General features: G+C 32.5%; 25 protein-coding genes across 39 annotated transcripts in view; 11 read left to right on the top strand and 14 right to left on the bottom strand.

Moving 5' to 3' along the window:
• Positions 1 to 6,399, top strand: part of LOC130808941 (uncharacterized) — a 15,734-nt gene extending 9,335 nt beyond the window's left edge. For both annotated transcript variants that reach the window (XM_057674505.1, XM_057674506.1), the window contains exons 15-26: positions 1 to 40; positions 1,078 to 1,188; positions 1,952 to 2,020; positions 2,101 to 2,244; positions 2,598 to 2,672; positions 2,772 to 2,948; positions 3,241 to 3,326; positions 4,122 to 4,176; positions 4,850 to 4,975; positions 5,086 to 5,199; positions 5,952 to 6,068; positions 6,155 to 6,399. The exon at positions 1 to 40 is cut by the window's left edge and continues 118 nt beyond it. In XM_057674505.1, coding sequence (XP_057530488.1) covers positions 1 to 40; positions 1,078 to 1,188; positions 1,952 to 2,020; positions 2,101 to 2,244; positions 2,598 to 2,672; positions 2,772 to 2,948; positions 3,241 to 3,326; positions 4,122 to 4,176; positions 4,850 to 4,975; positions 5,086 to 5,199; positions 5,952 to 6,068; positions 6,155 to 6,220 — 1,180 coding nt within the window. In that variant the 3' untranslated portion in view covers positions 6,221 to 6,399. The remainder of the gene's footprint in view (positions 41 to 1,077; positions 1,189 to 1,951; positions 2,021 to 2,100; positions 2,245 to 2,597; positions 2,673 to 2,771; positions 2,949 to 3,240; positions 3,327 to 4,121; positions 4,177 to 4,849; positions 4,976 to 5,085; positions 5,200 to 5,951; positions 6,069 to 6,154) is intronic.
• A 1,478-nt stretch (positions 6,400 to 7,877) lies between these two features.
• Positions 7,878 to 14,582, bottom strand: LOC130808942 (nudix hydrolase 25). Its single transcript, XM_057674507.1, has 6 exons — positions 14,249 to 14,582; positions 12,319 to 12,369; positions 11,886 to 11,978; positions 11,404 to 11,498; positions 9,234 to 9,345; positions 7,878 to 8,633 (listed from the first exon to the last, which is right to left on the bottom strand). Exons 1-6 carry the CDS (start codon positions 14,312 to 14,314, stop codon positions 8,529 to 8,531), a joined length of 522 nt encoding a protein of 173 aa, XP_057530490.1. The 5' UTR covers positions 14,315 to 14,582; the 3' UTR covers positions 7,878 to 8,528.
• On the top strand, positions 9,511 to 10,656 carry LOC130808943 (uncharacterized). The gene has a single exon (XM_057674508.1). The coding sequence runs from the start codon at positions 10,183 to 10,185 to the stop codon at positions 10,531 to 10,533; it is 351 nt and encodes a 116-aa protein (XP_057530491.1). The 5' UTR covers positions 9,511 to 10,182; the 3' UTR covers positions 10,534 to 10,656.
• A 6,607-nt stretch (positions 14,583 to 21,189) lies between the features above and the next one.
• Positions 21,190 to 39,747, top strand: LOC130808944 (ATP-dependent DNA helicase homolog RECG, chloroplastic). Of its 5 annotated transcripts, none has more exons than XM_057674509.1 (18): positions 21,190 to 21,342; positions 21,411 to 21,524; positions 21,610 to 21,736; positions 22,571 to 23,080; positions 23,189 to 23,301; positions 27,275 to 27,473; positions 30,104 to 30,267; positions 32,523 to 32,604; positions 32,922 to 33,011; positions 33,805 to 34,038; positions 35,110 to 35,181; positions 35,380 to 35,529; positions 35,605 to 35,748; positions 36,488 to 36,643; positions 36,780 to 36,863; positions 38,182 to 38,754; positions 39,177 to 39,277; positions 39,370 to 39,747. In XM_057674509.1, the coding sequence occupies exons 2-17, from the start codon at positions 21,421 to 21,423 to the stop codon at positions 39,267 to 39,269; spliced, it is 2,895 nt and encodes a 964-aa protein (XP_057530492.1). In that variant the 5' UTR covers positions 21,190 to 21,342; positions 21,411 to 21,420; the 3' UTR covers positions 39,270 to 39,277; positions 39,370 to 39,747. The 5 variants fall into 5 exon arrangements, with proteins under 5 accessions (XP_057530492.1, XP_057530494.1, XP_057530496.1 ...); XM_057674511.1 differs by having other exon boundaries at positions 21,646 to 21,736; XM_057674513.1 differs by having other exon boundaries at positions 21,202 to 21,524; positions 22,571 to 22,859; positions 22,944 to 23,080.
• Positions 39,748 to 41,666: 1,919 nt separating this feature from the next.
• Positions 41,667 to 43,495, top strand: LOC130808945 (uncharacterized). Its single transcript, XM_057674514.1, has 2 exons — positions 41,667 to 42,190; positions 42,669 to 43,495. Exons 1-2 carry the CDS (start codon positions 41,804 to 41,806, stop codon positions 42,702 to 42,704), a joined length of 423 nt encoding a protein of 140 aa, XP_057530497.1. The 5' UTR covers positions 41,667 to 41,803; the 3' UTR covers positions 42,705 to 43,495.
• Positions 43,496 to 51,925: 8,430 nt separating this feature from the next.
• LOC130808534 (leucine-rich repeat extensin-like protein 6) lies at positions 51,926 to 52,354 on the bottom strand. Its single transcript, XM_057673995.1, has one exon. It carries the CDS (start codon positions 52,352 to 52,354, stop codon positions 51,926 to 51,928), a length of 429 nt encoding a protein of 142 aa, XP_057529978.1.
• Positions 52,355 to 55,697: 3,343 nt separating this feature from the next.
• On the top strand, positions 55,698 to 64,384 carry LOC130808946 (2-methoxy-6-polyprenyl-1,4-benzoquinol methylase, mitochondrial). Its single transcript, XM_057674515.1, has 8 exons — positions 55,698 to 55,941; positions 56,782 to 56,908; positions 57,226 to 57,287; positions 57,761 to 57,910; positions 58,576 to 58,720; positions 58,859 to 58,930; positions 60,295 to 60,403; positions 63,843 to 64,384. The coding sequence occupies exons 1-8, from the start codon at positions 55,848 to 55,850 to the stop codon at positions 63,942 to 63,944; spliced, it is 861 nt and encodes a 286-aa protein (XP_057530498.1). The 5' UTR covers positions 55,698 to 55,847; the 3' UTR covers positions 63,945 to 64,384.
• Positions 64,385 to 68,263: 3,879 nt separating this feature from the next.
• Positions 68,264 to 78,674, top strand: LOC130808947 (putative 1-phosphatidylinositol-3-phosphate 5-kinase FAB1C). The gene is made up of 11 exons (XM_057674516.1): positions 68,264 to 70,018; positions 70,628 to 71,404; positions 72,285 to 72,438; positions 72,525 to 72,869; positions 73,759 to 74,487; positions 74,884 to 75,215; positions 75,336 to 75,462; positions 75,553 to 75,714; positions 75,951 to 77,306; positions 77,580 to 77,846; positions 78,141 to 78,674. The coding sequence occupies exons 1-11, from the start codon at positions 69,483 to 69,485 to the stop codon at positions 78,393 to 78,395; spliced, it is 5,040 nt and encodes a 1,679-aa protein (XP_057530499.1). The 5' UTR covers positions 68,264 to 69,482; the 3' UTR covers positions 78,396 to 78,674.
• A 638-nt stretch (positions 78,675 to 79,312) lies between these two features.
• On the bottom strand, positions 79,313 to 84,543 carry LOC130808948 (uncharacterized protein At1g66480-like). 2 transcript variants are annotated; one of them, XM_057674517.1, is made up of 2 exons: positions 83,644 to 84,533; positions 79,313 to 79,789 (listed from the first exon to the last, which is right to left on the bottom strand). In XM_057674517.1, the coding sequence occupies exons 1-2, from the start codon at positions 84,331 to 84,333 to the stop codon at positions 79,736 to 79,738; spliced, it is 744 nt and encodes a 247-aa protein (XP_057530500.1). In that variant the 5' UTR covers positions 84,334 to 84,533; the 3' UTR covers positions 79,313 to 79,735. The 2 variants fall into 2 exon arrangements, with proteins under 2 accessions (XP_057530500.1, XP_057530501.1); XM_057674518.1 differs by having other exon boundaries at positions 79,319 to 79,786; positions 83,644 to 84,543.
• Positions 84,544 to 88,305: 3,762 nt separating this feature from the next.
• Positions 88,306 to 93,308, bottom strand: LOC130808949 (U-box domain-containing protein 10-like). 2 transcript variants are annotated; one of them, XM_057674519.1, is made up of 4 exons: positions 92,774 to 93,308; positions 92,119 to 92,235; positions 91,411 to 91,842; positions 88,306 to 89,601 (listed from the first exon to the last, which is right to left on the bottom strand). In XM_057674519.1, exons 1-4 carry the CDS (start codon positions 93,101 to 93,103, stop codon positions 88,528 to 88,530), a joined length of 1,953 nt encoding a protein of 650 aa, XP_057530502.1. In that variant the 5' UTR covers positions 93,104 to 93,308; the 3' UTR covers positions 88,306 to 88,527. The 2 variants fall into 2 exon arrangements, with proteins under 2 accessions (XP_057530502.1, XP_057530503.1); XM_057674520.1 differs by having other exon boundaries at positions 92,119 to 92,298; positions 92,774 to 92,905.
• A 10,116-nt stretch (positions 93,309 to 103,424) lies between these two features.
• On the bottom strand, positions 103,425 to 106,940 carry LOC130808950 (probable receptor-like protein kinase At1g11050). Its single transcript, XM_057674521.1, has one exon. The coding sequence runs from the start codon at positions 106,144 to 106,146 to the stop codon at positions 104,230 to 104,232; it is 1,917 nt and encodes a 638-aa protein (XP_057530504.1). The 5' UTR covers positions 106,147 to 106,940; the 3' UTR covers positions 103,425 to 104,229.
• Positions 106,941 to 108,138: 1,198 nt separating this feature from the next.
• LOC130808951 (multiple organellar RNA editing factor 1, mitochondrial-like) lies at positions 108,139 to 112,183 on the bottom strand. Its single transcript, XM_057674522.1, has 5 exons — positions 111,568 to 112,183; positions 109,704 to 109,801; positions 109,561 to 109,626; positions 108,588 to 109,474; positions 108,139 to 108,393 (listed from the first exon to the last, which is right to left on the bottom strand). The coding sequence occupies exons 1-5, from the start codon at positions 111,918 to 111,920 to the stop codon at positions 108,382 to 108,384; spliced, it is 1,416 nt and encodes a 471-aa protein (XP_057530505.1). The 5' UTR covers positions 111,921 to 112,183; the 3' UTR covers positions 108,139 to 108,381.
• A 1,103-nt stretch (positions 112,184 to 113,286) lies between these two features.
• Positions 113,287 to 129,134, bottom strand: LOC130808952 (amino acid transporter AVT1C-like). Of its 5 annotated transcripts, none has more exons than XM_057674524.1 (14): positions 128,897 to 129,077; positions 128,734 to 128,785; positions 127,860 to 128,051; positions 125,017 to 125,336; positions 124,183 to 124,397; positions 122,824 to 122,847; positions 121,618 to 121,798; positions 120,203 to 120,422; positions 118,957 to 119,092; positions 118,401 to 118,424; positions 116,280 to 116,421; positions 116,080 to 116,123; positions 115,573 to 115,635; positions 113,287 to 113,856 (listed from the first exon to the last, which is right to left on the bottom strand). In XM_057674524.1, exons 3-14 carry the CDS (start codon positions 128,045 to 128,047, stop codon positions 113,758 to 113,760), a joined length of 1,656 nt encoding a protein of 551 aa, XP_057530507.1. In that variant the 5' UTR covers positions 128,048 to 128,051; positions 128,734 to 128,785; positions 128,897 to 129,077; the 3' UTR covers positions 113,287 to 113,757. The 5 variants fall into 5 exon arrangements, 2 of the variants coding, with proteins under 2 accessions (XP_057530507.1, XP_057530506.1); XM_057674523.1 differs by having other exon boundaries at positions 113,292 to 113,856; positions 127,860 to 128,056; positions 128,897 to 129,134; XR_009040754.1 differs by having other exon boundaries at positions 113,815 to 113,856; positions 116,305 to 116,421; positions 127,860 to 128,056; positions 128,734 to 129,076.
• A 1,293-nt stretch (positions 129,135 to 130,427) lies between these two features.
• Positions 130,428 to 136,547, bottom strand: LOC130808953 (E3 ubiquitin protein ligase RIE1). Of its 2 annotated transcripts, none has more exons than XM_057674526.1 (5): positions 135,841 to 136,547; positions 135,291 to 135,410; positions 133,163 to 133,295; positions 132,911 to 133,069; positions 130,428 to 130,996 (listed from the first exon to the last, which is right to left on the bottom strand). In XM_057674526.1, exons 1-5 carry the CDS (start codon positions 136,374 to 136,376, stop codon positions 130,838 to 130,840), a joined length of 1,107 nt encoding a protein of 368 aa, XP_057530509.1. In that variant the 5' UTR covers positions 136,377 to 136,547; the 3' UTR covers positions 130,428 to 130,837. The 2 variants fall into 2 exon arrangements, with proteins under 2 accessions (XP_057530509.1, XP_057530508.1); XM_057674525.1 differs by having other exon boundaries at positions 132,911 to 133,072; positions 135,841 to 136,471.
• Positions 136,548 to 142,606: 6,059 nt separating this feature from the next.
• LOC130808956 (heat stress transcription factor A-8) lies at positions 142,607 to 145,846 on the top strand. Its single transcript, XM_057674528.1, has 2 exons — positions 142,607 to 143,057; positions 144,929 to 145,846. Exons 1-2 carry the CDS (start codon positions 142,836 to 142,838, stop codon positions 145,793 to 145,795), a joined length of 1,089 nt encoding a protein of 362 aa, XP_057530511.1. The 5' UTR covers positions 142,607 to 142,835; the 3' UTR covers positions 145,796 to 145,846.
• A 1,333-nt stretch (positions 145,847 to 147,179) lies between these two features.
• Positions 147,180 to 151,969, top strand: LOC130808957 (uncharacterized). Its single transcript, XM_057674529.1, has 4 exons — positions 147,180 to 147,654; positions 149,777 to 149,935; positions 150,608 to 150,716; positions 151,555 to 151,969. The coding sequence occupies exons 1-4, from the start codon at positions 147,340 to 147,342 to the stop codon at positions 151,755 to 151,757; spliced, it is 786 nt and encodes a 261-aa protein (XP_057530512.1). The 5' UTR covers positions 147,180 to 147,339; the 3' UTR covers positions 151,758 to 151,969.
• A 276-nt stretch (positions 151,970 to 152,245) lies between these two features.
• LOC130808955 (uncharacterized) lies at positions 152,246 to 158,145 on the bottom strand. Its single transcript, XM_057674527.1, has 6 exons — positions 157,918 to 158,145; positions 156,386 to 156,657; positions 155,443 to 156,094; positions 155,126 to 155,325; positions 154,186 to 154,430; positions 152,246 to 153,444 (listed from the first exon to the last, which is right to left on the bottom strand). The coding sequence occupies exons 2-6, from the start codon at positions 156,655 to 156,657 to the stop codon at positions 152,426 to 152,428; spliced, it is 2,388 nt and encodes a 795-aa protein (XP_057530510.1). The 5' UTR covers positions 157,918 to 158,145; the 3' UTR covers positions 152,246 to 152,425.
• A 961-nt stretch (positions 158,146 to 159,106) lies between these two features.
• Positions 159,107 to 165,725, bottom strand: LOC130808958 (microtubule-associated protein 70-2-like). The gene is made up of 11 exons (XM_057674531.1): positions 165,062 to 165,725; positions 164,889 to 164,974; positions 163,039 to 163,104; positions 162,785 to 162,955; positions 162,530 to 162,700; positions 162,245 to 162,400; positions 161,980 to 162,126; positions 161,562 to 161,633; positions 160,950 to 161,477; positions 160,682 to 160,869; positions 159,107 to 159,726 (listed from the first exon to the last, which is right to left on the bottom strand). The coding sequence occupies exons 1-11, from the start codon at positions 165,318 to 165,320 to the stop codon at positions 159,687 to 159,689; spliced, it is 1,884 nt and encodes a 627-aa protein (XP_057530514.1). The 5' UTR covers positions 165,321 to 165,725; the 3' UTR covers positions 159,107 to 159,686.
• Positions 165,726 to 167,379: 1,654 nt separating this feature from the next.
• Positions 167,380 to 176,441, bottom strand: LOC130808959 (probable magnesium transporter NIPA4). Of its 2 annotated transcripts, XR_009040757.1 has the most exons (10): positions 175,876 to 176,441; positions 175,746 to 175,802; positions 173,096 to 173,186; positions 172,835 to 172,995; positions 172,590 to 172,717; positions 172,375 to 172,512; positions 171,775 to 171,867; positions 170,922 to 171,027; positions 167,749 to 167,966; positions 167,380 to 167,614 (listed from the first exon to the last, which is right to left on the bottom strand). XR_009040757.1 is itself a non-coding variant. In XM_057674532.1 (9 exons), exons 1-9 carry the CDS (start codon positions 176,024 to 176,026, stop codon positions 167,857 to 167,859), a joined length of 1,035 nt encoding a protein of 344 aa, XP_057530515.1. In that variant the 5' UTR covers positions 176,027 to 176,441; the 3' UTR covers positions 167,380 to 167,856. The 2 variants fall into 2 exon arrangements, 1 of the variants encoding a protein (XP_057530515.1); XM_057674532.1 differs by having other exon boundaries at positions 167,380 to 167,966.
• Positions 176,442 to 178,642: 2,201 nt separating this feature from the next.
• On the top strand, positions 178,643 to 192,690 carry LOC130808960 (uncharacterized). Its single transcript, XM_057674533.1, has 7 exons — positions 178,643 to 178,877; positions 181,528 to 181,627; positions 181,698 to 181,818; positions 182,066 to 182,187; positions 182,989 to 183,110; positions 183,205 to 183,364; positions 192,247 to 192,690. The coding sequence occupies exons 1-7, from the start codon at positions 178,751 to 178,753 to the stop codon at positions 192,347 to 192,349; spliced, it is 855 nt and encodes a 284-aa protein (XP_057530516.1). The 5' UTR covers positions 178,643 to 178,750; the 3' UTR covers positions 192,350 to 192,690.
• A 2,300-nt stretch (positions 192,691 to 194,990) lies between these two features.
• Positions 194,991 to 201,424, top strand: LOC130808962 (serine/threonine-protein kinase SRK2B-like). Its single transcript, XM_057674536.1, has 9 exons — positions 194,991 to 195,387; positions 195,465 to 195,539; positions 195,638 to 195,739; positions 197,115 to 197,168; positions 197,308 to 197,400; positions 197,483 to 197,575; positions 199,543 to 199,647; positions 199,728 to 199,826; positions 200,564 to 201,424. The coding sequence occupies exons 1-9, from the start codon at positions 195,268 to 195,270 to the stop codon at positions 200,891 to 200,893; spliced, it is 1,071 nt and encodes a 356-aa protein (XP_057530519.1). The 5' UTR covers positions 194,991 to 195,267; the 3' UTR covers positions 200,894 to 201,424.
• A 409-nt stretch (positions 201,425 to 201,833) lies between these two features.
• LOC130808961 (MLO-like protein 4) lies at positions 201,834 to 211,593 on the bottom strand. 2 transcript variants are annotated; one of them, XM_057674535.1, is made up of 15 exons: positions 211,444 to 211,593; positions 210,794 to 210,851; positions 208,554 to 208,780; positions 208,361 to 208,477; positions 207,693 to 207,756; positions 207,142 to 207,233; positions 206,359 to 206,433; positions 206,152 to 206,237; positions 205,460 to 205,509; positions 205,301 to 205,341; positions 205,024 to 205,194; positions 204,902 to 204,937; positions 204,024 to 204,091; positions 203,572 to 203,632; positions 201,834 to 202,576 (listed from the first exon to the last, which is right to left on the bottom strand). In XM_057674535.1, the coding sequence occupies exons 3-15, from the start codon at positions 208,773 to 208,775 to the stop codon at positions 202,169 to 202,171; spliced, it is 1,491 nt and encodes a 496-aa protein (XP_057530518.1). In that variant the 5' UTR covers positions 208,776 to 208,780; positions 210,794 to 210,851; positions 211,444 to 211,593; the 3' UTR covers positions 201,834 to 202,168. The 2 variants fall into 2 exon arrangements, with proteins under 2 accessions (XP_057530518.1, XP_057530517.1); XM_057674534.1 differs by having other exon boundaries at positions 211,019 to 211,545.
• Positions 211,594 to 217,069: 5,476 nt separating this feature from the next.
• Positions 217,070 to 221,918, top strand: LOC130808964 (serine hydroxymethyltransferase 7-like). The gene is made up of 4 exons (XM_057674538.1): positions 217,070 to 218,471; positions 219,306 to 219,711; positions 221,147 to 221,248; positions 221,332 to 221,918. The coding sequence occupies exons 1-4, from the start codon at positions 217,371 to 217,373 to the stop codon at positions 221,553 to 221,555; spliced, it is 1,833 nt and encodes a 610-aa protein (XP_057530521.1). The 5' UTR covers positions 217,070 to 217,370; the 3' UTR covers positions 221,556 to 221,918.
• Positions 221,919 to 223,180: 1,262 nt separating this feature from the next.
• On the bottom strand, positions 223,181 to 224,717 carry LOC130808965 (probable 3-hydroxyisobutyrate dehydrogenase-like 2, mitochondrial). The gene has a single exon (XM_057674539.1). The coding sequence runs from the start codon at positions 224,413 to 224,415 to the stop codon at positions 223,486 to 223,488; it is 930 nt and encodes a 309-aa protein (XP_057530522.1). The 5' UTR covers positions 224,416 to 224,717; the 3' UTR covers positions 223,181 to 223,485.
• Positions 224,718 to 225,167: 450 nt separating this feature from the next.
• LOC130808963 (glycerol-3-phosphate dehydrogenase SDP6, mitochondrial-like) lies at positions 225,168 to 237,240 on the bottom strand. The gene is made up of 6 exons (XM_057674537.1): positions 236,732 to 237,240; positions 235,190 to 235,663; positions 233,124 to 233,455; positions 229,728 to 229,888; positions 226,367 to 226,625; positions 225,168 to 226,228 (listed from the first exon to the last, which is right to left on the bottom strand). Exons 1-6 carry the CDS (start codon positions 237,081 to 237,083, stop codon positions 225,929 to 225,931), a joined length of 1,878 nt encoding a protein of 625 aa, XP_057530520.1. The 5' UTR covers positions 237,084 to 237,240; the 3' UTR covers positions 225,168 to 225,928.
• Positions 237,241 to 243,728: the final 6,488 nt, after the last annotated feature.

Genomic DNA, 243,728 nt, shown 5'->3' on the forward strand with positions numbered 1-243,728 from the left:
TGATGACTTCAGCTCCCTTGATATTTCTTTACTCTCAAAGGTGAGAACATCATGACTCATGAGCACTTATGTAGAACTGGGATGAATTTTTAATATAAGGTTATGAAATGGCCTACAAAATGATTTCAAAAACGGTATGAATAGAAGTGTTTTGGGACGATGATGCTTCATAAGAGGATTTGTTTCCCAAAATAATGTTAATTGGTGCATATCTAGAATCGGAATATTGTTTCCTGGTACATGGGTTGGACTCCCTTTCCATAAATGAAATGGCCCATTCATATCATAACTGAAATGTTATCCAAATCACTAAAGGTCATAACCTGGTTTACTAGACCCCAGATTTCCTGCGTTGAACTGTTGAAGCCTTGAAGGATTCTTGTCAGAGATAAGCATATGAAATATGTGGGATCCTTTGCAGTTGAGAGGAGAGTAAGGAAGGGGTGAAGAGATAAAAAACCTCAAAAAAATGCGTTGACTGTTAGCATTGTAGTATAGTGCTTCATGCACTGGTAATTCTAATGGCTTGTAATAATTATATATTTCCCGCTTCCGCACTTTGTACAAGTCCTTGAAGAGTAAACTGAGCTGTACTATGGAGCTTGAACAACATTTTTTATCTGAAAGTGTTTTTGTTTTGTATTTTAGTAAAGTGACCTCATTACTGAAATTTGATTTTTTGTTTCATAGCATCCTGTTTTGGTTAAGTAGTTAAATCATTATCATGTGGTCCTTGACCAATGTTCTCTTATCTCACAATCAAGTGATTAACCTTTTTCGTCAATGAAAAGAAATGACGGTTACTAATTATTGCGAGCTGGTACATGGCAATAAACTTATGCTGCCATTTTGGTACAAGTCAATACTAGGAAAAGAAGCGCATACATTGTCAGAATCTGACAGAACTGAATCAGATTTTAAAGCTGCTTTTCTGATCATTTTTTGGAAAGTACTGGATAGTTTCAAGTTAGGTAGTTTTTACTATAATTAGAATGAATAGGGGAGTCCGAAAAAACATGAATGTGCAGAAATTGATGATTTTTTATCCTTGTTCTTTACCTTACCTTGTTATTGCAGAATATTGATGACATAAGGAAGAGACGGAGAACTAAAATACCCATTTTCGATATGGAGAGTGGGTTGCAGAGTGGCTTTGAGGACTTGGAAGTTTCTGAAGATTGTGGAGTGGTAAGATGCACTTGATCCCACTTTTTTTTAAAAGAAAGGCTGCAAAAAGGAATCAAATATCCGAATTCCTTGTGTCTGTCCCAGATGATGTATTCTTTTCATAGTTTTAATTTTGAGTTTAAAACTTGATAGAGTTGACAACGATTTTAGTTAAGACATATTTTTGGTTGTTTCTCAGTTCTAGAAATTATATGCTGCTAACCTGATCCTACATCCTTGCTATTAAAGTTACTTTTCCATGAAAATGTAAATGTGGAACATGATTTTGAACATATGCAACTAGCTTGATTGTTGGATGGATTGAGCTTTTGAAGAGGATTAGTGCTAACTTTGATCAATATCTAATATTGAGAGAATTACATGGTTGTTATTTTAGATGTCTATCAAGTAGTATTATTATCAGGCATTTGGATTTTCAAATGTAATTGGGTTTGTCATATTTACTTAACCCTATGGAAGAAAATTTTTATCACCAAATTAAAGGAATATTAGAATGTTGGATGGTTGGTTTTGTAATTGCTCAAATTCCCCAAAAAAAAAAAAAACATTTGAAGTCTCATTGCACCTCCATGGCTATTGACATCAATTGTTGAAGTCATTAGGGTATCATCTTGCTAATGTTGCTCTTGTTTGGATAATTTAATTGAGTTTATTTGTTAGGTTTGATCGTAATGTTTATGTAAAATTTCTACCTGAAGAAACCTTTTGTTTTTGAATGAGCTATACAGGCGTTGCTTGTAAACTTACCGATAGATATTTGCAGGTTATTTTTGAAGGGGTTTACTCTCTGCATCCTGATATTAGGAGGTCGTTGGACTTATGGATCGCAGTTGTAAGAAATGGTCTCCATGTTTGTACATTTCTTCTTCGACAAGAAGCTTTACATATGTAATGTGTTTGTCTGAATGACAGGTGGGAGGTGTCCATTCACACCTTATTTCTAGAGTTCAAAGGGACAAGAACAGAGTTGGTTTTTTTATGTCTCAAAATGATATTATGATGGCAGTGTTTCCCATGTTCCAGCAGCATATCGAACCACATCTTGTCCATGCACATGTTAGTATTCTTGATTTTTGGTGTCATGTAACAATTGAATTTGAATTACTTTTTAGTGACTTACTTTTTTGTGTAATGATATGAAAATGAAGTTATAAAATAACCCAACTGAGCCAAAAGCTTGGATTGAAGGTTACTTCTACTGGGCTTATGAGAAGATCTACTCTTTTCCGATGTTTTTGTTTTTTTTGCTTCAGCTGGTCTGCAAGGAGTAGAGATTAGGAGAGTAGAGTGACATCATATTTATATTACATGAAAAGTGAATACAAATTGTTTTAAGAGTTGTTACACTGGAACTGTATTAGGTAACTACACGATCTGATCATTCATCTTACATGGATTTTGTTATGCAGCTCAAAATCCGGAACGACTTTGATCCTGTTTTATCTCCTGAAAGCTCTTTGTTTGTCTTAAAAAGTAACAGACAAGTGTGTGCATCTGATTCTCCCTTTCATATATGATGTATATTTTCTTGTGTTTTGTTCTTTTCAATTATTCCTGATGGGCTAGTTCTTTCCTGATAACAGGTGGCTTACAAAGATATACTGAAAATTCTCGACTCTACTAAGGTTTGCAGCTCTGTCCAGAATTTTGTTGATATTTATCTTAGGCTCCCTGGAATACCTACTAATGGGAACTTGACGGAAAGTGATTGTATACGTGTTAGAATATGTGAAGGAAGATTTGCATTGCTGATTCGAGAGGTTTGATATCTATCCTAGTAGCCTACTAAATATGTTACTTGGACTTTTCATTTCACCTTAAGTATCCGTGTCGGACTTTCGAGTCTCAACACTCCGACATTGGTATGACTCTTCGACAATCATTTTGAACCAAAATCAATAAATGGTTTTCACATAATAGCCGAGTCCGGTACTTGAACCCATACCCAGGTTGGATACAAGTACCATAATCAAAGTAATATAGGCTGCTAGTTAGTGTAGTAAGTTCTTTTGGGTTAGCAATTTACTTTTTTCTCTGTTCTCAATGTTGTAGCCAATAAGAGAAGGAAACTTTATCATCCAACCAAAAGTTGATTTCGATATCAGTGTAAGCACAGTGGTTGGCCTTCTTAACCTTGGGTAAGATGATGACTGTTACTACCTACATCTGCATTAATTTACTTTATATATGTGCTTGTGAAAAATATTTTGGTTTACCTAACCATAAAGCAGGATAGGTTCGCCTTTTAGGCTGTAGCTCATCTGACAAGGAAATCTATGAACAGGAATTTCTCTTCGATTAGTAAGATATTGGAAGGCAGAAGGGAATGTCTCAAATAAATTGCTTAGACACCCAGAATGCCCATCTATGTTTGAAACTGAGATTTGTAGCCCATTATTAAAATTGTTCATAGTCGGATTTCGTGATCATGATAATCCTCTTGGGAGAGGAAAGCCTTTTTAGACTTCATTCGTCTGTGCTTGTTTCCTCTAAAGAAAAATATCGTATTATTCTAAGGACAACCCAAATGCTTTCTTATTTCCGGCACAATCTTTTTACCTTCTTAGCCAAATGAAGGTGGCTGTGCATAGTGCAAAATATCACCACCATACCATATCACGACCATAATTTAAAGGTTCTCAAGCCTACTGTGATTAATATAAAGCCGAGACAAACACAAAACTATCTGCTACGCGAAATCCATTTTGTAAACCTTACTCGCCAACCACGACCGCTCGGTCATCTGAGATTTCTCACTATGGGGCCAGGGGTTTTAGAAGATGTAATAGAGATTTATACTCTGTTTCTGGTCATGAAGTCAGTGACTCAGTATCATATCACACATCTATTATTCATATGGCTACCTTCCCTTATTTTGGCCAAGCTACAAATACTCTTTTGTTTTGGTAATCTTATTCCTACATGCTTGTCAGGTACCAAGCTGTAGCATACATTGAAGCATCAGCTTTCATATACCAAGATGGAAAGGTATCTAGTCCTTAAGCTAATGCATATTTGATACATTAATTTGGAATTGAGCTTGCTGCTTGTATTATATTCTCCATTCTAAGGATCATTTGTATTTGAAGTTTAGAACGAAGTAACATCTGTAGGTAGGAAGACATTATTATATATGGTGATGAAATCTGTGATTTGATATACTTGTGTTTATGCTAATATACTTTATAGTATTAAATGAATACAATTATCTAATTGACTTTGCAGTCAATACAGAAGAATATGCAAAAGGTCAAATATTGGTCACGGTGGGTGTGCTGGCAGTGAGCAGCCAAACTTTTGTCCCTGACCCTGGCTACTTGCCGTGCCAATTCATGCCCTTTGCTTGACATGGCCCACTTCCACGGTGTTCATGTCCTTGTTCTGGACAAATGCTATTCATGATACAAACGCAACTTTAAGTTTTTGTGAAAAAATGATATTTTAATGTGTTTATATGTGCATTGCCTCCTTATACTCCATGTTGGAGTTAATTTAATCCGATTGATTGTTTATTCTATTTGATATGTGAAATCTATGTTTTTATTTAAAATATCTGGTTACTCTTAATCATATGTTATATATTTCCTCGGTAATTAAAAGATGTAATATTTTATGTCTCATTTTTGTTTTAGAAAAGATTGTTCTCTGTATGTGGTTTCAGATTCTCGTGGAGGTTGATAATTTGCAAGATGTCCCTAGTCCTTACATTCAAATCAAAGGGGTTCAAAAGGAAGCTGTAGTGGCTGCTGGTTCAATTCTTAAGCTTGATGGATCATACACCACTAAGGTCTCGGCTTCATCCCTTCCGATAATCCTTTCACGACTTTCTGATGGAATTTTTTATTCTAAAAAGTTTGCTGAATTGTTATTGGCGATCAATCTCTGTTAATCTTTCAGAGTTATCTGCAAATAATTTTGGAGACATTGCCAGCTTTGGAAATAAGCCCTAGTGGAGTCCACACTCAGCAAGCTGCAAGATTGCAGGAACTAGTAGAATTTATTCAGTCTCAGGTACTGAAATGTGAAAAATATGAAACACCTATCATTAATAAAAGGAAAAATTACCTAGAATAATCCAACTTTTTCTTGATTTTCCTACTATAATCCCACTTATTGATTAACTATCAATAATCCAAACTTTAGGGTGTATTTGACTACAGTAAACCCGGTAATAGGATGATTTGCTATAGAAAGATTTATGTTCTAAAAGAAAAGATAAATTAAAATGAAAAAAATAGTAAAAAAATGTTAAAAAAAATTTCTGATTTTTTATGATTAAAAATTTTTTATGTAAATATTCCAAATTTTTCTCTAATTTTACATTAATTTTTAATTTATTTTTTTGGTAAATTACCTACTATAACAGGTTATACGGTTACCCAAGTTTACTCTAAAAAAAATACCCCCTAAAATTGAGATTATTCATGATTAATCAATAGGTAGGATTATTATAGGAAAATCATGAAAAGGTTGGATTATTCTAGGTAATTTTTCCTTAATAAAAATATGACATTACTTTTCCTTTTCCTCTAATTGTCATCGTTGTTCCCACCTACTTAACCTTGATGCAAGATGGACTCATGAACCTTTAGCTTTGATAAAGAGAACACCGAAAGATCATGTGAACTGCTGTGCTTTGCACCTGCATTGAGTAGAGACATTTGTTACTTTCAAAAAACAGCTTGCTGTTCTTAAATGCTTTTTTGTACTCTGAATGCTACCGAGAATCATAACCCGTCTTACTTTTATTTGTGGGATTGAAGGGAAGTAGTTCATCGTCAGAATCCTCTCCATGCAGAGAAGGGGCAGCAATTGACAGCGCAATCGAAGACCTGCAGTGTAGAATCAAGAGGCTTGAACGGTGGCAAACAATCAACACTGTACGTTTGTTCACCTGTCGATCTCGTTCAAATTGTTAATTGTTAACAAATTATGATCAACCAATAACTCAATCCATCTTTTGTAGGTACTATGGACTTTCTTAATGTCAGCTCTCATAGGTTATTCACTTTATCAAAGACGACGGCGGTAGGTCATAATTTTATCTTTTTTCTCACTAAAATGGCTGGTACTGAAATTTGTCAAGAAATCCCTTCTGTTGGACATATGAAGTGGATGAAATTCCTTGCTTGTATACAAATCTCAGAAAAGGTTAATATAATATATAGATTTGGGTGGTGATGTGTTATTTTCCGTCCACCTCTTTTGCTATTTATATCTCCTTGAATCCGGGAAACCGATCCTCACGTGATCCTTGGTCTTGAAAGATCTGGAAGATTGGCAAGAGTACAACCCTTTTTCAAGCACCCAATCCTGATCAGTAGGCACAAAATGACCAGCACCCAACACCACAACATGACTCAAACTCCCCCCATTTCAGCTTCTTTAAACTTCCTTATTGCTTCCCAATTCAACTTCTTCATCCATACCTCATTTGATACAACCCCAATTCTCAGATCACTCTCCCCATCATATAACAAAACATTACTTCCCTGCACCAATAATTCCACCATATGTTTCACACTTTTCATCATATCTTCATGTAAAACATAACTTACTAAATCACTACAATCCTTCCAAATCATTGAAATGTTCATCCCTAGCTCCTTTACTTCCAAATTGCTCAAAAACCTTTCTGATAAATCTATTTCATAGGGCATTTTTCTTCTTATGTCATCCAAAGTAGCCAATCCTGTCATGTTTTGTAGCTCCTCATGTCGGTTGCTTCGCTCCATTTCTTCTCCATAATCAGCTTTACCACCTTCCTTTGAGCTTTTTCTAGATGGGTTGTCATCTGGGTTATGGGGTCAGTAAACCCATTCCCAATTGCTATTCCTGCTAAACTAACCCTATCTGTTTCTGAAACTAGTTTGTTGTTCTTTAATATATAATACTTAATTGCTGGTGCGTACTTATCTACATAACTTTCACCAGTAATATAAATCCGTCGAAACCCTAATAATGATTTATCTAATAAAATAAAAAATTAAAAGCGATGAAAAGGTGTTCAGCTACACCGTATAGGTCTCTTGGAATTTCATTTGGAGAAGCAGCGATGCTGAAATCTTTTCCAATCGGATTATCTAAAAATAGAACCCCAAAGATTCGATTCCATGCTGCATGATTCTTTTAAAGCTGATTTTATGGTTAACTCGCCACGGTCCGGGCTCGTAAAAGTTCCCAATCATCGAGGAACAACAGGAACCTCCTTGAAGCGGACTCTTATAAGCGCATATAATTTCATGAGTCATTATAATACAATTCTTTATAATCCAAAACTAAATATTGCCCCTAAAGTAAATATGGGTTGTCATCAGTTGCTTGCAATTTATGCAAGTCAAATACTAGTTATCACTTAAGCTTATAATGGTCCATTTCAAAATCATATATATATATAGGTTTAAAAACCTCTATTCAACTCGGATTTTCAATTGATCATAACACTTTTGGTTAATTTAATTTCGAATACTATTTTAGTTCGTGTAAATATTTTTCGAGTCCATTTCGATTTCAATCATTTAATCACCAACTAAAAACTAACCCCTTTTGGACATTAAACGATTCAGTTCAACTTCAACTCGATTTCATGACCCCTTTTGAAGTACATGAATACTTCTAACCAACTATCGGTTAAATTCGAAATTTGATCTATTTTACACAGCTACGTGCACATTGGTAATTGAACAAAATTCAATAGAGTCGGAGAAATTATGTTAGAACAAGATGGTTAGATTACCACTTGCATTGCTCTTTCCTCTTCCCTGATTTTTTAATTCTCTGAGTTATATGAAACGTAAATTCAATTATCAATCAAGGTGAAAGCTTAGATGGGTCCATGTACGCAAAATTTAAAAAAACTCAAAACAAAAATAGTATATTCTGACAGATATTACTCCCAATATCTCCTTGAATTTGCTACACTACAGGAATCAAAGGGAAAGCTTTTAAAGTATAATATAGCAAATCCAAACGGATCGTAAGAACAGTCATCATATCTCTTGCAATTCAGAAGCTCACATATCATATCTAAGCGTAAATCATCCTCCTTTCATTTTTGATGTTGTTTCGAGAAGGAAAACACGATAATATAGAAACTCGAGGTTGAGACAGTTTCTCAAGTCATTTCTACTGGCCTCGCCCAAGCACTAAAAAAACAGTCCAGAGATTTCTCAAACTTGTAATTTTACACAGCTTCAATACCCAAATGAAGAAAAAAGAAAAGGGGGAATAATTCTATACTGATTAACATAATGACATAAGATTTACATCAAGATTAAGCAAAGCTAAATCAGAATTTTGAGGCTTGGACAAATGCATTTGCTGCCTTGAGGCTGTACAGTTTACCATTTAGCTGATTTGCATTTAGCTGATGTGGGGTTGCTGTCAATGTGTGTCTTGAAGGCTTGCATAACTTCTTCATATACTGGCCTCTTATAATCCACTGCCTGTTTGTTCGAATGCAAATTAATATTTTACTAAAACTCCGGTAAATATGACTATAAAGCTAAAAACACTTTGACGATCTATGTATAGCATGTTCAGCGCAAGGTAGTTGTGGCAGTAGTTAGTTGTGTTGTAATTATAGTAAACTATCTGATTAGTTGTGTAAATTATTATTGTTCGGTAAAAATTAGCAGTTACTTGAGGTGTTCAAAACAGATCTAATGACCTGATATTTATCCGACCTTGAACTCTCGACTTTAAAATGAATTTAAGATAATGCAAAAATCAATGTGGATACAAGACCCGATTTTGAACCGACCCGATGACTGGAATGAACACCTCTAGCGCTTACAGTAGCTTTTGGAATATTATTTGTTCAAAAAAATATAAAGAAAATCTTAAAACACTACTTTTGATTTCGGAACGCTACAAGCTGAATATTCTGAAAACAACTACTTGCACTGTCAAACGTTGTCTAGACTGCTACTTTACCGAACACAGATATTTTTTTTTTCTAAAGTAGTGTTTTAAGGCTTTAGCCTCGTTAAACATTAAGGGTTACTTAAACTGCTGCGCCGAACACGCCCATAGTCTAGCTTTACCTGATCAATGACCTCATCAGGAGTTGCCCATTTCCACTCTGAAAATTCCATTTCTGCTTCCCCAGTGGCCAAGTTTATCTCACGCTCATCTGCTGTAAATCTCATAAGGAACCTGTCCATGATGAAATCCATGAGTAATCCTTTTATAAAAGTATATTTTGAAATTCACAAGTTAGCCCAAACTAATAAATAGGTGTAAAACTACTCCTGGCTTACATGATAGGAATGTTCTCCTTAGTAGGTATTCTAGAGTCTAGATCATAAGTAGGTCGGTATTTCAAGACAGCTATAGCCTATAAACAGGAGGGGTATTAGTAAACGATTTCACAAATTCTTGTGTGAGACGGTCTCACCGTGAGACGTTTCCCATACACGCGTTAAATAGTCTGCGATTTTACAAATTCTTGTGTGAGACGTCTTGTGTGAGACGGTACCGTGAGATGTTTCCCATACATGGGTTAAATAGCCAATTAATACAATTATTAGCATATGGGCTTCTTGTTTTGAGGTCAACTCACAGAGAGACAATCTCTCTCAAAAGTAGCTCAATGATTTTGGGTTCCGGTTATATTCAATTAGGCCGAACAATGCTTGTTCAAGGCCCTCTAGTCTTAAGACTTAGTTTCTAGTTAACCCTAGGTTAAGGAATATGGTTCACATGTTTTTGTGGGGACAAATATATTTAATATCCATGTACTATTCTTATGGATTACTATACCATGTTGATCTTTTTTGTAGGGACAAATAATTCCTTATCCATAGCTGATTATATTTTGTGGTATTTTTTGCCTTCTTTTAACAGATATTTTGCTCCTTAAAGTGAAAGTACTCTGTAATCTTCTCTAAGAAAACTCTTCCTTTGAAAACCTTGCAAAACCTCCAGGTTTGAAAAACAGTGCGAGGCGAGCATTCTTAACATTTTTGTCGTTCTTATGCTTATAATCTCGTCATGGCAGCAATTTTCACGAGCAACTGTCTGGTTGGCAAAAACCATGTAATCAAAAAGCATAAAAATACAAGCATTCCCGGAAGTTTGATCCCCTTCTCTTTACAAACTAGTAAGCCTTCGGGGGAAGAAGATTTAAGTGCAACGACAAGAAAGGGTGAGAAGCCATTGTCGGGTATTCAAGCGTTAAGCAAAGTATCCGAATTGGGTAAAAGATTGCAGAAGAATTTGAGTCCGAAACAGAAAGGTGACTGGAAAGATGTTGTGCTAATGAGCTTGTCTTTTGGTGTTTATGTCTACATTTCTCAGAAGATTGTTTGTGCTTATTGTGCTTGGATGTCTATGCTCAAATAGTCCTGCTAGTAATAGGAGATTATTTCAATTGTGCTGTATATATATTTTTAAGATGACTCTAGTGTGTGTAATTTACCCGCTATTCGGGACGAGTATTTTATTAATAAAGCAAGCTATGAGTGACATGATCTTTGCAACTAAATTCAATCATAAAATGATATCTAAAATTGGAGGAGATACATAGTGCAAAAATACAGTTTCGATCACGATCGCGAAACAGATATGACAGTCAATGCGCCTATATTTCGGTCGTTGTAAACTCGAAAATATTTACAATACAGTCGCGATACGATGATGCAGCCTTGTTTTTGCACCATGGGAGGAGGTATCCAATCCATAAGGTAAAAACAAGGCCGCATTGCATCGTGTCTGCCGCATTGTAAAGGTTTTCAAAAGCAACAAACTGATATTTCCGTGTTGTAAAGGTGCAAAAAACCGCGCTTTGGGCCGTATCAAGGTATACCTTATGGCCCCGACTGATATTTAAGCGTTACGATAAATGCATCACTCTTGCTACCGCATCACCGTATCATTTTTACTCTATGATCCAATCTCACATATCATCTTCCTCTCGATTTCAATTTGTGTCCACAGATTTTATCTATATTCCTTGCTTTTCACTATGCACATACCTTCCACTCTATACATAAACCTCTATAGCTCGTGAATAAGAATAAGAATAAGATCATCAAAAGGATAAAAATGCATTTTAAGTTTAAGACGTAGCCAAATAAAAGCAAATCGAGAGGCATGGAGGCGTAAAGTTTGATCATGGAGTCCAACATCTTAGGTCAATCAGATATCGAGTAACCGTGCTTCATAAATCAAAGAGGCACTGATGTTACACAACCAGTGAACGGGATTGCTTACCATTTTTGTGCCTGACCATGCCATTCTCCACCCCACAAACGATTCACTTTAGCCTTCACAGCAGGAGGGAAATCGTATGTCAACCAATTTGGGGCCTGCAATTGATAAACATCTGTTAACTGGAGGTAACAAACGGGATGGTCTTTCTATACATGATCTCCTACGAACCCTCAAAAATAGTACTTGGGGGTTTAAATTATTTTAGTAAGATTCAATAAAACAACATTCCATTAATCCATGTAACGGCTCCCACATAAATGGGGTTTTCGGGGGGTCAGACCGTCAGATGTACGTAATCTTACCCTTGTTAGTGATAACAAAGAGGTTTCCAATTGACCCTTGGTAGCAAATATCATCTGTAATATCCAATACCACGAGATGAACGTATATATGAAGTAAAAAGGAGAAGAATGTGGTGTTTGAACTCCGCGCTTCTTTTAAGATGCCAACGTGATAGGAATTTGTTAGTCTTAGAAACTGACCTCCGCGATGATTTCAATTGATACAACTCCAGTTTCTTCTCTCAACTCTCTAATGGCTGCCGATCTAGGATCTTCTCCGTCTTCAATTCCCCCCTAATGGTCAAACAAATCGAACATAAAAATGTCAATACTTGAATTTAACAAGTGGCCAGAAACTTTAAGCAAAAGAAAATGCAAGAAATGGACCGAATAGCTTATATAGTTATGACACTCATGAAAACATATTATGAACAATTAAAACCGAAACTCTGATCTGGTCTGTAAGAACGATATCAGAAGTACAATCAGTCGCGGATTCACAGACATACAGTAAATAATGATCACATTGTGCAGCAAATTTATGATATGTGACAGGATAACGTATACCCCGTGGCCAAATACTTAAGTTGTTTGAAATACAATTGATGGTAAGGGGATATGTTAACTATATTACCTGAGGCATCTGCCATGCTCCTGGGACGTTTAACCTTGAAGCCACAAAAACCTGCATCACCGAGACTTAAAGCTCAGAATCGCACACAACTTAATAAAGAAGCGAAAATTGAGAAAGGAGGGGGTGAGAGCGGACTGAGAGACAATTAAACAAGTCTCTTCTTAATCTATGTACTTGAACGCGACAAACTACCATGAATTGTATCGTTATACTCCTCTCCGTTTATCACTGGTCCCTTAATCGAATACTCCCATCATATCACCATGTATCCAGGACCCATTTATAATTGTTGGATTAAGTGCCGCAAATGTGTGTGTACGACGCTATCAAAGGGGACAACATAGAAATGAAGCATATTGAGTAAAAACCAAAAACTATGAGCGATCATTTTTGGATGGATACGAGACACCCCTCGGTCCTAACAAGCTTTCTTCTTTCCCTTTTCCAATTACGCAGGTTTAACCCAATGTGACATGATTCGTTAATCTCCTCACAAATCGCAAATCAAAAAAAACGAATAATGGTCGGTTTTGGGCTATTCTGGGGCAAATTTGAGCGAATAGCGAATTCAAAAAGCAAATTTACTAGCGAATCATACTACATTGTTTAAAGACAAATAATGCCCAAAGTTGTGTTAAGGAAAGGAATCCAACTTCATCAAAGAATTGAATTTGTAATTTGTAATTTGCTCTAAACAAATACATATTCCTACTAGTTCCTTATTCAAAATTGTTTTCCCAGTATCTAGACTGTTTCTGCTCCTAACATCAGTTATGTGTATTAAGAACTAACTTTCTAAAAATGCTAATTATGATCATTGAGAATTTAAATGCACTCAAATATGTTTGTGGGTGGAGAAGAATCTAAGTTTGAGTCTGCCTATATCATCACTTGTATCATTTGATTAGAAATCCTATTAATATTGAATTTTAGAACATGTAACAAAGATAATGGTAGTCGAGTAGGTTCAGTACTCACTACTCATGCAAAGATGAGCTTTTGATCCATACTATACTATTATTCTAGATTTGTCTCGGTTTGTGGACATTTGATATATGCACAAGTTAACATAAACATCATCCAAAAATTCAAGATAAATCAACATTGTCAAATGGTTTCAAGCCTTTAGAGCTTTAGTTCAATAAACAACGATAAACCCATTTTCAGACTTGAAGCTCCAATTACAACCCAGAATCCTTGAAAGACTATGATGCCAACTTGAAGAACAAAACATAACCACAAATTCTTAAATGAGGTGGTCTCTTGGTGAGATGATCTCTGGTAGACTAGCCCATGTACATTAAGTGTGTTAATGTGAGTTAATTATATAAGTCTGTCTCATCAATCGTGAGAATCAATAGCCCTTTTTTTCTTTTTCTGTAGGATCAGAGGCCTCATTGACAAATGATTTTTAAGCTTTTTCTAATAGGTCGTGACAATTCATTACATAGTCACCTGTAGCTCACTCATGTGGGCACACTGATTGAGCTCGGGTCTACACACACGGCTAATGGGTATCGACTTGTTTCCCAAAATCATATGATATTAGAAGGATTATTATATGAATCCACTATTTCCAACTTTTTTTCATTTGGTCAAATAACCAATAAGCTAGCTAAAAGAAGAAGATATAAACAACCTACAACTACAAAAGATTTGGTATACCACTTTAACTTGTATTAATCCAATTTGGATCTTCCAAATATAGTAGCTCTAAAAACAAAATTAACAGAATAAAAAAGGGGAAAAAGATAAATTTCCAGATTAAGAAGAAAACCAATATATATATATATATATATATATATATATATATATATATATATATATATATATATATATATATATATATATATAATCATGCGAAAAAGGAAAATCTAAAAAATACCCATGAAAAGAAAACGAAAAATAAGAAAGAAAATGGGGAAAATACCAGATTATCATCATTGATGAGACAAATTCCAACGTTGGGACGATATCCAGAGGGAAGACCCTCCATTTTTGAAGAGGAATACAGAAAGAAACTAAAGAAATATGATGATGATGATGATGATGATGATGATGAAAGTATCCAAACAACTTATTAGAATTTGAAGGAGACAACTGCCACTTCCAGGTAGAAACAACCTTTCGTTTACTACTCTTTCCTTAATACTTTTAAGTTTTTAGCCTTTTGTAATTGTTTTGTCGCTCTCAATTTCCGCCACTTATTATTTTGATTTGTCGTTCTGATTTTGTGTGATTTTGTGCCTTTTTTAATAATAATAATTTTGTTTTTTAATTGAATAATTAAAAAGACGAATTAAATCAGATTGAGTAACTAAATGAAAAATAATACAACAATGGAATCAAATAAATATAATTGTTTTATTTTTATTTTTTTGAGATAATATAATTGTTTTATTAATTGGTGTATAAAAGTTCTTTAAAGTTAATATGCTTATAGATGGACCACTATACTTTAGACTTGTTAATTAATGGTTGACAATTTTGATCTTTAGCTTATTTGTTATTAGCATTTATTTTTTAACTTTTTCATATATATCAAACCTTTCACGACCACCTTTAAATAGGTCTGTCTAATAGATCGGGTTGGGTCGAGTTTGAGTTCGAGTCATATATAAACAGGTTAGAAAACTCTTGACCCAAACCCAACTCATTTAGTTAATTGGGTCAAAAATTACAACTTTGACTTGACCTGATTTCGACCCACTTAACTCATTTATAATCTTTTTGTTTTCGTTTTAAGGTTTTTAACATTGATTAAATCTAATTTTTTAGGCTTTAATTTTAACTTTATGCTTTTTTGTTGTTTATTTTGTATTTACTGTGAAAAATAAGAAAATATTAAATAAAGTAAGTTGAGCTCATACTTATTGATTTAACTTGAAACTAACACATTTAATTAAATGGATTATACATGTTTTTTTCAAGTTTAAAATTTAGATCTAAACTTAACCCATTTAATAAACAAATCAGGTCGGGTCGACTCATTTAATTAATGGGTCAAAAGTCTCAACCCAAACTCACTTATTTGGGGTTAGGTTCAAGTCAGATTAGCGGGTTAAGTCAACTTTTGCCAGCCCTACCTCTAACTCAATATAGTTTTTTTTATTTTATGGTAGACTGATGTATTAGGAAGAATTAGGTGAGAATCAAGCTCAATATATTTTTTGAAAAATAATATTACTCTATCTTAATATACTTAAACATACTCTTATGTATCATCATTTAGTATTTAAGGCTTTTTAATTTTATGACCTTGTGCTATCGGACATATTATGTTATATTTTCTCCGTTTCATTATACTTGTTATATTTGACTTTTTAAGCATTCCAATGCATTATTTTATTTATATTATATTGAATTATACAAATCTAAAAAATATAAAAGTTAATATTATAAAAGTATGCGATTAGACGATTCAAATAACATTTCACTTAACTGTATTTTTACTTACACATTAGTCGGAATATATAAAATAAGTTTGAACAATAAATAGTGCACATATTATAGTGATAATAATTAATAAATAAAGCAGTTGTAGAAGAGAATAATATAAGGTCCTTATCTTAATTGTTAAGCAAGTGGATTAAATTTTGGTGACTTTCTTTTAAGGCAAAGGTAGAGTGTGTGAAGTGTGAAATAATGGAGTATTATGAAAAAAGAAAAAAAAAAAAAGAAAAGGTGAAAAATAGATGTAGAAAGTGGTGGTGGGGCCGTGGGGTATTAGAGAAAAAGAGTTGACTTTTAGAAAATGTACTCATATTGGTTTAATGTCAAATGATGCATTTATGACTTTGCCAGAGTAGACCCCACACATCCAGGTTGACGCCCTGACGGTTTGGCTGTTAGCCTGTTACCTCTTAATCACCGCTTTTTTCGGATTTTCATTTTCTTTAATGTTGGTCTTAATTACTCCATTCTATCTGAATACAGATTTAAAAATCAAATAATTTTAATTATATATTTTTAAAAGTTTTAAAAAGTTAATATTTATAAAATAAATATTAAGGTAATCTACTAAGATCTAATATAGATATTTTTTTATATAGATCGATGAGAAATTATAGTCAAATTTTAACGCTAAAATTCGTAATCCTATTTGAGAAAAACATGTACTCCTTCTATCCCATTAGAACTGAAGCAAAGAGAAAGCGAGAGTTATTCAAGAAAAGTGAATAATGATAATAAATAAAGATAAATAATAATTTATGTGGATGAAATTAAATAATAGTTAAAATGTATGGATGAGATTAAAAGGAATTGACATGCCATTGTCCAAAAATAAAAATGATGCAAATTAAGTGAAACAGACCAAAATAGCAAATGATACACATTGAATGGATCGGAAGGAGTAAATTTTATTGAGTTTGCAATATAGGAATTAAAAGACTTTTACAAATTTAAGTTAAAAATTTAAAAGTCTTTTATATATTTAAGTTAAATACTTTTTCCATTAAAAATTACTTACAACATTTGATTTTTTACGTAGTCTAATGGGCTAATTCAATCATTAATATCTCAAGTTATAAATGATAAAAGTTATAAAAATTTATTATTAATACTCTTTGTATTAAGACGAATCAAACAAAATTTCACTTAATTATATTTTAACTTATAAATTATTAGTCAATCACAAATTAAGAATAATGAATTAATTATTCAATATTACTAATGTTATGAGTAATTTAGAACGGAAAAAGTATTACAAACTAAAAAAAATATCTTTGATTTATATTTTTTTTGTTTGTTTTTTTGTTTGACTTTTTACTTTTGATTTTTTGGTTTGATAAAAATAAATTAATTGGTTGGTAAATGGTTTTGTCTAGTTGAATTTGGCTTTTTCTAGCGAAAAGTAGTTTGACTGTTTTTTTTTATTATTATTGATTTTTATAATTGTTAGCACACTTTTTTCTAGACAAACAATACTTAGTTTTACCAAATATATATTTCTAAGCGGTTGGCTAATCCAGCAGCTTATAAGCCAAGAAAAAATTAATTTATTTAGTTGTTTAAACAAGTCAATTAAAATGTTAATAGACATTTGTCAAACATTTCATCGATTTTAGCGTATGATAGAGTTCATCAGATATCTTGAGGCTTCAATCAACTTTAGTTTTTAGTTGAATTAGTTCTTTAATATGATATAATAAGTCAATGTGAAACTCTTTTACCCCTCATTTCATAGAGAAATTAAACGCATGTAAGGAGTCGTGATAAAACATGTAAGATAGTGGAGGGGTTTAACCATTTTTTAAATTTTTGATTTAGTTGGTTCATCAACAAAGTAGTATTTCATATAGAAACTCTTGGTAAATGCTTTTCAACCAATAGAAAAGTTCGTTTTTTAAGTCAATTGAAGCTTTTAAGTCAAAGTGAAATACTGTTTTAATTGATTTTATTTATTAGCTTTCGCCTTCTAGCTCATTTTTTCTTTGATAAACACCCAATGACCAATATTTAATTTCATCAAATATCTCTTTAAACACTTGACTTATTCAACAGGCTTATAAACCAAAAAAAATAGTAAACAATTTTAATGGGTTAAACAAGCCAACTAAATAGTTCATTAATCATTGCCGAACACCCACATAGTCATTTGTGTAAAAATATATGAAAGTTTATATCTAATCAATAAACAACAACAATATATACCTAATTTTTTTAATCAAACTTCTTTCTAAGTAATTGGCTTGTCCAACAAATCTAAAAGCTAACAAAAATAGGCAACACATCTAACTGGTTAAATATGCCATCAATTATTTGCCAAAAATTCTCACAGTCAACATTTTATAGATTAATTAAAGTGTATATAGGCTTGGAAATTTCTAAAAACAATGTATATATCCAAAGCTTTCAAAAAAAAAAAAATTTAAAAAATATCCTTAAAAAAGGTACATGACTCTAAATTTCAAATTAGAAAAAAATATATACTCCTCTTTTTTGTTTATCCTTACTTTTTACATATTTTACAAAGCAAATTTTATGTTTTAGTATCACAGATACACATCATAAAAACTGTAAAAAAATATTTAATAAAAAATTGTGCATTAGGATGAATCTATAGAGCTAGATATCACATGAATATATTTTAGGAAAAATTACACAGAATAATTCAATATTTTTATGATTTTCCTACAATAATCTTACCTATTGATTAATCATAAATCATCCTAACTTCGAGTGAAATATTCTAATGTGGACAAACAATATAAAACGAAAACACTTCTTTTTCAACATAGTAAAAATCTATTTTTTAAAAATAAATATCATTTTCAACTCATTGAAAATTTATTAATTTTTCAAATACAGAGCCAAATGGGTTAAGCGCAATATTTATATTGAAAAATTTTCTAATATAAATATCAACCCGTATTTTTGACTCCTTTCCAATTCAATTATTATTATCTTCATCTCCAAATCCTTAAAAAATTTCTGATAAAAACACGGAAAATTTTTCTAATATATCAACCCGTATTTTTTCAAATATTTTATCTCAACGAAATTGTACTTCGGGTTTAATATCAATCTTAATTTTTATAAAACTGATAAAAACATATGTTATTATATGTCACAAATTATTGAGCGAGACGGTTTTTTTACGAACCATATGTTTGGAACGGTCCAACTTAAAAAAAAAACTACAAAGACATGTAAAAAGATAAACACTTACTTGATATACCATAAACACCTACTTTTCATACCATAAACATCTACTTCACAACAGTAAACACTATAAAAACCTACTCGAACTACTAAAATAAACACAAACTTAATGGCATTTGAAGTAAGTGTTTAGAATACGCAAAGTAAATAAATACAAAAAAGGATAAATACCAACTTCACATAATCTATTTTTGGGGATTATAGGATGGCCGAGAGAAGGGGAAAACTAAATGAGATTCAATTCCATGACCTTATATGAAAAGACAATACTTCAACTGAAATAAGATCAGATTCTCAATTTCACAAAATCTTAAACACCTACTACACACACCATAAACACATATTTCACATACCGTAAACACTTACTTTAAATACCAAAATCAATTACATCACATCATATGAACTCGTGCAGCAAGTGAGTTTTTTTCATCTAAATCTATTGGGTCGTTTGTGAGGTGAAAGTCTTGTATCTTGCTCCACGCTATTTTAGCGTGTACCAACATACTAATAACAAGTACTTTCTTAGTGATTGTACTTTATTATACTTGTCAAGTAAAAATACTTACTGTTTTAAAATTAGTGTACATTAAAATTGTATAAATCAAGTCTATACAAAACTTTTTCACTTTATATCACTATAGTGTCTACTATTAATACTATTGCTGATCTTATTAATAAGCTTATATTACTTATCCTGTTCTTTGTGACATCGATCAAGAAAATTGAAGAACAAATAATTATGAGAATTATATATTGATAAATTATTATTATGATCTAAAATATAATAGGAATTATCTCAAAAAAAAATAAAAAATCATATTGGGTGAATTATTGATTAATGTACTTACTCATGATAAACAATTGATATTAAGGGAAGATATTCAACTTTAAAATAACGTGTTGGTTGAAATATTATATGTTATATAATCACCTAAATAAAAGAGATAAAACGATGAACATATTGTCTTATTTTGTTAAGTTTGGCATAAAGCTTGTAGTCTCTTTTATTCCGTTTTCTGTTATTCAAATATAATATTTTATTATTATTATTATTATTATTATTATTATTATTATTGTTGTTGTTTATGTTTTATCTTATTGAGATTCAAGTAGAGTGAATGTGCACTTATAGATTGTTGTTGTTATTTACCATGGTATTTTATATATTGCTATGACAATCTCACCCCAGTGTTGTGCACATCATAGTCAGGACAAGTAACAAATTCTCTACTTGGGTTTTCAAGAGCCCAACCCATTTACATAGATAAATTATAGCTATGGTCCACTCCATACGATTTTCATGGTTTTGAGAATAATTCAACATCTGCGAAACAATTAGGGATAATAGTTTTATTTAGAGTCATACAAACCTTAAATTCAAGTGCAGTTAAATTAAACACCAAATCATGGATAATTCGATTTAAAAGGGGTAATTACTAGTAAACGAGAAGAATACTAAGAGCAATGGAGAATATGCGTAGAAAGAAAGTATTTTAGGTACGTTGAAGATACAAAGCACATTTTTTGAAAAAGAGACGTTTCAGATGGTTTAAATGAACACAAATTCTTGTATGAGACGATCATATCATGAGACGCACTCTATACATGGGTTAAATAGTCTAATAGTTCATTATTAGCATATGTACTTCTTATTTTGGGGTCGTTTCACCAAGAGTTTCTCTTAAATGAATGAAGTAGGGTGAAGTTTGTTGGATTGAGTTAAATGATAAGTAGGAGGTATAGTCAAAGTATGAGGGGAATACGAAGGTAAAAAAAAAACAGATTTAACATGTCAATTCTAGATTAAGTGGTCGGATTTCCGTGAACTGACCTAAGCACTATAAATATTAATACTTTGGTGACTGTAATTTGCAAAAAAATCTTAAGACTATAACAAAAGATCAAAACTTATTATAATTCGGAGATTATTTTTATTTCAAACAAACTAAAATTGATAATATATTACCTTTTTATTATCTTCTATAAAAATTTAAAAAACCAAGTATAAGATTTTATTAATAAGTATGAGTATATTCATAAGTTGAAGAGCAAATATCATTTTATTAAATTTATTTCTAGATTTATCTAGTTTTCTAGGTAATCAAATTTTTTTAAGACTACTTTGGTAATTTTGAACAAACATTATTTAAAAAAAAAAATTCTCTAGTTTTTTTTTTTACTTTTAAAAATTTTAAAATTTAATTAAAAAAAATCCATCAGTCAATGTTCTCCAAAATTTGGCTAACTCCATGAATCCACGAATCGCAAGAGTATGAGTTTATAATGGGAAAGTTATCGCTTAATTCTCTCCTATGTTCGTGCATCTGCGTCACTGCAATTCACACTTCTCAGTTCTCAGTATGCTCGTTGCTAATCTATGCTTCAATTTCAATTTGAATGCTCTAATTTATTTCAATTTTTCGCAGAGATTAACAAATGCGAAATGCAATGATGCTCAATTTTATTTTTTCTGAAAACTGTTTGAGAACCGCCATTGTCTTCGATGGAGGCTATCACCCTTTTCTCGCAAGAAATATCAGGTTTCACTTTTGGATTTCCCCCTTAATTTGAATATTCCATTATCATTTGTATTTTCCAATAGCCTTTGATGGTGAAACTGTGCAGATATAATCAGATTTTGGTTTCAAAATTCTGTTGTAGATCTAAGCATAAGGTGCCAGGAAAGCTTCTTGATCAAGTTGATAGTCATGGAGTTGGAACCATCTCTCGTCCCTCTAATTTTATCAATAAGGTGATTTTATTCCCATAGCTTTAATTCATTTTATACATTTCACCCATTTTTCTGATACCATTTATGTTGCTCCATGCTAATTCTTTGGGCTCAAATCGTTTCTTCACAAATCACTATATGTTGTTTCATAGAATCCTATTGATATTTGTACGTGAAACAAAGGAAAACAAGGGGAGTTTGTATGCAATTGACTATTGTTCAGATCAATCAGTAATTGGTTTTTAAACATGGGTTTTAATTTTTAGGGTTTGAAAGAGTCTCCCTTTTTGTTTACTGTCCTTTGATTGACTATAGTGAACAGTTATGGCTTTGCTTATTTACTCAAGGTCCCTAGAACAAGAATTCAAAAATTTTGAAGGATTAATATGTTCTACTAGGCTCATAGGTCTCTTTTGTGAGGCTTTTGTGCAGTTGAAGTCATGCTCATGATTCCAAGCGTCCACTGTCCTGTTAGGTTTTGTAGCAAGATCATTATTGATTCTTTTGCTTGAATGGATAATTGTTTCTCTGTGATACTTTATCACTGTGTAGCCTTCTCTAACGATTCATTTCAGAGTAGTTTTTTTTTCTTTTTTTAAACTACTAATCAGAAACTATATGGGTTTTGTGTGGTTTGGTCGATAAGGAGGCCTTTTGCTCATACCATTGTTGTTTCTTTCGCCAGGCGTAGTTATCATTTGGGGTGACGAGAAAGGTGTTGGTTCAGTCAGGAATATTTATATCTAGTTATTAGTTGATCCGTTAGTATTGATTATTGATTATACATATGGTGCTCATGAACTCATATCTTTTGTCCTTCTTTCAATTTTCAAACATGTTCATTGCACCCTACAGGTGTGTATTATGTTGGGGTACGATAACCTTGATGGTTTAGTAAATGGAAGAACTCATAAGACACAAGATTTTTTTCTAGAAGCACGGAAAAAATTTCCATCCATCAATCTTGGAAGTTCACCTCTGATTGAACTGTTTAGTAATTCAGCCTGGCATTCTCAGACAAAGACTTATTCTCCATCTATAAGTTGTGAAGAATTTCAACCTATCGCAACAGATGGGAAGTGGATGATTCCGGTTTCTCTTACAAAAGTGTGCCCTTCTCTTAATAACAGCCTTCCAGATACAGGTTTTTCATGTGAAGAAGTTTCTATACCTACTCCGACCCAATTTCATTCCGATTCCCTTGAAGATCAGCAATGCATTTTTGCAGATTCTGAAGAGTCTTTGCCTCCTATAGTGCTCAATAATGACAAATTATCTCAGTTGATACTTGACAAACCTATTAACCTCATAGAAGGATTGAGCAAACGGCAGTCTCGTCAGCTGGAAGATTGTGATTTCCATACGGTGGGCATTTGTTGGTTTTTCAGAGGATATCTTTTGTCATTCTTGGAGAATTATGAGGGTCACAATTCCATCTATTCCTTGACTTGGTTCGCATTTTCTGCCTTGTAGTTGCGCAAATTGTTGCACCACTTTCCTCGTAGTTATGCTGATCTACAGAACTCGCATATGGGAATTGAGGACGGCCAGTACTTGATTTTTGTTGGCAGGATTTTGTCGTCCAGGTATTTTGAATTCCTTCTTGGTGCTTTTCTTTTCTTCAACAGTTTTGTCATTGAAAACAAACTAGGCTTCGTTATCTGATTTCTGCTCTTTTTCGATCTACTCCCTTTTACTTTTAAAATTACGCGTTTGAAGTTGATGATCTTGATGAGTGGATGTGTGCTATGTTTTTAGATATTATGAACTATCTTTGTAAAAATCTGTTCTACCCAGCTACATAGTGTGAAGAATAATATTCACGTAAGATTGGCAAGTATTTTGTGTAAATATAAACTGTTTGAGCAAGTATTGTTTGAATATTCAGATTTTCTTGAGAGTAAATTCATATCTTGAAAGTTGTATTGATTCTTTTGGGATAGCTGAGCAAGCGAATGTTAGAACAAATGTTCCGTTGTTCATCTCAGAGCTTTCATAGTTCAACAGCAAACCTGCAATTTATTGATGACCACCAGATTCTCATCTGTCTAACATTCTTTTCTAATTGGAAAAAAGGCAGCTCTTAAAACACAAAACATGTCTCTGAAGGTAAAATGTACCAACTGTCTCTGGATCTATATTGTCTGTCATTAAACATTTCCAGTTAAGCTGTTTCCACAAAGGTTTACCTTCAGGACCTTTAAATTTTAAAATAAATTTGGATAGAAAAAGTGATGCACATTAAGTATCCCTCCCCCTCTTCCTCTCTCCAACCAAGATAAAAGTAACCAAGAAATCAAGAATTTCCTGTGAATTTCTGATCTGAAAAATTGTAAATGAACAAGCCTTGGATAGCTTGTAAATATGTGAGTTTATTTGATATGAAGTTTAGCATTTTAGTATTTCTCTAGTTTGGATCATGTGGGTGTTTAATGTCGATTAAAGGAGGATCAAAAAAAGATATCAAAAGAATGTTGCTACTTGCCATGGCTTTTCCTAAACAGTTATAACAACTGCATTGAACATGTAAATTAAGAATTTAAGGGTGAATAAATTGCATTGAATACACATGTTTTGATATTTACATTAGATTGTTTGAGCTTCAAGGTTTAGGTGCCAACCAAGTGACTATAAAAATGTGAAGATATTACAAGGTTAAGTAGGAGGGGAAAATATTAGAAGGATCATGGATGTCTCAAATATTATGGAAAACAAAAGCCATACTTGCTTTTTTACTAGAGCAATATTTCCAATTAGGCTGTATTTTTCAAGAATTTTTTGTGCACCTCTATGGATGGTAAAGAGATACACATTACTCGTCAGGATGGATCAAGGCTTTGTTATGGTTATTGACTGTTGTCACTAGATTATTGGGTTTGGAATATATATCAAATGTTAGAGCTTATAAGTGTGTTTGTTCAATCATGGTGCTACAAAATTTGAAGTATTGAATATTTTTTGTTGTATGAGATCAATTGAAGATAAAGAAGCTATAGATTATTGTCTTTATTTGTTTGTCTTTGTCTTACTTTGAATATTTGAGTACAATTCTAAGGTTATGTTTGGTTCAACCTTTTGATATGAGGAATGAGTAATACTTAGAAACTTGAACTTATACCAAAACATTTGGTCAAATCAAATTAAAAGGTATTAAAGTCAAATCTCCATTCTGTTTTCTTTCTCCAGACTTTCCTGTTCTTTTTTTTTTTATTAAATTCAATGTTAATTTTTTGGTGAATGCACTATTGAAACCCAACTAAATGTATAGCTATATCAATTAAATTAGTCAAATTCATACACCAACAGGAGATCCTAATCCATTATTGCATTCATGACAATTGTTCAGGATTGTCGATCTTGTATTTAAGCCGAATTGGATTTTCTAATATTTAAACCCCTTTTGCATTTAAATGTAAGACTTACTTTGTTTGCTAGGAAGAAACTTTCTTCTAAGGACATTAGATGGATTAGTAATTTGTAATTGTTGCTTATGTCTTTAACCATATCCTTGTTTTGCTTTTGGAGTTTTTCCTTTTCGTTATGCTTACTTTGATTTCTTGGTAGTAAAAAGATAATAATAATAATAATAATAATAATAATAATAATAATAATAATAATAATAATAATAATAATAATAATAATAATAATAATAATAATAATAATAGTAATAATAATAATAATAATAATGATAATAATAATAACAATAATAATAATAATAATAATAATAATAATAATAATAATAATAATAATAATAATAATAATAATAATAATAATAATAATAATAATAATAATAATACTGCTAATAATAATAATAATAATAATAATAATAATAATAATAGCAATACTACTACAAGTACTACTAATAATAATCTCGCTAACGAATGTCCATGGTGCATAAACACGGTCGCGATAGCTGATCACGAAAACGGATAAAATGCGGTTATCATGGAACATATCACGTGTATTATATTAATTTTCACAAATTGAGACCGTCTTTATAAAAGACGCGTCTCAAATGGGCCTGCCCATTATTACTGAAAAAACAACTACTAGAAAGACTCGCACTGTGTAATCCTATTTAGAGTTGGTGTTATAATGATTAATTTTAGTACTTAATACTTATGGTGTTTATTGTTAAATATTAATTAGAGCTTGAAATTAATCAAATTCGCAATGTCTATGGTGTTATAGTAAATCAAAATACTAAAATTAATAACTTTATTATCTAACGCTAAAAATATATGATAAAAACATAAAAGTTTTCAATAATACTACTAATAATTATAATACTGACAATAGCAATAATGGTAATAATAGCAATAATAATAATAAATGTATCAAAACTTTTCAACACCTTTCACTTCCAATAAATAAAAGAGAATACAAAAAACTAAAAGAATCTTACACAATACTCAACATGCACATAATGACATACCCCTATGCAATATCTGACATCCCATAATAAAGTAAATAAAAAGGTCAAATTTACTAGAATCAAGGATAATACTGTACAAAAAGTATGACTCTCCAAATACCAAGCTGAAACTTCTCAGTTTCCATGGTCGAGTCAACTGCTATGAAGTTTGAATCGCTGATAAATACCAATCTCACGGGAAATAGGTGTTAAAATCCAACTCAAAAAGGGAAAGCGTCGAAAACTGCCTTGATGCGGCATTTTTAATCCACTGTTACAATTCGTAAGTTTTCAAAACGGTAACCTGAAAAACCATGTCAACTCTGCCATTCTAAGTCAACTTGGCCGAGTTTTGACACCACGAGAACGCCCCTAGGACGTTATTTAACGATGATAATAAACAATTTCAAATATCTCTTGATACGGCTTAAAATGCAAATTTTTACACCGTCACAACCTGTGAAATATCAATTCAATTTTTGAAAACCTTTACAACATGCTAATGCCTTGCGATGTTACCTTTTTTTGCACTATTTGTAGAATATGTGAGAGATTTATTAACATAAATGAGTTTTTCCTTTCTAAAATTAGAATTAAGTTGAAATTGTTTTGAAAAAACTATTCATGGAAGGAGTATATTTGTATATGTATATGCGGAAAATTTGGTAGAACTCTTAACCTTCCATCTTTATAATTTCACTTTTCATAATTTATGGTTTTTTCTTATTTAAAGTTAAACTAAATGAATTTTTTTTATTTCAAAATAGCCCATAGTATTTCAAAAAAAAAAAAAAAAAAACGTATAGTACTTGAACCTCTTGCATTTTTATGATCATAACTGCACAACTTTGACTATAGTATTCTTTAACTCTATTAGAAACAATTATTAGAAGTGACGTGAAGGATGCCCACATTTATGTGAATCTAACAAGACCGTACTGTCCGTACATGTTAAATGGAATATAAATTAGGAAAAATGTGTGGTCATGATTTACAAAATTTGATCACTCCTCTTGAAATAAAATAGTGAGGCAAGTATTATTAGATTTAGAGCGTACACATATGCTCAATTCAAGTTAGGTTTTACTCTTAGATGGCTAGTTCATTATGGTCATGGGGCCAATTGTGGTGTTTATAATGTGCAGGGCTGTTAAAGCTAGCTATGCACTTTCTTTTTGGGAGGTGATTGTGCATGGTGAGGTTGGCATAAATGTTGGTGGAAAGAAGATGATCTATTTGCATCTAAAGAAATTTTTTCGTGGCACTCGTTTCACTAGCCAAGGTTTTCTTCGCTGTCTTGAAAAGAAGCACGAAGAAGGTGATTTTGTGTGTGTTAGTGGGAAGGTAAAGGCTATGGGCACCCCCATGACTCTCATTATATCCTTTTTGTTTGATTTGAATGTACTTTAGCAGTCTTGATATTTTCTGTAATTTTTGTCGTGGATACCTTACCATGTTCTTCTCTCAGTCTAAAATTTGAATTTGTTTTGTCTTTGTGACAGATTGGGTTTTGTCCTCTGTCTTTACACCCTAATTGAATTGCTTAACAAGAAGATTGAGAGATTAGAGATAAAGTACAAGAAAGATAATTCGAAGTAACCAAGTAAACAGTTTCGAGCACTGTTAAGCTCCTGCCCAATTATTTCCTTTTATTAATTTCTTGACAAAACATAATATGTATAAGGATAGCCTTATATAGGAGTCAAACACATGACCCGCCAAGACACCTAAACAATTAATAGCTATCAACTAATGATTACATGCCAGCTGTCCCACCCTTACTAACTGATTTGCTAACAACTATTATCCTTTTGTCGAGTCAACATTATCCTATTTTCCATTTATCAGTCTTACAATCTCTTTCTCGACTTCTCTGTATTAATGTGTGTGTTGAAACTTTTGAGCTTTATGAATCCTCTACAATTTATTTTAATATTTCCTTGCGTGACTCAATGGAACTACGGGAGATAATGAATCCTCTCCTTATTTGTATAAGTTTATAACATGATAGTGTCAAAAAAAATCATGGAGAAAAGGATAAAGCATGTACCCTTTTTTGTTCTTCAAGGATCAAAATGCCAGTAACTGTCAACTATGGTTGAGGGACCACATCTTTGTCTTGTAAGTTGTTCACATCCTATGAGGAGTCTTTCATCTTTAGATGTGTTTCATTTAGTTTTCTTACCTAAAAGTCCTAGAAGTATTAAGGCTCCGAGTGATTACTTAAATGTTGACTTTGATGTGGTTGGGAGGATTCTAAGAGTTTACATTAATATGTTAGTCTTTCTATTGAACATTTTAGAGTATATTTTGTAGGTCTAAAACCTTTATGGGGTTTTATTATGAAATTAAATTTGATTAGTTGTGAGTATTGGAGGCTTAGTCTATATTACTTCCCCTTGGGTACTTGAACTTTGTACGTCTCCAAGTCACCAACCTGGCTGTGTTTAGAACCCCTATGATTTTAGCCCAAAATAAAGTGTCAAAGGTTCATATCCATTTTGTAGGGTCCGGATCCAAGAAGGGTACTTGAAGTGAACCGAAGAGTCCGTGTAACATAGAGCTTTATTTTTAGGAACCAAGCTTCTTAATGTAATATAGAACTTTATTTTTAGGAACCAAGCTTCTTAATGAACTCACGTAATATAGTTGCAACCCAATGCTTTAGGAAGAATGTAATTGTAACACCTTGACCTCATCCGGGTCGGTGACACTTCCATTGGAGTTTTCCTTCTCCGGCGCACTTCCTAACTTTGCCGGACACCCATTTCAAGACTACACCACACTAAGCACGTTTAACTGTGAATTTCTTAGAAAATGGGCTTCCTTGAAAAGAAGAGATGCACCTTGTTTATATTAGTTCTATCAAATCTTTTAAAGCTCCTTATTCCTTATTAGTCTCAACTTGGGGTATTATAGTGGTAAAACAAAGATGCCCTTTAGTCTTCTTATTAACTGCATAAAAAAACTACAACAAACACCAACTTGTATGGTCTCCACTGGTTAGGCTAGTGTTATCTAGTTTTCTGCATAATTCACTATACGAATTCATAAATTATCCAAAGTGGAACAAATTTAGCCAAAAATGTCCTATATTTCACTAGTTGTAATTTGCTGTTTGCAGGGAGATTTATAAATTAGTTAACACTGGCATGGATCTTGGGTCATAGTATATTGAAGAGATTTATATTGGAAAATTGTTACCTAGGGAGTCTAGGAGGGATCTTGGGATGTTGAGGGGACATATGATAGGAAGCTGTAGCATAAGGATCCTAAGAACATTCTTGGGAGCTAAAGAATCTAAGAAGTGGTAAATCAGTCACTTTGAGATGAGTTGTTTGCTACGTGTAGAAAGATTTTTTTAGTGAATTTACTGTTTTGATATGTAATTGGTGTACTTGTCACCTAATGGAAATTGCCTGGGAATCACTAGGAGAGAGAAATATATCTGAAGAATCTACTAGCAGAAATTCATGTCTGCATTACATAAAAAAGATGCTTGGCTTCAGCATATTTTAATTGGTGTCATTCTCTGAATGAATAAATTCATTAACTTCTCAAACACTGGCCTCTGAGACTCAGTGGTATAGTCTAAATGAATTACTTTGGTGCTGGCGATTTCTCTTGCGTTGTACGTTAGCAACTTATTTACATTTCGTGGAGCATCTCCAATGTTTTGAAGTCTAACCCTTGTTCCCCGATCATGTCCTCAATGTGAAGGGTACTTGAAAATATGAGCTACAGATCTGCAGTATGTAGTGATATTCTCTAGTAAACTGCAGTAGCACAACTTGTTCTAATTTAACATTCCCTGACTTGTCTGCTCCATTTGCTCTTGAGTACTTTTCTACTGGTATTATGATCTTCTGGTATAATAATCATACTAATGCTGTGCTATATGGGTTTTTAATGCATTACTTGATTATCATTTGATGTATATATTCTTAGAATTACTTGAACATTCATCACTGCAGGTGAGGGGCACTTCTAAGGAGGATCACTATGAAATGAGAGAATATAGCTTGGATGTGATTGAGAATGAAGATGATCTGTCTATTGCAATGAAGGGGAGACTATTTCCTATATATCCTTCTAAGGGTGGCCTAAAACCTCATTTCTTCCGAGACATTATGATAAGGTTCATTGCGATTATTGTCTCATTATTGTTTCTGATGAAGTTTTCTAGTGAAACCATTATTTTGTTTCGGATGAAATTTAAATTCCTTTGAGTATTAATTAAGTTGGTTTTCAAAAGAGCGGGATGCACCAAGGTGCAAAATGTACCTGGAGCCTAGGCGCAAATCCAAGGCGAAGGCATGGGCTTTTGTTGGCAAGGTGCAAAATTTTTAGATATCAAAATATGTTTTGGATTTTGTGGTAAACTTTTGGTATTAAAATACTTACCTAGTAAAAATTAATTGTTTTCTCTGATACTACATTATTGAAGTTAATCAATTACTTTTTTATGCATAAAAACCATTGAAGTTAATTTATTTCTTATTGATATAAAATTGAAAAGAAAAAGAAAAACAAGATAATTTAGTAATAAATCAATAGATATTGGTGAAGATGGAGACCTGTGTGCTAAAAACAATAAGGCAAAACTTGGGAAATAAGGTTGAAGAAAAAAATAGAATATAATAACTATTAAAGATTAGGTACAGTGGTTCATGTGAACGAACAACAATATGTTGCACTTCTTAGAACTACTTGATAGTCATAATGAAATTGATAAGATGAATTATGGTGTCTTGAGCCTTGAACAATAATAAAACCAACTAATTAGTATAGCTGAGCATAGGTTTAGTGGTTGGAGCACTACAAGCTGACCTTAAGGTTTGAAATATGAATTCTCCAACAAACACTTTTTGAAAATTTAACTTATTTTCCCTTCTGTGCACACTCATTATGCATTGAGTTGTGGACTTACTTGTCATCTCAGATCTAGGTTAAGAAGAAAAAACAACTTAGTGCAGTTTATATCTAGTTAGGGTCTTGGAGGTCTAGATTTATGCATCCTCATAAACAATAAACATTTAATCAACTAAACTGAATTTTTACTTATCCTGAGACATTATGTTAAGAAATTTTCATTTTGGTGTTCAGATAATGTGAAATTTCATTCTTGGCTCTTGTAGTTTTCATATGTCCACTTTGGTGCATGCACCTTCTTGCTGAAACTGGTGCCTTAACATCTCGATGTTCTTTTTAAAGCTACATGTTACGTATCCTTTTATTTGTTTCCATAAATATCTTAGCGCTAGTGTTTCATGCTTTTAACCATGCAATTTCTTTTAGGAAAAGTCATTTCTTCATGCCGTAATAACTAACATTAAGTATTCAATTAAGCTTGCTGCTGACATAGAAGTTTCTGGGGTTTTGAAATCTTTTTGTTTGTGAGGTGGACATACCTATTGCTTTGGTGCTCACCATGACTGATGTGTCCTGATTTCTCGACAACAAAACCTATAGCTGACCTAATATCATTGATATGTCAATCTGTGAATAAAGAGCATGTTTTGATATGTGTGAAGTTTGATATTTGATGTTAACTAGTGATCTTTTCATGGAGTATAATCCAATTGGTTGGGTTTTTAATAGAATGGATACTACAACAACCTTTTGTTGAGAAGAAAGTGTGTGATACTTCGAGTAGCACACTTACATGGAATGGATTTAAGGCCATTACAAGGTTATGGGACTTTGTCCCATATTAGTTGTACGGGCAACTAATTTGAGGTTTATAGAGTAAAAGGCTTCTCTCACCTACTAGGCTAGTCTTTTGGGTGAGTTTTCTTGTGTATTCTATAACAATGGTACTAGAGCTGACTCAGAGTAGTGGCCTACAGAGTGGATAAGCCAGTCGTGACCAACAAGGATCCGACTCGGATTGGTGGCTTGGGTTAAGCTAGCCGTGACCAACGAGGACGTTGGAACTTAAGGGGGTTCAAATGTAATGGAATGGATTTGAAGCTATTCTAAAGTTATGGGACTTTGTCCGCATGGGTTGTATGGGCAGCTAATGTGGGATTTATAGAGTATTTGGCCTCTTACGGTCTCACCTACTAGGCTAGTTGTTTGGGTGAGTTCTCTTGTTTATTGTATAAAAAACATAGTGAGTTTTATAGTTCAAATCAAGTCAATCTAATAAAAACTGTAGAGTGACACACTCACACACATAATTGTTATTATGTGGCATGGATCATCTTATAGTCACTGCCATGTAACTCAATCTGAACATCAATCACCCATGTTCTCATTATAATGCTACAAGCCCATTGTTTCTATAGTTGACAGTTATTTGTCTGGCCAACCATGGTTTAGTAATAAATTTCCTTTTTACTCGGATACTTTAAGTTTTATATTGCACTTACTATTTGCAATTTTTTTCAGAGTCTTGCAGTCATTGCATGCTGATATAGATCCTATTCCTCTAGATATCACAATAGACATTGGACTTTTGGGGCTTCATGATGTAAGTACAACTCAAGTTTTGTTAGCTTCTTTTTATTATGCAGAGTAATTCATTTAAAATTGAAAGCTAGAATATTGAATATTTCTAGTTCTCTTTGATTTTGCCTCGGAACAACAGCACTAAACTCACTATAATAAACAGTCTTTGTCATCTATATTTTCCGGTATTATTTTTCATTTGTTGAAGAGAGGGGTGTGTGTGTGTGTTGTAAATTCCATAAGAGCTCTGTAGTTGAGATTTTATGAAGGTCTTTCTAATCATTAATTTTGTTTTGGATTTGCATTTACGACCGCTAAATGCCGTTAATGGAAATGCAGGCATATATTGCTATTCACCAGCCTAAGGATTTAAATGAAGCTGATCTTGCTCGCAGAAGATTTGTATTTGATGAGTTCTTTTACCTTCAGGTGCCTTTCAATTTGCACAAAATTTTCCGCAAAGCTCATTTTGCGTTTGGTTTAGTAAGCTCATTGTACGTACTTTTGTTAATGTATCTCTTGAAGGATGTTTGACTAGACTGATGCTCATGTACAGTACGCTAAATTAATTATACATTCATATCAATTCTGTCTTTAGGTTTTATCATTCATTTGTTATTTCCATGGGTTTCCATTTGTTAGTGCTCTTTCTGTCTTTTTACTTGCATGTTGCAGAATGCAGACCTGTCCTCCATAGTCCAGACTTGCTCTCCTTCCTCCATTATCAACATCCAACCCCTTTCTCTATCTCCTTCACACTTTTTCCTTCCCCTAGAGTCTATATAAAGCTTTGTCAACTGCTTATTCTTTCATAGGACAGACAAAAGGGTTAGGACTTAGAAGGATGGGGTATAAGTTACTCTGGCTTGATACTTATGTCAGACATAGGTGTATATCCACAGAGCTTTTAGAGCAAAATTACCATGATTTTGGCTCAAAATGAAGTGTCAAAACTTAAAAGTGTCTATACATGTTGGAGTATTGTGGTCTTGGGATCCTACTTGGGTACTGTTGGTGAAATCACGAGTCTGAGTATTATTTTTATGCTTCTCTTACTCGAAATTCATAATATAATCTGCAACTTTTTCACCTTGTTTCAGTGTCTCGCCATTTATTAAACATCCTGTTTGATAATGACCTTGTAATTTATTGTTGTCCTTATGCATTGCTAAGGAAGGATGATCAGAAATGGTTGGTTCAGCTGTGTTATTTTGTTTTTCAGTTGGGTCGCATGTACCAGATGCTTGAAGGTCTTGGATCCAGAATAGAGAAGGAAGTATTGCTTGAAAGATACAGAAACATAGAGCAGACATCTGTTTTATCTGAGGAGTGGTCGGACCTCACTAGGAGTGTTCTAGAAAAATTACCTTATTCATTAACTAAAAGCCAACTAAATGCAATCTCAGAAATAATTTGGGACCTAAAGCGACCAGTTCCCATGAATCGGCTACTGCAGGTGATGCTTCAGATACTTGTATGATTGTATCTGCTCCTCATTAGTTTTCATTATGCATCTAAATTTACAACACTCACTAAGGACTTCCTATGCATCTAAATTTACAATACCTATCCTACATTCATTCATGCCAAAATGAATGTCCACATACTGTGTCTTATTGTGACAAAATTGGAGATGTGGAACATAATATAAAGCATAAATTTCGTTGTTGGTAATTCTATTGAGCTGCGACCGGGATGTTGCGATTGGCTTATTATGCAATCGAGGTGTGTCACTAGGTTAAAATGAAAGCTCTAATTGTCATTAGACCAACACTATTTTTATTACTATATGGGTTAGAATGTTGGGCTTAAGAGATTCTTGAAAGAAGGCGATGCATATATTTAAGATTAATGAATGAATATGCCTAAAAGGTAAAATTTGAAATGAAGACATAAATAAGGGTCTTGGAGTTGTAGTTAAAAGACTTGAAAATGCATTAGTTAGACACATGAAAGGTTAGCCTGATACTTTTTTGAGTTTAGAAGAGAAATAAGTTGGCCAAAGATGACTTGGATAACAAGAGTGATTAATGACATGAAAAATTGGGATTCGTAGGAGCATATATAACAATAAATTGGGATTGATAGAAGAAAAAACTGGCGTATGATTATTGAAATTGATTTTCTTAGTCATAGATTGGTATTAGATACGGCAGGATGAATTGTAATATTGGTTGTCGACGACCTCTCTCGTTGAGTTTTTTAGTTCATATAACTAATCCCATATATTGACAGTAAGGCTTTTGTATTATTTTCTTAGTCAATAAGTCATAAATTTAAAGGTCCAACTGCCCATGTGGCTATTTTATTTGATGATTAATTTTTTATTCTGAAACTTGTAGATTTGGGATTGGAATTTGGAAGAGTATGCTTTTTTTCTTATTTAAAGAAAGCCTATAAACATACTAGTATTTAGTATCTATCTTTTGATGATGTCTACTTCTGTCTTCATCTTTTTGGGTGCTTGATTTTGTGTACCACTAGCCATTATTTCATGCAACCTTTTTCACATGGATTACTTTTTCAGGGTGATGTGGGCTGTGGAAAGACAGTTGTTGCCTTTTTGGCATGCATGGAAGTCATTGGCTCTGGATACCAGGTTAGCATGTTTAGCTCCTACTGGCCTAGTATTCTCAGCATGAAGGAAAGGAAGTTGTAGTTGCATTATCATGACCTAATGTGATGCAATAAAGTGTTCCATTTAGTTGAAAAGCTCCTATAGTGCCTATCTCTTAGCATGTAGTTTTACTTTTACTTGATTACTCTTCCTTGCTTTAATTTCATTTGTTTGTTTTAGGCAGCTTACATGGTTCCTACTGAGTTGCTTGCTATCCAGCACTATGAAGACCTGTGTAATCTGCTGGAGAATGTGGATTGTTCTTGCAGACCTTGTGTTGCGCTTCTAACGGGTTCAACTCCAGCAAAACAAGCACGGATGATACGCAATGTATTTTGATATTTACCCTCCTTTCTTATTTGTTTTTTTTTTTGACTTGTTATTCTTCTCACTAGTATCTTACAGGAACTCCAAGCAGGGACTATTTCGTTAGTAATTGGAACCCATAGCTTGATTGCTGAAAGTGTAGAATTTTTGGCTTTAAGGCTTGCAGTAATTGATGAGCAACATCGTTTTGGTGTAATTCAGAGAGGAAGATTGAATAATAAGGTTGTTTATCTGTTTTTATTTCCAAATTGAATAGCATAAACTACCTGTGCTTCCTCCAGTGTTAAATCAACCCTTCATGTTAGCTCCATGTTCTTTTGTGGGGATCAACAAGGATTTTCTTGACTGTGCTTTGCTATATGTACTAAAGTAATGATGTCATTTCATGTCAGGTTTCTCATAATAGAATATGTTAGTGTTTTGAAAATGATGTCACTACTATTTACAATCAATAAATAATCCCTCTGCAAGGTTCTTTGAAACCCCTTATGTTCCCCTATCCCCCTATTATCTTCTTATGGGGATTCAATATTTACATGAATGTTGGTACAAAGAGACCGCACATCCTTTTATGTTGTTTCAAAATTTTAGAATAGGTTGATGCTTCAAAATTTCTGAATGGCTTGATGCTTAATCAAATACTTATGTGTTTGTGTGTTATGCGCTCGATTGATGTATTTTTAGTCCATTAGGCATGTTGAGTAGACGTAAATATTTTTTCTCTCATTTTTTAATAAATGAGGCGGGGTCTCCTACCATTCTCTTACAAAAATTGTAGAGCTGGGCAGCATTTTTAAAAAAAAGTGTAGCAGTAAAAACTATAATTTCTTCACTTAAATGAGAATTATCAAGAGAGTGGCATTTGGTTGTCATCAGGACACATAAACTTTCTGTACACATTTCTTTGTTTTTTGCATATTGTGCCACATTTATTATTTGATTATATTGGCAAAACTTGCAGTTAAGTTGTGCGTCTGCATCTGGAACTGGTTCAGCTGCTTTTGGTGATACCCAGAAAGGTAAGATGCAAATGACACCACATGTTCTTGCAATGTCAGCTACCCCAATACCCAGAAGTCTTGCTTTAGCTCTATATGGAGACATGTCCCTGACACAGGTATGTGGACTTTGTTACTTCACTTGCTACTCCAATCTTCATACATACACACACTACCTTAAGAACTACAGAAGTTCTATTCTGATCTCTGTTTCACTGCATTAACAATAAGCCTTTCTTACTTCACTTGTTGCAGATCACAGATTTGCCTCCAGGAAGATTGCCTATTGAGACGTGTATTGTTGAAGGAGATGAGTACGGATTTGAGAAGGTTTATGAGGTAATTTCTTTTTATGTATTATTTCTAATTTATCACGGAATATCTAAAGTGCCATTAGAGTTTTGTAGCTTTTCGTTTATAAATGTCATATCATGTAATTTAATAGGAGTATTACGATTATTGATCTCTCTCTTGTGGAATATACAAGATATTGTGTGTTTCTCAAACATTAAATTTGGTTAAGGATTGTTCTAGATTGTTTTTTGAATTTTGAATGCCTTCTATAGGAAGTGTTCACGGTGATTCAAGAACCACTGCTTGTTTGTAGCAGTGTTTATGTGGATCGTTTATCAAATCCAATGCATGATTTCAAGAATGATTGATTGAATTTTTAATTTTTGTTGTTTCTCTGTCAAGATCCATATCAGTTTTAGCTTTATGTTGTAACTGGTTGCACAAGTCAATATGTATACACTATACAGATTCTGTAACTAAGGCCATTCATTTTTAATTTTTCTAGAATGCCTTCTTTACAGTTTTAGCTTTATGTTTTTGTAAGGTGTTTGCAATTTAATGATGCTGTAACTAAGGCCCTGTTCTCGTTTTCAGCCTATTCTCAGTTTTTGTCGTCTTATTTCGTTGAGTTGAACTTATTTTTACTGAAGTGAATTGAACTTAATCTTGTTGAAATTATCTTGTTTAAACTTATTTTTATAGATTCCTGTTTTTTCTTCTTTCCATTTACGGATTTTCACCGAATTGAACTTATTTTCACTATATTCACTAGATTGAAACTATTTTTGCTCTATGAACTTATTTTACTGTTTCAAGGTGAAGATAGCAAAATGCATCCTCTTTCCTTTTAGAGGATCAAAAAACTGGTAGTAACTCACTTGTCAAGTAATTTATGTATTCAGATTTTTTGTTCTGTGCTACCGATTTGAATATATGCAGCATACTGCATACCTTTTTTTTTTGTTCTCCATACTGCATACCTTTTTTTTGTTCTCCCCTTTTGCCTTGTTGCTTAATTTCTTGAATAAATAAAAATATGCTATAATCTATATTACTCAGAAGTCAGAAACTTTACTTACCTTCAAGTACCCATGTAGGATTCTCTACCACTCAAACATAGGTAGGACCCCCATCTGTCATATATGGGATAGAGGGGTATATTGGGTAATTTAGTATTAGTTGGTATAGGGAGGGGAAACTTCAAATTAGTATAAATAAGGAAGAGGGATTACAGCAAGAGAGGTAATTGATTGTATACATTTTTGGTTGGATTTATACTCATGCCCTGGAAGAGTGCGAGCCTCTCGAAAGCTTGTTATCCTATGATATTGATGAGTTACCCTGTTTCCTTCTCTGCAAATAGATGATGCACCATGAACTGGAAGCGGGAGGAAAAGTATATCTTGTATACCCGATCATTGAGCAATCTGAGCTACTTCCCCAGCTGCGTGCTGCTTCAGGAGATTTTGAAACTATAAGTTCCAAGTTCCCTAATTACAGCTGTGGATTACTGCATGGAAAAATGAAGGGTGATGAAAAGGACAAGGCGCTAAAATGTTTTAGAGAAGGAGAAACACGGATTCTTCTTTCTACTCAAGTTATTGAGACTGGGATCGACGTGCCAGATGCATCCATGATGGTGGTGATGAATGCTGAACGATTTGGAATGGCGCAATTGCATCAACTTAGAGGTCGAGTTGGGCGTGGTGCTAGGAAATCCAAGTGTATACTAGTTGCTTCTACTGCAACTAGTATCAACCGCTTAAAGGAATTGGAGAAGTCATCAGATGGATATCATCTGGCTAAAGTCGACCTTCTTCTACGTGGGCCTGGTGACTTGCTTGGAAAGAAGCAATCAGGACACCTTCCCGATTTTCCTATTGTTCGATTGGAAGTTGATGGATCAATAATTCAAGATGCTCACGTTGCTGCTTTGGTACATGTTTCTCCTTTTCTCTTGTATTTTGAAATTGTTTGGGCATCTCCCCTAGCTTGTATCCTCTGTGAAACTGCTATTAGATTCTGCTTACGGTGTGTTTGGTTAGTGGTATTAAGCATGGTCATCAAAGTATATATCCTAACAAAATTACATTAAATTTTCATTTACATTCCGTCCATTTAATAACAATAACCAAACATACCGTTAGTTCTCATCTTAAACCGGTACTTAGCTTCTAATCTTTTTCTCTATGGGCAAAAGTCAAAACTATCTGATGTTTTGTTACAATTGTTTTAATGCATGCATATATGCAAAACTGTTAACTATGCCAACCAAAGCACATACTCAATAATCCTCCTCTCCCCGGCTAGGCTGAATGCAGTTTCCAACGTAGTTGTGTATTTCCATTGTCTTTGCAGAAAGTATTAAGCACCTCACATGATCTGGCACAATACCCAGCGCTTAAAGCGGAGCTTAGTATGCGACAGCCACTTTCGTTCCTAGGTGATTGAAGTCTGAGGTACGTGCAGCCGAGTCATATCCATGTGTGTAGATAAATCATCTTTAATATCTGTAGCAAAGGAACGATGTATCTTCATTTATTTTTTCCAGGGAGTAGGTTGTCTAGAGTTCTTTTGCTGTATAGTTGTTTCAAGTACATAGACGCACCTCATCTACCCGAAGATTCATCAATGTACGTTGCTGCTGAGACTCGCAGGTACGATGTATCCTTGTAAACATATTTCGTCAATATACGTTGCTGCTGAGCAACATGTATGATGGGTAGTTTTGTAAACCATTTTCAACCTTCTTTGTAGGCAAGCTCTATATATTCTGACATTTGCGTCATTTTTATTACATGCAATAAAAGAATATATAGAGCAGATGGATTTCGGTTCAAATCTCATTGTTGAAGTTATTCTTTTTTGCTATATGCTATATAATACAATATTTAAAAAAAAATAAATCAAAGAAAATTATGAGTGATAAGTGAGATGATTGGGTGGAGGATCATTTTATTTTTTACAACCTAAGTCATGCATACCAAATTGATTCTTGCGTTGGTTGTTGATGACTTAAATTTCCTTCTTTACAATTAATCATTATTAGTGCATGTACACAAAAAGAAAATCTGAAATGTATAAGACAATTTATCAAAAAATTAAACAAAATAGTATAAGTTTCAACTTTATTCCAAAAGTAAGCGTAAAATTTTCAATCCTGAGGTTTGGGGTTGTTCGCAGTTAGGTCAAAAAAAAACAAAAGTAGCTGTTACCAGTTACTAACTCCTAACAGTTATTTGACCTGCTTTTGTGGAGCATGTTGTTCACAGTTACTAACTGCGAATAGGTCAAAACAGGTCAAATAGCTGTTAGCAGTTAGTAACTGGTAACAGCTATTTTTGTCTTTTTTATCTATTCTAGTAACTGCGAACAGCCCCAAATCTCAAATTTGGAAATTTCACGTTTACTTTTGGAATAAAGTTAAAACTTATATTATTTTGCTCATTTTTTTGATAAATTGTCTTATTCATTTCAAATTTTCCACAAAAAGTAGGAAGTACAATTTAATTAGAGCTTTAGCTTGTGAGTTTTGGCTTTTAAAATATACTCTATTAGTCTATTTAATTTGATTATTTGTCATTTTGAGTTGTATCGCACATTTTTTAGCATCATTTTTATATTTAAAAATGAATTTATCACTTTCTTTTAATCTTATTTATATATTATAGCTTTCTTTAGTTTTATGTATAGAATTTAATCTCTCTTATTTATTAACAAATATTTCTATTATTCTTTAAACAATGCATCGCTTTGATGTTAATTTAAAACGAACAAAGTAGTAAATTTTTTAACAAATGACTTTTAAGGGTGATATTTCAAAACTCTATTAAATACTTTTTGGCTTAGAGATGGTAATGGATTAAGTATAGATTTTAACTGAACTTAAATCTAAATCAAAAACTTTTTCATATAAATCTAAAACTTAATCTCATTTATTTTATGTGAATATTATAGACACATATTTTATGACCCATTGTATTGAGGGGTATAGGGTCCAAAATGAGTTCTTAATAGAATTTAATGTTTTGTTTAATTACAGGGTAGGTTAAGAACAAGAAAGAACTAGGTGAAAATTTATTTTAAAAAAAGATACCCACTCCAACTAATTTAAAATCCAATTCTCAAGGTTTTAATATAGTAACAATTATGTGTTTCTTATCACAACCCTATTTCGCTATAATTTAAGCTTACATAAAAAAAGCAAGCTTTGATCTCAAAACCTTACATAAAAAGAAAATTTGAAATACATAAGAGAAAAAATAAAAAAAAATTAACAAAATAAACTAAGTTTTAAAACTTATTCCAAAAGTAAGCGTGAAATTCCCAAACCTGAAGTTTGGGGCTGTTCGCAGTTAGTAACTGCGAACAGGTCAAAAAGACAAAATAGTTGTTCGTAGTTACTAACTGCAAACAGCTATTTGACATGTTTTGACCTGTTCGCAACAGCATGCTGCACAAAAACAGGTCAAAATAGTTGTTCGCAGTTAGTAACCGCGAACAATTATTTTGTCTTTTTTGACCTGTTCGCAGTTACTAACTGCGAACAGTCCCAAACCTCAGGTTTGGAAATTTCACGCTTACTTTTGAAATAAGTTTAAAACTTAGTTTATTTTGTAAATTTTTTTTATTTTTTCTCTTATGTATTTCAAATTTTCACATAAAAAAGACATACTTACTCTAATTATAACACAAAACCCAATTCCCATAAAAAAAAAAATTCCACCCAATTCCCATCAAAATTAAAAGAAAAGAATAATATGGGTATTAAATATTAATGTAATATTGACCATTTGACCTCTTGTTTGAAGGGTATAAATATAATAATCTTGAATAAAAATCCTACCCCACATCAAAACAATTACAACCTCCTACTCCTACCTTATTAATGGTAATATACTTACTAGTAAGTACTAAGTAGTAGTACCCACCTAAATCTATCTTCACCAACAAAACCCTGCTCAACAACACTACTAATCACAATCATGGTGTCCTCAACTACTAAAAATACCCATTTTCACATCTTATTAACTTTACTCTTATCATTATTAATCCATCAAATCCAAGTAATTAAAGGAGAAGATAATACTAATACATGCCCTTATCCTTGCAATCCAACCCAAACAGGGCCTTATTCCCTTTCTCCTCCATTTGGGAATTTCCCAAATTACCCTCCACCAGCTGGTACTACTACTCCTTATGGTGGTTCCTTAACTGTACCGCCGCCTCCCGATTCTATACTTCCTTACTTTCCTTATTATTATAGAAACGCACCTCGTCAACCGTCGGATGATAATCAGATTTCATCATCAACTTCACTTGATGCTAGATCAAGGGTTCAAATACTTCTGGTTTTGGCTGCTTCCATTCTAGTAGGAGATTTTCTTTTATCTTGTTTCTTTTAATTTGTTGTTTCTTCATTTTACTTATTATTATGATTATGATTTTGATTATTAGCTACTAATAGAGCAAATTTTGCTGTTATTAAGTTTGAAGTGTTATTCTTCTTTATGGGTACGAGTTTTTGTCTTTCTTTCTTTTTCAGACCCTAATTATTTTGGTTTGAAATATAAGAAGTATTAAGGAAATAATTGGTTATAGAAGTATATTATTATAGTTTCTAAAAAATCTTCAAATGATTTATCTTAAATCGATAATTAAAGATTATGTGCATACTTAATTAGTTATTGAAGTCATTCTTCTCATTATTATATGGTTTTGGCTAGATATTTCCTCGGCTTTGTGATGTTTTTTTCATATTAAGGAATTAAAAATAGTGTACACATCTATAAGTCATTAGAGTTCTTCCTTTCATTGACATAATTTTGAAATGATATATATTTTTTCCAGACTTTATATTTGGTTTATCCAACATCGATAAATTAAAAATGGAGTGCGCACTTTTTATGCTATTGGAGCCCCTCGTTCGTTGTCCATGGTTTTGGAATGGTGTATAATCTATATCCTTGGGTTAAAGTTAAAGTGTGTACACCTTGAGTTCAGCTAGTCTTTTAAGAGATCGTCTCGTATCTCAAGCCCAACTCATTAAAGATTAATATCTACTTATCGTATTCTTAATGTCTACTTATATTATCCTTAATGTTTACTTATCGTATCCTTAATATATACTTTCAATATCTTAAATGTCTACTTTACATTGTTCTTAATATATAAAATAGGCTGGTACAATTAGGACTCTAAAAAAACCGTCTCTTATAAGAATTTGTGCCTTGAGTCTCTATGAACATACAGTTGTTCGCAATAAATCCAGTTAAATTTAAGATAAAGCAAACAACGAAAGATAGACAAAATGTAGGGTGGGGCCCAAGGAGCTAAGGACTCCATCTCCAAAGAACAAGAAACACGGCTTTTGGTTAAAATGGAGTACATCACTTTTGCAGGCGTAATTCTCGAAGCTGACACTGACCAAAGATTCTCTGCTAATTCTACCCTAATCCCCATCATAATTCATAAGTGGCATCGCCCAATACTTGAGCTTCTTGAGATTTTAGTCTTTTGAGAGACCATTTCTTTGAGAGATATATCTTACGTCCAACTTATTAAAGATTAATGTCTATTTTATTCTTAATACTTACTTACCGTATCCTTAGTGTCGATTTTCAATATCTTAAAAATGTTTACTTATATCATTCTTATGCCTATTTATAATATTTTAAAAAATATATAATAATCAATCTAATAAGAGATGGTCTTTCAAACAAACCGTCTTACAAAAATTTGTGATTAATCAATTTAATTCTATAAATTATACTCGTTTGTTTTCCTAATAAAACACCACCTTTGTATCATTTTTCATTTAAAAGGACTTCACCATGATGGTAACTTTTTTTTTGGAAAAGACATAATGGTAAATTCTAATAGTATGTTATTAAAAAAAAAAGAAAAACTCGAAAATACTATTGATATAATTAAAAAGGATAAATTACAAAAAATAAATAGGATGTTAAAAAAAGAGGTTTAAGCAAAGGAAGAGTTGAAGGGAAAGGGTTCAAGCAAATCGGGGTGGAAAGAGGAGATTCAAGTAAAAGGGGAACTGAAAGGAGAGATTCAGTAAAGCGGGGCTAAAAGAGGAGATCAGAAAAGGGGGAGCTAGGGGGATGAGAGTTCAAACGAAAGGGGAACTGAGGGGAGGGGGTTTAGACGAAGTGTGGTTGGGGAGGATTTCAGACGAAGGGAGAGCTAGGCGATGGAGGTTTAAGCAAAGCGAGGCCTAAGAGAGGGAGTGAAGTAAAGAGGAGGGAGCTAGGAGAGGGAGGTTTAGGCGAAACATGAGAAAAATGAAATCGAAACGAGTGTTGAACAGGTTGTCATATTAAGTTAGTATAGCTATCAAGAGGTTCTTGATTATTTTTATACTATTTGTTTGTGATCTAATAAGTATCAAGTGATATCTCTTGTCAAAGTAGGTATAAGGGTAACACCCTAACCTACTAGTGTTCTAATTTCAATAATTAGAAAATGTAATTGCCCAATGTTAAATTTAGACTAAATAAATGAACTTGTGTGTATAAAATGATTTTTTATTCTTTCACAAAGATTATATTAAGTTTAAGCAAGTTAACATTCAATATTCTATAAATATAGATAATAATATAGTAGCTCATATTGTAACAACACGATTTACAGTTGACTGAGTAAAAAGGGTCTTTATTTCCCAAGAAACTTAAATCTCAATTTCAAAACTCGTGCAAAGGGGTCAACAGTTCTATAACATAGCTGTATCAGCTAATTCTATGTAACAACCCGACTTACTATTGACTGAGTAAACAGAGTCATCACGGGGTTTATTTCCCAAGAAACATAATTCTCAATTCCAAAACTTGTGCAAAGAGGTCACCAGTTCTATTACATAGCTGTATTAGCTAATTCTCAATCCAAACATCTAACTAAAACACAAAGTAATCATAAAAGTCACTATAAAAGTCCAACATAACCAATAAAATCTAATCCAATATACATTTACCAAAACCTAATACAAAGCTACAACTTCTCACGTACTCATCTCAATTTAACATCCATGTAGGCATGGCCACGGTCCGGGTTGGTCCGGTTCCGTTCCGGTTCCATCCGGTTCCGGTTCCGGTTCCATTTGGAACCTGTCGCGAACGGTTCCGGTTCCGGTTCCGGTTCCGGGCGGTTCCAAACGGTTCCTTAGCGGTTCATGAGGCGGTTCCGGCGGTTCCAACTCACGGGACGGGCGGGTCGGACCATCGGTTCCATTTTAATTTTTTCTTTAAATTTTTGTATAATAAAAAAATACTATAATATCGCGGACGTACCTTTGATGATTACTTGATTATTAGCGAAATTCATTGCATGTCAAGTTGTCATCGTTATTGAAATATTTACTAAAATGAATGGAAAAAAATTAATTAATAAGAAACGAATCAATGATAATGTCGATAAAGATGATTAATAAAAAAAGAGGGAGAAAATGGACTTGAACCTAGTACCCAAATGAATACTAAGCTGCCTACGTATCCCGAAGGAATCAAAGCCCACGTAGTTCTTTGTCATACCTTTTATTTATAGTTGTTGAGTGTTGATTCATCGTTGTCGCTTGTCGGATTGATCCTATTCGTCTTCGTCATCATCATGTGGTTGATATTGATTAGATGCTTCCGCTGACTCTCCTCCTGACGATGATGAAGTTGTATCCATCATCATCCATGGATCATCATCGTCGTCTTGATCATCATCGTTCCTTAGTCCTTGTGTTCGTATCTCCGCTTGGTCCCAATCTTTCTTGCAAACACATATTTGAATACTATGTGGAGCAAGACGAGATCGCTTTTCATCCAGAACTCTTCTACCTGCACTAAAAGCAGACTCCGACGCAATAGTGGACGCGGGAATTGCAAGGATATCCTTTGCAATTCTCGATAAAATGGGAAATTTAAAAGATTTTTCTTTCCACCACTCCAAAATATTATAGACACTTGGGTCTATTTCAAAGTGGTGTTTTAGATAACTATCTAGTTCTAAAAATGTGGTCGAGGAAGAAGAAGATCCTACAAAACTATCATCTTGCGTCATTATGTTAGCAATTACTGAATTATAGAAAGAGGGACGAGCCGAAACGCTAGCACGCCTAGACATATCGCGTTTCGGGTTATATACACTAGCGTAAAATTCATACAGTTCAGCTAAATATTTTTTACATGTTCCGACATAATAAGCTACATCGGAAGACGGGCGATCTAACGCTTGATAATAAAATCCTATTACTTTGGTTAGGACCTCGGTTTTAAAACGTGGGTCCAAAATGGTTGCGATTCCATAAATGTAAGGAAAATCGGTAAAATATGATTTCCATTTTTCCATCATTTCAGCAAGAATCGGCCTTAATTGTGGGTTAGTATCTTCTTGTCTATGTTTAAGCAGGTGATAAAAAATAGTAATACATTCACTTATTACTAAGTGAACGTTCGGTTCATAAACATAAGAAAAAATCTTAGTCGCGTGGTCATACGCTTCTAATATGTTATGTACACCTATTGCTAATTCCCAAGTTTCATCAGCTATGAAACTATCTGTACACTCACTATATAGTTGTGTTATTACTGGGCGATAAGCAATCGCCTTTCTTAATAAATCGTTCGTTGACCCCCAACGTGTAGGAGTATCTAATGACCAATACACTTTTTTAAGTTGGTATTGGTCACATAATTGTTTATATCTTCTTTTAATCTTTCCGATCCTAAGCCATTTTACTATATCCCTAATTGGTTCTAATAATTCACTTAATTGTTTTATACCTACTTGACAAGATAAGTTAACTATGTGCGCACAACAACGTATGTGTAATAAGCTACCCCCAAGGATTAAACTAAAGGCGGGTTCGTTAAATAAAAGTTCTATACATTTTATGTTTGCGGTTGCATTATCTGTTGAACAACAAAATATTTTATCTAATAAGTTCCATTCCCTACATATCTCTATTAATCTATATTTTATGTTTTCGCCGGTGTGTCTTTCTGGCATAGTCTCAAAAGCAATTATTCTTTTTTGAATAATCCAATTTCGATCTATCCAGTGTGCTGTTACACACATATAAGATTCTAAATGTGGGGGAGCAGACCATATGTCAGTTGTTATGCTAACCCTACCATTAAACGATTTAAACATTTCAACTAGGCCATAGCGCATTGATTCGTATAATTTAATTGTTCGTCTTTTAAGAGTGTTCCTAGGGATTGCTCTAAATTGTGGTTGCAATTGTTGTCTAGTGAGACGCTCATATGCCCTACTTTCACCGTGGTTAAAAGGCAATTCATCGCAAATTACATACCTAGAAAATTCATCAATCATGTCATTACGATTATATCTAAAAGGCATACCTGTGTTGGGAATGTCCCATTGTGTCTGTCGGCTTCCACTTGTGGTCCCGCTGCCGCTTGATGCATGAGTTTCTTTTGTGATTCCATGCTTCTTTGCCAAATGTTTGTTAAAAGATCCCGTTCCACCACCTAACACGTATTCACAAAACACAATAAATAAATGTTTATAAAATATGAATATATAATGTATGAATGTATTATGTATGTATAAAAAACTTAAAAAGTATTTACCTCTGGCGAAATTGTATGAAACTAAGGGCTTTACTCCTTGACTTTCACAAATTTGACAAGTGCATAGGAACATATCTGGATTCTCGGTTGGTTCTTTTGTGAAATACGACCACACATGTGAAACAGCTCTACCACTAGAAGGTGGCATTGCCGGAAAAGGTTGTCTTATTGGTTCATCTTCATCTAAATAAATAATTTAAAATTATAAAACTATAATTAAATAAATAAATAATTTAAAGTTTAATTAATTTGAAGAATAAAATTATAAAACTAACCGATAGTTTGGAAATTGACTCGTTTACCACGAGCTTGTCTTTGTTGTTGTTGTTCTCCTTGTTCTTCATCTGATCTTGTTGATGACTGTCGAGATATATGTACCCCAATTGGGGTCGTTGGTTCTTCTTCTTGTTCTTCTTCTTCTTCAATTTGTATATCTTTTTCCACTTCTTCTGCATATTGATGTAACTCCGGGTCGTACCCTTCCGGATAATTAGGTTCATAATTATAATTACTAATGGAGGGTGTTGTTGATACCGACGGAGTAGAAGTGGCCTTTCTTTTGGAGGAACTGGAACCTCCTAATGATTTTGCCACTTTAGTAACTTTTTTTGTGGCTCTTTTCAAAAATGAAGACATGATTGATAGTATAGAAGTAAAAATAGAAATATAGAATTAAGAAATAAATAAATGATTAATTATGTAACTAACTAAATTAAGAAATAATTAGAAGACTAATTATGTAATTAAGAGAATAATTGCGTAATTAAAGAATTAAGTAGAGAGAGTAGGAGAAGAGATGAGTTGTGAATGAAAATGATTGAAAGTGATGAGTATTTATAGGATGGATTCCAACGGCTCTCTAACGGCTAGTTTGGCTCAACGGTTCCATGGAACCGGTGGGCCGGTTCAACCGGACCGGTCCCGGTTCCGGTTCCGGTTCCGGTTCCATGGAACCGTTGAGCCGGTTCAACCGGACCGGTCCCGGTTCCGGTTCCAGAACCGGTTCCATGGAACCGTTGGACCGGTTCTCCCGGACCGGTTCCGGTTCCAACCCGCGGGTTTTTTGGCCCGGTTCACGACGGTTTTTTCCGGCGGTTTCACGGTTCCGGCGACTTTTTTCCGGCGGTTTCACGGTTTCGCGGTTCGGGGCGGTTCGGAACCTGTCGCAAACGGTTCCGGTTCCGGTTCCGGTTCCAAGCGGTTCGGGACCGGTTCGGTTCCGGGTAACCCGCCCCGTGGCCATGCCTACATCCATGTAACTCTAATCATCACCGCTAACCCATCGTTCCTGGCCGGTTCCGATTTGTAGACAGTCTAAAAGATGGAAACAACAGGGAGTCAAGTTAAACTGAGTGAGAAGTAACAATCTAAAACAACAAAACACAATAATTTAAAACATAGGTTTCAAAGCAACATCAGTTTCCTAGATCTGTGTGCGCACAGGGAGTCTAGTTGAGAGAAACATCCATAGCTCTAAGGATATGTCATTCTCGGGTTAGGCTAATCAATATTTGAATGTCAATTCACCTCAAAATAGGGAGTAAGGGAGATTTTCCCTCTACACCGTCAATGACCAGCTCGTGAGCCCGATCCATTGACCATATCAATATCAGGATAATCATTCATAAATTTGTCTCAACAATATAAATTTCATAACTTTAGTAAAACAATTTTCAAAACTATAGTCTGGCCAGACCCTTTAAAGGACTGCTACTATTCACCGTCACCGTCACTTCAAGGAGTCAAGTTTGATACGCAACTATCAGCTAGAATGGTTCGATAGAGAAATCATCTCCTAAAGCATAATAATAAACATAATATCACTAAGATGCGTTCGATACAGCTAATCTAACATATAACTTATTACATCTCCTCCTAAGACTGTGACTTAATCAAGGATTATATTCTAACATTTCTAAGCATTAAAGGACTGTGCACTTCTAACATAAACACTCCATATATCATCAAAATATTATAACCGCAATCTAGACTTGTTTTACTTCTTTTAAAGATTACTCGCTTCTCTAATTGATCTCTTTATATTTTCCAAATAAACAATATATGTACATTCGTACCAAAAATAAAGAATACTCCTAATTCATTCTAAGGATTCCAATTAATCAATACTTCCCCTAATATTAACCTTTTACCAACAAAATTCATACTCACAATTATTTCATCGTTTCCTATCAGTGATCAATATCAAACAATTTTAACCGAACATGAAATCTTCACAAACAATATCAACAAAGTCTATAATCTCAATATTTCTTTAAATCAATACAAATATCCCAAGATTCATCTAATTAACATCAATCAAGACAAAGTTCACTACTCTAATTTAAACAACTACATATAATTAGTCTTGAAATCAGTTACTTATGATTGGGGAGATTTATATTTGAAAATTGAAATAAGTAATTCATAGAAAGAAAAATTAAAAGAAAAGAAAACTTTTGAACCTGGATCATAGAAAAGAAAAGAATTAACATGTCTTCTTTTGTAATCAAGGACAGAAGTGCGGTTTTTCTTAGATTAAAGATAAGAAGAAATAAGAGACTTGATATTGTTTCAATGGAGTTCAATCGCAACAATAGCGTGAAGGTAGTGCTTTCTGTTCAACTAATTTGAACCACCACCATTGTTGTTCATTTCGAAAAGTTTTCAGGCAAAAATGGCAAGGAACGAAAAGCTGTAAAGCTATTGTTCTATACTTGAATTTCTCAAAGTAATTTGAGGGAGAAGGCTGTGAAATTCAGAGGAAAAGGATGAACAAAATACAGATCGAGGATTTCGAAAATTTACAAAGAATTGAAGGTGATTGTTGCAATTGTTCAAAGGAAGAAAAAGGCTATAAACCCAGTATTGGTTTCCAGCGTTTTTTTTTTTTTTTTGAAATGGAGGCAACAATTTTTTTTTTTCATAGTTTTTCGGTTTCCAAATTAGAAGTAGGAAGAATTGAAAAAAATTTATAATCAAATAAGAAATGAAAAGAAGGAAAATAAATTAATAAAATTAAAAGAGATATTTTATAATATCCGCCATATACTTAGACCCAATTTGTTTCCTCGTAATCTTAGCCCAAAATAAATTATCCGACTCAATCCAAAATAATTCTCATTCTAATATTAATTTTAAAATCTCCAATTCTAAAAATATTAATTTCTCAAATGTTACACATACAATACACGAGTGTTCCATAAGTTTAATTAAAAAGGTTTGCAATTGTATATAGAGCATGACTCATACAAAGGCAGACCCCTTTTGAAGCCTAAATAATTACGAGTTGGATTCGATCCTCAATGGGCAATGATAGCGCAAAAATTAATAAATTTTTCGAAGGATAAGTGTAATTTTAAAAATTGTGCTATTTTTCAAATAATTTTATACTTTTAAAAATACTTAACATATATACTATGCAATTTAATATTAATTTCTAATTTTTAAAAAATCTTAGACAATCGTACATTTTAGATTATGCATAGAACCCAAACCGATTACATAGGTGTCATGCCTTCCTGTTGCCTCACTGGAATAGTGCTGGTATGACTCATTCCTTACAATATGAAAGCATTGAATATATGTCATGTACAATAACATAGCAAAGGAAGTAAAAGGCCAAAGTATCATGTATAATTTGTAAATAAGTTATATTAGATTTTATTTTAGAAAAATAAGAGTTTCACATTTAAAAATTAGAGATATATTGACTCATATATAAATTTAATGGATAATTATTCTATTAGAGTATATAACATTACATGAAGCTTCAACCATAAACTAAAATTTTTGGTTGAGTTGATTTTTTAACATGGTATATTAAAGTTAGCTGAACAAGAGAACACGCATTTGTATCTCAAGCACCCCTAATTTAAATCTAAAACTCAACACAAGGTTTAAAAAGGGTACATACTGCATCCACCTTCCAAACAAAAGATCTTCGTATGAGGCGCGTATTAGAGTATATTACATTTAATTAGGTTGGTTTCAACATATTCTTATAACCAAAAAATTTTACGATGACACCTATGTAGTCAACTCTATATATAGGTTTTGTCATGTAAAAGCTCAATCGGTTTCAATATCAAATTCGAATAAAACAGTAGTGCTCTGCAGTTCTACAAATGCAAAACAAAAGTAGTACAAAATTCTTACAGTTATTACCTAAGATCTTCAAAACAGATTCGATGATTTGAAATTTACTTGATCTAATAACCGAATTCGATTTGACTCGAATTCAAAAATGATTTACAATAATAAACAATATGAACACAAAACTCGAAATACCTGACTCAAAATCAATCCGATAATCTGAATGAACACCTCTAAGTATATCAACTTTTTATGTAGAAGACTATTTGAAAGTGGAACAATCTCAAAAGAAGCGTACTTTTTATGATTTATATGAGGCGCATTTAACAATGAGATGGTTTCATATAGAAGTAACAATTTATGATAATATACTACCAACATATGTTTAGCAAAACCCTTAGGCCTTAAATACAAGTATTATTTTCATACAATCAACAACCCTATAAAGCCAAATCCAAGGCCAATAAATAAATTTATAGTAGCTACCAAATTCCTGTATGAAGCAGAGTAATTGACATCAACAGGGTACAAATCTCCTGGTGGTGCAGTTATGTACAAAAACCCTGCACCCGAAGGCGGTGACGGTGGCGGTGGTGGGCAATAAGGGGTGGTTCTCGAATGCTTCTTAGGTGGTGGTGGAGACGGCGGTGGAGGTGGTGGTGGTGAGTAACATGATGGGTGACCACATGGTGAACAACCACCACACTTTATACTTGGATCAGATGATTCTATTACTTCATCTAAATTTCTTGATTCAATTCTTGTGATTAAAAATGAAATTACCAAGAAAATTATAGTCATAGGAATTATGTATGAATATGATAGTGATTTTTGGGAAATTGGTATTGACATGTTTGGTGAAGATGAAGGAAGTGTGGAAATGAAGTTTAGTGGAAAATGAGAAAATGATGGATTGTAAAGTTATAAATAATTTAGGGTAGTTGCTATTTAGCATTGAAAAATGTCCGACTGCATAAAATTTTTTAAATTTAGGAATTTTAGATAGTAATTGGTCTTCTAAGAGACCTGTCTCTTAAGTCCAATTTAAATTTAGGAGTTTTAGATAACAGTTGGTCTCTCTCAAATCCAGTCCATTAAAGCTTAATGGTTACATATTCTTACTTTATATATTTTCCTATGGCCCTGTCCAATTATAGATGATCTCTCAAAGAAATCGTCTCTCATAAACATTTGTATTCAGATATTAGTTGATATTAATTTATATTGCTTTTCTTTTAGTTTAACTCTTTGTTTTTAGGTGTTAAAATTATAAAAAAAATGTAAAATAAATAGGACATTAAATTTTATAGTGTGATTTTTATCTATTTTTAGTGTAATGAGTATATATTATAAATAAATAAATAAATGATTTGTGCGTTGGAATTACGTAATAGAATGTGCAACTTACTTAGGATAAAGGAAAAGTAGGGTTTCTTAAGTTAGGTGGGTTTTGGCTTCTAATTAATGGAATCTTTATGACTTGTTTCTAACTAATTTTTGTTTTATTTTGGTTATAAGGGTTATTATTTGCTAACAATGTTAATGGATAATAACATTTTTATTAGTGTAATCACTAAGAGTATTAACTAGCCTATATTTAATCTTCAAATTTTATTTTAAGCGGGAGTTATTTAATGATATTGGAGTAATATTATCTTGTTAGTTATAGTTGTTGTTTGGTTTAACCAAATGAAAGTATTAATATAGTAAAATGACATAAATGATAAAAAAAAAAAAGTTACTTTCTTTGTTTTCATTTTATGTTATTAATTTCTTTTTTTTCACAATTTTCAAAATATGTGTTCGAAACTAAATATCTATACATATTTCATAAAAAATTATTATATAAAGATGAATTTAACAAGATCTTACATAAATATATTTTAACTTGTAACTATACACAAACATCATGTACTAGTTTCTCTTCTTACATAAAAAGGTGTACTCTTTCTCTGCCACTTATTTTACATATTAACTTTTATGTTGATCCGTCTTATTTATTTTGCATTATTTTTATTTTTGGACAACGACCCACTACTTTATTTTAATCTTATTCATACATTCTAACTATCTTTTATTTTATTTATACAATTTATTTTCTTTTTTCATTAATTACTAATATTTTAAAAAAAGTTCTATAATTTTTTTGCTTTAAATCTATTGGGATATAGAGAGTGCTATATTATTAAGTATTTATTGGTGGGTCCCCAGCGCCACACCAATATTAGAAGTCTATGCGTACATATAATATGACCTCTCTTTTTCCATGTTAATTGAATTTGATGAGTTGCTTGCTGAAATGTCTTACTCTCATATTAATCAAACCATGACTCAATCAAGATGTGAATGTGATTGTGCCTTCATCTTTTTAGAATGTACTCGTACATACATCCACCTTTTAACATTTTAAATCTCCCAATATAGATTGAATTTTATCTCCATTATAGTATGTATTGTTCAGAAAAGTCTAATTTTATCTAATTTTTTACTTTTCTTAACTTATCATGTAATCCAGAATTATTTGATTTGTGATCACTTACAAATTAATAAACTATAGTAATAAATTTATTCTTTAACATGTTGATTTATTTGTGGTTATGTATCTGATCCCATATCATTAATATTTAAGGTATAAAAAATATTAAAAAAATGAATGGAGGGAGTCTTCAGTGGTTAGAGTGACAAGTTGTCGACCATTCTAAAAATTAACAAGTTAAGTGATCGAGATTTTGTTTGGTTCGTCTCATTTTGACTTGGGAAATTATTAATGATATCCCTGAGTTTTGGCACTTTATCAATGGTACTCCTAAATTTTTTTATTATTCCCTCGTATTAATGAAAGTCTAACAACCGTAACCTTTTTTAAACTTTTTCCGTCCAAACCCGTTAACTTTTTTTATGTTTTAAATTGAAAAATAAAAGAAAAAGTTAACGGTTTTGGACGATTTTTTATGGAAAAGGTTAAAAGGTTACGGTTGTAAAACGCTCAATAATACGAGGGTAGCATTGATAATAAAAAAAAACTTAATAGTACCATTAATAAAGTACCAAAATTCAAATGTACAATTGTTGTTTAACTTTCATTTTTATATATCAATTTTTTATAATTTTAATTATACACAATAAAAAATATTAACGATTAGCACACAATGAAAAACGACAAATTTGAAATGAATAGGTGGAGTATGAAGCATAATTTCGGATAAGGCCTACCTTGTTTGGCCTAGCGATTACATTTAGGGTCTGTCTGAATTTGGTTAATTAAAGGGTAAAAAGTAGCCCATTAAGTTTTTTGGGTTAAACCGAGTGATTGGATTGAGAGGAAACAATTATAGAGGTACTCTTTACTCCTTATTTGAAGTTAAATATTTTTGCATATTGTTGGATGTGTGACTTGATTCACATTATTAAACAACAACATTTTTATCGTGTTTTTTAATTGTTGTTTTTTTCTTACTTGGAGTTTTGGAGGTCGAAGGCTTGACGACCTGTTTAGGTAAGGCTTGACAGATCGTCGAGCCGTGATGTAAAATCTTCAATTCTTTTGTTTGACACTTTTGAGTTTGAGATATTTGGTTTTATAGCTTGTTTTCGAGTTTAAATATCTTTCTATGATGAATCTCCATATAAAGACTACATATTTTAAAATTTATTGATTACTGATATTTGAGAGTCAAAAATTTGAAGAGCCATTTTTTATCATACACTCACTTGAGACAAATAAGATCCCTTGTTATGCTTAGCCTACTAATAGGTCAATGATATATATGATCATTCTTTCTCGTGGTATTTGCTACTAGGACATAATTGGATCAAATCATGAAAATGAATAAAATTGGTTAAAAAATATAATTTACAATGAAGTGAAAAATGTATAGATTAGACAAAATAAATTAAATACATAAACGAGAATTAAATATAGAATATGAATTACAATTCAAAATAGAAATGTAGCAAATGTCATCAAACAAGTCAAAATGAAAAACTGTAGCGAAGCGACGAAGGACATTACACAATAAGAATTTCTTTGGTTGTGAATTTTTTAAGTAAAAAATTAACGTTTCAAATCATACCCGTAACACTAATGTTTGTGTGAAATTGTGTTACCGCAAGATGTTTTTCGTTTATAAATTATATAGACCTACTAAAACACTTATTAGTATATAAACTCTTTGTTTGAAACTCGTCTGGATCAAATAAGTCTCTCATACGAGTAGCGCTCTCTACCGTAATTGTTTTTGTTTAGTTGATTTAGCCAGGTTCCGTAGCGGTCCGCGCAATTCAATTTCCTTTCGTTCTGTTCTCCGAACCCCTATTCCAACTTTCTGATTGCGAACTCTCATCCATGGCGTTGAGAGCTTTTCTCAGGAATCCACGCTCCAAGTTTTTGCCTTTCTTCTCTTGCGCTTCGCGTCTGCATTCTCACGCCACTAGCTTCGGTACATTTCCTCTCTCCTTCTAATTTCTATCTTTTTTACGTTAATCAAAACTCCCTAAATTATTGTTTTGAAGATATTTTTAGGGTTAGGTTGCTTTTTGTCATTATGCTCTTAGTTCTAGATCGTTAGTTACGTATTCTCTTAAGCTTTGTTGATGTAACTTTGACGACGATTATTTGATTCGAGTACTCAGCTCCAATACATCATAATGAATTTGCTGAATCATGTGTACAAATTTTGTTTCAGACGCTTATCTTGAGTAGCTCCTACCGACTACCTAGGCAGAGTTTGGGGTGGTAGGATGTATGCAATGCATCCTTACCCTTGCGGCCATCTTATTAAGTGTGAATGGTGATATTTTCTTTGATGTTAGTAATTTGAGTTTATAGATAGAAGTTATGTTAAATAGAGCTAGTCGTTATATGTATTCTGCCTTAATTTGTTTGGTTTTGACATTTGTGGATTTCTGTTTAATAATCTATCTTGAATAAAGGGCAAGCTGGAATAGGCAAGCAATTTCAGTGTGTATGATTCAGTTGTCTATAATGTAATGAATTTTTGGTTGTGTTTGTGTTTCAGAATCTTCATTATCCTTGTAGAATTGGTATTTCAAAAGTTCCCTCTCCTTGCAAATTTTGCCAATACATGTCATATTTGATATTTATAGCCTAGTACTAGCTTAAATCATTTATGTATTTGATAACTCTTAATATGAGGAAGCAATTCGGTCATTAAAGTGTGATAAATTGCTTTGTTAATGTGATTGGTACAGATCTCAATTGGGCAAAACTCCATGCACTCCACATTAGTAGGTCAATTCACATTTTCTTTTGCTTTCAGGTTTCAAGGAGGTGCTTGAGGAGGATAAAAGTCAAATGGTTGGAAATGTCTTCACAAGTGTTGCTTCAAATTATGATGTAATGAATGATCTAATGAGTGCTGGTCTCCATAGATTATGGAAAGATAGGTCTGTTCTGTTTCTTGTGGATTAGTCCTTGAGGTTGCTTATGATGTATGGGTTGATATAATTAGTGAATTTGGAGGGAAAGAAGATTGCCATTTTTGGATCTAAAATGTTGGGAGGGAAGGTCAGGGAAATGAAGGGACTCGTTTTCCTTGTTTGGATGTGGAACGTGAGGGAATGGAATAGGATGGATATTCTCCCTTTTCGATAAATCAACTGTTTCTGGTTTTGGAATGGAAGGAAAATGCATCATTTTCTTTCATGGTTCTCTTCTTCACACATATGACAATTTTTTTTAATTATTTTTTCAATGTTGTCAGATTGGTAGAAGAATTGAATCCTTTTCCTGGAATGAAGCATCTGGATGTGGCTGGTGGAACAGGTCAACTCCTGTGTTTTTACTTTTGAGATGTTATTGTAAATTGTAAAATGAAGTGCTGCTTTAATATTATATGTAAATTACTAATTGTCGTATAAATAGTAAATGTGAGGTTCTAAGTATGTTTCACTGTATTGTTTTTATGTCAGAGACACCTAGACTTCATTTGCTCGATTAGAAACTGAATTAGTGGGGGATACCGAAAGGGAAAAAGGTGGTTTTGGGGTGGAGGGTTGGAGGAGCATGGAAACATTAGGGTTTAGAATATTTTCTATGATTATTTAAAAACTTTAAAAAATTATTTGAAAATGATTTTTTAATTCGATTAAAAGGTTATAAAAGATTATAGAATAGAATATTTATTATGTATGGAATTTCTAAATTGGGAAAAAGATAAAATATTGTCCTTAACTTGAAATTCAAAGAAACACAAGATTACCAAATAGAACATCTCTTTATTTTTTTATACATGGCAGGTGATGTTGCATTTAGGGTTCTGGACTCAATAAAGCGCAAAGCAATGCAAGATGTATCTGGAGATCCTTTACTGGAAGAAACTAAGATTTATGTTTGTGACATCAATCCAAATATGTTAGATGTTGGCAAAAAGAGGGCATTGGAAAGAGGTGAAGTGTACTATTTGAAACACTTGTCATAGTGTTCTATCTTCTTTTGTTTTGCTTGTACATGCTTCTTGGTCAAATTATTGAAAATAGTGAACTTTGTTGTAATTTTTCTTATTCTTTAAGACATCTAATTTGGTTCCATCAAGTTAAAACCGAGGCCCTGATAATTAGGGTTTGATGTGAGTCTGAGATTGCCGTTAAAACGCTTTTCGACAAACTGCAAGGGTTCATGCTTTAAGCATGACCCTTGTTCAATTAATTTTATTAAATTTTCTTAACAGATAATTGTTATATACTTATATTACACACCTCATTTTTGTGTCTCCAATCACTCATGGCTTATGCACTTGTAAAGCTCCTTCAACAGCTTCTTTATTTTTGTTTCCTTGGTTTGACAGTAGTTATTTGATACAGATGAACTTGCCCTTTTTTTTTGGAAAAAAAAATTCAGCTTATTTTTCCAACAATTTTTGGAAAGAGTTAAGGTTAGATTCATTTGTTGATGGATGGACATTTGCAAGTTGTACTGCTTACCATTGCTACGTTTCCATTTCCACTTTATATTAGGGCCTCCCAGCTCCTTCCTTCAGACTCATTTATTTCTTCTCTCTGCTTTTTATTTGTTGTTAAGCTTTGCTTACAAAGTAATTCGACCAATGCCATAGGTCTTGGGCAAGATAGGTCTCTAATATGGGTGGAAGGAGATGCTGAAGCTTTGAAGTTTGAAGATGATTCAATGGATGGCTACACTATTGCATTTGGGATCAGGAATGTCACACACATTGAGAAAGCTCTGGCAGAAGCCTACAGGTATGCGGTCAACTGCATACATGATGAAGCCTGTTTCTGCTGATGTTTGCTATTCCTTTTTAAGGAAAATTTGAAAATATCTTTTGATCGATCTTATTCAGCTCTTGTCATGTTACCTTTTCTATTTGTTTTTAACAGGGTGCTTAGATGTGGAGGGCGGTTTCTTTGTCTAGAATTAAGCCATGTAGAAGCTCCTGTTTTCAAGCAATTGTAAGTACATCTCCGACTTGTGTTAGTCAATCCTTGATTCTGCTCTCTTGTACCTCTGTGCCGACTACCGTCTCATTTTCACCGTTTTCCCCTGTTTTACTGCTTAGCAATGCTCCCTTGTGATGTGTAAGGAGCCTTAACTTCTAGATGTGATATGAAAATTGAAATTTGGCTTGTTACATGACTAATGGTGTACACTTAGTGCTAAATGCTAAGGTGAAGGGAGGCCTTTATTGTCGAAAAAAATGTACTTTGTGTGGTATTTTTTAGTTGAAGCCTGGGTACTACAATTCAGCCTCATTGCAAGATTGTTACTTGTGTAAAGATTAAGGAAAATTGCTTCTCTGGGATCAGCAAGCAATATTTTTCTATCAATATCATGATCCTTTAAAGAAACTTAGGTTTAAGGTTGGCATTTAAACTGTAACAGCTAGTGATTGATTGTTGATTGTAGCTAACTTACTGTCCAGGACTGGTGTCTGGATGCCCTTTTCAAACTGCTTAGCTCACTGGCTTGACTATGTGTGGGCTAGGTGGCCTGCAATTGATGGTGTATATTCTCAAATTGATTTGTATTGGAGTCTTTTGAGTAGTTGAAGAGTTAAAATGATATGCTTGATGATTCATTCCTGTGATATGATTTGACAGAGCAAGTGATTTTTAGTTGATATCATGGTATAGAGGTGTGTTGAAAGAATAGGGGGGAGGGAGGAGACATTTTAGGGATTTAGAATACATGGTTCATACTGCGGCGTGGTTATTGCTGCAAGGGAGTTCACTTGGAATGTAAAAGGATTTGTTTGGAATTGACTTGGAAGAAGCAAATGGCATGATGTCACTTTTTTAGTTTCAATCCTCAAATATACTTTGGAAGAACTATAGGCCCTAACAACTTTTGTAAACAATAATTCCCTGAGATTGCTAGTTTTAAAGAGCAAAGTGCAAGTTGTTGTTTGGACTTGGTCTAATGTACTGTAAGGTGATGATCTTATTTTATAAAAATGCGCAGGCCAACCTAGATTTACCTTAAGCTTCTTCCTGTCCATCTCAAGCAATCTCTTACTCTGTCAGCTTCACCTTTAGCCTATAGTAAGTGAAAAGAAGTTTCCTTTTATTGGCTGACCGTCTAATAGCCACAATAAACTGCATTAATGTTTCATGTTGATATCATAAACCTAGAAGCTCAACTAGGTTAGGTTAGTGACTGAGCTTGAGTCACTTCAGAAATGGAGAGGTAATAAAAACTCGCAGAGCATGAATCAATTTATAAAAGGGAGAGCAAATCAACTCTTGTTGTCATTTATATCATGCATCACTGATGGTATCTTGTTTATGTTGACCTAACCAGTGTTTGATTAGTGCAGGTATGATTTCTATTCATTTTCCATAATTCCATCCGTAGGAGAGTTGGTTGCAGGAGATAGAGACTCCTACCAGTATTTGGTTGAAAGTATTCGTCGCTTCCCTTCTCAGGTAATATCACATTACCATCTTATATGTTTTTGTTGCAATATTAGGAAGGAATAATGTAATGCCTATGAGCCTTACCTTTTCTTTATATTTATGAGTAAGAAACCATTTGGAATTTAAGTATTGCAAGACTTTGAGCTTTGAACGAGAAAGGAAGAAGTATGAAAGTTAATCTAAGATATGGTTGATATACTCTTAAAAAAAAGGCTATGTTGCATTTAGTGACTTAGGGTTAATGCGGATTGAGGACATACTCTTCAAGATCATCAGACATCTAACATTTCCACCATATTAAAGATTTCTTTTCTTGAGGCTTCCCTTTCTTCATACTTATTGATTGCTTTGAGTCATTGTAATGCTATTTTAAAGATAGATTAATGTTTAAAAGTACATTTATGACATTACAAAAAGGGAAAGGTGACTCTTGCAACTTGAAGGTGATTAGGAAAAGTGAATATTTATAGGAGAACATCTTTGTGAAATTGAAGGGTTATAAAGAACTGTCGTTTCCATCAGAATTAGATATTGTAGTACAGCCTGTGTTCCAAATTGATATATACCCTATTACCAGTTTGACATGTTTCTAATAATATACCCCATTCACTTTTCAGATATATGGTTACTTTTATCTTTATCTCATTCTTTTCTTGTCTCTACCTTTTGTCTTTCTCTCTCTGTGTCCTTACTTCTCACTACTTCCTTGCTACAATAGAGGGCTACTGGAAATTTTAGTAATTTTCAAAATCTCACATCTCTCTAATCAAGCTAGGAGCTGCTTGACCCAACGTCTAGTATTGTTTCTCAACCTCAGAAATAGAAAATTGGCCAAACATAGCGTATAGAGGAAATTGTTTCACCAGGAGTCCAGGATTGAGGTACATTTTAGGGTTGATTAATGGTGTGGGTAAATTATGTATATATAAAGATTACAATTACAAAATTAGTAAAAATGCGCTAATATTATCTCATGAATATTAGCAAAAACTAGCAAAAGCTTCAATATATAACTTAAAAGATTGCAATAGCAAAATTAATGTAATATATTTAACACTTTAACGTTGCAAACACAATATTTGCCTCACATTACATCCTCTTAAAAAGACTATTATGGTGCTAAGAGTCTCAGGGTCTGGGTATCATCATTGTATTGAAATCATGGAATGAGTGGGCATAAAGGGGTGATGAAACAGCAAAAGCCATGGAAAAATTCATGGTTAATACTATTTAAGACAGTGCAAAAACAAGTACTGTATCGTAATAAAGATCAATTACTTACATTGTAAAGGTGTAAAAAATCTACGTATTTAGACCGCTTTAAGGATATTTCATGATTTTGGCCGACATTTAATGTTATGATAACCACATCAACCCTTTTTGCACTATGATTTAAGATGATGACTTTTGGGATGAAGTTGAGAACGGTATGAAAATAACAAAACCGCTTATTATCTCATAGAACTTATTGATGGTGATCGCAGTAAGATGGATGATTTATAAGCGGATGAATAATATGTTGGGTAAAGTGAAAGACATTATGAAGGTGTATAAATATGTTGGTCAGTATACTACTAATATGTTGGGAAAAGATGATGTGATGAACATTCCCTTCCATTGTCACCCGCCTAGACGGGGTTTAGGGGGGGTCGGATGTAACAACCTTACCCCTAGAATAAGAGGTTGTTTCGACTGACCCTTGAGTGAAAACATAATCCACAACTTCACGTGAATAAAAAGCGTAAATTAGCCATTGAGAATGAACAAGCCCTTCTCAATGACTTAATTAGCCCGAACCAGTATTATAGCTGTAATTAGGAGTCGTTAGCATTGTTAGATGTATCTTTTTGGTTGGTTATGGACTTACAGTCTTACAAATGTTGCAGCTTGTCATTTGAGTATTCTTTGTGTAGACCTTGTAAATTGGCGGGGTGGGGCGGGGCACTAGTCATGCACGTTGTGGGTCAAAAATTTTTAAAGCGGATTGTTAAACGGGCTTTATATGTTAACCTTTTTTCTTTCTATCTTTGAATGAATAAGTATGTAATTTGTTCTCTTAATTGAAAGTTTTTTTTCCAATCTACACATCAACCAATACCTAAACTTTCCTTTATTGTTTTTCCCTCTCAGATATTATTGGTGAATAAGAAAACTTTATAAAGTTTATTTCTCTTTTCTGGGTTTTCAACTTTTCATTATATTGATCGTATTATAACCTTAATTATGATTCTGGGTTTATTTTTCTAATGATTTTGATTTGTTTTTTCTAGGCGCATTTTTGAAATTAAATGTTTTTGTGATTATTGCTAATGAAATTGATAATGAAAAAAATTGAAGATGTCCACAATGTGGGCTGTGATTTCAGAGGTATCATCCATTTCTTGGAGGGGAGAATTTTTTGGAATATGGGTTAATAAGTTTGGGAGTGGCTAATAATTATCATTTAATGGAATTTTTCTATTGTATGTAATCAGAAACTTATTTTGTTCCCCAGTGAGAGCTGAACAAATCAAGCAGAAGTAGAGAACGTTGATGTTTGCCCCTTCAATGAGTATATTTTTGACTTGCTATTGACCCATTATTAACCTCTAATGATCCATCACAAAAGATCGAGTAACGATCCGCCCTGCTATTGACCCGCTAAACATAACCAAACCCAGAGCCCGGTGGGCCGATCCACCCCGTAAACCAGCTTTATATGTGTAAGAAGAAAAAATAGAAAATTGTTTACTTTAACTTCAGAAGCAAGCATGGATGGTTCACCCAATTTTCAATTACAAATTCAAAGTAGAAAAATAAAGGAAAAATGGAGATAAGCCAGGTTTACTGTTCGTATATTTCTCTTTCTAATCTTAAAAATTCATGATCATCCATTTCCATTGGTGATGGGGCCATGGGGAGATTGAGTGTAATGGAAAATATAAGTAAAAAAAACTCACGTTTGGTGAACTTTCATTATCATGGGGATTTACACTAAAACTGATTACTATTACCACATTTGACAATTGAATCAGTCTTGAACTCTTGTTATTGTAGTTCCTGCTTCTCATGAGTAGGTAACTGCTACTCTTGGCTAATACATTGTTTAGTGCTGTGCCTAAGATATTTTTATCATCTATATCCTTCAGTGTATAGTTCAGTTTCTTAAGCATCTGCTCAAATTTAGAGGGATATGGACTGTTATCATCTTCACTATATTAAGTTTGTAGATGAATTAACATGAGGCCATCTCACCTCAAGGACCGTAAATAATAATGCATACACTTGCAATCTGCAAATAGTTGTTGGTACACATGACATTGGTATAACAAAAAAAAAATCTCAAAAAGGTGTTCAAATGATTCTATATGAAGTTATTAACCTTGTACCGTTTGTTATACGGTTCTATCAGCTCCATGTTTTGCTAGCCGTTTATATGTTAAGTTATTCTAATGAAAACGTGTTGCAGGACAAATTTGCATCAATGATAGCAGAAGCAGGTTTTCAGAAAGTAGAGTACGAAAATCTAGTCGGTGGAGTCGTCGCTATCCATTCAGGGGTGAAAGTTTAGTCTTCCATTTCGTCCAAATTTTGAATTGAAACGTACATTAGTGTTGCAAATAGACTACCCTTTCTTAAATTTTTGATCAACTTCTATATTGAGGGTATGTATAGCAATATTTGGTAGCAAATTAGGGGCAACTAACTTTGCTTGCGGAGAATCCAGAAGCTTCTTTTAAAGATTCTAGATTGAAGGAGAATCGGGATGGCGTGGAAACAATCATTGCGAAGGATCTCTGCAAATAACTATAAAGAATATAGATCAAAGTCGATCGTAGAGGGTATTTTCTGGTTTTGATTGAATGTTTTCCTTTCAAATTAACGTAAGTTTTCGCAGGAGCTGATGATAATTTTTTTTGCTCCATTTAGATAGAGCAGTGTACTTTATTTGTAAAATTGTAAAATGATCTCAATTTTCAATTCGTTTCGTTGGCTACGTTTATGATCTCACCGACTCTATCATAGATTCGTAGTTGCTGAAGTCGTCTGAGTCTTGGGTAGAAGATGAATTGTTTGTGATGATACAAATGACTGAACATTTGGCCGAAGTGTCATTGTGTTTAAAAAAAGGATTTCATGGGGAAAATGATAATTAATAGGATAATATCATATACCTAATACCAAACAAAAATGAGTCAGGAATGATGCTTCTAACGAAAAACTCTATAAGGGCGGCAAACTTTTTTCTTATTTTACACTCCATTCCTGTGACGCATGTATATATTCTATATGGTAAACACCAATTATTGCAAAAGGTGAGTGGTACCAATTTTATAATTTTTTTAAAAAAAATAGCACTCAACTCTTAGAAAATTAACTACAGTAACATTTTCGTTAAGTTGGGCTTTACATTTGGGATATATTAGGGGCATTTATGGCTTTTACCAAAATTTAACGGAAATTAAACGTTTTTACCTTCATAATGTTACTGTAGATAATTTTCCAAGAGTTGAGTGCTATTTTGTGGAAAAAATTTAAGAATTGCTGCCACTCGCCTTTCGCTATAATTGGTGCTTATTATATAGAATATCCGTTTTTTTTCTTGGTTGTACAATCGAACTATGTGAGGAATGCAGTTTGTTTCTTTAAAAAGCCAACGAAAATTGAACAAAATGATTTTTTTTTTTTAAATCTCAAAATAAGTTGGGAAAAATTTAATTCTCAAAATATGTGTTTTTATGTCCGAGTTTAAGGTTAGGGCTTATTCGCTGTATTAACAGCGTAACGAAAAAATAAATTTACCACGACTTTGTTCGCTATTAGCAATATCGAACAAAAGGACAATTTCATAATGTTTTGATGGACAAAAAAAAATCACTTATTTATTTGTTGTTGATAACAATGAACTAACATTTGTTATTTTTTGTCATTTAAAATGTTATGATATTATTTTTTTAACCTCGTTTTTGACATGAAAACGCTTATTTTGAGAATTAAAATTTAACAAAGCTAATTTTAGAATTTTTTTTTTAAATAAGCTTATTTTTTTCAATTTTTCATATTCAAACATGGTTTGGATATGATCTTAGGCCCATGTCAAACCCAAACAATAAACAATTACTACTTAGATGATGTCACCTCACCACTCACCAAGTCACCATACGCTTTGCTTGTGTCAATTTTTTAAGGCTAAATGACATTATTTTTTTCCTATTTGTTATTTTTGGATAATGAAAATTTTAAACGCCACCAACTCATTATTAGTGATTACACAAGTGGAGGTAAGACATTAATAAACACAAATAATTTGTGGAAGAATATTTTTCTTTTGTCAATTTGCAAGCACTTCTAAAAAATCTATTCCCATAAATAATGAACGAATAATTAAAAGAAAATAAATATTAAATGATAATTATTTTATTCTCAATAGTCAATACCAAGAAAATAATGATGTATGAATATGTAGGTGATAAAAAAAACTAAATGATGTGATTTCTTGACATTTCTTTATATGTCCTATTTGGATCACTAACATTATTCTTTTACTCATTTCTTCTAAATATATTTAGCTAAACTTTTACTTAAAAAAAAGTAATTTTTAACTTTTGAAAATTGTCTTAAATTTTTCATTTTCGCTTTTTTCCTCAAAAATTTATATATTGGTAAAAATATTGATTTTTTAAAGATTATCTTTTTAGACATTTCTTCTTACTCTACTTGGATTAGTGATATTGTTCTTTTGAACATTTTTTCTAAATATATTTAGCTCACTTTTCATTTAAAAAAAATTAATTTTGAACTTTGATTGTCTTGAATTCTTTATTTTTTTCCCTTAAAAATTTATACATTCGTAAATATATTTTTAATTTTTTAAAGATAATCTTAAAGTTTTTTTAGGAGACATTTTACTGGGATGTTAAATATTAGGAATATGACATTTTATAAAACCTTTTTTTTGAATGAATGGATGCTAAAATTTGGATAATTTGAGACAGACCATAAACTTGAGATCATTAAAATTAAAAGCTAAAAACAATTTAAAAAAAAAATAAAGGTAAGACAAAAAAATAAAGCTAACACAATGATAGAGACTTGAGAGTATTAAATTTTACTGTTACTATCATTTAAAAAGATTTAGTGTGATAAAGACAATATAAGAGAAGTTATTATAATTTAAATAAAAATATTGAAAACGATGGATTAAAAAATTGATTAATTAACTATCACAAATTATTGCAACTTGTTTGTTGGTCTTCTGCATTTTTTATTGCACCATTGTTTTTTTAAAAAAATAAAAGATCATGTTGTATTATTAAGTCGGTAAATTTAAAAAAACAGAGTTAAGATCTAAATTATATTAAGTTGGTAAATTTAAAAAAACAGAGTTAAGATCTAAATTATATTAAGTCGGCAAATTTAAAAAAACAGAATTAAGATCTAAATTATATTAAATCGACAAATTAAAAAAAAAACAGAGTTAACAATCTAAATTATATTACTATATCTAGTCAAATTGATTCACAAATATAAGCAGTGGGCCATTTAACAACTCTATGAGCGATAACATTACATTCTCTAAAACAACAAACAAAAGAAATGTTAGTAAATGAATTTAAGAAAGCTAAAATATTATCTATGATGACTTGGACACGAAACATTTTGATATTAACTTGTGAATATCTTTTACTATGTATTAATAAATCTTATAAAAAGTCATAATTTTGGTATTATAATATTAAATAAAAATTATATAATTTATTACTAATTAATAGTAATTTGCATTTTATTAGGAGTATGGTAAAATATACTCTAATGTTAAATGTATTATCTAGTTAAACATAGTATTAAAGCAATGCTCAAGGTAAAACAGTAAAATAAAATTGTTTCCAAGTATTTATATTTTCTGTTAAATTTGTCAAAACTCCCAATATAACAATATAAAATGGTATTATTTTTTCTGCTTAAAAAGTCAATATAAAATTCATAAAATTGCTAATGTTATTAGCGGTTTTATATGCATTTTTTCTTATGTTGATAAGGGGTGGATTTAGTAGTTTTTTTTTAAAAGGTGATAATATAAATAGATTTTAGTGTTAGTTTTCACAAATGATCCTTTTGGGTTGTGGGATTTTAAATGGTAGGAATAATAATGAATATTTATTGTATTGTAATTTAGCTTAGAAAAATCAGTTGACAAGGTATATAATCATGTTTGTTGTTTTATATTAAATTTTTCTCACAAAAATCAAAACTCATTAGTCATTACTGTCTATTACCATTTGAAAATATAATCTTACATAGTAATGAAAAATTGTGAAAAAGATATTACTAAATAGTAAGAGCTAATGAGCTGTAATACCATGAGAATAACGTAACACACTTATAAAAATCGCCAACTATGTCAACAAGTTATAGAACCATTAACAATATTAACTTTTGTTTTAGAATTGAATTTTGTCTTAGTTGGAGAGTAATACTCTCTCTATTTTCTAATATTTATCCTGTTTAGAATATTCTATTTTGGAGAGAGAAATTTGATTAAGATTATTAAGACAGATGATAAAATATATCCATGTGAGATTTTTGTTAAATTCGTCTTAATGTATACTTTTTTATTATTTATTTTTTATAATTTTTTATAATGTGTATTTAAAGATATTAAAGCTAAAATTTACTTTGAATACTATACGAAAAACAAACCATGAGAACAAAAAAAGGGGGAGAGTACCAATTTTCACTCAAATTATGAATTCAATGCTTACTGATCCTTCTTCTTAACATATAATGTAATGAAAAAATGTTAGTAATTTTTCTCTAAAAATCGCTAATATTATAAAAGCAATTCTTTTAAATTCTACAAAAAATCAAAATTTTCTAAAATTGAATATTCTGGAAAAAAAAAAATCTATCACGTTTTTAGAATAACTAAATAAAATAATTATTTAGATAAAAAAAATCCAAAAAATGATGGGTTAGTGTTAATATTCGTGACTCGTGAGTGAATATTGAATGTCTACTGTACACAAACGCAGAGAGAGAGAGAGAAAAGTGCGTTCTTGCCCATCTGTGGGGAGACTAGAACTCAAGAGAGACTACAATTTCAAGCTTGAAATGTGGGTTTAAATCTTGAAAATCTTGTTGAATTTAGCTGAACGAGCAAAACCTTTGAAAAAAGAGCAAATTTCGTCATGCGTTTTCTTTCTAGGCATTTTAATGGAGTTGGGTGTTTTTGAGATTCGAGCTTTTGCTTCTTGTTCATCAATGGCGGCAATAATATCAACCCAAGGAAGTTTCTTGGTTTTGTTCCTTCATTTGTTACTTTTTAGGAGTTGAATTTTGTTTTACTTACTTTTCTACACTTTCCTAATTTTTACTCAATCTCAATTTACTCATACAATACTACTTTTTCCCTTTTTTTTTTAATTTCTTTATATTGGAATTGATTGATTTTAATCAATGAAAATAACCCAAATTAATACTCCTTCTTGATGAGATATGAAAAATAAAAGCTATTAATTGCTCTCTTTTTTAAAATTTTTTTTATTTCCATTTTAGTGAAGATTTCCAATTTTTTGTGATACATACTCGGATGCTGAAAACCTTGGTGGGATCAAATCTGGAAGAATCTGGGATTGGCTAAACTGGAATTTTTCTCACTTATTTGGTTTTAATCATCTTGGTTGGTGCTAGTTTTGGTTGGTGAATTTCAAGAATTTCAAGTAGAACCATCTTTTTGAATAGTGTAAATAATAGGAATTTTAGTTGTGGTTTTCCTCCTTTTTCAGTATTTTATGAACTAGGAGGATCATAATATCTTTATTACATTCAATGGAGGAATCAGAAGGAAAGTTGGAATGGATCCATTTGTGTGAATTCTTGATTTTCTTCTGAACACACCCCCACCAAATTTTTTCCTTGTGGGTTGGATTGTTTTGTTTGCATTGCCATATTTTCATCCTTTAAGTTGAATTTAGCTACTCATTACATTTGGGTTGAATTCTAGAATTGTATGCTTATTATAAAAAGTGATGTTAGTTAGGTAGAAGGTTTTGTATGGTTTTGGGATCAAAGGTTGGGTGGTGTTGTAACTTTGTGGTCATTTCTTTGAATGGGAGTGCCTGATAATCCTTTGCTAGATCTAATTAACAAGGTTAGGTCTTGGGCTGGTTTGGGTAAAACCAATTCTTCATTTTTCTCTTTTGATTTGAACATGGCTGAGAATTGTTGTTGCCAGTGTGAACTAAGGCTTTCCGAGTTATGCCAAAAATATAGCTGTCTTGGGTGTAGAAGGATGTTATGTAGTTCTTGTGTTCGGGGATGTGGCTCGTTTGGTCTTATCGATACCTTTGATGATGATAAGTTAGAGAATATTGTTAAGGCCTGTAAATTCTGCTCTAAAGCTTCTAAGAGGCATATTGAAAAAATCTACCCTTCAGTGTCTCCGCGTACTAGTCCGGAGCCAGTATCACCTTCTGCCTGGGATAAGTTATGCAGTGATGAAATCGTTGTGAGAACAGAAGATGATTGTGTTGCTCCTTCAGTTGAGTTGGATGATCATAACTTTTCTCTGCATAAAATCAGTAGCAGTAGGTTGGCTTTGGCTAGTCATCCATCACAAAGCTCCCTTCAGCACTCACCATTTCAGTAAGTTTTTGTTATTTATTGATCAATCATTGTAAATTTGGATTCCTTTGGTTTTTTCATGTAATGACTGTTTTTCTTTATCTGTGCATAAATCACATTAATTTCTGATTGAGTTAAATGTGAATGATTTACACGCTACTATAGTCTAAATAGTTGAAAACGGAAATGAATGGAGAAGAAGAATTCATATGAACGACCAGTGTAAATGTTCTATTGGTATATGTACCCGACCCCAATCTTTTGGGATTAAGGCTTTGACAAGTGTCACACGATTCGCTAATTGTCTCGCGAATCGCGATTCGTAAAAAGCAAATTATGGTCGGTTTTGGGCTATTTTTGAACCATTTTGAGCAAATCGCGAATTTAAAAGGCGAACTAATTGGCAGATCATGTTTACCGGCTTTGACATTGTTCTTTTATCATAAGCTGCTTACTTATTTACCTTACTAGTGTTGGTTTAGTTACATGATTCCTCCTTAATTACCTAAAGGCTAAGCTAGGTCAATCCTTGGATTCATCACTCTAATGCTGCAAGTTACTTTTATTTGTCGTTGTGCACTCTTTTCAACTTGTTTTATATTGTTATATTTGGTGTGGTTGATTTTATAGGAGTGATGAAGAACCCGAGGAGTCCGGGAGGCATTTTTTCAGCTCAGCAAGTGAATATTGCCATGATAACTTTGATATAGACACGAGTAATGTTAGTTTTAGGAATGAGTTTGATAGTTTCAGGTCAGCAGGTTCGAGTCCCTTAGACAGCCCTTCTAGGTTTAATATTAATACACCTAGGGATGGGTGCTGTGTACAGCAAAGAGTTGGAAGCCCTAAACCTCAAAATGGTGACCCCTCTAGTATTGCCGTTGTAAGCGAGCTTGACAGAGGGACTGGTGCCCTTGTGGATGGTGACTGTAGATCTGATGAAGTCACCATCAATGAAGAGCATGCTGAAAAACTTTTTAAACCTTTGGATTTCGAAAATAATGATCATATCTGGTTTCCTCCACCCCCTGAAGATGAAGACGACGAGGCAGAAAGTAATTTTTTTAAATATGAAGACGATGATGATGTTGGAGCATCAGACGGATCCTTTTCTATTGCATGCCTTCCTGATTCATTTCCTGCAAAAGAAAGCCAAATCGAGGAGCAGAGGGAATGCTTAAAGTCTGTGATACAAGGACATTTCAGAGCTCTTGTATCACAGTTACTGCAGGATGCAGGAATCAAAGTTCGCAAGGAAAGTGATAGTCATGATTGGTTGGATATTGTTAGCAATTTAGCTTGGCAAGCTGCTAACTTTGTCAAGCCAGATACTAAAAAGGGGGGCAGTATGGATCCTGTAGATTATGTAAAGATCAAATGCATATCATCAGGAAGCCCAAACGAAAGGTATGATGTTTTCAGAATTTTTTCCCATGTCCATTTTTTTCTGTCAAGATCTGAATTCTCAAATTAACCATCGGGGTGCTGGATATTCAAATCAAATATCCTTGCATTCATTTTGTAATATATGATACTCCATTATATCATGAATCATTCATATTTCAGAATCAATTAAGATTGAGGAGATATTTTAAGAACATGCACACATATAACATCTTGAAATTGTATAGTTGACTTTTAAGTTTACCTAAGAGCAAAGGTATAGTAACAAAGGAAATGTATTTGCAAAATGTGTGGTTGGCGTAACAAAGGTACTGAATACACAAAATATAGATACACAGTTCCCCAAACAACTCATATAGAACAATTACATTTTAAATACTAAAATGAATATAGAATTGGCAGGGTCAAGATCATATGATACAATCGTGCATTGATCGTGTGGGAGCTTTTGGGTTGAAATCTAAGGCATTATGCCAATTCTCCCATGAACCAACATTTTAAAAGAAATTGTAACAATGAATAAAGAATGAAAAAAAGCCAAAAAGCGAAAGCAGAAGGCCAAGAAAGTAGAACTATAGGATTGTAGGATGCTCCTACTGTCCTACACATCTGGTTACTGTTGTATCATAATGCTCGAATGCAAGTAAAGATGGAAATAAGAAGCTGAATGTAGGTTTGAGATCATATGAGCATGTGATCTGATCCTATACTATCCTATACTAATTGTAGCCCGAATATGATTCCAATAGTAATAACTGATCTTTTATTTTTGAATTATATCAGACCCTGCCAATGCTTGTTATATTGCGTTTAACCTTTGCCTCCCCCTCTCCCCTCATCTTCGGTTTCTCTCTTTCATATATATGTTTTTATGTGTTTGCAGCACCCTGGTAAAGGGAATTGTTTGTACAAAGAATATCAAACATAAGAGAATGACTTCTCAATACAAAACCCCACGGATATTGCTCTTAGGTGGATCACTTGAGTACCAAAGAGCTCAAAATCAGCTAGCTTCATTCAGTACATTGTTAGAACAGGTTTGCAGATGACTTTTTGTGCCTGTCTATTGTGTACATATTGGCTTACATGTCATAGTGAAATCTCATTTTTCTCTTTTGAGCAGGAGATGAACCATCTCAAGGTGATTGTCTCAAAAATAGAGGTCCATCGGCCAAATGTCTTGCTAGTTGAGAAAAGTGTGGCATCATATGCACAGGATTATCTACTAGAAAAGGAGATTTCTTTAGTTTTGAATGTTAAACGGCCTGTATTGGAACGGATAGCAAGGTGCACCGGTGCTTTGATAACTCCCTCTGTTGATCATATTTCTGTGGCCAAACTTGGACACTGTGATCTTTTCCGCTTAGAGAAAGTTTCTGAAGAACTCGAGACTCCTAAACAGTTTAATAGGAGACCTTCTAAAACCTTGATGTTTTTTGAAGGTTGCCCTAAACGCCTAGGTTGTACGGTAATGTTTTTGCACCCTATAGTACTTTTCTAATGTCATGTTTTAAGAAGTGCAGGGCTTAACCGAGTCTCATTTTTCATCTAACGAATTTAAATGTGATGTTATCTTCTTGATTCCTTAATAAGGAGATGATACATGTTTTAATTTCATTCTCCCTCTGCCCCTCTCGATTTGCCTTATACACTATTTCAGATCACACTCATTTTGCCTCATATCCCCATTCGGAATTGGAAATGGACCCTACCATTTCTTTTAATCTCATCCATACATTTTGACCTCGTTAATAATTAATATTCATACAATTTAATCTCTCCTTAATAAAACACATTTGCTAAATGGTGCTATTTCAAGGGGACGGAGTAGTATCTGATTTCGTTATTCTTCCTTTTTTTGGCTGCACTTATCTTCTTTATCGTTTACATGTTTGTGAATATACCTATGTGCAATTGATGTTATTATGTTTAACCTTATATTCTGATACTTGGGAAACTAGGTATGTGCTATCTTGCTGCATTTTCGCATTTACTTAGAACTCATAAGTCATGTCCTTGGTAGATCTCGTATATAATGTTTCTCTTTTGGTACCTGTTGTATTTATATCGATAACATCCTTATACTTCATATCGATGACATCCTTTCTGCCTTTGATACTCTTCTAATGAAGGATCCTTGATGAGCTTGTTTGACTGGAGGCATTTTGCTACTTTGGATTGTAGAAACTTCAATATCTGTTGTCAGTATTGTTTTTTAATTACTTTTGATTCATGAACAGTTTTGGGCTTTGAAACTTTTCTAAGACTGGGTCAGCAGCTAGTGTTCTGGTTGATCCTCAATCTTCATACCGGCACTTGCTCTGCCTTTGCTTGAAAATTCCTTTTTTTGTTTATAGGTTCTGTTGAAGGGTTTATGTCGAGAGGAGCTGAAGAGGGTCAAGCATGTAGTTCAGTATGCAATATTTGCAGCTTACCATTTGTTCTTGGAGACTTCATTTCTTGCAGATGAGGGTGCTCATCTCCCTAAAATGACTCTGAAACCTTCCTATTCTGTAAAAGCCAATTTAACTGACATTGAAGACGCAATACCAACTGTATCGTGTTCTGATGATGTTGCTTCAGGCCAAGTGCCTTGTGAAGTGGTAGTAGATCGATCTAAAGGATTTATAAGAGAAATAGAGGGAAGTCAATGTGAAGAAGTTTCAGAGCTTCTTAGTTCTTCAAGTCTTCCTGTGGATGCTACATCTGTTGAGAAATTAACGTGGAATTCTTTGAATGGTTCGTCTGATGCAGCTGTTGAGTCTAAATCCTCTGCACTTGACCCCAATTTACTTGGTGTCACTGACATGGCCGCTGGTGTAATTCATCCCTTGCAATCTGAATTACTAAATAAAGTGTTTCCAGAGGAAGAGAAATTTGAAGAGGTGGAAAATACTGATGAAAAAGAAGTCTCTGGTGACTATCTTGCGGCAACTGAGAGTCAACAGAGTATATTGGTTTCTTTTTCAAGTCGTTGTGTTTCTAAGGGAACTCTTTGTGAACGTTCTCGGCTTTTGCGCATCAGATTCTATGGTTCATTTGATAAACCACTTGGAAGATACCTCTGTGATGACCTTTTTGATCAGGTTATTTTTCATCTCTGCCATTTGCATCACTGTATCAGTTATGCCCAAGGCCCCTTGCCGAAAATGCGATCCTTTGTAATTTTGGTTTTCCCCCCTAATAATATGATATATCGTTTAATGTGTGCAAAAATATATAAAAATTACTAAAACTCAATGGTTGGGGAAACACATGTGTAATATAAGGTAACACATGTAAAACATTTCAGTCTCTATGATTTTAAAATTTTCATAGTTTAACTAGTTTTATATAGTAAATAATTTGCTAGTATATCGACAATTTAGCCCCCCTAATTTAAATCCCGGCTTTGCCCCTGGACTTATGCTAGCATATTTTGTTTTCTGCTTTAACATGCTCTACTATTTTAGCATGCCTTGACATTTTCTTTACCTATCCAGGCATCAGTTTGTCGGTCTTGTAAGGAACCTGTTGAAGCACATGTGCAATGTTACACTCACAGGCAGGGTGTCCTAACTATAAATGTTAGGCGACTGGGCACAATAAAGCTTCCTGGAGAGCGGGATGGAAAAATATGGATGTGGCATCGGTGCCTTAGGTGTGCACAAGTTGATGATGTCCCACCAGCGACCCGCAGAGTTATATTGTCTGATGCCGCTTGGGGCCTTTCCTTCGGGAAATTCTTAGAGCTTAGCTTTTCAAACCATGCAACAGCAAACCGTGTTGCAAGCTGTGGCCATTCTCTTCAAAGAGATTGCCTTCGTTTCTATGGGTATTAAAACTTGATAATTATATCACCCCCTTATACGGTTATTCCTGTTTTGTCTTGTTTTGTGATTTGCCTTATCTTTCGGCAGTGTGTTACTTAGCAAGTTATGATTTATTGTGGTAGGTTTGGAAATATGGTTGCATTTTTCCACTATACGCCAATTGATATACTCACTGTCCATTTACCCTCTTCGATGCTCGAGTTCAATAGCCAAAGTAAGAAGGAATGGATGAGAAGAGAAATAGAAGAGGTGATTTTGGGGCACCTTATACATTTGTTTTCATTGTATTAAGTTGAAAATTTCTATGTCATCTGTTTCTTTTTCCTTGTTTAATTGCAGCTTAAAAGTAAAATCAAAACATTTTACGCAGACGTCAATGATGTACTAATCGTAATGGAGCAAAAGAGTACATCTTCAACAAATGTTTCTAATTCCACGGATTTGCATAAGCACATTCTGGAATTGAAAGACATGCTTGATAGAGAAAGGATCCAATACTTAGTGAGTTTTTAATTTTAGTTTGATTCAATTTCATATTCTTGAACCTATAAAAATCTTCCCTTGTGTAATCAATTTTCACGTAAGATTTTTTTGTTTCTTTGCTGGTTTAATGTATTACTGATTTAAAGAAAATATGTGAAAGGAAAAACTAAAAGAAGCCTTCAAAGAACCATTTGGAATGTAGTTTGCTACCCTTTGCTTGTTCTTGAAAACTATTCTCTCATTTTGATTTGCAGGGTTTGCTCGAACAGGCCCTGGAAGATAATTTGCAGATGGTTGACGGAAAAATTGATATTTTGGAGCTTAACCAACTTCGAAGATCCCTATTACTTAATTTTCATGCATGGGACCGTCGATTTTACTCTCTGGACGGTCTCCTGAATTCCAAAAGTCTTAAGCTAGGAGCTTCAGCTGATACTGGGGCTCATGATGATTGTAAGGATTTGAAGAATGACTCTATGAAGGACTCAAATTTTGTTGGTGGCGTAGCAGAAAATGAGTGCACCGAGCCTCAATCTTTGTCGCAAGAGGAAGTTTATGGGGATGGAGAAATCAGAATCTGTAAAAAATCATTGGATCTGGTGAACTCTTCTGCACCCGATTTATCGGATAAAATAGATTCTGCATGGACAGGCACTGATGTAGACGCATCTCAAGCTGTTCCTGTTGGTCAAGCAAATCATGTCGATAATCTGCCTCTTAAAAAGTTGACTGCTCCGAAAAGGGTCTATTCTTTTGATTCCGCCATGAGATTGGAAGAAAGTTTGCACCGAAAATTGCAATCTACATCTCAACTCTCGGCTATCAGGTCCTTCCATGCTTCCGGAGACTTCAAAAATATGATAAAAGACCCCCCCTCGAATTTCACAAGAACCGTTTCCCAAGTTTGTCTGAATGAATTACCATTTACACCTTCATTTATCTCTGCATCTCATATGGTTGTCGGTCCCCGTTTACTGCTTCCACAGACAGGTCAGAGTGATCTGGTTATTGCTGTCTACGATGATGAGCCTACTAGCGTGATATCGTATGCTCTTAGTTCTAAAGAGTATGAGGTTTGGGTCTCGGATGACGCTAAATGGAGTCCGAAAGACATCCATAGAGAGGATTCTACAGTTTCAACTTTCTTATCCTGGCAGTCTATCAGCTCTCTAGAATTGGATTACATTAACTATGGAAGTTTCGGCTCCGAAGACGCTTTGTCGAGGAATAATTCAATGGTGAAGGAGGTGAAGAGATCTCCTCACTTACATATCTCGTTTGACGATGATTCTTCAGCCGACGGTGGGAAAGCAAAATTTTCCGTGATCTGCTACTTTGCAAAGCAGTTTGACATGCTTCAAGAAAAATGTTTCCCGAGCAAATTGGATTTTGTACGCTCCTTGAGCCGTTGCAGTAGATGGAGTGCACAAGGTGGAAAGAGTAATGTGTATTTTGCAAAGTCCATGGACGAGAGATTCATCATTAAGCAAGTAACCAAGACCGAGTTGGAATCATTCCAAGAGTTTGCTGTCGATTATTTCAAGTATTTGAATGATTCTTTAGACTCCGGGAGTCCAACTTGTCTTGCTAAAGTGCTTGGGATTTTTCAAGTAAGGGTTGTTTTCTTCTTGTGTACTATTACTCGATATGCTGATTAGAGGTGTTCATTCGGGTCTATTTCAGGTCACATATTTCGAGTCGGTTTAAAATCGAGTTTTGTGTCTACATTGATTTTCACATAATTTTAAAATCACATTAAAGTCTGGTTCGGTTACAAAAAGTCGTGTAAATATCGGGTCATTGGATTTATTTTGAACACCTTTAACGCTATTGATACGAGAACTGATATATATATCTTATATCTCTGGTGTTTTAATTGACAGGTTTCTGTGAAGCATTTGAAAGGTGGGCGTGAAACAAAAATGGATTTGATGGTGATGGAGAATCTATTTTTCAAAAGAAATATATCGAAAATTTATGATCTTAAGGGCTCTTCTCGGTCTCGGTATAATCCCGTCACAACGGGATCTAACAATGTGCTTTTAGATATGAATCTCCTGGAAACATTGAGAACAAATCCCATTTTTCTATATAGCAAGGCCAAAAGAAAATTGGAGAGAGCGGTTTGGAATGATACGTCCTTTCTGGCTGTAAGTTATGATTGGCGTTGCCACTAATTACTTTTTTGTTCTTTTGCATTTGCTACGTTCTGTTAAAAGCCTCACACATAGAAAACGACAATAACCACATTGTAGCAAATTCAAAAGGACGGAATATTAGTAAACGTAATAATTTTAGAAGAAAGAGCTGGTTAACCATATAAATCCTGTTTGTTGTTCTTGATTGGTTGTCGGTTTAGTTCTTGATTCCATCATTACACACATAATATGAGATATAAATTTATCGAGCCTGACTTGGCATGACTTGACTTGTAATACTTGCAGTCTATCGACGTTATGGACTACTCTTTGTTGGTGGGTGTAGACGAGGAGAAGAAAGAGTTGGTGATCGGGATTATTGATTTTATGAGACAATATACATGGGACAAGCATCTTGAAACTTGGGTTAAAGCTTCAGGTTTTCTAGGTGGCCTAAAAAACGCTCCACCAACCATAATATCTCCGAAACAATACAAACGAAGATTTCGAAAGGCAATGACAACCTACTTTCTCACAGTACCGGATCAATGGTCGTCATGAATTATCGGTTTTGCTTTGATTTACCATGATTCGTTTCGGTTTACAAATCGATTATTGTTAAGATAAACAATATCAAATGATTTCATAGGAATACAAAGATGTGAAGGGAGGAATTTCCTCCTTTATTTGAGATCTAGAAGACTCCACTATTTTCTTGTTCTTTTGAAAAGGGGCACAATTGAAGGTGGCCCACACCAATACAAAAGTGTTGAATTGTAACAATGACTAGATGTAGCTAAAATACCATATGCAATGTAATGCTAATCAACTTTGCTTTCACATGGATCATCCCTATTTTCTCTCTGTTTTTTTAATTTTTTGTTTTGTGAAATGGATGGTTATTATTTCTTAGAAAAAAGTTGCAAATAATAGCCATATGAAAATAAAGGATATTTAGGCTACTATAAAAGGTCATGTCTCTCCAGCTAGATCGTGATGATGAGGGTATTGGTCTGTTTTTAACTCACCCCTTAGAACATGGCCATTATCTTATGGGCGGGATTATTGGATTGAAAATGATTCTATTTATACAACTTACGAACCATAAGATTGTCATTACTTTGTATACCATGTAAAAACATTATAAATTATGAGTTATTTTATAAGTTTTTTTGACTTTTGCAAGGATCATTAAGCTCTCTTAACTAATCCACGAAAATACAAAATAAAATTTGGAAGTATTCTATCCTTTCCAATTTTTAGGGCAGTTGATGAGTCTTGAAAATATTTTACATTAATCTAAACTTTAATAATTTATATATATATTTCACATGGAGTATTAATTATCAGAATAATATTCTAAATTATAAAAATTTGGAAACCACATGGAAAACAAATTATTAACGTAAATAAAAGAAACTACACAATTAATTCAATAATTCGGAATAAAAATTACAAGAATAATTAAAAATAGCATGCCTCTTTTGATTCATTACCAAACATTTTAACACTATCCAAATATAGTTTTTAACATAAAAAATTTCGGACAATTATACATAAGCTTAGTGATTGAAAACTTTTCTTTTCATTACTGTGACGGGTTTAAGTTGAATTCTCATCATCTAAATAAAAGATGAATTCTTCATACTCCAATCTATAGTCTATAAAAATTTCTAACCTACTCCGAATAAAAAAAAAATTAAAAATCTCAGCAAATAAAATAAAAATAAAATATTTTCGTAGAATATAATATAATATACAACATAATCTTAAATGCTGAATACAAGATTTAGTAATTCATTTTCTAGTTTTTGGGTGTAGCTAAAGCCTAAAGTAATGCGATGGAGATTTTTGATCATGAAACCTTGACCTTTTGATCATTGATCTTGATTTATCATGCTTCATGAAGCAACCACTCCCATTTCTCCTTCACGAATTGAAAATCCTACTCGCTTCTGTCATATAATTTAAAACAATTAATTATTTTTTTGTTAGCAAATGCCAAGTCATTATTATTTATTACTCTACAATAATGATTACAATAATATACTAATTAAAAACTAAATAAACATTAATTGCACTATCTTTAACGACTAAATCACGTGATTAATGGTGTAAACATAAAAATTTATAGAAATAACATGTCAATTAGTAATAATAATTAACTAATATTTTTATATTTAATTTTTCTCCATTTAACATTTAATTAATAAACAAAATATTAATCTCATTTAACGTCCTATTATCATTCGGCGGATCGTCCTTTGAACAAAATTTCTATCATTAAAATTTATGATGACACTTAGATCGCTAAATATGATATAATAATGAACAAAGCTCTAAAAGAACTTTGATATATACAGAGTCAAATCTAGAACAAAATTCAATAATATATATAATATTTTAAAAAATATGTCACACAACAAAGCTTCTACTAATTTAACCGGCATGAATATTAGCATATATAAATATATGATTTTATATATAAGTTGAATGATGACAGTTGTTAATATTAAATCAGCCCTTGAATATAATAAATTCATTTTTTTTTGTTTTTAAATTTGAGTAGTGTTCACATGACGCCTAACCCGACAAACAATGATGTATTAACGAACTAACTCACAATTAAATAATATAAGTAATAAGTGATTAATACTTAATTAAAACACTAATAAAAAACATGCCCAAGAATTTCCGGAAATATATCACCCAAGATGACATTTAATACAAGCTTCTTACACTTTACATATACTTTAACTTGTTTTCTAACTTTTTGTTTATAATCTCATTTTGTTGACATACAAAATAAATATTATTGTTTTTTTATTATTTAATATTGGATGAGATTCGATTTTATGATCTTGATTGAAAAAACGATATTTTCTTAAATTGAGACAAAATTATTAATTATTGATTCTCTGACAATTTCAACGTTCACGAGAATTATAATTGAAATAGAAATTATACAGAGATTAGGAGGCAAACAAGCGATCTCCAAGTATACATCATGATAATATTATACTTAATTCCTTGTATAAAAATACTTATACTTTTATAATTTGTATATTTATAACTCTTAACTTTCACCGTATGTTTTAAGTATAAATAAACGTTACTAAATTGATATTTTTTCTAAAAAAAGGTATTAAAATTAGTAATAATCATTTGAGATCAAATTTTATTTGTAAATATTAGTGTAAGTAAAAATAGTGTAAATAATGTTTGAGGTATTATATGTTGCAATTTTTTCGACAACATATAATCCCTGGAATCTGGATTATATTAAGTATTAATTAACTACCGTTTTTTTTTGTCCACTTTAAAAGAGAGGAATTTAATTTAAATTTTTGAAGTATATATTGAAGATAAAATATATTCATGTGAGATCTTATTAGATATGTCTTGATGTAAAGTTTTTTAATATATAATTTTTATAATTTTTAATAATGCGTACTTAGAGATATTAAGGTTTAAAATTTGCTAAAAAATACGTGTAAAAGGTAAAGTGGACAAACAAAAAAGAACGGATGGAGTACTACTTTTATTTAATAATTACAATTTGTCAATGATATCATATCACCAAATGCTATCTCATATATTGTAGTTGACGTGTAAGAAAAATGTAGTTAAGTTGGATATGTTGTTTGAATCTTCTAATTGTATATTTTTATAATATTAACTTTTCATAATTTTTAAATATACATAATTTTATAAATAATCAAAATAATATATTAAAACGCATAAAAAGTCAAATATAACAAGTAAGAAATAAAAGTTACTTATTTTTGTAAAGTAGTAGAGTAGGTAGTAAATCAAAGTCAAATTTTACATAAGATATGATTAATATATATATACTCTCTCTGTTCCTTTTTGTTTGTCAATTTTATTTTTTAATGTATTTTAAAGCAAATTTTAAGTCTCGATATTTCGTAATACGCATAATAAAAAATTGTAAAAATTATATGTTTAAAAATTCTTTGTAACAAGACGAATCTAACAAGATCTCACATGAATATATTTTGTTTTGAATGTATACTTCAAAAATCAAATTTAATTTTCTCTCACATAAAGTGAAAAAACTTAAAATGGACAAACAAAAAGAAAAGAGAGTTAATTTTTTATAAAATATTTGTATAATTATTAAAATCAAAGTATATTTGAAAATGTGCAAGAAGTCAAGGTAGTAAAAAGGAGGAAGTACTATAGAATACAACTACAAAAGTTAAGAATAAAATTAATTAATAGTCATTATAGTGGAGAGAAAGTTGATCATATAGGGCCCACTGCAAAGGTTTTATCAATCGAGCATGTTATTGAAAATATTTGGCCAATAAATGATTATAACAGAAATTTATTTTGAGAAAAATGAATTTTTCTAAAATAGAGTTAAAGAAACAAAGTTTTACCTAATATAATATTTATGTTCTTAGTTTTTGTGAATTTCATTTCAAAACTAACGAAAAGGAAAAGAGTAGAATGTGAGCTATTAAAATAGATTTAACAAAATAAAATTAACCTGACTTTATGATCAAATTCGTCGTTAATTTAATTTTAAAATGAATTTAAAATTATATAAAAAATTAATATGAAAACATAGTCTAATTTTATATTAATTTGAAATATTTAACTTGAAATCAACCTGATTGGTAGGGAGTTGAGCCAAAAAAAGTGTACGCGCGTGAGTTTTAGTTAGAATATTAGGTATATTGTGTTGTTTAATGTTTACGTTACAATAGACTTTGTTTTGTCTATGAAATCGTGACATGCACATGACGTACATGGGAAAGCTATCAAAATCATAAAATAATAATACCAAAAAAAACAAATTCCAAAATTAGGATCCCCATATGGAAATATGGAAATGTTCTAGGATTAATTTGTAAAAAATCTCTACAAATTCAATTTCTTTATATAGAAAACACTATACATATTAATTATATATAGACACTTTTAAGTTCTAAAACAAAAAATGACAAATATATTTGTTGTCTTTCTTTTGATAGTTTATTTTAATCTATAATATGATATTAAAAGTCAATTTAAGGTAATTTTAAACTTCAATCACAATCTTAAATATAATTTTTATGATCATTAATATCATAATCCTTCCTCAAATTTTAAACTATTCGAACTTAATTACAAAAAACAAAAAATATTAAAAAATTCATACATAGGCTATTTAAAAATAACTTGACAAGATTAAACTTTAAAAGATTAATATTTATTTTCACGTAAAAGACAAAAAATAACCTTAAATTGAAAACATTTATTTTTGTTAATTTTCATGAAACAAGAAGAAACAAAAAACAGAATAACTCGTCTTATATGAAACCGTAAATTGTAACACTACAACAAATTTAACTTTTTGCGATATTGGATTTAGTGGCATTAAACAGATGCCACTGATTTATATTTTTAGTATAATATTTATTCGTTTTTATTGTAAGTTCTACTATAAAGTAATTTAGCGACATTTTATTTGATCTTTAGTGGCATATGTATACTATAGTCTATAGTGACATTTATGAGAAATGTCGCTAGATCCTATATCGCAAAAAGTTTTAGTGTGATTTTTTGTTATGTTGTTAGAGGATCTAACAAATATCACTAAATCCTTATATATACTATTAGAAATTTGATGCAGTAACATTTAAATTAAAAATCCCTAAACATATCCCACTAAAAGTAAATTATATTGTAGTATAAATTGTAAGTGATCTTTTAATATACTAAATCAACCAAAAAAAATACTAAATCGTCTCATTTAAAAATTCGTGAAAAACAAAATGTTAGAGTTTGGTATACATACCTTGTTATAACCTCCGGTGTTCCCACGAACAAACGGTTGATCCAACATTACATTATTAGTATGTAATTCTTTCCCTTTCCCATTCCCATTCCCATTCCCATTTCCATTACTATTCATAGAATTTTGACCATTTTTTCGTAAACACAAATCCACAATCTTACTCGCAACTTCATCTTCATCCATATTTTGATTCATCAACTTCTCTACCTCCGCTTTCGGTAGCTTCATTCTCACTCGTAACCCCGACGAATTCACACCTCCATCACTAATTTCTTGAGATCCAGACCCAGACCCGGACCCAAACCCATCAACCACTACTCTAGTAGCGGGTCCCATTATAGATAAGTCCGATACAGACCGCCTTGAAAGCATTAAACTTTCAAGACGGTCTTTAGCGGACATATGAATACCAGACCGAACCCGTCTAGGGGTTCGGTGATGGTGATCATTAGGAAACTTGGGTAATTCTACTAGAAAATAAAGCCTTTTAGGCTCTAAATTTTGAAATGGTTCAAGTGGTTTAGCCCGAATACCATAATGTTTAACCGAATCCGAATCCAACACGACATGACCCGGATAGTCTTTAACTACCTCTTTAGCTTGAATTGGGGTTTTAAATTTAATTGTTTCCCCATTTATTTTCATAATTTTTGCTGTTTTTTTTCCTCCGAGTCCTAACGTATTACCCATTTTGTTAAAAAAAAATGGAGGAAAATAATGGGGTTTAGATGAGGAAATTATATAAGGGAGTGGAAGTGGGTATGGTGTTGGATATCCACTTTATAGATATTGGTTATAATTTATAATACAAAACAAAAAGGTTTAGGCATGATTTAAGGGTGGGTGAGGGAAAAAGACCAAATTTTAAGAGGTCAAAATTAGGGTACTAATTTTCCAAGAGTTGAAAAAATTAAGGGTATGTTTGATAAGATTTATGAAATTAAAGGGAATAATGATTCTATCTACACCAACTATTTAAGTTTTGTATATACCACTATTTTACAAACGTGTGTGAAAATTGTGAATCATAATTCATACCTCTTTCCTTTCCTACTTCACAAATTTTTTAAGTTGACGCTTCCTTTGAATCAAGTTTAATAAAAGACTATAATAATTACGAGGTTTTCAGTCTTGTTTCAATTGGTGTAAATATCACTTTCTCCGAATAAAGTTATGAGTTATATTCTTACCTGACTTTCTTTTTCCCTTAGTTATAATCATCGTCATCGATCAACCTATTATCTCGCACAAAGTCTAAGTTTAGAAAAGAAGATCACAGACACATTATACCCGTACCTCTCTAAAGAGGTGGCAATGAGAAAACCGCATAGTAAAAAAAACCCTAAAAAGAGAGAATCGTACAAAGAGAGCAATGAGTAACATGAGCCTTTCCCTTAGTTACGTAGAAGTCATTATCTTTGTTTACTCTAATAGCATGTAAATACACTTTTGTAACAATATATAAGAATAGTGTTTTCAAGTTACTTTTCCTTCGGTTGAATTATGTTCAGTTTATAGATATACTTTTTTTGTTTCTATTTTGTGTTTATAGAGGGGTTTATAGAGTCGAAATCTTAACCTTAATATAATATTATATAAATTAAACTGAGAATTTTAAAGGTATAATATAGCAAAATTAAAAGTATACTATTAATAGAGTATAAATAAAAGGATACATATTTATATATTGGTATGATGATAATAATCCATATATACGTGTATAATGTTATTGAATTAATTAAAATTAGTGTAATACCCATGCCATACACGGATTGTATATACTTGAACCTTTACGGCCCGTTTGGTTGATGGTAATGAAGTAATGAAAATGAAATGTTGTAATGGCAATAGTAATGAAGGAATGGATATTAGAATTGGTAATGAAGATTCTTTTGTTTGGTGTGCATGACTAAAGAATGGTAATGGAAGATAATATTCTATTGATTGCATTTGGTTGTTAGTAATAAAAAATGGTAATGACTTTTAGTTTCATTATTGTATATTTGTATGTAAAAGCATTATTCTATCTAAATTATTCTATCAAATGATTTTTTTTTAATAATAATATTTTTTTGGATAATTACATACATTACCTTTTTTCTTCATTATTTTTTTTTCTTCAGCTCGAAACAACATTACCTTATTTTATTACCACAGTAATACTTCATTACCATTACAGCCTAATATCAGGTTGTTTGATGGTAATAAAAATGACCCTTTTTGGTAATTTCATTACCTTATTTTATTACCATCCATTACCATTGAAGGCATCCAAACAACCAAATTTTTTATTACTTAATTTTATTACCATTACCGCCCTCTAATACCATGTACCAAACGTGCCGTTAAAGATATTTTTTATAAATTATAATTAAATAGTATATCACAAATAGTTTAATATTAGACTACAATATAAGTGATTTGAACTAAATTAATATGTCAAAGTTAATTAATACTCCTATTATTAAAAGTAGTATATAATAATAATAATAATAATAATAATAATAATAATAATAATCAATGAATAAGGAGTATGTCGACTTAATAAATACAAACTAATCTTGATAAAGAAATGGTAAAGACCGTAGAAATATTGATTTGGAATGACAAGAAAATTTCAAAGTTTTGAAAATGTTTTTTTTCTTTTTATACACGCCGACCGTGATCAACGGATTACCAAACAAAATAAAAGATAACATTTCTATTAGCATAGGAGTACCCAAATAATTAGTCATATTTTTTTAAGTATGTCTTATTTTTATTTTTACTATTTTTAAAAATTATTCACATATATAATTTATATATTCTTTTATTTTATTCACATATTTCTTGCATTTAACATTTTAATCAGTTTTATTAATTTTTAAAATTTTTACCTCAATTGTATTTAGAGTTATTTCTTAAATTAAGTAGGAAAAGACTAAAGAGTGTATTTTATACACATTTTGTATGCTCCAATAAACAACAAATAAAATTTATTCAAAACGCATGATACTGGTTGTCGCATCATTTTGATAAGGCTTGTTAATTTAAGATTATAATTTTATCTTCATTTAAAAGAAATACCAGATTATGGTTTTTTTATTCGCAAATTTTTAAATGAGACGGTCTTACGGTGAGACTATTTCTATTAAGCTGGCCCAATACACATATTTTGTTTTTAAGTGATCACTTACAACATTAAAGTGATCACTTGTAGTTTTAAAGTAATAATTTTTTATAGTTTTAGGGTAATTACTTATAACTTTAAAACGATTACTTACGATCTTAAAGTAATTAATTAAAGAAATGGACTAATACATAGGCCCGTCTCATGGTGAGACGGTCTCATACAAAACGAGTTGTTTATTATTAGTGAGGAAAGGGATGAGTTAAAAGAAAAAATGAACTCAAAATCTTATCTGAAAAAATAATATTTATTCTCATAAATCAAATTTTTACTATAATTTTTTTAATACCAATTAGTCATTCACGTAGAAGTAAGAGTCAATTTTGATAACAAATTTGAACCACATATGGGAGTTCTCAACAAAAATGTGGCTACCTTTTTAACTACTACTACTACTCATTATTTTAATTCAAACTAATTTTCATAAGTGGGTCATATTTCATACTTTATGTTTTCAAATGCTTTGTTAAAAATATTTTGAAAATTGTCTTAATAATTATAATATTATATCCATATTTTCAAAGTACGTCCATCAAAAAATTGAGGAAAATCAAACTTTAAAAGTTCCACTTTTATGTTGTCTAATAAAATCTCACATTTTGATTAATATATAAAAATTCTATTTTATATTATTTATTTATTTATAGTATTTTTTTGGTTGCTTTACTTCTCAATATTATCTTTTTTAATACAGCGTTCAATCAAGAAGAAATTTAGATTCATCAATATCAGCGTATAGACATATACTTTGATTGAGAGGATATACTCTGATTGAGGGTTTAGGGTTTGGTGCTTTATCAAGTAGCTCTATTAGTTTTTCAGCTTGTGTTCATTTTTTTTTATTTATTATCATACAATAGTTTAAGAGACGGGAATGTCAAAGACTAGGTGAAAATCGATCTGAAATCATACTTCGTCTCCAATTGAAATATGATTCAATTTCTCATCTTGTGTTGATTCAAAATTTTTAAAAATTATTATATATATTTTGAAAAAAAAATAATAATAGGAAAAATTTTTTTTTTTAACCATGCTCGATTCAAACTTATCACAATTTAACCCAAAATCAACCTGAAACAAAATTTACATCCCCACGCTTTTGACCGAAAAGTTAAAGGTCCATTAATTGAATAAAAAGTCGCAATATTGAAGCTCGAGATTGTTGATTGTCAAGTAAAAGAAGTCACAACACTAGTATAAAAAGAATAATAATTAGCAACCTGTAAACATCAATGGCGTTAGTTGACCAAAAATTAAAACACATTCTGATCGAGAGACGAGTCTTATACATAGATTAAATAGTCCAAATAATACATATTATAAGAATATAAGCTTTTTTTAAGATCGTTTACGGTCTCTCACAAGAATAGCTCTAAATAAAATTAGAGTAGAGTCTGTCGACTAAAAACGGTGCGCCAAATAAGTAACAATGCCGAAAAGTATTATCGCGAATAATTGATTAAGAGATTAAAGCAATAACTTTGTATATAAGATTGATTACAAAAGAAGAGATGAATTGAATTACTTTTTTCACTCCTTCACCATGTAAAAAAAAATAGTAAATACAGATACATTGATCAATGAGAATGTCTTTTCATCCACATTTCTCAGCATAACGCTCACTATTTCCAGATCCCAAATGAAACCCTGTAACTTTAACAATTACAAACAATTAAGGAACAAAATCAGATTGAAAACAAGCAACACAACTCATCTTAATGCTGTTGTTGCAGCTTTCTTAACAATTCCAATAATGATGTTGCTTTCCGTTTGGCTCGCTCGGTTCCGCTCTTCGTAACTTCTGCCAAGGGAATGGCGGCTCCTAACCTGCTCAAGCACGCAAGATTCTCCATATCTCTCTTACACAAAGCTAGTAGAATAGCGGCAGCATTCTCCTTGTTCCTAGGGAGACCTGTTCTCAAAAGATCGATAAGAACGGGTATAGTGCAAGCTTTGACGATGGCGATCTTAGCCTCTTGGTGGCCGGCGAGGACGGAAAGTATAGTTAAAGCTTCGTCCACCATGGTACCGTTGGATTCTGTTAGCATTTTCATTAATGCTGCGATGATTCCGGCTCTTACAGCCCTGCCTTTGTTACCCTGATATATGCACAGATTGAAAAGCGCTGTGGCAGCGTCTTTCTTTCCTCTAGGGCTTCCTGTTTGGAGCAGTTCTACCAATGCTGGGATTGCTCCGGACGCACCAATAATTATTTTGTTTTCATCTGCAAGCGACAAGCTAAAAAGGGTAGCCGCTGCATTTTCCCTCGCTTCCATGCTCCCATTGCGGAGGACTTGAACGATTGACGGGATTGCCCCCGCAAGCATTATTAATTCCTTGTTATTTTCATAAATTGAGAGGTTGAGAATGGATGTAACTGCATTCTCCTGGGTTACTACATCGTCGGTTGTTAATAGGTTAACCAGAACAGGGATAGCTCCTGCTTCTGCTATCAGTATCCTGTTGTCCGTACTTCTTTTAGAAAGGGATCGAATTTCTGTCACCGCAACTCTACGCTCCTCCACTGACCTGGAAGACAGCTTACGTACAAGGGCCTGAATTGCTGCAATATCTCCACTTACATCACGGAATGATCCATCGCTCTTCTTTATTTTACCAGTCATTAAAGCAGTTGGCTGCTCAACATTGTTCTTTGCACACCATTGATAAATCAAGCTTCTTAAGACATAGTTTGGAGTCAAGGTGAAGTGCTGGAGCTTTTGCTGAGTTTTTGGGCATGTCACATTGCCAGAATCTATCCATCTTTGTATGTAGGATCGCTCATAGGTCTGCAAGTTGAAAGGTTTTAGGTTGATAGCCATAATCAAGACACTTGTACAGCAAAATCCAGGTATTCAACAAAACGAGCTTTAAAGCAAAGCATAGGCAGTAGAGGACAGAAACAGTAAAAGCAAAAGAAGGTGCTTAAAAATAAAAAGGCCTAATGACAAGGCGATTAGCACCAAAAATTGCTAGAGGGATGAAGGAACAACGTAATCAGAAATTCCTCAAAAGTCTCACTTAAATTGATTAAGACCAGAAACATGACAAGATTCAAAAAAAATGTGTATCCTTGTTTACATGATAATTAGCAATACAAGGAATGAAAAATACAGAGCCATCTCTTACTAATTAATTTACAGTTGCATACTTGGATATATGCAAGGATGAGAAACCAACCGCAATTATTTCATGCGAACACACACATAATGAACAATGCCAAAGCCTTAACCCCAATGATATGGGGTCACCTACATGAACAAATAATGTGGCACAATGCTGCTAACAAATACTATACTCTATTCGGATCTATCTAATACAAATCTATTATGAAAGGAAAATAAACAAAAAAATCATCCTTAATTGGGGTCATTCAAAGACCAGCTTCTTTATGAGGAAAAATTTATTTGCTAGTCAAAGACCAACTTTTACAAATGAGGTATTCTATCAAAACTTTGGTAAGTCTACTCAAAGCCATCCAAGATAACTTTCTATCAAAAATGATATATTTCGCTCACCTCAATGTTCATTTCCCAAATTGAAAGTTTTGAACAAAAGAATTAGAATTAAAAAATTCTACCCAGTTACACCATTCAAGAATCTGAAAGGTATAATGAACTCAATCGCCAACAGAAGGGAGCACCTGACACCTCAACAGTTCATTGTTGTAGTACATATCACTGTATCATATTACATTGACTCGGTGCCAAAAGTCATAGATCCCTTCATCACTAATTTTGCACTGCCAGTACCTCCTACCACCGCCTAAGACTTAATCACCCTAATCTTCTAAAGCCCAACTAAACCAACCCAGCTTTGCTTGTTGGAAATACTTCAGATGTGAGTAAGATCCCACATTGTTAAAAAGAGTGGGTTGTAGACTTGTATATAATATTTAATGGGTGAATCTCCTAATACCATATGATTTTGGAAAAGTGTAAACCTCATTAAGTGTGTCATTACCCATAAGTTTGTGGGCCCAAGCCTAGGGGTGCCCCGTGGGTGTATCCACACGAGTGGCCCATGGGACGATCATGTGACGAATAGTCACGACCTAACATAGACACCACTTTCATCAAGAGTCCCACAAAGCTCCAAAAATAATGGTAAATAGGTAATTTCACCTCTTAGAAGATAGAGCTCACAAATTTAATTGCAAGCTTTGCATTTCTATCTTGGCAAAAGCTGAACAGAATTCGGTGACCTTAGAACCTCTATAGTGTCATTCAGCTGTTGTTAAATAGACCTACATAATTTATAATAAAAAATGGAGGTGGTTGTAGAAGCTAAGGTGGTGTTAAGCTGTGTAACTGAGCCACATTCCTGAACCTAGCAAGTGAGCGTACTAAGCCGTGTAATGATAAAAAGGAGAAAATTAAGTCAAGAAAAAGGGTAAGAAAACTGACATGGAATAACAATGTGTCGATCAAAAGTGTGTTAGCTTAGAGCATATGGAATAGCAGTATATATGGTTGGCTTTAGAAGTGAATTGTCGTCTAGTGATTAAACCCAATAAAAATTGTAGTTTTTTTTAATATTCTTTTGAAATTGATGTTAGCTTAACATTGGAATGCAATTTCAACACAATGAAAATATACCTGTCCTGTAGCAACTATAACAGGATCTCTCATGATCTCAAGAGAAATTGGACAAAGAAAGTCTTCAGGGATCGTCACAGAATCCTGTTTCCCGCTTTCTTCTTGACTTTCACCAGAAGATACATTAACCTCTTCAGCACTATTAGATGCGCAAACCTGTTCCAGCGAAGAAGAAACTTCCTCCACTTGTGACACATCATTGGTATCACTAGATGAGAAATTACCCTGTGGAAAATTTTTGACTTTCCGCTTGACTTCATGATCAATGTTGCCAATGTTACCTAAATGCAAACATCCAAAGCCTTTGTTTCCAGATTGCAACAGTTCCAAATCATTAAGTAGGGGTTGAGACACAGCACGGCTTATTTTGCTTGAATTGAAAGGCCCATATCGTTCAGTAGCTCTTTTCAGCTGTGTTCTTACCAACTCAACCTATAGTAAAACCACACTATATCAACCCCCCACCTTAATTTCGTTAACATGATGATAGAATTATATGCAGTTTTTAATATGAAGTTGCAAACGATGTACCAAGGGTTCAGTTCATCAAAAACAACCTCTTTGATATCCGGTTAATTTTCAAAGTTCATACATCGGATCCCCAAAACCCGCTAAGCATGGAGCCAATTAATAACAAGGGGAAATGAAATTGTTCTTGTTGTTCTAATATGATTATGAACAAAGTGCATAATGCTCATATGAGTTTACCTGCTCCTGAACCTCCTCTGAGACACCATACTGTTCATAAGGAATGCTTCCCAATGCCTTCTCTAGTTTCCATGTAACACATTGAAACTGAAAAGCAACTCTCTTGGTGGCACCATCCTTAAATAAAGGAAACATATAATGTTCAGAAATGCTCCTTTACCAATTAAGATGAAATGATAACTGCAAATATCAGTTATTAGGATTGAAATTGCAAAAAATGATGATCTATGTGGAATCGCATAGGCCATATACATCAAAACAAAGAAAATTAATTATTCAAGTCCCCATGATTTACAATCAAATTACAAAACATTAATCAATCAAGAAGACATCAATACTTCATCCAGCCTAACCAGTGCAACCTAATTCGCTATATGAATACATTAGTTGTCTGATGTGACTCACAATTAACCCAAAAAGACTTGAAATTTACCAATCACAATCCTCAATTCACTGGGAGATAAGTGATTTAGGTAATACTTAGAAAACTAGAATTTATATCATACGATTTGGCATCAATCTAAACTACTAGTTCATCTTTCCAATCCAATTAATTATTATTAAAAGTAAAACAAGCAAAAAAATTGAAAAACATAAAAATCCAATTGCAAAAATTGAGTTAAAAAATTAAGAAAAGAATCAGATCTAGACTTACTTCATTGGGATCGAAGCTAGAGGCAGCACAAAGAAGCCTCTTGGAATCCTGAAGAGCAATAAATAAATCAAAGAAACAAGAAGAACCGTGGGAAGAAGACGAAGAGGAAGAAGGATTGGAAGAATCAGGTTTAAAATCACGGATCTCTTCAACTAAATGAGATAAAAGAGAAATTCTTCGACCTAGATCAGTACAATCTTTCTTGAACAAATCCCCAAAAGTGCCAATAGAAGAGATTCTGACAATATCAGAAATGACAAGATGAAGATTCTCGGCAAGGTCGCCATCCATGGGAGGGGATGAAGAAAGGTCGGTGATGGATTCCTCCATTAATTGAGAGGGAAAGGAAGTGAGAGGAGAGAAGAAGTGTAGAGAGAGAAAATGGAAGAAGAGATGGAGAAGGAGAAGAAGAAGAAGAAGCACATGGTGGGGTCGTGGGTTTAGTGGGCAATGAGGAGGAGAAGAAGAGATGTGATTTTATGACAAGGCATACCGAGATTTTCGGGCGTTTAAGATTAATGTATATTTCATGAGTTAGTAGCTTTGAACCGTCTTTAAGAGATTATTGCACTTTAATTCTTACTCTTATAATCCTGACAGTCTATTTTGTATGAGACAGTTTATGGTAAGATGAGCTTAAAATAAAAAGTTTATAAGCTAAAAGTTTTTATTATTAGGCTACTTAACACAAAAATAAGGTATGTCTCACGGTGAGACTGTCTCATATAAGAATTTGTGTAATCCTAATACTTATGTAAAGATGGTTATACATATAAGCCATCTAAGATTGTGCTTCCTCCGTTTCATTATACTTGTTATATTTTGCTTCTCACTTGACTATATTTATTCTAACACATTAGCTGCAATATATAAGATAAGCTTGAAAGATCAATAATACCAATAATTCTTATGTAGCTACTATTTCAGAACGGAAGAATTATTGGATATGCTTTAAACATGTCTTTATTTTGAACGTCTGAGTCTCATTGTTTAAGACCTAGCGAATTTGGGATCAATTCTGAGTTCAAAAAAAATATATGGGTTTAAGTCATACCTTCTCTTCAGACCCGTTTAATGCCCAGACTTGTCAAACCCACTTTAGACGCGAACTATTATACACACAAATCATTTTAAAGTTTATTTTAAACCTATTAGAATTCAGACCCAACGAATTTGGATCCGATTTAGTTAGATCCAACCCAAACTCCACCCATGAGTATCCCTAGTCCTATGACCTATATTGATATGGGTGATGTTAGTGATTACTTTTATAGTGCTCGTAAATTTGCATTATTATTTTATATTTAGATTTTTTATTTATTTTGTATTATTTTTTATTTGAAATTAGACCATATTTTACTAATTTGATCTAGACATTTAAACTCTTGTACAACATCATTCACCCGGTATAGTTTTTTTTTTTAATTTAATATTATATTTGTCACACTAAAAAATACAAAATAATAATTTAGCATATTTTTCTTAAAAACTACTCATATCTCAAATGACGCAAATTCATTGGTTCAGAGTGTAATACTAATTAGCGATGAATCAAACCATCTACGATAATGATCTTTTTATTGGATTATAGTCCATGACCTTATTATTTTTTGCTCACGATAATACTATAAGATTTTATTTGTCACATTTAATTTTTTCGATAATTTTAAAAGAGATGAGACCCTTCTTACATTTTAATTTTACCGATATAATTATAATAGTGTCACTATTAATTAATTAATCGAATTTTAATTTGTAAAATTTTATTTAATTTGTTTCAGTAAAAAATAATTAACATCAACTTTTATTTTGTAATTATGTATAATTAGAGAAAGAATTAATAGTCATTATATAGTACTATGTATTCCTATAAAATAGCGAGAAAGCACAAGATTAGTGCATGCAATATTGCTATATTTTGATAAAAAAATAACTTTTTCTTATTAATGACTAAACTTTATTATGTTTAGTAAAACAAAACTGTATAGTGATTAATTGAAAAATTGGATAATATATCAAATTTTTGTTAGTGCCGCAATAATAAGAGGATGAAAAATTACACCTTAAATGTAATTGTGAATGCAATTGATTTGATCTTTTCTTGATTGAATTCACTTTTATATTTTTTATCATAATTCACTCATACCTTTAACTATATTTTCCCCCTTACTTGAAACTAATAATAATTTTTTTTTATATAGATGTATGAGAATCGCATTAGAAATTTTTATTAATGTAGACTTCCGATTAATAAATCACCTAGGGCCCAATAATTCTCGGGAACGGCACTGAAATTAATTATTTACCAACAAACTAATATTATCATCATCATTACCTCAAATGTATCTTGCCTATGGAAAAACTATATATAGACAAGGTACGGGGAGGAAGGAAGGCAGCAACTCATATTCATAAATAAGAGCGTCGCCAAAGAGTCCCTCAACTTGAGAAAGATAATAAAATGTTCTTGCAAAAAATAGAAGTCAGTGAATTACAAAATTAATTTCGATATATTATTATTATTATTATTATTATTATGAGGTTGGATAAAAGAGAATAAGCCAAGAGCACATAGTTGGATTCAGAATATAATGAATTGGATATTTATTTATTTATAAAATCAAAAAATATACTCCCTCTTATTCATCTTAATTGTCCTATTTATTTTTGGGCACTATTCACTTATCACTCTTAATTTGTATTTTACTCTTAATTTATACGTTAAAACATAGTCATGTGGGATCTTGTTTGATTCGTCTCAATACAAAGATTATTAATATCAACTTTTTATAATTTTTAATTAAGAATAATTTGAGATATTAAAGATTAAAATGTTACCTTGACAAGTGTGAAAAACTAAATGGGACAATTAGATCGAATAAGAGGGAGTATTAGAAAGTAGCATACCTTCATCTGGATTGTTACTGATGCACAAAAGAAAAGCCCATGCTGATTGCTGACAGCCTATATATTTTGGTGGAAAGATAAAAGTTTTTTCCTTTTCTATTTTTTTAAAAGAAAAAAATAAAGAGTTTGTTGAAATTAAGGAACAACTGGCAGAATAATTATAAAGATTAGATTATGTGAACTTAACAACTTTGGTACATAACAATAACATTGCCTCATTGGAATCAACTACATTTAGATTCCAACACTTTTACAATTTTTCTTGGTTGTTTTCTATGTCTTTTCTATATATATATATATATATGACACCCTAGTTTTACAAATGTTTGGTCCTTCATTAATTAATGTTTAATTTTGGGAAGATTATGATAATACATGTGTTGATGTCAATTATTGGCAAAGTATTAAATACATTTGAGAATGTACATAAAGTAGTTGACATTTAGCTCATACTCTCTGCGTTTTTTTTTATCTTCCACATTACTATAACGGGTAGTTTCAAAAGTTCTTTCACTTTAGAATACTTTTTATTTTTAGAAAGTTTTTATTCAACTTTTACTCCTTAAAAACCCCTATTTTCTTTTAATGTACCCCTTTTCTTTCATTTATAATTATTTTTTCTCTCATACTTTCAATACAATCATTACTTCACTTTACTATTTAATTAAAATAATACCCACTACAACCTCATACTTCCAATACAATCATTACTTCACACTTTTCTATATAAAAGAGGTTGAAAACTCAAAATTTAGTTTGTAATCAACATTAAAACATAAATGTTTGTAAGATGAAGTTCCGCATTCAAAGTGAAGATCAATTGCAAGGGATGAGAACAAAGGTCATACTTTCTCGAGCCTAGTGGTATAGCTCTTACAATGATAGAGAACCACAAAAATATTTATACCGTTCCTCTCTTTACAATATTAATTATTATTTTATTATTATTATTCTCTTTGTGATTTGTTTCTTAGTCATCCTTTTGATACTTGTACAAAAATAATAATACCCTACTTACTCTTAAAAATTCAAAATTTTAATATACAGTTGAACAGCCCAAACCAACGTAAACAATATAATAATATTGTCTATAAAGTACAGCGGAAGACTTATAAAAGTCTGGGTTGAATCCGACCTGTGGCTCGATAGCCACAACAACCAATATCAGATTATTTAAAAATTTTACATAATTGTAATACAATTAATTACAAACCACTTATAAACTAAGTTAATACATTATAAAATATCTTAACTCTTTTAAATTTTTACAACACTTGATTTGTCAAAAATATCATGATAAGTTAACTTTCCAAAAACGATGTCCTCGTTATCGCAACACATGACACATAAAAGAGCAGCACATCCATCCGCACTAAAGTTGGCAACCTGAAAGTGGATCTATCCCTCATAAGAGATAGGCCCCATTAAAAAAAACTATCAACAATTGAATTGTTGAGTAATCCAACAAATTATTACATTTATATACAAGTCATTAACAAACATCTCCGATCAAATTCCTTGTTCACTTGGTAACCATTTATAAACATTATTTTATCCAAGTCCAAACTCTTTTAAAAGACCGTTTGGTATCGACATAAATACAGCTATAATTTTACAAGTTAATAGCGAAATAGTACGGCAAATGAAACATATGCTTCCATTGCAAAACAGACAAAACTTTATATACCAAACATATTTATTCAAAACTCATTAAAAACAATAATGTAATAACAGTTTAAAATGTGAGAATATAATGGACCATCAGGAAGTAGGCTTCATCTAAATCCTGAGAACAAGGGTGATCGTCATCACCGAAATACGACTCTTGCAAGAACGAAACGGGATCGGAGGCTCGAGACCGATCCGAATAACCATTATGTAACACCCCAATATTTTTCTGATATATTAAATGATTTGCTAGTAATAATAATAATATTATTATTATTATTATTATTATTATTATTATTCTTTTTAGAAGAATATATTTCTTTTTATTATTTATTTTGTTAGTAGGTTAAATCATGAGACTTCAACTGTTAAGGCAATTAAAACTATTTTAAGTCCAAACCTTTTTCCTAACCTATCTTTAATTTCAAAAAAAAAAAAACAAAAAAGGGAATTTGAATCATTTGGCCGGCCATATGGAGAATTAAGGGGGATTTGTAACTTCTTAGGATATATTAAAAGATTAAGGAATTATTTCCTTCCATAAGTATTGCCTTAATTTTTCATAATTGCCTTATTTCCTTAATCTCTTAATTTTCCTTACATCTTTTCATTTCAAGCCATTGCAACTAAGAAAATCCTCCCAAAACCCTCAAAAACCTCACGCCTAATCCTCCATTGATTCATCAATTTTGGTGTTTTATTCTTGAGCAATTGTGAGTAATTCTTAATCTAGTTTTTATTTTTAAGTTTTAATTTAAATTTCTATGATTTATATGTGTGTTATTTTATGGTTTATGATTTGTTCATGATTTAAAATTCATGTGTGAAAGTATGATGTATTTTTCTATCTAAATTAATGTATGGTTTTTTTAGGGTTTTAGATATGTTACATGTGTGTGAAGAATTTGTTTGATGGATGATTGAAAATATATATATATATATATATATATATATATATATATATATATATATATATATATATATATATATATATATATATATATATATATATATAGAAAAAAATGTATGTGGTGTTAGAAATTTATTTATTTTTGATTAATAGAAGGAATTTATAATGTTGGTAAAAAAATATATACATGTATATATGTGATGTGTATGTGTGAAAACATTTGTGTAAAAAGAATTATATTGAAAAAAAATATATATAATAATAATTCATTAAAATTTATTTTTATGTAAATTTTGTTGTTTAGATTTAATAGGACATAAAGCATTGATATTTATATTTTTGTGATAAAAAATGATGGAATGACAAAATCCCGTAGGTTTTGAAAATGGTGAAAAGAATGTGTTTTTGGAACATTTTTGGCTTTGAAATTAAGTTAAAAATACTTATACTATGTTATAAATTATGAAAATAGGTACCCGGGGGTTTTGACGCCTTCCGGACGCAACGGTGAAATCGGATTTTCAATTTGACAGTTTTAAGTTGAGTTTCTGGAAAGATTGTATAGGCTGTCATGTTTTGTGTATTTACCATGTTATAGTATGTGATGGATGTTCATGTTGTGTGTAGAATTCTAGGTATGGATGTGATTGTATATGTGTGTTATGGAAAATTTGGAGGAAAATGTGTATGTGTGCTTATTTCCCGAATACGGTTGAACCTTGTAGGAAGTCGATTCGTGACCGGGAATTGATTAAGACGCTTGTGAGTTGGTTATCTTGCTTAAGGTATGTACACGCAGCGTGGTTCGCATTAGTCTGATGTATCATATAATAATGATATACAAAAGTAAAGCATGGATATATAGTACGAATAATGTTATCTTTCGAATCAATAATTTTTATACATTGTTTTGATAAGCAGAGGTAGTATGACCTCACTAACTTTAAAGTGGACGTAGTATGACGTCAATTGGTGGAAAAGAATTACTCGCGGTATATGAGGGCATTATGAGCCACCGCGGGGGTATGCATACTTAACCATAGGCACCGAAGTAAGGCGAGTGACTATGGTAGAGACTTGCTTAGGGGTTAGCTCCCCCTAATATATTGTCTCACTTATGGAGATTGGAGTGTACCGGCAGTATGGTTGGATAGTACAGCAGTATGGCTGACTAACCTTTACATGAAAATAATTATTCTTAATGAGCATGAACGAAGCGTACGGTTCTGTGAATCGTCAGTTATTAAATTAAAACTTTCTCTTGTGTTATTATTTTATTTGGTATGCGACGATTGCTGACGTGTACTTTTGGTCTTAACGACCCTGCGATGATGTTGTTTCCTATTTGGGCAATGACTAGCAGTAAGTTAAGTTGCAGGTCTGGGGAGTGAGGATTGACCCTCGAGGAAATAAATCTTTAGAATATAGAAGTTTGATAAGAAATAAATCATTAGAATTTCTAGTTAAGTTTGAAGAACGTTTGGTTTTTATGTGGAGATTTTCGTTCTCAAGTTGTAATAAGTAGATTTAACTTTTCGTTCTTATCCGCTGCTAAGAATTTCTTATTATCTAGTAGTTCTTAATAACGCTAATAGAACTCGATCCGCAAGTTTTCCTTAACTTCAAAACCGTTTTAAACTGTTTCTAACATCCCGGTTTGACTCGGGTTATAGTTGCCTCGTTTTTAAAAGGTCATCTACTCTTTCCGTACGACCCGAGTTATTCTGAGATGTTACACATTACCTATTATCAAGCTATAAGATTTCATAATCCGGATATAAATATCCGTTGCCAATTCCCAAAACGGACATTTTTCAATGTCGAATATTTTATTATAAAACAAAACAAGAATTCACTAAATTTTCTTTTGAAATCACAATCATTACTTAAAATATAAATCAATTCATCATCATTTAAAATACCAATCAATAAAGGAAGAATAATAACCCTAAATTAATCTCAAATACCCAATAAATAACCTTAAACATCCAATTCATTTTATAGTTACTAATCCCACTTAATAAATTCCATTTTAGTATCATATCAGGACACCTATTAGTAATTCGGTCATAACTTCCTCATAAGAACTCGTATAGAGGCGATTCAAGTGGCTGCGCGACCATGACTCTGAGCTCTACTATTCTTATGCAGATACTAAAACCCAGAAACAATCAGAACGACCTCAAAAATGGCAAAACAGAAAGCTTATTATGATTTTCATGACAGCCTGTTGGTATTTCACTATTTTGAACATAACTCTCATACGAATTCATTTTGGAGCGATTCAAGTGCCCACGCGATCGCCACTCGAAGCTCTACAAATCTCATAAAGACACCAGAACCCCAAAACGACTCTAACTGTCTCAAAAATAGCAACACAGGTTCGGACAGAACAAAACAGAAACCTCATTATCGATTTTCATGACAGCCTACTAGTATTTTGGACATAACTCACTCATATGAACTCATTTTGAGGCGATTGAAGTGCCCACGCGACCGCGATTCGAAGCTCTACAAATCTTATGAAGACACTAGAACCCAAAAACAATCAAAACTGCTCCATAAATAGCCAAAACAGAAAATTCAGTTCCGGAACTGAAATTTCAAAATCCAAAATACCAAATTTTATACTAGAAAATCAAACAACCCAAATAACCAATACTAATCAACACTAACAAGAACCCAATTACTAATTGAACTCATACACTCCAATTAAATTCAAGTTGATGCTTAAATTTGATATTAAAAACCCAAATTAAACCATAAATACTAAACTACTACCAAAATTCAACAATCATTGTTTATCCTTAAGAACATAAAACTACTTTAAATCATTCAATTTATACTTAAATAAAATAGTTTGTGGGTTACCTTGATGAGCAATTTCTTCAATCAAAATTCAAAATCTAACTTCAAACACCAAAAGAAGATTTACCAACAAGTCTTTAACATAAAAGGGATGGAAGATGGTGATGACTACTTGGATTCTTCTACCCCAATAATATAAAGATGGAATTAGAAGAGGGTGAAGAAACAAGTGAAATTCATGGTGATGGTGTGTTTGATGGCTGCACAGGTCGGCTGTTTCAGCCGTGGCTGCTGGCGGCTGGAGGAGGAGGAAGCAAGCAGCCGGCAGGTGGTGGTCCAGGTGGCGCAGCAGTCGGTAGAAGACGGTCCAGCAGGCAAGGGAAAGAAAGGAGGGAAGAAGGGGAGGGAAGGATTTGTGCGTTTTTTTTGTTTTCCAGAATGTACGGCAAGATAGTCTCACTTAAAAATAAAAACCTTAAGAACCGTAATTTCTAATTTGTTTTTTATCTTGGAGGTGAGATGATGAGTGATTTACTTGGGTGAGTCATAAAATGCGCGTGGCAAAGTAAGAGTAATATGGCTTTCTATACATATTCATCAAATATGAGGTGGTTAATATTCCCGTATTTTTCGTCGTATAAATTATTTGTCCCCAAAAATAATAAATCAGATATCTAAAAATCGTAGTAAAATTTTTCTTTTAAAATGACAAACTCATTTTACTTATTAAAACAGTAATTTTTAACAAAGACGTTTTTATAACTGTTTCAATAGTATATTTTTCCATATTGGAAAAACATTTTAAAAAATAAAAAGTATATATACGCAAAGCGTTAAATATTAAAAAGTAATGCACATACAAAAATTCATTTGTATGCATCTTTTCACCATGATGAAGTCTTGGAGATCTTATGGTTTTTCCTTATTAGTTTTTTCAATTATAAGTAAAATTATCAATGGTATCTTTGAGTTTTGGCACTTATTAGTGGTATTTTTAAGTTTTTTTTTATTATTAATAGTATCCTCATATTATTGAGCATCTTATGTCCATAACATTTTTTAACTTTTTCCATCCAAACCATAAACTTTTTTTATGTTTTAAATTGAAAAATGAAAGAAAAAGAAAAAAATTAACAATTTTGAAAAATTTTGGACGGAAAAATTTAACAAAGGTTATGGTTGTAAGACGCTTAATAATACCAAAGCATCATTGACAATAAAAAAAATGATAAAATGCTGAAACTTAAGGATATCATTGATAATTTCCTTATATTTTTATAAAATTCATTTGTTAATAATGTTTTAATAAATGTTATACTTCTTAGTTTGTGTATATAATCTAATTTTACAAAAATAATTTGCAAACTACAACTTGTAAGTTAATATCAAGTTATTCCAACTTGCAAACTCAAGCTAAGTCAAAGTCACCAAATTTTGACAAAATGACATGCCGACTAAGGGTGTTTAAAATCGGATACCGGGTCAACCCGAATTCAGAAATCCGGGTGTTCAATTTTTCAGATCCTAAAAATGCGATCCGGTTCAGACCCAGTCATATTAGAACGTTTTTTTTTTTTGTCTTTTTTTCGTTCAACCTTACGTTTGTTTATCTCTATTTTTATTTAGAATATTTTTTTATATAAAATTCAAATACTAGTTCTCTAAAAAATTTAACTTAATTAGTCATAAAAGATTAAATAAAAAATTAAGGAATAATATTATTGTTCATTGATTAAGTAAGACCAATAATAAAATTCAACTACTAACTTTCTAAAAATACTTTACCCAAGGTTAGCTAAAGAGATACCATCTTCATTTTATTTACGAAAAAAATAAAAAATAAATAAAATAATAAAAAAATCGGATACCAGATATCTGGTTTCCAAAAATATGTGATTAGGATCTGAATCCGATATCATGTTTTAAAACCGGATATTTCGAATCGGGTTTTTATCAACACCCCTAATGCCGTCCATTGACTAACTTAAATGACCTTTAACATTAAAATTATTTGATTTAATTTTTTAAAAAAACCATCCCACCACACTTAACACCACCACCACATTCCCACCTACCCTCCCCTCGCACCACACCTCGCACACCAACCCCTATACCTCCTAGGTTAGGGGTGTGCAAAATGAGACTGGACGACGGTCCGGATGGAAATCGGTTGAGACCGGATTAGTTGCATCCGGTTCGAGTTTCGGGTCTTACTTATTCTTCATTTTGGGTTTTCGATTCGGTCCGATCTAAACCCGAAAAAATCCAGATTAGACCAGATATATGTAAAAGTAATTTTAAAGAGGAATAATATTTACGATTTTTATGTATATACTTATTTAAAGGGCTTTATATTTTTTATTTCTAACAAAATAATTTTTAACTCAAATATTTTAATATTATAATAATTAATTTGCTAAATTATTTAAAAATATTTTATTTTTTAATTTATTTTTGGTATTGAAAATTACTTCTGATCTAACCGGTCTAAACTTGAATTGGACCGGGAGGAAACCGAATTAAACTGAGACCGGACCAAATGGGTCTGAATTTGGACCGGTAAAACCCCTATTCCTAGCCACATCCTTCATCATCATTTTCTTATTTTTAACTCCCTCATTTTCTTCAAAATGACACCCTTCATCTTACCAAGTGACGGTCTCTGACAAGAGAAGCTCATCACATTATTATTGTTGTTCAAGGAAACACTAATGAGAGTAAGGTTCATATGATCATATCATACCAAAATTCATAAGAAAATGGTTCAACATTATCTCACTTTCTTTATAATACAGATCATTGACAGAGTTATCTGCCAAATCAGTAGTATGCTTCCAAATTGCCAAAACAAGGCACAACTATAAATCTCCACAAAAATCTCACTTTTGTTTTTCTTTTGTACAATATTCTTTGATTATACTAATAGCATTTGCAAGATAACTCTTCCTGATTTGGAATGAAGTCTGAACAACTGAGAATATGGATCTCATACTCGGTCTCAAACACTTAATTACCTAAGCATCATCTTCATCATCATACCCGATATATCCCACCTATTGAAGCTATGATCGGGAGCTGAGGAGGCTTGGATGACGGCAGACGGCAGACCATACCCTTATCAAAAGAGTTAAAAGAGGTTGCGGCCAGTAAAACCTCGACTCAATTACCTAAGCATCTCTCCTGAATTCAAATGCAGTCCACTAAACACGGGCGATATACTGAACGTTGTAGCATCCCTATGGAAAGATGGATGCCCGAGAGGCAACGGCCGGTCTGGAATTTGAGGGACTTCAATATCACCTTCCAACATTTTCAGTGCGTCTGAGATCGAAGGCCTCAACGCAACCATTACATGGGCACACAGAATTCCAACACGTACAAATCGTTCCATTATTCCCCTCGGATTCAGCTCTGAGTTATCCCCTTCTCGCAACAAGAATGCATCGAGAACCTCATCTATTCGACCTTCTTTAACCAAAGACCATGCCCAATCCGTTATTAAAACAGTCGTGGAAGACCCTAAAGCAGATAGATCAAGGGCCCTTCTCCCGCACATTATCTCCAAGACAACCACCCCAAAACTATAAACATCGCTCTTCTCTGTTAGCTGCCCATAAAGGGCATATTCCGGGGCTAAATACCCATGAGTGCCAGCCACTCTAGTAGTAAGATGAGAATGTCCTTCCTGAACTTGTTTCGCTAACCCAAAATCAGCCACCCTAGCTCTCATATCGGAATCTAAGAGAATGTTCGTAGCCTTAATATCTCGATGGTAAATTGCCGGTTTTACTCCATGATGAAGATACGATAGACCCCTCGCCACATCTAATATTATACATTTCCTTTGCGGCCATGTCAATGGTTTTCTTAGCACCCCACTTTGGTTAGCGGAAGTGCGAAAGAGATGATCATCAAGATTACCATTCGGCATGTATTCGTAAACAAGGTACCTATGATTTCCTCCATAATCATCATCATTCTCACCCTCATCTATCATGCAACAACCTCTAAGCGGTACTAAATTCCGATGTCTTAAGTTGCTAATTATCTCAACCTCATTTCGAAAATCCGAATCCCTTTCAATATTCGATTCAGTAATCTTCTTAACCGCAACTACACTCCCATCCGATAAGGTTCCCTTATATACCATCCCAAAACCCCCACGACCTATAAAATTCTTTTGTGAGAAGAAACCCGTCGCCCTCTCAAGATCTTCAATTTTAAACCAAATCGCACCGGTATTCGGACGCATCCTAGGCCTACCTACTTGCTCCAAATCACCACCCAAGTTACTACCCTTTTTCAGATTCTTCTTATAATGCCAAAAGTACAAACCCAAAAGACAAATAATCACAAACAACACTACAGAAGCACCTATCAACCCAAGATGCAACTTCAAATGATTATGACTATTCGATCCAATAGACCGAACCAAAGAAAGTTGAAACATACATGATGTTGTTCCAACACCTTCAGGACCATCCTCATTGACTATAGCAGCAGCATATAGAATGGTAAAGTAAAAACAATCTTTAGCATGTGAAGTATTCCCATCAATCGAAATCAATTGAGTTTGGACTCTCGTACCAGCGGTATAGCACGTATCACAAGCAGTAAGATCCGAGAGATTCGATCGACAAGCTTGGTCTAATGAAGTATTAGTACCAAGTTTAGCATACCAATTCTTAGTTGAAACAATTCCAGCACAAACATCAGGAGTAATTACAAATTGTGAAGGGTCAAAACATATTGAAGTCAAATTTGGTGAAAGTGATAAGGAATTAAGCTTGGATTGAAAATCAGACAAGCAAGATAGTGAAGTTTGTACATCTTTAATTCCAAAAAGAGAAGTTTTTTTGAGATTATAGGCAAGACCTATACCAAATAAACTCAAAAGGGTCTGACAACAACTATGTTTTGGATCATTTTCTGGGGTATTTCCATGGCATAATGAAGAATTCCATGGAAGCTTTAAAACATAGCTTAGATCTATAGGACAATCTGACACATTTGATGAACCTAAAGTTGAGTATAAACATGAAAAACCAATTAAAATCAAAATCAAATGTACCCACTTCATTTCTGCATCTAATCACAAAAACCCAATGGTTAATTAGGGTTCATCTGTAATTTGGATCATTATTTTCAGAAATTAGTACATTTTTCATCAGTTTATCTTCCAAACTTTCAGCAAATGCAAACCCTTATTTTCTTTTTTGCAGCAAACTGAAAATAAGAATTACCCATCAAATTTCTCCATTATAAACATCTTAATTCCCAACCCATCAACAATAATGAGGAATAGAACTGGAAAACCAGTTAGAACCCATTTTACTGATTTTTTTTTTCTATAACTTCTGATACTCCATATAATTTTTCTAAGAACTCGATCAAAAAGGGTAATCCTCCACCAATTCAGATCAGAAAATCAGAGGAAATACATAAAGTTAGAGACTTTACCTAGAAATCACCATTAAATCAGCAAAATCTTGAGCAAATTTGCGGGGAAGATCATGAACTAAAGCCAAAGTCAAGAGTAGTAGTTGCAGCTAAAGCCAAAGTTGTAAGTTTGTTTCCAAGTGTTCAAAAACTTTCCCAAAATTTGGTCCAAATGGTGGGTTCAGTTGATTAATAAGTTAACCAATTGCAGATTGTTCGTGTGAGATTCAAACGCATGATGGCTGTGATTGTTACCGTTGGATCATGGTCATGGAGATTGAAATACAGGAAGGTTGGGTGAACTGGTGTAGTGTGTAGGTTACGTGCTGTTAGCCTGTTATTGAGGAGTGACGACCCACCGCCGTCATATGGTTTATGTTTACATTACACCTTGGCCAAAAAATACGCTCCGATATGAGTTGACCTAGTTAAGGTTTGTCACGAGCTTTAAGGTACGATTCTCACTAATTTATTTTCTTTTTCCTTTATTTATAGGGAATCCTTGGACCTTAGCCTCATCTAAAAAAATATTTTACAGCTCATAATGATTATTCATCCATCAGATCAAGAAATAGAAGTATTGCCATTGTTTCATTTTAAATTTCTCGTTTGCTTTTTGCATATTTGTCAATGCACTAATTAAATACTTAATAGTGATAATTGTGTATAATTAAAAATTATAAAAATTAGATATTAATAAATCTTATATTAAGACGAATCAAACAAAATTTCACTTAATTATGTTATAATGCGTGAATTAGAATAAAATACAATTAAGAGTAAATAGTCACTCAAAAACAAATGAGATATTTGAAATCCATCTATTCCTTTAAAATTGCCTCACTTTCTATTTAAGTCTATGTCTTTAACTCTATCATTATATCCTTTTATGAAAACGTGTGCACCAACATTTTTGATTGTCATTCACATATTTTTCTTCACTTTTAATATCATCCACGTGACTTAAATTATCCCGTTCTTTAATCTTTGTTGCAAATATCGTTGTTGCGATTTCCAAGTGACTAAGTGTATTTTATAAGAAACTAATTGGTGGAACATATGCTCGCATACACACCCAAAAAATGCTGTTATATATAATAGTTTTAGTAAAAAAAAGAATTGATTTATCATGACAGTTCATTGTGCAATTAAGAAAGTTTTCGTTATACTTTATATGGCAAAATCTAAACTATGGTAATAATTCGATAAAAGAGACATAGTTCCTAAAATGCATTAGGGACTGTTTTGGTTACACTTTTAACACTATAATTGAACTTGTTGCATTGGTTTTGAGCTCACATTAACTAAAAATTACATGTAAAGTGATATATCCTACTTATTTGTAAATATATAATTTATGAGGATGATCATAAAGAATATATTGTCGAAAAATGAGGAAGAATAGTTTAGATGATGAGTACAAAAACTTTAAATGAGTATGAATATATATAAAAGAGGAAATATTCACATCCATCTACCCATTTCACGATCTCTACCTAAATACAAACCGAGTTCACGAGATCATTAGCGTTTTTGAACACCTCTACTCTTATACATTAAGTTCAATTAGGTGTTTTTTTGTCACTTAAGTACTCATCACCAACCAACAAATAAGCAAAAGAAGAGCTATAAATACATGAAGTCATTATCTTTAGACCGCAAGGACCTTTTAAGTCACAAAAACAGTGCTAGTTCACTACTTTCAGCAGTCCATTTAGTAATAAACTACAAACAAGTAATCATAATACAAAATAACAGGTCAAGGAAACTACTAATTGAGCCATTTCACTCGATCCCTTCCTGGCACACATAAACCACTGCGTCTTCCGTTATCTGAATTCTGGACACGGCAACACCATTGCAGTTTAGTATCTTGTCAAAATTTTCTCTGCAAAAAAGAGAATAAGATCAGTATTCTCCAACTCTATCAACAGATGATGATTACATACAACATTATTTCTTAGATATGGTTCCAGCTTAAAATTGCACACATTCCATCATATATCTCCTCATGAATGCCTGAAATTTTGAAAGAAACTGTATAAGTTGGTATAAGTTGAATTTTAGCAAGAAATGGCTTACTTGATTCATCCCGGGTTGTGGTGGAGAAACATTACTATAATCTGTTGGCATACTATTATGTTGATCTGGTGCGGCTGAATACCTTTGGCTTTCTACTTGAGATGTATATCCATGCCCATTTCTTGTACTTGCGCCTTGTTTGTAACTGCCAGGCATCTGCCCATATTGTCCAGTCCCAGTTTGTTCAAAAGATCCAACCCCAGTTTGCCCACCAGGCCCTCTCACTGGATATTGCATTTGTCCTTGGGGAGTTTGACTATAATGTTGACCTGGGATATTCGTCATCGGTCCTTGAGAATTATTGTAGAGTTGATCTCCTCGAGGATCGTTGATGCGTGCACTTGGAGCATTACTACCATAGTCACCAGAGAGATTTTTCATTTGATGAGGATGGCTATAGCCGGGGTTGTAGTTCTGCTGATGAGGAGGCATGCCATGGTTGTAGTTTCCCTGATGAGGAGGCATGCCATGGTTGTAGTTTCCCTGATGAGGCGGCACATTGTAATTGGAGTTTCCCTGATGAGGAGGCACGTTCTGGTTGTAGTTTCCCGAATGAGGAGGCGGGTTGTGGTTGTAGTTCCCTTGATGAGGAGGCACATTGTGGTTGTAGTTCCCTTGATGAGGAGGCACGTTGTGGTTGTGGTTCCCTTGCGGAGACACATAAGCATTTCCACCACTCGGATAATCATTCCTATCAAACCCAGTTGGACCAGAATTTGGTGGAAACTTTCCCCGGTCGGCAAAATCACTTTGTGGCCTATAGCCTCTTCCTTCTTGTTGGTTAGGCATTGGAGACCTAGGTCTTTGATCAAGCTGTCTATCTCTCCTTCTGCCATACTGAACTGGAGGTGGTCTTGGTATGATAGTTCCATTAATGTACTTATCTCCTGCTCATTGCAAAGGTAAAATTCAAAACAAAAACACCATCAAAAAATTTTAAGGGACCACACAAAATGAAAAAAGTTGCTCCAACCTCCATATTCCTTGTTCACTGGGTCTATGTACGAATCTGGCAAAACGAATATAACACCAGGCAAACCTGCAAAAATCTTATAAATCAAGAAAATGCATTGGTTCACATTTAAAATTTATGTCATGTTCGGCCACAATGATTACCCTCAAGCTTCTTTGATGTCTCTTCATCAATCTCTGCTTGAAAACCAGTGTAAGTAGTGGTGCTGCACGCATATATTTTCTTTTTTGCCTCTTCGACACTGATATTAGAAAGAATTATGTTATAAACAAGAAAAGTGACTCATGTGGCTAGATGAAATGCATTAGACTGAGAAAGTGCAAGCAAACATGCCCTTTTGAGAATAATTCCAGAATAAGAGGAACTCCAGATGTTGTATCTTATTATAAAAGACTAGCACTCAAAATTCCCACAAGCTAAATAGATCATTCCAAGCAAGCAAGTGGCTAAAACAATGCACATGGCATAATTTATAGGCGTGGCAAAATGTGCACAGATCACATTAATTAGACATTCCAAAATATGAACATAACACACAGATTATAGGCAATCAAAATATAGCAGTGAGATCATCCTAGTATAAAATGGTGCCAAGGAAGAACAAATAATCAATAGGCAAAGAGAGAAATGTTGCACACAGTTTCCAACATCAAAATACATTACTAACATGATTATGACTTGGTTGAAGGTTTGTGTTCACTCCTTCCATTCTCAAGTCTCACCTTCCATCTTACATTCAAAAAGAAAATACGGTAATTACAACTTAGTTCACGGTGTACAACACTCTCTGTTTCTTTCTCTCTCTCACTATCTCACACACAGTCACACACACATCCTCCCTCCAAATCTCCCTCTCTCAATCCACCTACCCTCTATTCTACAAATAATTGGGCCAACTTTTGCTAGTGGCCTTAAATACTAGAACAAAAGACCACTTATTAACCGTTCAAGAACCAAAGCCCACAGCATTACTAGTTTTGGACACTACAGTTTGATTTTAGAACAGAATGTGGTGGTTGGCTTTGAGTTGCCGCCATGATATAAGCTACGTAGTTTCATTCTATTTTTTTTTTTTCAATTCAATGTGGAATCATTAGCCAATTGGAGAGGGGAAGTATGAAATTGCCCAAAGAAAAATTAAGTACAAATTTTGAAACAACTGCCTAAGAAAATAAAATTTACATGGCATATATCCATTCTTAATAAAGCCAAAGATCTAATGGTTTAATTTTAGATTAAAACTGAACTATAGTAAATTTACTTGTTAAATTATGTGTGTTTCTTACTCATGTAAAGTTCTCCATGATATTCGCAATTTAACGTCAATTGTAAACAAGCTCTAAGCTATCACAAAGGAAGGTCACGTACAACCTTATCCAGTGCAAGTGCTCTACTTAATGTTATCTTAGGCTTAGTTCATTCTGCCTATAAGAAATTTTTCGCGGATTTTATTGACCCGCGTAATGGTTTATTTGATGTAGAATGAAGTTAGCAATCATTAATTGATGTTATATTAATTGATCCAAACTTATCAAGTCCTTATCTAACCTTTGTTCAACTTATATTTCTAAAAGGCACCCTTTTTCATTACAAACAACTACAAGTATTAAAGGCATAATCCTAATGAAAGCATGCCCTAAGATTTACATACTTCACTTGCTCCCTAAATAGATAAAAAAAAACAAACATGATAGTTTCATTATAGATGGGATAAATCCTACACAATTATTCACTCATTACTAATTTTATGTTCATCATGATGAGGCACCGGAAATTAGGGTTTTAGGTTTGGGGAAAAAATTCCTACGAAATTGATTTCCCCCTTTCTCCTTGTATGGTTTGATATAGGAAATAAAATTAAAAAATGATCACTTGCGACATTTTCATCCCCAGTGTTTCCTTTTCAATCAAACTAATTCAAAGAGTAACAGTTTTCCCTGCTATGAATGACAACCAAACGAACCCTAAAACTCTATTGAAACAAAAATTAAGTTAAAATGAGAATACCTTCCGACGACTTTAGCTAAAGTCTGAACATAAGTTTCAACCATCTGTTCAGGAGGAGGGCGCTGATCAGGATCCTTTCCAAAATCCATAACAATAAGCCAGTGTTTGTAATCACAACCCTCGAACAAAATGGTATCAGGATCAATCTTATCAACGTTAAACGATCTCGAGGAGTAATGAGAGGTGTTTGTGGAATGGAAGAAACGACGACGAGGGTATATTTGAGAAGGGGAAGAAAGTAGGTTTTGGAGAAGAGAATGGGTAGAAGAGATTGAAGGAAGGCGTTGTTTATGGAAGTTCATGAAAGAAGTGGAAAGAAGAGCTCTGCGTATACGATTAGCGTTCGCCGCCATTGATGAGTGCTTTGGAGATAGGGAAAAGTTGTCCTGGGTTTAAGAGTGAAATGGGATTTTAGGCTTTTAACAGGGGTTTTAAACCTAGATAAATAAATAAATAAGTGATCCCCATTTTTGTGGTAAAAAAAAATTAAAAATAAATGAGAGACTTTAATTTAATTTTTTTTCCTTTTTTATTTATATTTTTGTAACTTCACATTAAGTAGATTTTATTGCACTGGTTGTATATTTGTATTATTTATTTACTTAGATGATTATATATTTGTATTTTGTATTTATAATTGTTTGTAATATATAATTTAAGTAATTTAATAAAGACTAATAAAAAAAATTCATATACTAAATTAAGTTTTTACTTTTTACATTTGAATAAATATTTTATTACCTAAATAGTATATTACTCTATAAAAACTCTAGTTTTGTGTAGTAAGTTTACATAATTGATAATACCTAAGGAAATGTACAAGAGGAATTGTTCCTCAAAGGTTAGGAATGTGGGTTAGGGATAGAATATGGAATGAGTGGTGATGAAGCTACGTTTTGGTATGGGCCATGACTCGTGACTAGTGAGCAGAATAGGACTCAAAAGTTTTTTTGATAAAGCTTAATAACCAAAATAAATAAAGTATTGTAAATTTTTATTTCTTTTTACTCATGAGTAGACTTACCATGTATAAGGTAGGCTCGCCATTGCTCGTGAGATGTAATGTTATTGCTTTGGATAGATTGTGTATTAAGAAAATGAAATGATAAATATGCAATGTAGAGAAGGTTAATGAAGAGTTTTGATAAAACACAGCAAAAAGTAACACAAGTTGATTAACATGTATATGTTGTAGAATAGACAACATATTGTCATTATAAAGGGACGACCAGGTGCATGGCACGAGAATGGTTCATGGGTTTTGTACGCTCATATCATAGACCCATTTGAGCCGACTCATAGCAATAGTTAAGGCTCATGATTTGACACGAGTAAAAATATTACTCTATTAATTTACTTTTCTTTGTATTTTTACCATTTTGTATTTTTATCTTTAATTATTATTTATAAATAAATGAAAAATATTAAACTAACTATTACTTATCAGTACATTTTATAGCAATTTTTCAAATATCAAGTTGTATTATTATTTAATACTATTTAATTTTTTTTTGTAAATAAACAACATAAGATATTTTTAAAAACCACTCCGAAAAACCTTTATTAAAAATAGCAATTTATAATATTTATTTATTGATAAATAAATAAAAGAATATTTCAAAAGTAAATCTTTTTCATTTCTGAAGTAAATTTCAATTTTATATATTAAAACATATAGCCTTCACAAGATTTAATTTGAAGAAAAACCTTTTTCCGAAAAATTATTTCTTCTAGTTTTATTTTTTGATTTGACCGGGAATTACAAGGCAAATTTGGTCAGCAAATTATTGTAAATATTTTCCTCCAAAGTTAAAGAATATCAACTATTCTCAATATCAACTACAAAGCCAATTATCAATGTATTATATGTTGAAAAATATTTTCCAAGGGAAAACAAGATTTCCGCCAAATCAAATCAAACACCACTAAAATTCACTAAATTAGCATACAGAACATGTAATTCAAAATCCTCGAGTCAACGAATATTCAAATTTAGCATTTTCCATACCTAAACCATGTATCGCACAGATTAAAACCTAATGGCATACAAATGCTACAAAAAGTCAAAAACTACAATCCCCATAGGAATAGGTTAATCTAGGCTAAGAATACAAATCCATAGATGAAGTCCAAAATTGTTATAGATCTATGTAATGAATAGTTCAATTTTGAATTAAAAAAAATATGATCTCATGATGTCAAATTCTCTATAATTTGAGAGATAGCTGAATATGTTCCAAAAGATGACGAGACAACGCCAATACTGATAATTAGCGCACAAATGAATACCTGAAATAAAAATCAACGATAATTTAAATATCTTTTGAAATTAATGCTCTGATATTGTTGTTGAACGATAAATAAATTTCATTATATTCCATAAAGAATGGCTAGTTACTAGAGAAAAAGCACTAAAGAAAGCCCAAAAGAGCACTGAATGTACATAACAAAATGCCATAATCACAAAATGTTCTTGCAAAGTGTAGGTACGGTTCAATAAATACTTACATGTATACTGCTTTCCCTTTCTATGTTGGCTATGTTTATGGCGAGTACGAGCTCACTAGGATCACAAGCTAGATGACATGGATTTATTTATTTTTTTACGAAAATATATTTTACTCTACACCCAACGTCCCTTATTTGCATTCAATTTACAAGGAATCCACCTAGTGTTGGAATCTTACGTCAAAGGGGCCTTTTTTTGATTCCGTCTTAGAGGATCTGTTTTGCTTGTTTCTTAAACATACAGTAAGCATCCAAGTGAGCCTTTCAATTATGGCTCGTGCTACAAACCCAAAAATGAGCGAAGAAAACAGTGCTAAAATGTAGATCATCCGAGTATGGGATTGAAACTCGGTTTACTAAAAAATAAGATCACAATGAGAAGTGAATTACAGCAACATGAGTGGGAGAAAGGAGTATTAAGCTTAACTCTTTTGCGTCTTGTGTGTGGTTATTGCTTGAATTAAAGCGAAGTAGAGGTACAAACACTCTGATTATGGAGAGAACTATTATAGAAGAAACCCGTGCGGTGAGATTCAACAGACAAGGCTGGATTACAGTGGCACATAATTGGCTTTCTCCTTTCGAATCACGAATCGAAAAAAGTGAATTATAATCGATTATGGGATAATTTTTCTGCAATTTTGAGCGAATCACGAATTGAAAAAAGCGTATTAGGAGGCAAATCATGTTACACTTGATAAGAGAAGTTCCAAGAAAGGTACAGGAAGTGCAATACAATATGGTGGAAGTTTGTAGTTTAGGTGGTGATTCGAAAACGTAAATCTTTAAGCTCAGCTCTTCTGTGTCTTGTGTATGATTGTTGCTTGAATTATAGGCATCACTTTTTGGTGAGATTCTTATAAAGATGAGGTTAATGGAAGGCAGACCGCAGGCCCAATGCCACCTTCACTATAGAACTTCATCAATTCTTGACATTTCTGATAATCAAATATTAGTTCAAGAAGCAATAGGTGCACCAAAGCGCAAAGGATCCTTAAAGTTTAAGCTCAAATGCATGCGAAAGCACGAGATTGTTGTAGGCAACTACACTTATTGACTTTTTTTTGTACATCAAAATTCAAAAGAAATTGCCTCAGATTAAGATATTCAAGGCAGAGAAGCAAAGAAGCCTCAAATTAGGGCTTCTGAAATTTGAGGATTTCATGTTAAGGTTCAATTTGAAGAACTAGATAGCAAATCAGGGAGGGCTTTCTATGGCATGAGTCTTAAAGCTTCAGTCAAATTCAATTCAAGCTTTTAACCTTTGTTTTTCTAGGTTTGAACTCAAATTTGTTCCTCAATTTCTTTCAACCAAAAGCATCAAAAACGCTCAAGAGGAGCTTTTCATATGGAGTTGGGCTTCAATGTATTGAAGCACAATTTGTAGGCCTTGGTAGACTTTGAACTTAATCAGGCAAAAGCGCACTTTATTAAAACAAAGAATTAAATGAACTAAATCATGATATATGAACGATGTCATCCAAAGTTTATCCATACCTGAAGGCGTGTCACCTTTTCCCGCAAGATGCTCAGGTAGCAAGCACAAGGCATTATTAAAGTCTGCAAGCATTCAACATTTGATTTTGTTAGGCTAAATGAAATTTCAGTGGTAAAACAGCACACTACATGCGTCATGAATCACCCTCTTCCCCACCAGAAAAAAAAGGACTTAGGTTTGTAGAAAATTGTGAAATCTCATTTGATTTCACCCAAAAAGGATAAATTATCTCATCTGACTTGGTTTGTATATATATCTTTTCACTTGGAAATTAAAAGAACATCATTAACATGATTTTAGAAATTTTCCTCATACCCACTTCTCAAGTTCTTACTCCACTTTTGAGATCCTTACCACCAATGACCCCCAAATACAAAACAGCTACCATATAGTTCTTAATATTTCACAAGATCTCCATGCTGAGTACTATAGTTTCAGTGATACTTGTTTACTTGTGTTCCATGCAGCAACACATAAAAAACAGTGAAATTAAGAATAGGACTTACAACGAGCATTGTCAGTAATGATCCAATCAATGCCATTACAAGACCTGCAAAATTGAAGGGTAAGATAGATGCAAAATCATCTGGCAAGATAGTAATTCAAATATGAAAATGAAAACCCATAAATGTTTAAAATGAGTTTGCAACTTTCCCAGGAAACACATATACAATAGCAATAATGAGCTTCAGCAGAAATACTTTACCAAAGAATGGGATAGAGAGACCAACCAATAAGGTTGATATCACTAGAGCAGTTCTAATCAGAATTGGGTATGTATGAGATTTGAGGTGGCGCGATGGTATCAACTCCTCCAGGCACATAGCCACAGGTGACATGGTCAAAGCATATGTACTTGTAATTAAGGAAAACACACATATTTCTCCAATAAAAAAGATTACATTAAAAAAATTCGAAGTATTATTATTTCTAGTCTTGACGCTATATTTATACTTGACATCTACAGCTTTATAATTCAAATCACTAGTTCTTGAAAAGAAAGCAGTTAAAAGGAGGGAATATTAAAATCAAAGAGATTCCAAATTTTCTCATTTTCATAATGATTCATTAATTTCAGATATCATATAATAATTGAAAAAATGACAGGCAATGATTTCATGATCATCCCGCTCAAAAAGATTTAGAAGGTAATTTTAATTAATTTTAAAAAAATTTCCTTCTGTGACTGTCTCCTCAAACTTTAGCCCTTATATTTCTCTATCCACAAATCACCACCACCAACTCCTGCCCAAAAGTCTAAGGATCTAACCACCACGAGCTCATCACCACTAGTCATAACAAAACCGACCACAACCAACTCCTTTCTAGAAAAACCCAACCACCAATCCTTAACATAATACACCACTGTGATAAATCATTTAAATGCTTCAACAAAGAGAAATTTATATTGATAGTTAACTCCGTTCTTACAAGAATGCCATTATAAATTCTAATTTGTACTACATGCACTGTGCGCAGTACCCAAAAGGTTAATTTTTGTTTTTATAGGTTCATATTCATATTTATATAAGTATTCTATTTGATGCTTTTTAATTGGTTGAACTCAAAACTGATGGTTCTCGTTTTAAGTTCAAAAAGGAAAATTTAATACTTGTAAGTTGCCTTTTTGTGCAGTCACTTATGTGGGAGGGGGATACATCCTCACTTTCTTGCAACTAATTACAATCACGGACTTCTCTATCTCTTCCCTTCCCTCCTTTTATCCTTTATCTATTTTGGGAGTAAAATAAATAATCTGTCTCAGCTATGTTATTTTTATTTTCCCTAAAACAATTTCTTCCACTATGAGTCTCAACTCAACCATCATCATCATTATACCAAGTATATCCAGCTCATAAACGATGACTGACTGTACCCTTACCAAAAGAGAGAATGAGGTTGCGGCCGGTGCAACCATCTGTTGGAGAATGACCTGCAAATGAAAACAACCCTTCAAAATACAGTCGCAGAACTCTTGATCTCTTCCCTCTCCTCCTTTAATCCATTGTAATTTATGTGCAAAATTATTAATCCAACCTAAAGCTCTTTTTCTTGTTTTCCCAAAATCTTCAATATTTCTTCTTCTCTATCTTGTTACATAGTGTTGCAAAGAACACAACACCTCAACTCTTTATGATGAAGGTAAAGGGTTGGAGTTACTTCTCATACCACCTTTATTCCTTAGTCGCACCTGCACGATTGAGGGATGTTAAAAATGAGGCAGGGACAGATGGTAGTGGCAACGGCAGGGGTTAAGAATTCCACCATGTTGGACGGTGGTAGGGGGAAAAGTCAAAGTTTGAGTTATTCTAAATTGAGTATCTTTAAACGACAATATCAAAACTTCAAACTATTCTAAAAAAATCAGAACTGGGTATTTTCCAGACTACATAGTGGCAGAGGCTTAAGATTATTCTTCTCACAAACTAGTTCCTTGTTAGCATGATCTATTAAATTTCTTACTGTTCTTTTTTTGAATTGAATTTCTTATGTTCTGATATCAGTCAATATTTGGTTAAATCCAACAGAACAGCATATAGGTGAGTAACTTCTCTTTATCTTCCTAAGGATGTTTATTATGTCACAAGCTACTTCTATATGATTATGAACATATGATGAACACACAGTAAGACAAAAATATGAAGAAAGGATGGAAAGTTATACTCATCTGAAAGCACGCAAAACAAACTGAAAAATACTTTATTCAAGCTATCTACCATGCAGGTACAGTAAAAGATACTGAGTTAGACATAAAATAAAGCCATCAAAATGTCTTTTCTGGCAGAAAAAACATTGAAATATGTTTTTAAAGTAGCCACTATAAAGGATATTTTGTAAATGGATTCACCACCTGCAACAATAACCAGGAAGTATGTCAGTATTCAGTACCATCTTGAATAATGCAAAGTAAAACAAGAAAACTACAAGGATAAATGATTCGCGACCATTACTTGATTGAAATCATACTTTTGCATAATAGGTAAGAGCTGCTTAATGGCATTGGGCTAATAGGTATGTTGCTTGTATTTCATTATCCAAATACCACTAAGTAGCTCCAGTCTAAGCATGGTTTGGTGTGTCGAATGTACGCAATCTTAATAACATTCTAATAACAGAGTTTGGTACAAATTAACCCTTGATTGCAACCATGTCTTCATATAGATAAGCACATATGATTTATTGAGTTATTTTCCGACAGTTGTGATAATCTGAAAGCAAAGAATTATAAATCTTTGACTCCATCAAGAATCCACAAACTCAAGGATTGTATAACATTTGAGAAGATAGTAATTTATAAAATGTATATATACTTTTCCATACTTTCTTTGCAACAATGCAACCACATGGATAACAAAAAAAATGAACTTTGCTTAAATTCATACCGTAGTCCAAATGGCCACCTTGGATGCAACTAAATTTGAGGGCATATTAAGTGTGAACTGCGACTCTGTTGATTCTCCAAACATCAGATATCCAACAACAGCACTTCCAGCACACATTAAAGTGCAAATTATAAAGCTGCACAATGTTTCTGGGTTAGACTATAATAAATACTCTGATAAATTCAAATATACATATAAAATGTATCCGCCCCATTAGAAACAATTTTTAGGTTGGCTTTGGGTTTATATCTATCTTATTCACATAAAAAGGTCGAGATTGTCAACCCAACCAGCCATAAATGGATCTAAGCCATTTATTATTCCTGCATTTTCCCTTTTCAATATAACAATTTCAATGAACTTATTCAGACAACATGACTCAATTAAAAAATTACATCTCCAATAAATTCGAAGCAGCATGAGTACAAACCCAAAATAAATTTTAAAAAATTGGTCACTATTATTATAATCTTGAAATCTTAATCTACATTGAACGATTGAATCGCTGAAATTAAAAACTTAGAAATATAAGTATAGAGATTGAGACTCTTAAATGCAAACAACACCGAGAGAATTTGAGAGGCTACATGTTGATTATTTACTTATCATGATCAGCAGGGAATAGTGGAACATAGGCAACTGTTGTGCACCCAGCTTCATACATCCTATAATCCTTTGTTTTAATCCTATATCATTTCAAATCATTTCCAATGCAACTCAACATAAATTCTAAGACATAAACCGTTGTGCACCCTACTTCATACATCCTAAAGATTATTATTCATGTAAATCCTCTGAAAGTTATGTCAGGTCCCTAACAATATTTTAACCCTTAACAATAGATGTTGATCAATGTAAATCATTCCAAATCAAGGACTTGCACACAATCTAATAGGTATATTATTTACTATATTTGATATCCCCCTGCCTTTGTAAAATACTAGAAACTCTCAAGTACGTCAAACTAGGTTTAATTCTCACCCTAACTGGACTCCCTCCAACTGTTCTTGAACTAGGTTAGGGTAGGACCTACCCACGTACCCACACCTAAAATAAAACACAAAAAATTGTAATACCTCTTAAGTTACGCTGCATTCTGAGAACGGAATTTTGATTTCTACTTTAGATTCCATAAATTAAATGAAATAGCAAACAGAAGAAACCACATTAAAAAGTGAATCAACTTAAATAAACTAAACAACCCAAAAATGTAAGCATAAATCTCAGTCAATGTTATGTAATTCACCTGATCACAAGAAAGGCAGTATATTGGCTTCGATTAGCCATAGAACTATAAATATTGGGGAAGACAGCATGTCCTGAGAAGCAATAACCATATAGACCAAGCGCAACAGGAAGAGTAGATAGGTTAATTGTTGTTCCTTTACCAACGAACGGCACTTGATCTACCAATCCAATCCAAAATAGGCATAGGACTACTAGTACCGATGCTACGACTCCACCAGCTGAAAACAATGAAATAGTAAGTAAATGAATTAATTTCATAACGAACACTTCATAACTCAATTCCAATCAGGGAATGGATAACCAAACATATCCTGATACACACATAGTAATCCAATCATCCCAAGATACATGTTCTGCTATCAAATAATGCTTGAACCATTTACAAGGATCCAATGTCTAAATAAGAAACATTTTTCTCACAACTTGGCGAGTAGCCATGCTGAAATTTCTGATGACAAATTTCCAGGAATAGATGACATGCTGCAAGTGCTTAATACAGAGTTACTTGAAATTCTATTCATAAATGTTCAATTTATAATGGGACATAGATGGATGCCATGATAGAATATGCATACAAAGGGACCTTGTAAAGTGTCAGATATGGGCACAAATTCTTCAAAAGGTTCTCCGATGCTACCAAATATCAGTACCCGGAAAAGATAATTCAACAAAGAAGAGAAGAAATATATTTTGTTGAAGAGCAAAGCTTAATTTCTTAAGAATGTTTCTTTCGATGAAAAAGGCCAAGATCCCCAATTCTGATTAAAATTACCTTCCATTAAATAAAGGTTTTCTGATAGGAGGAAAAAAAATCCCAATTACTCCTTTATTTCTCATTTTGCCTTTGCTGGAACTACAACAACGCAACTTTGCCTAAAATATTTATTAGGTATCTTTGAATGGAAGAGAAAGGACATATCAAAAGTAAAAGATTTGACAAAGCAAAGAATCACCCTTGCTTCAGGATTAAAGGTGAGGTCAGGGAACAAGAACATAGATGGCAAAGACATGATTGGCTAGAAAAGAGAAGAAAAACGTAGAGACAACTCGGAAGGAAACTTAAAAACAATAAGTTTATGAAATTTAGTAAAACTATCCAAAAAGGTTTCTGTAATTAAGGGGAAAAAAGAAGAAAAAAGAACATCAATGCACCATCATCTAAACTCAAATAAGATTTATGTCTATGATGGGAAATTCTTTTTTTATACCACTATGCGAAGATTTATTTTCTGTAATTTAAATATAACAAAAAGGGTTCAGTCATTCAAAGTCAAAAAGAAAGAGGGCACTATGTCCACTTAAATCATACTCAAGTTGAGTTGACGCTATCTCATCTTCTTTTAAGACACATGATTTCATTTATGAATATGAGATAACTTCTAATCAAAAAGATGGCATGGGGAACATTCTTACCTGATATGTAGCTCAGAAGGCTTAGATCGCGCAGCCAACATGTAGGAAGTACAGCAAGAGTGGTTGCTAAGGCAAACAGGTGGTGGGAGTCAAGAACATAACCAAGCAAATTTATACGTGCATTGGGGAACATCGAAGATAAATTATCGCTCTCCAATATTATATACTCCACACAACAAGCCTATACAAAAAAATACACACATTTATACATAAAAATTTGATACAAAGAACAAATTATAATCCATAGTATATTTGTGCTTTGAGTTAATTTGTAGTAAATAATAGGACAAAAAAAAATGGATGGAAGAAGTATGTGAATGAGGTGAAGAGATTTCATGAGTTTGTTAATTAGATTAGGAGAGAAAATATGATATCACTACCAAAAAAAAATTCTGTAAAATCAAATTGATGGCCCAATATAGAAAATGTAGCAAAATCAAAGGAGAGAGGGAGTAATTAGTAAAAAATCTACAACTCCATCCCTTTGAATTAGTATCAAAGAGAAAATGGAGTATTTTAAAGAAAAGGTGGATATTTGGTTATAAATGAAGAGATAAATTGAATTGTCTTGATGAAATTAAAAGATAATTAAAATGTATGGATGAGATTCAAAGAAGGCGGTGGGTCTATTTCCAAATAAGAAAATGATGCAAAATGAGGACAACCCAAAATGAAAAATGATGCAAATTGAGTGGGACAAAGGGAGTATACAATTTTACACACAAAAAAGGGAACAGTATTTCCCAGGGTGAAAAACATAAACTATTTCATCCTTCATCTCAGACGTGGCTGGGAATTCATGATCCATTCAGGCTGTTTATAATGCACTGCAGTTAGTTTCCAACTCACACATAGAGAAAGGCCAAGGTGCCTTTCATCACAACATATCAGGCACAATATCCACAGTAAGAGCCTGCGCATTTAAAAACATGGAGAATTGAAAATTGACCACTCCATGTCAGCATAAGTCAGTACAAAGTTGAAAGCTACTCAAGGAGAACTGGAAAACTGCAAATGGGGAAAATTTACAGACCGTAACAGTTGAAGAAGCTATCAACTTTATTAAATCAAAGATTTAAAATAGTAAATCAAGCAGCACAGGTCAAAATATGTGTTGCAGAAAGCCGTGAACAAAAAACACAAGCAAATGGTACTTTCAGGGGATAATTAAGACATCAATAGTTAATCCTGGACAGTTATACTTACATATAATTCCAAGTAAAGAATTATCTGGAGTTCACAAAACAAAAAAAAGCAGTGTCAGAAACGATCTTTCGTCCAAAGAATTGAATATTTAGCAACAAGCATTGAAATTAAAGGAAGTAACCCATCAGCTAAAAATGAATTTAAATATCTCTGACAAAGCATAAATCAAACTAACTTTGAAAGAAGGATCTTCTCAAATCTGTGTAAACAATTTCGACTTAAGATGGAAAACCCCTTGTTATACAAAATAATTAACAGAAACAATACTTAATGATTATACTTAATGATAAAACATCATAATAGAAGCTTGATATCGCTCTATTTATGTTCCTCCTTCATGGAACTAGTCCATAATAAGTTCACTGTACACTAACGTACAAGTTATCCTCTTACATGTTGAAGGTTCCTATTTAATTGTTACTTAATAGATGAACCATTTAAAAAAGAAGGGTGAGGAAAGCATTGAGCACTGAACAGATAAATTAAAAAGAGCAGTTCAAGTCCAAAATAAATGTTTTAGGCCAGGTCCAAACCTGATTTTGTGTTCTTTGCAAATTGCTACTTGATATAAATCTAAAATACTAGTATGACTAAGTCGCAACCTACTACATTTTCAGTCAATTTATGTTTGATATTTCTTCACTGCAGCCTTAGAAGATTCTCTACATCAGTCTATTATTTTAAAAATAAGAAGAAAACTATACTCCTCTATTTTAGAACAAATGTCTCAATTTTATTTTGGTCAATTTCACTACAAGCGTCTCATATCCCTATTTAGAAAGCTATTGGTGGTTATATTTGTATGAGGCTCTGAGCCACACAAGATTCCCCAACTTTAATTTTTATTTACCAACTTAAGTTTCCTTAAATATTTTGTGCAAAAGTAAATGGGACAAAGAGAGTATATAGTATCGTTTTGAGAAAAAATAAAACTCTTGACCCATTGAGTCGACCCCTAATATAATCCAACCCAGAAACAACCCAAACCAAAAACGATACTATGTGACAGACTATTTTTGACAGGTTTAGGAGCATCCTTTTGACAAGGAAAAAAAGAACTGGAAAAAGAAGGGTCAAGTCAATGCAACATTTAAGTGAAATAAAAGAACGAAACAGCAAGCCAATTTACCTGAAAATTAAATTCTCTGCCAAAAAACAACTTTAGGTTCCATGAATAAAATATTTTTTCAAAAAATGGATGTGAACTTACAATTAAAAAGTTCACAAAAGTTTCCTTATCATGAAATGTTCGGGTTAATCAAGATGGAAGAACAAATATTTTCCTAGATTAATTGTTGAACTCACAGAAAATTAACTGTTGCATAAGTTCAACAAAGCAACACAAAAGATATAACATACCGAGATTGCAATTCTTCCTTTTCTGCCAAATGCAGCTTGGCCAATATCTGGATAGGTCTCCAACCCAGGAGAACTGTCCAAGCAATAACGTAAAAGAAATCCAGTATAGAAAGAGAGAATCGCAAAGATAAATAGTACAGAAAGGCCAAGCCATCCTCCCTCCTTGATAGCGTACGGGGTAGTAAGTAAGCCTACTCCACACAAAACATTCATGCCTGCAAAGAATGATTAAATCCATAAGAAGACAATTTTTTTTCAAAAAGCTTGTGCAAGTAGTTTAATTAATTGCATTATAAGTGAACATTTAACCTTCAACAAATATAGATAACAATCACAAAGCAACTTGAAATATCTAAACACAAATCAGTTGCAACTAGGAAGAATTAAGCTCCATATAGTAATGTTCCAAATAAAATTGACAAACTCACAGGAATCTTGCTGAAAGCAAATCCAACATAGAATTCAAATACGTCATGTCAAGTCATAATCTCTATGAAACCTACTATGTCTTCAAACTTGACTTCAACCTTTTAAATATTATGTATATGAATGCTCTCATGCTACCAAAGTAGAAAAAAGACTCCCTGTGTTGCTTAATTTTTGCCTCATAGAATTTTTTTTAGAAACCTTTTTCATAAAATGGGGCAAAATCAAGGGGCGGAGGTTGTAATTTGAGTTAACTAGGATAATGATACATTTGCTATAATACATTAAGCACCAAATTAAAAGATAATCTTTTCATTTGTGCTTACTTATCTCCATCAACATACACCAGCTAAGAAAACAAAAAATGAAATTTTAAGATATACTAGACAGTGTAATTGCTATGCTCACCATTCATCACAGCCTGTCCAAGTGTACTGTCTCGAGAAACATGAAACTCATGTGAGATCCCAGATGGTTTATGTTCGGAATCTGCCTTCTTCAATGCAGAAGGTCTTCTTGATGGAGCGGGAGGAACTAGAGAGTGAGAGCTATGTCTTTTATGTTGTTGCCCCTCTGCTGCGGTTGGTAGGAGGGGTCTTGTTACTTCAGTGGTGTGCCTTTGATATAATGATGAGGACAGAAACGAACTACCAAACCTTGATAAAGAAGAATTGCCCAGAATACCAATATTTGGAGATGGCACACTACTATACAAATCAATAGATTGCCTGAAATATTTTAAGAAAAGATAAGTATCAAATAAGGACGTGAGAAGAAATAGAGCAATACTTGCGATTGGCATGATTCTGTGTTTTAAATAAAAGGCAATCAACCCCATGCAATGCATGAGCTAAAAAAGAGTGAGATAAGAATATGTATGAGACATACTAATCTCCTCAACATATTCTTTTAATCTATAGGTGTATGAATGATCCATTGATATTATTTCAAAGGATAGTTCGAGATATATTCAATTGCATATTGTGTGAATATATTGCTTATACAAAAGTATCACATATGAAGTACTCACAATTTTACACGTGTTCTGACAATAACTCAGAGCTTGCCTATGTCTATAAGCATTTTTGGTTTACTACTAGTCATGCCGATATATTAAATCCACATCCAACTTTTTTCTCTTAATAATAATTTTGCACCTGTTACTTTTTTAGTTGAAATAGTTTGACTTTAGTCCTATTTATGCTAAATTTGACCATATGCTATACCATAAGTTTCATACTTTCATTATTTACACAAAGGGAAAAAAATACTACTCCAGTATACCCCTGAGTTTGCTACAAATTGGTTTGAGGCATTTGCCTTAAAGGATCGCCTAGCCATATCAAGGTGCCCAACTCAGCACCAACCTAAAGCATTCGCCTTGGGAGCGTCTAGGCACACTTTTTAAAACTAAGAGAAAGGGAAAAGGATCATCAAAGAATATCTAAATGGAAACAAGTGATTAGAATGTATTTTATTAGGATGAAGTGAGTCAGGGATAAATGATAAAAGATCGTTGTCCGAAATTAATTAATCTAAAATAGATGGAATGAAAACTTTTTAGACAATAAGTTCGATAACATGAGACATCTAAATGGAACTAGTGGAAAAGAATAAGGATTTAGCGACAAATAACAAACTGGTGGATTATGCACTTCCATATACTCTTGCAAATCTTTAGTCACTCCTCTACAAGTCCTAAAATTGGTTTGTACTTCCTCGTACTAATCTTGGTGTATACAGATAGTCAGATATACTTATGTAGGAAATCGTTCTTTGCCTTAGCCTACCAAAATATTTTCCTTAGTACTTTGTCGTATGCCCTTTTCAAATCAATAAAAAAATATTTCTGTGATAATAAAAATTAATTAATTTAATAATCATAGAAAAAAAGTTATAAGAGAAGGGATAAGGAATCCTAAACAAAAATAAATTTCCATCGAGATTTTTTGATCACTCCTACAAAGATCTCTCAATGCAAAGTCCGAAAAACAAGCCATTGACCTTTGCCCAAAGCGTAGCAAGAAACTCAACTCTTTCCCAAATTCGTTTAAAGGAAGAAACCAATCTTCAACAGCTTTATTTATTTCTAACTAAATGGTCCAAAGAATGGCAAACAAGCAATACCTTAATAAAGGTGAAACTCAACTCCAACATCATAGAATCTCTATTGATGTGAAAATTTTTTTGAAACTAATATATTGGTTAATGTAGTCGATCACAATTATTTGGGACTAAGCTCTGAAATTGTTGTTGTTATTGTGTACCTTATAGTTCTACATTTATTGCTACATCACTTGAACAAAGTCCATTATATATCATCCAGACAAAAGCCAAATTAGTTTTTGGAAATGATTGTGCAACTTCTCGGGCACTCTTTTATCACAATCTCCCATAACTTCAAGGTGCAACTCATAACTTAATTACCTGATACTTGATAGTTAGAGAGTCTTGTGCATCTCCTTTGTTTGTGTCCTCATAAGCTTATCCTCTTTTTAGCATCTTTTTTATCCTCCGTATCTTATTATAGAGGTTACTAACACATTAAACTTAATTTCTCTAACCATTCCAAGTCTCTAAAGATGAGATAATAAGACCTATTACACTAGGTTGGTTTCTTTTTTCCATTACCATCTCCTAAATTATATTTTGCTCCAGGAAACAATAAATATATACCAAAAAGCAAGTGAATCTTGCTAATTATCTAGACTATTTATGGTTGCATACTCGCAACTCAAAATTTCCTAAAAGGTCATCAATGTTCTCTAATCTCCATCTCGAATGCATCATTAATTCTAGGAAGAAAAGTGTGACATAAGAAGAATTAGAGTTTTTGGTTTCCCATTCAACAATCGCATTAGGGTTGAAAGTTGAATACATCATGACAGATAAATTGAACAAATAATTCAAACATACATTACCATTTTTGTTTCTCCTAATTTCCATCTACTCATGTGATTGCCTTTTGTGTAAATATCATTTATACTTATTCCTTTGTTACACATTGCTGTACGGCCCGTAATTGGCCCCACCTTCACATCTTTAGTGGCCTAAATGGACATTGAAGAATACATTGAGTTTACCTCCCAAGTAGCACCAAGGACTAATATCCAAAATACTCCTACAAAAAGTTTTCTCTTAACTTGGGAACCAGTACAATTCTATAGACAATCAAAATGCAGAAAAAATTATGATAAGCAAAAAAAATTAGATATTGAAGTGGAAAGGAAGTACTCGAAAAATTAAATAACCTGTAACTTTGGGGCCAAGACGTAGTATAAGAATTTGGTTTGCTCTGCTGTCCTTGATCCATTGATGAATGAGACGAATCTGAATAGTTTCCATCATCTTCCTCATGGGTGGATATCTTATCAGCAAAAGCATCCTCTTCGTCACTCTCAATGAAATTAAAGCTTTGATCAGAGACGGAATTCTTCATCCTTCTTCCCTAACCAAAGATCAGAAAAACTTAACAATGACCAAAAGAAAAAGAAAACGTTTCAAAATTAAACATATTACAAATGAAACAATCTTCTTAATTTTCAATTTCCACAAATTCAACAAATGAATCACTCCAATAAAACTCTGATTAAGATAATTCAATCAAAATTGGATGTCCTATCCTACTTGTATAAAACAATTATCAAAGATCCAATTGCCAATAGATTTCAAATTCATAGCATAAAAACTAGATATGTGTAGTTCATTTCATCATTCAAATGGACAACAAATCAAATTCTGAGAAATAACAAATCCAATGAAAACAAAACAAAAGACAAAATCAAAATTTCCATGAATATTGCAAATTCAAAGACAGTAGGATTATGCACCTTGAACCCGTCAAATTTTCAAATTCTTTTTCCTAAGATTTAACACAAATTTAAAATACTTGAATCAGAATTTGACGCCTACATACATAAAAAAAAAAAAAAAAAAAAAAAAAAAAAAAAAAAAGATCAATTGCCAATAAAATTCAAATTCAAAGCATGAAATCCAGAACTGTATAGTTCATTTCATCATTCAAATTCTGAGAAACAACAGAGCAATCTACAAATCCAATCAAAATCAAAACAAAAAACAAAACAAAAAGCATAATTTCCATGGATAAAGAGTAGAATTACACACCTTGAATCCAAACTAGAAAGGAGCACTTGTCTGACTGAATCTCAATCAAACTCTAAGTGAAGTGAATGTGGATAGAAAAAAAAATGGAGTGAAAATAGTGAAATCAAATAATTGAAGACAAATTAAGGTAATAAAATATACGATTACGAGTCCAGAAGAGTACATGGTTAGGATTTGGCCAGAGGCCACGATCCACATGGTGACAGACATGATCGAACAATGAACAGTGATCTTGGCATAGCGTTGTTTTGTTTGGCCAATACTAGCAAACATGTGCTAATTATTCGTCACATTTCATCTTCCCTTTTCGCTCCTCTTAGTCACTTTCTTTCTTCTACATAGACATTGCCCCTATTTTAGTTAAATTGTGACACCAAAATACTACTTTATTCCAATTAATTACTCTTATAAGTATACTTGCTTAAAATAGGGAGATATCTATAAATAATACAGATTATATAAAGTGTAAAAGTGATAGAGTTATGTCCTAAAAAGTCAAATTTATTATGACGAACTAAAATATAAAATGAGATAAATTTATTGAAAGTGACGAGTAGTGTTTTTTGGACTTTTTTTTACTCTTATAACTTTTTTCTTTTATTTGAGAGTGGAGTTAATTCAATAATTTCGTAAATTTTTATTATAAGAATTAAACTCAGTATCTCTTACATACTAAGGCCTAAGCAATTAGCCAAGAACTAAGCATTCATAATACTATCCACTAGACCAACTGGCTAATGAATGATAATCTCCATTCATGGTATTATTTATTTATCTATTAATTACATTTTATTAATAATTAATAATTAATATAATTAATTGAATAACATAGCAACTAAATGATGATATTGGCATAGCAATAAAAATAGTACTCTTTCAATTTTTTTTAGATTGTAACAAAAAAACTTTACACAAGGAATAAGAAATGATGAAACCATTTAAATTGTGTTGATAGTATTAAAGGAGGATAAAAATGTATAGATGAAAATAAAAGAAAATATTGAAAATATTTTCATAAAGTAAATTATAGCAAAATAAAAATGACGAACTAAAAAGAAAAGTATAGCAAACTGTGAGCTGATTTAATGGCATAGAGTTCCTTAAACAATGTTAGTAAATTTCCAAAGTAGGATAAATCAAGTACTCCTATCTCTCTTATTTTGCACAAGTTGTAAAATGAGTGAAATTTAGTGAAAAAGAGAATTAAATTAAAGAATGATACAAAAAACAAGTGAATGATAAAAACGAGTAATAAAGATGAAGAAAAAATATTCACTTTGGTTCTTTTCAAACGTCCCATTTGCTTTTCATCAACCACTCTTAACTTATAATTTATTCATAATCTATAAATTAAAACATAGTCAAATAAAATTTTGTTTTGATTCATTCCAACATAAGGTGTAATTAATATCTATTTTTTATTATGCACAATTAGGGATATTAAAGGTTGAATTAATACATTGTGCAAAAAGCAAATGAAACATTTGAAAAGAAACGAAAGGAGTATAAGTTTATGAATGAAATTAAAAAAAGAATGAGACCATTGTAAAAAAAAAGTGCAAAATCAATAAGAAAAACTAAAATAAAAAATAAAGCAAATTGAAAGAGACAAAGAAAGAAAATACCAAATATAAACAATGAATTATTTAATTAGCAATGAAAAGAGATATTGCCTTCCATTTCGGAGAATAAAAGATTACTAAGCAGTTCTTGCTAATAAAACCAAAATTAATTATTTTACAAAATAACTTAAAATGGAACAAAATAGGTACATAAAATAGTAGAACCAGGACTGCATATCAGTCACCAGGCTTTTAAAACAAAAATCCCTTCATGAATTTTGAATACCTCTCATATATATAATTCATACAAATATAATTACATTCAAAAATACAAATACAGATAATTCTATATATAAAGGGTCGTTGATTACATAGACACTGAGGCCTTAACGCGCTGGTGCTGGTGCTGGGAGAATTGTCTACGAAAAATGATGACTATAAGCTACATTCTTGGAACAATTTTTCTTAATTGTAACAACTCTCCTTCGTTTTGAAAACTGTACAAATATAACTTGAAGGGCGTAACGGTTTTCCTGGTTAGTTCAAACATTGGTTCCTTTGATAATGTTGTATTTGCAAAGGGGACACGTTGCGTTCATCTTAAGCCACTTCGCAATGCATGTTTCATGAAAATGGTGGTTGCAAGGTAGAGCGTGAAGCTCCACTCCATCGTGATATGAACTCAAACAGATACAACACTCCTGTTAATAAAGGAAATCAAAATTAGTAGCAGAAACAGAATTCATGTCGGTCAAAGAATGAAAATACAAGCTCAAACGAAAAAGATTTTAAGATTAACAGAAGAGATCGTTCATACCATTATATTTTATCCCTCCCCACCCAAAAAAAAAAAAAAAAAAAAAAGGAGTAATATGTCCCATCCATAATAATTTTCCAAGCTTGATAAAATTTTTAATCATATCCCAAGTATTCAGTGTGCATCACTTCATGATATGCTACACTTCACGACCATCATGCTCCATACTCCGTGTTCTATGCAAATCAGAATCCCTCTCAATTTCACAATGAATCTCATCTCACCTTCTTGCTAAATATCCGACTAAGATAGTAATTTTAGAAATACATTCATCCCCAATTAATACTAAAAAACTACTTGAAGCAAATCTAAATCAATTAGAACTATGAAACGAAGCACAATATTGAAACAGCTATAATGCCTAAACATACTCAAAATAATAATGCAACACTAGTTTTAGTTAAGTTATAGATTGAGCCCAAAGGAAGTGAAAATCCAATATAAAAACTCTCTTTGCTACTCTAGGACAGAAACTCAAGATCATAGGTAGATTAGACTAACTATATGATGTGTGTCCATTTTAATGATGATGTTCACCCTTATCGGCCCACCTTCTCTTCATCTTCCTCAAAAAATCTCAGTTTAGGCTCCCTTACGAGCACTCATTTTATCATCACCACATATTCATTTTGAGCCTTGTTCATCAGCAAGAAAGACGCAAGTCTTATTTGAACACATTACATTCGTGAACCATACGCTTGTTACGCACATTCGATTCATAAGGCCTATAATCCCCACCAATTAGATTTGAATTGTTTGTGATTCGAAATGACCAGTACAACAAAATAAAACTAAAGTCAACTCAAGTGCAAATGAGTTGTGGAGATCACAACAATGTCAAAGTCTTGTTTCAAAGAATATTGGGTTGTTGCTAACAAAGTTTATTTAGTCATTAAAAATCAATTCAATCATTTAAATACATTATCTTCGTATCTTCATTTTTACCTAGGTAAAGCCTACAGTGGCATTAAATATTCATGACAGAATAAAAGTCAAACTAAGAAAACAAGGCTACAATTAAGAGAATATGATTGTTGTTAAGTGTAAAAAATGGTACATAGGTGATGGAAGAGGAGGTTAAGAGGAACTAATACCCTCATCTTACTAGTGGGATAGAGTGGAAATATTTCCTTCCAGAAAATAAGATGATAATTTCCCTTTTTATTCATCTTCCTCGTATCATTGTATCATATTTCCTTCATCTCACCTTACAAATCCAATTCTACTTACTTTCATTTTCATACTTTGACTTTTATTTCCCTTTTAATATTAACTTTCGATACAAGCATGCACCTAGTGTTTTATGCTCTTGCAAGTATCAATTTTTCACGTCATTCTTTAATCTTGTTATCCAAGTCATCTCCGTCCTACGTCTTCCTTTTAAAACTTTCCAATTAATATCTTATATACTTTTCCTTTGTTGAAAATTTCGGGAGGGGGGCTTTATAGACCGATTATGACAATAATTCACTTATTGGAGTTTGCCTCTAAAATTCCTTATCTTTCGTGGATTAAACTTTGCGCGGCTTTCACCCAAGGACTACATGGACTTCAAGACATGTGAATACATATAGTTAACCTCAATAGTTCAGGCCATTATTTCTTCATTTCTCCCTTCCACCTATGGCCAGTCCCTTTCAATATTTACCTCCATTATTTCTTACCAAGATTTTCCGTTCAATTTCACAAAAGAAAGCAAACTTATGTATATATAATATATCCAATCACAAAAGTAAACATTTTCACAAGGACTATGCTCAAAATGCATACAATTAAAATTCCAAAAAAGGTAACTTACTGCATCTTCAGGTAAAAGAACACGTTCAGTTGCCAAGTCTCCACTGCCAGTCTCCATAGGAACCATCAGCCCAGCTCCCACACCAAATTTTTCATCATTGTTTAACATTTGAAATCTGTATTTTGGAAGTACACTAAGATCGGCCTCTGAGGCACCCTCCTGCTTTCCAAAGCAAAAAAAGTAACAAGCAATGAGTCAAATGCCCCACAAAAATCATTCTTTTTATCACTAGAGCATGGGAGAAAAGCATACTTGTCCAGTAACTGTGTAAAGAATTGCTATAATACATGGCAAGCAGCAACACAGGGCAATTCCAATCAAACACGCCAAAACAACACAGAATATGGCAAAGAAAACATCAAATGCCAGATAGACAACAGACAACCTGCACCAACATCCTTTAAATTGATTAGATACATTTTTAATTAGATGAAGCTACAACATTATCAATGCACACCATCTAGTGAAAAAACATTAATATAGAATAAACAAATGAATTAAAGAATAGCATTCACACATGGAGGAGGCTTTCAGTCTTACAATCCTCGATATCATACACTTTAGAGTGCTCCATAGTCCATACACTCTTGATGTGAAAAAGGAGCAAAAATACGTAGTGATGGGATTTTCCCACCCCAATCAACAAAAAAACCATCAAAAAGAAAATAACACCCATTATGATCATGCCATCTAAAGAATTAAATTTGCGAAAATGAAATTTGAGTCGTTAGTTCTTTGCTACTCATATATAATAGTAGAAATGCAAACAAACTATTTAAATATAGCAAATGACAATCTAAAAATCTGTTTTAACATGAATAATTACTCCTAATATCTGCAATACTCTCAAATGTATGTTAAATGTGTAACAAATTTGTATTTTATTATTGATACATTATAATTGAAATGCACAAAATATTTAAAAATAGCAATTGTCATCTAAAATTCTATTTTAACACAGATAATTGCTTATAAGTTTTAAGCATCCCCCAATACTCTCAATTGTATGTTTAATGTATAACAATTTTTATTTTATTTATTTTGGGGTTGGCAAATGGTAGTTGTAGTTGTAATTGTAAGCTAGTTTGACTAGTTAGAAGTATTGGCTGATATAAACCTAGTAACAAGTACCAAGTACCATGTTATAGATTGGTAAAAACTAGTTTTGGTTGTTTGATGTTTATTAAAGAAAAAGTTGATCAAAAACCAAAAGTCAATAAAAAAAGCTACTCATAATGAGCTATTTGGTAGATGGTTTTTAGATTGTCTTTTGGGTTGTTGATTTGTCAAAAAGTCAAAAAAAATGTTTAATTAATGGTTTTTCGGCAGTTGAAAAACTAACTTTTAAACTATAATGAAAAGTATGTTCTGTTAGCTTATTTCAATGGTTTTTGACTTGTTGATCCGCTTTTTCATCAACTGACAGTTGATACCTAATTTTACTAAACATCTTCCTGTACAATCAGACAACCAAAATAGTCAAACATCTTCATTTGACAAAACAAACCAACTAAAATGTCAACTAGCAACAACAACCAACAACCATTTGCCAAACATCTACAATAATTTTCGTAACTTTCCCATAAAAATCAGCTTTACAGCCGACTTAAAAGACATTTACCTTTTATTCTCTTTTGACCTACCAAAAGCCAACCAAAAAGCTAAAGAAAAAACTATTTAACAAACACACACTTTATTGAAGTAATTGGCTTAAAATGACAATCGCTCTAGAGTTATCCCATAAAGGAACCTCCATTTACATGAGAAGCCTATCATTCTCAAAAATTCTCAATGCTCCACACAAATGTGCTCCACGCATAAGTTCTCATTTTGATCCCTTGGGCCTTGAATAAGATGTGAATGGGGTTATGGAAGGGATAAAGTTCGAAAAGATAGCAACACGAACCATGAATAAAATAACAAAAAAGGTGAATGTGATCTAGAATTCTTGATAAGGTGGAACTTAACCCACTTCCATACATCACTAACAATCCTCTACCCAAAATGAATTGGATTCACCATGATGTTGATTACAAAATGTAGAGATGTAGAGCTACGTTCAAATTTTAATCAAAAAAATACATTTTAAATTTTCGAACTCATGCAATCTACTAAGCTCTCACAATAAAGGCGACAAAGCTATAATTGAGAAAACTTAATAGAGACCCTCAAACCACAAGCAAATAGAAGTCCAATGAAGGAAAATGAAACTCAATGAGGTGAGGAATCCTAATGGCTGAAAAAATACCGAAACAAGTGAGAATTTAATAATATAAGACTTATAATAAAAATCTATCCTTTCTCCCTTTCATAATACTTTTACAGCTTCATTGTTTATTGGCTTATATTTCCTGGAAATTAGAGCATAATTAGAACGTACCAATACAGTCGTGGGGCCTCTTGTAGTAGCTTCTCACCACCAGACACTACCCAATAGAAGCCAACTATCCACCAAAGAAATGATGCCATTGTGTTTACAGATTCACATCGTTTTGAGAAGCTGGTCAATATGAAAATATAAAACAATTAAGGACTTAGTAGTAATGACATCATTTTAGATTGTAATAATTATACCACAAAAGAAATGAATTGCAGCAGCTATCATACAATCAAAAAGAGTGAGCTCCAAATGATGTGATTCTTACTAGATTTTTCACTTGAAAAGGCACAAAATAAAAATTTGCATTTATTTGTTAAAGACATCGAACGAACAATGTTTAACTTGAATGCTTAATACCCTTATTCCTTACAAACATTAAAGAAAAATCATGGTAGTGGTTGAGCGTTTTGCCTTTTACTATTTGAACCAACCCCCCCCCCCCCCCCCCCCCAATCTAATTTCGTACAATAATAAGCAAACATCAGACATGCACAAAAATTCAAAGCAAATAACCAAACCCAAAAAAACAAATTTGAATTCTTAATCTTACCTAGATTGAGAAGCACCAGACATAGGCGTACCTCCATTATCATCTCCATCACTATCATTCCCATCGAAATCAAACCTACCCCTAAATTCATCATTCTCACCAGCTTCAAGATCTGATCCACCATGACGACTACTCAAGCTCCCACTCTCAATCCTCCTTCTTCTATACTCCAACCACACCAACAAAACATGAACCAAACACTGAAATGCGTACCCACAAACCCAGACCCTAATTGGAACATTAGGGTTTTCATCAATAGTACAGATCAGCAAAACCAAAGATGCTAAAACGAATATCATATTCCATAATATATCGAGTGCCACCACCGGCTTGGAGTAACCCCAATCGGCGCGGCGCTCCTCAAGCTCACGCGCAGCCGTCTCCCTGACGAGCATAGAAGGACCACGGCGCCCAGAAGCTCGGCCAAGGAGTAAGGCGAGAGCTGTCCTCTGCGCCGTCCGTGATGGGTTGTCGACATCGGATGAGCCCTGCAATGGCCGAAGAAATGGGGTGGAGTTATTTGATGCTTCAGACATTTTTATGGATTTTTGGATTGGGGACAAAATGGGAGGGTTTGGTAATTGGGGATTTAGTTTTTTAATAGAAATGATTCTTCTGCAGTTGTATTTGTACTTCTGTTACAAAATGAGTAAATTTTTTTTAAAAAAAGTCTTCTGTAATAAATGTTGATGATGTAACTTTCATATGATCCATATCTATCTCATCCCATCTCATCTTAACTAGGACCTCCATTGCTTCTGTTCATTATACTTATTATTGATAATGATATTTCTGTATTGAATATGTCATTATTAATAATAAATATTTCAGAACGGATAGAGTATGAAATATTTGCTATTAATAGTGATAGTTTCAGACATAATATGTCACAATCGAGTTTCAATACCCCATTTCAATTACATCTACGTAACAATACATTCTAATTCTAGTATCTACTTTCCCATTTCAAAGTTTTAATAATTATCAAGAAATCGATATTGGTCAATAAAAATATAAATTGAAGATTTTATTGGGTTCGAACACCTCATCATCATCATACCAAGTATATTTACTTTCTCAAGTTCTATTAAGTTCTAATCTCCTTTAATGATGGTAAGCTTAATTTCTAACTGAATTTAAGTTTTTGCCCGAATGTAGAAATTATGGTTTATGATCAAATTGAATTGGGGGTTTTTGATTTTCAGGGTTTTGTGGATGAGTTAGTTGTAATGGAAGATTAATTGAGTGTTTGTAAGCAATCTATAATATTAATTTCATATGCTTTACTTGAACTTTGAAGAAATCCGTATAACAATCATAGCAGATTTGAAAATAGCATTTTCAGCTAATCTGGATATTTTAGCAAATTTGCTATTTCACGAAAGTTGTTCGTATCGAAATTTTATCCAGGATATGCTCAAGAAACGCATGATTTGGATCTGTGGAGGGGAAGTTATGGTCATTTCAAGGTACATTCTCATCAAAATGAATTTGATTGAGCTTAAATTGAATTGTGTGATGCATAGTTAATTATTTTACACTCTAAGAATTAAGAAAATTATAACTTTAAAGAACTAAAGAATAATAGTGTTGTTATGGAATTTTGATGAGATTAATTTTAGTAAGTTTGTAGTTTTGTTGTCTTGAAATTAGAATGAAAAAAGTTGTTGATGGGCCTCAAAATTTCATGAAATTTATATATATAAACGTTGGGATATATTTTCCTTGAATTGTGGTTTTATTTAGAGTTTGAATGCGGTTTTTGATATCTAATTTTGAGAAGGAGAAGGTATAAATAAGTGAAATTGTTAGAGTTGTTTATGGTTACTCTCGGGTTGAGTTTGATGTTGGCCATTAGCTGATACTATTTCTTTGATGGATTATTTTGATGGACAAATACAATCATTGATTAGTAATTGTTGGGTCTTAATTGATTAGATTGAAGATGAAGACATGAATTAGTAAATGAGCTAAAATTGTGTGTTGGTAGAAATTGTTGTAAATGGTCGGAAGTTTTTGATATTGTTGACATTGAAATAGAAATTGATGATATGAATTGAAAAATGAGATTTTTGTTAGTCTTGTTTTTTTTTAATTGGGGTTTTAAATGAGGAATAACGTCGAGTTTACTTGATTATGCTAATAGTTATTTATTTGATGTTGATATTTATTCTAGATATTAATTGAGTTGTTAAGTGTTTGCTTCGACATTGTTATAAAGTGACATTTAGAAATGCTCCTGTGTTAGTGTTGGTCAATTGGAGATTAATTTAGTACATGAACATACTACGAAATATGTATACGAGTTGAGAAAATGAGATTGATATGGGTAAATTGTACAAGAAATTAATAAGTAGAACTTGATTGTGACTTAGTAGAATGATGTGTAATTATATTACAAATTGATATGTAAGGAGAAGTTATGACTATTTTAAGTTTCTAGTGTAATTTCAAAATTTGGGTATTTAAGTATTTGATTATGGATCGTAATATTGATTTTAGTATATTAAGGGAGTGTTTTAGTATTGTTAATATTAATTAATTTGGTGATCAAGAAAAATTGGTTGTCTAAGTAAATAAGATATAGGAATTAGTTTTATTAAATTTTAAATAAAAAGTTGTTGCCTCTTAAAATCAAACTTAAGTAAAGCTTATTAGCTAGTTAAGTCAAATCTATTGTTAGTTATTACTAAGCACATAAATGTTTACATTGAAGATTTGGATTTCATTGAGAAACTGTATCAACTAAGCTTGTTGTCTTGCTACAATTGAAAAGGATGGATTTCTTACTCAAATCTGTAATAGTTACGATAAAGAATTTTAAAGGTGTGTATCTCACTTTAGTTAAGATTGATTTGAATATAGAAATATATTCTTCCTAATAGAGAAAGTTTGTCCTTGAATCTCGAAACTACAAAATAGTTACAGAAAAGCTTTATAGAGTGTTTTATGTTTTGAAACGGTTGGGACTACCTTGATGGTGTCTCAAGGAATTGGAACTTCGTCGGGATTGTCTCGACATTACATAATAGTTGGGGGTACGTTGATCAGTACCTCGGACTTAGATCTTCTACTACGGTTTGGTCGTTTGTGGGGTGTGCACACTAGGGATCTTTGTCTAATAGTTATCCAGAGGGCATAGCTAGCCCGGTGGAAAAGAAAGTACGTTCCATTCCATAGATTTATGATTCAAAGACTTTAAAGGGAAAAGTTTTAGTAAAAAATATAGAAAAGAAAGATTTATCCATTTTATAGATTGATGATTTCAAGATTTTGAAAGGAAATATTTTAACAAAGAAAATGAAAAAGTATTTGATTTTTTTTAAAAACAGAGAAATAAGAAAAAGATTTTATATGGTATTGATAAAGTAGTTTGTTTGTAAAAGAAAATGATTCATAGGATGTAATAAATGTGCCCTACTTGCATATGTATTTGGATTCATAGTACGACATCTGGTTCAACATGTTTGTCAATACTACATGCTGATAAATGACCTACATGAAGGTTAAAATTGGAGTATTGTCAGAAAGCAACGTTCATTCATTTTGTGAAAATAGTTATAAGATTTTCTTTCCGTTATAATTTTATGTATAATTAGTATTTTGGCTAAGTTATGAGAGAAATTACATTAAGCTGTGTTAAATGTGTACTCGGCATAAGCTGACTATGTGGTTTTGTTCTTTGAACCTATCCTGGTGGGGGACAGATATTGAGAAAATTGACCTTGGTGATGTCAACGGCAACTGAAAGCGTAAAAATTAGTAAGCAACGAAGTAATTTCAAGCAATCATATAAAAGAGTGTAAGTAAAACAAATCTTTTATTTAAAATTATTTTAATACTTATTTTGGATCATTGGGAAAAATAAGTTTCCACCTTACAAGGTGATGTGATTTTGAAATGTTTGGGGGATGTGCCATTGGCTGGTTGTTATTTTGAAATGCTGGTTTTGAAATTGCAGGATGACATTAAGAAAAATTTTAGTTTATTTGATTTACAAACGGAATTCTGCTGGATTTTCCGCATGATTTAATATATTTTAAGTTGTTTTAGATAATTCTTATAATGTAATTTCTTTAGATTTTTCAAAAGTTGTAAAATACTACCTCCTATTCAGCTGAATTGTCCCATTTTTTTTTGGCACTGTTCACTTATCACTCTTAATTTGTATTTTACTCTTAATCTATAAGTTAAAACATAATCACAAGGGATCTTGTTTGATTCGTCTCAATACAAGGATTATTAATATCAACTTTTTATAATTTTTAATTAAGCATAATTTGAGATATTAAGAGTTAAAATGTTGCCTCGGCAAGTGTGAAAAAACAAATGGGACAATTGAGCTGAATAGGAGGGAGTATGATATTTAAATTCTTCGATAGATTTATACTGGATAATATAGTCAGTTGAGTAATTAATTATATTATCAATGTAATAGCCCATATAAGTATTAAGCTTCCGCATTAGTTTAAATCAATCTTGTTTAATCAGCTACAATACTTAGTTTCGGGTTGTTACAACAACAATTAACCCAGACATATATATATATATATATATATATATATATATATATATATATATATATATATATATATATATATATATATATATATATATATATATATATATATATATATATATATATATATATATATATGTCGTTAGTAGCATGTTCTAACCATTTAAAGATGTCAAAAGAGGCCTTACACTCCTATAGCTCCTTACTCGCACAAAATATATAAAACCCAAAACTTTTAGAAATAAAAACATTATTGCAAATGTTCATGAGATGCCAAAATAGGCCTTACACTCAGAACCATCATCAAAATACTTAACACAAATATACTTTATCAAGTAAATTTATTGTTAAAATATAAAACTTTCACCTAATAAATTCCAATATTTATATAAATACCAAAACTAATGTTATGAGTAATGTCTGAGTTTGAGAATAAAGTCAACAAAAGTCGACCCTATTACTAACTCTTGGTAAAGAGGTACTAATAAAAATATTATTCTATTCAAAAGTACAATTATATCAACAACACTCTTAACATCTTAAAAAGTAACAATATATTTGAAAATTTTCAAGTCTCAAAGCAAAACAGTATAGTACACCATTTTTGGTCTAAAATATTAATTTAATAAAATTCAATAATTAACGCAAATTATTTCCAAGTTGAGTAAACTAACAAAATCTTCCATTACCGAATAAGCAGTTCAAACTACTAAATTTGACAAATGCAACAATTAATAAAATAAAATAAAATGGAATATAATAAAGACTAAATCCATTCTTCCAAATTAATTTGATATACTATCTTTTGAACACTAATAAAAACAAATAAATTAAGGAAATTAGATAAATAAATAATATACAAATACTTAAAATTACCACATTCATATACTAATTATAATGCAACAACCTAAAACTAAATGCTACTAAGAAGATTCACTAGAATTTATATCTTAAACAGACTTTCTTTTTTTAAAAAAAAAACAAAAAAAAAATCAACTCACTACCTTTTCAAACCTTATCAAAGTAAATAAATTAAAAAAATTAATTAAATAAAATTAGCTAACTAAATTTAGTAAGACATAAACACCTCTAAATTTTAAATAAACCAGTAGAAAGAAAATACACAACAAAATAATTGAATAGATACAATTTTCTTAATTAAATCCTCAATTAACAATAACATTAGACTAAATGAACATAGATTATTTTTGCCCCTAAAATAATTATAACTAGTATCATCATCCTCCTCCTATCCAGCGTATCCCACTCATAAAAGAACTATGGACAAGGCTTGGGAGGGAAGAACGGCGACAACTCATATCCATAAAGAAGAGCGCGACCAAAGGAATCCTCCGGCTCGAGAAAAATAAGAGATTATATAAATTTCTTTGCATGTCTAAATTTTCATATAATTAAAAATAATACTCTATGTGAATTAAGAAAAGAGAGGGTGAACTAATTACCTTAATAAAAATTCCAATTAGAGACGATATATAGAATTGTATATAATAGTCTTAGAAAATAATAATCCTTCAATACCTTTGTACAAATAATTTCTTCAACGCAAATATAACCCTAAAAAGTATTCACCAACCTTGATTAGCCCTTGTTTAATACCCCTTCTATTCATTTTAAATGTCTCATTTTCTTATTTAGTCAAGTCACTTTAAATAACTCAATTTTATTTTGGGTATGCTCATTTTACTAATTTACCCTTACTAAACTTAACTTTTTCACGTTTTTACATCACTAATCCCACTTTACTTTTATTAAAATTTAAAAATCCTATACTTTTTTTTACATGTGGTCTCATTTGACCACCTAAAAAATGGTGAAAAGTCAAATGAGAAACATTGAGTGAATAAAAGGGAGTATAAAATTGAAAAATGAAGAATATATAAATTATTATATAACATAAATAGCCATAGTAGTATTTGTGATGATAAGAAAATGTGATAAAAAATAATTTTTTTTTTATAGAAACCCAAATGCCATCAATTTCTAGTTAATTCACTTCACCTCCTTTAAACATCTAATGGCATAAGAAGAGTGACAAAGGATTATTTTTTTATAATAAAATTAATCTATACCTTATTATGCTTAATTAATAAAAGAGTATTAAAGGGAATATGAAATGAAAGGTTTAAAGTATATAATCAAATTAATTATAATAATTTTAGTTATTATGGTTAATAATATATATGACCTTTTAATTTATGTATTAGATATTTTAAGGTATACTAAATTACCCAAAAATTTTGGGTGTTACAAAGATATTTCTTGGTCAAAGCAACGGTTGGTTCTTGGCGTGTCCCAACTATTTGCCAAGCAATTGCAATTCAGGAAACACAAGGGTTTTAGTTGGCGTATAGACATAGCTTGATTGCTCCGTCGCCATTCACAATTCCATTAATGATCAAACTAAATTTATTTTTCAATTATCAAATCTTCTGCAACTAATCGAAGAATTTGAAGAATGGCGCAGGGTAAATCAATTGGAAGTGGCTCAAATTTGGCCCCTTTTTTGATCAAATGCTATGATATGGTTGATACTGAATCTACGGATAACATTATTTCTTGGAGTGAATCAAATGATAGTTTTGTTATTTGGGATATGACTGAATTTTCTCGCGATTTGCTCCCTGCTTACTTCAAGCACCGCAATTTTTCTAGTTTTATGCGCCAACTTAACATTTATGTGAGTCTATTTCCTTCATCTAAGTTTTTTCTTTATATGTGATTCAATTCAATTTCATATTTTTGTTTTTTCTTCTTTGATTTGGTATTGTTTTTTTTTTTTTTTTTTTTTTTTTTTTTTTGTTAATTCTGAATTAATCTTACGCGAAAGGGATAGGTTTAGCTCGTTTCAGGAGTGGTAGATTGATGGATACATGGAATAGATAATTTGTGCATAAAGTAGCGAGTAGGGTTTTGTTTTTTTGCATTTTAGGATTGCTGTTATTGTTTTGCTAGGTTTAGAATAATTCTGATTTGTAAGTCATTCATCTGAATTGTATTTTGCAAGAATTTATGGGGTTCGTTCATTGAAATAATTTTTTTGTGAAATGAACTTGGTTGTCCTCAACACCCAAGGATTGATGGTAGGATTATTCATGATGAATGTTGAAACTAGCAACTAACTATTGACAAATTAAACATGCAACTAATGCAAAATAGACAAGACAAATAGGATTTACAAGGTCTACATAATGTGGGCTACGTTCTCCTTGGTGGTGAGTTGCTTTGATTGATTATAGAGATAATTCTTAGAGTTCAAACTATGAACTCTTGAAGGATTACACTTCGAAGAGAGAATTGTAAAGGTTGTGTTTTGTCTAAGGTTTAGAATGTGATAAACAAGGCTAAGTATGAACCCCTTTATATACTAGAGGAACGTAATACAAAACGTCAAACAATAAGAAAAGTCGTAAAAACATAACAGTGACAAGAAGAGTTGCTCAAACGAGTACACCCCTTTCCTCATTTGAACAACATGTATCAACATCTTTTCCTCCAAAACTAATTAGTGCTCGTTCGAGCACCTCGCCATGCTTTGCACCAAAATGGGAAGCATTATTCTTTGCACTCTTCTCATGTTGTTACCTTGTTAGCCAACGCAAAATATCAACCATGTGATCCAAATCCTCAAGGACAAGCTAGAATTAATTTGTGCTACCTATGTTAAGACTCAATGCACACTCTTACAAAATAAAACTACGTTCTTCTTCTGAACTCTTGATACACCACAACTACCTTCTTTACGCCTTGCTTCTACAAGCATATGAATGCAATTATAGTATATAACACATCCCGTGGCTTTAACAACAACTTTTGGTTGCGTTGGTCACATGTTGGTTGAAGCCCCAGGATAACTTAGGTAATTTATTAGCCTCTTTCAATGATTTTAATAGTTCATAATTATTGATGGTTAAAGCTAGTTTTCATTACTCTTGCAATGGTCTTCTACGTACTTGCAGTTTATTTGTGTTTGAAGTGACATTGATTTGTTTGCATAGAAGTATAATGGAATGTGATTTCAAAATTAGGCAACACAAAAATCAGGAAAAAATCGGGTTTAAGTGGTCAAGATGTATGAAGCTTTTCAAGAAGTCGAGACAGGTGATCTGAGTATGGGCTTCGGTTCTTTAAGAGGACTGTAATATCTTATTCTGCTGATGTAGTGAGGAGTCTAAAGTAGAAAAAAGCCTCCCAAATTGTGTGTTTTCTCAATCTTGATGAGTGTGTCCTTCCGATCATTGTTTGCTAATTCTGGCATCTATATATTTTTCTTGGCTGCTTGGTTTGTGAGTTTCAAGTTAAGTCTGAGCTTGAGCTATGCCTGCTAAAGTCAAGCTTTTATGCAGTTACTCCATGGTGACTGTTGTTTCTTTACTTGTTAGCTTTAAGGCGTACGCTTTTGTCGTGGCAATTGTAAAACCACACTCACCCTTCCTCTCTCCCCTCTTAAATTCCATCATGAATGGCGATTCTATTATCAGCGGTGATTGTCTGCTTAGTATAGTTTTCCAATGCGAATAACATTTAGGATCTTGCCCTATTCTGAAACAGGGCTTCAGAAAAGTTGATACAGATCGTTGGGAATTTGCAAATGAAGGCTTCGTCAAGGGCCAAAAGCATTTGTTACAGAACATTAAAAGAAGAAAACATCCTCAGAATACAGTACAGAAGAATCAGCAGCAGGACCAAGTGCTATGTGTTCCCGATGAAGTGGATTATATCAGCTTACAAAAAGAAGTGGAGATTCTCAAGACCGATAAAAGCGCATTGATGCAAGAATTAGTCAAACTCAGGGAACGCCACGAGTCATCACAGAACAATTTACTCCTCTTAAGGGAACGTCTCCAGGGGATGGAGAATAATCAGCAGCAACTGCTTTCATTTTTAGTGATGATTATGCAGAGCCCGGGCCTTCTGTCTCAGCTATTTCAACCTAAAGAGAACAGTTGGCGTGTAGCCGAAGCTGGAAAAATCGTATTAAACGACGATGCTGTGATTGTCAGGTATCAGCCTCTGCCAGATAGTGCTCCTTCGCCTTCTCTGGCTCCGTCTTTGGATCCTGATAAAACAGTTGATCATGATGTATCCTTCGATAGGGTTAAAGACTTCTTAATGAATTTCGATTTCCCATCATCTCCATTAGATGAAAGCTTTCTTTCTGCTGAAAATTATGGTTCAATTGTTCCAACTGATGAATTTGATCTCGATAAATTGGAACAATTTCTGCTAAGTAGCCCTGATCGCGATGATACTAAGCAAGATGAAGAAGAGACGAAATCTGCATTACATGGTATTGAAACCGAAAATTGTGAGATGAATGATTCGCCTTCATGCTTTGGATTCAACAAAGATTCGTCGAGTTTGGAACATTTGACGGAAAAAATGGAAGGTTTATCTCCTGGGAATGTTTTTTTGTAGATTATTACTAACTAATTGTGATTTGCCTTCCATAGGAATCTGTTTTGTCACTAATTCTATGCCATCTCGAATTATATATATATATATATATATATATATATATATATATATATATATATATATATATATATATATATATAGTATTTCTTGCTACAATTGCATGGGCACACATATTAAAAAAAAGGATTGACCTACAATCTAGCTGATTATTTGACCTACAATGTAGCTGATTATTTACTTTATAGAGTATAGTATTTTATTATTGTTAATGGAAAAAGAAAAAGAAAAAATAGATTGTTGAGAATAGATAAAGATTAAATAATGGTAGGAATAAAAGTTAAAGAGGTATATAGTAGGATAACAATAGGAATAGGTAGAACTTTAAATGGTTGTTTTATTAATAAAAACGGAAATGTAGCAAGTAATATGAAATTGTCAAAAATAGAAAATAGCGGGTATTATGGAACGGAGGAAGTATATAGATATACTATTTAAAAAATAGTAATCCTATGTGCTATGCATGAGCTGTTATAGATTTGTTTTGACATGAACTATGGTCAATTTGCTTTCTAATATTTTAATATTATTATTTTAAATAATATTTTAATACTTTTTCCATTTAAAATTAGTTGCAGCTTTAGATAGTGACACATGAATTAAAAAAATCATTTTTAATGTATTTTTGTCTATCTTATCATTCTTTGGATGACATGATAAATAAAGTAGAAGTAAAATAAAGATTAATTGAGTTGGTTTTTGCCAAAGCTGAAAATAGTGCAAGTATCATAAAACAACCAAAAACAGTAATATGTGAAAGTATTGTAAGATGATCTCATACAAAACTTGTTAATATGTTACCAGTGATCTCAGCAAAACATTATCATCATACAACTAAGAGTGAGGACCACTATGAAGCCAAACCTCATTAGTCATTACACCTGGTCATTAATTAATGATTCAAATGAACAAAAGAATCAAGGTTACAGGACTAGGACGGTAGGACCATTATAAGCCAAGCTATCATATTATGCGTTATCAATAATAGTTTGCACATAAAAATTCATTCGTCAATTGACGCAAGGCTATAATGAGTTTCATGGCATCCCCTAATAATAGTAATTTTCTAATTCAAATCCTTTGCCATATTAGTTAAAAATTAAAGAAAATAATGAATTGAAATGTGCCTATAAACCAAAGAGTCTTCAATAAAAAAACAATTTTTATTAGTTAAGAAAAATATAAAATTTTTATTTTTATCTATTTAAAAATTTAAAAATTAATTTTCATAAACACTACTTTGTTTTCAATTGCTATATCAAACGTTATATTTATCAACATTTTATTAACAACAAATAAACCGTTAAACCCTTAAAATATTACTTTATTGAATATTAATATTAATATCTCCAAATTTCGTCGTCCATTTCGTATGTCATTTTCCAACTGCTCCTTCAAAAACCAAGCCAACTTCCTTCAATTATCGCACGACCAAAAAAAATAAGAAAAGTCAAACAAACCTCCATTGTTGTTCTAAACTAGAGAAAATGAGTTGTGTAAACAATGATGGTGGTAGTTCCAATAATGAATTTGATCAAAATGTGTTGGTCATGAGGCATGGTGATCGGATGGATAACTTTGATACAACATGGGTAAAAACTGCTGCGCGGCCATGGGATCCGCCCCTTTTTGAAGCTGGAAAAACTAGGGCTTTTAATGTTGGTAAATATTTCAAAACTCAACTCGATTTTCCGATTCATAGAGTGTTTGTTTCCCCGTTTTTAAGGTGTATTCAAACTGCTGCTGAGGTTATGAATGGACTTTGCTCTGATGATGCTGGTGATGATTTTTCTAAAGTTAAGGTATATTTCTTTCTATGATTGTTTACTTTTTTCCTTATTTAAATTGAAAGTTTAGATTATTTTTTGGGCTTTTGTTTGATGGGAAGTTTGTTGATGCAAAATTGAATGATGGGTACTGTTGGATAAAGTTTGATTACTAGTAGTGATGTTTAGTATGGAGACTTATGCTTATTAAATGATTGTTATGATTGTTGATTTTTTAGGTACATGGTAGGCCGAGGGAAAGGAAGAGGGATAGGGGAGGACACTAAAAAATGAACCCAAGATCTTATCTAAGGAAAATACTAAATGAGATAAGGCTCGATTCTCATTGGGTTAATTGGTTTTGAAATTCAATTAATGGGTGTTTTTCCTTGTTTGAATAGGTGAAATATAGTGATGATTTGGATTCTTAATGACTGTTGTTGTGTTGATTAAAATTTTGAATGATGGAATGATTATTCTTTAAGTGTTCTTGGGTGAGTAATATAATTAGTATGCAAGTTCTATGATTTTTGATGTTGATGGTATATATAGTGCAACTTGATGATGGGTTATGACTGATAAATTTAGAAACATAACTTTTGTAATTGGAATGATATGACTATTACAAGTCTTATATGATAGTAGTAAAAAGCAATTAGTAATCATTGTATGATCAGAATATTCTCCCTCTGTCCCGTGACTTTTGCCACAATATAATCCTGGTGAAAACCAATAAATGGGAGAAAAGTAGGTAAAGAGTGTGATTTATAGGATGTAAGAAAAAAATGCGTGGATGAGATGAAAAAATTAAAGAAAGAGTGTGGACCATAACTAAAAATAGAAGTATAGACCAACAAGGAAAATGAAGGAAAAGCTTTGGGACAAAGGGAGCTGTGATGCATAATAATGAAAAAGCAAATTGGTTTGACCCTTCTAAAGTAATGGAAATTCTTTTTTAACTTATGTTTGCTGTCGATTTTGATAAAGTGGTAACAAAAGATCCTATTTTGGGGTTATAACTAACAAGAATGCTATCTAGTTTTCTGCAAAACGAAGTTATCATTCTCGAGTCCAAGGTCTCAGTGATTGCAATCTCTTAATCTCTTTTGATAAGGGTATGGTTTGACGTCATCCAACAACCCTCCTCAGACCCTGATCATAGCCTTTATGAACGAAATATACCAACTTTGATAATGATGATGATATTTTTCTGATACTAAAAGAATGTTATATTTACAACTTGTGTGATATATTGGATTGCAAATTGTCAATTTCAAGGAGAATAACTTTATAAAAGATAGTGTTAAGGATAGAGGGCTTTTGAAGAATTAGAGTGATAAGAGAGGAATGGGCACAAGTGATAGAGAGTGGAAACTTGAGGGTGTATGTCAAAGTCGAGCTAGAAACAAAATTCAGAAGGGAAGAACTAAAAGAGGGGCAAAGAACATTTGTTTAGTGGTGTCTCATCTTTCACTAGTAGTGTTTCTGAGTTAGCTGTAGATGTTGGATGTTGCCCTGTTGATTTTCCCACTCTGTCAAAAGTTTTGTTCCCTATTTTTTGGGATTTGAATTTATGTCATTGCATAGTGATGACCTTTTTATTGAATGGTGCCTTCTAGTTTGAGCTTGAGGCTTAATGGGTGCATAAAAAATTAATCGGAAATTCCATGTTGTACCCTTAAATTTTCCGCTTTTTCACGTGGTAGATAAACCTTTTTAATCAACGTGGTGACCTTGACCTTCTAATTTTTCCACGTGGTAGAAAAAAGGTAAGTTCTTTGTTAACTTTACGCTATTTTTACCTAATGTAATGACATTTTTTTCAAAAAACAAACGTCGTAATCATCCTAATTGACCACATATTTCGAAATTCAGTCGAAATAAATGCTTAATTTAACCAAAAACTTAAACATTTTTTCTACTACATAGAAAAGTTGAAAGCTTAAGGTTACCACGCGGATTTAGAAAAACATTTGTGAAAAGCCAAAAACTCGGGGTCACCACGTGAAACTTTCCAAAACTGATTGTTTAATGTTTATGAATCATCTTCACTTTTACATACGCACTTAATTATAAGACTGAAAAACTTATCGATCATAGTTAGAAATGTCTAGGAATTTCATGGATCGAGCCTTTAATTTTCCCCATCTGCTTTCAGGTATCGATTGAGTATGGGTTGTGTGAGATGTTGATCAGGGAAGCTATAAGACCTGAATTGGCACCTAAAGATGGTAATTTTGATTTCAATTTGTCTGAGCTTGAAGCCATGCTACCTGTTGGAACTGTAGATCATACTGTTGAAAGAATTTACTCAGAGGTAAGTCTTCCACACCATCTTATTGTATTGCCGTTCCTGTGTTTTGTTGGGAGGTTCTCATCTTAATTTGGTTGTAGATGGGGGAGAATAATCGCCCTTTGTTCTTATTATTCTCATTAGATATGTCAAAACAAATGGTCAGGCAGACGTGTTTTGGGTTGGGTTATTTCCGAGACGACTCATTTTCGGTTTCAGTCGACCTAACGGTATAACATTTTCTTTTAAATAATGACCAATATATAAGTATATTGCTTTAAGGCTTCAACTAAAAATACATAATTTACTAGAAATAAAGTGGCTCTAATCCAAAATGATGACATGGAATTGTAATAGTTGGAATAACGGGTCACAACGGTCGATTTTTGGGTTATGGTTGGTTTTGACCTGATTTTTTCGGTTTTCGGTTTGGGTCTTTTTCGTGATATAAACCACCGATCTTCAGTCATTTTTCAGATCAGATCAGATCAGATCAAAAATTGACATGTCTAATTTTGATGTTCCTAGCAAAGAAGCTAACCAACATTATGAACTTTGATATTGGTTTTCCATTGAAAAAAAAGTTAAGTTTAAATTTGTTTATGCTATAACCAAACACAGCTAAATTATGTGTATGTATAAATTTTATATACACCTCATTTTGTCCTAATGTGTATTATCTGCTTGGTAATATAGATGCCACGGTGGGAAGAGACTGTTTTAGGTTGCAGGAGCAGATATGAGCAAGTCATTCAGGCGCTTGCCGATAAATATCCTACGGAAAACCTGCTGCTAGTTACACATGGTAAGTTTCCTTTCTTTCTTATGAAAACTCCTAAATGGCTTAGTGTTTTAAGGCTACCTTTAGATGTATTCTGGGATATCTAAAGAGCAAACTGTCAGATTAATGGGCGATGTTTTTTTATTTGGAAATAGCTGAATTTTAACAGATTGAAGGGAACAAAATTTCCGAAACTTAAATCTAGGGTTTAGGGGACGAAGTTTTTGAATGTAGGAAGTTTCTCGTTTTTGAAAATGAGATAATTAAAGCTAGGCTACATTTTAGACTCATTTGATCATTTGAATGGCTTGAAGTGAGCAAATAATGATCAAATGAGTGAAATATAGGGGTATTTGGTAAAATGGTTTATTGGGAAATTTTAGTTTATTCTAGCACAAATAGATGATTTGATAATTAAATCGTTAGTGTTGATAAATTAGGTATTAAAGTGACTTGTTATTTTAACAGGTCAAACCTAATATCAATTGGTTTGATTAGACATTCTAATCGACTACTAGCTAAAATAATTTGTTGGACAATTTAGCTTAATTAGGTACAAATAGATAGTATGATCATCCATCCAACCATTTAATACTAGTGTTTGGTAAATTAGTTATTCGAAACAACTTATCGTTATGAATTAGCGCAATTTATAACAAACTGATCAATTAGTAGATAAAATCAACTGATCAAATAAGCCATTCTAATTAGCTATCAACTCAAGTTGCTAAAACACCCCATAGCCTACATTCACAGTGGCACATCGTCTGCATATATCAAAACTATTTAATCATATATTTTAAGATAATTAAGCGCATAAACAAAAATTCGTTTTTATTTACTTATTTACGTAATTGTGCAGGAGAAGGTGTTGGGACTTCCGTTTCAACTTTAAAGAAAGATGCTGTTGTTTATGAAGTAAACTACTGTGCTTATTCTCATGCAAAAAGACACATCGTGTTAGCAGAAAATGGCTCGTTCGATGCTGGAAGTTTTGATTTGGTCACTGCTTCTAATGAGACTGGCATCCACTGGATATTGAACAACACAGCCGATGGTGTATGACCTCTCAATTCAAAATAAACTCGGAAAATTTCTACATTGCTAAAGGCTGGTGTGATTCTTAATAATAGTTTGCAGTCGCGTGCTTTAAGATCCATTCTTTTCTATCAAGAATATGCGTAATGTTTTTAGATTCATATATTTTTTATCATTGGATTGGATGATAAAACATTTGAAAGGAAACGATCAAAGTTGTTGATGCCTCATAGTCATTATTTCTTCGTTTTCCTTCCCCTTCCCTTGCTTGACTAATAGTACACTAACTTAGCTTTAGAGGCGGAGCAAAAAAAAAATTTCTTTAATGGTCTTGTGCATTTTCAAAAATTTATTTTTGTTAATAATTTTGTATCTTTAAACACTTAACATATAAATACATAATTTAAAACCAACACCTATAATTTTTCGTGACCCTGTACGGTCAAACATGTTAAACATGCTTAGAACCTACCCTTCTTAGCTTAGGGTTTCATGCTCTGATTAATAGCAACATATCAAGGAAACTAGATGATGGGGCATATGCATATGTTAGAGGCAAATACTACTATACAACATCTGAAATCAGAACAGATAACACAAAATTTGGAACAAAAAACATACTATCTCATAATTTTCCCTTTTAGCTGAGCCATGCCTAAATTTAACTTAGAAAATCAGAAATATTTGAATGGAAATTAACCTTTAAAAGACGTTAGTATGTTACTGAGCGATGCTCCTTTCTTCCGTTTCTTTGTTGGTTTTGACCTCATATAGAATTTCAAAGGAGTTGTATCTTCACAGAAATTGACATTCTCATCAACTTTGTCTGAAGACGGATCTCGGGACTTGATGGAAGGAGGGAATACGATAGATAAAGGCTCTTCCACCATGTCTACGCCATTAACTCGATCAGAGAACTCGCCATCTTTCAAAGAGTCGTTCTCATTTATAGCACAGGAATCGGCTAATAAACCAGAAGGCAAGACCGGGTCAATCTCCATCCCATCATGGACATCCCTCACATTACAAAACCCTAGTTCACGAGCCTCGTGGTTTCGCAACTTATTATTAACATCGCTTAGATGCCCACTGATCCATCTCTCATCTCCGTTTAACTCTGAAAAAGAGTTTATTTGTGTCGTTAGAGATGCTGCGAGGGAAACGGCGTAATCACGAATCAACGAATCGTGGGGTGTGCAGCAAAGAATTTTCATCAATACTTGTTTGTACTGGTATAAACTAAGAGAAGCTTTAAAAGATTCTCTTCTGTGTAATACCCACTTAACCTTACAGATATGATCACACAAACTTCCCTTTTCCGATAGCTTACAATCACAAAGTGCAAATTCAGAACCAGGGTTCGATATCAAATAGAAAATGTCCCGATCTTGTTGATCTATGACTTTGGCTTGTTCCCCTTCAAAAATAACATCAGAATCGGGAATTTCCAATGAACTACGCCAAGAAGTTAACCCATCCAACCACTCATCTCTCTGGTATCGATCAAAATCATGCTTCTCGGGAAACTCATCAAGCCAAAAGTAAGAGTGAACTTTAGTGGTCAACTTGTTTACCAACCAATCAACACGATGATATACACTCGGATCGCTTTCATTTAGTACTCTCACATTCATCTGTCGATGATAAAATTCAAGCATTGCACTCATCTCCTGGCTGGCAAGAGGAAGAGTTTGTAAACTACTAACCCAAAACCCTGCAATTGCAAAACTATTTGCCATTACAACAAGGGTAGAAATAATTACAACAGGGAAAGGAGAAAAAGTTCAGAGTTGGATTTCAACACTCGTAACAAAACAAATATACTATACAATCGGTAACTTAACAAAACCTCATGCTCCTTTCACGTTATCGAAAGAACAGAAAAAAAGCAAATCAATCACAGGATATAAACGCTATACAGGACATAAATGAAAAAATTACCAACAATTTAACCTTTTTACTAATTTCTTATAATAATCCCAACTTTTGATTAAACATGAATAATCCCAACTATATGAGGTGTTTGTTAAAAATGCACCAAGGTAACGTCTTGCCTATACAACAAGTCATTTTGCATAAAAAATAAAAAGTAAATACAAAATTAAATTATAAAAAATTGAAAATAAAAAAAAATAAAAAATGAAATCATGTAAAATTAGTTTTTGATTTTAACTTCTGATTTTTAATATTTTTGATTTTTTTATTTTATTTTTCTTTTTTTTTAGCAATTAACCTCTAAAAACCGGTCATCATTTGGGCAACAATGTTCATGGGTAAGTGACCTTAAAGTTAGGATTATTCAAAGTTAATCAAAAGTTGAGATTATTATAGTAGAAAAAATCAATAAAAGATTGGATTATTCTAGGTAATTTTTCCGACATAAAATATGTTTTTCAAAACAATTGAAAGAAAGACAGGAGCTTCGTAAAGAATCTCAAAGTGGTTCACAACTGACCTATTCTTGGGTACCACACAGCTTTAAAGTACTCCACAAACTCAGAGTTATCTATAAAATTATCCATGAAATCATCAAACAATGTTGCATTTCCGTGTCCAGTACAGATCTCTGAAACAATTTGCCCCAACTGTTTTGACATTTGGATTCGTTTTTCTGTTTGAGAACATCGTTCCATTAAAGCTTTATGCCACGCATGACGGACTCGCCACGTTGATATCAGCACAGAGCACTCAAAAACATCCCTACGAAATATACTATATATAAGCAAGTCGAACATTTCATTGTGACATCTGATATGAAGAACGATTTACCCTCAGCGATTTATAATGCTTGCATTATGTCAAATGCTGAAAATCCCCCGCCCAATTGGCCCATCCCCACCTCAAAAAAATACTACCTCCAATTTAACCCATTAGTCCCATTTAGTTTTTTACACTTACCGAGGCAACACTTTAACCCTTAATATCTCCAATTATTTTTAATTAGAAATAATAAAAAGTTTATATTAATAATCCTTGTATTGAGATGAATCAAACAAGATCCCACACTGTTTTAATTTTAGATGGACATGAAAGATGAATCAAATAAAAATAATAAAAAATAAGAGCAATAAGTGAACAGTGACAAAAAATAATAAAAAGTTTATATTAATAATCCTTGTATTTAGATGAATCAAATAAAAAATAAGAGCAATAAGTTAACAGTGACAAAAAATAAATGAGACTAATGGGTAGAATAGGAGAGACTAGGGAGTATCATCTTAAGAAAAAAGAATGCTAATTTCATGAATCAAAAGAACAAGAAGGTGAGTATAATCACTTAAATGTAAATCTAACTTTCATGTTATGGCAGAAATTTTGGGAAGATGGCATCATAAGATGCAAAATAAGACAAGAACATGTACATCACAAGTTCTTAGTTGACAAAAGAAACATACCGGATAGCCCTAACGTCAGATAAAGGATCATCTACAACAAAGCCAGCCAAATTCCATGAAGGAACCTTAGTCAAAACCCTGTTGTGAAGAGCCCTCATCCATTTATATGTATCCCTGCTCGAAAACCTCGGAGAAATCACCCAAGCGACAGGAATAGCCTTGTTCACCGAATTGAACACAAGAAGGCTGTGGACCGGATACTACATAAACAACAGAGTCACTAGAAGGACAACTACAATCAGTTTTAAAATTTTACGTAGATACAATGAAATGGACATGAAAGATGAAACATGACCAAGTAATATAGAAAACCAAACCTTCATTTTGTTTGTTCCAAATCTTGAGTCAGAAGCTAAAAGACCACCATTACCGAATCGGATCATTTGCAGCAACTGCCATTCCGTTTGAATTCCGATTGTTAATGGATCAGACTCAGAGAAGTCCTGATAAAAGAAAATGTGAGTTCGATGATCTTCCACCCACAGTCTTAGGCTAACATCATCATCAATATCTAGCTCATATTTAGATCGTCGTATTCTTTTCTCCTGTCTTCTCACGTATCTATGTGTTAGAAGGTCATCGCGATTAACAGGGCCCCCTTGTTTCTCTACTGTTTCATTGTGTCTCTGCATAATGGCTTCAACAGGTACACCAACATATAACAAAGAGTGAACGCGTAGACGAAGATCCTCAGATATGAATGGAGCATACATAGCACGAGTTCCGGCAGCTTTCTTGTCTTGTGGACCATGACAGGGTAATCCCTTTTTGTCAATATGTTTATCCTGATTATATATAATAAGCGCAACAGAAGGACGAGCGATGAGGCGTTTCACAATGAAATGACAAGTGCAACCCCTTTTGGTATTAGGGCGTCCAGCAGATGTTTTCTTTGAAATATAAGTGTTTCTACTTGGCCGTACAACCCCCCCTTTTCTACGATCGTCTGGGCCAAAGGAACACCAATACCTAAAGATCAAAATAAATACCAAAACAATCAAACATGGGTGTTTTTTGCTAGGGGGAGGGCAGCAATATTCGAACTCAAGACCTTGCCCGGAGAAGTGTTACATAATCAACTAAAACAAGACCTGATTCTTAGATCAATCATATAAATCAAGGGTAAGTTCCAAAATGCTAAAATCCTCTTCAATGGAATTAGAATTATATTGATCAAGCCTTGGCAAGCAACATACTATTAATTTCTCAAGAAATGAAGAAAACCCAACCCACACAAAGAACTAGAAAGCCGAAACTTACAATATATATTCAAGAACACCATCGACTTTCACTTTGTGCGATGCCTTTGCAGGACGATGCCTCCTTGCCTCAACGTGAAATCCAGTAGGGCAGTCTTTGTTTGCGGATTCACCTCTGATAAAATCATCAACCCTCGCAAATGGAATAAGAGCAATTCTATCTACTTTGTCTCTGAATCCTTCAATCTTCGACCAAACTAAATCAGCAGCACTGAAATCCGAGGTCGAAGGACTCTGCACAGGGAGTGATAAGATGGCATCCCATCTAGCCATCTGCCACAATTACACTACAAATCAGACAATTTCACCTAAAAAGAAAACCCAATATTCTCAAAAGCTAAAACCATCCAATAACCCAACTAATCAACAAGTAAATGAAATGCATTATAACAAGGCAAAATTATGTAGGGTAAGCGTTCATTTTTTCTCTCTTGATGAGTATAAACTTCACATACTCTACTACTACTAACTAACTACTATTAAGTACTAACTACTCTAAATTAACAAACCAAAAAATTCCATCAACAGTTTTCCAACCACAAACCTTTTTAACAAAATCAATTCATCCAAAATCATCATACCCGGTATATCACGCTCACATAAGCTATGATCAAGGTAACGACAACAGACCATACCCACAACATTTCATCCAAAATACAATACTCAAAAGAACACTATGCATTGATGAGTATAAACTTGACATACTCTACTACTAAAAACTAACCACTACTAAGTACTAAGTACTAAGTACTAACTATCCCAAATTAACAAACCACAAAATTCTATCAACAGTTCTCCAACCACAAACTTTTTAACAAAATCAATTCATCCAAAATCATCAAAGCCGGTATATCTCACTCATATAAGCTATGATCAGGGTCACGACAACAGACCATATCCACAGCATTTCATCCAAAATACAATACTCAAAAGAACACTATGAAAAACTACTCAAAAGCATATGATATAAACTAAATGCTCACAAGTTTCCCTCTAATCATCAAAAAGATAAAGTGAACCCAAACACCTTATACTTATAACCCATTATCCTTTCTATTGACACACGCAAAAATCCACCATTTCAGTAGTTTAGCATCCCATCATCCTAACTCTTGACGAAAAACAGAATTTGCATACTGTAATACAAAGATACTACTATTAATCAACAAAAAAACTTCAAAAATCCCTCTTTTGCCTTGATACTTGAGTTGATTCAACAGATTTTCCGAAGTCAAATAAACCCTAATAATTCACACGGACTCAATTAAAGAATACAATAATATCAATCATAGTTTTCATTTTACACCCAATATATTCGAACAAAGACTAGGAAATTTAATTTATTGACAAAGTCACACATATAATTTACCAACTCAAGTAACAAAAGGCTAATATTCTTAAACCCTTAAGTATAAATAAATGATTAGAGGGTTAAATTTGAATATAAATAAATTCATTTAAAGGGGATTATTAAACTTGAAAACTTCAATCAAGTGTTTGCAAAGTAATTAGAAAGTTTGCTGCAAATCATACCTGGAAAATAACAGGATAATTGAAAGCGAAGATGATAGAAATTTTGAAACAGATTAATTTTTTTTCATTGTTTGTGATTTTTTACAGAGAACAAAATTCAGAAAAAAGGGTTTTGATTACAGGGAGTTTGCTGCAGATGGAAAAGCATCACCCTTCACGCTGTCAAAGAGTATAAAGAAAGGGGATGGTTTGTTTAGGTTTAGGCCTCAACTCAACCTTCAAAAACTGGAGCCTATTTCATTTTCTCCTCCTTTCAATAAAAGATTATTCAATACACGTGCGAAATTGATTTGATGGCTCGATATTAATTATTGTTAATGTTATATATGTTTAAATTAAATTTATTTTGTATTAATGATGAATTATATATACTTAATTGTTTGTACAAGACATAAGTCTTACTTTAGTATGTAAAAAAATTTACAGTTTTTAATCAATTAATGTTTGTCGTGCTTTATGTTTATCAAGTGAGGTCGGAGAGTCTTGGCATGTGAAATGATCGTTGTGCTTAGTTTACATATTTAACCATATATCGTCTACCTTCATCGTTTTATATAGATGAAGTTAGATTATTTTTAAATTAGAATTCACTTTTTTTATTATGAGTTAATATTTTCGAGTAAAAAACAAATAATTAGATCATAAGTTCATAACACATCGTCTTAAGGATAATATTTTTTAGAATAATAAAAAATATATAATGTTTGTTGATAATTTCTAATTACAAAAAATATATTCAAAAACAAAAACTCTGTTAATTAAAGTTGGGCTTCAACTCTATCTTTGTACAACTATGAATTGTGAGACCAACTCATATAATTAGCTCATTTATTAAATCGATCATATAAAAATTATGAGTAATCATCTGAAAACTAAAAAAAGGTAATCATTTAAAATTATAAGTGATCATTTTAACGCAATAAGTGTACATTGAACTCACCCGATAAAAATGCTCACACCGTAAGACTTTCATTTGAGAATTTGTGATCTTTGTGTTACTAATTTGCCACCTTATTTTGCTACATTTGAATATTTTGTGAAGTGTTACACTTGATTAATTATTAACGAAAAAATAAAACATAAAATAAATAAATGTAAAAAAAGTTTGGATAAGATGTAGAAAGAGATTCGGTATCTAAATGAGATAATGAAAGATATGAATTCACGTCTACAAAAGTAGCAAAAATAGTGAGACGAAAATGTGGATTCACGTTGAGGTTGTTTCGAAGTACACTAAGGAAAAAAAGGATCATGAAAGAACGACTCATGATACGAAAAACATGTAGTATACAAACTCCATATAAGATGGACCAAAATGAAGTGTCCGAGGAATATGCTTATATTCGGTTCTAACCAAGACCTGAGAAGACGAGCACATTGTAAATTGAAAACCAATTTGAAAAATATGCACAAACCTGAAACATCACACTAGCTGACTTGACTACAAATACGAGTCGGGCTCCAGGCTCCAGCACGAGCTGGGGCCTAGGAATACTACTAATATCCCTATCTATACAACAAGCACACCAAATACTCTTGCCATAAGGTTAGTTACTTGAATTTTCCTTGAGCTGAAAGTCTCATCATGCGATATGGCCATAGCAGTCAACCGTCAGAAGCATACCGAGTAAAGCTATATTTTCTCACTTAATGTTGAATAACTGGCTATAACAAGATATATAAAGAATAAGACAAGGACACATCCGAGAATAACTGTCAAGTTTCACTTCTTAGGACCCGCTCCTAAAGTTGTTCTGTTCTGCTACTTGTTATTGAGTGCTGCGTGTTAATCCGCCTCGTCCAGCAGTCCTGCATAGACAACAGAAATGGGTCCAAATCAAATTTAGAGATTAATTCGTCTACTTCTAGGTTTTAAACAATTTTGTCTTGACCAGTGTCATGCGATTTGCCAGAGAACAGAAAAAAAAAAAAAAGCAAATTATGGTTGTTTTTGAGCTATTTATGAGTCTTTTTGGCAAATTACATGTTCGAAAAGCAAATTAGTTGGTGAATTCTGTTATAATGGTCATGACCAAAAGAGGAAGCAAAAGGGGAAGCTACAAAGATTAGGATTTTGCATATTCTGCATTTTCAAATTTTGGCCCACTCACAAACCTTCTCCCTAGCTGATCAAATTGTATGTCAAAATAGTTATGTGATGTCAAATCCAAAATAGGTATTCCTTTCGCTAGCATACCGATGTATATTAATTCAGGCACCATACAGGAGATAGAAATGATGAGAATCGGCTAGCACAAAAGTCTTTCCAGTTTGCACCTCTTACCCCAAATCTCCTTGTTTTATTGTAACCCCAAAAATTTAAAAATATTCCAAAGTTTAAGTTTTCTACTGAATTTGAGGGTCGGCTACCTTTTTCAGTGCTATTCACCAAATCGACCAAATTAGCTGCAATGAAAGAAGTTTTGGATTTCGGGATAGTGTCACTTATGCACTATTTGACAATTTTATTACTCATTCATAGAAAATTCCAACACGTCGTAGTCAACCACCTCTCATCTAAGTCCCCTCAATACGTTGTGGTATGGTATTCATGACCCATGATCGAATCGCGTCCACATCATTTACCTTTATGGCTCTCTTTGACGCATGAATAAAATGAAATATAGCTAACATTTTCTATTCCCAAACAGGCGTTTAAATGAAATAGGACTCATACATAGCTTTTAAACAATAAGAGAATCACTTATCTATTCAATAACCAATACCATAATGCAAGAAAAGAGTAAATGAATCAAACACTTACCTTCCAGCAAGCAACTGGGAACTGGCCATAGGACCCTTCACATTACCAAAGCGTTTGGACCTGCTTTCTTGCTCCTTTTCTAAGCGCATTGCAGCAACCTCCTTCTCCATAGCTGCTACTTCCCTTCGCATTTTTTTAGCCTCAACTTCCATTGCTTTTGTTAGGGTCTCGACTTTCTTTGCCAGCATCTAAATAAAAAATATATATTAAACCAATATGAAAAAGATAGAATGAGTAGGCGAAAAATAAAAGCATGCAAAATGATAACCTCAATGGCATCATCCTTGTCTTTAAGGCTTTGATCTTTTTCAAGACCCGCCTTTCTGAGTGCAATCACTTCCTTTTGTAGCAAGTCATACAATACACCAGAGACACTATCCTCCTTAACGGTTGTTTGTGTATCATTCAGCTTCTCATCAGAATTTTCTTTGCAGGCACTTTGAGCCTCGCAATCCTTGGGTCCCTCGGAAGGTGGATTTACAGCATAATTTGTGCTGCTTCCATTCAACATGATTTTACCTCTATCTAATGACCTTGTACCACCGTCAAACGATTTTGAGACCCCTTTTGCATGTCTTAACATCATACTAGCACCAGACGTTATAGAAGATCTTGATTGAAGAGTTGGTAATCTCTTCGGTAGAAAGCCATTAGCTTTGGACATGGTATCTGCTCCTCCAAGCGATTGACGACGCCCGTTACTAATACTTCTTCCCTCGGGTGTAGAACGGTTGCTACTAGTTGGAGTTCCTCTCAGACTCTCCTCTAAAACCCTGAGACGCAACTGAAATTTGTCCTGCAAGACAACAATATCTTAACTTTACCTTTATAGAGTAAGTATGGCATTAGAAAACAACCTTTTGCAAAGAAATCATCTTACTTTCAATTGAGCTTCAGATTTTGCAGCTCGCTCTGCAATAGCTAGTTTATCACGAAGTTGCTGCATTTCTCCCTGCACAAGATGTTCGGCTTAACTACAAACTTTTCAACCACAATGCATCATTTTTTTCTTGATTCACCTTAATTTTTGTAGAAGTGTGTCGTGTACAGATGTGCTCTTGCATGCATGTACCATCTTGATCAATGGCCAAGTGGCTGTAATGACCTGGAGTAAGTGTTACCTAATTGGCTACATACTTCAAATAAGTTCATAATTTTCCCAAAATAACCTAAAATAGCCTAAGTTTGCTTGATTCAATTCGCCGCGTGTAGGGGTATAAAATACTGGATGACAGTGACACTAACTAGATTCATGTAAAACCATCTCATAGACTTACGAATAGAAATTGCAAACTAACCTGTAAAGTCCGCCGCTCCTCAAGCCACTGCTTTACAGGCATCACCTTGTCATTAGAATCTTTCCATTCATTTGCTACAACTGTAGCCACTCTATTAGCAGATACCCTGGCACGAGCTAGCTCTCTGTCCAGAGTTTTCCTTTCTTCCTGCAGATCAGCACAAAGAATGTAGGTCATAAATGCTCATTTCTTACAAAACTAAGCCTTTTCAGAGGGAGAACGATGCACAATTTTCCACTTTTCAAACAGAAAAACTAAAAATTACATTCATTTCTTGCATTTTCCGCTGGTAATCCCTCACTGCATTAGCAGCGGCACCACCAGCAAGAACAGCCTCCTCTAATTCCCGTACAGTTTGAGTCAGTTTTTCCACTTCTGAAACCTTCTGTCGATGCATTTTGTCCAATATTTTATTTTCTTCCTGATAAACACAAGCATTTGACGCGTCAGTCCATTCTAACTATAACTCATTGAACTCCGACTGCCAGAATGGAAAAAAAAAAGAAGGATTTTAATTAATGTGCATCATGCATGACCCTTGCAAAGATACCTGACAAATTTCTATCTGTTTCATCAATTCCTGGTTTTTGTTCTGGAGATCATCCACCATGGAAGCCTTAGCAAGGGCAGATTGAACTGTCCTCTCTGCGTCCAATAAAGCAGCTTCTTTAGATTTAGTGAGACGATCTAAAGCTTTGTTATCATCCTGCAGCTTCCCAATCTGCAGAGATAGATGAGTAAGAAATAAGGTTGTATGAAGACTACAATCAATCATTTAAAAGTGATGAAAAGCTACACTTTTTACCTCTTGTCGAGCAAGTTTAAGTTCAGCTTCTAAAGGTGCAAGAATGGCTTCAATAGGAGGCATGTCATCGTCCTTTTGAGCAGCATGAACTCTTCTAAGGGTAGCTTCTGCTGCAAATTGAGCAGCCATGGAAGCCTTTTTCTCTTCATTGATTTTCTTGATCTCTAGATTCTGAAAGCAGTTAGCTGTTTTTAGCTTGATATGTATAGATAAAATTATAAAACAATTTACAATGTAAGAGATTCAAAGAGTACCTTGCTTTCTAACAGATTTTCAGTTAGTTTAAGCTTTTCATCCATCTTAGCCAGCTCGTCCGTGAGCTGATTTTCTCAAGACGACAGAGACAAGAGAGTCAGCTTCACTTTAACGCAGAAAATGGATAACATATAAGATAAATAAAGTAATCAAATTGAAGTGATAATCCTTCCAGGAGAGGCACAATAAAATTGATAAGAACATGTCACACAAGGGAGACAAATCACATTCAAAGCTTAATACTTATTATTTTTTTATTTAGTCCCCGACCCTAGAAAGTAGAAACTGAAGTACCCTAAAAGAATTCAATTTTTATACATGGGTTAAAAAGTCCATCTAATACTAATATGAGAATATGGGCTACTTATTTGAGGTCGTTTCATCAAGAGACGGTATTAGCTTGAGTTTGATTTTACGAGTTTTATATTGACTTGGTTGTCTAATACTATGTAACAGATGTAAGGTATCATCCAGTTTTGATAACCATAAAACTCTTGAGCATTGTATGTCCAAGCAAGAAAACACATTCCGCAGAATTTTGTAAAACAAGGTTGATTCACATCATGGCACCTGGAAGTCCTAACAAAGACTAAGGAGTAAGAATATCTCAAGCATTAACATCGTTTACCACTCCATCATTCTACAACCACAGTTTATGCGGTTTAGTCTTAAAAGTGAAGTACAACACGTATTGGCTTTATTAGCACAATGTCACAATTCAAGTACTTGCAATCAACATCCTATAAGATTACAAATATGACAAGTTAAAGCCTCACAATTCGGTCCCTCTCTCACTTGCCATAATAATTCTATTCTCTTACCAATACTTCCTCAATACCATAAAATTTGCTATTAATCCGTCCCGAAAAATTTGCTACATTTTATTTTTGGTAATGACGCACACTCTTTAATTCTCATCCACACATTTAACTTAGAAAAATTGATCATTAAGACCGTCTCATCATGAGACGGCTTAATATGGGTTGACCTAATATTTAATTTCTAAAATAAACTGAAAAAAAAAATAATTTTTCATTTACTTAATTAATTTTTGCAAAAAAATAAAATTAAATGGGCTGCTTGTATGGACCCGTCCCACGGTGAGACGGTCTTATACAAGATGCGCCGTTTAACAAATGTTTTTATCTCATCCAAATAATCCTCCCAACTTAACAAGAAGTACAACTCTTTTCCCCCAACCCTTACATTCAATCTGTACTTCTAGCAATTCTTTTGCAACAGAGGGAGTATAATGCAGCAGATTTGTTGTTTTCTAATAAGATACAATGCATTAGGTCTAACATAATAATATGTGAATGTCCAAAATCAATCCTTATTCACATTCTATAACTCTCACCAATACAACACACTTATAACTTAAAAGTATAGTTTATCACGAAGGGTCAATCGAAGTCCTTGTTACAAGAGTGTTTGAAGGTGTGCGAGGTGATCGACCGCACAGGGCCCATCTTTCACCCATATATGAAAAAGTTAATAAAAAGATATGTTAAGTTTATTAATAAAATAAATATATTTAAAATAAAAGTTTCGCACGGGAGCCAGGAGTAGGGTTTCGTACAAACCCCACCTAGATGAGAGCCACCTATGACATTGGGTAAGGTTGCGTACAATAGACCTCCTAACCCCACCTATGTGAGAGCCATTGGGTAATGGAATGTTATGAAATAGAAATATTGTTTTAGCAAAGAGATCTCACAGAAAATGCATCACAATTAAACAACCAAAAATTACTAAATATAGTAGATTTGCAAAGATAATACTCCATTAAAATTTGCAAATTAGGAATACTAAAATCAACAATATTTAATAAAGAAAAAAAAATCTAAACCTCTTCAACAGCTTTCTCTCTCAAACGTTCAGACAACTTCAATGCTCTGATCTCAGCTTGAGCTTCAGCAAGTTCTCGTTCCTTATCTGCGAATCAGAAGAAACCCCATTTTCAAACGTGAAAAACCCAAAACAAAAAAGGCAAAATAAAGTCATAAAAATGAAGATTATAACCTCTGACTTCATTTTCAAGCCGATTAAGCTCAACCTTAACCGGATCCGACCCATGAAGGAGATTTAAGAAATCATCAGCATCAAGACTAGGACGACGAGAGGGGCGTCTACGAGATGAAGATTTGCTTTCTTTGAAAGATCCAGAAACAACAAGTGGTGGTGGTGGATTTGGGTTTGTAGCGGATGAAAATGTGGTAATAGATTCATTGTTATTTGAAGAAACACAACTAGTTTCAAGTTCATTACTAGGGTCAGCCATTGTTGGGAAATGGGGAAAAATCCCCTTAAATCTGAGATCAAATCAAAACCCAGAATTTGGTCAAGATTGAAGAAGATGAAAATGAAGATCTGTGTAAAAGGGTAATGCAGCTAAGGATTTGAAAATGGATGAAGATGAAATCTGGGTATTGATTAAAAAAATTGATTTGGATTTGGGAACTGGGAATTGGGAATTGGGAATTGGGATAGAAAAGTGGGATTGGGACAGTAATAGTAGAAGTAAGAAATTAGCAGAGTGGGGAGGGAGAGATAGATAGATAGAGACAAGGGAAAGTGAATGAGAAAAAAGAATTAATTAAGGAGGGGAGCTGTTACTTGTTACTACTTACTACTCAGCTGGGATGCTTTGCTGTTTAACTGACATTAGATTGGACCCCATTGAATTAGTGATTAGAAAAGATAGTGTAGATTTGAAAAAAAAAAGAAAATTTTTTTGAATTTGAGGATAGATTAGAAATTTCACAGGTGAGGCATTGATATTTTCTGTAAGTAGTGAGTATTAAATTTTATAACTGTTTATAAGAGTGAAAAAGAAAATTTATAATCAGTTGGATGAGGTTTAGGAAAATTTAGTAATAATGAGCATATAGAATTTTTGAAAATGTTAGAAACATCTTAGTTTATAAAATTTAATTTCACATAAGTGCAAGTATATTTTGGCAATATCTTATGTGGTTAGGATAGATCATAGATGCCTCCAACATCGAGATGTCTCAAAACAAGTTTCGTTCATAACTAAGTGAAGAGAAAGTTTTGCAAGTTCATCTTAAATCTCAATGTTTTATTGTGGCAGTGAATTTATAATTTAAGTTCATTTTAGCTCTCAATTCTACCATTTTCCTTTTGACACGCACAAAAGAAAATTAACGCTATAAAAAGTCATATCAACTAATACAGCAATAAGTGATGAATGAACTGGTTATACAATGGGATTTCACCAACAAATTGATGAGCTTTGAGATTCAAACTCATCTGCCAAAGTATCATTTTTTTTTCTTTTGATGTGCTAAATACCTTATAAAATGCTTATTTACTTGCGCATTTCTAAATGGCTCCTCTCATCCAATATCACTTTCATTCATAAACCTTATAATCCCACCATGTGGGTTAAAAATGATGCAAAAGATTCAGGAGTGATAAATTCATATCATGAATCTTATCAACTTTTCTTATTTTCTTCGTTCACATTTATAAAAAGATAATATTTAAACCCATCTATAGAAAATGAAAATGCTCAAAAAACCCCTCAACCACTAAATATGGTGCTCAGATTCACTTCTTTCAAAGCTTGCAAGAATATGAACAAATTTTTGAAGACTTTTCTCAATAACTAAACACCTTAACAAATGCATTTTGCTTTGCTATCAATGCCCCTTTGTAGGTTATTGTGTAATGATATTTTTCCTTGATCAACTCAACTATAGCAAATATACAAAATAGAAAGCAAAATGTCGATGATCAATGAGATGTTCTCACGGTGTTAGAATAAGCGGAAGTTTGCACTTGTTTACAATAAGATGCTCACACACCTTCGGTGAAACCCAAGAGCTTACCTAAAAATGCACGCAATAAACTAGATTGGATTAGCTAGGTTGGGTCTTTATGAAGTTAACATTATAACTTATTTAATATATACAAACTTAAAACCAATAAAGGGGAAAATTTTCACTTTTAATCATTTTTGATTGAGGTGTTTTGAAAATTAATTATTGTGTTGCTTATTTATAAGAGAAAAAGTGAATCAATAAGGCAAAACTCAATAGAGAAAGTGACCCAAAACATTTTTTTCATACTGACTTAAAATCTAATTCCAAATTAAAAGTCATTTACCAAATAAGTTTTTTCGTCATTTAACCAACCAATAAACCAAAAGCCAAACACCAGGCAAAATATATAACCATATACCAAACGGGATAGCTAGGTTGTATGGTTATGAGTTGCTTGTGAGTCGTGAGGTTGCTTATCAATAGACAACTGATCAACAAAACACGACTTGCGATTATTATATTGATTAAAGACAATCATTTCAAACTTGTGCATAGTCTAGAAAGCCTTGTATTTCCATCTTGTAATAGATTAAAAACTTCCAAGTAAACTTGACAAATTGGTAAGAATAGAAGAATCATAGCTTTAGTAATGACAATATACAAATGCTACACATCTACTAAGCTTGTGTGATAAACTCCACGGAACACACCGGTAACTACCATCGGGGCTATTCAATGGTGTCGTCTCCTTTAGCCTCGTGTTGTCGCTCTTCCGCAGCTAATTCTGCTACATTTCGCAAATGGAAAGACACTCGCCAATATAAGAAATGATTATGACTATAATACCTACAATTCCGGAGAGATTTGGGGCACCATGATGTAAGACAACGAAGGAAGAATCATCTTTTCGTCTTCGCTTACCTAAGATTGGTGGGGATGCATATGCGGTTGAAACATACAAGATGGTGTTTTTTTGGCCTCCTTCCCATAAAAGTGTATCAATTTCTCGATATACTACAGTCAAATGTATCATGGCGATCTCATAGAATCTTGCCGTCTAAGGGGTATACCCTCGGAGTCCTCGAATCCATTTTCCCCTATGTGCTTACCCAGCTTCACAGGCAAACAACTAGATAAACCTGCAGCATACCGACAATTAAGAAAGTAAATAACATACTTTGATCTTACATAATACGTACGAAAGAGGAATGGGGAAAACCTTTAAGAGCACATCATTTGTAAAGACGAATGTTCCCGGTTTGATGGAATGCAGACACAAAAACATAAATGCCTAACTTATAGCACACCAAGAAAAAAGAAAAATCGAAAGCCGTTCATTTAACTCTTTTTCCTCGTCCTTGACGTCTCATGAACAGAATACATAGCAAAGTAACTCTAATGGAAGGAAATGTATCCCATTTCCAAACTTTGGCATTTCAAAAATGTAATAAAACTCGGGGAGTAATATTTTCTTTATATGACCAGAAACTTTTTTTTTCCTCTGAAGGTTCTTAAAGTCACAAAATTGCATTTTCTTTCTATAATTTCTTTGAATATATTCTGTTTAATGTGAACAAAGCAATTTCAATTTCTAGGCAATAAAGATTTTTGCTCTAATCTTTGCATTTTTATGTTTTATAACTACAAGAAAATCCCCCTCAAAGCTAGAAAATACAAGTTTAGGGGGCCGGGAAAATATGAAGCAATACAACAATATACTCCCTCCGTTCCACTCAGCTTGCCTCAATTACTATTCTGAGTGGTCCCACTCATTTTGCATCGTTTCCTTGTTTGGAAATGGACCCTAGTACATTTTTTTAATCTCATCCACACAATTCAGCTCTCCTTTAACATCATCCACGCAATTCACATATATTTATTCTAAGTTTGACTTACTTTACGAACTACTCCCTTTGTCCTATTGAATTTGCAGCATTTGCCATTTTGGTCCGCCCCACTTAATTTGCATCATTTCTATTTTTGGATAATAGTCCACCACTTCCTTTTAATCTCATCCATACATTTAAACTCTCTTCAAGTTTTAATTTATTGGAGTGACAGAAAGAAGTAGTTGATTCTATCCGGGCAACTTTTATACCAGGCCACAGATATTATTGCAGGACATTAGTCCATCTGTCCATGAGTATTTTAAGTTTATTTGTTGACTTGTTAAACTCCACTTGACTATTTTCATCAAATAATTATTTTGGCATCAAATATTTTGTGTTTCACACAGGGTGTCATCATCAAAGTATCGGAGCAATGTGTCCCATTCAAGTAATTCTAGAAATTTGCAAGTCCAAGGACAAGTTCACGAGTGTTTTGATGGGAGACATAATGGGAAATCACTTGGGCATTTAGCACACCACATAACAACAAAAGTTTAAAGATTTGGAGCAGTGTTGTTTGCCAGATGTTTGAAGCTTCTATTTCAACTATTGGTCAAAACACAGCAAGGAAAATATTGTACTAAGGTATTAGGGGTGTGCGGTTTATTTTATTTTTTGATTTTATTCATCACCACCTCGTTCAATAACTTTCAGCATTCATATTTTTTGATGTCCCTTGTTCCGATGGGCCAAAGAATTATAACTCTTTGGTTTTGGAATATAATAGAGTATAGTAAAATGACTCATTAAATCATGTGCACTTCTCATTTATGTAAAGGTTCACATGATTGTTTCTACCAAGGGTCAATTGGAAACAACCTTTTTGTTAGCATTATCACTAATAAGGGTAATGTTGCGTACATCTAACCCTCGAACCCCACCCTAGGTGGGAGGTGGGGTAATAAAGTGTTGTTGTATTAGGAGTCTAATTAGCATGTCATGTATGCAACTTCTTTGAAGTATTTCGGTTTACCCTAGAATACACATTTTGCGTATTCTGCCTCTATCTCAGGCAAGGCAATAAACATTGATCTAAAGCATTGAATTGAGACAAGATTAATATCTTACGCCACACATGAGCAAATATGATGTTTTTTAATTATTATTTGAAAACAAAAACATTCAATTACCCAAATGCTTTTAGGGGGCTCCCACCTAACTAGGGTATAAGGGGTCGGATGTATAGAAGTGCAAATAATTTAACGAGTCGTTTTACTATGGTCTATTATGATGCAGAACCAAAGAACTATAATGTTAAAAAATGAAAAGTAACTATGTCAATATTTTGATTTAAAAATCTTATGTAAGGGTTGAAGAAGGTTATAGAGTGTGGTTTACAGTTGCAAAGGCCCTTACAATATAGATAAAATACCATGGAAAGGAGGAAGTAATACTAACCCTGATTATGATATAAGAAAAATGGCTCCGCCAAATGGGTGTGCTGTTCTTTTTCTAGCTAAATGTTGTCATGTTAAACTGTTTGGTTGGGTATCTAAGAAAGGAACGAAGCTTTGTCATGGGTTTTTTCTGAATTTTTGAAATTTTAAGGTATTTCAAAGTTGTAAATATTTAATTGCCGTCATTTTATCATATGTTAAGCAATACTTCGAAAACTTTTGTGTTTTTGATGGATCAAGTGATTTATCTATAGAATAATGGAGTTTAGCAACTGCAATTCCCAGATTCAGGTATATGATAAGTATGCAAAGGTTTTTTGATCATCACCAGAAGCGACGCGCCACATAGCCCATATGTGGAGTCAAATGCACAAGGGACTTACAATTCACTTGACGTGTAGTGTTAAGTATGTGATGGCCGCTAGGTCAATGCCCGAAAGCAGCGCATGTTCCCCAAATTTGGTGTCAAATGCGCAAAGTGAAAGAAATCTGTGGATGCCATCTTGAATCAATTTAACGCCTCAATCATAGAGCATCAGAAAAAAGAAACAACAACATCGCACTACCCCAGCACCGCTAAGTTGCTCCGGCAGTCCAGCCTAAGAGAGGTCAAAGACTCAAAGCAGATACCCAGATTATGTAATAGCGGACGCCGGACATAGAATAAACTAGAAAACGTTTTGATCAAAAAAAATTGTAAAAATTAGAAAGCACAGAAAGTAAATAACAGATCAAGAATAAAGACAACAACCAGCGGAAAGGAGATTCAAATAAGTTTAGCTATACAGAATTGGTAAGGGGAGCATACCATCAGATAAGTCCTTTGTTTTGTGAAGAAGAAAGGTCCCCGAAAGGATAGTCACGAAACCACACATTTCAGTCACTATTTGTGTTGGATTCTGTCTGTCCCAGTCCTACAAGTGAATTGGGCACCGCATTCAAGCTAGATAAGAACCAGACAGAAGTGTATAGAATTTTTAAAAATTTCTCAGAGAACATAAGATTCTTCAGCCTTGAGAATACATTAATTCATCGTTTCTAGAAGTTGCAGATGATGTTTTTTTTTATCAAGGGTCAATTAGAAACAACCTCTTTGTTTATCACTAACAAAGATAATGGCGAGTTTAGGGGTGCACCTGCATTGGCCTTGACCTGGGTCATAATTAAAAATTTCTACCAATATTGAATAGTGTAAAATATTATATTACACTAAAAAATAGTAGCCAAATAGGTAGAATACACATGACAAGGTGAGTGTTATAAAGGTCATGGGTTTAAAATCCAATATCCAAAGGTCATAATTAAAAAAATTTAGTTATTTTTGTATTATTTCGCCCAAAAATTTTTATTGTAAGTATTTTGAATTCGCCCCTACATCAAATTCCCTGGAAAAAAACCCACCAAAGTGGGAGCCACTAAATGGCATTGGGTTATGGAACTTTGTAGACTTAAGAATACATTAATTTATTGTTTTCCTAACTTTTATGATGAAATAGGTTAATAAATTATACAGAAACCATGTTCAAATTTCAATCTACTAATTTGTATTCAGGCCTTGACTTGGCTTCAATAGAGAATACTGAGATTTATCTTGTTTCTCCATCAACAACAATGCATTTTAAAGAGTTGCCATGAGCGCAAAAATACCAAGTTTGTTATACCTTGAACATAATCACACTAGCCAGTATTGTAAATGAAGTGAACATGACATAATATATCGGAGATACAACAGCAGTGTTGAATGTATCAAGAGCCTGCATCATTTGCCAAGAAAGTTACATGAGCAAAAGTCTACATCACACAATCAGAACTGAATATGTACGCATATTCATTCTTTTGCAATTTATTCAACATTAGAAAAATACATAAAAGAAAACAAACAGGACCCAATCATTATTTGGAATGACCGAGCTGAATCTTAATTTGCATGAAGGTAGAGACCATAGTGCAAAAACAAGGCCGCATCAAAGTATCGTGTCTGTATGTAAAGGATTTTGAGTTTACCGCAACCAAAATATAGTGTGCATTGACTGTTAAATCACCCGTATTACTGCTAATCCGTTTCACAACTGTTATCGAAACTGTATTTTTGCACTATGGTAGAGGCGAACTAGGCATCACAAATCTAGATTAAACACGCACTCACTTTAGACACGCCAAAAAGGGGATCGAAGAAGAAGAAAGGCACATAGCACGAGAATGATAAAAATCATATTTGTGAGAAGGCATATCAAAAAAATTGGCAAAGACGGATGTATTACCTTGTTCAAGTAATTTAATTGGGTAACCACACAAGCAGCAACAATCATACCGAACGCCCATGTTTGAGGATATATAAATTGATTTATTCCAGAGAATGTCAACTTCAAAGCAATTCCAAGAGCTTTCACACTCATGACCTGTAATAGCATGTTTTTCAGAAAATGTTCGAACTAAATGCAATGCTTTTCAAATAAATTATACACAGTTGACATACCGATAAAGAGCCCACCAATGAACAAATGCCAATATAAACCATAATATGTGTATGTCCATATTCCGGAATAAAATGAAATATGAGCACAAACACTGCAGTCATTACTAGAGCAGCATAAAAGAGAAAACCTGCATTGTCAAAGCATATACATAATGCTCATTGCATATTATTTTTTGGTGTCGATGAAAGATATAGACAATTTTAAAAATTACTCGGGTTTAATTCCATCAGTAAGTCTAATTTACCGGGTTCCGTAGCTAGGTTCCAGACTTCTATAACAGATTGAATCTCACGCTCTGGAGGAGCATGTAGAACTATTGTAGTTGAACCAACAACACATAAAACACAACCAAGCATCCCAAAAATATGTAGCTTCTCCTTTAAAATGATATGTGCAAGAACAGCACTGCACCAGCATAAAAGTTAGCAGTCACAAAAAGGCTCAACGAAATTCCAACATTATATATTTTTCTAAATAAAATCAAGCAAAACGAGGAAATTTATACCTGATGATGATACTTAATGCCCCAAGAGGAGTCACCAAAATGGCAGGTGAAAATGCATAAGCGGCAAAGTTGGCAATTTCTCCTACAAGCACTGTAATGTGAACAGAACATCAAATCATGCAGAATTAGATTACGAGAGTGGAAAATATGAAGCGGTGAAATATAGGGCAATATTTATTCAAATAAATATCAATAGAGGGCTGTTATACACGTCATAAGATGTAATACAGAACTACAATGCAAAGAAAACAACTCCATTTCACGCTGAGTTTGATTTATAAAGTAGGAAAATTTACTTTTAATAATCACACCTTTCACATGGTAAATTATTTAGTTTTCTTTTTCTTTTTGGAATCAACCTGTTATAGTAGGTGGTAAAAACTGAGAAGTCCTTTAGATGAAAATATGAGTGAAAGGTGGGATTTTTCAAAAATAATTAAAAGGTGTAAATTTTCCTATAAAGTATATATTATTTAGAAGGTTGCAAAAGGGGAAAGGATCATCACATATACGGTTTAAAAGAGTAGCGGATCAGAATTTCAGTAAGCCTTTACATGATCAAATTATTAAATGCTCAATGCTATCCCAGAATATGCTATATACATCGAACAGAAACACACATACAGCACAGTAATATACGGTCGTAATCATCTAGTTTTGCAGATTAAAAATAACAACCCTATATCAGTATTATCTACAGTTTAGAAAAGTTTTGACTCATACTCACCAAGAATAAAGAAAACTATTCCAAAAACATCTAAAATTGCAGCAGCATAGTTGCACTTTGCATTACAGATCCAGGTAAGGCAAAAACTAAGGTTATAATTGAGAACCCTGAATTTAACCAACGAATATAACAAAAGCAATGGATGCCCTAGGAAAGAGATGCACGCTTAAATAATAGCAAACTATCCCAAAAACCAAAATACTTTGATTTCTACAAATATGTTGTACCCTATGAGTCAATTTTTTTATAACAATCGAACAAGATCAAGCTTCATTGTCATCTTTTATTAACGGTTTAATTAAGAATCATCAAGCTTCAACAACAATAGACCGACTTTGATGCCGTTGTTAAGGTATTTAGAATAAACTGGAACTATTTTAAGAAAAACGATGGTACTCATAAGCAAATCTCAATTTAGTCAAACGCATCCTAAAGAAGTAGATATTTTCAACGGTTTTGATGATCAACAGCTCATATGATTGGAACGAGGATGTTTAGCTTGAAAATGTACATGAGCTTAGTCCAACAGACTTCTTGTATGCCCTAGGTGAATTTACTTCTGTGGACATCCAATAAAAAGATAATCAAGTGATCTTGGATGAATAAATCATGATTGCACTTAATTGCTAGATATTTTTAATTTACAAGCTATTAAATATAATATGAGCTGTTTTCCGAACAATAAAAATTGGATTGGGCTATCCACAACTATTTTTTAACGAGGCTTACAAGAGAGCGAAGTTAAGGACTTGGAAAACTCCAGTGGTCCTACGGGGACTCGAACATGTGACCTCTAGGATATAATCCTTGAGCTCAACCAGTTGAGCTAGCCCTCAGGGGTAGAGAGCTTTTCAGTTTTTTAAAGCATAGAAATTGCCCATGGTGCTCAAAATCTTCATTTTACCTTAATTACCCACTGTGAATCTTTGATACTCGAACATTAGCAAATAGATACGAGTTCCATCGTCCAAGTAAGTATATAAATATAACCTCTCAACACTCGTAAGATTAGTGGCATAACTAGCACCCCGAATACGCAAACAAATATCAGTCTCACGATTATTTAATATACAGGGAATCGTATCAGCATTTTTGCAGCTCCTAAAGCTTGAAAAGACCAGAATGCTTAAGAGAGGCCTTATACGTGAAGTTAATAATCCTCATAAGCATTCGAGAACAATCAATTAATAAATCTTTCTCTAGAAATTTAATACATGTATCATGTAACAGGAAGACATTGTTAGTTCTTTACTCCTCCAAACACTATTTGTTCAGCCATCAGCACAAAAAGACTCCACCTTTCTCCATCAACAACAAAGATCATCGAGAATCGGATACCCAAGTTCTCTTCATTCTATAGCACGCCCACCAATCCAATATCATAAATCCTTTCTATTCAATATGATGCCATAAAAGCACCTTATTCATGAGGCTAACAACATTTCATTACTCCCAATGTCGACTCACACCTATGGGGGTTTCAGGGAATCAGATGTACTTACCCTTGTAAGTAATTTTAAAGAGGTTGTTTCCGATTGACCCACAAAGGAAATATCATCGGCAACTTTACATGAATAAGAATGCACATGATGTAAAATGCAATGAACCATTTCTGAATAGTCCACTATAATTTAAAACCAAAAAACTTTGAATCTTTGGCCCGCCCCGTTGATATAAGAGACAATTATTTCTCACAAAAGAATAGAGCACTCAAATGATTCAAGCTCAAAAAAAAAAATCACCAACTAAGCAAAAGCAAACTACAATAAGTCAAAAAGCATCAATACAAGCAAAAGGGGGAGGAGAATCTGAAATTTACCAGAAAATTCATACTAACCGAAAAAATCATGGGAACAAAAAACGAGATCAAAAGAATAAAACCCACAAAGGTAATTGTACAAAAAAAATGAATTAGCTACTTACTAGTAATCATTCCGATCCACCATAACGGTTCATAAAGATAAGAATACCCTCCAACTCCTGCAAAATGAAAATTACCCAGTAAGTAAAAATTGTAGCTAAAGCAAGCAGAAGAAATGAACATGAAGAATACCTGCTCTAATACCAGAAGCACCAGCCTTTTTCAGTCCTTTCTTTTTAACAATGAAACTAGCACCAATAAAGAAACTGGATGATAAAGCAAGAACTAAACCCTTGATGTTATCCTTAGATAATTGAGCAGCATCATCCGAAGTTGACGCCATTGAAATTGAAGAAACAAACAGTATAATCAGCTTCAAATCAAACCAAATCCCTTGATTTTTCACAGCTATGAAGGAACCATTAATGGAAGTAGTTTGCACAAGGATTGAACTTGAATCTTGAGAAAATACAAGGTAAGTGATTAAGTAAAATGTTTGTAGTTGCAGGTGCAAATTGAGATCTGTGATTATGGGTACTGATCAATGGAGTGTGGAAGCAAGAGAGAAGAGTTGGGAGCTGTGAACTGTGTGAATGGAAACTGGAAAGTACAGATCAGATAGAAGGGAAGGGAAGGGAAGAAGAAAAGCACAAAACAATTGGGATTTGGGTGGGAATATAGAAAAGGAATTGACCAAGTCTTTTTTTTCCTTGTCTTTCTAGTTTCTACCCTTGATTATATTTTTTTTTAAAAGCAATCTAAAAATACACGGATAAAAAAATCTTACAAGTTATGATATTTATAATAGAAGAACAATTTATCAAATATATAACAATTTTAATCAGATAAAATTTTATATAGAAAAATCATGATAGATTTTTTAATTTAATAGTAGTATATTTTGGAGATTTAATATTTATAAATATTTTTAAATTTGAATTTAAAATGTAAAAAGTATAAAAAATTTGTAAATCAAAACAAATTTTAAAATAACATATAGATTTTTTATGAAATATATGTATATTTTAATATTTTTAATTTTAATTTAATATATAAAAAGTACAAAAATTTTGTAAATTAAATAAATTAAAAAGTAAAACATGAAAGTTTTCTAAAAATATAGGTATATTTTAATATTTTTAAGTTGTATTTAAAAAATAGAAAGTATAGAAATTTTGTAAATTAAACAAATTAAAAAATAACACATGGATTTTTCTTCTAAAATACAGGTATATTTTAATTCATGTATATTACACCATATATAAGCATCTATCATAAAATAAAATAATTTTAAATTAAAAAACTAAAAAGGTATTTTTTGGGGTTTAGTTATACCTACTCACTTTTAGAAAATTTAAAATAGATAAGATTATTTATTAAAAAAAACACGCAATAAGACACAGATGAACTTATTTTCATTTATAAGCACCTCCAACCCCAGAGTTCAGGTTCGGTGCAGTTCGCAGTTAGTAACTGCGAACAAAGAGAAACTGGTCAAAAAAGTCAACACCCTATTTCCACTTACTAACTGCTCAAACAGGGTCAACCCTCTGTTTGCAATTTCTAACTGCGAATAGAGGGTTGGCCCTATTTGACCAGGTCCCCTCTTGATGCGAGATGGGAATGGTTTGCAATTAGTAAGTGAGAACAGGTGGTTTGACCTTTTTTGACTTATTCCTTTTATATTTAAGGACGATGTTGTTCGCACTTACTAACTGCGAATAAGAGATTTGGTAAAAAAAAAATTCAATAGCCTGTTCGCAATTAATAACTGCGAACAAGCCCTATGGTGTGTTTTGGATCAAAACACTTGTTTGCAGTTAGTAAGTGCAAACAACCTCCTACCCTCAGGTTTAGGCATTAGGCGTTTATATTTAGAATAAGTTCATCCGTGGCTTATTGTGTGTTTTTTTTTTTTTATAAATAATCTTATCTATTTCAAGTTTTCCTCACTTTTATATGGGGTGACTATTGAGAAAATTTGAAACAAATATGCAAAAAAATATAAAAAGTCACATTATAGGCAACTTTTGAAAATATTTCCCAAAGTAAGCATTTTTTTCCCATAGCACAGGTTCGGGTTGTTCATTGTTACTAACAGCGAACAAAGAAGATTGGTCAAAAAAGTCAATGTCTTTGTTGGACTTTTAAATATTTTTTTGCTTATTTGTGTCAAATTTTCGACAATTGATGATTAATTGATAAATAATTAAATACTTTGAAGATAGTAAATACTAAATACATACTCCATTAATCTTTATCTCCTCTCAAAAACACCTTAGATGGATAAACAAAGTTTTCCACGTATTTTTTGATCAGTCATTATTAAATATGTGTTTTTGGAATATTATAATTTTGTTATAAGAATGCTCTAATACTACATGAGATTTAATTTGCAAAATTGGATATTTGGTCTAAATGTAGTAAGAGTAAAAAGTTTTTTACTAAACACACTCATAAACTAGAATATTGAATTTATAGATATCACAACAGTTGGTTTTGTATAGAATAAATTAATGTTTACGCTTCACACCATTAGACTTCTCGGTATGAATTAGAGTGTGATGTTTAATAACTCAATATTTCGAAATCAGGATTTTTGCAGTAAAGGATAGAACGTGTTTAATTTTACCCAAAAAAAAGCCCTGCATAAAGAGAGATGTAAATGACATAAGAGAAAATTTTAGTAAATAAAGATTATTTATGAGGTTAATAAATCACCTTATGTGGTAGGATGTAATAAGGTAAAACCGTAAGAGCATTGTTTTTTCAATTTATCTTTTTAAATTTTTTTTATTTTAATATTATTATTTTTTATTTTTTATGGTGATTCAAATCATAATTATTGATTAGAAATTTTTAAATAACGTCAGTATCTTTAGTAAAATTACATATGGAAAAACAATAGTAGCAAAACTAGATCCGAAACAATATAAAAAAAATAGGAGTGGACTAAAATAAAGTTAAAAAAAAAAAAATCCTAAAAGCAAGTGTAGCGGTTCCTGCCTGATGCCTATAGTAGACTTGAGTTTCATTCATCCAGAGGTAGACGAAGAAAAAAAAAACAATGGAGAAACGGACAGTATACATATGGCTATTATCAATACTCACTTTCGTAGTTCTGATGATCTTCACTCCTGCTATTCCTCAATCTCAAGAGTATCACAATTTTGCTGATCAACGTCAATTTTTAGGTTTTTTTGTTTACCTATTCCTCCTCCTTTTTTTTCAGTGAATTTCAATTATAACTTAGTAATTAGCTACGTTCTTGCTTGCTTCGAGGTCTTTATTCCCTTTTACGCGTTTGGTTTGATTGTATTGTATATGTTTGCTTCAGTTTTCATCAATTTGATACATTTTTTGAGCTTGACTATAATCATTATTGTAGCTACGGGATATAAAATTGCGATTTTTGTGCTATACTAATTATTGGGAGAATTGGAGTGCTTTGATAGTGGTATCAATAGTTTTATTTTAGTGAAATGGGTTTTGTATGAAGATGTTGGAATGTCGTGTGATGATTTTATAACTTTGATTTTGAGTGTATGATTTGCAAGTTTGTTTTTTTTTTATTTTTATTTTTTTTTTATGTCGGTGAGATTAGGTTATAAACCATTGCTTATTTTGTCCTTTGTTGTTTTGATTCACTAATGACTGTTCAGATAGATACGGCCAGTTTATGGATTGGCAGTTGCTACTTTATCAATCTGCAACTCGTGTCAGAAGACATGCGTAGTCTGCAATTTTTTCAATGTTAGATTAGTCTTCTGGTAATGGTTTTTGATCTTCACCACGTAGAAATTAGAACTATATACAATAAGGAGAGCTAACACAAAAATTAAGGAGTGGTGGGGACATTTGAATTGTGTATGGTAAGAAATATGTGGATAAGAATTAAAAAAAGTGATTGGGCCATTTCAACAAAGGCAAATGTCGCAAAGTAAAAGGTCCAACTAACTAGGCAAGCGTAACAATTCAAAGAGATTTTCTGCTCTAGTATTTAAAAATGCGTAGGCTTTAGAAGGAGCATAATAGGTAATTTCGAACTATCTAGAAGTCAGATCTGGCGGCTAACACTTTTTGATAGGAGCATATTGTTTAGTATCATCATCTTTATCAGGGTTCAAGCTAAGAAGTATTGGTACTTTAGCAAAATTTTGTGGGTACAAGGAAAGTGAATGGATAGAGAAAGGAAGAAGTTTTTAAAGATAGAGAGATCATGGAAAAAAACTTCACTAAAAGAGGAAACAAAGTGAAAGTGTAACATTACTTGGAAACAAATTAAAGCAGAAAATGTAAACATTGTTTGGAAACAAAGGGTGTGCAGTTCAAGTAAAAAAATTATATATTGGCCAACACTTGCTATGCTATCCAAGCCTACCTGTGCTAGCAAACCATCCTGTCATTTAGACTTTTGACTCGGTAGTAGATAGTCCTAGAAATAGTTTTTTTACTCGGTTTTTGAGCCAGTCAAACCCTTTTTTTTTCTACAGGCTATGCAACATGTGTTCTTCAATCCCCTGATAATATCATCATTTTTTATCACACTAGATGTGTAAGCATCTTAAGCATGCTTAGGCATAGCTCGGTGAAATAATGTCACTTTTTAGTTAAAGTTTCGTTGGCTTTGTTTTAGTAATGTGATTTATTTTCTTAATTCAATCTTTGGCTTTAGAATCTAGCATTTGGAGGTGATGAAAAGGTTTTTTCTTCTTTAACATTCTTAGATCTCAACCGAGTATGATCCAAATGCTAGGGATAGACCATTTTTGGTGGGCAATATTCACATGTAAGGAGCAGGTTCTACATGAGTGGTTGATTTGGCGCTATGATTTACTCGTCCAAAGAATGTTTTTATTTCTATTCATTTTTTTGGTTTCTGCAATCCTCACTGTTGGTCATATGAATTGGCTTTATGGTGCTGGTGTGCAATGTATATTGTTCATTTCTTGATCATTAAAACCTATCACCATTTGATCCTAGATTATGGCCATTGGCCATCTACCATTGTTTATTTACACTTTGTTGCCTCATGACAAATGTACAATTAGTAGCTTGAAAAATTCTTTAATCCGCTGTGATGAGTATTTGAATAGGGGGTGGAAGTGGATCTTTTTCACGATTTTGAATCTCTATTTATTTTTCATTGTACTTGATCAAAGAATTGTTCAATGATTTTGATTTAATTTCTCTTTTTCTTTGTTTTTTGGTTCGATGGATATCGTTAGTGCTTTATTTGTTGATTGATAACCTTCATTCTTAAATTACTTGGTGCATGTCCATGGGATCCATTTTTATATGTTATGCACTGGATTCATAGAGCTTCATTGTTCAAGTGCGAGTGGTGCTATTATCACTGGAAGCTCATATCTTCATGTTTAACCACAAAACCCCTCCACAAACGCTGTCCATGGAGTTTGAAATTAAATCTATACAATATTGTCTTGTAAATTGTAATCGTCTTATTTATAGACCAGAAAATACACATTATAAACGCTCATGGAGATTGACTATGAATTTATCTCATATATTTCCATTAAAATACCTAAAACAAACACATGAAGTCCTTGATCAAACTGAACTTATATGCAGTAAGCCAGTTATACAATTCAGTTGGTTGTGAGTTTGATAGTATTGATACTTGGCACTGGCAGTCTGGTTATATTGAGAAAGTGTTTTCTTCTTTTACAAACTGAATTTATCTCATGTCTTTTTCTTTTTCCTTGTAACATCATTAAAATTACTCATTTAACAGTGCCTGGTGACATATTTCTCATTTTATGTTTTGCATAGGAGATTCTTTGTCTATTATGATGAAATAATCTATTTTCTGCTTATTTTCAGGAATCCCCAATATGCTCAATGTCATTTCCAACATCCCTTTTCTTGTTATTGGTCTTATAGGACTTGTGCTTTGCCACTACAGAAATTATTTTAAGTTGAGGTACTTGTTTGTTGCTCCTACTCACCTGTTCAATTATATATTTTGTTTAATCTTGTTCTGTTTCTAAAAGCCTACAAGGTGAAGTTTGGGGTTGGAGCTGTTTCTATATTGGTGTTGCAGCTGTTGGTATTGGCTCTTCATACTATCACCTCCAACCAAATGATGCTAGTCTTGTGTGGGATCGATTGCCGGTGAGCACTGTTGTTTATCGATCCAGTGTGTGTGTTTTTAAATGTTTCTTAATTGTGACTGTTCACTGGTGAATAAAAGCTATCTCAACTGGAACTGGCTTCGAGAATTGCGCACTACTTTTGTTCTTTCCGCTGTGATCTAATTATGAACCCAATTTGCAATTTTCGTGCCTTTATGCAGATTTAGTCAATGTTTCTTTCATATCATATTAAAATTTTATGCTGAAGATTTCATATTTCCATACAGATGACTTTTGCGTTCACATCACTTGTTGCAATTTTTATTATTGAGAGGGTTGATGAACAGAAGGGGACTGCTTCACTACTGCCTCTGCTTTTAGCTGGCATAATTAGCATTCTGTATTGGCGGTGAGAACTTCAATTTTTTCTGCATTGTCCATCAAACGATTCTTTTCTTATTAACATTTTTTTATTTTGTTTAAATTTCTATATGGATTCTGTGACACAGAATGAGAGATACGAGGAAATGTAAGCATGTGCTTCCCAGTTTAAGCCCAAAATATGCTGGAGTGTTTTGTGATTAGTTTATTTTGTTTTCTGTGCCTCCCACTTTTTATTTTTTGTCTGATAATTTGACTTCAGTTAGACAATCAGCGATTTTTAATTCTTTTGATAATACCTATTTTGAAATTTCTTGGTGAATTCTTTCTTCTAGATTATCTTCCCTTTTCTTTTATAGTGGCACTAATTAAACTGCCTTTTGTTGGTCACATATTCAAAAATTGAACTGCCTTTTGTAGCAAGACTTGTAAAATATTTGTTTCGAATTGTGCAGCCTTTTTTACACACGAAAATTTGTTGCTATATCCTGATTTAAAAATTGAGAAGGTGATTAATGTTGGAGTAAGTTGTTATGGAATATGTTACGCAATTTGCACCTTGCGTATGTCCTCAATGAAATATAAATTGCCGATATTCCTTATTTTATTGTCTGAGCCAGATCCGGTGTGAAACAGACTCTTAGGGGTGCACTCCGGAGAGCAGGATATTTCCCGGTCCCTATTTCATGAAGTATAAGATCCAGTGATCTAATTAACATTTTATCTCTTTGTTTCTGATGAAAGAATCCTGTTGTTGCATCTTCACTCAGCAGTGGTTTGAATTATATATGTTATTTTTCATCGTAATAATACATTATTTTGTTCATAGGTTTTTTGATGATCTTCGCCCATATGCAGTGGTGCAGTTTGTGCCGTGCATAGCCTTACCATTGATGGCTATTTTGTTGCCATCCATGTATACACATTCCGCTTACTGGCTCTGGGCGGCAGGTTTGAGCTGTTGAGGATGACGCTTTCGATTATTTAGCGGTAATGAAAATTGATTTTTCCTGGGTTCCTCATGCTTTTCTTTTCCTATTTGCAGCTTTCTATCTGCTTGCAAAGATTGCAGAAGCAGAAGATAAACCTATTTATGAGTTGACTCATCACGTCGTCAGCGGACACACTCTGAAGCATTTATCTGCTGCACTTGTCCCTGTGTTCCTTACACTCATGCTTACAAAGAGAACTGTTGAAACACAGAGGTAATTCTGTTTCCATTCAGCTGCCATAGTCAGCTCTCCTCCATTTTGCGGTTGCTTGTTTTTTTTTATTTAGTGTTAAACCGTTTTTCGTACACCTATTTACTCCATATTTATCGAATGTTTTAGAACTTTTAAAGTTCACTGGTCTATGGATATTACAAACTTGCGGTATTGTGTGGGGTATATTTGGCAAAATTAGCAGTTTCTAGTTGGCAAAACTTTACGGGCCTAATGATTTATTTTATACGCTAGTGGAATATATATATATATATATATATATATATATATATATATATATATATATATATATATATATATATATATATATATATATATGTACGTACCATAAAGGAAAGAAAAACCAAAAGAATAGAGTGTAGAATCCAAAAATTAGAATGATGGAAGAAGTGAACAAAATATTAGGGAAAATAAGCCCTCTTTATTTTATACTTTCTCCTGTTCACCCTATTGGTTCAATTTTCCTTTTTGGCTATGTCACCCTAAATGTCTTATTCTATTTTGGTTGAGTTTTTTTTTCAACTTATTTACCCTTAAATGTCTCGGTTCCTTTTGGCTAGGTAATTTTTTTTGAGAAATTACTTTAAATGTCCCATTTTCCCCTCCTACTTAAGTGGTCCCATCTATTTTCTTAATATTTGTGCAGTTTGAGGGAGTTTTCTTTTAGCATGTGCATTATAGGTGTATGCTATGAACTGATAATTTCAAGAAAACAGTAAATTGAGAATTGAAAGAATAAACCAAAAGATGAATTATACTATCAAATTGATGATTAAAGAATGATAACAAAATAACGAAAGATAGATCAAGCTATTCGAGACGCTTGAGATCTCTTAGTGAGTATAAAACTCACCCTCAATGTGTTTACTAATTTCTCCATGCTAATGAGCCTCTAATTACCCTTATTTATAAGAAAGCTACCACTTAATTACCCTTGGTAAACCAATTATCTCCAAATATCAGATCATTGCAGTGTAACACCCAATGAATTTCTTTGGAAAACTGCAAGAAATCATGGGCTCAACTTTCAAGAGTATTACCTTCACTAAAATAACCAATGCAAGACTAAATGGTTGCTGCCATTAATATCTTATTTATTAATATAAAATAATCTCCAAATCTTCATCAAAACTAACTTCTAAAATTACATAAATTAGAATGTTCTACTTGGTGGTCTCATTAAACTTGCTCACTTCCTTAAGACGTGCTACCTACTTGCAAAATAAATATGAAATTTTAACTTTATTTTGTCAAAATAATAATTTTGATTATAGTTTTGAAGAAAATTATTCCAATCATCAAATACAGTTATTTGAAAAACTAGTATAGTAAAATGAGAGGCATTCTTACGCACCAAAGATCACAACTTTGAGTTTAGATGAATGTTTATAGTGTGCATGAAGATAAGAAACAAATATACAAGTATGTGATGAATGACAAAATGAGAAAAGTAAATAAATTCTCAAGATTTAAGGTGGTTCACCATATTATGGGTACCCCACCATATTTAGCTGAGATAGTATCAATATGTGTTTAAAGGACAAACTACAATCTTGAAGGAATTACAATGGAGGTTTGATGAGGAAGAGAGGAGCTGATGAGGGGAAAAGACTAAGCAATAAGGAGAGCTATACAATGAGACTCTTGGCATGCAAACAAGTGACCTAGGACTAGTGTATTTATAGGGAAACATAGGGCATCGAAGTAACAAGTGGGTGAGACATTAGCACAAAGTAAGAAAAGGCTATAGGCTTTTTATGGTCCGTGCTCGTTCGAGCACAGGTTTGCTGCCAACCTCTGGTTGGTTCTGTGCAATGTGTCCCATGGTCTCTAATGCTTCCTTCAGTGCTTCTGCACTTGTCAGTTCTCCTGTGACAGATGCATGCCTTGCTCTCCAAGGCTTTAAACCAACCAATGAGTACAAAGGGCAAGTGTACTTGGTTGATCCTCCCTCAACCAATCCCAAGTTAGTACTTGGTCCTTTTCTTACCACACCAACATACTTAATTAAGTTGCTTAATTAGGTCCTAATTACTTGGTGAACATAAGTCACCCATAATCCTAACATATACTTTATTAGAAATGTTTGTCACATAGTTTTACTTCAGCTAACATGAAACATGTTCGTTATTTCCCTTATTTAGGTGATAACATAACACATAATTTTGATACTTTTAAATAGAATTACCTCTTGAAGTGTATCTTGGCTAACGTAACACTTCTATTTTTTCTCATTTAAGAAATCTACATCTACACATAATCAAGATATCTCTAATTTATTACCATTATAATACACATACTTAAACAATTGGAATGTATAAATTTAAACTTAATATTTCAATAAAACTTAAAAAAAATTTGGAGTAATTTCTCAATAGTTTTAGATTCTGAGATAGTGTTTATAATGACTTATGATATTTTTGAAGAGGGAATAATGATTTTAAAATATCAAAATTCAAATGAAATATTATGATTTTTCAGAGGAGTGTTCTCTTATATAAAAGAGGGAAAAGTGAATATGTTGCCTTGTTTGATTAATTCAACAATTATCTAAGAGTAGATGGATGTTATTATTATTTTTCTCACCAATATGATTTGCGTCCAAGTAAAAGGGTACTAATAGACTTTTACTAATATTTATCATATTTGGATTTTTCGAAATAATGTTCGCATGTGTTGTCGTATGGTCTAAAGTGAGTTTGTTGTGCTACTGATGTTCCTTTTACTCTCTTTAACTAAAGTGAATCAAATTGTTGGTTGTAAGTTCTTAATGAGTATCTGGAGATTATGTGACTATTGGACACAAATATTCTTAAAGAATTGTAGTGATTTTTTGAAATAATTATATTAGGTGAATTAATATTTTCAACATTATTTTGAAATTGTTATGTTGGTGGGATGGAGTTGCAGTTACTCGGCTACTTAGTTTCATCAGTTTATTATTTTGAGAGTTCGTCATCCTTGTTGCTTCGTTTTTATTTTGCAGGTGGGTAGCACGAATTAGGAAAGGGAGGAAATATAATAAGACTACCTAATAGAACATTTCAATTTATATAATTTTAGGAGTTTATTTTGTCAAACATTTGGAGATTCAGGAGATTTACCAACGATGTAATAAACTAATAATTAACTTCAATAACCATTAAGCCTTGCAATGCTTTCTTTAAATAATTGATGTGGAGGTAACACTCTTGAAATTTGAGCCCATAGTTTCTAGCAGGTTTTTGCAAAGAAAAAAGATATTCAAATCTAAGAGAGTTACTACATGAGTTTCAAAACTAGGAGTATGAATTAATAAAAACTAAAATGATAAAGAAAGAGACTACACAAATCTTAAATAGGTAAATCAAACTATTAAGTACGATAGTTGAGATGCACTCATTGATTATTGCATAGGATCATCAAATCATTCAAGTCAAAGCAATATTATTTCTCACTAGTCTCTCTGTGTCTCTAGCTTTCCATGTTTCTTGTTTCCACTTTGGTATCATGTATGATAGTAACAAGAATGAATTGCTAGTATTTCCATCTGAATCCAGTAGTTTCTTAACAAATATTCTATTTGATTATTCCGTATGATATCTTCCTTTTTGGGTAATTGGTTGAGGTTTGATATATTTTTAAAGGAAAATGAGATGCCTTGAGTTTGATATGTGTACCATTTATAATTGACATGGGACTTGCAAAATTACACTGGATTTGTGTCTCTCTTGTTACTCTTACGATTTGTTCAGTATGGGGAGATTTGGATGGAAAAGAAATCAAATGGAAGGAAAAAACATCTTCCCATGCTTTTAGAGGAGTTTGGTTGGAAAGGAGAGAAAGTGGGAGGGCAAGAATACTTTTAATTTCTTACTTTTTTTTCCTCAAAAAAATTAAAGTGTATTTAGGAAGAAAGAATGCTAAAAAGAACATTTTACCCTCCTTTTTTCAATTTCCTTTTCTTTTGTTTCCATTCTTCCCTTAATGACTAATTAAACATGTGATTCCTTTTTCATTCAACAGTCACACCATGGATTATAAAATATAATTACTCTACTCTCCGTTTCCTTTCTCTTCCCCTTTTTTCCCTCTTACCAAAACATTATTTAAGTTGATAAAGTAGGATTTTTAGGGGAAATTGTAAAAAAATAAACTAACCTCTGCACGATCCACTGAAAATAAACCCAACTATTGTTTATTTTTAAATAAACCCACCTATTTAGTATTATTGCTGAAAATGAATAAACCGAACTATTGTTTATTAATTCTTGACTTACAAAGAAGTTTTGAAGATTGTTATAAACAATAGGTCGGTTTATTTTTAGCAAATATACCTAATAGGTGGGTTTATTTAAAAATAAATAATGGTGGGTTTATTTTCAGCGGATTAAGCATAGGTTGATTTATTTACCCGGGTTTTTAATACCTATAGGCTTTTTTTTTTGTTCTTTTTAGAACTCTAAATACTCTAGTGTACTTTACCTGTTGCTAAGGGTCATAGTTGTAAAACATGGGTGTAGTCTTAGTGGCTTGTAAAAATTTGATCTAACGACTCAAGTGTAAAAATTTCGTGACGGGTAACGCACCTAAATATTTTTGCCTTTGTGTGCACCCAATTTAAGGATGATGATGACCCACACCTGAGGTTGATTTGCCAGTAAACTAAATGAATCTGATTTTATTATTTACAATTCAAATCGTACCAAAGTTTTATTAAACTAAATTGTACTACACAAAAATTTGAAAAACAAATCATAAAAGCGAATTAGCTCAACCAAAATAACTAAAACTATAGTAATATACCAAATGCGTCAAAGTATCTTAATTACACCATACATAGAATTTCCAAAGAAATACTAATTATACAAGTTCAAAGTTTATGTATTGAGTATTTGAGTTTTTCTTTCGACACATGCATTATGCATATAACTATAAGCACTCCAACATTCGTTTTTAATGAAAAACAAAACCAAAACCAAAACCAGAAGTAAATATTTTTCAAACCAAATTATAAGCCTTTTTCACCAAGCGCTTTCCTTTTATTTCAAGGCACTCTTATGTCTTACAATTGCTTTACAAGCCCAAACGTTGACATAACTCAAGCTATGTTTATTTTTGTACTTAAGTTATATAGTTTTGTTTATTCCTTTTGTGAGTACCCAACTGAAGATGTGTCAAGTCGTCAACATGTTTCACTCCAAAGTCCTTCACTCGAATTCAAGTAATAAAACATGGAATCAACCCTTTTAAAAAGATTTTTGTATTTTCTTTCTTATACGCCATTAGATTATGGTGCATATCCAAGGAAAGTTTCTTTAAGAATTCCCATATATTAGAAATAGTTTGGATCATAGTATACTTTTCTTTTTTTCTAGTTTTAATTTTTTTTTTGTTAGATTTAAGTTGCAATTTTATACACTTAAACTTGATCGATTCTTCATTTTTAGACTATAAAAGATAAAAGATATACATACAAAACCTTGAAAAATTATCAATAGAAGTTATCAATTTTCTTTTATTTACGAAGTAAGGTTTACTCAATCACAATAGCTATTGTGAATATTATAGTAAGTACATCTTCCAGATTTTTGTAAGGAGTTCTAGTAATCCTTTTTATTATACGAGTTTTTGCATTTATTCATATTCATAGCTACGTAGGAATTAATTCTTGTTCTGACATCTTGTGTAACTTAATAAAATCCATACAACCGAAATGAGAATGCAAAACATAGGATAAATCATTACAAACATGGAATATTGAATCTGCATTGTAGTTCATTAATTATTGTTTAAATAATTTACAATAAAAGTAACGCCATCTATTAACACGGGAGTGCACACTCGAATAACACGTGAGAGTGTCATTTAAAGTAAAAATAAAGTAACAACGTTCATTATACAACAATGAGCTTCAAACGCAAGTTGATAACCTTAGTGATTTAATATAGTCCCGACTCAAGGTTTATACGGATTTCATGTGCATTCAATATTCATCATATTAATGAGAATGAGTGCGTCATCCAAATCGATACTAGTTTCGCTTGTTCTTTTCGCTAGGCCCCGATAATAGGGTTTTCTTTTAAAAGGTCTTGAAGACTTGAACCAATGATTGTCCTTGCACATGTGTCTTGATTCCCGAATCAATCCATGAAGAAGCATCATCCTATAATTCCGTACTAGAATTAGTTATAACAGTTTGTGTAGGATTACATTTAGATTGATGTTGACTTGTAGAGTCATGTTCATACTTATGAACAGTCATTTTGTTCTTGTGTCCGTACATTCTCTTCTATTTGTAAATGGTTGTCAAATTGAGTGAGGTTCATTTCCTCCTCTTTGTGTTTGAGGGATCTTCGAGAGTGATAACTCTATTATACTTGAAATACTAAATTGTCATGGCAAGTTAAGTTTATGTAATTTCAAGTTACTTCATTGGACGTAGACTTAGTTCATGAAATTGATTTGGCCTTATATCTACTATTTTATTATTATTATTATTGGAACTGTCCACAAGAAACCTTTTGCTTGAGGCATTCTCAGCCAAACACTTGGATTTGGGCGACTCAACATTTAAAATATAGCCACGATAAATGAAGTCATTGTTCGCCCACTTATTTCTCTTGTGACTTTCCTTGAGCGTCTCACGTGCTTACTGTTTCGGCTTGCTTAGCACATTTACCTATGTGAAGTCTTTGTCTCTTCTTCACATGCTTACTGTTTCGGCTTGCTCATCACATAAACCCCCTTGAGTTTCCTCAAGTAGCTCAATGAACTTGTCGAGTTTGATGAAATCTGATGTACATAAGAACACCAAAAACAAGTAAAAGTGTCTTCAAACTTGATCATGAACTTTGATTCATTGATTGTGCACAAACGAACAACTGATATCCTTTGCATCACACAACAAATAAATACAGAAGATTTCACATTGGAAACTTGATATATTCACAAGGCAAAAAAATCTTTCCTTAAACAATATATCATCGCTTTCGTGCTCTTGTTTTTAATAATATTTGGTTTGAGATACAATGTGGATCACATTAAAATTTGAGCACTTAGATATGTTGAAAGATTACTTGTGGTTGAATATGGAATAGAAATCTGAAAACTTAACACCAAGGATTTGCAAGCTCCTTGGATATCAACTGTGCGTTTTTGCTTAATATGACTTATATGGTGTTATTTATCTATAAAGAGATATGCACTGTATTATATGCACTCTATTTGTGAAGTTCATCATCCATTTTCTAAAACATGATGCTTAAAGCAAGACATATAATTGCAAGACATGGGCACCCAAGCAAGACATGGGCATCGACATGAAGAAACAAGCAAAAGAAGAAACTCACAAGAAGCTACATCCCATCTTGTGCAACAAATGACTCACCAAGTTGTCTCTGCCATTAATTGAATCACAGTTTAATGTTGTCCCGGTTATTGTCATGTTCAATTTTCAAATGAAATTTTGGACAATGAACCTATTACTCTAAGTATCCAACAACTCGAACCCTATTTGACTCTGGTTAAACCATTGACATGACCCAACACGCGACTAGACCTGAACTCAAGATGACCCGACCCATCATAATTCGACCCAAAACCTGTCTAGATAAACAAATTTATAGGTGTAACTTGTAACTTCCTTGGCAGGAAGAGGGCACAAAATAAATTCCTTTCTAAAAATATTGTGGTATAAAAAGCGGTTGGGTCTCATGCTGTGGAGGAATTTACCTCACTTTGATTAATTGGGTTTTTGTGCATATACAACTCCGTTACAGGGTTCCTAACATTCGAGAAAGTCTTGAACCATTTCTTTCGAATGATAGTCACAGCCTTGATATTTATTTTTTGCAAATTACAACCACCAAAGTATCAAAGTCTACAGCATTCTAGCCAAATCATAAAATTCTGACCATTTTGGTGGTCAAAATTTTAGTTTATATGGTCGGAATTCTGTGATTTGGCCTAAATGCTATAGACTTTGATACTTTTGTGGTTTAATTAGCAAAAAATAAACATTGAGGTTGTAATTCGTAAAAGTCCTAAATTGTATGGTTGTAATTCGCAGATTATTCTTTCATTTACACGTTTTGTTTTTTTAAATCCTTTTGGATCTTTGATGACCTTGCACCGAAACATTTGATGAAGGAAAATTTGATTGATCAACCTTTAAGCTATCCAGTCCATCTTCTTACAACCACCTTCGGATAAAAAATCTCATCAGAAATCAACCTCTTTGGCGGGTAAATAATCCACATGAATGTTTCAATTGAATCCAAGTCTTGTTGACATAAGATAAATAAGATAGAAGATCTTTCATGTCCTCACAACTACCTGCGTCCACCATGAACACCATCACCGATCGCCCACTTTTGTTTCCTTTGCCGTCAAAAAGTTGCAAACTAATTTTTCCCCTTTTAAATCAATAGAAGAATCCTTATATCTCTGCTTAAAGGCTTTCTTTTCATACAATAAACATTCTTAAGCATCTTACATTCACCATTATGACTTGCATCTCTAATATTAAGTCCTCCACTGAATTTGAGACCAATCCGACTGGATGGTCAACTCCGTGCCAGCAATTCTTCTGCAGGTTACAATCACTATTATCAGGACAAAAATCTTCTGAGTACCGTTCATCTCCTTTTTTACCGCCTCTGTTGATAAGTATATCCCTAAAATGGTTTGTTTTATTAACCAATTTTTCCGTTTGAGAAAGACCCTTATGGTTTCCCATCTCAACCTCATGTATAATCCTTGACATTAGCCATGTCGAACCTCCATTATAGCTTTTTGTATACTTCTATTTGATAATTGCTGCATTTACTCGTTTCAGTTGCATCTCTTCGTTCTCTCACGTGGTTTATGCATTTATAATGTAGGGTGAGTTTGCTCAGGGCCTGGAGAATTTCGTGGACAAAGGTACAAAAAGATGAGTCCAGGATACCGAGTTCTGAATACTCTATTGTTTCTTCTCAAGAATGACGAGAATTCATACAAGCGCAGTAATTTAGTTTAGTATCTGAATACAAACAAAGTGACAGAATGCTGAGACGAAATAGGCTGGTTGGTGAAGTTGGTTTTTCTTCTCCTCTCAGGCTCTCACTATAATCCTGTAGTTCACTATTTTTCATCTTTACCTGTAAAAATACAAATTGTAAAGTGTGAAGAAAAATGTAATTGACTGATAGGTAAGCGCCAAATACGCAAATTACGCAAATATCTTGGTCATCGTGTTATGAATTTACCTGTATATCTGAAGATGATGTTGTAGATTATGTTTTTGAGATTAAGGTTTAATAGGAAACAATGTTTGTTATCACAAAGTACGGTTACACCGACCTCCTTCAACCTTTAATTACGGCCTCGTATTGTTGAAGATGCAACCATTTTGAGGGGATTTTTAGCCTCAACAAAAGAATTGCAGAATCTATTCATTTACTTTTCTTGTAGGTTTCTCATTGAAATTAGTTGTGGAAGAATTATATATTAGATAAGATCATAAGGGCAAACATTTGGTAATGAGAAGGATCATTTGAAAAATGTTCCCAATTCTTCTTGTCGAGTATAGTGTAACTTATCGAGCATCACCATTATATTAAGCATCCTTGGATTAGTTTCAATCATGTCATTGCATAGCTTCAAGAATCATGAGCAATAAAACTTCCAAATTAATTCAAATTGTACATTTGATAAAAACTCTAATTAAATATTACTAATATTAATTTTAACTTTATAAAAAAATATAAATAAATACTTACGTTACAAGAATAAAAAGAAAACTTCGATATTAATATTAATTTTTACTCATCCGCTGTGAATAATTTCAAATTTAACATGTATTTGTTGGAAACATACCACAACCTAGTCCAACCCCCTCCCTTTGCACCACCACTGCATCATCCCCTACTCATGTTCAGGATGCCCCTACCCCTACGTAACTCGCGACCTTCTCTCCAACCCCTTGTGCAACTGCCCAACTCCTTCCACCCATGTTAGTGAAAATTTAAAATGTATAAGACAATTTATCAAAAAAATGAACAAAATAGTATAAGTTTCAACTTTATTCCAAAAGTAAGCGTGAAATTTCCAAAACTGAGGTTTGGGAATGTTCGCAGTTAGTAACTGCGAACAGGTCAAAAAAGACAAAATAGTTGTTCGCAGTTAGTAACTGCAAACAACTATTTGACCTGTTTTTGTGGAGCATGTTGTTCGCAGTTACTAACTGCGAACAAGTCAAAACAGGTTAAATAGTTGTTAGCAGTTAGTAACTGTTAACGGCTATTTTTGTCTTTTTTGACCTGTTCGCAATTACTAACTGCGAACAGCCCCAAACCTCAGGTTTAGGAATTTCACGCTTACTTTTGGAATAAAGTTGAAACTTATACTATTTTGTTCATTTTTTTAATAAATTGTCTTATACATTTCAAATTTTCCATGTTAGTTGGGTATTTTCATTTGTTATTTATGCCTCCTACATGTTTTTCACTAATTTTATATAAATATTTTTATAATATTTGTAGTCTCATATCTTGTCCATTAATTTTATTTTAGTTTTTTTAATTAATGCTTATAGCCTTCTCTGTTTCTCCATTAACATTATTATTCAATAAAATAATTATACACTATCGAAAAGATTCAATTTTTTTTTAAGTTATATAAACATGTTTATGAGAACATCAATAAGAAAGAGACTGACTACTAGGATATGTGAAAATTTGTAAAGAATAAGCATATTAATATAAAAAAAAAATCAAAAAATAAGCAACTCCTAAATTTAATTCTCAAAATAAGCACTTTTTGCCCAGAGCATATGTTCGAGGTGTTCGCTGTTACTAACAGCGAATAAAGAAATTTGGTCAAAAAAGTAAAGGTCTTTGTTTGTTATTAGTAATAGTGAACAAAGATTTTGACCTTTTTTTTACCAAGTTTCTTTGTTCGTTGTTATTGACACCGAACAATTACGAGGCTAATTGCTTGTTTCAATTTTAATTGCTATTTTCTTGGTCTATGTCCATTTTACGAGGCTAATATTTAGGCTTTTAATTATTAAAAAGCTACGGTTATTAACTTTAAAAAATCGAATAAAATCACCTTCAATCCCATGATTATCAACTTTTTCAAATTTTTAGGAAATAAAATAGAGAAGTTAATTTTAGGTTTTTTAATTAAAATAATATTAGGTCACTGTATATAATTGAATAAAATCACCTTAATTCTATAATTATCAACCTTTTTAAATTTTTAGGAAATAAAATAGGAAAGTTAATAATTAAGTTTAGAATTAATAACTCTGGGCAAAACGTGCTTATGTTGGGAATTAAGTTTAGAATTTATTTATTTTTTTGAATTTTTTTATATTAATTTGCTTATTTTTAAAAATTTTTTAGGATAGGTTTCTAGGAAAAATTGAAATTATATAATTTAAAATTTAAAACTTGAGATTATTTGTATCAAAGTTTCCAAAGAAAAAAAAATTCCTATTTTTCATTTCTTTTTTAATTTTTTTTATTTTTTAATGAAGGTTCATTTGTTTCATCTTCATAGACAAAGCCATTTATTCCCTTTTATTTTTTAACAATATTTTTATTCTCTTTCTTATTGCCTTTCTTTACTATAAAAAACCCTTTTTAATCATTACAAAAATATAAGGAATATCCTTCATCGTCTCCATTGTTTTCCAACTCTTAATCTCTCTCTATAATCCTTTTCTCCTTAAATCCTTTTCTTCAGTTTTCTCCTAAGATTAATTTCTATCTCATCTATTTCCTTTTTGTTTTTCGTAAAAATACCCTAAAAATCCAGGTCGCCAATTGTGTTTCAATATGAAATTGTAGTTCCTTGCTTTGATTCTATAATCGTTTGAATTAGTTTGATTTAATTTTGATTTGTGAGTATTCAAAATGGATAAGTATGAATTGGTTAAGGATATAGGATCTGGGAATTTCGGTGTTGCTCGTCTTATGAGGAACAAAGAAACCAAAGAACTTGTTGCCATGAAATACATCGAGCGTGGTCCTAAGGTATATGAATTTTGCAAAATTTTGTTTTTTTTAAATTTTTTGTTGGTTATTTTTCAATTTGAATACTGGGGTTACAGATTGATGAAAATGTGGCTAGAGAAATCATTAATCATAGATCACTCCGGCATCCCAACATTATTCGATTTAAAGAGGTTAATCGTTTTTCGTCCATCATTTTATCTTGGAATTGTTATGTGCTTTTGGATGTAAAATTTTGGTTATTGAATTGGGATTTACTGTTTTTCTGTAGCTTGTCTTGACCCCTACGCATTTAGCTATAGTAATGGAATATGCAGCTGGAGGTGAGCTTTTTGAACGAATCTGTAACGCTGGAAGGTTCAGTGAGGATGAGGTTAATTCTTACTAATGCTTGCCATTTATACGAATAATTTTTAGTTAGATTTTGGAAAATGGGATTTGGTTCTCAAATCATTGCTCTATCAATATCATTCCTTTGACAGCGCGTTTGGTTATTGATACTAAATAATGATGCTAACGAGAAATTTCCCTGAAACATATCATGTCATTCCTGGGTGATAAACTTTGATTATAAAATGAAATCTAAAATTTTCTATTACCACCTTATACTACCTTTTATGAATTTTCTTAAGAAAATGACATTATTGTAGTAGAACAAACATGATCAATAAAGTAGAATAACTTTTTTTATTATCATTTAATATGGACCAGGGCCGTTTTGGAAATTTGAGAGGTCGTGAGCAAAATAAAAAAATATACTCTTTACAAATGACGAATTTCAAAATAATTATTTATAAAAGTAGACAAACTTAAATATAAACTAAAATAAACAAATGATACTTCTAGTGCTTTCTATATAATAAATTAATGATTTTAAAAAATCAATGCAAATAAAAAGGTATGCCTCTAATTGCAGTTTCTAACGTTAATGTAGTTAGTAAAGATAATGTTAATCTAAATTAGCATAAAGAAGTTAAATCATCTAATATTACAATACTCCATGTGAGTAGCTGAACATAACTAAGCTTAAGTTTGAAGTGTTGCTTTCAGATCTTTTAATGTAGGTAGTAAATCTTTGTTTCTCCACCCTCTTTAATGTTTTATTACCAATTTGTCTCAAATAATTAATTAAGAAGCATGAAGGTAACAATTAATCATAGTCTTGACCAAGGAATAGAGAAGCTTGATGATGAAAGTACCGCAAAACGAGATTCTTGGTTAATTGGTGATTTGGGGAAAAAAACAGGCAATTAATGATAGGTGTGAGTAATAACTATGGAGGTTTTGCCTTTCGAATGCCGATGAAGAAGCCATTTATGGAGGGAAAAATTAAGGAATTTGGACCAATGAGGATGTACCTGATTACTTCTGAAAATATTTCAAGTGAGGCCCCTCATAGAATGAGGCCCTGAGCCGTTGTTTAGGATGCTCCTCCTTTTAGCCGTGTCTGATATGGACAACCAAATGGGCCACAATGTGCTTTACCTAGGCATGGTTTGGGAGTTCGGATGTATGCAATTGTACTCTTGTTAGTTATAACAAAAATATAATTTTTTGGTAACAAACATCATCTTTAATTTCACATAAATAAGAAGTGCAATAATCCAAAAACCAAAAAACTATAAATAATCGTTGTATCATTATTGAAAAGTGTCTTTTTTGTTCTAATTCTTTTAACAAGTAGGAAGTTTAGGTATATGTAACTCAATTTCTTTCTAAGGCGATGATGGGTTTTGTTGCTATGTCAGGCCAGATTTTTCTTCCAACAACTTATATCAGGTGTCAGCTATTGTCATTCCATGGTAATGTTTTTAATTTGCTATTGTGTTGTATATATATGTTACTTTGCTACAAACTATCTTTTTTTGAGGGATAGACATAGTTTTCGCTGAGCTCAGGAAGTAACTTCTGGGTTTTCAAATCATCTGAACACTTTTTCAGCAAATTTGTCATAGAGATTTGAAGTTGGAGAATACTCTTTTGGACGGAAGTCCTGCACCTCGTTTGAAAATATGTGATTTTGGCTACTCAAAGGTGAGGTTGCATGATGAAATGAATTTTGCTTCATGCTATGGGATTTAAGCTATTTTAACTACATATGTTTCTTATATTGCAGTCATCTCTTTTACATTCAAGGCCCAAGTCAACTGTTGGAACTCCCGCGTACATTGCTCCAGAGGTTCTTTCACGTAGGGAATATGATGGAAAAGTAAGTACTGAACTCAAGTGGTTAGCTTACAGTATTTTATCGGGATGGATTAGCGTAGGTTAGATTTCTTCTTTTAAATTAACTTCAACGGGTCCTACAAATGACTTTGGCCCTATCTTGTTAAGAGATTGAGCACAAAATGTATTGTCTTTGCAAACCCAAAATAAAGGAAAGAAGGAAAGACAAATGTGAAAGTCATGTTGGAACTTTGAAGTCTGAGAAAATGACGATTGTATCCGTGTCAAATATACTGTTTCATAATCCATTTTTCCGACATTTAAAACTTTCCTTTTAAAATAATGTATAATATCAAACAAAATACTTTGCTAATCACATTTTAGTATTGGAAATCCCTATTCATTTTATGGCATAGAATCAGTGGCGGATCCAGGGTTTGGAGTCCCCTAGGGCACCAACGAATAGACGAAATTTTGACAGTTTCGTTTGTATAATTAACAACTAAAATATTTTTATTTCACCCAAATGTGTTGTAGAAGCGCAATAATTTCAAGACAAAGCCAAATTAATATAAGAGATAACGAACAAACAACAATTTAGATTCTTTATAACTTTCTTGTTTAAGATTTTTTATAACTTAATTTAAATTCTTTTCTTGTTTAGTGGTATTTAAATACCATTTGATGAAACAAAAGTAGTTTTCTTCATATTTGTTTGTTTCTATAGATGTCTCTCTACTTCTTCCCTCCCTTTTTTACATATTATCTCTGTTTTTTCTATAACATACATGTTTTCTATTGAGTACAAATTTTATTCTTTCTCCTACAAAAAAATTCTTTTGGGTGATTATAATTTCAGAAATTTGTTGTTCTTGATGTTATTTCTCTCAACTTCTTCCTAAAATTAAATAAAATTGTAGAATTTGATTGGGTTTTTCTCATTATTTAGTTTCTTTAATTTTGTATTCAAATTTAACTATTCAAGATAAACAAACTCATTAATAAACACATTAACATTAACAAACTTTCAATTACTCAAAGAACATAAACAAAAAAAATTATGAAACAACATTCTAACGAAATTCAAGAATCAAGATTAAGAATAAAGATTAGAACGACAAGATTAAGAATTTAAGATTAAGATTAAAGATTAGATAATAAAGATTAAGAGTGAAAATACCTAAAAAAAAAATCAAAATCTTGATTTTTAGGGTTTTTGTGAAAAGAGATTGTGAGCAGCCACAACCCACAGCAGGCGACGACAGGCAGCATCCGTGATCTTCTAAGGCGGCGGTGCGGCGGTGGGTGTAGTGTGTAGTGTAGAGTTTTTAGGTTTTTTAAGAAGAGAGAGAAAAGGAGTAATTCGTATTGAGTTTCTAATAGGCGTGGAAACTGACCCCTAATTCCTAAGATTTGAATTTAAAATTAAAAAATTTTAAAAATTCGCCTGGGGCACGTGCCTGTGGAGGCCCATACATAGATCCGCCCCTGCATAGAATGCTCTAAGACCTATTACATAGGTAAGAAATCAGATAAACCTCATTCTAATTCAGTTTTGTGGCATGGAAAGCTTTTCGATTCCAAATTATCTTGTATGGTCCTATGTAGCTAGCTCAGTGTTCCTTGAAATATGCTCCTATGGTCCTATGTACCTCAATTGTTTAGACAATTTGAGCTATAAGCTTTTGATCCTATAAAACACTCTTTTACTTGGATTTACTTGCATTTTAGTAAGAGCAGAACACCGTCGTCAGTGAAAATAAGAGAGATCTTGCATTGGATTTTCATGTTGAGATTTTTCTTATTCCTTTTCTCGTTGTAAATGTATTTTTGTCTATTTTATCTGTATAATTATGGAATTTTTAAGAATTGATGTTTAAATCTGGGTGGTCTCTCTCTGCTAATTCATTTCTCTTTCTTTATTAGCACCTACCCAGAAGAGTATTCATGTTAAGGTAATCATGAAAGTACATGGTATGATTTTTAATCCTACAACTGTTCTTCCTCCAGATGGCTGATGTATGGTCATGCGGAGTCACACTGTATGTGATGCTAGTTGGAGCATATCCTTTTGAAGACCAAGAAGATCCAAAAAATTTCAGAAAAACCATTGATGTAATATTGAACTCTTTTGTACCATGCTTCTGGTTATGGACTTCTGTTAATGTATGCTTATTTTTTCATGTTCTTCTCAGAGAATAATGAAAGTTCAGTACAAGATTCCTGATTATGTTCGTGTATCGCAAGACTGTAGACAACTTCTTGCACATATATTTGTTGCAAATCCATCAAGGGTATGTTATATTCATAACTCTACTGTGATTTAGACTCTTCAAATGCATCAATGCATATATTTCCTTTCTGTTAGTGTTTGTCTTGGCATATTTGGTGCTGTAATTACTACTTACTACTTAACCCTAATATTCAAAAACACTAGAAAAATTTTCAAATCATTTGTTTAACAGGGGCCTTATAGATAGATTATCTTGCAGAGTTGCAATTCAAATTTTTTGTTTGTCTTGGGTTTACCGATTTTCGTAATATTTTCTAGATGCATTCTCAATCAGGCCTGGGGGTTTTATTTGTTTGCGCGCATTTCTCTTCCCTCTCCCTCAAGTGGATACGGGTATGATTTGTCCGCTTCCTCTCCCCCCAGACCCTAACTTTATGCGGGATGCTGGGTTGATGACCATGACCATTACCATTCTCTGTCAGTAAAATCCTGGGGCAATTTTGTTTTTGACATTGTTGTTGTGTTGTATATTTATTGATGTTAATGTTTTTCTGTGTAAGTACACTATCGTCAAATATGATCACAATTGATTTCATGAGGACGTGGCTTTGTAAATTTTGTTGCAAAAAAATTGTTGAAAATTATCTATAAATTTAATCCTTATGTGAAAAACTATGTTATAAATTCAATCATTATAGGTATTGTGAAATACTACCGTCAAGATTTTGGCTTTTTAATGATTTATCTTTTTATCTTCAGGGACTGATGCATTTTTTACTGTATACTTGTGTTTTGCAGAGGGTTTCCATCAAACAGATCAAACTCCACCCTTGGTTTCTAAAGAATTTGCCAAGGGAGCTCACCGAAACACACCAAGCTATATACTATCGGAGAGAAAACTCGACTTTCTCTCTTCAAAGTGTGGAGGAAATAATGAAAATTGTTGAAGAGGCCAAGAAGCCATCTCCTGTCGCACGTTCTGTTGGGGCCTTCGGTTGGGGTGCGGAGGAGGACGGTGATGAGAAGGAAGAAGCTCCCAACAAGGGAGAGGACAAGGGAGAGTGGGAGAAAGGCGAAGAAGACGAGTACGAGAAAACAGTGAAGGAGGTGCAAGCATGGAAAATTTAACGACCTTAATAAAACAAATATACAGTGTGCTCGGATAATTTAGTATTAGTTGAAGATGTGAGGTAACTCTTATGTTTAGATTTTGTTTGATCAAATTATGATAAGGTTATTGTGTCATTTGAGTCTAGTCTTATTTGAATCTCTTCCAAAATAAGCTTTGTAAATAGCGTTGTGCGATTGGTTTAGGGTTCGTTTGCGAGTCTAAATGTCGGGCATGGTAGTTGCAAAAGTTTCTTTATTTACGAAGGTCGTGATATGCTCTTTAACCTCGCAATAATAGTCGTGACTCGTAAAAGTGTGATTCAAGCAAGTTTGATATATACAAGAGCGTAGGCTTATGAAGCATTGGCCGAATTGGCGGGCCTCATAAAGATACTATAGAAATTTTTACATTCTTGCTAAAAACATGTTTTATTTTTGGCAGTTTTTACAAGATACTATAGAAATTGTGCAAAATTCATTAGGTGTAATATTGAATAATTTACTGGTAATTCTGAGACTACACAAAATTTGTTTGATACTTTCAATAAAGTAGTGGCTTGTAATTTAGAATTTTGTTCATTCATGTATAATCTTCATTAATAGAATAAAAATAAAACATTTTGGTTTGATCGAGTTGTTCTGAGAGAGGTATTTAAAAGTAAACAGTCATACTTCCTTTTGCTTTGTAATAGTGGCTCTAAATGTGCATCTTATTTTCCCTTTATGAGCACAATTCAAAATCATACAAAAAAATGAAAATATATATTGAAATAAATTAAACAAGATTATATCGATTGGTGATACTGTTATGGTATCTAACTATTTACTGTACAAGTAGTTATTATTATAAAAAACGATCAAAAGAATAAACTTATAAATTCTTTTCAAGGAAAGTGTATGGTGTTTGGCAAGACCCATAAACTAAAACTGACATAAATGAACAAACTTAACTAAAAGCTTAACCAAAAGATTACGTTGATCATTGTAGCTATGTTATGTCCTCTAAGTTAGTGAAGTTTTGTTGAATTCAGGCTGAAATTCTAGTGGAAAAGGGAAAAATATACATATACGAAGCTTTCTTTAAAATTAAAAGAAGTAAAAATGTATTAATTACTTCTATATGCATCACTAAGGCGAAAATTAGGGATATTACATGATAAATTAGTGGAGCGATCCTATCATATAAGATGTTTCTTTTTAATAGCAACACTTCTCCTTTTAACGTGAGAGCTTTTTAAGAGAAGTATAGCTATTAAAAGAAATGGAGAATCTTAATAAATAAATTTAAATAATTCAAGTCTTTTGTAGCAAATCCGCAAGCGTTTCAATTCTCCCTTCATCTGCATTGCCAGATGGGTCATGATCTGGCGTCTCCGGAAATATATTTTGAGCTGATTGAGATATATACTCTGAAATACGGAATGAAAAATCTTCGGATGAAATGGTATTTTGTTGTTCATGATGTTCTTCTATGTCTGGATGCTCTACGTCAGTTATTTTGACCTCGTTTAAAGAAGCAATTGAAGAGCAAGGCGATAGAGTTAGAGAAGCAACCGTAGTTACTTCATCTCCCTCGTCGATGGAGCAAACTGATCTTGTTGTAAGTGAACGTTTCGACTTCGCCTTTACTCGCTTACACCAACTATGCAAGGATTCTCTTACGCTTTCCGCAACCAAGGCTTTCTTGCACTTTGATCCCATCTACCAACATCGCAATTCACGTACAAACAGAATCATATTAGTAATTTCCCATAAGTTTTACAATGAAATCAAGAAAGGGCAAAGGGGCCATGTACTAAAACATTCCATTACCCTAGGGGCGAATCCAGACACTAGTATAAGGTGGGACGAATCCAGACACTAGTATAAGGTGGGTCGAACAATCTTTGTATGTACATTGAACCGACTTGGGTGCCATTTTTCTGTGCTATATGATATACAATTCAATATCAATAATTTTTTTTTCAAATGTACCGAGTCATGGCCTATTCAAGCCCGGACCTGGATTCTCACCTTATTACCCCGACGCCATTAAGTGGTTTCCACCTATGCAGAGTCTAGGGGGTCGGATGTAGTCAATCTTACCCTTGTTAGTGATGACAAAGTTGTTTCCGATTGACAAAGGGTCCAAATAATTGTGAAAGAAGTAGTAGTCCGTAAGAGATAACCATAAAAACCTAAAGGATAGCTTTGTTTGCTAAAAGAACACTCTTTGCACCTTATTGGAGAACCTATGCTAAATACTAAATTTAGTTCATTTTGAATTTTGAAATTCTTCTGAAGGGGCGTTTGGTTATTGGGTTTTAATTGTTGTAATGAAAATGAGTTTTAATTATAATTTTCATAATATATGTTGTGTCACTTTCATGGTAATGGAGCTCTCACCCTCAAACAGGTATTTTTCTTTATAATTTTTTGTTACCGCCTAATACCACTTTCTCTAGTAGTAATAGATGAGAATGGATTTTGTGGAAAAAAAAATGATTAAAGTTGGACAAGCATGATCATAAACTTGTCAAGTAGTCTTTCCAGTAAATTACGTCAAATTTTCATTGTAATTCCTGCCATTTAATACCAATAATCAAACGACAATAAGTTTTGTTGTTATCTAAATTATCCGAAAAGGTGATTACCAAAAATGTCATAAATTAGAGGGCTTTTAAACATCCAACATACTAAATGCAAGATGGGGTTACCTGTGTTATAATGACACTAAGAGGGACAGTACTGTAGCTACACCAGATTTGAATTAGAACTCTGCAATGAAAAATGTAAAAAAAATGCAAAAATAAGAATATAACTACTAACAGAAACATATAGACATCTATTTAAGCACATAAAGAAAATATTTTCACGGAAATATTAAACTCGGTAAATTTCCTAAAAACTGATTTTTTTCAGATTTAAGATTACATCAAAACCGCAACGATTAAGAATACACATTATACCTAATAATGTAAAATGCAAAGAGACAAGCAAAATTGTTATTAAATTGCCTCGGAATATGTTTACTCTTAGAAATGGAATGGCAATGGATTTTCATAAACTTTTCCTTGTATGTATAACAAAAATGAACTCTTGAACAATATAATACCGTAAAGAGACAAATAACGAATATTTCAAGCAAATTAATAAAAAAAGTACGTACCCAGAAGTCAAACGGATAACTACCATTGCATGGTTCTTCATAAAACAAGACCGTTGCTCGAATCCCCACTAGAATGGAAGCAAATAAATGTAACTAAATACTCAGTAGTTATTGCACGAAGAAGAATAAGAGGCACAAAATTAAGAAGGAATATCTGTTGAGAAATTATTACGGCCAAGGAGGAAGGATCGCAAAAGTGAGCAATGGTAATTGCTGACCCTTCAACCTTATAACAAGTTTCAACCGTTGCTCGGATTTGGGTCATCGGGTGGATTTTGGGTTAGATATGTCGAGTCAATTTAAAATTGGTTTTAGTGTCCATGTTGGTTATTATATAATTGTTAATCCATTTTTAATGTCGGGTCATATCGGGTTCGGTACCAAGCTTGGGTAAATGTTGGATCATCGGGTCTATTTTGAGCAGCTGTAGTCATCGCACTCATTTTGTTATGTTTTCCTATTTGGAATTGGACCTACCACTTTATTTTAGTCTCATTCATACATTTTAACCATCTTTTAATTTCATCTACACAATTCAATATCACTTCATTTATTACCATACACCCACTTTCTCGTTCAAAGCACCTCATTTCCTATAAATGAGGCTAATTCAAGGGGACAAAATAGTAATATAGTGAAGGGACAAAATGGATTTCGTTACTTAGAACAAGAATAGGACTTAAAATAACAATGAGATGTTGTGTGGCGGGTGGTGGGTGGTGGGACGGAAGGAGGTGCTGACTCCTGATAATTTTCCACCCCAGATAGTATAATTTGATGGCTAATTTGCTTTTACTATTCACAATTTGCTCAAAATGGCATAAATTGAAAACAAGTCACTTTCTTTTAATTCGTGCTTGGGGAAGAAGATTACTCACCAAAGACCAAATAAACGTCGCCATTTCAAAAGCATTCTGCAGGTATCAAAGACACCGACCATAAAATTGTGGTGAAACATATTATCTAGAATAACTAGAGAGCAGTACTGTGATTAAGTCACCTGGAATGAAATAAACTGAATCAACCATAAAATCATTTCTGGCTTCCCGAACCAGAAAAGCTCGTCGCGTGGCTTCACTTGAGTCCTAGTAGATGAAGCTGTTGTTTCTGCAATCTCCAGAGCTAAGAGAGAGACGACATGCTCGAGTTTTGTACCAACTAGCATGACAAGCTTTCGGGAAGAATGAAAGTTTACACAAATTCAACATTTATGAAAAATGTGCTCTGAAACTCATTGTTTGATCAAAAAAAGACGTCAAACGGATCAAAAAACTTACAATTACAGGAATAAATGAGAGCCAAAAGTAAATATTTAACCCTGAAGATCACAAACAAATTAAGTTTTAGATTCAAAAACAATTTGAATACCCAACGTAAAGCGGTAATATATGTGAAGTTCCAACAAAAAATTTATTGTAATTTAATGAGAAACGTACCGTGAACATTAAGTAAGATGCATATTATCGTATAGCCCCATAGCGGCCAGCTGCAAATATGAAGATAGTTTGCATCAATGTTTTTATATTGATGAAACTAGTAATTGAACTATTCAGCTTTGTCGCTCCAAACCCCATCAAAAAGAGATGGCACTATTTTGGTAATTACAAAGGTTTTTCGCCAAAATATGACTAGATGGCCATTTTTTAACACAAAAATTCCCCATTGCCGCTTTGGCATGTTCACGAGGCATTGTCAGTGTGCACTGGCGAACCATAAACGGGGATGGGGGCTGGGAGTGCCCAGGCCCCACCATAAATTATAAATTTATACCAAGTTAGTAATTTTCTTAAGAAAATTTGTAAAAATGTTTAATATCTTACGTAAAATATTTCACGGTCCCTTCATTTTTTTGTCTGATTATTATAATGAATTTCAAGGACACACGGCCCCCATGGTTAACATTCTAGGTCCGCCATTGTTTTAATGTTATTTGCCACATAGAGAAGTATCTATGTTAGAGTATCTAAAAAGTTATAAAAAATTCCTCATGCAAAAGCAAGCAGATAGGTGTAAACAGGTACGACAACCCTCCTCTAATCTTGGAAAATGTGGAAAGCACACTAATTTGTGAAACAAACTTTTGCAAGTCTAATTATAAAAGTTTCACGACAATAACATAGGAGTATACCTGATTCCAACTATAGCGTGAAATTCATCTTCCATGCTCCTAACCATGTATTTGTGAAAATTATAAGAAAGTGGCAGTTTGTGGTTCTGCAAACACATAGTAAAGATATGTCCGTGAAAGCTTGAAAGACTGAATCAAACACAGAGGTTTAAAAGTAGGCTAAACAAAGAATTTATTACACGGAAAAAGCATTGGGATGTGACTTACGGTTATGAAACCCAAACGCAGTGCCAAGTAATCCGACTTCTGTATGGAACTCTTAAACTGACGAAGAAAACACAGCTGCAAGATAACAGAAGCATAGGTCAACTTGAAAATGAAATGAACATTGAGTCACATTGCTTGACATCTCATACATGGACAAAAAATGTGCACATATAGAAATTCTTTCAAAAGCTTAAATATTAAAAAAAATGCACTAGCAAAGTAGAAGTACGCCTTAAAGCTTACTCAATTTTCTATAATCACTACAAATAACCGAATAATTTTCTATTATTATAATCAAACTGGTTAATTCAAATTGATTATGTATGAATTTGTGAGTCATTTAGGTCAAATCTTAGTGCAAATATGTGATTTTGGTTACGATTGTCGTAACGGTCATGGCGAGTGATACAATAATGAAGGTGATGTTCTTGTCATACCAATAGATATCGGGCGATACAACGAGATATGCCTCAGACTGGCCTAAAACACGGTTTTTCACAACTTAAAATGTGAAAAGTATTGGTTCGTTAGATTCGAAAACCTTTACAACTCGGCCAGTACGATGAGGCTTTGTTTTTGCACTATGGATCAAATGTAAACAATATGAATTTCCTGAAAATTATTTTGTTCATAAATCCAAATTGCTAACGTATAAAAATTAAACCCATAAGCATGGTATTCCATAATTTTAGCCTGATAAAATGAACAAGCAGACAGAAAATCCTTGCAGACAGGGAATTATAAGAATAAAAAAGTTCCACAGAAAGAAATCAGAAAAAGTACCATCCAAATCAAGATTCGATTTCTACTCCATGGATGTGAAGCATGATGAAAAGCAAAGGTGGTTTGTCGCCTCATTACCTTGTTCCTCTTTGCTGCGGAATATCATCAAGGAAAATCTTATTCATAAACAATGACCTATACGCCTGAAGTTTAAAAAAAAAATCACAAGACAATAGAACGAAGAAAAGAAACCGAAATTGTACGGAATGCTAAGATGCTAGAAAAAAAAAAACCACATGGTCTATAAGAGTGTTACCTAATAATATAGTGTATAAAAATGAGTATAAGTTCACAATTTGCTACCTAATTTTATTAAATTTTCCCAAAGTGCACGAAGGTCTATATCGGTTTGCAAGTTCAGATTGCAATGCTCAAGGCGATTAGCGAATTAGGTGAAACTATGTCAGAAAATCACAGCTTTGAGTAATGACACTAGAATGGGTAAAAATAAAGTCAATAGTAATAATACAAAGCACTCGCTCAGTATCCATAAGGTCAAGTCAATTTCTTAAAGGTTGTTTCACATAATTAATTCATGTCATCTTTTTTACCTTGCAAATTTCCTTCACCCACTTGGTCAATTGCTTGGTATTCCCATTTTCTCCAACTGTATATCTACATAATTCAGTCAAAAGCATAATATTTAAGTTGAATTCTAAGGTTAAATCAAGAAAAATGATCTAATACTAAACATTGATATCCTTTTTCCAAAGATACACAAGAAGAAAAATTTTATGTCAACATAAGATAAATTTACATGTGCTCGTTCTTTCACATCTAAGACACATGCTTATAATTTTGCTTGTAAATCTTTAATGGATGCAAACTTCATCGCAAGAGTTCCTTTTTGTATTGGAGAACAATCAGCGAAGTCCAAAAAGTAAGAGGACTTACCTCATAGCAATCCCGGTTTAACATAATTCGCTAGTTAATCCACTTTTTGAATTTGCGATTCACTCAAAATGATCCTAAAAAAGCCTAAAACCTACCATAATTTGCTTATTTTGATTCACGATTTGCTAGGACATTAGTGAATCATGTGACAGTGAGCAATCCATTATCATCAATTAGACAATTACCATAATAATATGTAAAATTAAGAATCACATATTCTTTTGAATGCCTAGCATGATTAGCCTCTAACATGTCGATAAATGACTCGTAAGAGGTATTACATCACTAACATGTATGAGCTTGTAAGCTGAAGTGGAAAGAGTACCTTAATCATAGCTAAACCAACAGCAACACAGCTATAAAGAACGTGCGTAATACCAAGCACGAATAAGAACCGGTGAAGCTGTTCAAGACCTTCATAGGATACAAAAGGTTCACGGCCCTGCAGTGACCATAAACCTGATAAGTGAAATAAAAGCTTCCTAACCAAAAATTGAAGTGAAAAGTAGCAAACTCACAGCAGGACATCCATGTAAAATAGAATTGAATAATCCCTCTGGAGGTATATCAGTCTCATTTGAAGAAGGAAATGAGTCTCTAGAAACAAATTTCTCATGGGAAGTGAAGTCTTTCTCAGAACAAGTATAGAATCGACTGTTAAAAAGTGACGAGTCCACACAGATCTCGGATATCCATCTAGCCCATTGCCCCAGTAACAATGATATCAGACCAAGTAACATAAGTTCTGCACCAGAAAAAGAAATTAAGTTTGAATTCAAACGAGCAAATATTACTTTGTCTATCCCTCTTAATTTGCCTCATTTTTTATTTTGCTCGTCTCACTCATTTTGCCTCGTTTCCTTATTTGAAAATGAACCTTACCACCCTCTTTTCACATATCCACAAAGTTTAATTTCTCTCCACACTTGCAACCAAATTCCCAACTTTCTCTCAACAAAAGTCCCATTTGCCCATTGATGCAAATTCAAAGGGACGAGACTAATATCTATTTATCATATACACTAATTCCACTTCACAAGCAATATGCATCAAACCATACACAACATGATTATTTCATTAGATGGTATAAAATGGGCATATGTGATTTTGGTTTTGTACTAATTGCTATATTTATTATGTTTAGTACATTTCAAAATCAAGCACAACTCAATATGATGGGTAAGATTGCACCAATATCTGAAATCTACAAATGATTGTGCATAAATTACTTAAAAGACAAGTTGAACTAACAAAAATTCTTGTATGAGACGGTACATGCCTCATACTACCAATAATAGAATCTTTTAGCTTATGGGCTTCTTGTTTTGAGGTATCTCATTGTGAGACGGTCTCATACAAGACAACCGACAAATTAATTATAAATACTGAATTTGAGTACTACTAAATTGAACTGAACTTATCATGCTAACCCAACTCAATTGCAATTATTGGTGAAAGCGCAAGCCTCAAAGAGGTTTAACAAGGAAAAACAAATGAAAAATATAATGCAAAATGAACACAAGTGTTTATGAGGTATCTTGAATACCTCCCCTCAAATATAGTTTATTATAATGAATTCAACAATTACAAATATAATAAACCTCCCTTATCTTGAGAACAATCTCTCAAGATCACAAATACCAAAGCAAAGTAAGAACACTCTCAAGTTTCTAACAATGCAATAGCCCTCTCAACAATATGTGTTGTGGTAAATGTTACTATGAGCGATGAATCCTATTTATAGCCAAGATATTCATCACTCTTAGTATTCCCTCGTAAATCACCATAAACATACATGTAACATCTCAATTAACATCCTAATTAACTATGACAATAAACATTACAATAAACAATAGAGTAATGCACCACATAATTGCATAGTCACTTCACATTCTGACCAAAAACAGAATCCAAAGTAGTCTGCTGAACTTCCGCTTGACCCGAGCCACTACCTCGCTCGGTCGAGCGAGCTTCCAGAGAAGCTACTGACTTATTCTGCACACCTTGCTCGACCGAGCCAACACCGCTCGACCGGTCGAGCAATACTTCACTCGATCGAGTGGTTTGGTCGAGCCACTCACTGTTCTGCTTCTTTATTTGTTGCTTTGATCAAGCAACTCTCATCAACCGTTCCAAACCTTAAACCACTCATATTCGACAAATCTTTATCAACCCTCTCTAAAGTACAAGACAAAGCATGTTCGATTAAATGTTTAAAGTTAACATCGTTATTAAGATTATTGGCACTTGCTTTAACAATTGGTAATGAAATGGATTGGACAAACATAAGTTGAAACGAAAAGTTACACCATGTTTGGATAACATTTTTGGAAGAAAAGGAAGGGAAGGGGAGGGAAGGAAACATTGGTATGTTTTCCTTCCAAATCTTTCCGATGTTTGAAGGATTTGTTTTGTTTAAAATGTGAAGGAGTTTCTCCTCCCAATTTCCCTTCCCTCCATTTCCAAGCCTTCCCTTATTGGTATCCTAAGTGAGGAAATGCAATCTCTCTATTTCTCTCCCCTTCCTTTTCCTCCATTTCCACCTATGACCTATCCAAACATAAAGTTATTGTAAAAGTGTTAGGTATATAATATATCTTGGGGCCTAAACCTATCACCTTAAAACTTGTGATTGAGTTTGGTTTTGCTATCACATAAGTGTCACAAGTTCCAATCTCAATCACTCCTCATTTAAAATGGAGTTAAATTGGAATATTTAACCACATGTATGAGGAGGACCTAACAAAAAGAACTGTACCTTCTTTAATCTTCTCTAATGAAGCAAATAAGGCCTTCCTTCTAGTCTTTTTTAACCACTGCAAAAACAAGCATTAAGAGATCAAAAAGGCTCTATAATATTTTAATGAAAAGAAATTGTCAAAAAGAATAATAACAATAATAGTAGCAATAATAAGGGAAGAAAAGATATTTAAAATTGCAAAACTTTTCTATCCCCTCCATGAAAAGTAGGTTTTTATCATACCTTTCCAAACCGGTAAATAGACCTCTGTACCAGAAAACAAACAAAAACCATAACTGAAGTAACTGTTGCTACAGACCATGTTGGAGTCTCAGCAAGAGACTTTCCTTCTCTTAAAACTGACTCCTCCATTGTTTTTACTCAATTCACTCTTATAATTACTGGAATTTCTTCTCAACAAGTTCTTCCACAACATGCATGGATTCAAAGTTGAATTTTTTTCCAGAAAGTTGAAAACTTTTAGCAGAATAAGATCCAGAAATTATGGAGTGAACTTGGGTTTTTGTTTCTTTCTTTGAATGGTCATTAACAATATAGTATTGTGAGAATTTTTAAGCATCTCTAGTTGAGATGTGATGAATGAATTGAAAACTGAAGTGGGAATAGCCAGCTGTTCATTATTAAATTAGTGTGTTTCTTGTTCTTACCAGTTGGTCTCGACATTTCGTCGAACACTACACGTGCAATGAGTTTGCAATTAAAGAGGGGTACTCGTATCATGTATGCTCTTATTTGGATCAAGCACAATACTATTGATTTTGATTCCCTTTTGTAATTCTAGTTGAAATTGAAAATAAATAGATGTCTAAAATCAATAAGTTTGACTATTTTATAAATAAAATAATAAGTGAAATCGATTTTGATTTTTTTTATCTTATTTTTAATGAATTTTTCGTCCATTATAGTTGAATCACTTAATTAAAATTTGTTGAATTGTATAATTGTTATTTTTTTTTTTTTTTTGGCAAATTTGTCTTCAAAACTTTAATGTTGAAGAAGAACATGAGTGAAAATATTGTAGATGAAATTTGAAGATCAATGTATGGACCAAAATATCTTAATTATGAATTGACAAAATAAGATGAATGTATTAATGAGTTTCTAATTAATAAAATAGTTTTTGGAGGGGGGCATTGTTATAATTCGCCACCCTTTTTATTTTATCGACATCTCTAATGAAATTACAAATTTGCCTATAGACTTAAAACTTGTTTAACAAATGTAAATCGCACTTAATAACACTATTATCACTTAAAAAACATCAAATTTAAAGTTTAAACGTAATCCCGAACATTTTTATCGCGACCCTATATATATTGAATTTTCAGAAGCGGCCTTGTATGAGATACGAATTCAAACACGGTACTATCTCTCTAAAAACGTTCTTCGATTTTAAAGAAGTTGTTAGTTGGAATCGATTAACTATGACTAACGAAAGCGACTATGAATCGGATCTGGTACGTATTTTAATCGATTTGAATCAGTGTAATTTTTAAAAAAGAAAAATGAAGTCGCAAAAACTGGGTGAGTGAACCATGGTGGAGTCGCACAAAACGTGCGAGTGGACCATAGTCCAATCGCACAAAACGTGCACGTGCGACTGGACCGTGATCCACTCGCACGTTTTGTGCGACTCCACCGTGGTCTGCTCGCAATTTTTGTGCGACTGTTTTTTTTTTTTTTTATTATTATATACATTACTATACGTCTTAGTAAATTATTATTATTATTATTATTGCTATTATTATTATTATTATTATTATTATTATTATTATTATTATTATTATTATTATTATTATTATTAATGTAGGTAATTTATGTTATTAACATTACTATTATTTTGTTATTATTTATTTAAATAATTTATCATTATATCTTATTATTATTATTTTCTTATTATTTAATATTAATTTGTATTACTAATATTTTATATTAATTATTAAAGTAATTTATAATTTTTATTTATTATTGAATATTTTTATTATTAATGTTTATATGTATAATTTTTTAATGACCTAATGTATGGTTTGTTTCATATTTCAAATTTGCAAGACTTTGAAAACTTAGGAGACAACGTAGATTACTCCGGTAGATTTGTTAAGGATAAGAAATTTGATTCCTTAGATGAATTACATAGTTATGCCGATGCGATAGCAATAACAATTGGTTTTCAATTTACACGTGCTTCTTATAAACAAAAATAAGAACGTTCTAGAGTTAGTGTGTATTTAAGATGTCACCGCCATGGTAATTTTAGAGGTGATTTACATAATCTAGATAATGCTGCCCGACCTAGTTCTAAAAGTAGAACTTGTGGGTGTAAATTTTTTATTGTAGCAAGTAGTCATAAACCAGGAGAAAGACCTTGGAGGGTGTGTCCTGGTGAAAAAGGAAGACACAAGCACCCGTTCTTAGTGTATAGAGATGGTCATGTAAGGGCAAATAGGATCAATGTATATATTCGGGAGCACATACGACATCTTAGTGCAACCGGCATGCAATCGGCCTTTATCATGACTTCTATTAGAGAAAATTTTCCTGCGAAGAGATGGAGAGTAGGACTCCCCTTCAACACTGTCTTTATATAGCCACAGAACTTAATTACGTGGTCTGGACAGACTTGGATAACGAAGGGGGATTGAGCAGATTATTAGTTGCAAATCCTACCTCTATCCAAATGATATGTACATGGCCGTTATGTTGTGTTGATAGATATAACGTACAAAACAAACAAACAAAAGTGGCCATTGTGTGAAGTAATTGGAATGACGCCAATCAATCACAACTTCTTGGTTGCGTTTTGTTTGATGCGAGATGAAGCGACTGTCCACTGGGCGAAGATCAAGACCTTGGAACTGAACATCATCAGCATCATTATCATCATCACTAGAAACCCCTCAATTACTCTGGAGGCTACTAGCCTGGTCATTAAAACGAGTACGCACTTGATTCAGCGTACTCAACCGTTGGGCCTCACTGTGTCTGGCAGCCTCTTCCTGCCTAGCCCTCCTAGTAGAATCCGTCACCCCCCTTTCATGAGGGTCCCCTCTGAGCAGGGTAGGACTAGAACTATTCTCGCTCATCAAGTTTCTAAAAAAAACCCTTCCCTTTCCCGTGAGTACCAGCCATTTACTACAATTTTTGATAATTTAATTAACCATTATTAATAAATAAACATAATCAAACGTTACGTTAAATTAACCAAATGAACAAAAGACAATAATTAATTAGCAACAACAATATTTAACTATTCGTTATCAACAAATATAATTTAAGAACATATTTATTATTATTATTATTATTATTATTATTATTATTATTATTATTATTATTATTATTATTATTAATATTATTGTAATTAATTTTCTAAATTAACAATAATCATAATAATAATAATAATATTAACAAAAAGAGAAAATTATTTAAAACTACCTTTTCTATACCCTTCTTTGCAAAAAAACTACCTTTTGTAAATTTTTTTGCAAAAAACTACCTTATTTAAAGTATTCTTTGCAAAAGACTACCTATTAACGGTTTCTTAGTGTTTGACTGTTGAAACTGACGTTGACCATCACGTGCAAGTCACGTGATGTATTAAAAAAATTTATTTTTTTAAAAAGTAACAATAATAATAATAATAATAATAAAAATAATAAAAATAAATAATAATAATAATAATAATAATAATAATAATAATAATAATATTAATAATAATAATAATAATAATCATAATAATAATAATAATAATAGTAATAGTAATATAAAAATAAATATAAAAGAAATAAAAAAATAATATAAATTATAATAAAAATAAAAATAAAAATAAAATTGATAATAATAATAATAATAATAATAATAATAATAATAATAATAATAATAATAATAATAATAATAATAATAATAATACTAATAAAAATCATAATAAAAAAAATAAAAATAAAAATAAAAATAAAAATAAAAATAAAAGTAAAAATAAAATAATAATAAAAATAAAAAAATAATAATAAAAATAAAAATAAAACAAAAATAAAAAAAATAATAATAAAAAATTAATTAAAATAAAATAATAATGATAATAATAATAATAATAATAACAACAACAATAATAAGAATATTATTATTATTATTATTATTATTATTATTATTATTATTATTATTATTATTATTATTTATTATTATTATTATTATTATTATTATTATTATTATTATTATTATTATTTTTATTTATATTATTATTACTTTTATTAATATTATTATTATTTTTTTATTTTTCTTTTATTTTTTATTTTTAAATTTTATTATTATTATTATTATTATTATTATTATTATTATTATTATTTATTTTTATTATTTTTATTATTATTATTATTGTTACTTTTTTTTAAAAAAAAAATTTTTTAATACATCACGTGACTTGCACGTGATGGTCAACGTCAGTTTCAACGGTCAAACACTAAGAAACCGTTAATAGGTAGTCTTTTGCAAAGAATACTTTAAATAAGGTAGTTTTTTGCAAAAAAAAAATTACAAAAGGTGGTTTTTTGCAAAGAAGGGTATAGAAAAGGTAGTTTTAAATAATTTTCTCTAACAAAAATAATAACATTAATTATACTCATAACAATAATAACACAAACAATAATAATAATCATAACACTAATAACAAAACAATATTTAAAAATAAATTAAAGAACAATTTAGTAACAATAACAATAACAACAACAACAACAACAACAACATCACCAACAAAAATAATAAAAATAATATTTAAAAGAATATAAAAAATTTAATAATAATGAAAATAGAAATAATATTTAAAGAATAAATTAAATATAATAATTAAAACAAAAAAAAATTTAATAATAATAATAATAATAATAATAATAATAATAATAATAATAATAATAATAATAATAATAATAATAACAATCACAATAATAACAATAATAATAATAATAATAATAATAATAATAATAATAATAATAATAATAATAATAATAATAATAATAATAATAATAATAATAATAATAATAATAAATTACCTCGATTATTTGTTTGCGGATTGAATTTCTTAGTTTTCGCTCCAAAAATTTTATGTTGTAATTTTTTTAAGTGTGATAAAGGAGTTATTTAGTGAGATTAGTGTATAAATAAGAAATTTTTAAGTCCAATGGCAAATTTATAATTTTTAAAGTCCAGGGGAAAATACGTAATTTCATTGGGGGTGGCGATAAAATGAAAAGGGTGGCGATGTTTAAGGATTGTATTTTGAAAATTCCACGTGACTCTGAGTTTTTGGCTTTTTCAAAAATGTGTTTTTAAATCCATATGGTGACCTTCAACCTTCAACTTCTCAATGTGGTAGATAAACTGTTAAGTTTTTGATTAAATTAAGTATTTATTTTGACTGAATTTCAAAATATGTGGTCAATTAGGATAATCACGATGTTTGTTTTTTTGAAAAAAATGTCATCACATTGGGTAAAAATAGAGTAAAATTAAAAAAAAAAAAATTCTCATTTGTCTACCACGTGGAAAAATTGAAAGATCAAGATCACCATGTAAATTAAAAAAAAGTTTGTCTACCACGTAGAAAAGCCAAAAATTCATAGTTATCACATGAGATTTCCCACAATTTTTTATTTGATCTTTTTATTCTAAAATAAATTCACAAGACAACATTATTTTTGTGGTCTTATATGGTGTTTTTGAGAAAATAAATTATGAAATAAGATAGGAAAAGATCAATTTGATCACCATACTAATCAAGTGGTGGTGTTGGATAAAGAACATAACTATAATTGAAAACAAAGTTTAATGGAAACTCTTTAGTCTTTATAAACGTTTCCATTGAATTGATCTATAAATTACCTATGATCACATTATAATAAGCATGAATTAATTTTAATTCAATTAAAATTAACGTTATTTGCTTCAGATAAGATGTTTACCCTTTCCCTCTTCATTAAAATAATAGTAATGAATATTGAGTCTTTCTAAATCTATAGTACCATTCATTTTATATGGATATGTCATATGTGTAATTACATGTTTAAGTGAGTTTTAACTTTCAAATAACATAATTCATATAAAAATTTATTGTGTACTTATTATCTATTATAATTATTTTTTCATATATAATAATATGTATATAATTTATTTATATTAGTTTATTTTTTAATGTTTTTTTTAATGGAGATCCTTGATGTCTTGAGTCTTGACTATAAATCCAAATAATAATAATAATAATAATAATAATAATAATTTAAAAGAAGAAAAAAATTCCCATGATGAAAGGAATAACGTCCAGGTGCATCCTCCCTTCACGTCTGACCTGCATCTACCCGTTCTTCTTCTATGAATCAATCAAACTTCCCCCCATCTCTTTCATTTTTCCATCATCCTTCTTCTCCTCACTTTTCACTCTACAATCCCTATTTCTTTCTTAGGGTTTCCTTCCTGTTTTTGGTAAATTCACATCTCAATCTCAATTCCCAATTCTTCAGTCTTCTTCTTTGAGGCCTTTGATTGTTGATACTTGTATATTTTCTTAAATTGTTCAAAATTGTTATTGATTATGGATTTTTCTCACTCTCAATCGAATCTTTCTTTAGGGTTTCTTTCTCACTCTACGCATGCTTCCGCACCGATGCCATACCCTAATCGAAGTTTGGTTAGTGATGATTCTATTTCGTTTCAGATTGAATCGAGGTCGCGCGAGTCATCTATACCGATTTCTTCTATTCCGTTGCAATTGTTGGAGCAAACTGCTCAAAATTGTAGAAACAACGCCAATGGAACTGTTGAGGGGAGAGAATTTGTTGATGAGGATGCTGAGGATAAAGAGGAAAGGAATCACGTGGATGATGAAGAAGTTGAAGAATTTCGTATTCTTGGTCATCCCATGTGTCTGAAACGACGTCGTGATAGGGAGGATTCGGTGTCTTCTTCTACATCAACTGCAAAACGCGTATTTGTTGATTCAAGCCTTGATTCGCGTCGTTGTGCTGTTAAATCATGGGGGAATCAATCCCTGCGATTGGCTGATCCTGAAATATATGATATTATGGAAAGAGAAAAGCTAAGGCAATGTAAAGGAATCGAATTGATTGCTTCAGAGAATTTCGTGTGCAAAGCTGTGATGGAAGCTTTAGGTAGTTTCTTAACAAATAAGTACTCAGAAGGAATGCCTGGTCAGAGGTACTATGGAGGAAATCAGAACATTGATGACATTGAAATTCTCTGTTGTGAACGAGCATTGGCTGCTTTTGATCTTAGTTCTGAGAATTGGGGTGTAAATGTTCAGCCATATTCATGTACCTCTGCAAATTTTGCTGTTTACACTGGGCTTTTACTTCCAGGAGATCGAATAATGGGTTTGGACACCCTTTCCGGAGGGAATACTAGTCATGGTTGTTATACTCCGAATGGAAGAAAGGTTTCTGGAGCTTCAATTTTCTTTGAGAGCTTACCTTATAAGGTTAATCCTAAAACTGGGTATGTAGATTATGATAAGCTGGAGGAAAGGGCTCTTGATTTTCGTCCTAAGATACTAATATGCGGTGGTAGTTCTTATCCCCGTGACTGGGATTATGCTAGGTTGAAGCAAATCTCTGATAAGTGTGGCGCCATTTTGATGTGCGATATGGCTCAAATTAGCGGTCTTATTGCTGCTAAGGTTGAAATTTTTGCTATGTCTCTTCACTTAATTGCTCAGCTTTTATTGTACTGTTTTTTTTTTATTATTTTTTATCTCATGGTTGTTGGTACTAGCATTTTATACTGCCGGTTCCTTGTGCTTAATCATATGGGTTTTGGTACCATTGCTGTTAAGAGCGAAGCATAAGTTTGTGAGCATGAGTTTTACTGTTTAAGGGACTATGGTTTATACTTGCTTGCTGTATTCATATTTCTTGATTCACTTGCGAGGCTGAGTACTTGATATTTTGATGCATTTTGTAGCTCAGTATAGTATTCTCTTGATAAATTTTTTTGGAGTAAATGTTATTTTAGTTGGATGATTGATCAAAGGTAGGTAGGATTTGATTTTGTTTCTGATTTGCTGTGGGGCTGAATGCTTAAAAGGTAACATTACTGGCATATTAGGTGATTGTTTATTCTTTTTGTTTTGTTTTGTTTTTTTGTATGTACTATGTGTGTGTGTGTGTCGGGGGGAGGGGAGCACAATGGAAAAACAAGGGCGCATCACCGTATCACGACTATACTACGAAGTTATTTGAGTTTGCCTCGACCAAAATTAGGCCGCATAACTGCAAAGTATCCGCATTGGCTGCGACATCCGTTTCGTGACCACTACAACGTATGTTTGCACTATGGGGGTTAATCTGTAAGTGAAGATGTGACATGGACATGTTTGTTGAAGGATGTGTTAGACGTATGCGTTCAGTACTTGTTTGCTAGTCATGTATGCTCACATATTGCCATTTTTTTTAGTGACTTGTATTCCCTATATTACTCTGAATCTAATTCTTATGTTTCTTAATCTTTGCAGGAATGTATCAGTCCTTTTGAATATTGTGATATTGTTACGTCTACAACTCATAAGAGTCTACGAGGTCCTAGAGGAGGAATAATATTTTATAGGAAGGGCAAGAAACCAAGGAAGAAAAGCTTGTTGTTGAGTCCATCTGATGATTGTGAGCTATATGACTATGAGGATAAGATAAATTTTGCTGTTTTCCCAGCTTTACAAGGTGGTCCTCACAACAACCACATTGCTGCGCTTGCTATTGCCTTGAAACAAGTTGCTACCCCCGAGTATAAGGCATACATGCAACAAGTTAAGAGAAATGCTCAGGCTTTGGCATCAGCTTTATTGCGAAGAAAATGTCAGCTAATAACTGGGGGAACTGATAATCACTTGCTACTTTGGGACCTAAGGCCCCTTGGTTTGACAGGTATAAAGCCATCTGTTATTTACATCTTGTAGCTTTATGTTACCTACATAAGTAGATACTTCAGTGTCTTTTGGAAACAAACCTAGGTTTTTGGTGAATAAACATGCTAACCTCTTGGCACCAGGGAATTCATAATTCAGATTGTGTCCTTATGCCCGTAATTGAGCAAAGAGGAATACTGTTGATTAAAATTGTAGATATGCACAAATGCTACTGATTAAGACTAGTAGACCTCCTATTTTAGACAAAGTTGCGAATTCACCATTGTCGTCGTTTTGGATGTGCTAATGTTGGTCCCTCAATTCTATTATGCTGTTGCCTGGTGTTTTTGAGCTTTGGTTCAGCTAAGACCTTGAAATCAGGAGAAACAATTCATGTAGATTTGCATAAAGTTCTTTATATTTAGTAAGAAGTTTATAAGTTGCTTCTGATGTTTCCATCTTTCCTCGTCTTTTTAACCTTTAATTTGCACGTGCCTGTGGTATTTTTCACATTGAAATCGTTTATCCTTTTTACCTTATTAAGTATGCTTATGTATGTAGTGGTTTCTTTTTTTCTTATTTAATTGAACAAGTTTATTGACTTTTTCATGAACCTATTTAGGTTATTGATGCCCGTCAAAGTGAGAGAAAATGTTGCTCGTCCATTCTTCCTCCTCCCTTTTGCTTAGTAATTTTGCCCTATTTTCCTCTACTTTCTCTCCATGTTCTTTTTCTCTACTACCATGGCACCCCCCGAAAAGTCCCTAAATTAGTTAACTAATTATGTTTGCTCATTTTAAGAAGACCTCCCCTTTCACTTGTACGAGTTTTTAATATGAGTATCCCTCCAATGACTACTGTACTAAATAGACCTTTAACTTTACCCCCTTGAGTTTCTTGATTCATTGGTCCCATCAAGACATAGGAGTGATAAGAAAACTGATTTCAAGAATTAGAGTACACATAACACACAAACACATGTTAACTAGGTTGGTGACAATTTCTCCCAGAACAGGTTACCTAGCTATATTTTGGAAGTATATGGAAACTAGAATTTGCTTATACAAGACATATTTTTTCCTAATGGACATCTACAAATTTATTCCATAACCAGACCTATTCTTGAATTTAAACCTTGTGAAGACGTACACCTCTTGTTCTCATTGTAATCTTGCTTTCTTATAATGTAAGGTATAATTATGCATTTGGCCTTTTGTTTTCTTATATTTTTGTTACTATACAAATTATTATTGATGCTGTCACTTTGAGGTGGCTCATACCATTATAAGTGTATCACAGTATACTGTACTCCTGTTGGTAATTACTTTTTAGGATGAAGAATGCTGTCTGTACACCTATGTTTGATCATGCACTGAAAGTTGTTTATTATGTTCGCAAGTGTGGAGTTCTTGTATGTCTTTCATGAATTTAATTTTCTTCTTTCATGTTATCAGGTAAGAACTTTGAGAAGGTATGTGAAACATGTCACATTACTCTAAATAAGGTTGCTTTGTTTGGTGACAATGGCACTATGACACCTGGTGGTGTAAGGATCGGTAAGTATTTATTATCTTTGTCTCGTAACATTTTAAGTAATCAAATGTAGTTAAATTTCTAAATACGGTGTTGCTTTTGTCAGGTACCCCTGCAATGACAACAAGGGGCTGTGTAGAATCTGACTTTGAAGTGGTTGCCGACTTTCTTGTTCGAGCTGCCCAAATCACGAGTTTAGTGCAGAGAGAGCATGGAAAAAAGCAGGAATGCTTTCTAAAGGGTTTGCAAAGCAACAAGGACATCATCGATTTACGTTCTCGCATAGAAGCTTTTGCTTCTCAATTTGCCATGCCAGGGTTTGATGTGTAGTCGTGAATAATACAAGTACACCATCCTGCTTTTTCAATCTTTTCTATTTAGAAGTACCAAGGTCACCCACCATTTGCATAGTTCACCCTTCTCTTTTCACCGTCCTTCGATATGGATGATTTGTTTGATCTTCTTGATCATGATCGACATGGCTATTGGTCTCAGCAGGCGGGATAAATTTTGTCTTTGCTCACACGTGATACAATAGATCCTTGATACAATAGTATCTAAATCCTTTTTAGGTTCTTATGGCAGCATAGAGGGTTTCTTCTTAATTGTTGTTTCACCATTTTATTTATGTACAGTCAAAATCAGGTATTCAATACATTGGTACAGCAGTGAAGTTATACTTTGAAGTTTAAATTCCTTGTATTTATTTTTTTTTTCTTTTTTTTGATAAGGGTAATTTTTCTTTTTTCTTTTTAATTTTTAAATCTAATATTCCCTCCAATTCACTATTGATGTCCCATTTACTTTATGCACTCTATTTGATGCACTTATTCAATTTTTAATATCTCTAATTTTGCATAATTAAAAATTATAGAAAGTTGATAAGAATAATCCTTACATTGAGACGAATCAAATAAGATTCCACTTTACTATGTTTTAACTTATGGATTAATAATCAAATACACATGAGTAAGATGAATAATATCCAAAAAGTAAATGGGATATTAAACGGGATATTAGTGCTGAGTTGGAGATATTATGTAGAAGGTGATGAATAGAGTTTATGGAGATTGTCATCGAAAATTTTTGATGATACCAAAGATCAAAAAATCCTGGAGAAGAAATTAAAGGTCATGAGAAAGATGGGAGTATTATTAGGTGTTGTAATTATAACTTTTCCATAGAAAATAGAAATGAATATCGTTAAACTTATGTTACCCAGATTCTTCATTTTGCTTCACGTACCCGTATTCGGTCCTTGATGCTCAGATATTGATATGAAGCTTAGACACTTCGTAAAATTAAATATTTAGACGTATTTGATACTTAAACACGTATCAGTATCTGACATCAATTCCGAGTCTAAGTAACAACTATTAACTAAACCCACCTACCAATAGTCTTTAATAATGGTGTCTAGGAGACTATTCATATGATTTACATCTTAATTCTTAAACCTCCATCAATACTTTGGTGTGGCAGTTGGAATTAGCTAATACTCCTGAAATTGTCATCGAAAGTGACATTGTAAGAGTCGCAAATTAGGGACCGAGGAATTACTAGTTTCACACAGCTTTTAAGTTCTAATATTCTCAACGGGCCACTGAATATGCAATAAAGAGTTTTAACACATACAGCTAACCTAATGTGGGCATTCATATAAAGCATTTATAAGCCAAGCTATCATGAAATATTACATTTGTTCCTTTATTTTAGCTCTATTTTCTATTTTAGGTCTCCAATTTGATTTTTCTATTTTTTATTATTGGCAGTGGTTCACCTTCACTTTCATAATATCATCCACAAAGTCATTATCATCCATATACATCTTTGAATTTTGACTTTGATAAACAACCAACAGAAAACAAATCAACCATTAATTTACCAAATATCATTATTATTAACAACTAGCGAATCAATCAATACTTTCAGTTAGTCAAATTAACCAACGACCATTTCCAAACAAACCCATGTCATTAGAATAGGTTAAGGCATTATGCAAGCGTTCATTAAAATAAATAAGTAAAAGAACAAAAAACACTCTAAGAGTATCTAAAAAGACACAACACAACATGTTATTATCATTACCAAGAGACGGTCTCACTGAGAGACGCACCTCATATATGGCTTAAATAGCTCATCTTGTATATATTATGATAATATAGGCTCTTTGTTTGATGTCATCTCACCGAGAAACGATCTCTCACAAGAGTAGTTATCCGCCGAAAGAAGTACAGTAAAGGAGAATGAAGTATAGACCTCAAACGCCATTCATCCTCTCAATAACACTGATAAGACCTTGAGTCCCAAGCTTTTCATCACCGTTAGCAACCATCCCAGAGAATAACTGCTTAGTCAGTGAAGCACAAGGCAATACAACAATCTTATCATCTTCCTTTTCCCCTTCAATGAAATCAACTCCCATACCCATGTCTTTCACCATGTACTCAGCAAACGCACCAGGTTTAAAATCCTTATCAATCATCCTTTGTCCAAAAAGATCCATCACCATTGAACCTGCTGCACCTCCTTGCACAGCTTCCATCCAGTGATTCCTTTCTAACCCTACTTTCTTAGCAAAGGTCAAACCTTCACTCAAACCAAGCAAATTAGCCCCAACCACAATCTGATTAGCAATCTTACAGCTATGCCCATTTCCAGGACCCCCCATATAACTCACTTTACTACCCATAATTTGCAATAATGGAGATAACCAACACACAATAGACTCATCTCCAGCAGCAAAAATAGTCAAATTGCCATTTCTAGCACCTAAATCACCCCCTGAAACAGGAGCATCAACTGCCCAACAATTCTTTTCACGAGCAGCAGCATATATCTCCTTAGCTAATTCAGGGTGGCTACTAGTATGATCTACTATGACCCCATTTGGGTTCAAACCAGATAAAACTCCAGTATTTTCAGACAAGACAATTTGTCGAACATCTTGTGGGTGTCCTAACATGGTGAAAACGATATCACAAGATTTAGCTAAATGGGCAGGAGAATCAGCAAGTTGAGCACCAAGTGAAAGAAGGGAATCAGCTTTTGAAGGATTTCGAGCGTAAATAATAAGAGAAAATCCAGATGAAAGAAGACGAGAAGCCATGGCAGACCCCATCACACCAATACCAATCCAACCAATTCTAGTGTTTGATGGTGTTATTGGAGAGGGATAAGAAGTGCCCATTATTGAATTTAGGGAGGAAAGTAGAAAGTTTACTTAGAAAATCAAATCAAGAGAAGGGAAGAAAGAAGAAGGAAGATTTTGAAATTGAATAGTCCAAGGTTGACAATGGCAATGTGTTTGTTTTGATGGTAGTTGGCGTTGGGGAGAGTCATGAACAAGATGATCTCAAGATTTTATTTTTGCTTTTTTTTATTTGAGGTTAGGAAAAATAAATCATTTTGTTTGTTTGGATAATATCATTATTTAACTTTTATTAGGAGAACTAAATTTTATTTCAATTTGAGAAAATATTATTTTTGAGGTAGATGTTTAATTCTTACTTATTTCTCTGCTCCTTTCAGCCTACCACGTGACTAAAAAAAAATTAGTTCTCTATGTTAGTGTAATAATATTATTTTGGATGAAATGTAAAATTTAATAGGATATGAAAATAAATAGTAGCATTTTTTAGTTTTCTTATGTAATAAATGAAAATAATGCAAAAGTAAAAGTCGGACTAAAATAACAAATAAACTATTCAAATACAACTAGGACCATATATTTTTAAATTCACAAATTTACCATTAAATAAATATTTGTGCTCCAAACTACTCTTTTTCTAGTTTTAACGTGCATACATACTCTTACAAATCTACCCCTGAATATTTGTGCTTCCATGCTATTCTTTTACTAGAGCTTTAGCTTTCATACATACTCCTCAACAATTTTGAAGACTCAAAACTATTTAAAAACCTATACCAGTCCTACTTGACCTTAAAACATTCATTTTCCTCATTTGTATTGATTTTCGCGTAAATTGCACGTATAACAAATATTACATGACAAAGAGAGTATAAGGGTATTATTTCATTTTTACACAAAAATCTCATTTACATTAATCAGTAATCACCCACTTTTCTATTGATATGGCTTCACTATCTGCATCGATGAACACAAATTTCTTGAAAAACACCTCAAAGCAACATTCACATAAAATCTATTAATAAGAGTAAAGTTACATTCACTCATAGACCATAGTCATGGCCGGGGTAGACAACCATTAGCTTTGAGCCTATCAGGATATCTTGAGAAAAGGGAGCAGTCCGCACCATTCACATATTTCTAGGTAGGTTTTAACTGTAATTCATCCTTCAGCCAAAAAGTCCGAACACCAATAAATGAAGACAAACAGCAGCTAAAATTTATTAGAATCACTTATGCAGCATCAAATAATACCTTCCAAAGATTTTATTTCTGTACACATTCTTATCAGTTCTATTATGATACTCTATGCTTGTACATTTGTAAAGAATTAAGCACACAGTCATATATAAGTAGTCTAGACGACGCAATTGGACGTTACATTAGCGGGTATCTGTACTCGTTAGTAAAATGGGTTGAACTTTCAAACAAAAACACATTGAAAAGGAATTGTGATTCAAAAAATGAAGAAAAAATGACCTCCAAGCTGATATCAGAATGTACAAGTTATTGCAATTGACTGAAAAAGAATTGCTCTTAAAAGAGAATTGTTCTATGTATGTTTACCATCATAAAACTGTGAATTTTTTGAAGACTTGAAAGTCTCTAGGAATGATTTAGCTTTCTTCAACTCCTCGTTCTTTCTAGATTTGTCCCATTTACGTTCCACCGCTAGAATTTCAATGACACGAGGCAAGGCCCGACCAGCTGCATCAGTATCCAGAAAAGCAAGACGACATCTCCGAGCAATAAAATCAGTTGCAGACTCACAATATTCATATCGGGCACAATAAGCAACTTCTGCTTCCAGGAAAGGGTATCCATGAGCGAGACGCTTGCCTAAACCTTCATTCTGCAGATAGAGGACACAAATTGAGCACAAGAAAAATCTTAAATATCTAAAACTGAAGAAACAGAGGAAAAGTATAAAAGTGCATTTTCAAAATTAGCAACGAATAATTTGTGAAAAGAAAGTAATAAAACGTTTAACCTGAGCAATTGAAGCCACCCGCTCAGCCAAGGTACCATAGGCTTGAGATAAATGCTTTGCAACAGCAGTGTCCATTACACCAGGAACGATTTTTCCACCATAAGTCCTCTTCATTCTGACATACTGCTGAGAGATTACAGTAAAATAAGCATGATCCCAACCATAGGCACCATTAAGTTTCAATTTGTGGGTCATGCATTCATTGGCTGGACTTAGCTTTCCAGACTTTATTGCAGCATCAACAGCATCCTCAGCCATGCTGAAAGCAATCAGATCACATTCATAACATTATTATATAGAGGTTAGAGAACCAGAATTTGCAACGGTACTAAATAGCAAAGATCAGTTACGTGTAAGCGGGCAGCACTGCTAATAATAATCGACTACGTAATACGCACTGCCATGCCTTAGGGAAGGAGTCGTACCATGATGCGTACTTGCTGTAGTTTTTGAATTTTGCTTTTGGATAATTTTGACAAAAACTACCTTGTAAGTTGCTCCTACATTACACTGACATTGGAATGACTGGTGCCTCAAAAGAAAGTTTTTGACTAAATCCAATGGGTGTTTTTAACTTCTTTATGGCATCTGTAACCTGCTCCATCAAATATTAGCAAGTGCCAAATCTCCTAGTTTAATTCAAGTAAATACCATATAGAAAAATTATACTTGCGATAATTACATTATCAAATTTTTTCACATAAAATTAAATTTTGAAGGTAGTTTGTTTCTCCCCAAAAAAAGAGATTTTATTGCAAATTTTTTGAATCTAAAATATAGGTCAATGGCAGGAAAAATATAAAAAAGGACAACTCGTAAGATTGTTTTAAAGGTGGCTCCTTACAAAAAAAAAAAAAAAAAAAAAGAAACAAGTGGTAGCCTTTTGCAAATGAATTATAACGTTATTTCTCAGAATTTTTAAAGGTAGCTCCAAGCAAAAAAAAAAATAAACTTAAAAATTTTATCGTTCATAATTTCCTGGATTCAAACAACTACTATACTTTTTAAGTCCAAAATGTATGCTTTTTTATCCCTTATGACACAGCAGTTGACAGTTTCCATCAAAAGAGTAAAAACATATAATGTCTTTCAGTGAAGGAATGGTCTTGAATGGTGGTTCGTCCTTTAATCCTTTTTTGCACCATGGTCATGGTCGAAAGTAGAATACAAACCAGCATACCCATCATAAGTAGGCCTCTTATTAGACTGTTATAATCACCATCTAAAAAACATCACATAGGAGCTCATACTTTTAAGAATCAATACAGAAACTCACAAGGCATTGCTGACGCAATGTGTGTTCCTTTGATCATCTAGCCACCTTAATCAATATGAACATGGACATTGTGGTAAGAAGCTCAAGTTTTTCCACTAAGTCTTTTGCTCACACAATTAATCTCGCTTCCCCATCGATGTCATATGACATGTTTCCCTTTGACTTGATTTCTTTTGCTCCAGGTCATATTCAACGCAGGATTTCGTTTGAAATAGTTTCCCTTTGATTTAATTTCTTTCTCAATGGAATTGCATGGAAGCTATGTCACATAAATGAATCTACATTTCGAGAAACATTTGTTAATGAGCCGCATCTTCATCTTCCTTTACATGACGTTCATTTTATGAACTTTTGGAAAAATGGTAGTTCACCAACTTCCCCACGCTATTAACATTATAAGTGTTGCCTAATATTTCACCGCCATTCTCATTTTCTTCTTACCCCATGCTTTGTCTAATAAATGGACGGATGTTTAGAGGTGATATCATGTCTGCGTCTAAAGAATTATAACAATTGAATGCAGGGAGAAAGGAGAGGAAAGAAAGTGAAGAGAACTTATTGTGAAAACTAATGGTTGCAGGAAAGAAAGGAGAGAAAAGAGAGCAGGTTGTTTTTTTAAATAAATATCTATTAAGGAAGGAAAATAATCAACACTATGTTTGGATAAGAGGGAAATGAGGGGACTGCATTTCCCTCATTTGGATCCCGATGGGAAAAGGGAGGGAAACGGAGGGAAGGGAATTGGAAGGAAGAACTCCTTCACATTTTAAACAACAAATCCTTCCAACTTTGGAAAGATTTGAAAGTAAAACACACCCATTTTCCCTCCCGTTCCCTTCCCTTCCCTCCTTCCAAAAAAATTATCCAAACATAGTGTAAATGACTAATTCAAATAGGACACTTGGTCTACCTATTCAACCAGTTACGTCTCGTGAAGGACTATTTTTAGAAAACAAAAGAGGTAAATGTGGGATTCCTTAAAAGCAAACAAAAGGTGAGATTTTTAAAATTGGAACCTACTTTTCGAAATAGGTACGCATAATTTACTAGAAGATAAAAGCTTTTGAAAAGAGAGAATGCTCTTATAGTCTAATTATTCAATGGCAGCAACCAGGAATGGCTCTTACACTATGTTGGATTAGAGATGATGAGGGAAAAGAAAAGAAGGGAATAGAAAGGGAGGGATTGAAGGAAAGGAAAGGAAGGGGAGGGAATGATAAGGAAATCTTTCCTTGTTTGTTTAGGAAGGAAAGGAAGTGAAAAACTATTTTCCTTCCAAATCTTCCACTTTAAGAGGTACTTGATCATAGAACTAATCCCTTCTTTCTAAATCCTTCCCCTTATAATTTTTTATGCAAATAAAGGAAATTGTGTCCCTCCATATTCCTCCCTTCCTTTCCTACAAATCCTTCAACATAAACAAAATGTAAAGTCAACAAATGTCCAGCACCTTTCATGAATTGACAGTGCTCATATTATTCCATGAGAACACAATATTTCATGTGGAACACTTCAGAACTTGAAATGGACAAACTTACGCGCGGTAAAGTTTTATAGAAACAAATAAATACTGACTGGGAAAACATTAGTAGTGATCAGTGAAAAATATGATGCTTCCACTTGATTAATTTGCCCAAGAGAGAGAAGGTGAATGGTAATAAGACGCCTAATTAGAGATTGAAAAGTGATGAGGAAAATTTCAAGTCTATGAAAGAGTATCAGACTCCTTTAAGAATCATCCATATGACACGATATGTCTAAGGGCTAAGGTTTCATATGTAACATATCAATCAAAAAATAAGTTAGAAACTTTTTATTCCATTACCCAATAGCGGCTCCCATGTGGATGTTGGGGGTTTCTTGTTATTGACAACAAATAAGTTCTTTCTGATAATGAGTTAAAAACTTAAAAACAATAATGGACCAAGCAATTAGAACTATTCTTAAAATTTTTTGTTCAAATACCTAAACATACACATTGCAAAAGTCCATTTATAGTTGAAATGTTGAATCCCAAAAACAAAATAAGAAGCAAAATTTCACCTTCAAGAAGCAAAATTATTTTAGCATAAACAAAGAGGATACCTTCTATAGGTGGTCCATTTTCCACCAGTAACAGTGACTAAGCCTGGATAATCTTCACAAACAACATGATCACGAGAAATGCTTTCCGTGTTCTTCGCTCTTGGATCCATTGCTAAAGGGCGAATGCCACTCCAGGCAGAGAGAACATCTGTACGACGTACCTACCCCCAAACAGAATTGCCATATGTTAGATCATTGAAACTAAAACTAAAGGACTATTGAGCAACTCTCAAACTATGAAGTGATACTATTGAACAGCTACCCTAGTTATCTTCAAGGAAGGTGACATCATTGCTTTCTTTGGGATCGTCTAAGTAATCTTACTTTTCATCCCTCAGTTATAAAAGTGAGTTTTCAGATTATTTTGTCCTCTACCATCCCCTTTGTTATTATTCTTTTCTATATATCATTTTTCATGTTTAAGTAAGTCCATGATTACCCTAGTTGTTTAGTTGTCTTTCAAGTTTCAACTTTCAACTACAATCAATTCATTTCATATGTTAGGGATTGTGATTAGGAAGAAAGATGCTACAGATTAGCAAAAGGGAAAGGGTGCATTCAAATTAAGAATATAATTTGGTTAGCCAGAGTGTTTTTTTATAGGGAGAATTTTATTAATCAAAGAAAAATTTACAAAAGAAAGGATAAGTCCCAAAAACAAAATAATATTACATTAAGATTTTCCAATCACTCCTACAAAGATCTCCTAGCGCCAATTTTGAAAACAAGTCATTGCCCTTTTCGCAAATGTGGCAAGGAACTTAACTCTCTCCCAAAGCTTTAGCAAGAGCATATTCTAGCACGCATTTAGGATTTTTAGAAGGAAAATAGTATATAAGCAGTTGCGAAGAGGCTTGCGTGACAAGGCAAGTCAAATATAAGAAGTTTGTGGAAGAATATAATATTCTTCTACATCCTTTTATCACTTTGTTTGACATTCCAGTTCATATTTCATAGAATACATCCAACTTACTATATAAAGTATAAACACTTAAAAGGTGTCCTCTGCCTCCCTATAATTGTGCCCTATAATTGTGCAAAATACAACAGATATCCAAGACAAGACCAAAAAAATCATTGAGACTACGTTTGCACCTGAAATTTTGCAGTAAGCTTCCAATATTGTGTCTTGATTTAGGAAGCATCTACATAAACTTAAACTACCAGACACTAAGATATTAATTGGAATCCTAACCCATAGCCAGTGAGAAACTATTTTTAGTAAGTAAAGCATAAGGTAAAATGGACTAAAGATTTAGTTCTTTAGTTTCGGATTATAATGGACTAAAGCAGAATGACTCACTTAATCATGTAAACTTCTTATATATGTGAAGTTGCACATAATATTTGCTATTGGAAACAATCTCTTTGTTAGTTTTATCATTAATAAGGGTAAGATTGTATACATCCAACCCTCCTAAACTTCACCCTAGGTGGAAGCCACTTAATGACATTAGGGGAATGAGATGTTGAAAGCAAAGTAAAAAGCCACATATATGGTTCAATTACTAAAGCACCGAGACAGAGCATCTATTGTCTCGAGAAAGTTAAGTATAAAGAGGCACAATAAAGTACCACAAGAGTACTTCAAGAGAAATGAGCATCCTTTGAGTGCTAAATAAAATTTATTGTTCTTCAAATGTTTCAAAATTTAAAAAACTAAGTTCTTCACATAACATAGTAAACATGCATTATTGCCATAATTCAGGAACCATTCATTGATTTCACATATCAGATTCAGAGCACTAGTTCAAGGAGTACTAGTGAAATGTTAGTCATGTAATATGTTTAACATGTAGGTAATATTTATCAAGATGAGTGGGTTAGTGTGTAGGAATTCACTTAGCAAAGACCAAATCGATGGTATTAAGGAGAAAGAAAGAGGAAATCTATTGAATAAAATAATAGAATAAACAAGTATTCTGGTGTTAAGGGGTACAAACCAAACTTCTGAGTTCGCGTTGGAAGGTGTAATGGGAAGAGATGAATAGTATTATATTTTAAACCTATCATCAAGATACAGTTGGAAATGTGAGATTTAGTTTTGTTTTGTTTTCAAAATATGGGTCCTTTTAAGAAATCCAAACATTTTATTACCCCGACACTATGCAATGGCTCTCACATAAGTGGGATTAGGGGGATTGAATATACACAACTTTACCTTTGTTAGTGGGAACAAAGAGACTATTTCAATTTAATCCGCAGTAACAAATATCATGTACAGCTTCACATAAATAAAAAATGAAAATTTTTTATAACCTATTTATGACCCGTTTTGAAATAGTCCATTTTAATATAATCCCATTGTAATAAGGAATAATGTCCTTTATTAGAAATAAAATACGTAAGCTAAAATTAAACAAGTAAAAAAGAAAAAGAGGGTAAACTAAGGATTTGGCTTGTCAACTTATAGAATTCGAATCGACTTTATTATAACTTATTGAATAGTGAGAATGTAAGAGTGGAAGTGACAGAAAGAACTTCAGGATTAAATTATTAAGCTTATAAAAACAAAACATAAGTGAACAATAAAAAGACAATTTGGGGATAAGAGTTTCTAACCATAGTGCAAAAATAAGGCCGCATCGCATCACACGCTCGCGTTGTAAAGGTTTCAAAAAACAAACCAATATTTTCAGCGTTGTAAAGGTGTAAAAAAGTCGCGTATTGGGCCTTATCAAGGAGTATCTCATACTCATAACCAATATTAAGGTATTTTGATAACCGCATCACTTCTATAACTGCATCGTTGTTTCGTTACCCGCATTTTTGCACTATGGTTTTAAGTTTTAACCCTTAATTCTAGACAAAGAGAGCACATGATTTTGTGTGGGTTTCATGAATAATTACATCTCAGCAAAATTTGGATTGAATTTCCTTTTGTAACTTTTTTTTTGGCAAATTTACCTTTTCCCTACATTTTTAATTTGCAAAAGACCATAAACAATTGTAGTTTTCAGCAAGATAATTACATCTCAAAACACGGATGTGTAAACTTTCAAAAACTTTAGTGGACAATTTTTAGTTTCAGATGACAGACTATATCAAATGTCTCAAAATGTAGTCTTTTTCCTAATTCTTCCCGTAGTAGGTAAATATTGAATTGTTTCAAGTCTGCCAGACATTTCAAAATTTTAAAATAAGGCATCAAAGTCATATATTTTCATTAGGTACATGCTTTGCCTTTCAAGTCACTTTTACAGCTCTATTACATAAATGCTTCATATCTTTTAAAGTACTGTCCCTACATATAGCAAACTTCTAAATGATGTCAACAACTCATTCTGAACTTGCAGCAGATAGATCTACCAACTCTTTGTAGACTATATATAACTGACCCTATGACACCTTTCTACAATGATATTTACCAAGGTTAATAGAGACAGCATTTCTAACCTTAATATTGAGGTAATCCGAGATTGCATCCAAAATAAATTGAATCTCATCCTCATGTGGTTCTGGCAGCATTGTTATGATGGTACCAGAATCTGTAGTCCCAGCTAACGTCCTTCCCAGCCATGGAAGCATGAAAACGACACGTCCATCCTTAGTTTTAGGTACGATCAACCCCATCCCTTCAGGTGAATAGTAGTCAGGGAGAACAATATGTACACCGCTGCTAGGACAGATCATGGGTGGAGCAGCCTTATCCACTAATTTACGAACAAAGTCACAAAATGGCCCAGCAGCATTTACCACAACTTTAGCATATGTATTGAACTCTTCACCTGGTTTACTAGCAAGTAAGAATCACCAGAGACCGTCTTTGTACATAATATTTTAGAAGATAACACTACACACAAAAAACATATAAGTTGTGGCTATGCAAACATCGTAACTTCATGAGATGAGAAATTTCAAAGTGGAAATCAATGTCACCCAGATGTTGCTAGAGAAACTGAAGGTATGGAAAGAAAAAGGAGGACCAAATATGTGTATCCAAAATGGTAAAAAAGATCATTTTCAATTACCCCTGACCCTACCCCAAATGGTCAGCTACTTCAAAAACATAACTACATAAGTTTTACTTTGAGTTATTGATGATGATGAATGTCTTGAAAGCTGTTGTTCAGACTCTTCCTTTGACTCAATACTCATGTTTAATACTAGACACTCCCACATGAATATGGACAATTAGCACTGCATTTCAGGCCAAAGTCGTGTAATTTCACAAAATAAACAAGTCAAATACTTTTAACACATAATCGCGCCACACGTACTTTAAGTCCATATAACATAGCTAAGATCCATTAAAAAGATGAAAAAAATAGCTCCAACAGCTTCCACTACGGAGTCATTTGCTTGGCATAAATGTATAATATTCTGTGTTGCAACCAGCAACAAGATACAAAGACCACCCCATACATTCTGACTAGGCATTTCACACTTTTTTGAAGTTGACCTCGATGTCCCTGTACAGACCCCTTATAGCCGTTTCTTATCCTTAAATAGTACATACATAACCGTGCTCCCAAAAACATAATCTTCAACCCTATGAGGACCACTTCCTAACCTGTTCTCTTCTTTTAAACAGACAGGCAAGATTATGTGTAACAAGACGCACATTCAAAACGGATGCCAGAGGAGGGCAGTCATGACTGATGAGGCCAAAAACAAAAAATGAGGCCAAGGAGAGAAAATGTAGGCAAGGATAGAAGCCCAACCACATTGGTGACCAGAGATAGAGGTGAGACAGCCAGCACGTGGAAACTATGAAGTTCACAGATATTACCAAACAGAATTTCAGGGATAGATATTTGATATATTATAGGAGCAGCAAACATTTGATGGGTCTAAAGCTTTGACTACTCCCATTTTCTTCATCTTTTCATCAATATTTGTAACTCCTAAACTATCTTTATATCATCGTTTCGAACTATATCCCTCAAGGTATGCTCACTCATCCATCGAAATATACATATCCACTACTCCCATCTTTTTACTACGATCTTTTCTAAAAGCCCAACATTTTTTGTTGGTCCAATGATAGTTCTTCTAGCTTAATCATAAAGAATAATAATTTTGAAGACAATCATCATTCATCATTAATGAAAAGATATAGAGGCCAATAATGATGATTTCTAAAACAGATTGATCACACAACTAAAGGTTGTGTGTCATAGAATCACTCCAAAAGAAAAAATATCCTCACAATATTTTCATGAGTTCCCCCTCTCTACCATGGTGAAAAAATGTGATTTTTGGGGCGATTGCAGTAACGGTGGTGCAGTGTCGAGCCTCGAGGGAATGGTATGAATATGCACTGGGTTGTGGTTTCGGTAGTAGATATTTGTTTTGATGTGCATATTGGATATTATTTTAAATTTTGACCTTTTAAAGAATTGAATTATAGTTCACAAAGAGAGGGTGACATTAGATTATTGTTGGACATACACTCATACAAAAACAAAATCCTCCATTACACCAAAAATGTCTTAAAAGAATGTTTTTGTCAAGCATACCAGAGAGATTGTCATGTATCCTTGCACCAATTATGCGCCCGTCAACTTCATCCTTCAGTAATGAAACAACTTCAGCATGATTAAACATAGACGCACCAGCTAAAGCAGCAGTGCAAGCCAAGCCAACATTGAGCCGAGAGTCATTCATTTGTCCATCATAATAAACTACAGTGCCCTTTAACCTCTTATCTTTCCCTGTTCTTCTAAGAGTGGGAAAGAGCTCAATAGACTCTAGTGCTGAGTAATACCGTGATAAATGCAACAATCTGGGTCCTGCAACAAGATCGTACAGTTTCAACCCAGCCCAGTAGTATACCACTTCAAGCCAATCAAAACATGGTGTCATGCAAGGCAAAGAGTGACACAGATGTGGAGCATTATCAATCATCAGTTTACGTTCCTTCAGAGCATCAAAGACAAGCTTCAGCTGCCTATAATCAACATTAAATACAGCTTTCTCCAGGTACCGTACTCCTAAATATCAGTTGGCACAAGCAAGCAGTAAGTATACCATACACAATAGAAAGCAAAAAAAAGTTATGGAAACATACTGAACATGCGATTGTAGATAAATTTGTTTATGAATTATACAAAATAAAGCCATCTTTTCCAAAAAAACTATAGCTGAAAAGCCAATTCAAGTTCACTTCCCACTGAGAAATTCCTCTATGTTGACAACAAGAATTACATCCAGCACATAATATTGAATCACATCAGAACACTTTACTTGGTGTATTCCTATGCTTAGTGCAGCATAAATTACTTATCTTGGCAACAACACGGAGCTGAATAGATACTTTGCTATGGATTTACAAGTTCAAAAAAGTGTTTTTACTGATCCTAAACATCAAACGGTGAATTGAAACTCATTTGCCTTTGAGCTAAGAAAAATGTAAGGCATTCGTGTTTTTGATTAGCCCAGTTTTAAATAATTTGCCAGCAGATAATGTTTGCAAATTGTTTCCTCATTGGTGTTGCCACTAAAATGAACCAAAATCCTAAATTCTACAATGTACATCTAACATCCTGGAGATAAACAATGGCATCTCATGAACATCAAAGTAAAGATCTCTCAATTATACTCTTGACAGTATCGTTCAAATATGACTTAAAATCTTCTAATCCTCGCTACACAATGTGTCAGATGGAAGTATATGCGATTTCTAATATGTTCTGTTAGTGGCAAGTTACATATTCAGATACTACTACATAAACCTCCTTCCTTATTTACCCTCAGTATTTGGAGCTTTCATTACTGTAACACCATGAATATAAACGGTGCGGATGATGACTAACATATACAATGATAATTGATAAGTACTATCAATCATTTTAAAGCTTCTGATCACGACTACGGATATTACAGATACAATCCAACGTAACGACGTAGCCATTGGTGTATTTTAATCTGTGTTATTTCATTGTCAATGTACCCCTATAATCCTATTAGTTTTTACCAAGTCCTTAAAATAAATATGAAAAAAAAAATTCACTCAAAAAAGTATAAAAAGCACAAAAAACAAACAAAAGCGAGGAACAAACCTCCATGGACTAACTTAGTAGACCTAGAAGACGTCCCGGAAGCAAAATCTTCTCTTTCCACAAGGCCGACGCGGAGACCTCTTGTAACTGCGTCAAGAGCGACACCACATCCAGTTGCACCTCCTCCGATAACGAGAACATCCAGTGGATTTTCAGCTGTGGCGTCCACAAGAGATGACCGATGAACTGTCCGATTCGGCACGATGATGTTTGGATCAGCGATTCTAGCCTGGATTGCATCCGATACTCTGTCGTTGGACGAAAAGGATTGAGATGGCATGGTGAAAATGATCGTGGCAGCAGTTGTGGTAGCGGCGATGGCGCCGATCCGGCGGAGTGATGCTGCCGCCATAGACGACGTAGAAGGTTGATCACAGAAGAGCAATTAGATGGAATTCTACTTATGTGTCATGATTGGTTTACAGAAATGAAATTTTAAATTTGGATATCTCATTTTTACTCATTTTTACTCATTTTAAAGCTCTCATCTCTTGACTAATAATAAAATTAAAAATTTAAAAAAAAAAAAAAAAAAAAAACAATGGTCAGACTTTTATAATGAGATCGTAGCTTCGATTTGACGATAAATTGATGTAAATTTTTTGGGCTTTTCTTGTTCGACATCATCTCAGTTTAAGATAAATTTATATAATGAATTTTTTAAAAAAATTGTTCACTTTGAATCCATAAGTGATTGTTTAAAACAGTCTAAAAAAAATAATTTTACTATAAGATCGTCTTGTTTAACAATTTATGAAATTTTTTTATCAAATATCATTACTCCTATTAAATAAAAGGGAATGACCACATTGACATTTGTTTAGAAAGATTGAGCTTTTTACGATGTTTACCAAAACAAAATAATAAAAATACTTTTCTCAGTACTATGTAAATTTTTAATCGGTAACAAACAATTTTTAGAGAAAAAGTTAGTTTTATATAAGAAAAATTGAAGAAAATTTTTTAATAAAAGTGATTTTTTATCCAAAGTACTTATATATATATATATATATATATATATATATATATATATATATATATATATATATATATATATATATATATATATATATATATATATTTTAAATACTTAGCTAAAACTTTTCATTTTGATTGTCAAAATACACTTAATAAAATTTGATTGTCAAGACACACTTGGCTAAAATAATGTTTTTTTAAGTACTCGGCTAAAATTATAGCTTTCGGAAATATTATGTTTGCGGTTTGGTATGTTCTGCAAAATTTAAAACCGAGACAAGACTGAAAATTGAATTTTTTTAAAAAAATGCAGACTAAATACTAAAATTACAATTTAATTGTAATTTAGACTAAACTTTATTCAGCTTTATCTGAAAGTACCATCTTGATGTTACAAATTTAATGTATATATATATATATATATGTATACATGTAATTAGAACATGTAATCACAAAAGCAATACCACTGATAAGTAGAAAGTTTTCTCGTTATCCATACGATCCAATCACAAACAAACGCACCAAACATTGCTTCTACAATTAATGTACGGCTCTATAAGAGTTGTTACGTAGAAGAATATTTGTGAAAAGATTTTCTTTGCAGTAATTGTTTAGTTTAGCTCTTTGCAAATTGTTTGTATTTAATTTCAAAATTATGGAAAGACTAAGGAAACCCAAAGGAATATGGCCAAACATTGTTTGCAAATTGTTCGTATTTAATGTACTTAATAGCTAAAGGATGGACTTTTAACCGCATCCTACTATATGGTCATATGATTATTGATATGAGTTGCTGCATTCCTTTCTTCTCCAGATCCTGACTAGAGTTTCTTATGGACGAGATACATAAGATTGTTATGGGGTCAAATAAATAAACTTGTAATTTATTTAGTCAAACCCTAAACTACCCACCTCGGTCCAATAACTTCCTAAAATAACTACCCACTACTCACCATCCTACCACTCACTCATCATACCCATGATTTCCACATTAATTCATCATCCAACCTCCATTCTACCATTATAAATACATGTTGCATACATCATTTGCACCCGACTAAGCTTTTATATTGCTATCGTTACACCACAATAAATATTCACCCTCCTACATACAATCTATACTTAACCAAATATTTCTTCAATTAATTTGAATTCATCCTACAATCCGTTAATCTTGTATTCATTAATTATCATATATTCATTACTTTTAGTTTCCTTATCTGACTTGAGCGTCAGAGGGTTTTTCCGGGAAACCACCTCCGGACAAGGCTAACGTTGTATTGCAGGATTTAAGGTCTCGTCGGCGAAAGGATCATAAGCACTTTCAGCATACTGACAATTGTCCCAATTGCACCTATCTCCAGGTCTTTTAAGTGTCTATTCCACTTCCTCTTTTCATTACCGAAACAGTTTGGTGCCGTCTATGGGGAAAGATACAAAAAGTCATGGCTTTTCCAAATAAACATATGAAAAAAAAATTGCAGTACCCAATTTTATGGCATATAACTATCTCATCATTTTTTTTTTCATTCGGTGGGTATAAGTCAGAAACTGTAATGGAGTAATGATTGGGAGTATTTGCTATATCTTTTGCTGGTTGGATTTATAAAAAACGTCCAAGTTAATATTTGAATCGTCCTTTGAAATCTTCTTGCATCGCAAGCTAACGAAGTGAAATAACCGTCTTGGGGTATTATTGCATTTTTAATATACATTAGGATGGTAAGAATATCATACCAAACTTTATTAAAGTTTAGCTATTATTCTTTATATTCATAATAACATTATTACGGCTCAAAGTTATTAGATTTTTCATTGCAAGATCAGGATTCATATTCAACTCAATCAATTGAGTTAACAATCCAATAGAGAAGAAGCTTAATCCAACTTCTTTTATATTACATACTGAGAATTGGATGCAATTATTAATTCCTATCAGTAATTAATTCCCATTAACATGTACTTTCCAATCATGATTATATTTTGTATATCACCAAATTCATTCGGCTATCACCACTCAACAAACCAAATCATCAGATTCCTTTCGTCCATGCAATCACCATAGTCATTATATATCACTTTAAACCTTCTGAATTTCTCAAAAATGGCGGAAGCAATCGTAAAGAAAAAAAAAAATTATTACAGTGGTGTTATTCCTAAATTGCTAGATTGCTTTGTGTATCATATATCGAGATGCTTCCTTATATTGGTGGTATTTGATTCACGATGCCTATGAATCACTTTGGCCTGATTTAAGAAGAGTTTCTGTGAATCGTAGCAGTTACATGATCCAGGAATTATTCAATTCCTTCTATGGATTGTAATGAAAAAAGAATTTGAAAGGAGTTTATTATATGATAAAATTGAGGAGGTGTAGTGAGAAGTTGAAAGTGTATATAAAAAGTGCTTCATATTCTTCATTTTAAGAGAGTAGGATTGATTATTTGACAATTGGTGATCTCGATTTCGTAGTGTCAATAATTTAGTCCCAATATTGAAGGTCGGTTATTTTAATCATGGTATAAGTGTTTTTTTTAACCAAGATACTTAGTTGTAACCACCTATGTGGTATTGGACCTTATATTTGGGTGGTTAATCTATGTCTTATATTTACCTCCAACATATCATAATAATCATATCAAGTACGACCTATCTCTTGAGAGACCGTCTTTTCTAAAGACGGTTTTCAAAAGTCCAGACTATTATGTTAATTTTAAAAAAAAAACTTACGCGCGCGTGTAAGTGTAATGTAAAAAGTCACATAATATATTTGGGGTTATAACATAATATATTTGGTTTATACCAACATATATTTGAGGATTATAACATAATTTATTTGGGGTTATAACATAATATATTTGAAGCTATAACAATATATATATTTGAGGTCATAACATAATATATATGAGGTTATAACAACATAAATTTTGTGGTTATAACATATTATATTTGGGGTTATAACATAATATATAGTTCGGTATATAATGGACTGTATTTGAGGGTATAGTATTTTTATAACACCAAATATATTATGTTATAACCCCAAATTTATGTTGTTATAACTCCATATATATTATATTATTATTTCAAATATACATTGTTACAACTCTAAATATATTATATTATAACCCCAAATATATTATGTTATAAACCACAAATATATGTTGTTATAACCCCATATATATTATGTTATAACCTCAAATATATACATATTGTTATAATTTCAAATATATTATGTTATAATTCAAAATAAATTATATTATAAACCTAAAATATATGGTGGTATAACTCCAAATATATTATGTTATAACCCCAAATAAATGTTGTTATAACCTCAAATATATTATGTAATTTTTCACATAACACTTACACGCGCGCGTCAGTTTCTTTTAAAATTAACATAATAGGTTGGGCTTTTGAGAACCGTCTTTAGTAAAGACGGTCTCAAGTGAGAAGTGTTGTATCAAGTACTAATTATTTCTGATTTTCGCGAGTAAGAGCAAATGACTGGCTATGGTTTCTACAATTATCATGGAAAGGATAAAAAATGCCTAATATATCAACATTTTGTGTCAAAGTTCATCAATCATAGTGACATGGCCTTAGTTTCTTAATCTACTATTTCTTAGTCTTAACTATTTTGACGGTGCAAATGGAAGTTTTATTTTTGTCCCAATAAATTTTCTTGACCAGAAACAAAGACAATCATGTTTTGGTTGAGTACTCATCATCATTGGGGGCTAATGACTAACCCTATCGGTAAACAAGAAGAACAATTATGATGATCATTCATATATATTTACCAAACAAATAGTGCATATATTCATCATGGCTTATTCGGACTCTATTTCGTCCATAAAACTACGAGTGCGAATAACTTAAAGTTTTATCAATCAGATTGAGAATTTTAGGCCAAATTATTTCGAGTGTTTTCCATTATTCGAGGATATAAAAGTCGGATCTTATTGCCTTTATTCACCAAATGTTGAAGGTCGATTTGATGCACTTCCGAAAGGGTTATTAGATCCGCAGAACGTTTCTAAACTAACTTCAACTGACTAAAAAAATTCAGTCCCTATGTTGATGTTTGGTTTGATGCACTATCTAAAGGATTAGATGACCCGTAAAAAGTTTCCAAATTAGCTTCAACTAAGTGATTTCGGTCTAAAAAAATCATTCCACATATTGCCCAATTCAATGTATTGGCTGGATTTGAGTACAATCTGACAGTGGTTCAAAATAATACATCGGATCCAAGGTAAACTACCTACATTCATTGTTTTGGCTGGATCCATGTATGACCTGATAGTAGTTCAAATTATCTACTTCGGATCCCCAGAAAACTACCTACATTAACTGTATTGGCTAGATTCGGGTATGATCTGCAGTGGTTCAAACCATCCACTCGTGAAAATCAGGTGACTCGATATATGGAGCAAAATCATCACCATCGCCTTCTCAAAGGATGCAAATCTTCAAGTGAAAAATACATTGATGATCATATGGTCCTGACTAGAGTTTTTTATAGACGAGATACATTAGGTAAGATGATAATAAACCGAAGCTTTAACATTGTTTCCAGGTGCAGGAGTCAAGGAATCTAAAAGGGTAAATGAGTTTGCCGTGTAGTTTACTTGCTGTTGTTGTGCCGGATGCAGGCAATCAAGTAGTGTTTTAAATATAAGGTGATTAGTGAAAGTGAATGTATGCTAAGACAAGTTAACCTCTAAAATGTGCACGCCTCAACAACAAATTGACATTCCGACTGGTAGTTTTGCGGTTTTGCCCATTGCGAGGTATGCATGATATCCTATAACGAGGTATGCATGATATATATATATATATATATAAATATATATATATATATATATATATATATATGTATATATATATATATATATATGTATATATGTATATATATATGTATATATATATATATATATATATATATATGTATATATATATATATATATATATATATATATATATATATATATATATATATATATATATATGTATATATATATATGTATATATATATATATGTATATATATATATATGTATATATATATATATATATATATATATATATATATATATATGTATATATATATATATATATATATATATATATATATATATATATATATGTATATATATATACATATGTATATATATATACATATGTATATATATATATATATGTATATATATATATATATATATATATATATATATATATATATATGTATATATGTATATATATATATGTATATATATATATGTATATATATATATATATATATATATATATATATATATATATATATATACATATGTATATATATATATATATATATATATATATATATATATATATATATATATATATATATATATTTATATATATATATATGTATATACATCTATACATATATATATATATATGTATATATATATATATATATGTATATATATATATATATGTATATATAAATATATATGTATATATATATATATATATATATATATATATATATATATATATATATATATATATATATATATATATATATATATATATATATGTATATATGTATATATATATATGTATATATATATATATATATATGTATATATATATATATATATATGTATATATATATATATATATATATATATATATATATATATATATATATATAGATATTTATATATATGTAATAGATTCTAATGCTTAGCACGAAATACATTTATAATAGATTCTTCTCAAACTGTTAATTGAACCCAAAATCCTTACATCAAAGAAATTTTTTGAGTCACAGTAGCATTTCTTCAACCTTACAGTGCGAATAACTTAAAGTTTTATCAATCAGATTGAGAATTTTAGGCCAAATTATTTCGAGTGTTTTCCATTATTCGAGGATATAAAAGTCGGATCTTATTGCCTTTATTCACCAAATGTTGAAGGTCGATTTGATGCACTTCCGAAAGGGTTATTAGATCCGCAGAACGTTT

Source organism: Amaranthus tricolor, chromosome 3 (assembly GCF_026212465.1).
Source record: "Amaranthus tricolor cultivar Red isolate AtriRed21 chromosome 3, ASM2621246v1, whole genome shotgun sequence".
NCBI lineage: Eukaryota > Viridiplantae > Streptophyta > Magnoliopsida > Caryophyllales > Amaranthaceae > Amaranthus > Amaranthus tricolor.

What these genes read in the sequence shown, in the direction of transcription:
- LOC130808943 (XM_057674508.1), top strand. Translation starts at nt 10,183, where the DNA reads ATGGCAGCAATTTTCACGAGCAACTGTCTGGTTGGCAAAAACCATGTA.
- LOC130808942 (XM_057674507.1), bottom strand. Translation starts at nt 14,314, where the DNA reads ATGGAGGGTCTTCCCTCTGGATATCGTCCCAACGTTGGAATTTGTCTC. An exon ending in TCATCAATGATGATAATCTG is followed by an intron (nt 12,370 to 14,248) that starts GTATTTTCCCCA and finishes TCGGTGATGCAG; the next exon opens with GTTTTTGTGGCTTCAAGGTT. An exon ending in CAATTGAAATCATCGCGGAG is followed by an intron (nt 11,499 to 11,885) that starts GTCAGTTTCTAA and finishes TATCAATTGCAG; the next exon opens with GCCCCAAATTGGTTGACATA.
- LOC130808944 (XM_057674509.1), top strand. Translation starts at nt 21,421, where the DNA reads ATGCGAAATGCAATGATGCTCAATTTTATTTTTTCTGAAAACTGTTTG. An exon ending in GGCAGGATTTTGTCGTCCAG is followed by an intron (nt 23,302 to 27,274) that starts GTATTTTGAATT and finishes TATAATGTGCAG; the next exon opens with GGCTGTTAAAGCTAGCTATG. An exon ending in CCATGAATCGGCTACTGCAG is followed by an intron (nt 34,039 to 35,109) that starts GTGATGCTTCAG and finishes TTACTTTTTCAG; the next exon opens with GGTGATGTGGGCTGTGGAAA.
- LOC130808945 (XM_057674514.1), top strand. Translation starts at nt 41,804, where the DNA reads ATGGTGTCCTCAACTACTAAAAATACCCATTTTCACATCTTATTAACT. An exon ending in TTTTGGCTGCTTCCATTCTA is followed by an intron (nt 42,191 to 42,668) that starts GTAGGAGATTTT and finishes TATTTTTTCCAG; the next exon opens with ACTTTATATTTGGTTTATCC.
- LOC130808534 (XM_057673995.1), bottom strand. Translation starts at nt 52,354, where the DNA reads ATGTCAATACCAATTTCCCAAAAATCACTATCATATTCATACATAATT.
- LOC130808946 (XM_057674515.1), top strand. Translation starts at nt 55,848, where the DNA reads ATGGCGTTGAGAGCTTTTCTCAGGAATCCACGCTCCAAGTTTTTGCCT. An exon ending in GCTCTGGCAGAAGCCTACAG is followed by an intron (nt 58,721 to 58,858) that starts GTATGCGGTCAA and finishes TGTTTTTAACAG; the next exon opens with GGTGCTTAGATGTGGAGGGC. An exon ending in TTCGTCGCTTCCCTTCTCAG is followed by an intron (nt 60,404 to 63,842) that starts GTAATATCACAT and finishes AACGTGTTGCAG; the next exon opens with GACAAATTTGCATCAATGAT.
- LOC130808947 (XM_057674516.1), top strand. Translation starts at nt 69,483, where the DNA reads ATGGGAGTGCCTGATAATCCTTTGCTAGATCTAATTAACAAGGTTAGG. An exon ending in GTGATGACCTTTTTGATCAG is followed by an intron (nt 74,488 to 74,883) that starts GTTATTTTTCAT and finishes TTACCTATCCAG; the next exon opens with GCATCAGTTTGTCGGTCTTG. An exon ending in GATTGCCTTCGTTTCTATGG is followed by an intron (nt 75,216 to 75,335) that starts GTATTAAAACTT and finishes TTATTGTGGTAG; the next exon opens with GTTTGGAAATATGGTTGCAT.
- LOC130808948 (XM_057674517.1), bottom strand. Translation starts at nt 84,333, where the DNA reads ATGGGTAATACGTTAGGACTCGGAGGAAAAAAAACAGCAAAAATTATG. An exon ending in ACACCGGAGGTTATAACAAG is followed by an intron (nt 79,790 to 83,643) that starts GTATGTATACCA and finishes ATTATATGACAG; the next exon opens with AAGCGAGTAGGATTTTCAAT.
- LOC130808949 (XM_057674519.1), bottom strand. Translation starts at nt 93,103, where the DNA reads ATGGAGGAATCCATCACCGACCTTTCTTCATCCCCTCCCATGGATGGC. An exon ending in CAGAGGAGGTTCAGGAGCAG is followed by an intron (nt 91,843 to 92,118) that starts GTAAACTCATAT and finishes GTTTTACTATAG; the next exon opens with GTTGAGTTGGTAAGAACACA. An exon ending in TTATAGTTGCTACAGGACAG is followed by an intron (nt 89,602 to 91,410) that starts GTATATTTTCAT and finishes TTCAACTTGCAG; the next exon opens with ACCTATGAGCGATCCTACAT.
- LOC130808950 (XM_057674521.1), bottom strand. Translation starts at nt 106,146, where the DNA reads ATGAAGTGGGTACATTTGATTTTGATTTTAATTGGTTTTTCATGTTTA.
- LOC130808951 (XM_057674522.1), bottom strand. Translation starts at nt 111,920, where the DNA reads ATGGCGGCGAACGCTAATCGTATACGCAGAGCTCTTCTTTCCACTTCT. An exon ending in GACATCAAAGAAGCTTGAGG is followed by an intron (nt 109,627 to 109,703) that starts GTAATCATTGTG and finishes AGATTTTTGCAG; the next exon opens with GTTTGCCTGGTGTTATATTC. An exon ending in AGTGAACAAGGAATATGGAG is followed by an intron (nt 109,475 to 109,560) that starts GTTGGAGCAACT and finishes TGCAATGAGCAG; the next exon opens with GAGATAAGTACATTAATGGA.
- LOC130808952 (XM_057674524.1), bottom strand. Translation starts at nt 128,047, where the DNA reads ATGAAGAATTCCGTCTCTGATCAAAGCTTTAATTTCATTGAGAGTGAC. An exon ending in AAGGAAGAATTGCAATCTCG is followed by an intron (nt 122,848 to 124,182) that starts GTATGTTATATC and finishes TGTGAACTCCAG; the next exon opens with ATAATTCTTTACTTGGAATT. An exon ending in ACTGCCTTTCTTGTGATCAG is followed by an intron (nt 119,093 to 120,202) that starts GTGAATTACATA and finishes AACATTGTGCAG; the next exon opens with CTTTATAATTTGCACTTTAA.
- LOC130808953 (XM_057674525.1), bottom strand. Translation starts at nt 136,376, where the DNA reads ATGTCTGAAGCATCAAATAACTCCACCCCATTTCTTCGGCCATTGCAG. An exon ending in TCTGGTGCTTCTCAATCTAG is followed by an intron (nt 135,411 to 135,840) that starts GTAAGATTAAGA and finishes CATATTGACCAG; the next exon opens with CTTCTCAAAACGATGTGAAT. An exon ending in TTCTTTTACCTGAAGATGCA is followed by an intron (nt 130,997 to 132,910) that starts GTAAGTTACCTT and finishes CTTTATTAACAG; the next exon opens with GAGTGTTGTATCTGTTTGAG.
- LOC130808956 (XM_057674528.1), top strand. Translation starts at nt 142,836, where the DNA reads ATGGCGCAGGGTAAATCAATTGGAAGTGGCTCAAATTTGGCCCCTTTT. An exon ending in TGCGCCAACTTAACATTTAT is followed by an intron (nt 143,058 to 144,928) that starts GTGAGTCTATTT and finishes ATTCTGAAACAG; the next exon opens with GGCTTCAGAAAAGTTGATAC.
- LOC130808957 (XM_057674529.1), top strand. Translation starts at nt 147,340, where the DNA reads ATGAGTTGTGTAAACAATGATGGTGGTAGTTCCAATAATGAATTTGAT. An exon ending in TTGAAAGAATTTACTCAGAG is followed by an intron (nt 149,936 to 150,607) that starts GTAAGTCTTCCA and finishes TTGGTAATATAG; the next exon opens with ATGCCACGGTGGGAAGAGAC. An exon ending in CCTGCTGCTAGTTACACATG is followed by an intron (nt 150,717 to 151,554) that starts GTAAGTTTCCTT and finishes GTAATTGTGCAG; the next exon opens with GAGAAGGTGTTGGGACTTCC.
- LOC130808955 (XM_057674527.1), bottom strand. Translation starts at nt 156,657, where the DNA reads ATGGCTAGATGGGATGCCATCTTATCACTCCCTGTGCAGAGTCCTTCG. An exon ending in GGTGTTCTTGAATATATATT is followed by an intron (nt 156,095 to 156,385) that starts GTAAGTTTCGGC and finishes TTTGATCTTTAG; the next exon opens with GTATTGGTGTTCCTTTGGCC. An exon ending in TTGGAACAAACAAAATGAAG is followed by an intron (nt 155,326 to 155,442) that starts GTTTGGTTTTCT and finishes TTGTTTATGTAG; the next exon opens with TATCCGGTCCACAGCCTTCT.
- LOC130808958 (XM_057674531.1), bottom strand. Translation starts at nt 165,320, where the DNA reads ATGGCTGACCCTAGTAATGAACTTGAAACTAGTTGTGTTTCTTCAAAT. An exon ending in GAGAGAAAGCTGTTGAAGAG is followed by an intron (nt 163,105 to 164,888) that starts GTTTAGATTTTT and finishes TGAGAAAATCAG; the next exon opens with CTCACGGACGAGCTGGCTAA. An exon ending in TCCCAGTTGCTTGCTGGAAG is followed by an intron (nt 159,727 to 160,681) that starts GTAAGTGTTTGA and finishes TTGTCTATGCAG; the next exon opens with GACTGCTGGACGAGGCGGAT.
- LOC130808959 (XM_057674532.1), bottom strand. Translation starts at nt 176,026, where the DNA reads ATGGCGTCAACTTCGGATGATGCTGCTCAATTATCTAAGGATAACATC. An exon ending in TGCTTCTGGTATTAGAGCAG is followed by an intron (nt 175,803 to 175,875) that starts GTATTCTTCATG and finishes TTCATTTTGCAG; the next exon opens with GAGTTGGAGGGTATTCTTAT. An exon ending in GTGGATCGGAATGATTACTA is followed by an intron (nt 173,187 to 175,745) that starts GTAAGTAGCTAA and finishes TTCACATTACAG; the next exon opens with TGCTTGTAGGAGAAATTGCC.
- LOC130808960 (XM_057674533.1), top strand. Translation starts at nt 178,751, where the DNA reads ATGGAGAAACGGACAGTATACATATGGCTATTATCAATACTCACTTTC. An exon ending in TTGTGTGGGATCGATTGCCG is followed by an intron (nt 181,819 to 182,065) that starts GTGAGCACTGTT and finishes ATTTCCATACAG; the next exon opens with ATGACTTTTGCGTTCACATC. An exon ending in ATTAGCATTCTGTATTGGCG is followed by an intron (nt 182,188 to 182,988) that starts GTGAGAACTTCA and finishes TTTTGTTCATAG; the next exon opens with GTTTTTTGATGATCTTCGCC.
- LOC130808962 (XM_057674536.1), top strand. Translation starts at nt 195,268, where the DNA reads ATGGATAAGTATGAATTGGTTAAGGATATAGGATCTGGGAATTTCGGT. An exon ending in ACATCGAGCGTGGTCCTAAG is followed by an intron (nt 195,388 to 195,464) that starts GTATATGAATTT and finishes CTGGGGTTACAG; the next exon opens with ATTGATGAAAATGTGGCTAG. An exon ending in TCAGCTATTGTCATTCCATG is followed by an intron (nt 197,169 to 197,307) that starts GTAATGTTTTTA and finishes ACACTTTTTCAG; the next exon opens with CAAATTTGTCATAGAGATTT.
- LOC130808961 (XM_057674534.1), bottom strand. Translation starts at nt 211,147, where the DNA reads ATGGAGGAGTCAGTTTTAAGAGAAGGAAAGTCTCTTGCTGAGACTCCA. An exon ending in CACGCTATAGTTGGAATCAG is followed by an intron (nt 205,510 to 206,151) that starts GTATACTCCTAT and finishes TCATATTTGCAG; the next exon opens with CTGGCCGCTATGGGGCTATA. An exon ending in CGACGTTTATTTGGTCTTTG is followed by an intron (nt 204,092 to 204,901) that starts GTGAGTAATCTT and finishes CTTCCATTCTAG; the next exon opens with TGGGGATTCGAGCAACGGTC.
- LOC130808964 (XM_057674538.1), top strand. Translation starts at nt 217,371, where the DNA reads ATGGATTTTTCTCACTCTCAATCGAATCTTTCTTTAGGGTTTCTTTCT. An exon ending in GCGGTCTTATTGCTGCTAAG is followed by an intron (nt 218,472 to 219,305) that starts GTTGAAATTTTT and finishes TAATCTTTGCAG; the next exon opens with GAATGTATCAGTCCTTTTGA. An exon ending in AAGGCCCCTTGGTTTGACAG is followed by an intron (nt 219,712 to 221,146) that starts GTATAAAGCCAT and finishes TCATGTTATCAG; the next exon opens with GTAAGAACTTTGAGAAGGTA.
- LOC130808965 (XM_057674539.1), bottom strand. Translation starts at nt 224,415, where the DNA reads ATGGGCACTTCTTATCCCTCTCCAATAACACCATCAAACACTAGAATT.
- LOC130808963 (XM_057674537.1), bottom strand. Translation starts at nt 237,083, where the DNA reads ATGGCGGCAGCATCACTCCGCCGGATCGGCGCCATCGCCGCTACCACA. An exon ending in GATACATGACAATCTCTCTG is followed by an intron (nt 233,456 to 235,189) that starts GTATGCTTGACA and finishes CTAGTAAACCAG; the next exon opens with GTGAAGAGTTCAATACATAT. An exon ending in CGGATTACCTCAATATTAAG is followed by an intron (nt 229,889 to 233,123) that starts GTTAGAAATGCT and finishes GTTTGGGGGTAG; the next exon opens with GTACGTCGTACAGATGTTCT.